Source organism: Neolamprologus brichardi, chromosome 17, assembly GCF_056152115.1.
Source record: "Neolamprologus brichardi isolate AB-2024 chromosome 17, ASM5615211v1, whole genome shotgun sequence".
Lineage (NCBI taxonomy): Eukaryota > Metazoa > Chordata > Actinopteri > Cichliformes > Cichlidae > Neolamprologus > Neolamprologus brichardi.
Window position 1 is genome coordinate 4,765,149 of NC_142120.1, and position 288,358 is coordinate 5,053,506.

A 288,358-nucleotide genomic window follows, 5' to 3' on the forward strand; every position below is an offset into this window, starting at 1 on the left:
ACCCAGCTCTATCTGTCCATGAAGCCAGATAACACACACCAATTAGTTAAACAGCAGGAATGTCTTAAAGACATAAAGACCTGGATGAACTCTAACTTTCTGCTTCTAAATTCAGATCAAACTGAGGTTATTGTACTTGGCCCTGAAAATCTTAGAAATATGGTATCTAACCAGATTCTTACCCTGGATGGCATTACCTTGGACCTCCAGTAATACTTTGAGGAACCTTGGAGTCGTTTTTGACCAGGATATGTCCTTCAATGCACATATTAAACAAATATGTAAGACTGCTTTCTTCCATTTGTGCAACATCTCTAAAGTTAGAAATATCCTGTCTCAGAGTGACGCTGAAAAACTAGTTCATGCATTTATTAATTCCAAGCTGGACGACTGTAATTCATTATTATCAGGATGTCCTAAAGACTCTCTAAAAAGCCTTCAGCTAATCCAAAATGCTGCAGCAAGAGTCCTGACAGGGACTAGAAAGAGAGAGTAGATTTCTCCTGTTTTGGCTTCCCTTCATTGGCTTCCTGTTAAATCCAAAATTCAAAATCCTGCTCCTCACATACAAGGTCTTAAATAATCAGGCCCCATCTTATCTTAATGACCTTGTAGTACCATATCACCGTATTAGAGCACTTCACTCTCACACTGCAGGCCTACTTGTTGTTCTTAGAGTATTTAAAAGTAGAATGGGAGGCAGAGCCTTCAGTTTTCAGGCCCCTCTTCTGTGGAACCAGCTTCCAGTTTGGATTCAGGAGACAGACACTATCTCTATTTTTAAGATGTGGCTTAAAACTTCCGTTTTGCTAAAGCATATAGTTAGGGCTGGACCAGGTGACCCTGAATCCTCCCTTAGTTATGCTGCAATAAGTGTAGGCTGCTGGGGGATTCCCGTGATGCACTGAGTATTTCCTTTTCAGTCACCTTTCTCACTCATCACATAGACCTCTCTGCACTGAATCATATTTGTTATTAATCTCTGTCTCTCTTCCACAGCATGTCTTTTATCCTGTCTTCCTTCTCTCATCCCAACCGGTCGCAGCAGATGGCCCCGCCCCTCCCTGAGCCTGGTTCTGCCGGAGGTTTCTTCCTGTTAAAAGGGAGTTTTTCCTTCCAAATGTCGCCAAAGTGCTTGCTTATAGGGGGTCATACGATTGTTGGGTTTTTCTCTGTATGTATTATTTTGGGGTCTACTGTTGTTGTGATTTGGTGCTGAATTCAAAATTGGTATTACTTATGATGCTTCTTTTGAGTTTCCGATTAGTCATGCTAATTATTTTAACTTTCAGAGAAAATGTGCTCATTAAATATTCTTTCACTACAAGGTAATTGGTTAATTTGATATGATGTAGCCTAACTATTCTATAAAGTGGCATCATCTATGGGATGGCTGTGTTTGGCGAATTTTACTTGAATGGGACTTGTGCATATATATACTCATCAGACCCATTTTGATGCTACTTTACATGTGTCCATTACAAATTTTAGGCACATCAGAAATAAGCTATTTTAGCTTAATTCAGCTCTGAGATTAATTGAGCCTCAAGGCTCAATTAGCTGGGGACAAAAAGGTAAATTCCCTAAAAGACACATTTCTTGGTTTGTACTATGTAACTATTGTATATGCATGGAAACCCGGTCTCATTATTGATCTTCTTCTGTAATCGGTTCAATCAAAGGTCATTTTCAGGTCATGTTAATTCTTCAGGGACACCTTTGTCCACATATTGATCCTCTGACCTCATGAATGTTTTACTGCTATGCCATTCTGCACACTGCAGCTATGTTTCATCAGTGGTGAAGGACAATTATAGGGTTTGAGTGCATGGAGAAGATAAACTGGTTGGTATGGGTTCACTGATAAACCTTTTTTTAAGCTTCAAGCAGACAGATTATGACACATGTATTGCCAAAATAGATTAATTTAGATCAATCAAATAGTTTTTAAACAACAATCAACATTTAAAGTGAATCAGAAATTGTGCAAATGTAAACTGAGTATATTACAGGTGTGATCTTAAGGTCTTAATTTATTGGTTAGAAATCCAAGTCCAGTCTTTTTGTCCTTGTTGACTGATGGGACAAAAAATAAATTACATGTTTGGATTTTAGGCCTTAGTGGAGACGTTCAGTATTCAGCATCAAAAGTGACAACGCGCTCATCTGCCTGGAATATTTTAATAGTTACAGAGTTGATTCATTACAAATCAGCTGATCCTACTTAATTTCAAGAGCACTGAAATATACTCTGCTTGCTTTGTGGCGGTGTTAAAGCTAATCAGCAGTACAGATACTATAATCCATAAAAGTGGATAGCAGCTGATGTGTACAACATCATTGTACGACTGTCTGCGCTTGGAGTTCTTCCACCTGTAATACAAAGCTACTGCCAGTAGGGGGAAGCCGTTTTCCAGGTTTGCCAGAGGCAGCCTGTTGTAAGAGTAAAACGTGTTGAAAAGGTTTAAAGCAACAACATTTCGGTTTTTATATCTTTTAGTTAACAAACGTTTTTCTTATTTTTATGATTTTATGCTTTAGCCCCACAAAAAAGTGTTTTTTCACGAGGCTTAAGCATCATCATCAAATGAAATTATACAGCAGACATTTACACATTTTTGATGTTTATAAACAAGCATATTAATCCGCCTGATTTGGTCAGTTAACAACAGCAGACCGCATATTCCCCATAAAAGATGGTGCTGATAAGTCTCCGCTCCATGCTTCCAAAACAACATTTCTTTGCGTCACGCCGACGCTGGTAGTGACGAAGTGATCCACTACACTCCTCCTATCTCACCTTTCCTACCCTACTCTTCTCCAACTCTCCCATCAGGACCACAGGGATGTCATGCGCGGATAAACAGGGCTGGAGCACAACTTTACTCAGCAGCGGGCTTCTTTTTTTTATTTGGAAGTGTCTTAGGACAGTCAGCGTGACTTTAAGTCTAAGCTGAGTGTAGTGGGGGGGGGTAGGCCTGTTAGTTGGGTGGGCGTGTGTGTTTGTTTTGTTGTCAGACGCTTCCAATACAACTCAGCAGCCCTGTCCTGTGTTGTAGTTCCCATATGTCGCGAAGGCAGGCCGACCATGACTACAACCTCCGGAGTATGAGCAACCTGATGGGCGAGAGGAGGAAGAAAGTGAACGACGGAGGTGAGCGCAGTCTCATCAAGGCTCCGTCCAACGCCAGCATCAGCAGCCAGGGCGCCTCCACTGGAGCTTCCGCCGCCGCTGGTGCCCCATCAGCCCCCTCCTCGTCCACTGGAGACCTGGAGAGAGCTGCTCGCAAGCAGTTTCAGCAGGATGTTACACCTGGTTTCGTCTACGTCCTGGCCATCTTCTCCGCCCTGGGGGGCTTCCTTTTCGGCTATGACACCGGGGTGATCTCCGGGGCGATGCTCCTATTGAAGCGGGAGCTGGACCTGAGCGCCCTGTGGCAGGAGGTGCTCATATCAAGTACTGTGGCCGCAGCCGCCCTCTCCGCCCTGCTGGGCGGCTTTCTCAACGGGGTGTTCGGGCGCAGAGTGTGCATACTGCTCGCCAGCTTCTTCTTCGCCGTCGGGGGGATCGTCCTTAGCAGCGCTCCCGGTAAAGAGGTGCTCCTGGCGGGTAGGCTCATCGTTGGATTGGGGCTCGGTAGGTTTCAGGGGCGTTTTCAGGTTTTTGAAATAAGGGGGCGCAAAAGGGGTGGGTGGGGTCGCAGAAATTTCAATTTTAAAAAAAATTCTGAATTAAGAAAATTAAAAAAAATGTGGAGGGAATGGAGCTAACAGATATAAATCAATTTCATTCTACCAAGTAGCAAAACTATAGATGTCAAACATACTTTGTTCTAAGTTCAACTTTGAAAAGTAAAGCACCTGAGTAACTGTAAGCCGTTATATTTCTTTTAAGTCTCCTTGTAGTCGGCTCCCTAGAGTTCATGTATAGTTTGTGCCTTGTAGTGGAGATTTTCCACGGTGTCACAAAAAAACTGGCAGACACACGGACAGCCGCATGGACCCTTAAAGCCATTAAATATTTACCTCGTGAACAGCATCATACTACAATATTGACATCATGGGCGTTATTGGTAGCTGGCTGCTTTTCTGCAGGTGGTGCACCTCTGGGTTTTTGCAACCTGGCGTGCCGTGCCGCCGCCACCACAGCTGGGTTGAAGACACGAGTGTTGGGTTTAACGGCTCCTTTTACAGAATTCCTGAAAAAGTTTTGATTTCTCCTTCTGCATCATGGCTGATGTGGCAGTATTGCCTGAGTTGCGACGCCTATGATTAAGGAGAATATTGCAGAATATTATACCTGAGCCATAACAGTGAGCATAAATGGATTTGACTGTGTGAAAATGATACTACCGGCACTGTACAAAGCCACCAACACACCAGGGCCTTCACACTCACTGTCTGGTGATCAGTATTCATTTTGACAGCAAGTTTTCTGATTGCATCTCGTCTCTCCACAATATTTACCTTTAAAAGATTTTGTCTTGTATTTGGAAGGATCATCATTCCACTTTATAATATTATCTAATATTGAATATTCGTATTTACATACGCATATCTATATACGCATTTATATTTATATGCACGCTCCCAGAGTCTTTGTTTAAGAAATGTTTTTTTTACCAGTCCAGAGCAAGAAACAAAGCCGACTGTAGGTTTAGACAAATTGCTATTCCAATGAAATTACTTCAGCCTGCCCGGCGCTAATGATAATGTGATTTATTGATTTCCTCTTCAACACTTCCCCTCGCTCGCTCGCCATTAGAAAGAACAGAGGTGGCACTCGGCTTAAGTGCCCCTTGAAGTCAAAGATCTTAAAGCTTTTGGTGGTTTTGGTGATGCATCGCTGCTGTAGCTCCTCCTCCCCCACCACAGGCCTGAGGTTTGCAATTACTCGCAGCGTCTAATTACGCAGCATGGCCCTCTGCTTCCTTTATCTGCATGCCACTGGCTGTTAGACAATTTGCAGTCCCCATTATCATCATCATCGTTCTCATTATTAGATTTGGTTGGGTATCATTAGGTGATAAAGGGGAAACTCATTCTGAATGATAAATATCACCCCATCAAAGGAAGCCCAGATGAACCTACAAAGCACACAGGAGACACATAGTGCCTCTGATTTTGTCTTTATTATTGAGTTGCACTCGTCTTATTGGCTGCCTCGTCCCTGCTTCCTTCCCTGCAGCCCACCTTTGCACATTGCCTTTCTCCTACTTCCTGAATATTTTTGCATTCTGAGCTTTCTCCCCTCTTGAATCATCCATCTCTCTGCGTGGTCTTCCATCCACTCTGCGTGCCTTTCCACGCAACGCTTCTTTTGATCACAATTCAATATGCCTCACATTATTTATAGCAGCTGCTGTTACTCATGAGTCGCATCTCTGCTGTTAAAAGTGGCTTTCAAGGCTTGGTACTCGTCCATCACCTCTTTTGAGACCAGTAAGCGCTCCTTTCAGTGATACACGGAGGATTTGCACACCATTTTTATCATCTTCGGTCAGGGATCCTTACTAAGCTCTACCAGCCTTAAAGAGCTCAGTGTGTACCCCTTTAACAAACTAAAGTCGTTTATTAATTTGCTCCCCTTTTCCTGCATTTCTTCTGCTTCCTGTGAGAAGCAACTCGAACTTGGATTCTTTTTGTGTGATTAAAGACCAGTCGTACTCCAATTTGCATGTTTGTCTGGCACTGGAAATGTGGAGATGATGACAGCTTCTTGGTTAAATTTGCACTACTGTAAGTGGAATGATGTAAGACAATTTTATAATGAATGAATGGAAGTTTTAAAGGTTATGCTGGAAACCCTTGTATTTATTTCAGATTTACATTTTTGCAATGCATGTATTGTATACTCTGTTTAGGCTCTTTTCCAATGAACTGCTCTCATTGATAACAGTCTACCCAACTTAAAGTATGAATCTTCCGGAACAAGGTGCCACCAGCAGCATTATAGTGCAATATAAAATATATATATATACACACAAAAAGTGGCCTGGGCAATATTTTACCAGGAAAATGTAAATAAAAGATTAAAATAGCTGCTTAAAATTTTAATCTAACAATAGCTAAAGTAACTGAACTATGCTACTCTGCAGAAGTTGTGGAATATTGTCATGTAATAGAACTGAAAAATATTTTTCAGCTTTTTAACCAGTTGCTTAAAACCATGCCTTTCCATCATGCATCAGTAATTTCCATCCACCATTTGCTCTTCCTGTTACGTGGAGCACAACTGGAGTGCTCCGGCGACACTCGGCAGAGTATTTGTTTGCATTTGGGTCGCTCGTCTCCACCTGCTAGTGTCCCCACCTTGTTGTACTCAACAGTGTTTTTGCCTCAAGTAGTGAAGTAAGTTTGTTGTTTGCACATTTAGTGAGTAGTGTGGAAGTAGTTCCCTTTCAGATACTAAATCACCATCAGACACTGACAGCAACTCTGACTCTTAGACATGTGCACTAGGACCACGCACACGCGTTTTGTTGCTATAGCCATGATATCCTGATAAGATACTTTCATATCATCTTGATGCATTCTCAATCATCCAGGAAAATAAATCTCCAAAAGTTGATTCTGTTCATCTGGACGTAGCGTTTTCTGGGAGAAACGTTTCGTCACTCATCCAAGTGACTTCTTCAGTCTCAGCTGACTGCAGGTTTCCCCAATCTTATAAACAGTACATTTGCATAATGACTGAAACCAGCCCACGGAAGGAACAATGGGCTGGGAGGTCAGTTCCTTAATCATAATTATGCAAATTCTCATGACCATTGATCAACAACCACTGACCAAAACCCACTGATCAATGGCCATAAGTACCATTCACAGAGAGTTGGGGAATGGCTGCAATCACAGCATTGTAAGATGGCGAAAGATGTACCCTTAGGCCCCCTCCTCAATTCAGAGATGGTCTTTCCCTTTTCACGTAAATGGCCTCCTTGACTCCGCGCTCAAACCAGCGTTCTTCCCTGTCCAGGATGTGAACATCCTCATCCTTGAAAGAGTGTCCACTGGCCTGTAGGTGTAAATAGACTGCAGAGTCCTGGCCTGACGAGGTAGCTCTTCTGTGTTGTGCCATCCGCTTCGCCAGAGGTTGTTTGGTTTCCCCGATGTATAAATCCTGGCAATCCTCCTGCACTTAACAGCGTACACTATGTTACTCTGTTTGTGTCGGGGGACCCGATCCTTGGTCAGTGGTTGTTGATCAATGGTCATGAGAATTTGCACAATTATGATGAAGGAACTGACCTCACAGCCCATTGTTCCTTCAGTGGGCTGGTTTCAGTCATTATGCAAATGTACTGTTTATAAGATTGGGGAAACCTGCAGTCAGCCGAGACTGAAGAAGTCACTTGGATGAGTGACGAAACGTTTCTTTATCGTGTACAATATGATGTAGCACAGCCCTAGTTTGTAAAGTTATAATGTGTATGTAAAGGTGGATGGAACGTGTTGGTCTGAAAAGTAAAGACCAATCCTGAATTTATTTTTATTGTCCATCAGGGGGCGACTACTCTGATCAGTGTAATCGGGATAGGCTTTAGCACAAGCCTACCTGCAGTCTGCAATCTACTGACATCTAGTGGTGATTTCCTACACACTGTAACTTTAAGCAAATGCTGCTTTCTTATCTTTTATTAAATTTTTGAATTTTTTTGTAAATGTCACTTTGCAGAAGTGTTTTTTTTTTCTTTTTTTTCTCATCATTTACACAAACAAACCTGACACTTGATAGAAAAAGGGTTTCTTTAATGGCAGCAAATAGCTGCCACTTTGTCTGATTAAAATAAATTGAATGTGTACTTCTAATTAGCTAGCATGGTAAATTAGACAGGTGGCTCTGATGATCTAATTACACGGTGGGATACACAGTGTGAAAATGCTCAGAAAACTCTTCAGTCTCAGTCGTTGTGCCCTGTCGAACCTCCATCCACCCATTTTAGGCATGTTTTGAGTTTGTGCTTGACTCCCTGCTTCAAATGTGGAAAAGCTTCTAAATGATTTCTTCGATTACTTCATCTGAATTGTAGAGGATTTGATTTTTAAAGTATTGTTAAAGCATGGCCATTATTAAGTTAGAGAAAGTTGGATTAAGAACCTCTATTTAAGTACAGTAAATACACTGTTTGACATTTAAAACGACAGGGTGGGACACAAGGTTTACAATGTTCGTATCAGTAGGGCTGAAAGAAAGAAAACTCGAATAACTGATTAGATCATGGCGAGAAAAAGTGTTTTATGCAAATATTTTTTCTGTTTTTCTGTTGTAGACATGTAAATGGAACATATTTATGCATTGTACTGCTAGTTGATCAAAATAAGATGCTGGAAATTTTTTAATTTATTGACTTCTTGTAAAAAAAAATATATATACAGATTAATAAAAATGATTAAATGACAAATTATGTATTTTGTTTGCAGCTCTGTGTGGAAATTACAATATGAGAAGAAAATAGATTAAATGGGTAGCTTATGCCAAAGATCCCGGAGAGTTTGTGTCAAGAAGGCCATCTCATTTAGAAATCTGCCAAATCAAAGATAATTGGTGCAATGGAGCAACCCGCTGTGGTGATCATTTTTGAATAAGAGAGCAGCTGAAAGTATCTTATTCCACTTAATAAACTGATGATGTAGTCTTGTTGTTCTCTCCATATTGTGTCACTCTGAAGCGCACATAGGCCTGAGAAACCCATACTAATGTTAACATGAGTATATGTGTGTGTATGTATATGTATATACTAGGGGTGCAACGATACACAAAATTCACGGTTCGGTTCGATACTTTGGTGTCACGGTTCGATATTTTTTCGATACAAAAAAATGTTCATGCCTTTTTAAATTGGCATTTATTAAAATTATAAATATATATTTTAACTCAAAAGTACAGTTTTTAAATTTAATGTTGCTGAAACAACAAATCTGATCGAGGAATCACTCCTGTTTGGAAAAGAGAGTTTATTACAGAGAAATGTCTCTTTCCAAAATAAAATCTATACTATACGCTTCTTCTGGGCTATATTCTCAGCAGCATATTAAACATATCAGGTCCCCATAAGGAGAATCATGTGCTAACGGCTGTCTAAATGACTCGGGTAAAGTTTGTAGCATGCGTGCTTGTTGTTTTTGTTGTTCCTCTGCTTCCACTTGTCTTTGCACTAGGATGATGTCGGCGTAAATGTGCAGTCATATTTGTTGTGTTCCCACTAGTGCTGTCAGCGTTAATCTCGTTAAAATGACATCAACGCCATAACGCCGCAAATCTCCGTTAACGGATCGCCCCGTGCGTGGGGCTGGACGGCGTCAACACGTTAACAAGCTAACTGCGCTAACGCACTAGTTCCCACCAATTGAGCATCGCGTGGCACATCCGACATAATGTTTTACTTTTGTCCATGACGCGCTTACCTTCAGGGTCATACTTCACATGAAAACCAAGATAGTTCCAAACACCAGATCTGAATGAGGGTGGGGGAGGTTCAATTTGGGGTAGCGTTGAGGCAGTTGCCATGTTGCAACGAGCTTAGCTTCTGTCTTGCTAGCTTGCGCTGCGCTCAGTGGATCTGCGCTCGACAGTGCAGCCTAGGCGGAGTAGTCGAGCGCAGATCCACTGAGCGCTCAACACAGACAGCATCGTCAGAAGAAAAGTTGATAAAATAAATAAAAAAGTTTGTATTGTTCGATACATATGAGTACCGAACCGAAAGCACTGTATCGAACGGTTCAATACCGATACGAGTATTGTTGCACCCCTAGTATATACCTGTAAGTACATACGTGTCTTGGTTTGTTATTCGAGCTACAAAGCCAAATATATGTAGCAAACTGTATGAAGGATTTATGATTGGGTAGGACATGAACAGAAAGTAAAAATAATAATTGATCGTTACTAACTAGTGATTAAATCAGCTTATGCTTCTTTCTATTCCGTTTTAAACATATTAGGTTATTTTATTATAATCATTATTTTCCTTCTGTTTTAGATTTTATTTGTGTTTTTTATATCGCAGTAATATGTTAATACGTTCAAATTAAAGCCTTATTATTATTATTATTATTATTATTATTATTATTATTATTATCAAAATGGTACTGTGATACAATGATATGCAATAATAGTCGATTGCAAGACAATCATCTGGGTCAAACCTTGATCTGTTTGTCACTGAATACAAAAAAAAACTAAAGAAAAAGAAAAGAAGACATTATTTATATTTTGTGTCAGTTGTTTATAATTGGAGTGATATTTTGCTGTGTATTGCCCTATATATATATTTTCCCATCCCTAATACACATAGGTGATGGGCAGTCAGCCGCTGTAAACACCGAGAGTGAAATACCAGTCTATAAATATACTGTGATATTAACACAAGCAGTCATAACACTGATACGAATCTAAAGGAATTTATTGAGTTGGAGTTTTTTTTTTTTTAGAAACAAAAGTAATAAAAACTGAGGGAAAAGCAATAATTGTTTTCAGAGATTTTAAGATAAAGTGAAAAAAACAGCAAATAAATGCATGAAATACAGAGACTGTTAAAGTGTCAGCTGCACACCATCATTAACTGAACAAGCTCTGATTGCTCTTATGAGGGAGGGAACTAATCACATGGGTCATTTCAGCTGTTACATCATAAGTATCCCCTCCCTTTTGTGCTGTTACATTTTTACCATACAGAGATCTCCATTAACCAAGCATGCGTGAGCCAGACACTCAAAGACAATGAGGCAAACTGAAGGTGGAGACGCTAATGAGGCAACCTGTTTTGCATGCAATTTTTCTGGCCCAGTCCGATCACCTGCACATTAACACAAATGTCAGTTCTCAGAAAAGCCAACTGTTGAGCGTTTTTGAACAGGACTCACCGGAAAGGTCATCAGAGCTGTTTGTCAAACCAGGAAAGGCCATACACCGCCATGCCATGCCTTCTTGTATTTCTACACATAAACCTGGTTATTGTTGAGCTGACCTTTGCCTAAGCACATCGACTGTTGTGCGATATGAGCTGGTGCTTGCGCAAGCAGACAGACGATATTGAGCCAGACTTGCGGGACTAACTCTAATTTATTATTTGATTTAGTATTTTCAAATTCAGTCAAACAGTTATCCACATCCAAACCATAATTTCCTATACATACACACACATAAATAGATAGATAGATAGATAGACTCAGCAGTGCAAAGAAACCACTGCTTACCCTAGCACTAACCCTGACATTGACCAGGCAGTCAATATTTCTGCTTTTATCAAATTGTTCTCCGAAGTTTTGGTAGTCAGGGAACCAAAAAAAAAAATCATAATTCAAAATCAAAACATCAAAAACAATTGAATAAAAAAAAAAAGCCTAGAGGAAGTCTAGAGCTGTTACATGCAGCTCTTTTGCCGTCACCAGTGGCTCTCTGTGGCTTTGAAAACAAAATTTGGTGAATATGAAAATTATCCTCTTAATTAGCCTAAGACCCGAACTCTTCCACGACATGCTTTTTTAATTTCTCTCTGATTGGGCTGATTGGGGCCCGATGAATGTAAAAACAAAGAATTACCAGATTTTTTTTTTAACCTTATTTTTGTTTTTAAGAAAAATGAGAGCCACATATGAGGATATTCATTTAAAATTTTGATAGAACAGTAGCAGTATAATGTCCTCGTAGGTGGATATCAGGCCCATGTAGAGCAAAATTGAGTATTTTAGTCTAAATAACCCAAAATGTGATGTCCACATATGTGGACGCCAGGTCCTTGAAGGTTAAATTCAATTGGCCATCATGGATATAGACACATAGTTGGCTTATCCCCCTGGCTATGCATTACAAATCCAAAAAATAAAAGTAAAGGAGAAAAACTGAGAATTTAACTGTGTGTGGACAAAACAGTTTGGTTTCATGACCAACAATGCTGATTTACCGGTGTGCTTCATCTGCAGATGGACTTCAGATGTTCTCATTTTTGTTTAAGCTATTAAACTTAAAGTTTAGTAAAGCACCATCACACCATCAGAGATTACAGCTTTTAAACTGAGTGCTCATAAAGAGCCAGCTGGTCTTTCTTCTCCAGTATATGATTTGCCTTGTTCCTTGTTCTGCACAGAGATTTCTTCAAAGTCTCTAAATTATTTGATGATACTTACGGTTTGGGTTAGGTTTTCACAGAGGCGGACTTGGAGCTCAGCGGGTTAAATAGGTTGGCACTACAACTCGAATATGCTTTGCAGCTCCTTATAGACTTCTTGTTCTTAAAAATGTCTCATTTTAGTAAAGGCTGGATGACGGTATGGTTGGATTATGGCTAAAACCTCAGAGAGCAAATCGTGAATGCTCTGTCCTCCATGCTCCAACTGAGAGGGGCAATTGCTTTTATCAGTTTTATCAGTAAAACTCAGTTAAAGTTGTACCCTCTTCAATAAAAGTGGAATAAAGTTTGCCCACTTTTGACAGGGGCAAAGAGACGCAAAGAGGAAGCATCCAACTGAGTACACATGCTTAACATGAGGTCCTAAAGGTTTATGATATATTGGGGGAATTATTCAGCTCTATCCTCAATTCACCCTTTATCAGGGGTCTCCAACTCCAGTCCTTGAGAGCTATTATCCTGCAGCTTTTAGATGCATCCCTACTCCAACACAGCTGAATCAAATGGTTGAATCACCTCTTCAGCATGCCATCAGGTTTGGCAAAGGCCTGCTAACGAGCCATTCATTTGATTCAGGTGTGTTGGAACAAGGATCTATTTAAAAGCTGCAGTAAAGTAACTCTTGAGGACTGGAGTTGGAGACCTCTGCCCTACAGTGAAGCAACCAACAGCTTTAGGCATCGGTGAGCGAACAATGCTTCCAAAACAGAGCAACGTTACAGCTAACAACGCTCATGTTAACATGCTAGAAGACATCCCCACGATCACGAAGGAAGCGATCTAAGTTTTCCCTCTTTTCTTTTTACATTTTCAAGGACAAGGTAGGTCATTAAAAATTTAATCTGCAAAAAACTTTCCATTTTCAAAACTTTTCCATTTGTCAGATTTAACCAATCACCGGAGAGCTTGCCCCAAGACGATGCATTTTCATTTGTTCAACAAAGAGCCATAAAAATGTTTCTTTTCTGCCTTAAGCCTCTGATGCAGCTGGCTTAGTTAGTCATAATCCAATGCCTCACACACAGACAAAAAACATGCACAAATAAAAGGACACACAGACACCCTCATAGTGACTGTATAATTATGTTTTCTGGCTAAATTATCTAGCAGTTGCAAGCGTTGAAATGTTTTGTTCTTTGAAAGAGGAGATAGGCCCGCTTAAAAATAGTACTGTTAATTACACTGAGATAACATTTAATTACAACCTGCAGGCTTGCTAATTAATTGGTTGGTTCATATAATTAAGTCGCAATTCTCTTCCTAACCAAGCGAAACCTAAATGTAGACTTAATGAGAAGTTTGTTTATGCGCATAATATTGTTTTAATGTGCAAATTACATCACTTAAATGTCAAGTTTTTAAAAGATGAGTTGGGTTCGGCTTGACATTTGCGCATTTTGACTCTCCAGAGCATGAAATTTAGCAGTGGCTAATTTCTGAATTAAGCCTTCCAGAACAAGTCTTATTATTCCATAACATGCTTTTAGAGAAACCAATCAAAAATTGTTACTTTTTTTTACTGAATTCAATTACGAAAGGTTACGGCTTTTCCTGCTTTCACCAATCCATTCAATCACGATTCACAATTACACACATTTAAAAGTATGTATCAGATTTTTCCCTTCCCCTTACTTTGCATGTTCCTCTGTTAGAGGATCCTAAAAAATCGGCTTCCATTATAAGAACAACATCATAACAACAACACATCCAGAAAATGTTCTGTCTGTCAAGATCATAGTCGTGGAGATTCTGAAGAAGTATCTCCCTCGTTCTTCTGATCAAGTCTCAGTCCTAGCCTTTGTACTGTGTGCCTAGAGCCCGCCTTTAGAAGACCAGACAGATCCTTTGTTAAGTGTCCTGCTTAGACCAGACAGCAACTTCAGACTGCGTTTGTGTGTTTGTGTGTGTGAGTGTTGCGAGCTGTCCTCAGTGCTGAATAGAGAGCTCATTAATAAGAAAAGAAGCATAGTGCAAGTGTGTTGGTAAAGGGACTCACACTCAAGTTAAGAAATGTACTCATAACACGAGTTAATTTGTTTGTTTGTTTTAGTTTTATTACTATTGAGAATTATAAAGGATTATGAATACTTGACATTACTCATATCCTGTCACTTTTTTTAAGTATGTGTGCTCTAAAACAGTGATACTGATGCAGCGAGAGGCTGACACACAACAACCTGTGTTAGTTTTTAAAGACAAATATTGTATATTCATATGCCTGGAATTAGGGCTGCCACAAACGATTATTTTGATAGTCAACTAGTCACCGATTATTTTTGCGATTAGTCGACTAATCAGATCATCATCCACTGGACGTAAAATGTACGGCTTATTGCACCAGCAGCATCTGATCTTATATAACTATCATTAGCTTACAGCTTTAAGTGTTTAAGGTATGTGCTAACTAACAATAAAGACAAGATGACAGTTTATTAAATTTTAATGAAATTTGCAGATTGTTTCGGTGAAGTTTAATAAACTCCTTGCTATCTAAAATATAACGGGACACCGGAGTATATTCTCGAGCATCTCACACTTCTGATAATCAGTTGTTTGCTTGACCTTTATTCAGCTATGTAAAAACTATAACTTTAATCTCAGCCAAACTGATTTAGTCAGGAACAAATAAAATACTAAAAAAAAAAGCCAAACAATAACATTTTAAGTTATCTAAGTGACTTATATATGTTTAACCTGAGTAGCGAAAGGGGGCGGTGGGTTTGAAAATGATCTGCCGGGAGTCCGGTGCTCTCACGGCTCTAGTAGGCCTTGCCCCCGGCTAGCTATCAAGCTAGTGGGTAACAGACATCTCCGAAAACGTTGGAGCGCTTTTGAAAATATGTGGTGTCTTGATAAACTGAGCAGATATTTGAGGTTTACACAGTTACATTCTCGCCTGTTAAATGTTAAACGTTTATTTTGTGACCCAGAAAGAATAATAAGAGTAATATTAAAACCAACTAGCTGCCGCCATTGTTGGAAACTGAGCTGGGCTGCGCTATGAATTCTGGGACACAGCTTCTTCTTCTTTGGGGTTTAACGGCAGCTGGTATCCTTGTACATGCAGTGCTGCCATCTTCTGTTTCAGTCCGTTATTACACTCTTAAATCCTACTATTTATTCCTGCGTCTTTTGTGATCTTACAAAGCTTCAAACGACGCGTCGACTATTAAATCAGTCGTCGACGATTTTGATAGTCGACGTAATCGTGACTAGTCGACTAATCGTGGCAGCCCTACCTGGAATAAGCTGGTGTAGAAAATACTAACCTTTCAACCTACTCTTCAGACATCTTGGACGCAAGACTCTGTACATAATATGGATCACCTACACATTAAACCTTATGGAAGCTGCTCAGACATGGAAATTCATGCCGTGAAGCTCCCAGTGCACAGTTCTCATGCTGATGTTAATGCCAGAGGAATCATTGTTGCAACAATGCCATCCTAATCATAACAATACTAATAATAAAAACAATAATCAGTTCTTTCACAGATGTTTGTAAAGGCAGATTGAATGACTGGGTGCTTGATGTTTTATACCTGTTGCAATGGGACAGAAAATACCTGAATTCATAGATTAACAGGTGTGGCTCAGTAATTTTGTCTAATCTATAGTTTTCTAGATAAAATTATAATTTACATAATCCATTTGAAATATGATTCTGAAAGTAAATATATTATCTCCCTGAATTAGCTGGTCTTCTGTATGGCAGAGGGATCTATTTCCTGGGTAAGGAGTGAAGGAACAAAGCTTGGTTTTCCAATCCGTATTTTATTGGATCCAGTTAGATTTAACATACAATCATGATCTTTAAAATGGAATGCTGATTTCAGTGCAAATAAATGGAAAATTAATAGCAAATCTCTTCTATATTTTGACCTATATGTTATTAAGAATAATAAAAATAGTGTTTATTCTTTTAATTTTAAATTGATATCAGTTCAACTCAGTCAGGAGCACAGACTGAAAAAAGTACCATTAACAAAGCATCTGGTTGAACATCTCACAACAAGTTAACTGAGAGCAGGTCAGTAACATGATGTGGAGCGTCCCGGAACGTCGTCCTAGAAGTGTCTGTAGGGTGGGAAAACTCTGTGAAAGACTGATAGGACAAACAGTTCAAACAGTTTATCGATGTCAAAATGCAGAGGTATATAAAATAATTTAAAGTTTCAGGAAATTCAGAGAAATCTTGCAAGCACGGTGTGCAACAGATAGCCTAACATTAGAGGGAAATCATTCACAGGTGGATGCAATAGCTATCATACACGTTTGACAATGTGGAAGTCAACCATAGAAGTTCCATCCATTCGCTTACGTTTATCCTTTTCAGGGTCGTGGGGGATGCTGGAGCCTATCCCAGCCAACTTTGGCAAGAGGCAGTGTACACCTTGGACAGGTCGCCATACTGTCACAGGGCTAACACATATACACAAGCATTCACATCTATGGGCAATTTAGAGTTTCCAATTAACCAATCCCCACTAACTGCATGTCTTTGGACTGTGAGGGGAAGCCGAAGTACCCTGGGAGAACCCACACAAACACAGGGAGAACATACAAACTCCACACAGAAAGACCCTGCCCTGATGGTGGAACTGCTGCTCTTGCTGTGAGGCAACAGCCACCCAACCTAAGTCTTTATTACTTAATATTACAAGTAATGGTATTTGTTTTAGTCAAATACACTTCACACTGGTTATCCAGTTCTCAAGTACAGCTCCAAAAACCTTATTGTTTTTGTTGACTGAGATTTTGTAACAGGTTATCTGCTGTTCAGAAGGTCATTGGTAGGGATGGGTAGCCAATCATTTTACGTTTCGAGGATAGTAGGCGGGGCCAGGTACATACGTTCTTTTAGAGCAGAGCTACAGATTAAAAATGCCCAAGGCGAAGCGGTCAAAAGTCTGGCTGTACTTCACAGCAAAATATGCAAACTCAGCAGCTGCAACAAGTGCTTTAAGCTGATACTGTGATACTGTCAAAGGAGGTAACACCTCAAATCCGATGAAACACCTGGCAACGCATAGCGGGTTTTTTTTTTTAAAGCCGAGAAATGCGCCATATTTGATAGCTTGCTGCAGACCTCACACCGAGCACATCTACTGCGGGTGTAGCCGTAGCCCTGCCAGTGTAGCAGAAATGATGAGGATGATGATGCAGCAGCAGCCGTTCTTCTCTGCGTGAGTAGCTTAATGTTGTTCGTGTGTAATTTATGTTGAGTAGGCTAACCACGTTATTACATTAATGCATGTAAGGTGAACTAGCAAACACCATCATAGCTACATGCGGCTGTCTTCTTGTTTGATGGCAGATACTCCCTTCACCCTGGCCAAAAAGGCTAAAATGACCAAAGAAAAAGTGGAAAACAGTTAAACATGAGAGGTTTTTGGACAAAGTTTGTGTTTTTTCCATTGTGTAAGCACTGCTTCCAGCCAAGAATGATACCATATATGCCCCATAGCTGCAGAAAAGGCTAACATTGTTATCTTTTTACAAAAAAACAGCTAAACATGAGAGGTTTTTGGACCAATTTTGTGTTCTCCATTCTTTAAGTGCCGGTTTGAGCAGCGTTTAAGCACCAGCACCGTTTCAAAAGTACCGGTTTGGCACCGGTATCGGATAAAACCTAAACGATACCCATCCCTAGTCATTGGTTTGTTCCCCAGCTCCAGCAACCCTATGCTGAAGTGTCCTTGGTCAAGGTACTCAAACCCAGTTACCCTCTAATGGATCAACGCATTCAAAAGTGTCTGCGGATGCAGCTTGCAGTGTAAAAAGTGCTCTGAGGGATAGATGAGATTAAAAATGTGTTTAAAAAATAAAATCTATTTATCATGAGCTAAACTATTAGAGCGTAGGACACAGAGAACATTTACAACTCACTGGTCTCAGGATCACCTCAGAAAACAGATGTAAGTGTTCAGTTAATTACAAACCCAAGTTAAAACTCTTTCATGTAAATAAAATAAATGCACCCAGTGTAAACATTTGGCTTGTCATGTAAAGAAAAATATGACAAAGGAGGCTCTAAACTATTGGTGTATATTAAAAAAGAAGAAGATATAACTGTTTTCATATTTACACTAGTATATTATACAATTTCCAAATCATCTTTCTGTGCATTAATAAAAGAAAGGTACACTAATAAACAGAAAAAGTCACTGCGATGTTGGACTCCAGAGACTCAGTCAAAAATATTTAATCCCAGATGACGGATAAGCCGAAGCGAATCCGTACACTATTTAACCTTTTTCCTGGCCTGTATGCTCAGATGGGCTCTAACATATTTTCCCCGTCACCACCTGCAGCAGCATGTGAAATGGACATGATTCATTGCTCACTAAATGTAACAACATCAGCTGTCGTATCTCGCCGGCAGGCATATGGCGGGCTATAGCAGCAGGCGGGACTTGGACAGAGATATGGCAGTGATGCATAAGGCTAAAACAGGTAGAATGATGGGAGTTGTGCATGAGGCTAGCACACGCAACAGAAGAGGAATTAAAGCAGACAAACCGCTTTGGTCATTTGTGACTTTGTTTCTTTTTGGGTTCAGATGACTTTAAAACTACAATTCCCAAGAGACTCTGCAGTAGTTTCTGTATGTGAGATGGCTGAATGCCACTGTTTTAAATTGCTGGATGTTCCATCAGTTTTATTAAAAGCCTCCTAGCAGCACATTTCAAGTACACGGAGAGTAATAGTCATTAGACAGGCTCAGTTCTATGTCTTTAACACTGATGGGATTTACATGTCTATTTTAGTGTGGAAAGGTTCCAGCTATTAGTTAGTGAGCCAACGATAAATAAAGACTTTTACTTCTAAGCCCTGCTAAAGCCTAGATGAACACTCCCTGCTGAACAGCTCTGTTAGAATGATAGAGGTTTTTTTTGTTACATTTTTTTTCTTTGTTTTCCTAATTTAATGTCCAGAAGAGAGGATAACACAAAGGCTTTGGCTAAAGGTGCAGCAGAGCGTGATGCTAATGCTCCTGAAGATCAGACAGGGACCGTAACAGCTGAATGCTAAAGCTATAGGGAACGGCAGTGCACACATCTATGCTTTTTCCCCCCAGATATTTATGGTTATGCTAAGTTCCACAAGGCAAAGTTTCAGAATCCTAACTTTAGTGTAACCCGTGGACGCGATTGGGTTTGTCTTGCATTCATCTTTCGGCAGGACGTCTCCAAGGCTTATAAATGCATTTCTATTAAATTGGGCTGAGCAGACAGGCTTCATTGCCAAAGAGCACTTGATTCGATTTCAGGGGGTGTTCTGGATCTCGGATGTCCGCCATCAGATGGTAATCCTTTTTTTAGCCATAACAAAGATAAAGACTTGACTCTAAATCCTTAGGGTGTGTTTGCAGTTCGAGGTTGTGTGAGAGCAGAGCGGAGTGTTTCCACGTGTGTTATGGCGTGCCCATCCCCCAATCACGCACACGGATTTCCAATCTGACATTAAACCACAGTTTCTCTTGCAGTTCACCTTTTATTAGTTTGTAATTTGGGGTTTTGTGCTCTTTTATTAAACGCCTCAAGATGCTGATTTTTTTTTCGTCCTTCTTGTTTGAGAAAAAGCAGTGAACAAATTAATTTTAAAAAAGGGAGAGAAAGAAAAACAGTAAATTTCCTCCTATCTTGCTTATTGATTTGTCTTCCCAGAGCTGCCACAGTGTGGTGCCCGCTTGGAGACAGCGTGGCTCGTTTCCCAGCAAGTGGTTTCCATAGCGACGGGTAGCCACGTAGTCATGGCGGCCGTTCAGGCCAGGGCGGTGGCTGTAGGGAGGCGAGGGGTGTAGTGGGGTGTGTAGATGGCAGACTATTAATAGAGCTTTTGGGGAGCCAGCTGCAGAAAGCCTCAGCCTCATGGCACCTCGTCAGACATCCAGTCGCACACGTTTCGGTCTGTGTTTTTGAGAGTGTGCATTGTGTTTGTGTTTGTGTGTGGTCAGCCTGTGTACCGTGTGTGAGTAGCACACTGGAAGACACTGCAGTATGCTTGTTTCTGTCTCTTGGATTTACGTCAACATCTTTGTGACATCACTGTTGGTACCGTTGAGCAAATATGGTCAAACTTACTGAAGAAGACCAAGCATAACTTTTTGTAGGCGTTGCAAACATTACCCAAATAACTTCAATAAGTGTGCACATTTGTTTTTGTAAAAGTCACTTACTGTATTTAAAAAATGCTATTTTGCAGTTTAAATCATTTTTAAAATTGTTCTAACAAGCCAAAGCGATAACATGTCAGATTAGTGTCACGATGATTAGTCTAGGGCCACTGCAGATTCCACAAAATTAAATTAACATCTGTAATGTACGCTTTATTTCTGCAATTACCATGTTCGAGTGTGCATGTCTGTGGGAATGAAATGGCTGAAATGTATCACAGAAATAAAGTGATTGTGAAATGGTATGTCTGCTAACTTTAAATATGGTTAAAGCGGCATAAATATTGTTTTTCCTGATACTTGAGTGCCACTTTTGGGTCGTCAGTTGGATTGAACAACGTCTAAATGAACAGAATCAACTTCCTGGGATTTCCTTACCTCGATGACTGAGCATGACCAACTCAGTTCCTTGGGTTTGAATCCTGCCTAGGACCTTTAAGTTTGCATGTTCTCCCTGGGTCTGCATGAATGCTCACTAGCCGCTAGGGCTTCGTTTCAGAGTCCAAAAACACAGGGTTAGGTTAATTGGTGATTCTAAATTGCCCATAGTTATAAATGTGAATGTAAATAGGCTGTCTCTGACTTTTAGCACTGAGGCAAACTAGTGACTTGTGCAGGGTGTACCATGTACCTCACCTTTAAGATGTGGAATATGCTTCAGTCCCCCCTCGACCATGAATTTCAATGCATAAGAAAATAGATGGATAAAATGTGTTTTTTGCTATATAAACTTGTAAGTCGACATTTGGAAGTTCTACTTCAGCTGATAGTTCCTACTCCTAATCGTCTCCTTTCCCTCTCTGTCCTCTACTGTATAGGTATTGCCTCTATGACAGTTCCCGTGTACATCGCTGAGGCCTCTCCACCCCACCTAAGGGGTCAGCTAGTCACCGTTAACACCCTCTTCATCACGGGGGGGCAGTTCACAGCCAGCCTCATCGACGGAGCCTTCAGCTATCTGCGCCATGACGGTTGGAGGTCAGACACACACTCGTGAACTTTCCACATACACCTTTCACCCCCAGTGGTTATCGAACCATCGTTTGAAACACTCGACATTCACAAGTTGTCAGCCAATAATAACGCTCATTCCTGAAACTCAATCCAAGGTCAGTTTTCCCACTTTTCCCCTACTTTTCCAACCATTCTAGTGGCCATTTAAAAGAAGAAATACAGGGTTAAGGAATTCACTCTTCAAACCAAAGCTACATCCAAGCTCCACCTTTCAGTGCACGCAAAATGCGTTATAGCACCTTCCACACCGCAATTTGTAGCTCAACAGAAAAAGGAATACAGAAGCAGAACTTTTACGCTTCTCACAGGATGTAAACAGCGCCGCCTTCGTTAATGATAGTCATACAATCAGATGTGATAGCATTGTCTCTTTTTTGGCTTCTTAGCGTATGAAATGCCAGAAAATCTTTTCATTCCGGCTCAAACCCTCATTCAAAATGTCAACACAAGCACGGGTCAGTCTTTAGCATTTACTGGGAGCAGCTGTGCTGTATGTTGGAGCAATACTCTTGTTTTCTCTTTCTTCTGTTCGCGTCCTTTCCTCGTGTCACACTGAACGCAGCTTCGCGGTCTTCGGAGTCTTTGAGCTGCGAGATACTGTTGATAAGAATTAGCCGTTTTGAAAGGATTTGCCTCGGCTGCAGTTCTGATAGACACAAAGGAGATTGTTCGGAGCCTTAGATTGGTGTGATTCATAATGATAATGGAAAACCGATTGAGTTAAGATTACAGATGTTCTCAGATTGACGTCGTTGCCTTCGCAGAAGAAGAAAAACCTTGTACTTCTGGCTGTTTACTGCAGTCTCTAGCAATTTATCATTATTACAGCCTCCTTTTACCCTGTGTAGTTTTCTTATAGCCTCCTATTCTTTGCCTTACTGGCACATGTTATGTTATGCTTGCAGAGCAATCCTGCAGTTTTTTACACTTCAGTGCAGCATAGTGTGCCTTTGCTAGGGTAAACTAATTATGCAGTGATATTAGATAGTGACGCTTTATTGTTTTGATTTTCTTTCTCAAGCAAGGCTTCTAGCAAGTGGAACTTTTTCTCTAATGTGCAGCGATTAATCTAAACGCTTAATCTACATGTTAAGGTTATTTTAAGCAGAGGAATCGAAAAAAGCCTTGACATTTTCCCCAGTGTTTAATTTTAATGAGGTAAACCACGTGTTGCTTGCTGAACTTGTCAGCATAAAGTGAATGCAGGGGAGCGTTGCTGAAACCTGATTGTTCTTGCATATGCGGTTGAATTTTGCACATCAAACCTTTTCAACCTTTTCAAACCCTTCATTAGTCAAAAGCTAACAAAACAAAGAAAAATAAAAACAGCATTTCTGTGATCATAATTAGTCTCACTCCATGTGTTCCTTCTCTCCTCTCGCAGGTACATGTTGGGTCTGTCTGTGCTCCCCGCTGTGCTCCAGTTTATGGGATTCCTCTTCCTGCCAGAGAGCCCTCGCTGGTTAATTCAGCGTGGGCTGACCCAGAAGGCCCGCCGCGTGCTCAGTCAGATCCGAGGCAACCAGAACATAGACGAGGAGTACGACAGCATCAAAAACAGCATCGAGGAAGAAGAGAAGGACAGCGGAGGAGGTGAGGGGAGGAGTCTTTTTTTCCTGATCCCTGTGTTTCTGCAAAAAAAATCAGCCCGCATGAGCAGCATAATGTTTTTGTCCTCCTTTTGTTAATTACTACAGAGCCCCGCAGGGGACATGGGAGAAAAAAAAATTAAGACGGACTTTTGCGAGATCCCGAGTTAGTTTTGCGAGATCTCGCAAAACTAACTCGGGATCTCGCAAAACTTTTGCGAGATCTCGCAAAACTAACTCGGGATCTCGCAAAACTTTTGCGAGATCTCGCAAAACTAACTCGGGATCTCGCAAAACTTTTGCGAGATCTCGCAAAACTAACTCGGGATCTCGCAAAACTTTTGCGAGATCTCGCAAAACTAACTCGGGATCTCGCAAAACTTTTGCGAGATCTCGCAAAACTAACTCGGGATCTCGCAAAACTTTTGCGAGATCTCGCAAAACTAACTCGGGATCTCGCAAAACTTTTGCGAGATCTCGCAAAACTAACTCGGGATCTCGCAAAACTTTTGCGAGATCTCGCAAAACTAACTCGGGATCTCGCAAAACTTTTGCGAGATCTCGCAAAACTAACTCGGGATCTCGCAAAACTTTTGCGAGATCTCGCAAAACTAACTCGGGATCTCGCAAAACTTTTGCGAGATCTCGCAAAACTAACTCGGGATCTCGCAAAACTTTTGCGAGATCTCGCAAAACTAACTCGGGATCTCGCAAAACTTTTGCGAGATCTCGCAAAACTAACTCGGGATCTCGCAAAACTTTTGCGAGATCTCGCAAAACTTTTGCGAGATCTCGCAAAACTAACTCGGGATCTCGCAAAACTTTTGCGAGATCTCGCAAAACTAACTCGGGATCTCGCAAAACTTTTGCGAGATCTCGCAAAACTAACTCGGGATCTCGCAAAACTTTTGCGAGATCTCGCAAAACTAACTCGGGATCTCGCAAAACTTTTGCGAGATCTCGCAAAACTAACTCGGGATCTCGCAAAACTTTTGCGAGATCTCGCAAAACTAACTCGGGATCTCGCAAAACTTTTGCGAGATCTCGCAAAACTAACTCGGGATCTCGCAAAACTTTTGCGAGATCTCGCAAAACTAACTCGGGATCTCGCAAAACTTTTGCGAGATCTCGCAAAACTAACTCGGGATCTCGCAAAACTTTTGCGAGATCTCGCAAAACTAACTCGGGATCTCGCAAAACTTTTGCGAGATCTCGCAAAACTAACTCGGGATCTCGCAAAACTTTTGCGAGATCTCGCAAAACTAACTCGGGATCTCGCAAAACTTTTGCGAGATCTCGCAAACGTTTTAGCCGCATTCTTCGGACGCTGGCTCGAAGTGCCGGGAAAGCGGTGTTTCTCCCGGCTGTAATAGGTCTCGACCTCCCGTTAGCTCGAAGCTAATGGGAAGAATGCGGCTAAAAGTTTTGCGAGATCCCGAGTTTGTTTTGCGAGATCCCGAGTTTGTTTTGCGAGATCTCGCAAAAGTTTTGCGAGATCCCGAGTTTGTTTTGCGAGATCTCGCAAAACTTTTGCGAGATCCCGAGTTTGTTTTGCGAGATCTCGCAAAACTTTTGCGAGATCCCGAGTTTGTTTTGCGAGATCTCGCAAAACTTTTGCGAGATCCCGAGTTTGTTTTGCGAGATCTCGCAAAAGTCCGTCTTAATTTTTTTTTCTCCCATGTCCCCTGCGGGGCTCCGTAAATTACAAATCAACAAAGTAACATGTATGGATTGTAACAATGCTCCAGATCCAGTGTGCTTGCACCAGGGAAGGAGAAGAGAAAAAGAAATCACAGAAAAAGTATATTTTTACCGCAGGTGTGATTGGATCACCAAAAATAAGCCGCAGTTAAAGGTTAGCTTGCTTTAACTCGCTTAAACAACATGTGGTTAATTGCTGCGGTTAAAACTGCACACACGCAGTTTCCACAAACACAAAATCTGCCCTTTCATAAAATGATTAAGCGCATGCTGTTGTGCATTTCACCACAAAGCCTGGCTCACATGCGAACAGTTTCAGTGTAGTCGCTGATTCACTCGTTTCAAAGAGCACCTCACAGCTATGTTAACACCTCACATCTGACAGAGTCACAGCCCAGAGCCTTGAAGGCAGCGTCTTCCTTTCCAATCATTCTAATGTGATCTCAGTGAGCCTGACGTGACTGTTTATGCTCTCCTCCTGCTGCGTGATGAAGTCCTTTTCTGCTTAAAGAACAATAGTTGCCCCGTTGCGTGCCCCTGACTCCTACGGCGCTGGTGGCGACCTGCCAGTCAAACAGTGCGAGCTGCAACGTGGCATTATCCATCTGATGATTCTGTTGACACAATTTGAGTTTCTGAAGGGGGAGTTCTTATCTTTTGTCTGTCCTTGCGTAACGGGGTTTGGTGTTCAAGATCATTTTCATCACTTCCTTTACTAAATTAAATGAATGCTCCATTTTTGACAGTATTTGGAGCGGCTTTGTGCTAAATAAAAAGAACTGGGCGTAGGTTGTCTCTTTTGTTTCAACGGTGCTCTGAAAATGTCACAGATTACTTTTTCTTTTAATTTCCATCCTGTGCTTCACACTGAGATTATTCAACAGTGCAAATAGAGATGTCAGGTAGAAAGGGAGCTGAAGGGAGACAAGGAAAAGGCAGAGAAAATGCTTCCTTCTTTACGGTCAATTATTGTGTGAGCTGACCTTTGCTCGACCACATAATAAAAGGCTCTGCCGGCGTGAGCCGACAATATTGGACTAGGTTGGCAGAATGGGGCCGACTGAGCTTCATTAGCTAATATTTTGGCAAAAAATTGCTGTGTTCAATGCCTGTGTGTAATGGACACTCACTGCCTGAGCCTGCAAATCATTTTCCCAAAATCTCTTTTTAAATCTCGCTCAAACCGGGCTATGGGTACACAGTCTCTTAATGCATGCATGCACACGCACAAATACAACAGTGTTTATTCACTTTTATCTCACTGTTTATCTGCACTCTGCTCTTTCTTTTGTTTTTTGTTGTGTGTCTGCATGAGAGAGACACAAATGCACCGGAAAAACTCTTGTTTCCCCACAGCAAGAATAGTCAGTTTCAGTGGCATGCACAAGACTGTTAGCGATGTGGTAAGCCCAGACCATCAAGTGTGCGTGAAATTTGATTTGTAGGAGCTGCAAAAAAGATGCTGGCCATACAAAATCTCAATTTAGACAAATCTCTACTTTGAATCCAGGGACTGAATCAGCTTCCATTGGGAAGAAAGAAAACCACTGCTATTACTTGGCAATAAGCTTTACCGTTGATTTTAATGGCCAGATGTAAGACAACAAAGATGGTTGCCGCTGGTTTTATGCCAAGCTTTAGAGCTTTTAAAAAAATAAAGACAGCAGCCAGAAGCAGCACGGGGTGAGGAGGTGGTTTTAAGGGCTTTTTGTAAAAGTCTTTGAGGTGCAGATGGCACAGAGAGAGAGCCAAGGGTCGACTGAAGGCAGCTTCCCAGACAGACTGCTACCAAAACAGGTTGGCAGTGCGGTAAAGGAGCAAAGAATGACAGCGGCAAGTTTGCTGCTGGTGAATAAGACTGGGAATGCACTGGGTTTTATTGTGTCTTTTTGCACAGCTTCAAGTCTTTTGTTTTCAAAATTCACCAGATGCTCCTCTGTCTGACTTCCTGCCCTCCTCATCTGCTCCATGCAGTATGAGGCAAATTTTGTTCAAAAGTAGAATGGACATGTACTTTTTGCAACACAACTTCTCCTCCTGGGACTTTTCTGAAATGTGCTACAGGTCATCTGGTGGAATCACAAGCACTGACTTGAGTTACTACGGCCAAAGCCACTACCCTTGGTTGGATTTAGGGAGGAGATGAAGCCAGCTGTTAAAGGGCACTGGTACTAGGTGTAGATTAGGAAATAATTAGCAAGTATTTCATAACATAAAAATACACTATGGACAAAAGTACTAGGCCACCTACACATTACACCTACATGACCGGCTCAGCTAGTTTTATTGTCATACACAGTAAAGAAACATGTTTCCTGAACAACGCGATTCTTCCTTCTGAAAAAATATCAAAATGATAAGAAAAATAAACCATAATTTAAAAACTATATACAACAGTTCTAAAGAAACATACACACAATATAAATAAAATAAAAGAATCTGAGCTGCAATAAGCTACAAATACTGTGCACTTCAGAATGCTACATCAGCTGTATGTGCCGTAGACTGAACTCTGCGATAGTAAATACTGCAGAGAGGGCAGTGGACTCCTAATGATCTCTTTATCAGTCTTCACCACACTCTGCAGGCATTTGTAGTCCAAAGCATTGCCGTTGCCATGCCACACTATGATGTAGCTGGTCAAGAAGCTCTCAGCTATGCAGCTGCAGAAGCTGAAGAATGCCAAACTTCCACAGCTCCTGAGAAAATACAGTCACTGTTGAGCCCTCTTAACCAGCTGTGTGCTGTTAAATGTCCGGGTGAGGTCCTCACTGATGTAGACGCCCATGTATTTAAAGCTGCTCACCCTCTCCACTTAAAGCTCCTGGATGAAAACTGGCCAGTAGGGTCTCCTCTTCTTCCTCGTGTCTGCTATCATGTCCTCTATCATCTCCACACTATCAGACCTCTTGATTGAGTCAGTTGCGTCAGCAGGAGTTCAGAATTTGGGTTGTCATATGAAACGTCAAAAAAAGTTCAACTTCACTACAAAAAAACGAACTTTGAATCTCTAATTCTGTAACATCGGGTAAATCGGCATTAAAATAACAGAATATACAAACAACAGACTGTGACTATAGTTACGTCCAGTGTTGGTAAAGTTACTTGAAAAAAGTCATCAGTAACTAATTACCGATTACTTCCCCAAAAAAGTAATCCCGTTACTTTACTGATTACTTATTTTCAAAAGAAATTAATTACTTAGTTACTTTTTAAAAACGCAATTTACCACCTGAATAGGTGATAAAGCGATAGATCTTTCAGCCCAATTCTACTTTTTCTACATAATCCATCATACAAAATATAATCAAATGGAAAAGTCCTTTTTTAAAACTTGTTTTATTAGTTTTCTTTCAACTTTATGCATCAAGCAAAAATTTAATTATATGCAACATTCTCTGACTGGAAGAAATTTGTTTAACATTTAAACTTATTTTCTGCACATTCCAGCACATAAAATATATATATTTTTTTTATGTTTACACTCACTCTTTCAAATAGATGCAAGTAAAACACAGCAGAAAATAAATAACATCAAAGACTAACGGTCCTGTTGCTCTATTTTCACCTGTTAAGCAGGAGTGCAGTAGGCGGAGGTTTACCCTGGCGCAGGTGTGCCGCAGCGGTCAGTGGAAGAATCCGCGAGTTTCTCTGTGAGTTTCCCATTACGTGGCAGCGCACTCCCGGTGCTTGCTCGGAAGTTTAGGGTTTTTTCACTGTAAAAAGAAGTTTTCTTCCCACGCACAACGGACACTAATGTTTTTGTCACTTTTTATGGAATCAAACTCAAAGTAAGGTCAGTACTTCCACGCTTTAAACGCTGCACGCTCATACTCTCTCCGCACTCGATATATTATCCATTGTTAATCTGCACACAGCTGTTGTCACGAACGTCGCACCCCCTTACGTCACTGTCATGAGACATTCTTGCAAAAAAATCATGGTTTTAGTAACGCAGTAACGCAGCGTTCCTACGTGAAAGTAACGGTAATCTAATTACCATTTTTGCAATAGTAATCCCTTACTTTACTCGTTACCTGAAAAAAGTAATCAGATTACAGTAACGCGTTACTGCCCATCTCTGGTTATGTCCTGCTAACAGTAACCTAGACGTGGTGACCGTGGTTCAGAGGGTTGGGAAGCTACCACCTACTGGTGATGGTTAGAGCGATATGGCAGCCTTGCTTCTGTCAGTCTGCCCCAGGGCAGACTTAATTTCGACATCCTGTGCTTTACACTGAGATTATTGAACACTGCAAATAGAGATCTCAGGTAGAAAGGGAGCTGAAGGGAGACAAGGAAAAGGCAGAGAAAATGCTTCCTTCTTCACGGTCAATTATTGCGTGAGCTGACCTTTGCTCGACCACATCATAAAAGGCTGTGCCAGCGGGAGCCGACAATATTGGACTAGGTTGGCAGAATGGGGCCGAATGAGCTGTAGTCGGTCAGCTGTGGCTATAACTGTAGCTTCCCTCCACCAGTGTGTGAATGTGAGAGTGAATGGGTGGATGACTGGGTGTGTAAAGCGCTTTGGGGTCCCTAGGGGGGACTAGTAAAAAGCGCTATACAAATACAGGCCATTTACCATTTACCATCTTACCTTTAAAAAGAACATCTCAATCTCTGTGCTGTTATATCTCTATGTTGCTCACTTCGAAAATTATTGCAAGGCTGAACCGCCATTGCTGTAAAAAAACAAGGTCCACTGGTGTGACTGGAGATGCCACAACTCTTTCATTCAGTGTCTCTGCACACCATGTACTCCATAGTTTGTAAGGCAGTGTACTGTAACTTTCTGCCACTTGGTGATGGAGTTGCCGTGGCTGCTTCCACTTTGCATTAATACCAATTACAGTTCATCATGGAATATCGGAGTGAAGAAATTTCACAAGCTGACTTCTTGCAATGGTGGAATTCTGTTCGGTGACCTCTTAGAACAACCCATTCTGTCACGTATGTTTGCAAAGCCAGACTGCATGACTTGCTGCTTGATTTTATACAGGGTATGAACGCTCAGGAGGATATTAGAGTGGATACACCTGGACACACAGCTGAAGAAAGTCTAACTAAAGAGACAGGGAAACAAAAGTGAACATCGTGCACACATGACGAGGGGTTAAAAAAACAGGAAGTAACACTGAGACCAGGACTAAGACATACGAACTTGACAGAACTACATTGGGATAAGACTGGGGAAACAGAAAGGTAAGCAAACATGGAAACAAGACTGACTTCCACAGGAGATGCTGAGCACAAGACACAAAGGCGAGACTAGGACAAGGACAGAGGAACTAACATAATCAAACAAGCAAATCCAAGCTATCAAACAATGAATGATAAATATTGATACCAAAACCCAGAACCACTTGGAAATACTACACTCAAGACAAAATAATGCAGTGTTTTAACTCAAATGATCTCTCAAATCCTGAGAACAGAGAAAACTGAGAAAAATATGCTCACAAAAAGGGAAGAAGTAAAGAATACAAAGAGAATCAGAGTGAAGACATTGCAAGCAATGTCTGTATTCACTTCATTTAAAAGGAACAGTTCTTGCAAAGCAAAATCATGTGTGCAAAGATAAGAGCTGGAACCATATGAGGGATAAAAGAAAAAGACATAAGTGTACAGCATATTAAACCGATTTGAAAACTGACATGAAGACACAAAAGCCCCTGAAGGTCAGAGCAGATTGTGACACATTTGATTATTTAGAAACCACCACTTTATTAAAATAAACAGTGAAGATGTTATGGTCTGTATTAGGGATGTGTATCGTTTAGGTTTTATCCGATACTGGTGCCAAACCGGTACTTTTGAAACGGTGCCGGTGCTTAAACGGTGCTCAAACCGGTGCTTAAAGAATGGAGAACACAAAATTGGTCCAAAAACCTCTCATGTTCAGCTGTTTTTTTTGTAAAAAGATAACAATGTTAGCCTTTTCTGCAGCTATGGGGCATATATGGTATCATTCTTGCCTGGAAGCAGTGCTTAAACAATGGAAAAAACACTAACTTTGTCCAAAAACCTCTCATGTTTAACTGTTTTCCACTTTTTCTTTGGTCATTTTAGCCTTTTTGGCCAGGGAGAAGGGAGTATCTGCCATCAAACAAGAAGACAGCCGCATGTAGCTATGATGATGTTTGCTAGTTCTCCTTACATGCATTAATGTAATAACGTGGTTAGCCTACTCAACGTAAATTACACACGAACAACATTAAGCTACTCATGCAGAGAAGAACGGCTGCTGCTGCCATCATCATCCATCATCATTTCTGCTACACTGGCAGGGCTAGGGGCCAGGACTCTCCTCTTCGGGTTCTTGGGGGATGTTGCTAACTCCGGGTCCGATAACAGGCACCACACCCGCAGTAGATCCGCTCGGTGTGAGGTCTCGCAGCAAGCTATCAAATACGGCGCATTTCTCGGCTTTTAAAAAAAACACTATGCGTCGCCAGGTGTTTCATCGGATTTGAGGTGTTACTTCCTTTGACAGTATCGGTATCCGGTGCCTATCCCTAGTCTGTATTTTTGTGGGTAAAGTCTTTCAGGTATGTGCTGCCCAAAAAACACCTTTTTCTTAATGAAAACAGTGTCTTAAAACAACAGCTGAAACACTTCTAGGTCCATCTAACTACTTACAGCTTGGAGATCATAAAATCACAAATATTTGCAGTATTTGTGATTTTTTTTTTTTTTTTTTTTTTTTTTTTTTTTAAAGCTGTGTTTTGATATACTGAGGCCGGAGAGCAGTGAAGGAAAGCAAAGAGCACCCGTGTTTAGCGGGCAAGAGCAAAATCAAGTGAAAAGCCAAGAGAGCTGCAGAAGAACGAGAGTATCGGGGAGGGAAAAAAAGAGCTGGGGCTAAAGGAGAACAGAGGAAATTGGTTTCATCCTCCAGCTAATCAACCTTGACAGGAGAGTACACCATGTCTCTGGAAGGAGTGGCATCCATAGATCCCCTGGGTCCACATTTCGAGCAGTGAGGAAGGCCTTTAATCTCGTGCTCTCGCACAAATAATCACACACTGATGTACAAAAGCAGACACTCACACAAGCAGTGCCGTGTCTCTTCTTGTGGGACTCAGTGTGTGTCCAGCGGTTTCGTTTTCATTTCAGTGTCTCTCCTCCCCATCGCTATAACTCAGCTGTGCAGCCATCGCCAGTCACACAGCATGTAGGCACCCCACACTCCGGCTGCTTGTTATCTTGTAGCCAGCGGTTAACATTTGGGCTCAATGTGAAATATGTGTCATAAAGCCAACACCCAGACTTTTAGGAATATTGTTGTTTCCGGTTTTGGCTTCTCCCCATTTCCAATCAGTGTGGTGGAAAAGAGAACAATGGTTCGGGTTTTTCGCTGCTACTGTGCGCACAGTCCCCTCTTAATTTAGTTGTTAGGATGATAAAGATGGGTCTAGAGGGATTGAACTGGCAGGATGCCCATTGCACATAAAGTGAAACTGTTATAAAGAAATTCCAGATAATACAGTTGCTTTCTACAGAACTCACTCAGCACGTAGTCCTCCAACACACACACACTGAATCTCCCCACTCAGCATCAGCTTCTCCCTGAAAGTGCATGAACTAAACCAAAATAACACTGACAACTGCAACATTTGCAGTAAGCTTGAGCTTATCTGGACTAGAAGATAAGCCTCCGTAGATGGCTTCTGACAAGTCAATCCATTTTACCATTAAATGGATTTTTTTTAATAAAGAAAATGAATGCCAGCAAAAGCAAATCTTAACAATTATACTGAGAGAAGCATAATAAATTATTTTAAAACAATGCAGTGTTCTTTGGGGCATACTTCTCATAATTATGCTATTGTATTTATTTTATTATTATTATTTATCTTTTTTTGCCTTAAATAGATAGCACACCAGTGAAGATAGACAGGGAAACAGGGAGAGAGAGGGGAAGACATGCAGTGAAGGACCCGAGGGCTGGACTCAAACATGGGCGGCTGCACTCGGGCCATGTGGCATATGGCCGCTTGTTCACCCAATGAACCGAACTGACATCCCATATGGGAAGATTAATGTCTGCTCAACTTTTATTGGGAATTGTTAAATACAATCAGAGTCTCATATAACCCGTCAATCAAATGTGCCAAACTTGTGTCGTTTTACTTCTAGTCATAGTTGGTGGCACATGTACATGATTTTTGTCAGCCAAGGCTGTAAAAATCTTTTTGCGTGACATTATCATAAGCAGGCAAAAGGGTAGATGCAACACGACACATTATTTGACTTTCACTTCTCTGCTGATCTAAAAACAAATATTGCTCTTTTTTTCCACTGTCAAATTCAATGTAGGTTTTCTTTTTCGTGATTTTATAGCACATGTGCAGAAAGTCTTTCTTTTCCTAATGATTTGTAGCACTATTTGGTAAAAGCAGCTGTTATTTTGTTTTAAGGTTGCTCACTAATCTAAGCTGAAGCACATTTTAATTCATGACCACCATCTGCACATCATTTCTTAGCTGCATCGCTAGTACCATTTGCAATTTAAATGCAGGGTCGACATATGACCTGTATACCATCTGTTGCTTAGCAACAAGACAGATGAAAAGAACAGAGATTGGTTGAGACAAATGGATAGCTAACAAAATAAGTTATTTTACAAAATAACAAATTAAAAATAATATAAAGAAAACATCTGGCTACTCAGTCTAGAGTTAGGTGACTGACTGATGGGTTGGGTTGAAATTAGAGCCAGGACAGTCCAAGTTCAGTCATCTTGCCTGCCGATCACATTCCCTTTCAAAAGTCTGTGAGCCAGTACAAAGAAACTTGCTTGTTAATTTTGGACCCAGATCAAATCTATTTTCTAATTTTGTCCAATTTTCGTATTAATTCAAGTGCAAAAGTAAACATTTATATGTACTGTTTGTGTGGCCAGTCTATCCATAAAAACATGCTTCAGTATTTTACAGGAGAGAGATGGAATAACTACCTGGTGAGACCAGCCATCTCATCTCAGCAGCTAACAGCCAGGTCTCTACAATAACCAACACATGATCCATAGAAAACAGAAAGTCCATGATTGATTAAAAGAATTATTTGGCAATAGACATCAGTGCAAGTTGTTTGCAACGCACACACCAGAAAAACATATGGTAATTCAGAGTGTTTCATACCAGAGAATCAGTACTTTGTTTTTAAGCCTTAAGCCAAATGAGAGCAAAAGACCATTTTGGTGGCAAGTCAGAGAAAAACATAAAAACAATAAGTGTTCAATTCACATGCTAAAATAAACAAACCATAAACTAAAAGGTGGTTTGAGCTAAAAAACAAACGTATGCGGGTAATAATCTTAATGTAACATATGATCTGGTTTTCATAGGAATATTCACAATAGATTGGGTCATTAAGTAAAGAACAGTGCTATCAAAGCCTTTTTATTAAATGGCAAATATGGAACAGCATCAGTGGTCACAACAAAATCGGTAACCCCCTTTGTCGAGCTACACAAAGGTGTAACTTACCTTTAATAGTACTGCAATGTGGCAAAGCAGCAAGTACATCTAGAAAGAAGGAGCAAAGAAGCAGAGTTGGTGTTTTGGGGTTTTTTTTTAGCAGTCTTGTTTATAGCCTTAAGTTGGAGGCTATGACTATCAGTGGTCATCACTCTCCCCTAGGAGCATTTCTCCTGGTTGTTAGCAACACAAAAGGGAAGATGTTACTAATGGAAGCTAGTTTACAGCTAAGAGATTGATAGCTTATATTCACTGATTTTAAACACTTAAAAAATGCAAGGATCAGTGATCCACATAGTCTGTGGACCCTTTGGTTTCCGAGAGCCTGGCATGGGCGGAGGCTGAAGGGCAAGCATCTGGTGGCCAAACCTTAGCCCACGAGGTCTGGCTGGGCTCAGCCCAAAAAAGCTACATGGGTCTGTCCCAACACTAGAGTGAGGAACTAGAGGCCCTGGCTTCCAAAACTGTCTTGTGGCACATGGAATGTCACCTCTCTGGTGGGGTAGGAACCTGAGTTAATGTGTGAGGTTGGGAGATACCAACTAGATATAGTTAGGCTCACCTCAATACGTACCTATACCAATATCTTGGGCTCTAGAACTAGTTTCCTGGGGACGGACTGGACCCTGTTCCACTTTGAAGTCGGCCTAGGTGAGAGGCAGAGGCAATAGCAGGTGTACTTGCATCCGTCGAAATTGCTGTCTGTACTTTGGGGTTTTCCGAATGAAAACGAATGAGAGGGTTGCTTCAGGCCAAGGATCAGGTCCTGGCTGTCGTTTGTGCCTATGCACCGAAAAGAAAAAAAGAGAAAAAAGAGTTCAGAGTACCCAGTCTCCTTAACGCCCACATGGGAAGGATACTATGACTTGGAGGGCTTGATTGAGAGGCAGTGCTCTATTATTGGAACCCTTGCTAGGCATAGCTTGTCCATAATGAACGCTATGTTCAAGCATAAGGGTGTTCGTAAGTGCATGTGGCGCCAGGACACCCTAGGTCGCAGATCAATGATTAATTTTGTAATCGTATCATCAGATCTGTGTCTGTATGTCTTGGACACTTGGGTAAAGACAGGTGATGAGCTGTTAACTGATCACCACCAGTTGGGTAGTGGGTTGTGAAGAAAGGGAGCAAAGAAGGGAGGAGCAAGATGCCCCTCCCCGGGGGAGCTGGCCCCAGGGAGGGGCATCTTGCTCCTCCCTTCTTTTCCTCCTTATCCCCGGCTGCCTCCCTCTTCCTGCTCCAACACACCCACCCACACAAGTAGGGCAAGTAGTCAGGGGTCGGTGCGTTGGTGGTTCTTGGTGTCCGGGGCTGGGCGCTCAGGTATGGACCAGCTCACTCCCGGTGACTACTTGGCCTGGCGCCTGTTGCTCGGTCAGGCCTCTTCCGGGGCAAAGGGGGCCCTCGGGCCTCTGGGCCTGCGGCTCGGTTAACTCTGGCACAGCTGGCTGCCGGCAGAGCCGACGGGCACGCCAGTGCAGCCCCCTCTGGCTTCTGCTCCGTGGTTACTGGGTGACCCCTCATCTGGGGCTCTCCTTAGCTCTTCCCAGGAGGGTGGCACGGATGCCCCTCCGGTGGTCCTCCTTGGGCTCTCGCACTCTGGGGCCTCTGGATGTCTGGAGCCTGGATCTCCTCCATGCCGGCTTCATGCCCTGGGGGACGGGGCTATAGCTCTCAACATCCTCTAGCAGATCGTTACATGGGGAAACCTTTTGAATACAAGCGCGCTGATCCACACAGGTGTGCACCCGGGTGTTCACTGTTGGTGTTGTGTTTAGCATGTTGCTCTGTTTGTTTGTTTTGTTTTTTTGGCTTGTTATCGCTTCTTTGTCTCTCAACAGGTGATCCAGGAGATTTTTTTCTCTTGTTTCTCTTTTTAAGTGCCCTTTCTCACTGTCCCTCTTCCCTTCTGTTTTTCTTTTCCTTCATCTTTCTTTCTCCCTTTCCTATCCCTCAGTCATGTCTGTCCCGTCTGTAACAACTGAAAATAAAATAAAATAAATTTAAAAAATTAAAAAGTTGGGTAGTGGGTTGGATCAGGTGGCAGGGGGGCTTCTATGCTCAGATTGCTGCACCTGTGACCCAAACCAAGCAATAAAAGATGGATGGATGGATGGATGGACATATTGTTGCTGCTGTCTTGACTATTTTATTCTTTCTCAGAATTGTGTAAAATAATAGTGGCTTGGAATAGTTTATTTTGAAATGTGATTCTGTAGCAGAAGAAGTTCAATGTAAGAGTTTTTTTCATGCAGTGTAATGGGATTTGTGCTAAACACTACTCATTAAAGGTTGTAAAACAACATAAAGGCCAGAATGCAGGTTAAAAGAATAGCAAGCATTGAATCAATGGGTCTTTTTTGCCCTTTAGAATAGTTTGAAGTCATCTGTTACTTTGTAACCAAGGAATTTAACCAGAGCAACCAGGTTCACTCCTCAGACCCGATAATTAACCTTCTTCTATGGTGACTGGCCCTTTGTCTTTCTAATTTATGGGCAGTGGCTCAATTCATGTCTCCTGCAAGGACAATGTAGATGTTTACCTGTAGTCCTGTGTGTGTGTGTGTGTGTGTGTGTGTGTGTGTGTGTGTGTGTGTGTGTGTGTGTGTGTGTGTGCGTGCGTGTGTATGCATGTATCTATGTGTTGGCAACTGGTAAAAGAAAAGATCACTGGTTGCCATAGAAACACTTCTCACTTCCCTTCTTCCTCTCACACCAGACATAACAGTGATTATCGGTGTGTAACCTCTCCCTTTCTTTCCCTCTCACACAAATTTACACACTTAAAAGATGATAAAGTGTCAAAGATGTAAAAGGCCCCATGGTCAAAAAGCTGCAAAGTGATTATGGGATTATGATAAACGACAGCAGACAAAGACTAGCGTCACCTCGTACCTAGATGGAGTTACTACGATTATTGTTTTTATTGTTGAAAAGAGTGCTCAGTCACAGCTGAATCACTCGAAGAGTTTGGGGATAGAACCTTTTGAAGAAATTAAAAAGTTTATTTAAATTTTGACATGCAAAATATTGTTTTTGTCTTTGACTGATTTTTGTATTTTCGGTGCATCAAGCTGATGTGGAAGGGGGGATATATAAAGCATCTATTTTGATCGTTTGAAACACATTCAGAGATGTGGTGATTATGTGTTGTCAGCTCCAAGCCAATGAGGTCTGATTACTGTCTTTTCAGCCTAAGAGGTGGAGAGGAGGTGGGAGGAAAAGAGAGGAGTGGAGGACAGGTCGAAGAGAAAGTGAAGTGGAAAATGGAGGTGTTGGGGCAGCAATTATGATGGAGTAGCAATATTGTGGCAATACCACAGGCCAAGTCTGTCAGCCATTATATTGCCATTCTTCACAAGCAACTTCATATTGCGCAGCATTGACCACATTGATTTCTTTGGAAAGCTTGTTCATAACAATTCTTGTTCCAAACAACACATGTAACGCTACAACAGCAAAGGGCAGGTCGGGTCACTGAGTGAACGAGGCAGCATCAAGCAGTAGATCAATTTACCCAAAGCTACATGACATTTCTGTAATGAAGAGCTATGGAAATCGTTTTTTAATCTAAAGCTATCAAGGCTAAAGTAAAAGCTACAGCAAAATGTTTGAATATTCCTAGTCTAGAAATGCTTTGTTTTTAAATTTGTAATACTTTTAGTTTCTAAACGTCATTTGACAGGCAGATGGCAAATACCTATTGTCAATATAAAACACTTAACCCTCTTTCCACTTGAAGAGTGTCTTTAAAAAAGTAGCTTTCTACTTTATTGTGCCTGCGTGTTTTGGTATGCATTTACTTCTTTTCTTCATTTTGTTTGCACAAACTGTCACACAGAATTAGACAGTAGATTCTCCTCAAGTCCTAAAGCACCACCCTGTCAACCCTTTAAGAAAAGAAGCATTAAAATTTGTGCTCTTTCTTTACCTAGATTGACAACTTCATTGTTTACCTATTCTTTAGACTATAATTAGTATTTGATTGGCCCCTAGATGCTGCTTTAAAATGGGTCAGTACTGCTTATAAAGTCGGTAAGTTTTAGATGTTGACACATTATTGGAATGTTATGTTGTTATGGTAAAAATACAGCGGCGTTCATGCCTTTATGGTCAGGTAGTGCGTACTGGATGAAAAACAGCAGAGTGTCATAAAACCAAAATCAGTGAGCTGAAAGAAGCTAAAAGTGTCTGTAAACTGGAGGGAATGGAACTGAGACACAAATCTTTCTTTTTTATTTATTTTTCTCTCAGGTACAAACATACAATAGCTTCGTCAAGACTCCTAAATAACTATACATATCGACAACAAGCTGTTGATTATTCTTTTACGCTGTTTTAAACACATTTGTTGCCAACAGGAGAGGTGCAGCGTGTCCTCTGGTGGACAAACTATGCAACATCAGCACTCGTAGCACGACTGAAGGGTGTTTCTCCCGTCTCTTCTTTACTTTTTAAAATGTTCATTTATTGGCAGATAAAATTACTCGCTCATACAGATATTAGCATTGATTGGTAATTTATTTCAACATGTGAACAATATACAAGTACATTTAGAAAAGAAAATAAGAAAGAAAAAAAATACTGTACAAATTAACATACAAAAAAAAGCATATAGCTATTATTGAGCTGGCTATTAATACATGAGTACATGGTGGTATTAATACATTTTGCCTGAAATATCTCTTTAAAGAATGTTTGCTTTTAGTCTACTTCCACAAAAAGGAAAAAAAAAGTCTAAGAGAAAAAAGAAATCAGCCAATGTCAAGCACTTCAACACCAGTTTGGAGCACTACAATCACTGCATCGCATAAGACATCCTTGTGGGCACAGGTAGGAATAAAGATGAATGGATATATTGTTTCCAAATGAATACGGCTTTATCTGAAAGCTATAAAAGCAGTGACTGTTCAAGCTCAATAGTCACGCTTAAGCACATCGGTCAAGGCGTAGAGTCAAATGGAGCCTTGTATCAGTTGCTTTTTTTCAGTATTTATTGGTCCAAAGCAATCTCCTCTTTAACCTGCTGTTCTGGCTTATTCTGGACTCGTTTCCAACCATCTGTTTCCAGGTAATTAAATGGTACACTGTGTTAGCGATCAACAAAAGAGCGCTGGATTTATGTTCCTGCCATGATTTTCTAAATTGCTGACTGCACGCCATTATAATCACTACTTATTCATTAGGAACACACGGGTACGAGCATGCTACACACAGACACACACCTTGCGCGTCTCTGTGGGAGTTACTAGACCTACGTATCCCACTGATGATTAATAATGCAGGCTATTTGAACATTTTATGAAACTTTACTGCTGCTCTGTCTCTGCTTAAATCCGTGAGGAAATCAATAGGATATCAAGACTTCAAACAGTTTGGAGCTACAACAGCATCTTCAAGCATAGCCCATTTATATTTAAAATTAGGTTTATAGGACTGGTATTTGTTCAAATGCATTACCGTTTAAATGTTTAATATTTGATAAATCCAAAGTTTCAAAGGGAGCAGCAGTCATCTGACGTCCACGCTTGTAGATATTTTCTGCTCTATTCAAAAATAGGACTTAATTGGATGTAAACACAGATTTCTCTGCTGCTTTTCAAATAATTGTGCTTTTCGCTTGCCTCTCCATGTGCTACAGATTATACATTCCGAACTAAATGTTTTGATAGACATTTTTGACCATGTTACCATTCATTTCAGCAATAATTTGCTGGTAAGCAGGGTAGAGTGCAGGGAAATGAAACTGAAAGTCCCAACTGGGAATTTATTATACAGGCTGCATTAGTATAGGAGGAAAAGCAAGGCCAGCTGCTCCTGATGAAAGCAAAGAGGGGAGATTGGGGACTTATCTCTCTCTTTATGTCAGTAATTGCTTTCTATCTAGGCATTCTTGCAAGTCCCAAAAAAACACAACCACCAATCCATTCATCCCCATCCATGTTCTCTAGTATCTTATTGCTGTTCAGCTGCACAATTTCAAAGATCTTTTGCCAGCAGATATTTTTAGGTGATTTCATTTCATCCTGAAAAGTCAATACACTGAGCGCACACAGAGGAGGATGCGAATTGCCTGTTATTTTCACAAGAATGAACAGGTAAGCTTAAAAACTTCTTAGGAGACTCATGGAAACATTAAGCAGCTTACAGATTCAGGAGATGAGTTGATGAGCGAAGGCAGGCTTCTAGTAATCGCATTTTCACAGAAAAAAAATTAATTGACTGTTTAGGCCACTGTAAGGGAAAACGAAAGTGCAAGCTTGGAGTTTTAAATCTTTCAGGATTACCAAAAAATCCATATTGTTAAGACTAAACCGAAAGCTTTAAGAAATACTGGTCGTTTTTTTTGTCCCCAGCTCAGGAATAGTCTAGAAAAATCTCCACTGAGTTATCTGCATCTGAGACTCTGCATTCTGGCCTTGATTAATCATCACTTAACTGAAAATATAAGAAGAACAAAAAGACATTTTTAATGGCACCGCTGGAGCTTTTCACCGTGTTGAATCCAAGAGCACGATTTGATTGAAATCAAGGCTATTTTAATGTGACGATATAAAAAGATGCTGTTCTTCAGTCCCAGCTTGAAGATGCAGTGAAAGTGTGACTCATCAAGAGGTACTTTATTCAATTAAAGCATGCCTATTGATTTAGCTTGTTTTGGGTTCTGAACCACCAGGGAACACTCAAGCACAAAGATTGTATGACTCATACGTTACATCCATAGTTCTGGGTTTATTAGGTCAGTCAGTTATCTTTTGAAAAGTTATTATCTGAATAGGTTTTAATGGGAAATTGGGAAATGAGACATTCAGATGTAAAGGGAAGAAGGCCTATGTTCCCTGTTTTCCCAAAGCCGCTCTGACTCAGCACGTCTTTGTTCTCTGTTTGCCTTGGTATGCATGTCTCTAAGGAAGACCCCTGTCATTTGCATTAGGGCAGGTGTGCGTTTTGGAAGTCATGAATCTCAATAACTCATTAAACTGATTACCAGTAGATTTCAAAATGGCACCAGAGATTTAATTACAAGCCAAAACACTCTCAAGTCATTAACATCTTTCTCAACTGGAAGCTATCCAGCATATGGCATGAAAGTGGTGTAACTGGAGGCAGGAGCTAAAGATTAATCTCATTTTTGGTAACGTAGGCAGGGCGGTTTTAATAATTACAGTGACAAGCGTTCAGAATTCATGACTGCTGGGGGTTTTTTTCCCCTCAGTTGGTTTCCTTTGCATAGTAAAACAAATGTTTTCAACCCACTTGAAGCCATGAATTTGAGCTACGTGAAAGATGGAGCTCACTGCCTAACATATTCATTAGTGAGGGTTCCTCTAGTGGCCTTTTTGGGTGTGGCCATCACAGTTTTTGAAAACAGACTGGACAAGTAGGCGGTGGACTAAGAAACTGAAGAAACAACACACTCGATCACAAGGTAGCCAGACTCTAAAGCATACTCTGCACATAACTTTAGGGATGAATAAAGTATTCTGATTCTGATTCTGAAAAGGATGATAATTAAAAAAACAAACATCACAGTGAGTTGAAAAGCTTTGAACTAGAAACTAACACCCTAAACTAATTGAAAGTAGTCTTGAAAGGTCACACATCCAATGAGAAGCAACCCAAAGAGATGCTCACTACTGGCTATTAGAAAAGGAACCGATTCATGCATTGGCTTCACGTTTAGCAGCATCTTAAAACCCCGATCTTCAAAAGAGCCGGGATGCTATGTAAATGAGTAAAGTCTCATGTTTTATTTACAACAGAAGATAATGCATTTATAACACATGAAATAACATATGAAACAATTAAACTGAAACACTTTACCATCTCATGAAGCATTTTAGAGCGGCAGAGTTTCTCCGAAGTAAAGATGGGCAGTGGTTCACAAATTTACAAGTTGTGGAACAATATCAGAATACTGTTACACAATGTCAAAGTTTTAAGACATTACAGTACATAATAGCATCAAAAGATTCAGAGAATCTGGAGAAATTTGTGTGCAAATCAAAAATCAGTATTTGATACTGGGAAGCATCTCCCTCACTAAGGTGAAGCAGGTGAAGCATGCACCCACAATGTCTCACAAGACGTCTTGATTTTGTTATGCTTTTGTTTTGAAGTCCATTAGCTACTCTCTCTGTCTTTGGAGGTCAACTTCCTGAAGGCCTGAGTCAAGCAGTGCACACATCATTACAGCCTAATGATGTTCACCTGAAAGGAGTTCTCCAATTATCCACTGATAGTGTTTGTAGTTAAACCATCAGATGAGAGCTGGAGGGGAAGTGGGCTGAAGTTTCAGTTACATTCAATTTAGTTAGTTTGTATATAATTTAGCTGGGTGTTTGTAATCAGATATGTGAGGTGTGTTAGAATAACTGCAGTATTTAACTGTATAGGTTTTTTGTAGCTGGGCTATGTCAGGGGAAAATCTTTTAAATTTTATTGGTGGTGGTATGACCGGCATCTATTTAAGGAGGGTTTTTTGAGAGGTTGGGTTGTTCATTTTTAGATGTGTCGATGGTGAGCATGTTAAACCTCTGTACATGGATAAAAGAATATATTCAGAGCTCTGAAAAATGACCGAAGGCTCGTGTGGTTGTTTTTTCCCGCCTGGTCCCCTTCACATTACCTTGTGACCGCTACAGATGCCAAAAAAACAGCCACGATTCTGTCATGGAAATCACTACATGAACTCAGAAACCACTTTCTGCGAACACAGGTCAACATTTCAACCACAAATGTAGGTTAAAAGCAGGTTATTGATCCAGAAAGGGTGCCATCGTCAACTGAACATAAAATGAGGCAAAATGGAAAACTGTTCTGATGTCTAATAGTTAGAAATGTGACATTGTTTTTGGAAAACACTGACGCTACATCCTCTGAACTAAAAAGAAGAGGGCAATCCAGTTCATTATCTCGCCTTAGTTCAAAAGCCTGAATCTCTGATGGCCATTAATGCCTATGGGGCGACAGTGGCTCAGGGGTTTGGGAAGTGTATCTGTAACCGGAAGGTCGCCGGTTCGATCCCCGGGCTCTCTGTCCTGGTTGTTGTGTCCTTAGGCAAGACACTTTACCCTACCGCCTACTGGTGTTGGTGCGATATGGCAGTCTCGCTTCTGTCAGTCTGCCCCAGGGCAGCTGTGGCTACAACCGTAGCTGCCTTCACCAGTGTGTGAATGCGAGAGTGAATGAATAGTGGCATTGTAAAGCACTTTGTGTGCCTTGATAAGCGCTATATAAATCCAATCCATTATTATTATGGAATTGGCATCTTGAAAGGCGCCATGAATGAAAGGGACATATGCTCCAACCAGGCGATGTCTTTTTCAGGAAAAGTCTCAACTATTTCAGCAAGGCAATGCCAAACCACATAGTGCATCTATTACAACAGCATGGCTCCATTCTAGAAGAGTCTGGATGTTGAACAGGTGCTGAACATGAAATAAAAAACATTATTCTCTATCACTCAAGAATGGGATGTCAGTCCTCTATTTTTTATCGTGAATAAAATAGGGTATAGCAAATTTCCAAATTATTCTACACAGCATACCAACTTTTTTGGAATTGCAGTTGTAACATACAGTATGTGGTTGAAAGGTCCACCAAACAGGTGGTTTTCCCACAGTTTTCGGTCTCATTTTTCTGGAGGACTTCATCTATGTCAGCTGAATTTTAATAAATTCACTGAATTCAAGAGTTAAGTGACTGTATCAAGCTCTTTAGCAATGATTAATTATGAAAGACTTGCTATAAAAAGAAGAAAACAATAGCAACTGTATGGCTTCAAGTTACATCTGCGTGCTCTCCATTCAAAAACAATATTTGAACAGGTACTTGTCTAGTCCCCTCAAGTATCACGACCTCCACTTTTCTTTAAGCCAACATAGTATTCTTTTTTTCTCCTTTATTCATGCAGCTTGTTCAGATGTCTCAAACCTCATTTTATGGTAACCTCTAGACAAAGTTCAAAAACATAAAGCCATAACAGAAAACCACAGATTGTTGCCTGAGGTGACAATCCCGACTCTGTAAAGCAGCGCATTTCAGATGTGGGTTTGATCGGGGGGTGGTTGGCAAAAAGCAATTACTGACTTTGTGATTGGCAAGATAATGACTTCTGACACAAAGTGCTCATAGAGTTCCTGGGCTATCATTTAAAAGTCAGTAGTCATCACTTGCCAATGTTGCAAGGACCTAAACTGCAGCAGCAGTTCACCTGCCATCTATTATAAGGAAGGAGTATTTACTCAGCTAACATATTATAGAGACCATTTGGATTATGGACACATTTAGGCCAGACTAAAACTCAAGTTGTTGTATTTGCATTATTGTCACCTTATGTTTGGTCTTCATCTGTTATGCATGCGCTATGTGTTTTATGGCTGAGAATATTGTTATGTTTATCTGGAAATAGGCCACCATGACTGAGACTACTGTGGCTTCAGGCCAGTCATCCTCAATGTGTGTTCATGCCTAATATAGCTTTAGCTCGAGAGCTGTGTGGTGTATACTTTATATATTTTATGTTTGCCTGATTTAATTTACATAATATATTTTAGCAGAGGAGAGGGAATGGTCGACATGGTAGGCTTATAAAATGTGGAAGAGGACCATAGAATAATAACAGCTCATAACATTAGCTCAATAACTCATAACAACAGTCACCTTAAGACATTTTATACTACAAAGTAAACCCCCAAAATATTAAAGAGAAAATGCAACAATCAAACAATCCTCCAAAGACTTGGCAAGAGTGGGAAGGAAGAACCCTTTTATAGTATAAAAGGACTTCCTACAGAACCAGACTCAGGGAGGCGCAGCAATGTGTGATGACTGCTTTGATCTCTAGCCCGTAGTTTGCATGGAAAATGCCATTAAGTCAAGTACCTGCTCAACTTAACTCTAATCTCCTTGGTTTCTGTCATTTCCATTACAATTAAGTACCACCTCAATGTGCATAGGGTTGTTATAGCAACGTGGTCAAAGGTCCACTCATTTGTATGTAACACAACACAACAATGGAAGATGTCGAGGTGATGGTATACCTGCTGCTCTGTCTATGGCTTTTTGTCAGGGACCACAGTGTTGGTTTTAATGCAGCGAGTTCTTTCATTGTCAGGTTTAAAAAAAATGGCAGTTTTGATTTTCGTGAAGGAGTCGCTCCCATGTGTCGTTGAGTGACACCATTGACTTGTGTCACACTTAGAACCCCGGCTGAGCAGCTGTTAAAAAAGTAACCAGTACCAGGTGCTGCCGCATAATGGACAACTCTAAACAGAGTTGAGCTGTGTAGGTACTTGTCAAAAAGAGGCATGAAAAACTCCAGGAAAGACAATTAAACCTGCTATCTGTGAGCAAAGTGCTCCAAGGGATCATATGAAACTGTGGTATGATATGTCTATGGTGTGATAGCACCTGATTATTCAAGACCTTGTATGTGAGGAGAAGGATTTTAAATTCAACTGGATTTAACAATGAGCCTATGAAGAGTCTCTGTCAGTACTCTGACTGTAGACATAGTTGTTTAACGTGTGCATTGAAGTTTAACTCTTTAAGACCTACCATAGAACCAAGTCCGCCAGAGCTCATATTATATTTTTACATGCTGTGGAGCCATTTTTGGGAGCATTTCAAGTTGCTATACATCAATACAACCATTACAGCCCAGATTTTAATAATATGTCTGCATTAAGTGCATAATAATTACATAAATTGCAAAAAAGTGCAATAAACTACAAAAAAATTGAAAATCGTTTTTGTTTTTTTAATATATATTTCTAGTTAGAGAAATTTAAGAGGCTTATCCCTCAAAACTGTAAATACAAAAAAGTTGCACAAAATAGTTTCCCACCACAGGAAATTTATTTTAAGTGTCTTCATGGTTTTATTTTTGAAATACACCAATTTTTATATACTGCAGGAAAAATGAAAATAAATATTATACTGCAAATTTGCAAAAAAGCAGCATATGCATCAAAATAAACTTTTTCCAGCAGTGCAATATGAGTCCTAAGCATCCCAGAAACGACACAGAAAGTCATAAAGTCAAACATAACTTTTAAAAACACCAGTATAGGCTCATGAGGCCCTGATGGTAAAAAACTACATTTCCGCGAAAATGATGTCACTTCCGGTTTAGGGTAGGTCATGGCGGACATGCGATAGTTCGGCTGACGTCTAGGAAGTGTTACAAACAGCTGATCGGATTGGCAAAGCGTGTTTCTGGAATATTATGTTTTTGTTGCTGCTTTTTATGCAGTTTTTGCAAAGCTATATGTGGAAGGAAACTGTGACCGAGGACAAGCTGATGGCATAAGATGTAAGTACAACTCCTCCTGTTTCATATGCAAAAAAAATTATTGCGCTAGCTTACGTGGTTGCAGAGCTACCGGGATTTAAAAGTAGTTGCGCAAAACGGAGTGTGCCCGCTCTGACCGGTTTTAAAGGGTTAAATCCTGGTCAAAAATGAGTCTAAATGATAATCCTTACAGTGTTACAGAGGACCAATAATTTCACCAAAAGGATTCAGCTAGACACAATGAATGAAGTTGAACCGAATAGATATTACCTTTTAAAAGGTCCTTAGAATCTCTTCGTTGTTCTGATAACAAACTGATTTTGGTCCACACACATGAACATGTGCACACATCCGTCTTTCTCCTGAAACGTCGAGGGACTCGGTGCTAATAGATGTTTTCATCAGAGCAGCACAGTTGTTGCCGTTTGCCTCCAGGAGACAAATCTTTTTAAGATCTCACTGTCTCCTCAACACGCATTTGTTTCCCTCTTCCGCATTTTAATGCCTCGGGCGCTCTCAAGTCACCGAGGCAACACATTAAAAGTTATGATAAGAAGTTTATTTCATTTAGCTTCTATCTCGCTGACAGAGCTTGCATCTCTTCCCCCTTAAAACAAATTGTGCTCACATTGAGGTTTTTACTCCACGCCTGTCGTGTTCGTCGTTTTCCACTGACTGTCGCGTGGATTTGCTTTGCGTGAATGGATCAATCAGACAGCGGTTTGTTTACTAAATCGTGCTTTAGAGGCTTTGTTTTTGAGCAGATATAGTTTGGCACATTGTGAACCGCCGCCTCTCCGCTGTGCAGTGCAATTGTTAACCACTCAGTTTGTCTCAAGGCTGCTCAGTTGAGAGGTGAGAATGAGTCATGCTGAGAGGAGGCAGCATTTAAAAGAGATTTTGACGAGATCAAGTGTGAGAAGTTCCTTACCACTAAACTCTTGTTGCCTCCCAGCGAACGTTTTGAAGCAGACGCGAGATCCTGCTGCACTTGTGAGAGCAGCCGTGTCAGTCATGAAGCTTTTTGAATGTCACTGTTCCTATTCTAAAGTTGTCCTCAGTTTAACGTGAGGAAAAAGTGCAAGTTTTACAAGACTGGCATGGTTATTATTTGTTACCTGGAGTCATAGCGGATGCCTGTTTAGACGTTCCCTACCGTGTGTTGTTTCTGCAGTCACACACAAAATGAATTAATGAGAAGTTAAGCAGCACATTAAGATGCCATCTGAGTAAAAATAACTGTGGATTACATATGGATGGCAGCTGCTTAAAATGTGTTTCCAATGACAACAGCTCCATTTTCCCCACTGTAGCTCACACATCACCTGTCTTGAACTTCCAGCTCTATGACAGCTGCGTTTTTCCTTTCCTTTCCTTTCCTTTCCTCCTTTTTCTTCATGTCAGTTTCTTTCCTTTATTGTCCTTCCTTTCTTCCTTTTTCTTATCCCCTTTCCTCTCATTTTCTGTAGTCCTTTCCATTACTTCCTTTTCCTATGCTTTTCCCTTCTGTTCCCTTGTTTTCTTTCCTTCTCCTCTTTTTTTTCCTTGTCTTGTCAGTTATTTACTTTTCTTTTTTACTCATCTTTTTACCTTCATTTAATATATTTTCCTTTCTTCTCTTTTATTGCTGTATTACTTTTATTTCCTTTTCCTTTCATTTTATTTCCTTTTCCTTTCCTGTCCCATGTCCTCTTTACTTTACTCGCATCCTTTTTTATCTCATATAAATCTCTCTTCTTTTCCCTTTTTTTTAAATTTCCTGTCTTTTTTCTTATTTGCTTCCTTTGTCTTCCTTTCTTTTCATTTTTTTTTATTTTCCCTCTCCTGTGTCATGTTTACCTTACTCACGCCCTCCCTATCTCACGTAAATCACTTTCCTTTTTACCATTCCTTTCTTTCCACTTCACTCCTGTCTTTTCCTTTCATCTGCTTCCCATTTTTCATCTTTGGCCTCACTTAGCTTTCCTTTCTTCTCCTGATCTCTAATCTTCTGTCCAATAGAAACACAGCCAGATCAGATTTAGGTCAGGTGTCACTTTGCTCAGCAGATACGAAGGTCATCTCTGCACCTTGTGCAATGCGTGTCTTTTACCAATGAGTCTCTTAGAAACGCCACTGTCACCAATCACTCTGCTTTTGTGAGTCATGTTTGTTATTACTCACGTTCTCCACAGATCGGTGCACAGATTGGACCCACTTTCTGCATCCAAAACATGTGTCATTTGTTTAGTGATCGACTGTTGACTCAAGTGGAATAAAGCCGCACGATCATGTGATCTATTGCTACATATCTTGCCTGGTGCCATCTACATATACCGGCTGGTAGCCTTTTAAATAGCATTCATCAGTACTCATTATTTTTACAGACAAGTTACAGTAAGCAGATCAAAAACCTTGGTGCACATCCACTGGGACATTTTTTGACACTACGAATTGAGCTGCTTCTCAGCACTGGACACTAGATGGATGTGCCACTAGTTGGTCTCAAGATAGATGATTGACAGGAAATCTCTCTAACAGCCTAGCTGGACTTAAATTTGACAGTCTGCTGCCTCAAACTGGAACAGCATGACAACTTGGTAGAAACTTTGTCTCATACTATGAAAAGAGTTTTATAGTATGGCCACTGACCCAGTGGACCTCAGATTGAGTCATGTAAATAACCTGTCACTTGAAATGTCTTACACAGTCTGGTTACACAGACAGTGAATGAAAAGCATAAAAATGATGGATTGTGCTGACATGGACATGATGTGGAGAATAAAGATTAGGAATGAAATTTTGGTATTTCATTCCCGGTGAAAAGATGGAAAAAAGTACTGCCAGCCGGGCCCTGGCAGCCAGTGTGTTTACTCGACTCAGCTGGGATAGAAATGACACAGAGAGACTGAATGGTAATGAGTCAGGAACACACTTGCGGCATCACAAACAAGAACGTAGCACAATACAAGAGTCATGCAGTATATATAATAACTGGCTTTATCGAGTTCTTTTATCTAGCTTTACACCATATCCCAAAGTTCACAGAGCAGAGGTTTCAAACATAAGGCTGCCTTATATTGCCATAAATAAGTAAATCAATATTGTTTGAGTGTGGCTTCCAAATTGCAATAACTGTAATCTGATTGAATGGGAAATAAGTGAGACATACTGATTATATATCAGGCTTTTTTTTTTTCTTCTTTCAAATCTCTTTATTTGGTTTTCCAGTGTTCTTTATCATAAAGGCAACTAAGATTCAAATATAAATGATTACATATATACGATAGAAATTAAACAAAGTGAAAACAAAAAAAAAAAAAAAAAGCAACAACAAACAACGAAAGAACGTTGGACAGAGGATGCTATTTATCGAACTACCAATGAGGCTCAGTGATCGTTTATATCTGTACAGTATTGAAGAGATCGATAAAAGGTTGCCAGGTTGAATGGAATTCCTCCAACCTCCCCCTTAGTAGGAGTTTAATTCTTTCCAGCTGCAAGTGTCTCAATACATCTTGTATTAACGCTGATGTGGTAGGAGGCACCTTTTGTTTCCAATTTAGTAGAATCAAACGGCGTGCCAGCAGCGTCACAAAACGTATCACATTATTTTGGGTGGCTGGTAGGTCTACAACAACCGGCTTCACTCCAAATAAAGCACAGATTGGGTCTGGCTTAAGTGGGTTTTTTTAGAATTTTAGACAAGATATGAAAGACATTATTCCAGTATGTTGCTATACAGGGACAATTCCCAAACATATGCGCCAGTGAAGCAGGTTGCTGTTTACATCTTTCGCAGGACGAGTTTACATTGGGGAACATTTTTGACAGTTTCAACTTTGATAAATGGAGTCTATGTAGCACTTTAAACTGTAAGAGTCCATGACGAATGGAAACAGAGGAAAAGTGTACATTTTCCGACATATCAGGCTTTTTTTAACGCTATTTTGCAATGTTGGTGCTTATCTGTCCAACTTGAGATCAAATTGAGCTGTGTTTTGCCCGTGAACTATAATGAGTTTGACACCACGGTGCATGTGCATCAGCTGTATGTGAGACAGAGAAATGTGTTTTATGATGTAATACGGGATGCATGCTTATCTGCACACCTGTGCACAGAAGATTCCCCAGTTTGTATCACTCTGAGGCTCATTTCCTCTCTGATTGGAGTTGTCTGGCTCCGTTATTGGATTCAATCACTTAATGCAGATACTTAAGAAGCTGCATTCATTGTCTGGTTAATACGAACCCCTTAAAACTTCTCTAAAATACTGCACTCAAACTTTTAAGGGCTAATTTGTTGATACTCACAACGTGTGTCAGCCCAGACACAGTCTTTGTTCACCGTGTAGCAGAATAACAAACAGGGTAAAGCAGCACTGACAAATTGAGGACAAAAAAGCTCCTTTTTGAGCCCCCTGCTCTCCTCTGTTCCCCTGTAGGTCCTATGCAGCTTATTCATAATTGAGCAGGGTGAGTTGTGCAGTGGCTGTCATGAATCCCTCTCTGCTCCTGTCATAAGTCTTACGTGGATAGGCGGTTATTAACGAAATTCTTTCACAGTCTTTAAAACAGAATTTTTGGGGGTGGGAGGGGGAGACAGGCAGGCATTATTACTCATATTAAAAATATAATTGTGAAATCTTTTTAGGGATTTAGACTGTAGAAGCAGATCCTTACAAGCCGTGATAAGAACATGATGTTTGTGCAAGTAGTTCAAATGTAATTTTAAAAAATGCAAATATACGTGCGTGTTGACAGAAAGTGTAACTCTACAGTCCAAAATAACAAGCTATGAAACTGAAAGTGTGCGTGGATCGTAGTCTGTGAGTCTGTCGGTGTGTAATTCTGTTACTCCTTACAATGCAGTTATGCTTTCCACATATGTGAGTGCTCGAGCTTCCATTTCTCTATTAATTTAGAAATAAAACGGCAAATCAAAATGCTAAACTGTGCACAACGCACAGATCTAACAGGAGTGCAACAAACAGCACAGCACGATATGGATGATTAAGCTGCCAAAACACTCATCCACCATGCAGGGAACCAACAAAACACCAGTTCTGATTTCAGCCACTATTAACAAAAAACTGGAGTCTGTGCTAGCCTGATATACAGTGAGAGAAATGATTATTTGGTCCCCTGCTGAACTTGTAAGTTTGCTCACTTACAAAGAACTAAACAGTCTTTCATTTTAATGGAGAGATGGAACCAAAAATCTGGGGAAAACACATTACTTACATTTTTATAAAGTGATTTGAATGTCACTGAGTGAGACAAGGATCATAAAGCACAGCACGACTTACTACTTGTTGAAGAAACCCTTGGTGGGAGGCACAGCAGTAATATGTTCACCAGGTCTGCACGCATCTGAGGGTTTTTGGCCCACTCCTCTTTATAGAAACTCAATAAATCTCTTGGGTTTCTTGGCTGCTGCTTGACAACTTAAAGTTCAGCTCCCTCAACAAATTTCCTACAGGGCTGAGGTCTGGAGATTGTCTAGGCCAATCCATGGCCTTAATGTGCTTCTTCCTTAGCCATTGCTGTGTTGCCTTGGTGATATGTTTTGGTTTTTTGTTGAAGGATAGAGATTCTCATCCAAGATTTTGCAACACCTGGTCCCATCAATCGCCTCGCAATGCGGTGAAATTGTCCTGTACCCTTAGCTGAAAGGCAGCCCTAAAGCATAATCTTCACACCCCTGTGCTGGTCTGTGGGGGTGGTGATTTTTGTGTCATACGCATTTTTCTTCCTTCAAACGCAGTGAGTCAAGTTGGTGACAAAGAGCTCGAGTTTATTGGAGCACTGCACTTTCTCACAAGTCTTCTCTGAAACATTTACATGTTTACTGGTAAACTTAAGATTGGGGACACTGCGAGTGTTCAGTCCATTACAGCTTAGTGTGTTACCAATGGTGTTCTTGGTGACTGTAGTCCCAACTGTCTTCAGATCATTAATAAGGTCCTCTCGCTGGTAAAACAATTTGAAAACACAGCTTAAACTCCCTCAGTGTGTATATGTCTTCCCATGATGTGCCTTTTGGACTGGAAACTGACCATTAAAGAGCTTGTTTTCTGTTTTTGCCGTCTGCCTCCTGCATTCTTCCAACAACGTTGTCTTCGACGGCTGCTCAAGATCACATATCGGGATCGCGTTACCAATGAAGAAGTATATCGCCGTGCGGGAGTAGAGCCGCTCCATGTCCAAGTCACCAAGCGTCGGTTCAGATTTGCCGGTCACATCCTTCGGCTACCGGACCCGAGACCTGCCCGTGTCGCGGTTCTGTGGAACCCGAAGAATGGAAAGAGACGGCGAGGAAGACCTAAAATAACATGGAGGAGGACTTTCCTTGGAGATTTACGTTCAGTCGAACTGTCATGGGATGAAGCAACAACTGCTGCGATAGACCGAGTTCGATAGTGCTCTCTTGTCGCCCGATGCGCCGATCGGCGCGGGAGGATCTAAGTCTAAGTCTCCTGCATTCTGGGTCCGCCTACAGCCACACTATGACAGCACTGAATCCACCATATCAGTGAAAGAACCCACATTTAGCAGGCTCTATGCAGACATCAGCATACTGTCCATTTTAGTTTGTACTGTGCAGACTTGCATCTCCACTACAAGGGCACCAACTGCAAAGGACTACAAAGTGGAATAAGAGCAGCCACTCATCCAGATTTCCAATGTGCACAGAGGAGTGTAATCTCAGCCTTAGGCAATCAAGACCACTTTCATGTTTTTCTCTCTCCTGTCTTGCATGCACGCTCACCCACACTTGTCTCTATTCCCGTCCCTTAGGAGTAACTACCCACCAGTTTTGGTTCAAAGCTGCCAATGGTAGCTCATTAAATAACAGTAAATAACAGCTGTGCTGTAACCTGCAACAAGTGCTAGATAGCCGGGTTTTATCCACGAAGCTATTGCCTGGAGGAATGAAATTACTTCTAATCACAACATAAAAAAATATCCGTCAAATTTCTTCTGGGTCACTTTGCATCTAATGATGCACAGTGTGCGGGGAAAGCAGTCTGACTGCTGAATAATACAAATCTCAGTTGGAAAATCAGACAGAGTTTAAAAATGCATGCGCCTCTATGTCCCTGTCCTCATCTCAACCTCAGGTAGCTGTCTGCCTCTCTGCTCGCATGAGCTCAGTTACATAACAAGGCTTTGACTTTTCAACAATTTTCAAAACCAAAATTGGAAAAGTAAAACTGTCTGCCTCCGTTTTGATTTCCTTTTTGATTTCCTGCCTTTTGCTGTATGTTTCCACCTTTGTGCAAACCTCTTCCTCTAGCAACAGGTTACAGAGAGCTGAAAGCAACCTCCTGTGCTCTATCGATTGATCTCTTTGATGTGATTAGTTTCAAACCGGAGAGATGGAGGTTTTGTTGAACTTGCACTGAGACTCTGAAGCTTTCAAAACGTTGTAAGCTTCTGTTGTGACAGCAGTTCCCTCTGGTTCAGAGTTTTCTCTTTGTGACATTATATTGATCCTCACTACCTTTAAATGTTAGATATCCAAAATGAAAATTGCTGAGAAAGAAAGAAAGAAAGAAAGAGTGTTGTGCAGAAGTCTTGAGCCTTTCTTTTTTCTTTCTTTCTTTTTTTTCTGGACATTGGCTCAAGGGATGAAACAGACCACATTTATACAAAAACCAATTGCATCCAAATTTGAACTTTTTGGTTTAAATAATCAGTATTTACATGAGGTTGAGAGAGGTGCAACAGTAAGTGTTGGGGATCTTGTCAAAATAGGTGGAACACACACGTTTTGATCCATCGTCTGCAAAGCATCTGATTGGAACATGAAAATGATCTCAAACACACTGCAAGTGCAGTAAAAGCATATGTGGATAGAAAATCACTCAGGGGAACACTGACAGTCATGGATTGGCCTCCCCAGACCTCGTACCTCAACCTAATTGAAGTGGTGTGGGATCATCTGGACAGGGAACACAAGAAAAGGCAGCAAACATACAAAGAAGAGCTTTGAATGTCCTTCAAGAAGTCGGGAGAACCATTCCTGAAGGCTAGTTAAACAAATTACATGAAATTACAGGCTCCGTTGAAGATTAAACACCAAATATTGACGTTCAAGCCCATTATAATTAAGTCTATTTTTGCCTTATATAATGTGTCTTCACATATATAAATTTCCTTTGCACGATGCTTTGTGTGTTTTTGCATAGGGATAATAGAGAACCGCTGATGCTCCATATGACTTTGGTACAGTTTTTTCCCTCATTATTTAGGTTTTCTTTGGTTCTGGATTCTGGCCGCCACCCGGCACACAATGCAGCCGACCCCTATGGCGCCTCCTGCGGGTGGTGGGCCTGCGGGAGAATGGGCCCATGTCTCCTCTTCGGGCTGTACCCGGCCAGGCCCCATGGACTAAGGCCCGGCCACCAGACACTCGCCCTCGGGCACCCTTCCCGGGCCTGGCTCCAGGGCGGGGCCCCGGTAACCCTATCCAGGGTAGGGTAAACTGTTCCCTCGATGTTCTCTTCATAAGGGTCTTCTGAATCGCTCTTTGTCTGGTCCCTCACCCAGGACCAATTTGCCATGGGAGACCCTACCAGGGGGCAAAAGCCCCCAGACAACATAGCCCCTGGGATCCCTAGGACACACAAACCCCTCCACCACGATAAGGTAGCGATTCACGGAGAGGATTCTGCTTAGGCTGCTGCCCCCGCGACCCGGCCTCGGATAAAGCGGATGAAGATGGATGGATGGTTCTGGATTCAGAAGATTCATAAATCTGGAAGCAGGTGGCACCTCAGCTGGTCTCCAAAAAAGCTTTTGTCACCATATTTGTGAGAAGTTCTGTTATATCTGGATATGGAATGCTTGTCTATAACTATGAGGTCAAAGGTGAATCCTAACATCTCTCTTATCGCATATGTAAAATGTTTGCGGAAGATTTTTGTGGCACCAGAAGCAGCCGGTTCTTAGCATAAGCTAGAGCTTAAAAAAGAAACATCTGTAGGAGTGGAGCTGGAGAGAAATGAGCTTACATGGCCTGAGGAAACACTAGCCTAACAGCTTCACAGAGCTGTGATTCAGGTTTTAACACAGAATGAGTGGCACTGAATAGAGATGGTCGTTCTGGTTATGCTGCATCAGTTTTTAATCTATTACTGTCTCGTATGAGTCTGGCAAAGTTACAGTGCAACCCTAAATGATGCGAAGTGCTCCTTTGGTGCAGGTGGTGATAAAGTATACGCAGAAGCTTTTATGTGTCAGTCATCCTGAATGAAACTGCCAGTAGGAAGAGTTTCTACTGTCAGTGCTCAAGGGTGTCATATTTATGTTGAATTAGTGTAAGCTCCCTTGCCACTCTTGTGGATTTTTCTTTCATGTGTGTGACTCCATTTATCCGTCCATCTATCCATCCATCTGTCTGTCTGGTTCTCAGCTCCTGGCAACTGCTGGCCCCTCAGTGCCCTTAGGTAAACACAGCTGCTACCCTGCATCTGCAGACAGGAGTCTGGTCTACCGATAAGATTTCATCAGCTCCACTTAAAATGCTCTTTCTCCCAAGCCCTACAGGACCTGAGTGATTCTCAATTATCTCGGAATGAACCAAATGAGATTCCTGCTTTGCAAAAAGTATTTTAGACTTTGAAGCCCTGTTGGAATAGGATTTTTACGTCCACCAGCTAAAACAATGGTGCACATGTAGGATATAGGTGACTTAAGTTACCTCTGGCTGACACAGGAATCGCCTCCCTAACCAGTACTCGAGAGCATCCTTCTTGCAAGATTTAATTTTCTTCGACCTCCTCTCAACATACCGTTTTTCCTCTTGATGTCAAAGTGGTTGTTATTATTTGTGGGTAAAAAAATCAGAGCACATAAATAAATTGTTCTCAAAAGGTCCTCTGTGTTCTGAAATGAAAGGAAGAATGAAAACAAGTGGAAGGACTCGAATGTCAGCTTAACTCTGAAATCTGTCATTTTATGAGGAGTTTGAGAACGGACGATTATGACACAAATACTCTCACTTAATAGTATAATAACAAAGCATTTAGAAGACAGACTGATAAACAATCTGTACGCTGTAAAAGCGATTGAAGATTGAAACGAATTTGAAGAGATCTTCTAGTAATAATTTAGGTTTGTTCTTTCCAAACTGTCCGTATATGTCACAGGTTGCCGGGGCAAGCCGTGTGTGGATTATTTATTCACTTACTTTCCTGCCATAAGCTAAATGTAAAGAGTGATGCATACAGTGTACTAAAAAGAAATAAAAAATGAGAAGGGCATGAAAGTCCCCTGTATTTTGGATTTTGAGGTGTTACTGTTCCAAAATGGTTACTTCTGCTACTGTCACGGTTCTGGGTCAGTTTGACCCAGTATCTTGAGTTGTTATGGTTTGATTTATTTTTGAATGATGGATTGTTCTTTATGTTTCTCTGGTGCTTTGTTGGGTTTTATGATGAATCTGTGTTTCAGTTATTTTGATGTGTTTTATGGATTGTTTTCTTGTTCTCTTGTAGTGCTTGTGATGGTGGTGATGATGATGATAGATTATTAGTTTCTTGTTTCTGTTTATCCGTGTTTAAGGATTTGTTGTTTCATGTATTGTTTGAGTTGCATGTGTTATATTCTGTCTGCGTCTTTGTTTAGTGGGTTCTTGTTTCCTGTTTTATTGTGAAGGTCTGTGTCTCATGTGAGTGTTCAGTTCTACTGCGCCCCTGTCTCGTTAGTCCAATTTCTCCCAGCTGTGTCTCCCTCCTGTTTCTCATTCCCGGATTACCTCCCTGTGTATATAAGCCCTGTGTGTACCTGTGCGCTCTGTCACGTCGTGCCATCAGAGCATGCCTGTGTGTTTCCGGTTCTCAGTGGTCGTTGTTCTGTTCATGTTTTGTGCTTTGCCAGCAATAAAGCTGTGGTTTTCTGTTGAAATTTGGCTTCACAAGTTCTGCGTTTGGATCCTCACCTCCGCCTGCCGCACACAGAGCCCTGACAGCTACTAGCTTTTAAATACACACAAAACATAAACAGATTTATCTAACATTTCTTATGAACAGCTATTTATTCTGGTCTGATTAGCTTCTTGTTGTTTTTGTGGTTCCAATCATGTGATGCCACCAGGAAAGTTTCAGAGGTCGGCACCCGTAGCATGGCTGAAGGGTTTCTTTTGACTCTTCTTTACTTTCTTTCCCCAAATGTTTCCAGTGGTGATGCTAATCTAGCCAAGCTTCCCCTAGATTCTTGTTGAAGGTTTTAAAAGTTTAACTCTCAGAGAAAAACTTTATTTTTCCAAAAAGTTAAATCCTAAAGTTGCTTTAATGATCAAGAACCTTAGAGGCTACACCGTGCTTCAGATGATCTTATTTATTCTCTACTAGTCTTGACTTTCTGTTCAGGGTTCTTATTGTGACGAGAGATGTCATGATCCTACTTACATAAGGAAGCAGAGGAGAGGAGAAAAAGTATGAGGAGAGGGGAAGTATGTGGAAAAAATAATTAGAGGGGGGATGAGGGTTGATGTAGAAGGGCTACAGATTGGCTGCCAAGGCCTCGGTCCTTGATTGCAGCCTGCTTGTCTGAGAAGTGTAGCCTGTTTCCTGCCACTTACTTCCCCAAAGCTCGGTGATTGGATGGGATGGGAGTAGCTATTCCTGTCTAACTTAAATGCAAGACCATTCCTTTTAAAAGTCTGAACCTGCATTTTTATGCGCTTCCATCGAGCCTCTTTGTTTTCTTGATTGGGCATCGCTCAGTCCCAGTGTATCCCTTTGTGGCGTATTGACCATGCACTGACCCATAGACTGAAAGGATTTCACAGATTTACAAATCAATGTGGAGTCAAACACACAAAGTCCTGTCAGTGGAAGCCTTCCAGTTTCCTGGAAAGCTAGCTTCCAACAAAGTCTTTATTCCTCTCCTTGTATTTTTTCTCTTCCTGCTGCACATGGAGCTGAGTATGGCACGAGTTTGAAGTATGAATAAAAAGAAACATCTGACTGGACTGGCAATGTTTTCCCAAAAAGCAAGTAGCCAAGGAAAAACACTAATTGGACGTTCCTTCAAAGAATAACAAAGATTATGCAAAGAAGTAGTTGGAGACATTAAACACACATCTCAGGCTTCCCTACCTCACTGCACAAACAAATCGGATTATAGTGTTAGAGTGGAGCTATTTACTGAATTGAAACCTGATAAGATGAGCAATCAAAGGAGATCTGTGCAGGTAGTGATGCTGGAAGTATAATCACAGCTTGTGTGGGCAGTTGTTTCCCTGCTGAGCTTGGTGTGAGTGTCTGTGTGTCTAAGGATGTTTCTAAGTGCCTCTTTCTACTAGGAACTCTTATCCCATCATGTATATTTGCTTGCTTCATGCTCTCAGCTATGATCCACAACTCAACTGAACTTCTGTATGGCGTGATCACAAGACAACATGAACTGTATTTCATTTTTTAGGCTAAATTGTTGTTAACAGTGGATAGATCGAATTCAAGTGATGCAGATGTAACTGGAAAGGTTCAGTGTGGAAAACGAACGTGCAATTACGGCAGTATTATGAGACGCAATCACTGCGCTTGTGGCTCACTGGTAGCCCGCTGGCTTGTTTTTCATTGCCATCCCTCTTTTTCAATATCTCATCTGATTAAATTACAGCTGGGTGGTGTTCAGCTGAGGAAATGAAGCTGTGTGTTTTGCGAGTTTGTCTGAGAGTCTGTGCATAACCCTTTTCTTACACTGTTTGCTTGATCTCGTGGTATTCTGTGGGGAAAAACCAGTCAAGAAAAATACACAGCGTTTCTTTAATTGATTGCACGTGAACGTGTGTTTTATCTTGCCTCCATTCGGCCATTAGGTTTCAAACCTCTTGGTAGTTCATTTGTGATTTCCTTGTCGGCTAATCAGATAAGAGTCCCGTGGTCTGCTCAACGGGGATCAAAAAATCAACCTGTGCCATGGACGTGGCTTGGACCATAAACACATCGCTTTCTCTTTATTTTCTCTGTGGAGAACTTCCTTTAAACATTGACTTTAAAAACAATAAGAGGGCTGCTTAGAGAAACATATAGTGGCTGTTTGAGCTGAGGAAGCTACAGTAAAGATATATTTTGCATAACCTGAACACATTTGCTAATGAGTCCAGCAATTTAGAATTTTATGATCACAAAAGTGGACCCATGAGCACATGATTACAAAACAGTTATGCAGTTTAAATCTGGGCAACAGCGACTGAGATTGCCTGATTTTTTAAAATCTCTAGTAAAAGTCAGTATGCAAAACTTCTGGAATCCTATATTTCCCAGAAATCAGCTGGTCTAGTAATTCTCATTAGTGGCCCTCTGTTTCAATAATAACCAAATCTTTTGTGTTAAAGTCTAATATTGGCTCACTTTGTCATTTTGGAGAGGAATTTTGTCCCATTGTGTAGATTCCCAGTCATGCAGGTTGACTGGACACCTCTCACCCAAGAAGCTTCTTCAGTTCCCATGTTGTCCCATTCTTGTCTGATATACCATATTTTTGGGACCATAAGGCGCATTAAGCGAAGCAAAACAGGCAGATAAAGTAGTACTAAAACATTTTGACAGATTTTTGAGCACCATGTACGCATACACACATAAAATCGGTTTGAGGTCAGTAAACACAACCAGAGTACAGGCACACTGGATTATTGGGGCACGCTGTCAATTTTGGAGAAAATGAAAGGATCTTAAGTGCACCTTATAGTCTGAAAAATATGGTAGTATTCTAGCATCTTGTTTCATTGTGCCCCAGATGTTTTCAGTTGATTAATGCAGGGCACAAACATCATGGATGTCCAGTACTGATTTTAAGCCTTGCCCAATGTGCACAGAGATTTCTTCAGATTCTCAGAATCGTTTGATGATATTATGTACTCTAAATAACTTGCTATTTAAAGTCACAATTTTATGTTGAGAAACATTATCCATTTATTTATTAACCTGAAATAATTCCACAACTTGTAGATATTGGGGTTTTTTGCAGATTGGTGAACCTCTGCCCATCTTGACTTCTAAGAAGCTGTTCCTCTATAAGTTATATCCACCAACTAGGGGTACAACAATACTCGTATCGCTATTGAACCGTTCGATACAGTGCTTTCGGTTCGGTAAGCATATGTATCGAACAATACAAATTTTTTTATTTATTTTATCAATTTTCCTTCTGACGGTGCTGTCTGTGTTAAGCGCTCAGTGGATCTGCGCTCGACAGTGCAGCCTAGGCGGAGTAGTCGAACGCAGATTCACTGAGCGCAGGGCAAGCTAGCGAGACAGAAGTTAAGCTCTCCTTGCAACATGGCTAATTGAACCTCCCCCACCCTCATTCAGATCTGGCGTTTGGAACTATTTTGGTTTTCATGTGAGGTATTACTCTGAAGGTAAGCGCGTCATGGACAAAAGTAAAACAGTATGTTGGATGTGCCACGCAATGCTCAATTACATTGGTGGGAACTAGTGCGTTAGCGCAGTTAGCTCGTTAACGTGTTGGCCGTCCAGCTGCACGCATGGGCGATCTGCGGTAGCTCGTTAACGGAGATTTGCCGTGTTGTGGCGTTAACGTCATTTCAGATTAACGCTGACAGCACTAGTGGGAACACAAGGAATATGACTGCACATTTACGCTGACATCATCCTAGTGCAAAGACAAGTGGAAGCAGACAAAAACAACAAGCAGGCATGCTACAAACTTTAGCCGAGTCATTTAGACAGCCATTAGCACATGATTCTCCTTATGGGGACCTGATATGTTTAATATGCTGCTGAGAATATAGCCCAGAAGAAGCGTATAGTATAGCTTTTATTTTGGAAAGAGACATTTCTCTTTAATAAACTCTCTTTTCCAAAGATGAGTGATTTCTCGATCAGAGATTTATTTTTTTTATTACTTTGTTGTTTCAGCAACATTAAATTTAAAAACTGTACTTTTGAGTTAAAATATATATTTAGAATTTTAATAAATGACAAATTAAAAAGGCATGAACATTTTTTTATATCGAAAAAATATCGAACCTTGACACCAAAGCATCGAACCAAACCGTGAATTTTGTGTATCGTTGCACCCCTACCACCTACATGAGATATAGTTGGAACAGGAACTTAGTTTTCCAGTCTTTTGTGGCCCCATCCCAACTTATTTGAAGTATATTTCTGCCTTCAAATTCAAAATGTGCTCATATTTTATCATGAAAAGTTTGGAAATGATTGCATTCTGCTTTTACACAATTTCTTTGTATTTTGGTTATTTAGTCAGACCTTATATTTGTGGATTTTAATGCAGACATTTTTATTCAAAGTCCAGTTTCAGAGGCTCAAAAGTAACTGGACAAACTAACTTAGTTTTTAATATAATGACTGTTTTTAATACCTAGTTAAAAATCCTTTGCTGACAATGACTGTCTGAATCGTTTTCTTTCTTGAGATGTTCTACTTTATTGCAGACACCTTCAGGTGCTGCTTATTTGTGCGTCTCTCTTCAGTATTTTATTTAATAGTCGAAAAAATATGCTCCAGTGACGGACTTGGGAATTGAAGAATATCCCATGTTTTTGCTTGGAGAATTTCTTGGGTTGCCTTTGGATTATGCCTTGAGCTATCCATTGGTGCTACACACCACTGACTAATCAGTTTTGCGACATTTCGCTTAATTTAAGCAGAGAGTATACCCTTGTACACTTCAGAAGTCATATGTGTAAATGCCTCCACCATGTCTGGCAAATGATGTGATCTGGATCAGAAGTTGCTCCTTTCCTTCTTCACTTTATGGTTCCTGTCATTCTGGTAAACTTTGGTTCCCTCTGTCTGTTTCTTTTTAGATTTTTTTTTGGTGAAGTCTAACCTAACCTTCCTATTCTTGAGTCTAACCAGTGATTTGCATCTTGTGGAAAACACTTTTCATTTCTTTCCATAAATGCGATATTGTGGTTTTTCATAACTAAGAAAAGAAATCAGTCTTTGGCCACTCCAAATTAACAATCTATGATTATTTTAGTTATTTTAGTTTTTCAGTCTAATGCAGGCCTCGGTCACTTGCACAAGTTTAACACTTGAAATCAAGTCCAAACCTTCTACAGTATCTGATTCGTCTGATTCGTTTGTCATTAAGTAACTAGAAAACAATCCTCAATATTATGAAACTGCCTGACAGTTAATTATTTCATTAATGTTTAGCCTCTGATAATACGAGACCGTGTATGAAAGTATGATTTTGTTAAACCTTCAAAGTCTGAACAATCCCATAATGACATATAAATTCATTATGGTGCCGGACAGAGGCAAAACTACAAAAACATTAGGGGTGGGGGAAAAAATCGTGATATTTTGTTTGCTAATAATGTATCGATGCAGGGACAGCAGAAATCGATATTTTGTTACAAAAAAGGTTTTTGTGCTCTGACTTCAGAGCATGTTGATCCTTTTTCTGAGCAAGAATCCTGACATTCCTTCACTGTCCAAATGTGTTTAACTTGTTTGGCAGCAATAAACATGACAGTTTACTTATTTTAATTTAAGACATGTTTTATTTTAATTAAGTTTAAAACTTTTTTATTTAATGTAAAATTATATTTTGTTTTAATTTACTTTCAAATTCTTCAGTTGCTGAAGGGGCTGCATAGTTTTCATAAACGGCATAGTTCAGAATAGCTATAATTGTACCAGATGGTTGCGTTCAGTTAAGTTGGACTAGACTGTAATACAAACCGTTCAGTTTGTCAACAATAAAACTGAAATGAGAGAAAGACTGAGTGTGAGACTTTGATATTAGATAAAATGAATATTGATAAAGTTTACCTTTATGTACAGAATCTGAATATCGCAAAATATTTTTAAAAATTGCAATAATATCGTATCGTGAGTTAAATATTGTGATAATATCGTATCGTGATAATATCGTATCGTGGGATGTATGGTGATTCCCACCTCTAAAAAACATGTGTGCCCACATGCATACAACAGTGCTTTTATTACTAAGGTACAAGCTCCCTCCTTATCTTATGCATATACAGGCTTGCTATATGAAATTAGGGTTGAAGCTCTCATGTCAGTGTTGGTGAACATTCGATATACTTGGATAAAATGTGTTATAATTATTATTTGCTTACAGGTCCAAGTTATCATTAGCATAAGATTGTCATAATCGTGGGGTTTTTAAAGGAAGCTGGGTAGAGATGGAGCTGAGCTGGTGTTATTGCCAAAGCTGAAACCGTGTTTAACAAAGCAAAGCAAAACCAGTCACATAAAACTGAAGTGATGTGTGTTTTCTATCTAAAAAACAAACCTCCATAAAATAAGTGCAGAGCTCGTCGAGACACGTCTGGAAAGGACGTAGGTGTTTAATTGAGCCATGGTGCGTGATTTTTTTTAAAAACGTCACGAATCATAAAAAGCTATGTTCTTGATTGCTTCACGCTGCTGTGAGAATTGCTTCCAATCTCTTCAAAATAAAAAGATGAGGAGAAGTCTTCTGTGAAAATGTGGAAAAACAGATGAAAGTTAAAAAGCCTCTCGCGGCATCTCAGGTTTGAAAAGACTCAAAGTTGATGATAATATCCTCCAACGAGGGCTGACAGGCTCCCATTAAAAGGTAGGCTTAAGTGTGTTTGTGTGTCAGCGGGAGCCTCCTTTACAGAGTCTGATCTGCTTGTCAAACAGCAAAAGGAGATGTTCACTGGTCCAAAGTCCTCCCACACACAGCTGCTCCAAAATACTCAGCTCATATGTGCAGGCTCATGCATCCTTGTTTGTGATACGTTTGTATTTTCTGCCAGTGTTTGCACAGTCACTTGTGTATCCTGATATTACCTGTGTGTGTGTGTATGTTCAGACTTGTTTGTCTGATCTGTTAGCACTCTGGATGTCTCCCTCTTCATCCCAGAGCCCCATGCCTGTCCAGCCATTCTCTCATCCGATTAAGACTTCTCCTCCCGAAGGAATCACTAGTCTGCGTGCGTTGGAAATCGCAGTCTGGCTCAGATGATGAGCCAAGTAGGACTCTGTATGGCCAAAGCCAAATTCAGATATTTGCTGCATCCCACAGTGAGATATCCGCTATCTGAAAGAGGAAAATGGCACTAAGAAAATAAGGCAAATTTGCATGTTTTTCCAAAACATTCAAGAGCAACAGGACGGCATCACTGGAACAAACAAAACCTCAGCATCTTGTGTAAGAGATCTTCGCTTGGTCACATGGTTGCTTCCGCTATGCCTTCCAGCTTGAGTGTGACTCATGATGCTAACTTAAACACTAAATCAGAAATCTGTTATGGATAACTAATGGTGACAAACCCACTGAGTTTCCTGTGTGCGGTTTGAAAATATTTGGTGGCATTTTTTAATTAGATCATAGTTAAGCTGAACGTTGTTCCACTCGTGTTAATGAGAACGGTTTGACATTTTTTAAAACTGTGTGGTTGACAACACACTCATCTATATGTGTTAAATATTAAAGCAGCAGCCAGCTAACGTACTGTTACTTACTGTTCAACTGCTGATGAATGCAAATATCTAATTAGCCGATCACATGGCAGCAACCCAGCGCATTTAGGTCCAGACAACCTGCTGAATTTTTTTTTTTGAGATACTGTCTCAGCCTTGTTTTCCTCATAGCGGTTATCTTATCTTGTGCTGCGTGCAAAAATCATTTCTGTACCTTTGCTTGTGTCTCTCAGATGGCCTGGTGATCTGGCGGATGCTGACCTACCCCCCAACCCGACGAGCCCTGGTGGTGGGCTGTGGTCTTCAGATGTTCCAGCAGCTTTCAGGAATCAACACAGTCATGTGAGTGGAAACATCTCCAAACCTTTCCGTCGGGTCTGGCGCACAGGTCTGATTTATTCTGCTTGTTCTCCCAGAGCAACAGACTTTTGTAAAATTAAACAGAGCCTGCAGTGTTCAGCATCAAATGAGCAAATAGATAAGGCACAGGTGTCGAACTCCAGGCCTCGAGGGCCGGTATCCTGCAGGTTTTAGATGTGTCCTTGATCCAACACAGCTGATTTAAATGGCTAAATGACCTCCTCAACATGTCTTGAAGTTCTCCAGAAGCCTGTTAATGAACTAATCATTTGATTCAGGTGTGTTGACCCACGGTGATATCTAAAACCTGCAGGACACCGGCCCTCGAGGCCTGGAGTTCGACACCCCTGCTTTAAGGGATGCTGATACGTGCCGTATAGCCTTACAAAGCCAGTGTGTCAGTGAAGGGGTCAAGGGTTCAGGTTTTTCCCTTTAATTTGTCAGCAGTCTGTAACTGCCTACCTTAGAGACCCTTTCATGTGTAGTATACTGGAAAAAATTGACCTCTGATACTTGAGGCGGTGTCCATGTGTCATCTTTTCAAGAGCTCGAACGGCACAGCCTTTATTATTTCTACATCGCATTGGCGCCGAAAGGGAAAAGTTCAAGTGTGTTTTTATCAGTTTTGCCCTCAGAGTTAATGAAAACAATAACGATGCACGACACACGATGTCACATGCCTCGCCTCTCAGCACCGGAGATCTCAGACGGGTGCATTCGCTTCAACGACACGCTATTAAATCACGAAACATTTCTGTCATCTGTCGCTTCACGTCGCCCGGTGGGGAGCGAGAGGACTCATTGCATTACTGCCCACTTGCCTGCAAAGGGATGGACCAGCTTATTCTTTTCATCTGAGGGGATTGTGTCATCGGTCCCTGCCTCGCCTCCCTTTAGAGATGAACTATATTGCAAGGCTCCGTAAACAATCTGTGGATGTGTGCTGTTGCTTAGCAACCACCGGAGGTGAGAGCAGCAGGATAAGTGTTCTCGTACGGGCGTGTTTGCACACATGTGACTAAATGAACGAAATGTGACCCAATGGACTTTGGAGTCTGTGCAGGCGCGCCTGTGTGGCACGTGCGTGTTTGTGCATGACATCTGTGCACTCGCGTGGTTGTGTGTATGTAAGCGGGGGCGCGTGAGGCTTTAGGTATGGCCGTTTGCCCGTGCGTGATTCGATTTTGAGAAGTAAATGGACAGAAATGTGAGGAGAAAGGATGATAATAAAGCAGCGGCGAAACTCTGGATGTCTTTGAGCGGTTGCTTCTGTCTCTCTCGCAGAGAGATCTGGTTACTGAGTGTCTGCCTCTCTTACTGTATATTTATCTTCATCCCTGTCACCAACATTATGAACAGCAGAGCGGACAAACTTAATCTGTCATAGCTCTGTCCCTATCCACCTTTCTGACTCTCTGATTTATGTATCTGCCAATCTTCTAGTCCTCCCAAAAAGGTCTACCTGCTAGTTTATCTGTGTCGAGAGATGACCCAATTGCAGCGAGCGTCATTACATCCTCAGCTGAGACTGTTTCGGGCCTGTTATGTTTACAGATGGCATTAAAATGTGTTTTCCTGCCTGCAAATTGAAATCTGATTGCCCTTTTGTTTGAAAAAATAAGTACTGCGGCTTACTGCGGTGATAATGACATCACTCAAAATTGACATTAAAGACCTCACGCTGGTGACAATCAATTTTTTGATGCCAGCGTCTCCATTTCTGTTGTTTGCTTTGTTTTAGCTTCGCATCGTTTCGTGGATGGAAAAGTCCCAGAGACTGATCAGATGCAAGTTTGCACGGGTTATAGTTATTTTCATCTGCAGTCAGGCTGATGAAATCGCCAAAGTACAGCCCAAATCAGAAGAAGCAACATGTTTAAGAGAGAGAGTCCAACGCAGCAGATGCACAAATAACAACAGTTGTCTTGTGACATAGCAAATGAATCGAATCCGTGGGCCTCTTTCCCACTCGTCCCAGATGTGTTCACTCCAGATGTACGTGTAAGGAAGAGGACTCCCTTACTATATTTATTTATATTATATTATCTGTATAGCACTTTAGAGCACACCTTTCACTTTATTAAAAGCACCTTATCAAGCACTTTATTTAGCATTGCACTTTAAGCATGGATTTGCACACAAGAAGTTTAAATATTTATTGACTATTTATTGGGAATTTTAAAATCAGTTAGTAGCCTTATTCCAGATCCTGCACAGCTGCTCCTCGTCAAGGAATGTGGTGGTTGTCTGTCAGGAGAAAAGAATGGTAATTGTGTGGATGCCCTCAAAGGGCTTCCACACTATTGAGTTCCTGTTTCTCTTTATTCTTTATTATTCCTCTAGTTGCTTCCGTACGTTTTTTGCCGATTAACTACTCCCTCAGTTTTCAGCCGATTTTCTCCATTCAAACTTTAAAAAATTCTGCTCTTTCTGCTAATGCCAGCTATGACTTTTGGTGCTCATAACTTCTATACTTTTTGAGATATTGAATTTTTTTTGCAATATTTTTTTCCCATTTCTGCCATATTATCAGTGGCCTCACTGATTTTCCTTGCCGGGCTGAGCTGTGTTTTAGCTCAGCGAGATGAGCATCCGTTCTCAGACTGGGAGGCCGGGGTTCAAATCCCGCTTATGGCTACATTTCTTTCAGTTAACAGTTAAACTTTTTAAACTCTTTTCAGCAGAAATTTAAATTTTTTCACCACTTTTCAGCACAAATCCCATCTTTTTCAGCTGTTTTCAGCAAAAACCTCTTTTCAGCAGAATTCTGCTCATTCACCTCTTTTCAGCAGAATTTTCAGAATTTTCACCTCTTTTCAGCCCAAATTCTGCTTATTCACCTGTTCTTTAAAATTTTCAGCCTTTTCACCTCTTGTCAGCGCAACTTTCTGCTTCTTTACCTCTTTTCAGCAGAAATTCTGCTGATTCACCTCTTTTCTGCAAAGTTTTCAGCCTTTTCACCTCTTATCAGCACAATTCTCAGCAGCTTCTGCTCATTTCAGCAGAATTGTCCGTCTCTCCACCTCTTCTTTGTGAGAATGACTTTGGCTCAGTGAGATGAATAGCTGTCTTGAAAACAGAAGGGCCAGGTTCGAATCCTGCTCAGGGCAATGTTTTTTTTAACACTTTTCAGCAAAAAATTCTCCGTCTTTACCCCTTTCAGTAGAATTTTTTGCTTTTCAACACTTTTCAGCAAAAAAAAATCTGCTTCTTCACCTGTTTTCAGCCGAATTTTAAGTTTCTTCACCGCCATACAACTTTTTGCAACTTTTCAACTTTTTCAGCTTTTTTCAGCAGACATCTTCAGCGTTAAGGCATCCACACAGCATTTTCGCAGGAAATGCAAATTTTTCTAGTTGAGATTGTGATTAAGGTTTACCAGTAAGGAAAACTAATGCAAATGTGTGTGTGAAATCTAGGGATAAAAGTGGTGCAAATAAGTGTAAGATAATGATTACTCACCTTTCTTGCCTGTGTCCTCTTCAAGGTGTTTGGGCAAATGTTTCCCTGGGGGTCCAGACACCATTTAAAGGTTCTGGGAGAGACCATTGGTAAAGAGAGTGAATCTTGTTGTGCTTGGGTTTCTGGGTTTTTATAATACTGGGTTTGGTGTAACATTAAAGTGTGAAATATTTATTAACCCTTTAAAACCGGTCGGAGCAGGCACGCTCTGTTTTGCGTAACTATTTTTAAATCCCGGTAGCTCGGCAACCACGTAAGCTAGCGCAATAATTTTTTTTGCATATGAAACCGGAGGAGTTGTACTTACATCTTATGCCATCAGCTTGCCCTCGGTCACGGTTTCCTTCCACATATAGCTTTGCAAAAACTCCATAAAAAGCACTTGCAGCAACAAAAACATAATATTCCAGAAACACGCTTTGCTGATCCGATCAGCTGTTCGTAACACTTCCTACGTCCATCAGCACAAACTATCGCATGTCCGCCATGACCTGCCCGAAACCGGAAGTGACGTCATTTTTGCGGAAATGTAGTTTTTTACCATCAGGACCTCATAAGCCTATACTGGTGTTTTTAAAAGTTATCTTTGACTTTATGACTTTCTGTGTCGTTTCTGGGATGCTTAGGACTCATATTGCACTGCTGGAAATAGTTTATTTTGATGCATATGCTGCTTTTTTGCAAATTTGCACTATAATATTAATTTTTATTTTTCCTGCAGTGTATAAAAATTGGTGTATTTCAAAAATAAAACTATGAAGACACTCAAAATAAATTTCCTGTGGTGGGAAACTATTTTGTGCAACTTTTTTGTATTTACAGTTTTGAGGGATAAGCCTCTTAAATTTCTCTAACTAGAAATATATGTTTAAAAAACAAAAACGATTTTCAATTTTTTTGTAGTTTATTGCACTTTTTTGCAATTTATGTAATTACTATGCACTTAATGCAGACATATTATTAAAATCTAGGCTGTAATGGTTGTATTGATGTATAGCAACTTGAAATGCTCCCAAAAATGGCTCCACAGCATGTAAAACTATAATATAAGCTCTGGCGGACTTGGTTCTATGGTAGGTCTTAAAGGTTAATATGTAAATGTGAAATGCATTTGTTTATTCTTATTGATATATTGTATACTGTGGTGGAAGGTTGGGATTTAAGAATTTACCCGAGAGTGGAATAATGGTTAAGTCTGTGACAGCTGAACATATTTAAGGCTGCCAGTTGTCATTAGAGGTGGATTTTTGTGCTGTGAAGCAGCTCGACGAGTTAATTGTTGTAAGGAGAGCTGTATTGGAAATAAATGCTTTTTTGTTCCACTACACTTGCCTTGGTCCATCTCACTGTGTTTCCAGCCGCTAAGGGCCGCCCTGTTACAGTCCGTGTGGATAAGCCAATAATAAATCACTCGGTTGGTGTGTGTGTTTGTGTTTTTCGTATCCAAGATATTGAACTCGAGTATGTGAATTTAAAACTGTATAATCAAAAGCTGTTGTTATTTTAGGGCCTGTCTTTGTGATGTCTCTGTAGTGTTTCAAAACCACATAAGACTAAGCCATGGTTATAATATCAGCAAGAATCCATCTATTTTGTTGTCTCCTTATACAGCTCAGAGTCACAGGGGGTTACCAGCTATCCAGCTGCGATGACAGTTCAATTCAGTTTTATTTATATAGTTCCAAAACTGTTGCCTCAAGGCACTTCATACTGTAAGAGAAAGGCCCGACATTAATGCAGGTTACACCCTCAACGTGTTTCCAGTCCTTCACAGAGAGACAGACGACCGTGTAGTCGCACTTCCAGAGATCATTTACAATCAGCAGTTAAATTAACATGCATGGCAATGTCCTTTTCCAGCAGGAGGTCCACACAGGAACCTCCTTCCATCTAAAATACTAATCAAAATGCAGCCATTGGACACTGTAAAGGTATGAGTAAATGAACAGTCAGTTTTAAGGCCACTGTAAAAGTTTTTTTTACACCAGACCGATAAAATATTTCCTGTGTTATAAAATTAGCCAATCAGACCGATTGTGTCATTTTACTGGACAGATTTTTCAAATTTTTCGAAAAAGTAGACCAACCAGATCGCTGCATGTGGCAGCAAGTGCGCTTGTAGCTCAAACACAGTCAAAACATCAGGACCAGCTCATTGTTGCTTAATGTCAACTTTTTTTCACCGTGCGTTTTTGAGGGCGAATTTTTCACAAAAACATAACGCTTTAAGTGTGTGTTTACGTTACATGACGAGAAAAAGAATTAAGAAATGTTTACATTTACTGTACAAGGAAAAAGGATCAGATGCCAGTGACGGCCTACTCAAAAGGAAATAAGGAAATAATTTTTAGCACACCCATATGGAAAAGAAATAGTAAAAACTTATATGATTTACTCATGAAAGTGGCCACTTTCTCATTACTTTCATATATTGTTTTAGTAAGTATCCAAAACATACAAGTTTCATTATATAATTTTTCAAGGGATCTTATATGTGTTTTCACTCTTGTATGCTTTTCATACAAGTTTCACACAAGACAGATACAAACTTTATAAGATTTATATATACCTTTTCCATATGGGCAGAATCACAAAAACAAAAGGAGAAGAGATGTTGCAGTGGTTGATTTGTTGGTATAAGCTTGAAAGTTCATAATACTCACCGTGCTCGACATTTTAGCTTCACAATTATAGATAATACCAGCTAATTGCTACAGCTATGGAAGCTAGGCGTTTGTCCTTTTTTGCAAAATAAAGGGTAACTGAATAATTCAATTGTAAATAACTAGACCAGCCTTTTTAATTGCTGTAGTATGTCATTATAGAGTTATAGAGGTGCCACCTGCCCACTTTTTTAACCACTTATAAAGTCAGTATAAAGTGCACCAGTGTACATATTTTGAAAGGTAAAGGATCTGGGTTTAGAAGACACTGTTTAACCCAATTTGGGTGTTAAGTGTCTTGTCAAAGGACATTTTGGCACATAAACAATAGGAAGGAGGAAGCAGGGGAGTCATGAGCCATGTATCACAGGTGAACACCCAAATAAAGAAACAGCAAGGTCTACTTGATCTACAGCTTGGTGTTACAATTCAAAACAGGCCTTAATTTTATTAATTAGTACATTTGTTAGGGCTTCAGAACATGTAGTGAGAACTGAATCCTGATGATGTCGTTCACAGTTTTAACCTGGGAACTAACTAGCCTCACACACTGGGCTGACAGAGGAAAATGTGAATCGGGATGATTGATATTAGGTGATAGAAACAATCTGCCTGCTCGCTGAAACTGAGGTGAATAATAAAAAACTCAGAGGGTTGCTGGATGAGGCGAGGACAGACTACAGAACGTAGAGAACAAAACGAAAGGGGGAGAACACAGCTGTTACCATGACAATACTCACCCTTCAGTGATGAATATAATGTAAAGATATGAATGATTAAAAACTATATTTGATCATCTTCCACCATACGGAGCATGGGCTGCTTTAACGACAGAATGTGCACTGTGTGTTGAGTTATTGCTGACGCCTCCCGTCACTCGTCATGTGTGCTGTATGCTTTGCTAGCCTCCCTGTCTACTGCCTCTTTTGTCTACCTTCAGTGAAGCTGCCAGGCTTGCCCCATTAGCCGGCGAGACATAAAGAAGGTCTGAGGAGCCGGTAAATCAGCCAGGCTTAGAAACAAGCTCCTCTCCCTGTCCCCAGCTGCTTTTTCTGATTAAACCACCAGGCTGGCACAGGCGACGAAGGAAAAGGGCAATGAGACAATCTGGCAGACAGGCAAAAAAAAAAAAAATCCAGACCAAACTAGAAAAGCACATATTGGCTGCCAGTTCTAACAGTCCTCTCTCTCTCAAGTTAGGAACTTGACAGAAACGGATTGACAGTGTTCACTTTTTTCCTCCCTCTCTCCAAGTCACATATGTTCACACAGAGGGTACATTTGAGACCCTATTAGCACATTTTCCCACAGAAAGCCTCCCTCCTCCCGTATCTAACGAAAAAAGTGAGCTCTTCTGGTCTTTATCAGAGGAATTCAGGCGAAAGATTGACTGAGATTGTAACTGACCAGCCAGTTCAACCAATAACATCTTGATGAAGTGACAAAGTTGCGTTTCTCGCTTCATCAAACTGACAGTTAACACGTTTCCCTCTGATTTGCCCTTTCATATCTAACATACTTATGGAGATCAGTGCTGCCTTAGGGGATATCTGTAATTATAAACCCCAGCCTGTCAAATACAGTTACAAACCTCACACGATCTAAATTTTTTTCTTTTCTTTTTAGTCCAACTTCACAAAGGAGCAGTGGTTAACAGCACCTAAGTCTCTCAGAGATTCTGGTTAAATGAGAGCTTGAGATCTAGTCTAAGCATTAGTGATGTGCGATACCACTGATTTCCTTTCCGATCCGATACCAAGTAATATTCAGGGTGGTATCGACGATACTGATCCGATACCGATACTTTGTACAAATCTTGTTTTATTTATTGTATCTCAAATTATAGCGTCATAATGATTACAGGACATCAGATTACTTGTTCTTATCACTTAATAGTGCAGAGTTCATCATATAGAAATAAAAAAAGCTGAAGTTGTGGCTATTTTAACACCTTGCCTGCCTGAGGCACTAAAGGACTCTGTGAGAGACATCTGTCTCGCCCTAGCAGCACCTGTCCCTCTCATCCTCTTCAGTTCACCTCAACATACGCTCGTCATATTCTGTGATATAATTTACTCTGAGGTGTTTGACAGGGTTAGTGATGTTGCCACAACCATACACGCCAAACCTCCCGATTTTTCCGGGAGAATACCGAATTTTAGTGCCCTTCCCAAAAATCTCCCGGAGCCACCATTCTCCCGAATTTCTCCCGATTTTCCACCTGTGACGTACTACCTGGCTTTCTTTAGACCGCGAAGGCCGGGTCCTCAGGTGGAAGCAGCCTCTGAATTTGGATACCCCCGCTGTTTCCAGGCCGGCCAATAATAACGATGACATTTAATGTATTTTATCCGATAAATAAACATTGTAAAATGTATTTATCCCCACCCCCCACCCCCACCCTAACAGCCCTTTTGAATATCTCCCTAATTTTGAGGTCTCAAGGTTGGCAAGTATGGCCACAACTCCTCACTCTTAGAGCACTTTTTTGCCACATGTATCACAAACCACGTCTCAGCTGTTTGTGGAGGTAAAATACGTCCGCACATGACTCCAATTACGCTCAGCCATTGTTGTGAGTGCGCACGGCAAGAGGCTGCGAGACATTTATACAGCCGTATTTCGCACGGTAGTTCATACAGTAGTTCCTTTGAATGTAGACAATCCGAATGTTATAGTTTCTTTCCACTGTGTTCCTGTTGATGATAAACTACAAATGTATTCTAAATTACTAAAATATCGATATTTTAATGTGAGAATCGATTCTAGAACATCAATGATTGGTATCGGAGGAATCGATATTTCAGGATCGATCCGCACATCACTACTAAGCATCGCCTTTGCACCATTTATTCCTGTGCAGTCTGTGTTGGCATGTGGTTGCATTTCGTCACATTTCTGATTATGTTTCAGAAAGGTGTAGCTTGAACAGAGAAGTATAAATCCGCCTTTACACCTGCTCACACACTAAACTTGGTGCAGATTAGTATCACTTGCCTAAATGCTAATTTGTGCTCTGTTCTGTGTAATGTCTTGAGCTTCATCCACAATCCCAGTAGGTGAATTTTTATCATGCTCAGCTGTTTGTGTTGCAATAACATTTCAGGAGTCTGTGAGATCCAACTATATACAGGTGTTGAAGCTGTATCTGGCAGGTGAGGATTTTTCTATTTGTGCTAGCAAGGCAGTGATCAGCTAACCTCTGCTGCTGTTCTATTACTGCTTTATGTATATTCAGCCAGCTGTACTCTACAGTATATAAATAGATGTTATGTGAGCTATCGTGATTACTTTCCGGTATGAAGCTATTATAAAATTAAGGAATACAGCAAGTAATACTTTATATTAATATTTTTTTATTTTCTTCTCCTGCCCTATTTTCTTTGGTCATCAAATTACTTACTACTTTATCTTTATTTACTTATGCGTGCATTAATGCAAAACGGTAATAAGAAAGGAAAACGGATGTGTGTAGAGTGCCCAGGCAGGACCGTGGGGTTATATTACTGGCTGATTTGTTTAGCATGTGTCTCCATGGCATCAGCTTCCTATCAAATTTAATTCTTTATTGAAAGTGCCTTAACGTTCTCCCAGATTGTCCCTGCCCACTTCAGCCCCATTAGCTGATAATTTAGCACTCCATTCTCTTCATGCATGGTCACTTAAAAAAAAAGCCTATTGCTTAAAATTAGGTGCCCAAATGATAGTTTAAAACAGTATGTCATATATGAATAAATTTTTAAATACAGACAATGGAAAAATGCGCAAGTGTATTTTTAACGAAAAGGTGCAGGGAAAAAAGTTTGCACATATAATTTGCATACATGGAGATACTGATTATGTGGTACCTACACCAGCTCAGTGGGTAGTCTGCTAAGGCAGCGGTCCCCAACCTTTTTTGCGCCACAGACCGGTTTATGCCCAACAATATTTTCACGGACCGGCCTTTAAGGTGTCGCGGATAAATACAACAAAATAAAAATAGTACCGGTACTGAAAAAAAGAAGATTTATTCATATTTATTTATTCATTATTTCACACGTGAAAAGACCAAGGAAAACCGAGTAAACGATAAAAACGATAACAAAATAACGCTGAAAACCGATAAAAACCCTGAAAACTATACATTTCACACCTGAGCCTCAACTCTTGCGGCCCAGTACCAAATGACTCACGGACCGGTACCGGTCCGAGGCCCGGGGGTTGGGGACCGCTGTGCTAAGGTACTGATTTTTGCTGAATGACCATTAGCTGCTCTTAATCCAGTTTGTTGATCACTATAATGACTTGTAAAACCTAGTTTGCACAATAAAATCATTATAATTTATGATGGCATGACTTTTATTTCAATAATGGGCAGTAAGCTAATGTAGCTTTGTTAACCTAGCTACATGTGCTTTTTATTTATTTATGTATTAAAAATTAAAAGTCCACAGTTGTGTTAGTGGCTCGGCGAGGGTGTCCTTGGTTACAGTACCAACAGCATCGTGAAAACAACATAATCTTTGAGTTATATTCACTGTTTGACATTTTAGCTTCACAATTATAGATAATACAGTGGAACCCCGACTTACGAAATTAATTCGTTCCCGAGGGTCTTTCGTAAGTCGAACATTTTCGTAAGTCGAAGCACCCATCACGTGTTTTGAGTGAGGCGATGCTGAACGATAGGCTCTAGGCTAATTGCTAACTAGAACAACAATACGTTGTTCAAGTGGAACAGCGAAGCGCAAGTACGGAAGCCAAGGGGTTGTCACATGATTCGGAAGGCATTGTGGGCATTGTAGGCTCAGCCAATCAGAGCCAGCGGATTTCGTTACTCGGGCATTTTGCCGTAACACGGGCAAAAATATTGCTGTTCAGTGCCTTCGTAACTTGAATTTTTCATGAAATGGGGAGTCCGTAAGTCGGGGTTCCACTGTACTAGCTAATTGCTACAGCTATGGAAGCTAGGTGTTTGCCCAATCCATAGAAAGCTAACCTAAGCCATAACTAAAGATCTACCGAGCTTCTGTTGCGCAAGATTTAAGACATCAATAGTGCTGAAACTGCAGAAGTATCAGTAGTGGTTTAGGGTTTGTTTGCAGAAGATCAAATGATTCTTTTTGTTACTTCAAATATATTAAAAGGCCTACAGAGAACTAAAACTGGCCATGAGTATGCATAATGGCCGTGGACATGGTCCCATACGTGCCATTATTATTTTACAGCAGCTTGATTTAAATTCATGTGTCAGGTGCTCTCCCTGAGCTCTCTTGGTGTTATATGAATAACCTCCTTGCTTTCACTCACACACACACACACACACACACACACACTCAAAAACTGTCAGAGAAACCTGTGTGATGAAAAATGTATTTATCAAGAATGCATCACTCGGGAAAAAAAGAAGCTGGATGGATGGCTGTGTGGATCACATCAGTAACATGCATCCTGCAGGAGATTTTCTTTTTTTATGGATCTCCCTTCCCATCTCTGTTGTTTAGCTATAAATGCAGAACAATGTGGTACAGCAGTTGGTCAAATTAGATATCCTCTTTATGCATTAGCTGATGGATCATTTCGAATGAATTAGCCTTATAATCTTGCACGTAAAGGTCACTGTGTACTGGTGGGAAATGTGTGTGTGCATCCTGTGAGTGGTGAACAAACTATCTTAAAAGACAGGAAGATCTTCCAACTGGGCTGGAGAGTAGAGTAAAAACAGAGAAGAGGAGGGCAGAGGGAGATCTGACATTGATGGTGATGAGGTGGAGGAAGGGCCATGGAGGGGGATCAAGGCAGATGACAGGAGAGGAAGTGTAAGATTTATGAAGGAAGACAGAGAAAGAGGACAAGAAATATTGAGCTGTGGATGAAAAGACCCGTGTTCTTTTATTCTCTCTGTTTCTTTGCTGCTTGTTGCAACAATCATGTTGAGAAGGTTTTTTGTTCTTCGCTCCAAAAAAAAAAAGCCACTTAATATAATTGGCCAACTGTTAATAGACATCTTACCCAAGTAGTCTTTGCGTGGTAAAACTCACTTCCTCACTTCCCACTACCCAGGTGCTGTTAATAATATGTATGTATGGTAGTTTTCTGAGGTTCTCATCTTAGAAACAACCTTCTCTAATGCTGTGACATCCTAATAATATAAGATATCAGAGATGCATCTTTGCCAACATGCAGTTTAAATCACTACAATTTTATTTACCTCATGGAACAGCCACATATGTATTGAGAAAACCAGCATTGTGGTATTAAATTTAGCTACTATATGAATGCATATAATCTCAGTGTGCTTTGTCATGTTGCCAAGTACTCATTTTGTTGTTGCAACATGCCAGTTGGCCCTCGCAGATGGTCCCACAGATAAATGTCATGTTGGAAATGTCACAAAAAACTGTTTTACGTGGTCACTCTGCTGGCGGGCCGGCGAGGAGCTGGCAGAGCTTGCACTGATCTGCGTGTGTTTTGTGTGCATGCAATCCAAGAAGCTAGACCAAAAAAATAAATAAATAAAAAATACTGGGTTGTTTTTGCCTGTGTGTGTGTGTGTGTGTGTGTGTTTTCAAGCATTCATAAGCAACTTAATCATGCCAACATCTTCTGTCTCCCACCGAGACACAGCCAGATCTTTTTAATGACAAATATTCTAATTTAGCTTCTAATCAAATGCATACAGAAACGCATCACACTCGCATGCCCCTCACAGCAGGATGTCATGTGTGAAGCAGTCTTATTAAGTAGCTGGATTGGTGTTTACTACACATGACAACAAATACAACCAGTGGAACAGTGCAACGGGATCACTATTTGCAGTTATTTGTGTGCTAGTTTTGATACGTGACATGGGTCAAGTAATTAAAAATAAACTATGTTCAATTAGCTAAAATATTTCCAGTGGCTAACACTATATAAATTTGTTAACTAATTTATTATCACTAACACTGTACCTTGGAATAATGTTAATAGGCTACTTGCAACCATCCTAACACTTCAGTCTGTAACCTGTCTACAAAATATAATGTTAAAAGTTTAAATAAATCATCTGCCCAATAATGTCTTTGTTGTTGTTACATTTTTTGTTTGTTTTTGCACTTAATTGGTATTAAATTGAGTATTAAGAGTCATGTAATTTTTCTGGTATTGGTACTAACTACTCAACCTGTGGTATCCTGGTATCATGACATTCCTAGAACAAGTATAAATTTCAGAAAAATCTGCATTTTTAAGATTAAATATGTAAATTAGCAATAAACAATGTGTCAAATTTGCAAGAAACAGCTCTTTCCACTTATAATACTACTCCCCCCCCCATAAATCTGTACTTTCTGTCTTATAAATTTGCCATTTTGGGTGGAAGTTTTCAGCTTTTTTAATGTTTCAGAGACATTACACCTCTGATTGTTTTTTCCAATAGAGCTATTCTGTTACCTGTGCTTGCAAAAATAAACACAAAGATAATGGCACAGCAACATTCAGAACATCCCAAACTATTCTTTTTCAGAGACTTTGGTAATTTTGCTACTTGTTGCGTAGATAGCATGCCAGCTACTGAAGTGAGCTAAGTCCTTGCATCCCATCTAGCCACGTACATGCTAGCTTAGTCACAAAAGCTTCTCAAACTCTTGTCTATTATATTTATAAGATTTACAGGTGTCATTTGTTCTAAAAATGTTCCATCCATCCATCTTCATCCGCTTTATCCGGGGCCAGGTCGCCAGCTTAGGCCAGCCTAAGCAGAGAAGCCCAGACCTCCCTCTCCCCAGCCACCTCCTCCAGCTTATCTGGGGGAATAAGCTGGAGGAGCCGAGAGATATAATCTCTCCAGCATGTCCTGGGTCTGCCCCGGGGCCTCCTCCCGGTGGTACATGCCCGGAACACCAACCCCAGGAGGCATCCTTGTCAGATGCCTGAACCACCTCAGCTGGCTCCTTTCGATGTGGAGGAGCAGCAGCTCTACTCTGAGCCCCTCCCGGATGGCCGAACTTCTCACCCTAGAACCCTAAAAATGTTCTATACTTAATTTAACAGACAGTGTAGACGAACTGTCTGTAAAAAATAAAAATAAAAAGTTGTTATAAAAGTCTTTTAGCTCATCCCGTTCGCTAACATTGGTGCAGTTGTCTGCTGCCTCTTAGCTCTCCTCCGGATATTCATCCCTCTATATATTTTAACTTCAGAGGAGAATGGTATAAAAAGGAGGATGCAGGACCACTAATAAGCTACAAAGTCTTTCTCCATTCAGCAATTAACATCTCTCCAGTCACCCAAAGGTCAGTACTGTCAAAACACTGTTGAACAGCACAAAGCAGCAATTTCAAACACGTGATGAGCTAAAACTTGTGTTACTGTGAACTGTTTTTCGCTACTGTTGGCTACTTATCACTTCCATTTCTGCAGAGCTTTTGCCTTCTTTTTACAGCCAACCAAATTAACTAAACATTAACTTCCCTATGTGGTAAATGGACCCCTATATTTACCATATTAATTTAATGTCATTAATTTATTGATTGATTTAGGAGTTTTGTATTTTCTACTACTTGAGGAGTGGGGAAAGAGGAGAGTGCAAAGTGTGTTTAATTCTGTGATAGTGGCAGACATCTGCAGATGTTACACTTGGTGCTTTGTGAATGCAGATTTGTGTGAACGTGTATGTGTGTTTACAGAGTTGCCAATCAGAACATGAAGTGTGAGGTTTACCTATTTGGGCTGAGCCTTTTTTGTTGTTCCGGAGCGTAAATGTAATGCAGTTCTGCGTTCATATGCATTCATTTGAAAAATAGGCCAGTTCCCAAGAGAGTCTCTGTCTCCCTGTTTCCGTCTATCGCTCTTTCATGCACTCCCTCCCGATATATGTCTCTCTTTCTCTCTCCCCATATCTTTTCTTATCTGTCCAATTGTTCTTGTTTTCACACCCACGTCCCTCATTTTCTATTTTCTCCATCCATTCAGTCTTTTTCTCACCTTTCAGTCTTTTTCTCACTTCTTTCTCTCTCTCTCTCTTTATACATGCCTCCTGTTGTTTCTCTGCTCTGACACCTTGTCTGTTACACTCTTACTCAGTGAATCGGTCACTCAGTCACGTGCAAACACTTGCTCGTACATGCGCACCCACACACTCACTGCATTCCCACTCACACACACTTAACACTTGTTTGCTCGCTTCATCTCATAATTTCACTGCTGCCTTACAGCTGATCCTTCAGCTGCCTCTAAATCCATACTATTAGGTTACATAATTAGATCAGTACTCTGTCAATAAGTAGCACTCTGTTAGAGTTTCCTTGAATATTGGAGAACCCTTTCCTCTACTCTTCTTTCACACCACATGTTTACTTTTATAGCCTATAAAGACAGGTAATAAAGCAATATGTAACTACTTGTATTTGAATACAGGTAGTTGTTACTGTTGGTACAGGTATGTCTGTCTTCAAACTAAATAAAAGATAAAATGCCTTCTTACAGGGTCTGTTTGACAGTTTAATTAGACGATTAAGCGTTGTCTTGTCTGATTTGCATTCAGTTACATCAGCTGTATGAACATAAAATTTTTAGGGTTGCCAGTTTTGATGGAAGGGAGGACATTTTTGCTTGTATATTCGGATATGCATCATACATAAGCTATAATTATGCTTAGATTAAAATTAACCAAGTGATGAATAACAAAGTAACAAAAAACTTGTTACTTGTTGCCCAGCGTTAAGGTTTTTATTTTTCTACACAGACAGTGTGAAAGATGGATGGAAGGAAGGATGTGGCTGTAAAACACTCCCTCATTGGCAAACGTCTTGTGACAACAGATAATCCTTCATTTTAAAACATGGCATAACCAAACCCATTAGGAAAGTGTTTACCCATAAACCTCTGGGCGACCAGAAGGCTTTTTGGAACCGCAGCTATCGCCACCTGGTGGTCTTCAGATAGAATGCAGGTTTGTAGGCGCTTTTTTGTTTTGTTTTTTCCTTTTGTTGTTGTTTATTGTGCGGGGTTTTCTTGCATGCATGCAAGTCTGCATAGGTTGTTTGCCCATAATCCTATATTCTACCAAATATGTACAAAACCTTTTAGTTAGCAAGACACATCCATGAATCACCCATGAAACGCTGAAATGCATCTTTAATTATCCAAACACTGAAGACAACCCTGCTGACACATAATGTTTTACTTTAGATAAGTTATAAAAAAAAGTGTCACTAACCAGGTTTTGTGTTAGTAAGTAAACATGCTTATTTCTGCTGTTTAGCATTTCAACATTGAGGCGGGGGCGCATTAGAGCTAGATAACCTCAAGGTACACAGTAAGGAGCTGCAGTTTGTGTTTTCACGATGTCACCAAGGATGACTGCTTTTCTGTGCAGCTTGCTTATTTGATAAAACACTGTTTGTTTTTACTATAATATAATATTTTTTTAAAGACAAAATGGCTTATGCCAGGGATGGGCCACAAAAGGAACTGTGGCTTATTGTTTATTGTTGTGGCCCTCCACAGTCCCAGTTTCTTATGGTGGCCATTTGAGAAAATCAACTGTCCATCCCTTGCCCATGCTCTCAACGTCAGGAGCAAACTGCACAATTAATTAAACTCTATAATTCTCTGGAACATACGCATGTCTTCAAAACTTTTGGGATATTTTGTAGAAATGTATAACTGACTTGTACGTAATAGGCTTAAACACTAAAAGCTACCAGCACGGCACTTTAAGAAGACCTGACGTGTCCTTCCAAAGAGTCAGCAGCCTCCAAGAGAATCCTGTAAGGTGACAGTAAATGTCAAGCATGAGTAAGAGGTGTCCTGTCATCACCACCCATGTCAAATGTGCGAGGATCAGTAGGGAGCCATCGAATTCAAGAGTGAGACTTTTTTTGTCTGTTGTTTTAAAAAAAAGAAACACTTGTATTCATTTTAAAAAGGAGTGTTAATCCATGTTTCCATTTTCAGACAGGTCAGGGCCAGATCACACCTTCTGCTATGTGCTTTACGCCAACACTTCACACCACAGCAGGGTCAGACTGGGCCTGAAAATACTGTTTTGTTTTGCTCTTTTACCCAGACCAACCAGCCACAACCACACCACAGATATCCCACCATGCCCACCTCATCAACACATACAAACACACCACCTCTGAGCACACTTACAGACATAATGCATGGATACGCTAGGCCATGGTAACACTACATACATCTATTTTAGGAGCGAGGGAAATGTTTGAAACCAGCAGCTGTAATCCATTATTTACAGTATTTGGACACAGGGAATCGATCATAAAATCATTCCCATTTTTTAGTTGCACGAAAAAAAGACTAATAATGTTTAATGAAGCTAAAAAAAAAAGAAACCACTGCACTGCAGCTCTCGTGTTGCAAAAACACTGAGGGCCTGGAAACAGAAAATTCTCTTAGCAGATCTTACTACCGTATTTCCCGGACTACAAAGCACACCTGAATATTAGCCGCACAAGCTAAAATCAGGGGAAAATCCTGTTTTGTACATACATTAGCCGCACCTGACTAAAAGCCGCAGGTGTTTCAATGTTGACTTATCATATGTAAGAGAATATGCACAAAGGGAATTGTCAGGAAAGAGATGGCTGTTTGGAGACACAACCCTTTTATTAATATTTTGAAAAACAAGTTATGGGTACATATTTGCATAACTTTTTAGGTATATGTACAAGTAGCGGTAATCACAAGTACGAAACATGTACTGTGCTTCATAAATGAGTAACAAATGTAGTACATTTGTTAGGGCAACCATGGCTCAGGGGTTGGGAAGTGTATCTGTAACCGGAAGGTCGCCGGTTCGTTCCCCGGGCTCTCTGTCCTGGTCGTTGTGTCCTTGGGCAAGACACTTTACCCTACCGCCTACTGGTCTTGGCCAGAGGGGCCGATGGCGCGATATGGCAGCCTCGCTTCTGTCAGTCTGCCCCAGGGCAGCTGTGGCTACAACCGTAGCTTGCCTCCACCAGTGTGTGAATGTGAGAGTGAATGAATAGTGGCATTGTAAAGCGCTTTGTGTGCCTTGAAAAGCGCTATATAAATCCAATCCATTATTATTACATAACAATAACCTACAGCACACCAGAAAAATACATTCGGACTACCTTTTAGGCTCAGGTGCAGTGAGTGGTATGTTGGTCACATGTCCATCCGCCAGGCAATGTAGTGCCGTACGAAGTAGCGCGAAAAACACGGCAGTGACACGGCTTTAACAAGAAGAAAAGTCAGTCATTCACCACCATCTTTCTCTTCTTCCTGCGCACTAAAACCATCAAAGTCCTCTTCTCCAGTGTTGGAAACGAACAGGCTCAGGATGGCTACGTCCTCCACTCTCCGCTTCTCTCCTTCGTTGTCACTTTCAAAACCAAACAAATCCTCGTTGTCAGTGTCGGAGTCGAACACCCTCTGAAGGGCCGTGGCGGTGTCTCCATCATGCAGCAGTCCAGCCCTTCGAAATCCGTTGGTGATCATGGATGTTTTCACACTTTTCCACACTGTCAGAATCCACCGGTGGAGTTGAGCAGTGGCGGTCCTAGCCTGTTTGGCGCCCTGGGCAAACACCCCCTCTGGCGCCCCCCCCCTCACACACACACACACACGAAGAGAGAGACAGAGTATGCATTGTATGCAAACGTTGTGTGCAAACGGCTACTAAACAGACATCATAATTCGTCATACAATGAGAACAGGACAAATCAACAATTGACACTTACTAATTAATATTATATTATTGTATATATTGTTTGGAGTTTAGTCTGTTACTGTTACTATTTTTACCATTTCTTCTTGGAGGAACTGTAACCCACATAATTTCCTTAGGGATTAAGAAAGTATTCTGATTCTTAATGTTTTAGGATACATGACCTGCCATTATCCAATGACACATCTGCTTACCTGTATCTTTTGCTCGTTTCTCCTTGTAGAAGTCATAATTAAATGTATTGAATTTTAAGGATCACTGGGTTTTCATTTGTTTGGTTGCTATGGTGATGTGTAATGGGAGTCACGTGGGTGCTAGCGGCGACATTAAGAGGGCGTTGTCAGTCTGTCTTTCACTGGTTTGATTTTGACAGAGCAGGGCTGGGTAGCCGTAGTTTTTGTTGACCGCAGCACAACGAGTTTCCCCTTGTTGCATTAGAGCCTGTGATGTTTTAAGTGTTTGAATCGCGAGCCGATCACATTGCTCTGTAAACTTTCCAAGCACTTTAATAAACAAGCAAGTAATTCCACCTCTCGCATTATTGCGTAAAGTTGACAGGCAAATAGGCAGGCTCAGTCCCCGGCCTCTAGCGACTGTGGAAGTCGCTACGCTCCTCCTCTTCTTTTCTCTTTTTTTAGAGTTTAAAAACGAGTTGTGTGTGAGACTTTAGATCAACAAAATATAAAATATACATTTTCAATTGTTATTGATCCCTTTACCCCTAGTCCTAAAGTGTATATTTATTTTCTTACTCTTCTTATATATATTGTTTGTTTACTTGCACTGCTGTAACTGGAGCCTCGTCGTCTCGTCTCTCTATATACTGGACTGTATGTAGCGGAGATGACAATAAAGTTTACTTTGACTTCAGCAGCGAGCAGGCGCACCGAGGGCTCTCGCGCTCACTTTTCCCGTATAGAATTTTGAAAAAGCATCGGTGCAAATTATAAGTCTGTATCATGATGTCTGGTGTTTTTGTGTTTGTTGGTTTGTTTGTAATTTGTTTTATTTTGCGAGTTGGTCATTTTTGCTGCTCCAGCCAGCCAGAGCATCCCTCGCCGCCCCGCCCTCTCCTCCCTGTGCCGCAAGCAGCAGGCGCACCTCGCAAACGGAGGGCGCCCTTACTCCCAGCAAATGGGTGATAGAAAACCAATGCCATTCCCAATATGCGCTGGCATGATGTCGGGGCAGCATGAGAACGAGCCGTGATGCTGCCCCCACCATGATGCCGCCCCGGGCAACCGCCCGTGTCGCCCGTATCTAAAACCGCTGCTGGAGTTGAGCATAACTTGCTTTTCGCAAGTTTATCGCCGCTCGTCATCCACGCCTCCTGCTGAACGCGTAGCGCTACTTTGAAGTTGTTTTTCGCGCTACTTGTACGGCACTATGTTGCCTGGCGGATGGACATGTGACCAACATACCACTCTTGAACCCCGATACTGTGTGTCTGATCACATGCCCTTCCGCCAGGCAACGTAGTGCCGTACAACAGCGGAACAAACAAAACAAATTGTCTTACGATATCACAAAAATCATGGACAATCCATAGAAAAGCCGCACCTGACTAAAAGCCGCAGGGTTCAAAGCTTGTGCAAAAAGTAGCGGCTTATAGCCCGACAATTACGGTAATTAAAAGTTTCCTACTGTAGCTTTTTCCAGCACCACTTTTTGTGCTTTGCTTCTAAACTGTGTCTTTAATTGAGAGACTTTTATGGCACAGAATGGCTGCATAGTTTCGAAAGTTTGCAGATGATGTAACAATTACAGGACAGTAAAAGACAGGGACCTGACTCTCCTGTGACTACGCTACAGCCTGTTTCCACTAGCTCAGCTCTTACAGGTGCTTTGAAGTTTTTCTCTCAAAGACTGCTTTGATTGTTAACAGAAATGAAAGCACAGAGATTTTATGAAACAGTCCTCTGAAATTACCTCAGACTGCTGTTTCATTCAAACCCTACATGGAGTATTTCCTGTCGCTCTGTGATGTGTGCTAATAGCCGACAACTAGTGGGTGTTTTAGACCGAGAGGTGTCACTTTGTATGAGAAGTGACACCTGAAACCCTTCAGGTTTGTAGCGCTACAGAAAAGCTATGATATCATAAAGGGGGAAAATGCCAAGAAACAACACATATATAATACAAATATTTACACTTAACCATGACACTACAAATTGATTTCATTATCAAATAAACAGACTGGCTTAATTTGGAACCACGCTGTTCATACACATAAGGTAATACCCAGAAATTAACCAAAGAACATTACATCCCAACAACCTGCACTACAGTGCTCTGAATGTGACACCATGTCATCCAGTGAGGAATGTCCATGGGAATACTGAGCTGCTTCACTTCTTTGTGCATTGATCTCTTATACCAGAGTATCAGTCTGTCTCCTGCTCGAGCGCTGTCATAAGCAGCCTGCTATTTGCAGGTGAGAAAATATACAGAAGGAAAAAGAAAACGTTCTTTGTTTTCCTTTTCTTTCCGGTTATAAATGTATTGCTGTGGAAAGACATTCATTTCAAAATTAGATACTTCAGTAGCTACCATCCATTCAAATGTTTTTGTTTACTCTTATTAGGGTTGTGGAGGGACTGGAGCCTATCCCAGTTATCATAGGTTGAGAGGTTGGGTACATCCTGGTCAGGTCACCAGTCTGGCGCAGGGCTAACACAGAGAGACACACAACCATTCACACCTATGGGCAATTTAGAATTACTGATGAACCTAACCCCAATAACTGCATGTCTTGAGCCACACCTCTTTTCTTTTTTTCTTTTTTTAAAGATTGCTGGAAAAATGGGAAATATAAGAATGTATTGAAATACCTACAAGTAGGGCTGCCACGATTAGTCGACTAGTCACGATTACATCGACTATCAAAATCGTCAATGACTAATTTAATAGTCGACGCATCGTTTGAAGCTTTGTAAGATCACAAAAGACGCAGGAATAAGTAGTAGGATTTAAGAGTGTAATAACGGACTGAAACCGAAGATGGCAGCACTGCATGTACAAGGATGTCAGCTGCCGTTAAACCCCGAAGAAGAAGAAGAAGCTGTGTCCCAGAATTCATAGCGCAGCCCAGCTCAGTTTCCAACAATGGCGGCAGCTAGTTAGTTTTAATATTACTCTTATTATTCTTTCTGGGTCACAAAATAAAAGTTTAACACATTTTCAGGTGAGAATGTAGCTGTGTAAACCTCAAATATCTGCTCAGCTTATCAAGACACCACATATTTTCAAAAGCGCTCCGACGTTTTCGGAGACGTCTGTTACCCACTAGCTCGATAGCTAGCCGGGGGCTAGGCTAACTAGAGCCGTGAAACACCGGACTCCCTGCAAATCGTTTTCAAACCCACCGGCCGTCTTTCGCTACTCAGGTTAAACATGATATATAAGTCACTTAGATAACTTAAAAATGTTATTGTTTGGCTTTTTTTAGTCTTTTATTTGTTCCTGAGTAAATCGGTTTGGCTGAGATTAAAGTTATAGTTTTTACACAGCTGAATAAATGTCAAGCAGACAGCTGATTATCAGAAGTGTGAGATGCTCGAGAAAATACTCCGGTGTCCTGTTATATTTTAGATAGCAAGGAGTTTATTAAACTTCACCGAAACAATCTGCAAATTTCATTAAAATTTAATAAACTATCATTTTGTCTTTATTTTTAGTTAGCACATACCTTAAACACTTTATATAAGAGCAGATGCTCCTGGTGCAATAAGCTGTACGTTTTACGTCCAATGGATCTGATTAGTCGACTAATCGCAAAAATAATCGGTGACTAGTCGACTATCAAAATAATCATTTGTGGCAGCCCTACCTACAAGTAATGTTGATGTCCGGGCGCTGGGGAGCCCGTCCATGATTGTTAGTGTTCCAGTGTTTGTTTTTCTCAGGGTATGCTTTTACAGCAATGACAGGATCATTGTCACGCTGAAAAAGTATGCAGTCAGTTGCTTTCCAGATGGTATTGCATTGTGGATCAAAACCTGATGGTACTATTCTGTCTTTATAATTTATAAATCAGTTTTGACAAGAGCTCAAACACCACTGGCTGAAATGCCGCTGAAAAACATGACAGAGCCTCCGCTATGTGTTAAAGATGGCTGTAATGTAGACACTCACATAAATAAATAAAAGTAAAAACATGATTTTGAAATTTTTTTAGTCTTCTAATGCCCTCTGTATCATATTTGATATATGAGTCTCTGAGACCTCTATCTCATCAACATGATCAGCCATAATTTGAAAAATGTTATGGACAAAACTCTTTTTTTGTCTAAAATTAACATTGTAGTTAACAAAAAGTTGCCAAAAAAGCCCAATGTATCAAATGCGATACAAAAAATATATAATACATATATAATAGAAATATATCATACACAACATGATATATAGCAAAAAAAAGTGGATTTTGTTATAAGAGTTAATAAACATCTCAGTTTCAAAAAATCTAAATTTTCTGGGTATTTTTTGATGGGTTGGGTCTTACATGGTTAAAGTTGATTTATCAACTTATAGATGAGTAGTTCTTTATATATTATGTTCCCCACTTATTTCTTTTTTTTTTCATTGAGATTTCATCATGACACCTTAGAATGACACCGTAGCACTTGATGATGGATAACAATGTCTTTTAGAAATCCGACGGCCATGTTTGCCTCTCGAGCGTCTCTTTGGGGCTTTTAAAAGCCTGAAATGCCAGTTCAGAGATGCTTTTAACATTTAACACAGGCCGTGCTTCTTGGCACTGTGGTCAAAAAATGATAATTTTGTTTCTGGAGGCTTTTGTTCACAGTACTTTTTAAGTCAGAACACAATGTGTGCGCGCGTGTGTGCGTGTGTCTGTGCTGTAATCAGGAAGATGCAGGGCTGGAGATGGAGCACAGCGGGCTGTACTGCTGAGAACAGAAATAGTGCTTTTACTCCTGCTGCTGCTCCAAAACCGACTCATTTCTCGCGCGTGTGTGAGTGTGTGTCCATTAAGCACGTGCATTTTTACCGGCACATATCTCAGTCTGCAGAAGCCTAATAATTCCATCAAAAACATTTATCACCTCATGCACCTTATAAGACTGTAGGTCATGCTTTTAAACCCGAGTTTCACACCATCTCATTTCCTTTCCTGTTCTCGTTCTGTCTGAGTGGATACCATGGCAGAAAAAGTAAAGTGTTATTATGCAAATCCCTCAAATGAATGTCTTTGTTTTGGGAGAGAGAGAGAGAGAACAAGAGCGAGATAACGATGCTTTTGAAGAGATGAAAAGCAGAATGCTAATTCTGAGCTGCCTTTAGAGACACAGGCAGGCAGACAATGCTGTAGATTTATTTGAGCTTTTTCTTAATGAGTCTTACCTTCTTTGTATTTGTGTTGCATTCTCTCAAGGTTGCTGAGTCCCTATCTATTGAATGTGCTTGCACGCGTTGTGTTTATTTCGGGTAATGATGTGTTTTCTGCCAATGAGCGCATTTATACTTTACTTTAAACTGCCTGGAGGTGTTTACTTTAAAGAGTCCCTGCAGGTGTGTGCATTTTGTTTCATCGTTTTCTGCATGCATGTCCTTTTGTTTTTTCCACTCATCTTTCTTAGTTACAAAGTAGCAAAGTTGAAACGGGAAATGGACTCTGTGCAGGTGTCTGCATTGTTGACCGCAGCCTGCTTAGAGCCTTGTTGATGATGATTGCTGTTAATCTGCACACGTGGAGCAACATGGTGCCAGAGTTGCAAGTGCATAATTATATTATATGCGAGATGAAGAGAGAGCCTATTTATAACTGATCGCTAGTGGAGCGACTGGTGCTCAAGTAGAGAGACTGGGGTTGGTGGATGAGTGAATTGCTCTTACGAAGAGAGGCTGTGATTGGCTTGTTGACTTAAAGATTGATTGCAGTTTTGTATATGTTTCTGTTTGATATTTATACTTTAATATAGCCATAATATTGTGCTGAGACTGCTTAACATTTCTCCAAATACAATTATACAGTACTTGAAATACTTTGTAGGGTTTTTGTCTTACAATACGCCTTGAAGCGACTGTAGTGATTTGATACTTTATAAATAAAATTAAAATGTATTGAACTGAAGTGTAATATGTGTAATAACAGTGTAATAACAGTTACTCTTGAAAAATGAATATGCCGTTCTTGTGTTTTGTTGACTCTGCACACTAACATTATCCAGAATGTTTCCAACTGTATTCAAACCAAGAGAATGTAAGGCGGTTTGAAATGTGTATTTTCATAAAGTGGTTTAACTTTTAAATTCTGGCACAAATTCAGAAATTCCTCCACAAATAGTTGCTTTAGGAGAATGATTTAACTGCAAACTTGTTTATATGCAGAAATATAGCCAGAATACAACCAGTTGGCAGTCAGGTAAGTCAAGTCTGTTGCAAAGAAACATGTCACAGACAAGTTGGACTCATAGGCACAGACTAACTAAGACTGACTGCAATGTGTTGCCAATCTGTCTGTGTTTATAGACAAGAAGGATACTCTTGACCTATTTTTATGCTTCGTTTTTCTTATTATTATTCTCTAACTTTGCTTTTTCTTTTTTCTCTCATGTCACATAGGTACTACAGTGCCACCATCCTGCAGATGTCAGGAGTGCGCGATGACAGGTTGGCAATCTGGCTGGCTGGACTCACCACCCTCACCAACTTCCTGTTTACTCTGCTGGGAGTGTGGCTGGTGGAGAGAGTGGGGCGTAGGAAGCTCACCCTAGGCAGCATCATAGGTAAGGCTAAAGGAGGAGGAGACTTGAGCTGTCCAAATCAACAAAAAATATTAAAAGTTGTTTTTGTGCGCTCTGTGCGTTATTTAATTATTATTTTTTTGACAGGCACGTGTTTCAGTTTGAGTCTGTTGGCCATCGGTTTCTTAATGTCTGCACAGCACAGTCCCCCTGTCACCTACCACCCATTAGACCCCGCCATGGCCAACTCTACCTGCTCCAAGTACCAGTGAGTACTTTATCTACAGGCCTGTGGCGTTTCAGATGTATCTTAGAGTATGTGGTATTATTACATCAACAGAATCTATCAGTGTTAAGTTCTCTTAGCCTGCTCCAACAACAGGTTGTCTTTTCTTTTCTGCAGTTATTCTAATTGCTCCACCGTTCACCATTTTAGCTGCAGAGTGTTAAAAAAAAACACTATTTGAGCAATAAAGACCATTTACCCAGAGGATTTAATACGGTGGTATCAAAAGCAAGTCTTTTAGGGAACACGTTAAAACACTAATCTATGGTGTAATTACTCAGTAACCATTATAGTAAACTGTGGAATTGAGATTTACTTTATTATGGGATTATAATAACAACAAGGATTTTCATTCCAGTATGAAATTGACATTAAATGGACATCAAAGCAAACAGCTGTGGAAACCCATGCTGTGAAGCTCCCAGTGCACCGTTTTTGTGCTGATGTTAATGCCAGATGAGGTTATTGAGTTGTGGTGGTGACTGATATGCACTATGAGCCTCAGCATTTGGTGACTCGCTCTGTAATTATGCACAGTCTGCCACTTCATGACTGACTTAAGAACTGCTGTGGTTCCTAAATGCTTCTACTTTGCAATAATACCACTTACAGTTTATTGTGGAAGAACGAAGAGGGAAAAATGTTCAAATCTGACTTGTTTCAACGGTGGCAAACTATTACAGCACCATGCACAGATTCGATGCGCTTTTTGTTAGTAAAGGCAGACTGCATGACTAGGTTGATTTTGCACCTGTGGCAATGGGACTGAAAGCACCTTAATATCACATTGATGCTTGATGTCAATAAGAAGTCCTTCAAACTGAAGCATGCAAAAGGACCTGGATCACAGAGGCGCCAAGGCTCAATTATTCCTTCTTCTTATCTACCCATGCATGAATCCATTCGTCTATTTCAGGTCATGGGAGAAGTGTAGGCAGAGATACCCAGATCTTTCTCTCCCTGGCCAACTCCTCAATCCCCGATGGAAGAGATGGCTGGGGAGACGCATTCCCTCCTCTCTTGTCTCTCCTCTTGGTCAGACATGTCCAAAACACATCACCTAACAGGTGTCCAAGGAGAAAGCCATCCTATTCAGAGGCACTGAGAGCCTGTGTTTTGCCAGCACTTATGAATTGGAACATGTTGACATTCCAAACCGTAAGTGCTCAGCTTCCATTACCATATTAATACAGAAAGACCCATGCATCGGAGCACACCAGTCTTCAAATGTGCCCTTCATTTTGATCTCAACTGAACGTAAATCACCTGGTGTTTTTTTCCCAACTGGATATTGCATTTTTATGGCTTGCAACCAAGTTCTGGGGTATAACCACTAGAGTAGCTTTCTCCAGGACCAAAAGACATACTGAGACACACATGGTGGAAAGAAATCCAGCTACACTATCAAACCTAGTAATGAGGGTTGTTATTTCCCTTCAGGATGTGAGGAGTAGGTATGACTTTAGACCTCCGAGTCCCTCTGAATTACTCCGTCTGATCATCTAGCACATATGAAGGAAAATACCGATTTCTGTGTTTGTATTAAGGTGTCACACTCTGCAGAAGGTTGGAGGAAAACACAAAGCGGTACATTTGGTATTGTAGCATAGCTTAAAATGGTAAACAAGAACTGGAAATGGGGGTGCTGGCATGAGAAAGCTACTGTTGACCTTGGAGCACTTCTGTTCTTAGTAAAGGCACTTAGTATTTTGCAGTTTTAGAGCAGAGGACACTAAGTGGTGGAAAGAGAATAAAACCCTCCTAAAAGAATTGTTGTGGTGAAGTTACACATACGTTAAAACAGATCTAGATTTCTCTGAGTACTCAGAGGTCAAAATTAGTGCCAGCATAGGTGTTAGAAATTGTGGTCAATTATTTTACCTAATAAATGTAATTAAATGATTTTAACAGTTCATCATCTAACATCTGTCACTCCCATTTCACTCGACTGTCCCCAGCAGCAGCAGAAGGCAGGCGGTGAGCCAGAGTTTGTTTCCGAATGAAACAGTCATCAGATGCCTCCGTGTTGCAATTTACTCTCACTTACGCAGACACGAGATGAAGCTCATGTGTAACGGCAGTCTTTCATCACAACGACAGGCAATGCCTAATGCACTCGCTGTCCTGCGACCGCGTGCTATAACCCACATAAACGCAGGGATAATTTGAAGAGATGAGTGCTTTTACCACACTGGAAAAGCTTTACTGAATTCACTTTGCTTCACATGAACCCACACGCATCCCTTCACTGACCACAGCAGCATCAACAGAGCACCAGAACCACCAGTAGCCTCTTAAGTGCTTTGGTGCTCAGATGTCCCATTTAAAGATGTTTTCTTAACGTGCTATTTTGGGGTTTGACTAAGGAGAGCTAAAGCCCTTTACGCACTGGACACATAACATTTGTGCAAATATTTGATGTTTTACAAAATTTTTTTGACTCACCTGGTCTTAACTTAGTCATTTATACTGACTGCGGACCTGGAGTTGGCTATCGTTTGGTGGAGTGGGTTGTCCACTAATTTAACCACTTAATCCCCACGCCCCCGGTACCGGGGCAGAAAGGAGGAGATCACGTTTAATCGGTTATAACTCGGGTTGAGAAATATAAGTCCAGACATGTGTGGTATCCACAGAAACCTCAGAATCTCAGCTAAAATGTCATATAAACCATTTCTACAACCACCAAACACACCAAAAACAAGCCGTGATTAAACGAGCAGTTACGTAAATGCACAGAAGTCCGCTAAACAAACAAAACCGAACCAGAAATTCTTCAGACTTGTGTAACCGGCTAAAGATGGGCTGGTTAGCTTCCAGAGCTATCACTGACTCCACACACCAAGTTTCACCACGATCAGACCAAAATTCACTGAATGAGCCACAAAAGAAGACCACAAAAACACACAGCAGCGCAAATGCGCTAAGACAGAAATTGGCTTACCGTCCCGATTTCCTCCGTTATTTTCGCTGGTAGCCGGTAGCCACGTGACTAACAGTAGTTGCCATGCCTACCTAGCCGCATCAGAGCAGTTTTCCGTCAACAACCTCCATTTTAGACCCACCTACAGACACGTGACTGAACAGACGCCACATGCAGTAAATTTGGGCCCACGTGGGTTTTGGCATCACAACGTCTGATTGGTTGAAGTGACGTGAACGTGGCATCATCACTGTGAATCTATTGGCTCAAACGATTAAAAAGAGGTGTCAATCACGCAAATTGACCAAAAGAAACCAAAGTTACAGCCCCTGGGAGTTTAAAGGGCCAGAGGCCAATCAAACGCTCTATGCGCGCTGCAGAAAAGGGCCATTACCATGTAAATGTGTTCTTCAAAAATATATTTTTTAAAAAAAGCATGTTTAGGCCTGTTAATAAAATTTATTAATTTCTGCTCTTTAATACCTAAAAAAAAATCAACTGGCATGGTGTCCAATTGTGTGCCAAAATTGGACATTTTTGTACAACGTCTGGATATTCATGTATTGACAGCGCTGTAATTTTTCACTGTTTCACTTTAGAAACATAAATCTTTGCACAGATGATGTTTATATGTTGGTTACTGGATTTCTGGAACCAAATGTGATCTGAGGCATATTTTTCAAAGGGTTATATGCTAAAAATTAAAAAAAAAAAAAAAAAATTAGGCGAGGATAAAATCTACTTACTTTTTCTGTGTTCCAGTCTCAGTAACTTTGACACAGTAATATCTGATTCAATATTTACACCTCTGATGAAATTTCACAAGTGTTAGCTTTATTTTGATACCAAGATTGTAAGGACAGAGTTTGTAATTGCAGAGAAATAATCAATTAAATTTGGGCATTACATTTTCGAGCAGGAAGCTCAGAAACCCCCTTGGGGCTTAAGAGGTTAAGGGTGAAGGTTGCTCCTGATGGAAAGCACTAAGGTTAAAGGGGAACTATCATAGATTTTACTGATAGGGATTTCTAGACGAGCTCCCCGCTTTTCTATTGGGAAAGGGTTTCATCCTTTTAGGACCTATCTACATTATGCTTACTTTTGTCACCAGATAAATATCAAATATGGAATAAAATATATGTATATAGTAAATATAATTTAAAACATATGGTATAAAATATATGTATAAAATATACATCTTAGTCTCCTGAACTGTCTCATTGCATTACACACATGGTAAAAGGGGAGTCCATGAGTAGTACAGTGGTGAAATTGCCATCTATGACATAACCAGCCTGCAATGCTACCTAACGCTAATAAAAACCCTTAGGAGTGCTAAGGTATCACTAGCATTACATTACTGCTGGGCTAGCTAGCCTGACCTGCTAATGTCTCTGGGATTTTTTCTTTTTATACAAACAGATGTTTAGTGGGCTTTAGCTTTACTAATACTTAACAATATCTATATAAGTGTTACAGATACTTCTAAGCAGCTAATGCTAAGTGGTTATATCTTTCTCCTCGCCTTCCTGCAATAGTTACTTCTGAATACATGGTGTTATTTTCATAAAAGTTTCCCTGAAAGCTACGGACAATAAAAATAGATCTCTCAAGCAGAGTGTGCATTTCATGACCTACCTTGAACCTGATGAAATAGCATGGGGAAAGATGAGTGCACCCTTGTGAAGCTGTTCAGTTGAAACACTCAAAAATAAGGACTGCTCGTTAAGAAACAGACCGCAGAACATGATAATGTGATAGGATGTAGTTTAAATTAACACAGCTGGGAACAGCATAGGAAAAGAAATGTAATGATAGTGAATCCCACACAGTGAGGACGAATGTCTCATGCATTTCCTGATTTTGGTGAGAGATGTGTGCCTCAGTTAGATGGGTGGGTAGCTGTTTTTCTGTTATATTTGCATCTTGTCCAGTAGCAGCAGGTACGTTTACATTCATATTGAACTTTTACGAGGAGTTTCTCAGCATCCTATAGAGGAAAGGCAGACGTAAAAGAATGTGATTACAAGCTGCCGTTTGATTGATTGTCTTCAGAGCAATGAGAGTTAATGCGTGTTGCGTCTGCTGTTAGGGTGTGCGAGCCGTGCATGCTGGATCCTGGATGCGGCTTCTGTTACCGTGAGAATGGCTCGGCGCTGCTCACCTCCTCCTGCGTGACAGTCAATAAGGCCTCCACCGAGCACGCAGCATGGGGCAGGTGAGTCACAGGATGCAAAGTGAGCATGTGGAAGTGCATTAGGATGCAGTGAAATAACACATCTCACCTTTAACTGCCCCCCCCCCCCCCCCCCCGCCCCCCACAGTTTTAAGAAGGATTGGTAAAGTCTAACTAACTAAAATGTGCATGCCTCTTATAGATGCTCCAACTCTACCCTGATGAGAGATCAGACCTACTGGGCCTACAACTACTGCCCCACCTCCTTCTCCTGGTTGGTTTTACTGGGACTGGTGCTCTACTTGGCTGCCTTTGCGCCGGGTGAGAGACTGAACCTTAGTTTTAGTCCCCATGAGATCCAACACCAGGATGCTTTTGGGGAAAACAAAACAAACAATAACAAAAAAAGAACCAAAAATTGAACATATTTTTTTTTAATTCTGAAAATGCAGTGTGGGACAAAGCACACTATGTTCTGATAGCCTGCCAAAGCTAAACCTCGCTGTGTTGGACTAGCTGCAGATGTGTTTGTCTGAGTGCTTACCAGAGTTAACAGGATCCATTATAATCCTAACAAAGCACCAACCCATTGGCTGCTGTCTAAACGCCTAGTCGGTGTACTGTTCATTGTTTAGAGTCCAGAAATGCAGATAGTTTTTAAAACGCAAATAAACAGGTAGATCATAGTCTCATAGCTAAACAAGAGCCAGTAGTTATAAAACTGCATTTTGGCATATATGTTTTTATTTTATTTTCCACATGGACTGTTTACCTGTACGCAGCCAAAGCCTGCGTAAATTTGCCTGGTCAATACTACTCAACCTACAAAAGGAATCAGCAGCTGACCGCAAATCAAATCAAATCAAATATCTTTTTACTTGTATGTAGATGCTGCATATTGATAGAGCTTTTCTGCTTCTGTCAAATTCAACTACCGTCTTTGTTTCTATTATAGGCACGGTAGCACTTCATAACACAGCCCACGACTGATTATGTAATTTTTCTACATTTACCATGTAATTCTTCTTAATTGAGAGTCTAGGGAGAAGAAAGAGGATGCAAATCGAACTTCATGTATTTTTTATTTAATTAGTAACTTTCGGGTATTTTAAAGTAAAGGACAACCAAAATTTCCTCTTTGTGGTATCCTGTCCTTGTCTCCTTGGATTGGAATTCAAGGGTCTGACAGGGGTATGGGCTGTATTATAAAGCAGCAGTCCTCAACCTTTTGCTCCACGGACCGGTTTAATGTCAGATAATATTTTCACGGACCGAGGTGAGGTGTTGTGGATAAATATAACAAAATAAAATGATGCGACCAAGACACAAACTGTGGTATTTTGTAAATATAATAATAAACGAGAATTCACCGTGTAATTGTGTAACTTTATTAGCAGCGTCCTCCTGAAATGCGCCAACAACATTGAGAATAACATCCTCCTCTCTGCCCCTTAATGCTCTCTGGTCGCTATGGTAACGCGTAAATATTTATTTCAAAATAAGACGCACAACTACAACACGGGAAAAGACCCAGGGAAACCGAGTTAACGATAAAAACCCTGAAAACCATAAATTTCACACCCGAGCCTCAACTCTCGCGGCCCGGTACCAAACGACTGACGGCCTGGTACCAGTCCGTGGCCTGGCGGTTGGGATCCGCTGTTATAAAGTATCTACACTTCCCTTTCTTCTACTGTAATCTCATATCCTTTTGAAATATACAGACTGTAGAACATTTGTGTAGCATCCCTGGCTGAATGATGGTCTCTTATACTGATGCTTCACAGAGGTTTTATTGGAAAGGTGTTTATTGAAACATTCAGTGAAGACACCGTAAGAGCTATGAGCAAAACAAAACCAGCAATATTAATACATTAATATTAATAACATCAAAGGAAACAAATTTCTCCTGCTCACATATAGCATATACATCAAATTTACATCACTCAATTCATTATATCGCCTCACTAACTTACAACTACACATCAAGGTCAAGGTTAACAACATAAACTCTATTAAACGACATTTTGATTGCATGTAACTTATTCCGTTAAAGGAAACATTAACAAACCTTGTGCCACTGTCAGCCAGGTACTAATTGGCAAAGAAAACGTACATATTTTACACTTTAAGGCACACTATTTACCATATCCTAAAAGAAACGTTACTAACAGCCCTTTAACGGTTTTGCGCCAGTTTCCTGTTTCAAAATAAAAGCATGGATTTCAAAATAAAACCGAAGTAAGTACCTTTCAAACAAACGTAAAAATATTTCCCAAATTTAAAGGTCATTTACAATTTGAGTTTTGAATTTTTTACATGTCTGAAAATGAAATAAGCTGTATGAAGTGCTGCTGACAAGACTTAAACAAAATATAGTGCAGTTCTCCATCCATCTCACATCTCCACCTCTTAATCAAACGGTCCCACAGCTCATTCTCACTTGTCTGTCGCAGGTATGGGTCCAATGCCATGGACCATCAACTCTGAGATCTATCCTCTTTGGGCAAGGAGCACAGGGAACGCCTGTGCAGCAGGGGTCAACTGGACCTTCAACATCCTGGTGTCTCTTACCTTCCTCCACCTGGCTCAGTACATCACCTACTATGGTCAGTTTCTGTGTGTAAGGAAATAATAACCTTGAAAGATTTTATCCTTTATTTTTTACACGTAAGAGGTATTTTTGTGTTCCCATTAAGAGCAATAAGGACAGAACAGCTTGTTGATACCCTGAAGTGATGCTTTCTTCCACCCATCTTGCATAAGTCCTCAGTCAGTGTAGCACAACAGCAGGTTTCCCCTCACACAGGAAGGAGCTGACCTTTGGCGGAGTTGGAGATCAATCAATCAGGGGTGATTGTGGAGGCATCCTGAGATCCACTGGATTAATTATCGATTCGGAGTCATTCACCAATTCATCTGCTTGATAGCAATCATTTACTAAAAGTGAGGCAAATAATGTCAAAGCTGGGAAAACACAAGATGTTGTCTTGTTAAATCTTAAAGTGCACTCGGCTGCAACTTAAAAATGTCACTGTGCGTTGACAAGAAGAAAATATGGACCACAGTTGCGACAAAATCTCATTAAACCTGTGTCAGTCTTTTCGTATGAACCCTTATTCGTCACATAGTTATTTGTTTCCCGTTTACCCTGCTGTAAGGCCACATTGACAGGTGCCTTTTACTTATACTCCACATTTATCATAGGGTGACCAGCAGTGTGAAAGCAGTGTTGCAAAAACATTTTCATTCTTCACCACACACGTCCCTAGAAGTGCGTGGGGAGTCGTGGTCTAATATTAGCTGCCCGCGGGATCTGTTGTCACCATCGGTGTTTCTTTTTCTGGCAGTGAATGAGAACAAGCAAATCATTTTATAAGAAGTGTGAAGTTGTGCCATTGTGTTTCTCATCTTTGTGGGTGGCTATCCTCGGTGACAGCGTGTTCTTTTGCTTTGTCTTCTCAGGAGCTTTCTTCCTGTACTCCAGCATGGCCTTGCTGGGTTTCGTCTTCACATATGGCTGCCTGCCAGAAACCAAATCCCGCCGTCTGGAGGAGATCGAAGCGTTGTTCGAAAACCACCTTTGCTCTTGCGGCGCCTCTGATTCGGATGAGGGACGGCAGGTTGAGTACATCCGGGTCAAAGGTTCAAACTACCATCTATCGGACAATGACGCGTCAGATGTAGACTAGAGGAAACTTGGGTGTTGCTTACCTCCCTCTGGGTGTTTCATTAGCCATTTCACTGGAACATGCAGAGCGACCGAGTCTGTAATAGTGTTCTTTTTCCTGTGATCTGAGGGGCCACTGGTTTACCTCCAACATAGATTGGGAATTACATTTTAGAAGACTATGCTTCTATCAGTAACATGTATCAGTTCACTTTTCAAGCAGTCAATTGGGGGAATCCCAATCAACACTAATGCTTTAGCATGAATGTTTCCCATTAGTTCATTCTCTAAATTCAGGGGTGAACTGGCACCTTATCTGGTTTCAGACCTGCTTATTATTTTCAACCACAGAAGTCTATAACACTGGCCTTCTACGCAGATAATAGGCAAAGCATAATACATCGAAGTCCAGTGTCTTTTTCTTAGAGACTAGTTATGACTGTTTAACAGATGCAAAGATACAAAATACAAGGGACTCGAATTTGTCCCTAATATTTTGTGCATTTGTTTTATAAGCACCATTTATGATTTATACACTTTGTGTCAGAATACAATGGCAACTCCATTCAAAAAGTTACAGTAAATAAAACCACAAAACTTTTGTTGACTGGACAGCAGCTGTTGTCGTCTTTCGTACCATTATGCCTTGGTGTATGAGACACATTCTGCTGTCTCGTTTTTTCAGCTTGTAGCGTAGCACACTTAATGTCAGTCCTTGAGCTGATGTTCTTCTGTTTGCAGTTTGAATTTTTATGAAAAGCAATTGCCAGAGATACACGGTATATCATTACGGTTGAGTAAACTTGTATTGTCGACGGGTGCCGAAACAAAACCGTTCTTACAAACTTGGTAGCCCTGAAAGGACTGGAAGTCTTCGTGCGACAATATGGTTTGTGTATTTATATATTTATTTAAAACAGGTCTTTTTGTTAATCCACATTTCGACAAATTACAAATTACTTTTTCATTTAAAATGTGCTTCGCAAAACCTACCCTACGAACCAATGTTGCAACTGTTGCAATTAACTTTTTCTTGTCGTTATTTCTGGATATAGTGTCTGTAATATCCAGCAAAGAAACCGGGCTGTTCTGTCTGTAGCAGTAAAAGTAAGCTTTAGCTTGATGACTGAGATTTTTAAGTGTTTCGTTCTATCTGAACATTGATATATTAGTGCCTGTGTATTGTGAAGGTGCCTAATGGCCATTTTTCAGTCACATTTCCTGTAGGTCTACATGGCCTTTTTTTTTTTTTTAAATTTTAACATGTGCATATTTGCATTTCACCTGTGATGGAATTTTATTGACTAAAATTTCATGTATTTTGCTTTGTGTCTTCCTTCACAGCCTTATGTACAAATAGCCGAGCATATCATTTATGTAGTTCTCGTGTCAAAAGTTGAGGAGTAGGCTTTAGCGTAATTTGGCAATGTTGTTTTGTAAAAAGTGTAAACTGTGTAAGGTTACACCTTGTTAGTTAAATACACGTAATTTTCTGTGTAGCGAAACTGTTGGAAAGTAGACAACTGTGTAACAAAAAATAAAAAAGGGTAAGTAAGGGGTATAAAGGCTGCTGCTGTGCTTAGTGAACAGGTTTCTCATGGCAGACACCCAAAATAAACGATTGTAAAAATACAGTACAATGCAACGTTTAAAATGATGGAATTTTCCATATGATTTCTTCTACCTATATTTTTAACTGCACATTAATAGAAATACCCAGAAACCTCAGTAAAAAAAACGGATAATGTGCTAGCAGAAAATTACCATTTAAATTTTTTTTTCCCAACAGTCCATTATCCTAACCCATCACTATTTATAGACTAGTACCACTTTTTAAAACAAGAAACAGACCATCAAATGCCGTGCGACAATTACACCTAAGTGATCCATTAAAACTCGGTGGTTTGCAAGTATTGTAGTAATTTTGGTGTTTTCAAGGTGTCATGTGGATACCTATGGGGAAAAAAAGGTTTTAAAAAATTGATTAGAAACACCAAACCTTCAATAAATGGAAGAACAGTGATGGCATACTGTAGCACACAAGCACCCTCATGTGGAAAACCGGCAGATTTTTTAAAAATAAAAAAAGCTTTCAAATATCGTAGTTGCCTCTTTAGTTGCAAGTTCTTCAGCGTTATAATAGCTGATCATTTTTCAAAGCAAACACAAAAAGTAGTATCAACATGTACAGACTACAATAAAATCATATCAAGAATTGAAGTCAGCACAAAAAAAGTTCAAATATTCAACTTGCGTTTGAAAATGATGAGCTATTCTATTGTAAAGCACTTGTGATTTGTAGTTATGGGGCCAGAATATTCCAGATATTTTCTTTTTTAACCCAGAGCGGTAATAAAGGGATCCTCGAAGATGAGCTCTGATTGTTTATTTCAATAAAAGCAAAACATTGCGAAATATAGTTATAACTTAAACTTCCAAAACTTTGCTTTTCAACTCATTTAGCGCAGCTTCTCTGGAGTGAAAGGTGTAGAAGACACTAGCAACTATAATTCAGTATAGGATTGTATTTGATCAGTTTCACTTAATCCAGGAGAGTTTTCTTAAAACTTCACAAGCTAGTTTTGTACTGAAAGTATTACTACACACAAAAACCACAGATTTACCTGTCCACGGCACAGACTGAGTAACGAAAACTTGTGTCAACCAAATATTTAATGTGATTGTTTTAGGCTGCACCTGTGTCAGAGATAATGTGGTGTTCAGCCCTTAACCTCCGGTTAACACTGTCCTCTACCACAGCTGAGGGCATTAAATGTGTACTTATCAGTAAAATGGTTACATTTTTTTCTATGTGAACCAATTACGTGTGTTTTTGCTAAAGTTTGTGGGGTATTACAGAAATGCAAATTTTAAAAAAAAGAGTGCTGTATATTTGATTATTGTTCAAGCTGTAAATGTTTTGCTAGAGTTTATATTATATAAAGATAAATATCTTCATGAAATATTGTGTATATGGGGAAAGAAATAAATGTATGAATCAAAGTCATGTTTTGGAGCTTTATTTAACTGCATAAACTTCATCACAACATTAAGAACACTGTAACTATTTTAATCTACTTTTAGGACTGTTGCTTTAAAATAACGGAAGATGCACAGCACAGAACTGATTTCCTGACGTCTTCATCCATCTGTTCTTAGTAGCCCTGAATTTTCCTCTGCTTCAGGAGGAGCAAAACGTTGGCTATGTCTTGAAGCATTTCAGCCTCCTTTGAGACTATGTTAACTCTGGTGCCAGATGTGCCCTCTTCCCTCCCTTGATCTGAAAAGCTTGTCATTGGAGGGCAGTTCTCGTGTTGTTCTGTCTCATCCCTGCCTTCTTTATTCTCCTGACCTAAATTAGAAACATTAGAGCAAAATTTAATGTGATTTTCTATCTCAAGTTTCTCTCAAACGACACATAAAGAGAGCTGACTATTTCACTTTCATGTCATACCTCTGACATTAGTCGTGCTCAGGGAGTTAGTGAGAAGAAGGTTTGTGGGTCTCTGTAGAATCGTTTTGGCACCGTTATTAGCAGTGATCATGCTCCTGCCTGACGGGGAATCCGCCTCTGATTTCTTGTTGCTCCAGGGCGTCTGCTTCTCTTCGCTCCTGGAGTTTTCTGGTGAAGCTGTGAGTGCATCTGGCTCTGTGGCGGTACCGGCCTGCCTCCCTGTGGCTGGAGGCAGCTCCGACATGTCAGCGTTTGATAGATGCAAGCTGTACCCGAGAGCACTGTCTGCAACAAAGCTGCACTGAGTCGAAGCGTCGCACGCCCCAGCTGGGGGGCTGCGTACTGTTTGAGTTCCTGCATCTCGAGTTTCACTTGATGTTTTCTTGCATTTGCAGACATCTGAGCTCTGAGTTTGAGCTGAAGGGTGTGGAGATAAAAGGAGAGCTGTGCTGCTTTCTTTCTCCTGCCCTTTACTTTCAAAAGCCTTATCTGGGGTAGCCATGTTCTCAGTAACTTTCAGGTCAACTCTGAAGTCCATTTGGGATCTTATTCGTGGGGTGTGAGACCTGAGCTCAGAGAGTGTTTCATTTAAATTCCCTTGAGAGCTACTGGGGCCAAAGGCTTGATCCATGTAAGAAGAAGATGCTGGGAGGCATAGCTGATAGCAGTCTTCATCCTAATATATAGTTTTAAAAGTAGAAAACAGCAATTCCTGTGTCAGATGGTGTGAAAATATGTCCAGGAAAGAGGTATAAATCAGTGGCACTGTGCAAAGAACACTGTGCTGTTAATGAGTGTTGCTTTTTGGGACAGGTGATGATCTGTTTAATAGTAATTTCCTCATTTGTGTTTAATTAAAAAAAAGGAGGCTGCAGAAACTGGCAGAGTGCTGATAGTTAATCTACAGCTTAATTAACATCAGTACTACAAAAATACAGCATGAATTTGCTACAGTTTTGAGGGGTTAGATGAAAGATTACTTTAATGTATTTCAAAGATAACTTTCCAAGTAGTGCACTTCAGAAAGTTGGAATAAAGTTCATAGTGTAGCTTCACTCACATCATTTGAGTCTGGACTCAGGTAACCTCCTCTAAAAGAGTAACTTGGCGAATATTCAGAGCCATTCGCTGGCCCAGTGTTGTCTCCAAAGCATGCTGTGGAATTAGAGGGGAAAAAACACCCATTTACTTTTTGGTTTTTCCTCAAACATTTACATAATAAATGAATTTCCTTAACGTGAGACTCCTTGGAAACTTACAAAACCTTGTGTCAGGGCAGTTGTAGGGCTGTGAACAAAACATATTCAATATTTGACACTTCTGCTGTACCCATGTATATAATCCACTTATAAAAAATATTAAACATAAACTGTTAGGAGCTCTATATGACAGCTTATGATGACTGGAGAGCCTCATTAAACTTTGTGATGATTTGCTTTCTACACATTTGAAGTTAATTCCGTCGCAGTTCCAAACTTGACCACTTGGTGGCAGTAAAAGGGCAACTTAAAACCTGCTTACCTCTGCTCCCATGCACTGTGAGTCTGGCACAGTTCTGGCAATAAAATAATAAAACCCAACATAAAATGGATTCAAAATTTGCTCCATAATAATGCATTTCGTTAGACTGGAAGTGCAAACACTTACTGAGGTGCAGAAGAGTTTACCGGCGTCTGATCTGGGAGACATATTTTGGATTTTTCACTCCCAGAATGAGAGTGTCCTTCACAATCTTCATCACAAAAGCCTCTGAAGACATTGTCCTCCAATTGCTGCTGAATTTCTGACTGGTTAAGCGTGAAGTCCAGCATGGACTCTTTGTCCTTTGGCTGGTTGAGAAAGATGCTGTCCACATATGTTGCATGGTCTCCTGCCTTGCTTTTACTGTGGCAACACACACGGGCACTGATTGGTTAAAAAATTGAAACTAAGGATAGAAAATAACCAATTAAAATGTAAACTTGTTTTCACCCTGGTTGTGGACTGCCAAAGAGGACTTGAGATGCTGTGGGGTTCTCAAGTTGGAAGAAGGGTTGGTTAAGGTTGTGCGACCAGGGAGATGTGTTTGTCATACTTCTGGGCTGAGAGAAAGGATGAAACTGACAGAGAAACAAATCAGCATTTGTCAGAAGAAAGACACATTATTGTCACATTTTATTAGATTGTAACTATTTTCTCTTAGCAAGAGATGCTGTTGGTCCAGAGACTATAAACTGGTGTAAAACAAGAGGTCACATACTACTCCAGTTTTGGTTGCCGGCAAATTTTAGGTTTCATTTTAAACTTTTAGTTTTTACTTTCAGAGCTCTACATGTTGAAGCTCCACAGTATATCTCTGACCTGTTGAAACCTCATGCTTCTTCTTGAGCACTTCAGGTCAGAGGTTACTGTTGGTCCCATGTACTGGGTTCAAAACACGTGGGGATCGGGCTTTTCGGGCAGTGGCACCAAGGCACTCTTTACACTTGACCCCTTTAAAAGCAGCTGAAGACATTTCTATACAAACAAGCTTTAATTTTTTTTTCATTTATTTATATTTCTGGTTTAATTGTGAAGCACTTTGTGATTTTTAACTGTGAAAAGTGCTATATAAATAAATTTTACTAACTAAAATACTATAGTGATATGATAAAATACTAGTACCTTTAGTAATACTAAAAGTAATGCTACATTACTTTTTCTTTGTTGTTTTCAGCTTTTGTATTGAACAAGAATGCCTGAATTTTAGGCCTGAATAGCCTGAATAAATATAAATAAGTATTTATAATTAGGCACCTGTGTAGGTGTGCAAAAACCCTGTTTGTAGATGAGGTCACTGGGGGACAGGTTATCCATTTCTCACAATCTGAAGAAAGCCAATGCGAAAAGGATGGCATGCAGCTTCAATTTTCATCGAAGTTGGCCATCCCCCACTCATTTAAAGTCTTACAGGTTAAAAGGCGAAACGCTGGTGACCCTGATTGGACCTCGTCACCACCAGGCTATCAGGAACAGGCCCATTCATCTAGTTACTTAAGCAGCTTCTACTTGAAGCAAACCATCTTCAATGTGTATCTCAGCCTCATGGCAAAATTACCAGTTTTAAATTCCCATGAATGAAATCACTACAAAAAAAAAGATTACATTCACTGTGAAAGACCTTGACACACATGACATATGTCACATTCTATAATTAAAGCACAATATGATTTATTGTAAAGCAGAGTTCTGAGAAGTTACCAACATCTTTGTTGGCCTGTTAAACAACACCAACACAAGCCATTTTTCCACACCAACTTTAGATAAGTTTCTCAACTCAAGTCAGAGTTTCCATACTTTTCCTTTCTTACATATGAAACCACGGGTGGGGTAAAATGTGTAAAAACTACAACTTTAACCTTAAAGTAGTGATGTAATTCTAATAAGAGCGAATCCCTTACTGCCTCGGTCTGCGATAGAACTGAGGTGTCCCAGGTTGGGGGAGAAGAGGGATGCAGTGCCTGGCTTTGTTTCTGGAGATTCAGCTGCAGGGTGAAAGTTCCTGTGGAGAACAGTTGGATTTCATAAGATATCATCACGCAAAGAAGAATACGCAGTACTGTAACTGAGTTATAGTTGTTAATAGTCTATTAGTGTTACACAACCTTGGCCTGAGCAGGCAGATGAGGTGGAAGAGAAGGGGCTGCGGGCATCAGGTATGGCAGGCAGGTAGTCAGAGGCACTGTTGTCTGAGAAACCCGACTCAAGTACTGGCGACAACTTACAAAAACAGGGATTTAGTGAGTGTCTTTACATTTGTTCATATTAAGCACGTTTCGCTAACTTGAAGTAACTTGAAGAGCAGGAAACTTACACGCTGAAACTTGAACCCTTGTGGAATTACCTTCCTTCTTTCTCTGCCTTCTTGAACACTGTTAAGATGGAAAATATAATACTTTTAAAACCCTTTTCAATCCATTTATTAAGAGGATTATTATTATATTAACATAATTGGCTACAAGAACTGATAACCCACAGTGGGGCTATACCTGTACTCAGACTGGCCCTCAACAAGACACAGCTGTGATGGGGAACAGGGGCTCATCGGGAGCACCAGAGGATCTTTTCTCTTATGCCTGGCTCCTGCCTTACAGCTGCCAAGAACTGCTGCTTTAGGAGGATCTGAAAAACAAGAACACTATCTGTTTACATCATTTGCCATCCTGAGGCTTAAATGTATTCGATTATTGTTTTCTGGTGATCTGGGGCTTTGAATCTCACCTTTACATGCTTTTTTAGCAGCAATCTGGTTGACGATAAACAGAGTCATTAGGTCCAAACTACCAGAACTAGTGTTGTCTAGGGAAGGGGCTGGGACAGGTATTCCCATGTTTTTAAGTTTTTGTTGCATTTTTCTCTTTTCAAAGAATTCCTGGAACAGAAAAAGCACAACCAATATTTAGGCACAGGGACAAAGGCTTTGTTAATTTAATATATTTACAAAACTGGTTACAATGAAAAAACATCAAGCTTGAACATTAGTGATTGTTATTTAATGAATTATCATTACACAAGGATATAGATTTTAATGTTTACTACATGAAAAATAAATAAAATGTTTGTGAAAAACAAAGGCAGCGATTTGGGCTAGTGATTATTAATCAATTATTTTGGGGTATTGTTAAGTTTTAAGACTTCACATCAATGAAACTTCAAATAGGCTATGTCTGGGCTTTTCAAATGGCTAAGTTGCCTTCTACTAAAAATACCAAACAACAAATAAGTAATTAAAGTTCAAGTACAAGTCCAAAGCTACACACATTATAAACCATGTATACACACACACACATACATATACACATATCTATATATATATATATACACACACACACACACACATACATATATATATATATATATATATATATATAGATAGATAGATAGATAGATAGATAGATAGATCTTCTTCTTCTTTTAAATAAAATTTATTATTATTATTATTATTAAAAGTCGTATTCCACTACTTTAAATATATTTTCAATATGCAACCTGTGCACTATTGACCTCCTTATGTAAGAATTTAACTTATACTCAAAATAAAAGTCAAAACAATTCTTTCCATTTTCTAAAACAACCCTGGTTAGAAATGCATCCCTTTAAAGCAAGTTTTCTTCTGGATACAATATTTTATGGAGTATACAATTAAACATTTAATATTTAGCATCCTACTTGCACTTAATGTAAAATAATGTAAGTTTTATTTGGTTGTCTTACCCTCTGCTTTTTGGCATTATTCCTCATCACTAACCGGTTTCTGAAATGAGCAGTTACGTGTCTAGTTAGCTTAAACATTTATAGGCTAATATGATATACATTAACACATCAGCTAATAACCAAAATTTGCTTTCTCTTACCTTGAACCTCCAACCCAGTTCATTTTTAACAGCTCTTAATTACTATAGAAACGACAAAATCCAGAAAACTACAAAGATCAAGCTTTTGTGCCTGTGTCAGCACAGAATCAGAGTGCATGCATAGCTTATTGTTTTGTTTCAGCTAGGTAGCTAACTTTAGCTTTCAGAATACAATAGAAGCACGAGGACATACCACCAGACTTCGGACATATGCTCAGAAATGCCCAAAGAAGAAAATATATATGTGTAATTTTCACGGAGTTTGTTTGCTTTATTTCTGTATTTTGTTTCACTGTGCCTTACGTTTGCTTAAAATAAAATACTGTAGTACAGTAGAATAAATCAGTTGGGACTAATTTATTTACGTCTGTCAGACAACCAATCATATTTTTGCCGGGGGCTCGACCAATGAAAAAACCCCTCTGCAAACTAAGTCGCCAGTGACGACAGCAAAACCGGATGTTGGGCTGATTTTCTTTATAAACTAAAAGCTAACACAGACACGTTTGTGTGGTGGAGGTAGGAACGCCTTTAATTTGGCAACCATAACCGGAAGTGCACTTGTTCTAGTTTGGAGTGCTTGTAGCTGGCGCAAAAAAGGGGAGCAGGATGTAGCGGCACAAGTATCGGGCTCGCTTCACATCAGTCCGGCCATCAGAACTCCCTCTCGCTCTTTATGTCGACGCGGTGAGTCAGGTCTGGGGGATGGGTGTAGTAAGGGCTGGTTGCAGAGACGACTAACGGTTGAAAAATGTCCAACATCCTCGATGCGGCGTCTAAAGTGAGATGGGACCGCACGGCAGCGGCGAAGCGAGCCGTGTTTCTTGCGGCTGCTGCATACGGTGTCAGAACGCTGTACCCCATCATCTGCAAGCAGCTCTGCAAAAACAAAGGTCCTGGGAGCAATCACCGGGCTTCAAAGGCGGAGAACGGCTCCACTTGCTCGGGAAAGACTCAAACGGATGCTGTGATTGATAGGAAACCATCCCCGGGGGTAAATGCTGAGTTTTTCAAGCAGATCCTGGAACTTGGTAAAATCCTCTTTCCCAAGCTCGTTTCCAGAGAGCTCGCTTTGCTCTCTTTGCACTCGGTGGCGCTGATATCTCGGACGTTTCTCTCTATTTATGTTGCCAGCTTGGACGGCAAGATAGTCAAAACGATCGTGGAGAAAAAACCCAAACGCTTCATCATCCAGCTGATCAAATGGCTCCTCATTGCAATCCCGGCCACGTTCGTCAACAGCGCCATCCGGTACCTGGAGTGCAAACTGGCTCTGGCCTTCCGCACCCGGCTAGTGAACCATGCCTATCGGACCTACTTCACCGATCAGACCTATTACAAAGTCAGCAACATGGACGGGAGGCTCGCCAACCCGGACCAGTCTCTCACGGAGGACGTGATGATGTTCTCCCAGTCCGTGGCCCATCTCTATTCTAACCTCACCAAGCCTATACTGGATGTGATGCTGACCTCCTACACGTTGATTCAGACCGCCAGGTCCAGGGGGGCCAACGCCTCCGGTCCGACCCTGCTGGCAGGGCTCGTGGTGTTCGCCACGGCTAAAGTCCTGCGTGCATGCTCGCCCAAATTTGGCAAGCTGGTGGCCGAAGAGGCTCACAGGAAGGGCTACCTGCGCTATGTGCACTCTAGGATCATTGCTAATGCTGAGGAAATAGCTTTCTACAGAGGACACAAGGTATGCAGAGACGGATGCATGTGAGTGCTAGCTGCAGAATGGAAGCGGTGTGGGAGTTATGTGCAGCCACACGATCATTATTGTGTTTATTTATTGGGAAGTGTCTGTGCCCGGATGTGCCACGGTACGTGTGAAATGCATAACACATTTACAATCTGTAGACACTAATGTAATTACTATGGGTGAAGCGGTAACTTTAGAGGTAGGTCTTTGAGGATGGCCAGCTGAGATGAATGGTCATATCCATAACAATGTTCCATCTACTGCACAAAGATTAGCAGCAGAGTTAGTTTTAACTTATTGACTAAAGCTATTTTTCTTCTGAAAGAGCATCAGTGTGAAAGACTTTACTATTATCCTGAAGAAATTCTACTGCACAGCCTTTTTCACAGATCACACAGAGAGTTGGGAAATGCCTGTGTTGCTTCATGTTCTGATGCAGGTGGAGATGTGTCAGCTGCAGAAGTGCTACCGGGCTCTGGCGGACCAGATGAACCTGATCCTGTCCAAACGGCTCTGGTACATCATGATCGAGCAGTTCCTCATGAAGTACGTGTGGAGCGGCGCCGGGCTCGTCATGGTGGCCGTGCCCATCATCACAGCCACCGGCTTCGCTGACAGCGGTAGGGAGTTGGTTAGGTGTAGCGTTACCCTAGCACGCGTCTTGTGCTTGTTAAGCCTTTTAAGTGCAACTATAATAACTGTAGTTACTGCTTGCTCTACCAGCGGGAGCTGATTAGCATGTGTGAAAACAGTAGCTGCCTCCCACACCTCCCTGATGAGCTCTCAGCATCAATAATAAGCCTGTAACCGAGTCCCTTATTACACTGTACCTACAGATATTTAATGAACCTTTTTCCGTCGTATCCTTATGCTCGCAGGTGCAAGTGTGAAAATATGTTTCGCACCGCTGACACACAAAGCTCTGTTTTGTCTTTTGAGGTCCCGAAGTTAATTGTTCTGCTCGCTGTCCCATGTCTTGTGCCTGTCTTTCCACCCTTATAGAAACAGCTGACGGTCAGACCCAGGTGATGGTGAGCGAGAGAACGGAGGCGTTCACCACCGCACGTAACCTCTTGGCCTCAGGAGCTGATGCCATCGAGAGGATCATGTCCTCCTACAAAGAGGTGCGCCGTAGTTTGCTGAATTTAACACAGCTTTGCTGTCATTTTCAATCAGAAAACTTCATAACTGAGACTCACAGGCCCACAGCTTACACTGACCTCTCATGCACACCTGCATTTCATACTCGTCCATTCTGAAAGTTGCAGCAACTCTGATCTCAGTGCGAGCACATATCTACTCTTAATCTAGTCATCTGAGGCACACAGCTCTGGCTGTGAGTCCAACTTCCTGTCCAGACCTGCTGTTTGCAAAGGCCAGCCAATCAGAAGACAAGCTGGGTTAAAGGGAGAGGGGACTTCTTTCATCCTGTGCATGAAGTGAATCATGCAAAGCTGCTCTAGTAGAGTCCAGAAAAGCAACACGTAGAATGCTTCCCCTTTAAGGCATTAAATTACAGATTTTTCATTATTTTTGGATAAGTTAGAGACTGTATGAACAAGTGATTAATCTGTTAATAACAGATTTTTGCTGTTTAAGATGGAAATTTATGAGTGTTGCCTTTTGAATACGTGTTATATCCTGCAAATTATGTGTTTGAGAGTCAGTTGCAGTGCAGCAGAAGTTTCATACAAGAAAAGGTCTTTTGCGCTTATTTAAACTTATAATCATTCAGCATTTTGTTCTTTCACAACATATCTGGCAGCTTTTTAGGTTTAATTGTCCATCTGAACAGTAGGAAGTACCCAAGACTGTACAGAGTGTCACGACTTTGCAGTTTTTTGGCTCAGATGTCAGTAAAAATGTCTTCTTGAAGAAATAAACCGGCCAGGTTTGAGCATCGGTGTGTCGTTCCGGTGGCCCATGTGTAGATGGATGAGTGGACATCAAGAATGTCGGATTGATTTATGTCCATCTCTCTCCTTCTTCTTCTTCTTCTTGCAAAACTCACCACGCAGCATGAAAAAGGAAAAAGAAGAGAAAAAAAAGCTGAATGAAAGACCTTGTTCATTGATAGCCAAATCCCTGATCTTTCATTGCACTTTAATCCAAAAAGAAAGAAAGAAAGAAAGAAATTGCAAGACCAGTTCATTCTCTCTCTCTCTCTCTCAGGCTACATTTTGAAGTCCATAAGAGGATTTGGTTGCAGCACATTTGTGCTGAAGCTGTGTTGCACTGCAGCTCATTAGTACTGCTGCACTTTTGATCACGTGCCACCCTGTGTGTTGGCGTGTACTATCCCAGGCTTTTTGATAATTCCCTTTATAAAAATGTGGAATATTTGAGCAAAGATCTGGCCGGTTTATCTCATGCCCGACAGCGAGTAACTTGCCTGTCAGCGACGGTTCAGCAGCCCGAAACAGCGTCAAAGAGGAGGAAATGAAACTGGTTCAATGTGCGTGCGGTTGGCTGTGAGCTTCCTTAACTGTTTCACCCGCGCTAAAGAATTTCCCATCATGCCACCTTCTTCACACCATGATTATCATTTTATTGTGAAAAACACGTTCCCGGGGGATACGAGTTTAAGCCTGCATGCACTTCTGTTTTGAGCACGTGTGCGCGTGTGGCTTGAGATGCATTGCGGCGTGCCCCTGCGTGCAAGGCCAAGAGATGTGTGTGTGTGTGCAGTTTGACAGACAGCAGGGATGGAGCACATTCCTGAGGCAGCGTGCCCAGCTCACGCCTCCACACACTCTGCCTATTTAATATGGAGGAGTGTGTGTGTGTGCAGTCAGATTGGCCCATGACAAGTCCTACCTTGCAGTAGTTTGTTACTCATCTTAAAAAGCTTTGCTGTTGTTTTTGTTCTCTGTGCCACAATAACAAGGTAAGAATAAAAGTCCCTGTTTTGTTTTTTATTCTTATGTGAGAAGCACGCAGACATGAAGATGTGCTGGCTAATATCTACCAACCTCACACACAACACAGTGGTTCACTCGTGTACATTAAAACTGGCACCCTGTTCTATCAGCACATGATCCAGTGACTAAGTAAAACAGAACTGGGTCAGGTTGGTGCTCTGATGCTGTATGTGTTACACTGCTTGGAATTCTATTATGGGAACAGAACTGAACACAGAGGGCTTAAATAGGCCTCACTTCCTGAAGAGTGAATCCACCATCACTCTCGTGTCACTATAGGTCAGTGAAACCCAGCGCTTATGTGTGTGTTTTGAGAGCTCCTTCTCTCACAGCTCAGCTTAGCTGCAAATAATCCTCCATCTGTTGATCTTCCAGCTCTGCACTTCTGCAGAGCTGGAAGATCAACAGCATTTACTTGAACTCTTTTTAGGCCAATCAGAAAGGATGAAGCGGCTGTGTTTGCTAATACACCTGCTGAGCACACCAAAAAACCCAGCAAGCACCAGATTACAGCACCTGCCTCGTCTGGTCTTCAGAACAGGGCCGTGTTTACGAGTGGGCAGTCGGGTCTCGTTTAATCTGCAGCTGGGTGTTAGTTAAAGGGATCTATTCTGCTGCTAGATTAGCTTCACGTGAGTCACAATTCAAAATAATCCTTATTAACTTATACTGGAGGGGGGGCATTTTCATGTGATCGCCCCTCTTCTGAGATGACCATATTAGGGACATCCCTTCTCAGTCATGCAGACCCAAGATTTCAAGAAAAGAAACACACAGGGGTTACTTGCTCATATGCTGACCCCAGTATGTGAAGATTTGGTCATGTTTAAAAAACTTAAGCAAAGAAAAGCTCAGGTTTGGTTGATTTTAAACCAGAATAGTGGATGTGATGGTTTTAGTGGTATTTAACTTGCCCCGGTATGGTTTTTTGTGAATTCAGGACAAATATTGCAATGCTGCATGAATGTCTAGGCTGGTTACTTACGTATTGTTTACTTATATACAGCCATATCAAAAGGATCTCTCTTGCATAAGATGTCCAATTGCTTTGTACAAAACGGATTTTGCGTTATTACACCGTGTTCCCGGCTTTAGGAGGACACTTTATTTTAGCAAAAACAAGAAAAATTCAATCGGACTAACATTTGGGTGATATATCATGCAAAAGTTGAACTAATTATTAAGACAAAAAATGAGTCAAACAGCATGTTTTTATCAGGGATTTTGAACAAAGGCAGAATATAAACAACACAAATGTGCATGTGTTGTAATCACTGCTGTATTTATGTTGAAATGTGAAATGTCATTATGCAGGGCTGTGGTTCTTTTTCCCAGTGGGGTTTAATGAGGCTCATAATAAACTAAACTGGAGCTGCATATATATTGCAGTAGAAATGTACCTGGTTGAATGAGTTTGAGCCGGTCGGCCGCCCCGCACGGTGTCCATGAATTCTCAGAAATGGTGCTCGATGTTTAAAATAATCAAGCTGTGTCAACAGCCGGCATTGTGTCGCTGCAGGGTGCACCACAGAAAGCGAAAAGAAACACTCTCCAGGTGCCTGTAAACACATTTGGCTCCTTTCCTCTGTTGCCTCAGCAGTAAATGGATTATTTTACTAATTTTATGATCATGTTTACAAAAATCTCCTTTTAAAATCCAGGAAGAGGTAGACGAATACAAGGTGAAAACACAGAATAAGTAGTAATTATTTAAGGACGACATTTGGAGCTGGTTAAGTGAAGTGAAATTATGATCTCAGTGACATGTGGTCTGGATAGAAATTGAACATTGGAAGTTAAGTAGGGTTTGTTTGTTTTTTCTTTTGAGCTATGCGGGGAATCTGCGTGCAGCCTGTTATCACGGTGCGAAGAACCACAAGAGGAAAAGCAAATATATGATATATCTAATCCAAAAGCACACACAAACATTAAGGAAAAGTTGCTACGCCTTGTAAGATGTGCGTAAAAACAAAATGCAATGATTTTTGAATCTTATAAACCTGTCATTTTAATTCATTTCAAAATTGCATATGGGAAACCAAAAACATCAAAACACAAACTGAGAAAATGTAGCAGTTTAAGAAAAATATGAGCTTATTTTGAATTTGATGGCAGCAATGCCTCACAAAGAAGTCATGTTTACCACTGTGTGGTACAGCCTCTTCTTTTAACAACTGTCGGTAAAAGTCTGGGAACTGATGAGAGCGGCTGCTGGACTTCAGGCAGAGGGATGTTGTCCCTTTCTTGTCTCTCATACACTCAAAAAAATGAAATTGGGTGGTTGTTAAATTTACGAAATTCAAACTTGTAATGTGAACAAAATAATTTCATGTTTCTGTGGTGAACGTAATGAAATCATGTAGGATCTGCATGAAATCCAGCAACTAAATTTATTCTTGTTGAGATGACAGGATACAATCTAGTAAGAGTGGTTAGTTGCCTGGATTCACCAAATTCACAAGATCACACAAGAGTTCAAACCACAGGAAAATCACTGGGGTTAGAAGAGACAGACAACCATACACACACTACGTATATGCCTCCGCTATTTATTGTGGTTTTTAAAATTCTATATAAAGCCTTGTAATCATAGTTTCCCTATTTTTTTGAAGTCTAGATTGACAGCTCGGTGGCACAGTGGTTAGCACTGTTGCCTCGCAGCAAGAAGGTCTTGGGTTCAAATCTGCAATCTGGCCAAGTTTGCAGTGGGTTCTCTCTGGGTACTCTGGTTTCCTGCCACAGTTAAAGTCACGCAGTAATTAGGGTTAAGTTAATTGGTGTTTCTAAAATATCTGTGAACATGAGGGCAAATGGTTGTCTGTCTCTCTGTGATAGACTGGTGACCTGTCCAGTATTCTGACTCCCACCCTATCACATCTGGGATAGGCCCCAGCCTCACTGCAACACTGGTAAAGATAAGAGGATGGATGGAGTGCAAGTTATTATAAATCCATTAACATTTTCTGTTAACCAGACTCTAGACTTTGTTGAACACTCCAAAAAAAATAGCTCTTTAAATGAACTTAAAATAAATGGATTTCTAGTACGAATGTCTGTTTTGTTGCACTAACGTAATTTGCATGGGTTGGATCAAATCGATTAAAATAAGTTGGACACAACTGTAGTAAAACAGTTGATTCATCATTAATTAATCAAGTTAGTCCAACTCAAGTACATTAAGTTGGAATAACAGAATTGCATAATGCTAAAATAAAGCAATTTAATTACGTGAAAGAAGAAATCATAGGATTGTTGTTCTGACTGAACCTGCGAGCTTTCCTCAAATTCAAACCAAAGCATCTGGAATCACAATACCAGAACCGGTCTGAACTCTCTTTATTGGGTCAACTGTGACTGTTCTCTTAACAAACTCCCTCTACTCACATATGACAAACAGATAAACAACTTATAATTACTTGAAAATGACAGACACCAACACAAATCTTGTATATCGGAATCAATCACGCGACGAGGAGAGAGAGAATACCGACACGTCAGCTGGTTGTGTTTCAGATGGTGTCACAAAAACATTTGGATTACATCGTCACACTACTGTGTGCTTTACAAGGCCGTACAACAAGCGTCGGGAGTGAGTCCAAAATGAAAGAATCAAAGAGTTATTTTTTTGAGTGTACGATTCTGGCTGCTCAACAATTCTGGGCCTTTGTCATCTGGTAAAACGTTCAGCCTCCAGATTCTGAAAGATATTTTATGTGCTTTAGTATTGTCTTGCTGAAATGTGCAAGGTCTTGCCTGAAAAAGACGTCATCTCGATGGGAGCAAATGTTTCTCTAAAACCTGGATATAGCTTTCAACATTTATAGTGTTCAGATGTGCATGCTGCCAATTCCACAGGCACTAAAACACCTTCATATCATCAGAGAGGCTTTTAAACTGAGCACTGATAACACTCCATATGGTCCCTGTCTTTAGTCAGATTTCGATTCCTCTGACTGCAGAAAAGTTTCATTTTGAATGAGTACCCACCCCAGCTTTAACGAATGAGTAGTCTCAAACATTTGATATGTTATCTGTATTTTTTTGTGAGTAAAATACAGGTTTATGCAATTTGTAAATGATTTCATTCTGTTTTTCTGTTTTTATATTTTACACAGATTCAAAACCTTTTTCTAAGTCTGCTTGTCTACTGACACAAACTTTAGGAAAACGTACTGACAGATCTTCATTTTGCCAATTTGTTTTGGCCATGCCAGCAGACATGTTAATGTTATAGCCTTGTGGCCTTCATCAGAACATATAAAAACCTTAATTATTTAATATAAGCAAGCACCAGGAGATGTTGAGGAGGAACAACTTCCTGTCAACGGGGGCACTGAATGTACTTCATGGCTACTGCAGACGCAGCAGCCGAGGTTAAAATGAAACCTAGCTTAGGATCAATGTTCCAAGTCCTGCACTCATGGAGTCACATTTTTATCAGGCACATGGCCATGATCGTGATCTTTATCACGATGGTGGCGACACTAACATCTACCAGAGATGGACTGACCCGTGTGTGTTTGTTGGGACAGGTCACGGAGCTGGCAGGCTACACTGCGAGGGTCCACAACATGTTTGTCGTATTCGAGGACGTCCAGAAGGGCATTTACAAGCGCTCTTCTGTGTCAGCCACAACAACGACGGAGAAGAAGAGCAAGCCTGAGATGCACATAGACGGACCGCTGGAAATACAGGGTAGATCGCTGTGTACACACAACACCTCTTTGTCTGTACAAAAAAAAAAAACAGAAGAGGAGGAGGTTGCCATCATAACAACCTCTGTTGCTTTTACCACTTCTGCTACCTGAAGCCCAGAGTAGGCTTTGATTTGGTTCAGGTCAAAACATAGTCAACGGTAAACGCTCAGTTCATTCCCCAACAACATCTGTCTGCCAACAATTATTCGATCCATTCTGTTGTCCAAATTAGCAACAATCAGCAATGAGTTATAGCATATAGCTTCGGCAGTTGCCTCACTCAAATCAATAACAGAATTTGTCTTACATGCTAACTTCAGGCTCAAGTTTTGCTGCTAATTTATAATGTTTGACCAGATTTTATGAACTCCACAAACCTTATGTGGGCCAACTTACAGATCAGCTTACATTATAAGAAATCAATAAACTAAATGGCCAAAGGTTGGATACACTCTAATAGAAAGCATCTTATGTTAGAGGGTAATGCTAAGCTAATGAATAAGTGAAGTGGAAAAGACACAGAGTCCAATCTGTTACTCAAATACACAATCACTAGTTCCTGATCCTTTTTCTGTGTTTCTGCAGGCGAAGTGATTGATGTGGACAAGGGCATCGTGTGTGAGAACGTCCCGATCATCACACCAAACGGAGACGTTGTAGTATCTTGCCTAAACTTCAAGGTGGCTGATCTTTTTTTTTTCCTTCTGAGCTCCACTTTAACTGATAGTCCAGGCCTGACTTCACTCCTGAGGATTTTGGTCCGTGTAGAATTTATTAGCATTTAAAAACAACGGCCCAGGGTCTCATTAGAAAGCAGATACATCCTTTGGGTGTCAACTTGTTGCTCCCCACTATATTCACCTCATGAGGATTTCATGGTGGTGGAAATCACAGATCAGACCAGTTTTATTTGGATGCAGGGTATAATGCACAATGCTCATATCATAGATGTGAATCTGCTGCAAAGATCTGCTCATCCATTCAGCACAGGTTCTGTTTTTTTCACTCAAAAGTGGCTGAGGGTCTGCTGGTCCTTTCATCTGTTCTTTGTACGTGGATAATTGAGTTAGCATGATTTCATCGCTGATAATTTGATACCAGACAAAACGTGTCTCTTATTCCAGTTCTGACCTGCTGACTTCTTTTGTTAGGAGGCAACAATAGGAAACGCTGACATAATGATGTTTTTGATAAAAATGCTTTTCGAGACATCAAAAGAATCAGCTTTTGTAATCATTACAAATGAATAAGAATAGCTTATCTCTTTCAAACACCACAGGCAAACAGACCTCTGTGCAGACTGCACCAGGCTCCAATTATATATGTTGGCCTGAGGTCGTTACACAAGAGTACGCCGCTGACATTGAGCTGATAACAGAAAAAGACGCTGATGCTGTGCTTAAAAATGTCAGCTTCAATATAAATATCATACCCAAACTTTAAATGGCAGTTTTTTGAAAAACTGAAGATCTTTTTTTTTTCTTTTAAGTTCTTTTTTTTAGTTCTTACCCTGCACGAAAAAACAAGTGCACATGCAAAACTACTGCAAGATTTATGGGACAGATCACTGCATGTAATCTGCATACAGCAAGCTGCATACAGGTGAAGAGCATGCTCACTAAGGCAAAAACGCAGGATGGGTAATAGTGTCTGAGGATGAAGAGCTGGCTGAAATAATGGGGGTGTTGAATATCATTAAACTTGAGACACTCACTGTGCCACAAGTAAAAGGAAAAAAAGGAACATTTTGACATTTAGGTTCATATGAAACTTAGAGTGACCCATATGATAAGATAACCCTGTAAAAGTGTGTTTAAAGTCTACATATTTTCAATTATTAATTTGCATTGTAACATGTAAATTAATATCATATTATTAAGTTTTGTATTCTAATTCTAAACATTTTTAGCCAATGTTGTTTTGTAAAACTGTAAATATTGACCAAAATTAAATAATAATAATTAGCAGTAGTATAAGTAGCAATAAGAGTGGTGTGTAATATATTTTCAAATGCATAGTCATGCATGAAAATAGAGAAAATAAGAATCATAAATTTGTGTGTGAAACGTTTTTACCCATCGTTTATGAATGAGGCTCTATATTTGGTTTCTCGCCATGGAAACCGTGGTTAACCACGTTAGCAAAAGGATTAAAGCTATAAAGACTAATGATAGAGTCGTAATGTGTGCTGTGGCCTAATGTTTCAAAGCATTTGCGTTATAGACATCACTACGTTTTTAATCTTGAGCCAGAATCAGCGTATTTATACGAGGTTGGGGCGTGCCAAGTTATCAGCTAACACAAGCTAGTTTGGCTAGTAAGCTGTAGCCATATACCATACTTACAAATTAGTACTTAAATATGAATGAAGTAATACTAGAATTTCATTCACCAAAAAAGAGCGCTTCTTAAACATCTGTTAGTAAAACTAACCACATAAGCCTTATTCTGAGAGCTCCAGTTCAGTGACTTTAATTAGCTAAGGTGACGCTTGAGAAGCTAGCTAGCGCCTGTAGCACAAGTGCCCAAGCCTTTAAATATGTAGAACTTTAGCCTTGATTAATGAATTAATCAGGCTTTTTTACTTTTATTAGCCACAATTTACTGAAATCTAAAGATACTTAATAAATAATTTCATTTATTATATCAATATGATATTAAATACTAATTTTTGACAGGTGCAAGATAATATTTTGCAAATTCTATATATTTTCATCTGGATTTTTTTTTTTTAAGTTGTGTTCAATATACAAAACACTTTTCAGGGATAGTTCAAAAAAAGCGCCCCTCCGACAGCCAAACACATCTGTTCTCTGATTGGATAGTTACATTTGTGATTGACATGATATTGACCAATCAGCTGAAAGGAAGAAAAATACGGTCAAAATTTGGACTTTCACCAATTTGGAGTTTCACCCGTATTTTTTTGGCTATACACACAAATCGTTTTTACGCACACACAAATTCTTTTTAAATATACAAATCCTGATTTACAAGTACAAAACTGATTTACAAGTACAAAATATTTATGACCACAATTCGAGCCCATATTTTCTGTGTGTAACAGTTTAACGCCACTCCTGCTTTTTCCACAGCTTTATGGCCTTGTGATGCATTGTAATTACACTGACAGCCTGCTCTGCTTCAGGAGAATTAATAAATTGTCTCTCCCGTTCAGGTGGAAGAGAGCATGCACCTACTGATCACAGGGCCTAATGGTTGTGGAAAAAGCTCTCTGTTCAGGATCCTCGGCGGCTTGTGGCCTGTCTACGGCGGCCGGCTACACAAACCCTCCCCTCAGCATATGTTCTACATCCCTCAGAGGTATACGCACAAATGCACACTCTCAATAATCGCAGGTCCCACAGCAGACAAAACAAGTGCAGGGTTTGATCATTGTACCAGTGAACCGTAACAGTAATCTAATCCATTGTAACAGGACCTGAGTGTGTCTGTGCAGCTGAGAGAGAAACCAGAGCTCTGGACAGAGTCAAATATTTACTGTCCAGATTAAGTTTAAAATACTAGCTCTGCAGAATGATTAAATATGATAAATATTATCAAATTAAATATTATTATAGTTGTTTGGTAATTATCCATTATGTGTAACCTCTCTCCTTTATTACTATATAGCAAGAGCTGCAACAGTTGGAGCAGCAGCTGTTATCATGATAACATTTTTATCATTTTTATGTTGATTTTAGAGCGAGACAGTGAAATAAATATAGCAACTTTGACAGGAGAGAGTAAGGGAAACACAGAGAGCACAGGCAGGTAATGGGCCAACCAGTCGAGATTCAAACCAAGGATCTGCCGCCCATGTGGGAAGCAGTCTTACCCAAACCTTCAAATGTAATCGTACCCATAGCTGACTCCCTCCTGCAGTGCGGTAAATATTTTATACATAGGATGAGATGGCCAGCTGGCAGCTGTAACAGAATCCAACACACTATCTATAAAACAGACATCTTTTTCTTTCAGCTCCTCTTTAAGTGTCTAAAAAAAAAATTTCACACAATTTGTGAGCTTTAGTGCTCATAACGGACACAACTTATGTGCATTTATGTTTCCCCAGGCCGTACATGTCAATAGGTTCACTGCGGGACCAGGTGATCTACCCAGACTCGGTGGAGGACATGGCTGCCAGAGGGATGAGTGACAAGGACCTAGAGGTCATCTTAGCCATAGTCAACCTCAATCACATTGTCAACAGAGAGGGAGGTAAGACAGCTTTTATTTTTATTTATCCATGAAAGAGCAGCAGTTCACCACACAAATCAAGACACACAATCACCAGATAAGAAAAAAATCTCAACATACTAAATTAAAATCAACTACTGAGCTAAAGGAACCTTGTCACTAAATCACAGCACAAGGTACTTTATATTGTAAGTTAAAGACCGTACAATAAAACAGAGAAACCCCCAACAATCAGATGACCCCTGGTGAGCAAGCACTTGGCAACAGTGGGAAGCAAAAACTCCCTAAACATTTAATTATAAACCTTTAATTGTGAAGAAAAGGTTTGCTGGTGTTTGAGATCAAACACACTGTGCATCAGCCAGGAGCTTGAGCTCGCGTTTCCTAAACTTGAGTGTGTGACAAATTGGCAGCCGTTCTCTCCCTCCTGCAGAACAAATGGTTACACTGTTGTGAACCAACTACTGTACCAGGCTTAGCGCCGCAAGAAGGTTTAATGCGTGAATAGCTGCACTGTGAAACAGTTTAGAAAGGTTTGCATTACTCATGGTAATTAGCCCACGTGTATGCAGTCACATTATTATGGGCTCACAAAGACATGCAATATAACCAAAGAGGATATGATGATTAGTCCGTTACACAGTCTTTGTCTTCTCTTTAACTCTTTACAGTTTAGTCTAGTATTTAATGTGAAGTCATGTATTGCAGTTTTCATTTTCATGGATTTTACTCATTAGTTTTTGTGTGGCATCAAATTCTTAAGTGCCTTCTTCATGTTTCACATAACAAAGGAGAAAAAATATTTCCTGTCATCATATATAATCCCACAATATCCAACTAACACCACCTTAAAATGTGCTTGTTGTAAATTCCTGTGGTTGCTTTTTTAAAGCTATCAGCAGACTTTGAAAAAGTGCTGTTACTGCTTCTCTAAAACATCTGTGTGGAGCGCAACAATGTAATACAAAATGCAGTTTTCAAATGATTTTGTTTATTTTTTATGTTTAAAGCTATCCTAACCTACTTGGCCTTATTTGAAAAGGTGGGCAGTTAGGTTAAATCAGCGGTCTCCAGCCTTTTTTGCGCCACGGACTGGTTTAATGTCAGACAATATTTTCATGGACCGGCCTTTAAGGTGTCGTGGATAAATACAACAAAATAAAATGATACGACCAAGATGAAAACTGTTATTTTTATGAATATAATAATAATCTGAATTCACTGTGTAATTGTGTAACTTTATTAGCAGCGTCCTCCTGAAATGTGCCAACAACACTGAGAGTAACATCCTCTTCTCTGCCCCTTAATGCTCACTGGTCGCTATGGCAACACATAAATATTTCTTTCAAAATAAGACACACAACTACAACACAGGAAAAGACCCAGGGAAACCGAGTTAACGATAAAAACCCTGAAAACACACCTGAAATTTCACACCCGAGCCTCAACTCTCGCGGCCCGGTACCAAACGACTCACGGCCTGGTACCGGTTCGTGGCCCGAGGGTTGGGGACTGCTGTTATAATTATCTACACTTTCCTTTCTTCTATTGTAATCTCATTTTGAAATATACAGACTGTAGAACACTTGAGTTGAGGGTTGGGGACTGTTGGTTAAATCATAAATTAAATGTGATTAGACACATTTTTTGGAAAGCTGCTTACAATTTCACCAGTCACACCCAGAATAATACCAGACGTGTTAAATCTAGAAAACACTTAAATAGGACATGAAGTGAAGTAGGCTAAAAGATCTCGAAAGCAACACATCATGTCACAATCTAAAGAGCAGATAAGTAACACGGTCATTGGCATCTACTGTATCACTATGGAAATGGTTACAAGGCCATTTCTGAGACTTTGGACTCCAGTGAACCACAGTGCGAGTCATTATCCACAACTAGAGAAAACTTGGAGAAAACACTGGTGAAGCTTCCGAGGACTGAGTGGCGTACCAAAATCACTCCAACATCTAAAGCATTGCAGGTCTGACTTGCAAAAATAACACAAAGGCTCGTCTCACATTTGCCAAAAAACATCCTGATGATCCGCGAGACTCTTGGTAAAATATTCTGTGGGCTGATGACACAAAAGTTTAACTTTTTGGAACTAACAAAGCATTTGATAAAAAAAGCATTTCATGCCAACAGCCAAACATGGTGGTGGTAGTGTGATGGTCTGGGGCTGCTTTGCTCCTTCAAGACGACTTGCTATAGTAGATGAAACCATGATTTCTGCTTTTTACCAGAGAGAAAGAAGAATGTCCAGCAATCAGTTAATGCCCTTAAACTCAATCAAACTTGAGTTAGGACAACGATCCAAAACACAACAGCAAGTCTACTTCTGAATGGCTCAAAAAAGCAAAGTGAAAGTTTTGGAGTGGCCTACTCAAATACCAATTTGAGAGACATTAGTATGACCGTAAAGAGGCCACTCCTGCTCAGAACCTTCCAATGGAGCCAAATTTGATCAATTCTGCGAAGAAAAGTGCAACAGAATTCCTCCACAACGTTGTGAAAGAGTCATTGCCAGTCATCTATCTCTACTTTTAAGATTTGGCTTGAAACTTTCCTTTTTGCTAAAGCATATAGTTATGGCTGGACCAGGTGACCCTGAATCCTCTCTTAGTTATGCTGCAATAGGCGTAGGCTGCTGGGGGATTCCCATGATGCACTGAGTATTTCTTCTTCAGTTACCTTTCTCACTCACTATGTGTTAATAGACCTCTCTGCACCGAATCTCTGCACTTGTTATTAACCTCTGTCTCTCTTCCACAGCATGTCTTTATCCTGTCTTCCTTCTCTCACCCCAACCAATCGCAGCAGATGGCCCCGCCCCTCCCTGAGCCTGGTTCTGCCAGAAGTTTCTTCCTGTTAAAAGGGAGTTTTTCCTTCCCACTGTCACCAAAGTGCTTGCTCATAGGGCGTCATATGATTGTTGGGTTTGTCTCTGTGTGTATTATTGTAGGGTCTACCTTACAATATAAAGCGCCTTGAGGCGACTGTTGTCATTGAACTGAATCCTCGCAACACTTGATTGCAGCTCTGCCGACAAGGGTGGCCCAGGATGGTTAGTTTGGATAGCGGTTTCCCCTTAATAAATGAAATCATCATTTAAAAACTGCATTTTGTATTTACTCTATCTTTGTATAGTATCAAAATTTGTGCGATGATGGTTTGAGACGTGTAAGTGTGACAAATATACAAAAATAAGCAATGAGGCAAATACTTTTTTGCAGCTCTGTATGGTGCTGAAGGGATAACAGCTGGTGCTGAATTAGGGTCTGGCTGCGCTTTCATGTTATACCAACTTGTACCACAAGATGGTGCAGTTAGTGATCCACACAAGTGTTTACAAACATATTCTTATTTCCTCTCATGGTCAAGGCTAAAAACAGTTAAATCCTGGTGATAATCTTTTAGTTCAGAGGTTCATTACAAAAAAAAAGAACACTTAAAAACCATCTTGCGTACTCTGCAATACCTCCTTTTTTTTCAGGCTGGGATGCTGAGCTGGACTGGAAGGATGTGCTGTCAGGAGGTGAGAAGCAGAGGATGGGTATGGCCCGCATGTTCTACCACAGGTAAGGAGAAAAAGCCTGTGGGTTAACATTTCTTAGCGTGTAGCCCATTGGCTGTTTTCACAGAATGAATTACTGTTAAGAAATCGAATGCTGAAGAGTAAACTAAAGTGTGTTTTTTCAACGTTTACATATTATTACTAATAGAGAGGACTTTATTATGACTATCACCGGCACACAGCTATGGCTGGGAGCTCAGAGGCCACACCCTCTTGTTTGCAAATCATGTGTTTGCAAATGGCAGCCAATCACAGGAAAGCTGCCCTAAAGAAAGAAGCTAAGACAGCTTGGTTCAGAGGATAAAGTGAGCTCCACTGAAGCCTAGTACGAGATAACATAGGCTTACTTTGAACTTGGAATCATGCTAAGCTACTCTAGAAGTAGCCCCTTTAAAACTATAGTTCATCTGCTGTAACAGTTGGATCTTGTTTATGGGTGTATATCATAACCAATCCGATTGCATGGAGTGGATGCACAGCACCAACTTAAAACCATTTCCTCTGCCTCTGTCAGGCCTAAATACGCCCTGTTGGATGAGTGCACCAGCGCTGTGAGCATTGACGTGGAAGGAAAGATTTTCCAGGCCGCCAAAGATGCCGGCATCTCCCTGCTCTCCATCACACACAGACCCTCCCTGTGGTAAGCCTCGTCACACTGGGGGAATGTTTTGGTCCATAAATGCTAATGTAGTTGGTGGCAGACAAGCTTCTTCAGAGTGTAGTAGGGAGCAAATCTTTTCTTTGTTTCTAATCCTTCTTCCCCACCTCCAGGAAGTACCACACCCACCTGCTGCAGTTTGACGGGGAAGGAGGCTGGCGCTTTGAGCAGCTGGACACGGCAACGCGCCTCTCCCTCACCGAGGAGAAGCAGCGGCTGGAGGCCCAGCTGGCCGGCATTCCCGAGATGCAGAGTCGCCTCAACGAGCTCTGCAAGATCCTCGGAGACGACTCTGTCCTAAAAACAGCTGAGGAGTGAGGGGGGAGGTGTGAGAAGAGGCCCGAGGGGGTAAAGGAGGATTGAGACGAGGAGAAAAGAAGAAGCTGGGGGTGGTGGAGGAGGTGCGAGGCAATGAAAAGGCAAAGAAATCAGTTTGTTAGTACAATTTTATTTTCCTTTTTTTTCTTTCGCCCTGAGCCTCTCGGTAAAGCAGGTGAGCTCTCTGAGCTCTCCCTTCTCTCCCCTCTCCGTCTTTTCACCCTCTCCTTTGCCCTGCTCCAGTCTGAGAGGCGGGGGAGAGTGAAGTGCATTCGCAAGTATTCCTGCTGCTTGTAATGCACACTGTTTGCTTCCACTGCTCAAAGTGGCGTGACTGATACACCCAAATTAACCAAGACGATGAATTTGTTTGTTTTGTAGCACTTTACTCTGCTTTCAGAGGTGTGCGTGTCACGGTGGCTCTGGGAGCTGCTATTTAGCTGGAAAACCTTTTAAAGGTTAGAGCCACTTTGATGTCCAAAGCAGTATTCCAGTTTTAGTTTTCCCGAATGTAATTTTAACTTTTTTTTTTTGCAGAGCCACAGTACAATCTGTTTCCTTATACCTCACGTTAGCTTTGTTAGGTTGCACGTCCATGAACCGCTGGAATGGGCTCAGATGCCGACTCTATTATTAGAACGATTAGTGACGCAGGTCTGACTCCAGAACTATAAGTTTCTGGTTTAATGAACAAATACAATGAGATAAAGAGGTCCAGTGAGGAAGGGCAAGCTCATCCTGCTCGGAGAGGGGTTTTTTTAGCAGATGAGTGCACACACACACACACACAAAAGGATATCAAATTAGAGGAAAAACAATAACAGTAATTAGTAGTGACCATGTAAGGCTCTGGAAATCTGCTGGAGAGATGCACGCTAGTCATTGTTGATAGTAGATAGTTCATGATTTGGTGTTTTGACAATGTGGAGTTGTGTTTGAGGCAAGTCGTTTCATACACCATAGACAGCATTCATATTTGCCAAGCAATGAAAGGATGACTTTGTGTATTTTAGGGCTGCCACAAACGATTATTTTGATAGTCGACTAGTCACCGATTATTTTTGCAATTAATCGACTAATCAGATCATCATCCATTGAATGTACAGCTTATTGCACCAGCAGCATCTGCTCTTATATAACTATCATTAGCTTACAGCTTTAAGTGTTTAAGGTCTGTGCTAACTAAAAATAAAGACAAGATGAGAGTTTATTAAATTTTAATGAAATTTGCAGATTGTTTCGGTGAAGTTAAATAAACTCCTTGCTATCTAAAATATAACGGGACACCGGAGTATATTCTCCAGCATCTCACACTTCTGATAATCAGCTGTCTGCTTGACGTTTATTCAGCTGTGTAAAAACTATAACTTTAATCTCAGCCAAACCGATTTACTCAGGAACAAATAAAATACTGAAAAAAGCCAAACTATAACATTTTTAAGTTATCTAAGTGACTTATATATCATGTTTAACCTGAGTAGCGAAAGACGGCGGTGGGTTTGAAAACGATTTGCCGGGAGTCCGGTGTTCTCGCAGGCTCTAGTTAGCCTAGCCCCCGGCTAACTATCGAGCTAGTGGGTAACAGATGTCTCCGAAAACGTCGGAGCGCTTTTGAAAATATGTGGTGTCTTGATAAACTGAGCAGATATTTGAGGTTTACACAGCTACATTCTCGCCTAAAAATATGTTAAACATTTATTTTGTGACCCAAAAAGAATAATAAGAGTAATATTAAAACTAACTAGCTGACGCCATTGTTGGAAACTGCGCTGGGGCGCGCTATGAATTCTGGGACACAGCTTCTTCTTCTTCGGGGTTTAACGGCAGCTGGCATCCTTGTACATGCAGTGCTGCCATCTTCTGTTTCAGTCCGTTATTACACTCTTAAATCCTACTACTTATTCCTGCGTCTTTTGGGATCTTACAAAGCTTCAAACGACGTGTCGACTATTAAATTAGTCGTCGACGATTTTGATAGTCGACATAATCGTGACTAGTCGACTAATCGTGGCAGCCCTAGTGTATTTAAATACTCTACCATGTTCCAGAATATTCTCCACGTTACAGCTGTTTAAAATGATTAAGTTATAATAGATAATAGGTTGTTTTACACGGGAAGTTGCTGGTAACAAAGATGGAAAGTTGCGATACTGTTAAAATAATGTTTTGCTTTTTTTCCCTTTCTTAAAAAAGTTGGGAATTCCGCGCTCCTGCGTGGTGACGGTAACTTGCAATTACAACTGCTTTATAAATGTACTCTCTTTACGCGGTTCGAACCTGGAATGCTCCTGTTTGATATGGTTCACCAGCTGCAAACAGGACTGCCTTTGCTTTTCAGATTGGGCTGAGTTAAAGGGGACCAATTACGGTTATTCTAATGTTCTAATAATATTTTTATTCTAGCGTAGCTTTGCATGATTCACAGTTCAAAATAATCCTTTTTTCAACCTGAAAAGCTGTTCAAGCGTCTTTCTCTGAAAGGCCACCCGACCTTTGAGCCAACTTTACTCTGATTGGCTGGCCCTCATAAGCAGGCCTGAACAGCAGGTGGGTGGGGCTTTAGTGCCTGAGATTACTCTATAATGATATCGTCATTCTGGAAAAGGTAACACCCACCTTGCGTTCCTTTGGCTCATAGATAAATAGAAGTGTCTGAAATCAGAGCTTTTGGACGACAGGGATTGTTTGCACATATTTGAAACTTTGGTCATGTTCAATATGAGCCTCCCTCATGTTTTAACGGTGTGGCAGAAAATCTGTAAATGTATTTTTTATTTGTGACACATTATGTTAATTAAAACGGGAGAAACACTGGACTTCTCTGTGAAACTGTCACACTGTGCTGGATATAAGCCTCAAACGGTGCCAGTTTCATGCCTGATTAACTAGCACAATCTAATGATACCAAGCCATCTCACTGATTACGATACCACTATATTGTTAAAACGCCTCTGTTTGGTTAACATTCCACCATATGTGTGTTCAGAGCCTCAGAGCACGGACAATCAGGTACATCATCAACAAGTGCACTGCTGTATTTCCGTCTACATGAGGACTTCTTAGAATCCTCAGACAAAAATGGCTAAATGACGTCTAAGTTTAGGCATATAAGCAAGCAGGCATTATCTAATCTTTTATGGAACCTTTAATGTATATTGTTGGGTTTGCATGCCAGGATTTGCCTGAGCCCCAGCTGCGTCCCTACCATGCTTACATGCCAGCAATAAAAACCTCTCCTCTTGGCTTTTGGGGGACAGTTTAAGAAAAGAACTTCAGAGCATTTAGATGCAGCGCTGCTCTGCTCAGGGTGAGAGCTGCCAGGTTTCTGTGGGACAACCCCCCCTCCCCAAACCCCAAAGAAATGTGACTGGAAAGCAAAAACGGATTTTGAAGATTTGAGTCACTTCTTTTCTTTAATGTCTAAAGGTCCTATCTGGGATGTTCTCTCTATTAAAGAGACTGTTTTCTTCTGGTACGTAAGGGAGAACATCACGGGCATCACCACAGCCTTGCAAAAACGGCAAGATGGCATACGTTTCTGACCCGAAACACGATCGTTTTGTTCAGTTGGACTCTGTTGACAGGAAGGCGCACGATCCGCTGAATGACACAAGAGTCTGCCGAGTAAAACTGGAACAAGGAGGTCGGCTCAAAGAAGTGCCTGCTATTTTCACAGGCGTGGTGAGACGATAAATCGAGTATTTCATCTTGAATAGACAGGAGAAGAAATGATGAGGTGTCTTCTTCTTTTGTCAGATTTTTATTTTTATTTATTTGGTTTTTTGTTTTTTTTTTTGCATCATTATTGTCCAATCATTCTGCAAATCTGAGCCTAACTGAGGCTAAAACACTCATTTACTGTTGAGTGGAGTTATTCATTGATGAAAACGCATGATAGGGGACAGGATAGTGAACATTGGTATCAGCTGGATGTAAAATTCACCTGCTGGCAACTAGCAACACAGAGAATTGTGTTGCTAGTTGCCAACAATAATCTGACAGTGTAGTGGTCAAAGCGTGTTTCTGCTGCCCCCAAGTGGCCAAAAAAGTTAAAGCAGCTACAGTGTTTGTGGTTGGCTTGGTCCTGGTCTAACTATGAACATTTCTCTGCATTGAATTTTTTGCTTGTGAATGAGACCTCATCATTTCTTCCGACCCCACGACACAGCAGGCCTCTGCAGTGGCTTACTGAACTGTTACTTGCTAGTGCAACCCCCCCCCCATAAACCCCACCAACCCCCTCCCAGCCTTTCTCACCCCATCGTTTATTAAGAGATTGAATGTAAGTGAGAGATTATGTATGAAGCAAGTTCTACGCCACTGGATCATACAAGTTTCTTCTTTGTTAACAGCTTGTCGTTTTATAATTGTGTTAATAGTGCATGCTATTTCATTTTACAAGAGCCACAATGTGGTGTTACATTTCCGATCTGCTGTACAGCGTGGTGTGTGAACTGGGATTATGGGAAAGGCCATTTTCATGTTATTCCATGGCTACAGGGCAGCCAGATTTAATATTTTCAACATTGTCAAAAGCAGATGGATGACTATATGTAAGTTTGAGAATGATGTTGTACTTTTGTGGGATTTGTATTAGGCTGCCGTGTACCACAGACCAGCATGCATTGATTCTTCCTTAAATCCAGGGATTACTACGCTTTGGAATTATTACATAATTATGTTAAAGACATAATTTTCAGTAACAGTAGCCCAGGTCATCTTTTGGGGATCTCATATGACACACGTGTAGGAGTCTGTGTATTTTAAACCTTTACAGCAAGAGAGCTTGAGCGACATTAAGGTCATCTGATCAAAAATCACTTTATGTTGAAAGATGAAGATGTATTTTCTTGTAAATAAAACGATACAATGCAACCTCAGAAAAATGAACTTGCTTCTTTTTCAGCTTTTAAGTAAATGCTTGAGTTTGGCCCAGCTTTCAACGCTGTTAAATAAACAATGATATTTGTACCACATGATGAGCTTTAATAGTTCTTTAAATTTAGCACAGGTCGGAGAATCATATAGGCTGGGCAATACTGGTCTTTTTGGAATTATGACAATGTGTCAGGAGCAGTGTTGGTCAAGTTACTTGAAAAAAGTAATCAGTAACTTCCCCAAAAACGTAATCCCGTTACTTTACTGATTACTTATTTTCAAAAGTAATTAATTACTTAGTTACTTAGTTACTTTTTAAAAACAGAATTTACAACCTGAATAGGTGATAAAGCGATAGATCTTTCAGCCCAATTCTACTTTTTCTGCATCATCCATCATATAAAATGTAATCAAATGGAAAAGTCTCTTTTTAAAACTTGTTTTATTCGTTTTAATCTTTTAACTTTATGCATCAAGCAAAAATTAAATTATATGCAACATTCTCTGACTGGAAGAAATTTGTTTAATATTTAAACCTATTTTCTGCACATTCCAGCACATAAAATATTTTTTTTTTTGTGTGTGTTTACACTCAGTCTTTCAAATAGATGCAAGTAAAACACAGCAGAAAATAAATAAAGTCAAAGACTAGCGGTCCTTTTGCTCTATTTTCACCTGTAAAGCAGGAGTGGGGTAGGCGGAGGTTTACCCTGGTGCAGGTGTGCCGCAGCGGTCAGTGGAAGAATCCGCGAGTTTCTCTGTGAGTTTCCCATTACGTCGTAGCTACTCGGTGTTTGCTTGGACGTTTAGGGGTTTTTTTCGCTGTAAAAAGAAGTTTTCTTCCCACGCACAACGGACACTAATGTTTTTGTCACTTTTTAAGGAATCAAACTCAAAGTAAGGTCAGTACTTCCACGCTTTAAACGCTGCACGCTCATACTCTCTCTGCACTCGATATATGATCCATTGTTGATCTGCACACAGCTGTTGTCACAAACGTCGCACTCGCTTACGTCACTGTCATGAGACATTCTCGCAAAAAAATCACAGTTTTAGTAACGCAGTAACGCAGCGTTCCTACGGAAAGTAACGGTAATCTAATTACCGTTTTTGCAATAGTAATCCCTTACTTTACGCGTTACTTGAAAAAGGTAATCGGATTACAGAAACGCCCATCTCTGGTCAGGAGTGCACGAAAGACGATTTGGTTATTTTAACATCACATAATGTGTCCAGCAGCATCAATGCAACTGTCAGCAAATCAGTTCAGTTTTATTTATGTCTTACAAAATAACGACGCCTCAAGGCGCTTTATATTGCAAAGTAAAAAAAACCTATGATAATAGCACTTAGCAACAGTAGGAAAGAAAAACTCCCTTTTAACAGGAAGAAACCTCTGACATAACTAGGATCCGGGTTGGGCAGCCATCTGCTGTTACCGGTTGAGCATGAGGGGAGGAAGACAGAGATGAGGACTGATTATTCAAGACCTCGTTTGTGACAAGAAGATTTTAAAGTGAATTCTGGATTTAACAGGAAGCCAGTGAAAAGAAGCCGCTATGGGAGAATCATGCCGTCGCATTCTAGTACCTGTCAGTACTTGCTGCAGCATTTTTGGATCAGAGAGCTTTAAGGACATCCTGATAATAAAGAAATTGCAGTATTCCAGCCAAGACGTAATACATGCACAAACTAGTTTTCTAGTTTCTGTGAGACAGGATGTTTCTAATTTTAGATATATTGTGAAAATGTAATTATAGGCAATTATCGGCAATCACAGGGAGTAGAAACGATGGATATAGCCACTGTGACAGCATCCACTGCTTAGTGGTTTTCAACAGTGCTATCGTGGTATTTTGTAACTGGACTTTACAGGAGAACAGCAGCTCATGTGACTGGCATGTTGTTGGCCAATGAGAACCCTACTTTCTGAATAAATAATTATTGCTCTTTTGTTCCTTCTAATATAGCTCTAAATGTGTATATATACCATACAGAATAATAGCCAGTGTATAAATATCGGCAAACTGGGATCTTCCCCAAAGTTTCAGTGTCAGTCAGGCTCCAACAGAGGGTGCAGTGAGTGTCTGAATACAAACAGGAGAATCCCAGAGCTGAAGCTGTCCTATGAGTCAAACCAACACCCAGTTGATCTTTCAGACACCGCAGACATTTTTTTGTCTTATTATCAACAAAATGAACTGTCATGTTCAAAAGTGATACATAAATGGGAAATAATGAACTGTGTCATGTTTCCATGTTGCACAAGTACATAGTGAAAGGGGCTGTAGATGGACACGCTAATGTAGCAAATAGACAGAGTACATTGCATATACAACCATTTACTAAAGAAAATGCAGCCTGAATGCTGATAGCTAAAAGGTTTGAGTTATTTTTTGCAATTGCTGAATCCTTGTTGAAAAGCTTGTTGAATGAGGTGAAATACACTGAATCATTCACCTGAAAGCCAAAGTGCAGAACTGTTGAAAACTGACGTTCACCCAGAAGAAGAAGTTCTTTCAAATTTGGAAAGTTACGTCTTTAAAATGTACATTAGAACAACTGACTAATGACCCAAAAAAAAGTTAGAATGAATATTGAAAACTCATATTCTTTAAATCACTGGAAGAGCGGAGTTATGGATTTTAAATGTCTAAACTCAAGAATCAGAACATTTGCAGAATATGTGCTCTGTGTGTGTCTGTATGTGAGTATCACAGAGTGTAAATTACAGAGAAAGAGGGGAACTGGCACCAGTTGAAAAGGTAAAATAGTTTTTAATCTTTAACTGTTTTGTGTGTTTCATTTCATTTCTTTTATTTTTATTCACATATTACACAGACTGTGTGTGCAGACTGAACAGGCATCTGCCGCGATGCACCTGCTGAAAAACTGCTTCTAAAAGTCCACGTTTTGAGGGTAAAATAATGACTGTAGACCAAAAACTGTGGACAAAGCAGCTTCTTACTGAAACAGCCAACATTTCACCCCATTGACACCCATTATAAACTTAAACTGGAACTGAAGAAAAACTATAAAAGATATTGAAAAGATAAATCCAAGCTGAACAGTTCAATGTCTTGGCTTATTTTACAGTTTAAAATGTGTCTATAGGTGAATGTGTGTGAAAGTAGAGTTGAAAGAGGAGTAAGTTGAATGAGGATTGAAAAAGTCTCCCCATTGACATACATGATAAATTTTTGTTGAATACAAACCTTCAGAATTATAGTTCACGGGTGTAATGATAAGAATTCACCACTAGATGGCAACGTGGCCAAGTTCAATTTTGTGCCCTATAACGTCATCTAATTATTACACACAGACAGAAGAGGCCAGGTTTATATTAAGTGGAAGTTTAAAATCGCTTCACGTCGCCTTTTTTAGGGTTTCAAGGACTGCAGGCCATGCATATATTCTGGAGTTTTTAGCGATATGTCACGATAAAGTCAGTTTCACTGAGCTGACAGTCGACACAAGTGTGTTATTATTATTATTTTTACTTTTATTATTGCTGGTGTGTGAGGTTGCCCCCTGCCTGGATTGGTACGGCTCTCCTGGGGGGAGGAGCTTGGTTACGTCCAGGGCAATCACACGCCAGGCGGATCCCGGCTCCTCCACACTCACACAGCGCGCTCCACCCGGGCCGGAGGAAGCGACGATGCCTCCCAGGAGGTGACCACGGCTGAATCCTTAGCCACATTTCCCTGAACGTGGAATCCAAATCTATTCATATAGAATAGATTGAGCCTTTAAAATGGGTTTTATTTCCAAGCCGGCGACGAGGTGAGGCGAAAGCGGCGGCCGCGGTGGAAGCCCAAGATAGAAAGCGCTTTATTGAGAGGAGCAGGGAGGGAGGGAGACCGCGACGCTCTCCCGTCTAAGAGGATAAAGGGAAAAGAAAAAAAGCGAAACTGAGCTATATTTAAGCGGGCTGTTTCGGGCCAGCCTCCCGTGCCACCATGAGCAGCAGCAGCGGGCCGGATGAGAGCTCGGTGCGCGTCGCCCTGAGGTAAGGATGCAGACGCCTCTCCTGAGATGCTCTCGTGTTACACCTGCTTGGGACCATGCACATGTTACTCCTGCTTTTATTTTGACTGGGCTCTCCTAAAACAACAATACTCCTTTACTGAACCTGCTTTTATTTTGAAGCTGGCAGGAGCTGCTGCAGTTTTCTTGCATGGTGTGCAAAGCAAATATAGCTCTCGATTACATGAGCTGCTCTTGTTAATACCTGCATGCTTTGTACTGGATTTATGAATGAGGATGCCATATGTGTCTGAGGGATTAGGCCTTCCGCTTCTTCCCTTGAAGACTGCACCTGTAGTAAGAGTGAGCCACACGATTACAAAGGATGCACTCACTTCTCATAAATGCAGGTGCATTTGAGCCCCTTGCAGTCACTCATTGTGATATTTCGCCTTGCTTTTGTGCGTTACTGTGTGTGTGTGTGCGCGCGCATTCGCTGTATCATGCTGCTCTGACCCTTGTCCCTGAGGCCAGTCCAGTCCTGTCACTTACATCTGGACACAATACAACAAATCAATAAAGACACCAGTATAATGTTGGAAGCCACTTGCATGGGAATGTGTGTCTGTGTGTGTGTGTGTGTTTGGATTAAAAACCTGAACTGTCATGTGATCTCATTGGAGGAGAGGACAAAAAGCTCCCGTCCCTCTCACGTTTCTCCCTCTCGCTCCTTGTTGAGCATTCAGACTTTGACCCAGAACTCTTGTTTACTGAGCCAGCTCAGTTTACAAGCTCTCTCTCTCTTCTTCATGGATAATAAATAATCTGTCTATCTGTCTGTACACCCCCACCCCACCTCACCCCCCAACCACATGCTCTGTTTCTCTCTTTAATAATAAGATTCAATTCATATTGGAACATTGCATTTGTCTGGCTTCCTGTCTTAGCTTAATGTGAACACACAAAACAGCCTGAGCCGCATACGCAAGCCGTTTGATGTGTGGCAGATAAAGCTCTGCATGTTTTTGTCCTACCTGCTTTTGTATCTCATTAGAAAGGTCAGGTGCAGTAATTATTTAAAGCGCCTTTGTTGTGTTTGTTGGTCTGTTGTCCTATTGAAGGTCAGACAAAAAGGCTTTTCATTGGTTTAGGTTTTCATCTATAAGTTTGTTCATGATTTGTTTGATTTTCTTTATTTCTTTGACGTAAGTAACCTCTATTCTCACAAAGAAAGCTTCTTATGTATTTGGTTGGATGAATTTAGAGGCATGTTTCATTTTTCTCAGTGTAAGTACATGAATACAACTTTAGTTAAGTTCAAAACTAGACTAAATTGCACTTGGGGGGGTATCCTAGTATTGTGAGTCTGAATTGTAAGTGTGAGAAGAGCGACAGGCTATTTTGATGAACTTATAAAAGGTCTAATACAACACTGAGCTTAAACATGACGTTTTATGTTGGCCTAATATTTTTACTTAAACCATAAGTCTGATGACCATATGGCACAGATGTCGAACTCGAGGCCTTGAGGGCCGGAGTCCTGCACGTTTTAGATGTGTCCTTGATCCAACACAGCTGATTTAAATGGCTAAATGTCTTGAAGTTCTCCAGAAGCCTGGTAATGAACTAATCATTTGATTCAGGTGTGTTGACCTAGGGTGATAGCTAAAACCTGCAGGACACTGGCCCTCAAGGCCTGGAGTTCGACACCCCTGCCATATGGGTTATGAAAGTGGCTAACTCTTCATGAATTACAACCCAGCCCTTTAGTTAGAATCAGCTCCGTGGAACATTTTAGAGTCTTTCAGCTTATTATTTGGATTTACTGTGTTCTTCTTGGCACTGTTGCCTTTCAGAGCAGTGGGGTAATTTTAACTAAACTGATAATAATCCAGCTACATGCTATGTGTCTAGCACCAAATAGCTAGTAAATCATGTTTACTAGCTAGCTGCTAACTTGTGTGTCCACAAACAGTTGCTAGCTAGTTAATATGCTAGTAGGTGTAACTAGCCGCCACAATAAAGGGACTGGCGGGAGTGGGGTCAGACGTTACCGTGGTTACATAGGATTCAGCAATATTATCAGAGGACCGTTCAACAAGAGCTCTGTTCACCAATCCCACACCAAACAGCCAACCAGGAGTATTAGCAGCCAGCTAGTTAACACGGTGGAATATTTAGCAAGTGCCAGACAGGATTTTTGTGTTCACCAAAGCAGAACTGAAAGGGCAATGAATCTTGAACATACCTCCAACAAGAACACTGATATATGGCTTTAAATTGCCTTTTGTGCGCTAACATGCTAGCACAAACCGTCATTGTCGAGATTTCTATTCGGAAGCTCGTTTCCATCACTGAAAAAAGTATTTTTCTTGTTCGTAAGTCAAACTTTAAAGTTTTGAGTTCATTTTTTCAAAATTTCAGCTTACCAACTCAAACTTAGGAGAAAACTTGAAATTGAAAATAGAGTTTAAATAACTTGAAATTTTCAGTTCAGTTGAAATTTTGAGATAATAACTCAAAATTAGTCACAAACCTTTAGCTAACGACTTACTACATAGTGTAATCTTCGCTTCACTGCAGTACCAACACGGGGAGACAATATATTTAAAGCTAAGGAAGACCAGGGAGACCAAGGAAGGTATAAGGTACATTCCAACGTCGTTCTACGCCTGAAACGATTAAGCCAGGTGGCTAATGTGTATTTACGTGTAAAAGTGTTACTAATGTCTCTTTAAATGCTGTCCCACAATTATTTTTATGTTGGGTTGAAATAAAATATCTCCCTCTGCTGGTACTGCAAGTTACTGCAACTTCTTCATCTGTGTCCATTACACCGGCAGTCCCCAACCCCCGCGCCATGGACCAGTACCGGTCCGTGAGTCTTTTCGTACCAGGCCGCGAGGGTTGAGGCTCGGGTGTGAAATTGATGGGTTTTTTTATTGGGGGGGTCATTGTTTTTATTGTTAACTCCGTTCCCCTCTGTCTTTTCCCGAGTGTTATGAATAAATCTTTTTTGGGTACTGGTACTGGTTTTATTTTGTTGCACTTATCCGCGACACCTTAAAGTCCAGTCCGTAAAAATATTGTCGGATATAAATCGGTCCGTGGTGTAAAAAAGGTTGGGGACCGCTGCATTACACAGTGTCTATTGTCAACACGTTCTCACTCCCAAAGCGTAACATTTTACGCTAGGTGACAAATCGTCGGTATATTACGCTTCCAGGAACCCAACTTGTTCCTATATTATGAGATCGGGAAAGTGAGAACCGTTTGGAATCAATCTACACATGTACGTTCATTTTACTTAGCTAGTGTTTTCCACAGCGATTTAACTTCATTAAAGTTGTGGTTAACGTTAGGGATAAGGTTATGGTTAGGGTTGGAATACAGGGCTGGAACGTGTATTACCGCGGGAGCATCATTCTACTGGATTTCATCCATAACCCGGCGCGAAAGGTGACCTTCTGCGTTCCTCAGGAATGCTGCTGGACTTGACAAATCGTCGGTATATTACGCCTCAGGAGTGGGCTGGGAATAGGGCTGTGCGATATGACCAAAATCTCATATCCCGATATAAGACATCTATCGTCCCGATAACAAAGGCACTACAACTAAGCTCTAGTGCCTTTTCACTGTGCAATACTCTTATTTAATAACCAACGGTGCAATAGACTTCAATACTTGAAATGTGCAATTTGTTTGTATTCTTATTCCTATTTATTCTATTTATCCCTTTTGTATACTCTTTATTTATACGTCTCTGTATTTATATATGTGTATATATGGTATTCTGCTCACATTCTGTAACTTCTGTCGGTGCTGTGCTATTGGAAACCGAATTTCCCAGAGGAACCCACCCGAGGGATTAATAAAGTTCTATCTTATCTTATACAAATCACAAAAATGTAACATTTTCTGTAAATTCTGAGAATCTCGGGCAGCTCGACTTGCGTGAAGTGTTTCCAGCTGGGCGTCGTGTACCTGGAGTCGAGTGTTTTAACCGATGCGTGAAACTATACATTTTTAGACATAAGTTGTAACGGCCGCCGTTTTCTTTGTGAGTATTTATTACACGACGTGCTGTGGGGAAAAGCCTGTTCTAACGTTTGAGTCTAAGGTTTATTTTTTAGCACCTGACGGCTCTTTGTTGCTTTTCATCTGTAAACACTCTGCATCCTCTTTCACGTGATTCAGTTTATTTTGAAAAGTCTCAACAGGATTTTGCAGTCGTTGTTGCTAACGACAACGCATAAAAACAGACGCTTGTCCGTCAGTAGTGTGGTTATATAAAATATAAGAGAAAGAGAGAACTTTAAGAAATTAATATAACCACTACAGTGACCATGAAAACAATGAAAAAATATTGCTGTAAACAGTTTATTTTGCGACACCACGAAACAAACGATAGCGTAAAATGAAACGATAGACGTTTTTATATCGTCATCCGATACATATCGTTATATCCGACAGCCCTAGCTGGGAATGGGCTGCTATTGTACACTTTGGCATTATACTGGGTTGCAAATGTTTAGCTAATCCTCGGCCTCCTTTAGTAGTAATGATAACAATAATAATTGTAATCTGTTTGTTGCTTTAGAAGCCAGACTAATTGGAGATCTGGCTCGGCACCCTTGAAATTCCTGCAGCTACTTTACAATATAAACTGCTTTGAAGGGACTGTGATGTGGCAATGTAGAAATTATAAGAATTTTTTTTTTTTTTTTGCAGCCAGAGTAATTATTGAACATATGAATACATGTGTTAGAATTCAAAAACATACAGTGCAGCAGTTGAACTGAGCTCTTAGTAGGCAGATGTGCAAATTTACTGTACTTTTCTCAAGAATGAAAATCCACTGTTAATGCTAAACATAACTCTCAGCAAGTCGCTCAGCCTCGTGCTTCTTTAACTAATCGTGTTATTGTCACGTGGCTGCCTCACACCTAGCTGTTAAAACAACATGAAGACGAGACAGAAGAAACAAAAACTCCAAATTAAAAAAGCTTTGAATTTCCTGTGATAACCAATATGAACGAAATACAAATTGTCATTATAAAGTCTGAATACTTTTCTTAACTTGTCACACCTGTTTCCTTTTTTTCTGTTACTTATTAATACAAAACCTTTAGAAAATGTCCCATCTTTGATTCATTTTCACAGACAGTCACTTGCAGGTCACACCTGAACGGCTCATTTCACGTCTTTGAACATTCAACCACAGCTTCGCGTTGATGTTTTCAGCTCATTAATCGCCGTGGCAACATTCTAATTATTTTGAAATGTTACGCTTGTGGTGAACTGTGATTCTTACCTCTGAAACATTTTGACTGGCAGCTTTCTCCCAGCTCCTGTAACAGTCTAGTTAGCTTCATCTGTGTGTCTCCAGTAATCAGCTAGCAGGTTGCCAACCTCTACCTGCCTCAGCCTGCGTGGCTAATGCTGTCTGTTAGCAAGCGCCTAATCCCCCGTCCCATACGGTCCAAAGTGATGAAATGCACTTTTATCATCTCTTCTTTTTTCTTTTTTTGAGTGGTAACAGAAAAGAACAAGAAAGAAAGACATCTGGAGATCTAACAGAAGGAGGGTGTTCTTGTGTCTCCTTGATTTATTACTGGAAAGATGATATAACATAAAAATCAATTTGTTCTTTAAAAGAGAATGGGCTTTGTTGATGGATCTTAAGACGTGTTTGCTGTTCTTTCCTTTGTGGTTTTAAAAAAATGTTTTCCACACCGGACAGCATACAGATGGGGCACTTCAGTGGTACAATGTTGGGTGATTTAGCAAACACAAAGTGTTTACTGGCCTATCCCCATGTGTAAGATCTATCTTCTTATGTAACAGCCCATCTGTGTGTGCATGTTTGGGCACAATGGTGCACAAAAAATCATGCAAAACCTTAATGATTTATCTGAGAAATAATTGATTTTACAAAGTCAGCCCGAAGGAGCCGGCCAAGAGATCTAATTAGATTGTCGATGTCCTCGAGGTGCAGCTTTAAAAATTCAAAGCCTACAGGCAGAAGTGGTGGGCAGTGAGGTTTCAGGTTTCGTAGATAGCTTTTCCTCATTAATTATATGGGCTTGAGTGAATACTTTAAAATAATGTACTTATTTTGAATGCACCAAGAAGCTATATAAACTTAGGCAGCAGCTATTGAGCCAACAGTTTGGACAAAATACAGCCATAACCTTAAAACCTCTTAACAGGTAACGTGAGTAACTTTGACCTTCTCGTTACACTGGAATGCTCTACTGGGAAACCTTTGGTCCTGAGTGTTATTTTTGAACATACCACACCTGAACATCACTGCAGATCAACCTAATCAGAGAGTCAGTACCTGATGGTGGTGGCCTGCCCAGCAGGACTGTAAAAGCACTGCATTTTTGGCAGTAATGGGGGTAAACTGAAACATAGTGCACTCACACATGCTTAAATAAATTAACAAATAATACATGCCTTATTCCAGTAAATAAGCAACAGTCAGCTGCCTCTCCAGTCTTTACAGTTTCTCTGTCAGTGGACTCCAACTTTAACTTCCAAAAGCAGCAGCATCATGCAGCCCCACTGATTTTGGTAAAGCAGCACATAACCCAGTTCTAAAGAAGAAGGGGCTCCCATAGCCAACTGTAGTCCATCTGCAGTGGATCTGGAGTCTGTCCCACCATGGGAGGAGAGACTTTCTGGGGATTGACCGCAAGTGGATTGTTCAGTGATGGAAAATTTAAAAAAAAAAAAAATCTAACTGCAGTCATAAATAATCCGGCTCTATTAAAGTCTGTGTGTGAGAAACAGTGCGACATCACCCACCACACAGTGGTGTGTAAAATGTGTTAAGATGGCCTTCAAATATTTCACATCCCAATCTGATAGCGCATCATTAGAATGCACTGAAACAAGCCACATCCAGTGGCTTTAACCCACCTGAAGGAATGGATCAGAGGTGCTTTGGTGGATGAGCAGGACGTTTTTAATATTTGGTAGGTGATGTTAATGTTGTCGCTGATGATTGCATATGTGATGTCCATTTAACCTAGTAGAAATGCCAAAAGTATGCTTTAAAACAGTGCATCTTGTCCATGAGTTGGTTACTTACTTGGTTACAAAAAAAACCCAACAAAAATGTAGCCATGTTATAAATATCTAGTTTATATTAAATGAGTTAATGAAGGATAAGCAGAAGCGAATGGATGGATGGAGTTAATGTTAGTGCAAAGATGATTTAAGACCGTCGTGCTGGATTAGATCACCACAAATATTCTCTTTCCGTCACTGAGCTTCCTCGCAGCCGCCATTATGACCTGGAGTAGGAGACAAACACAGGTGTGACTAATCACATTAATAAAGGCTCAGTGCTCATGTGGAACAGGACCCCCATTAATGTGATTCATAACATCTGCGTCCATCATGGCAGTAGGGTTTCTGTCAAAAAGATCGAGTATAGAAATTCCTCATGGTCTTCACGCTACGCTGTAGTCAGGTGGCGTGTGCTCGGACTGTACTCAACATAGACAGGATATTGACAAAACATAGGTACCAAATAAATGTTAAATATATGTTATAACAACAATAAAAACAAGTATTGTTAGAAACCAGCACCCGGCTGCTTTTTCCAGATTGTCTGACGCCTACTGGCTCCTCCTCTTTGACCTTTGTGGATTATGTTTGAGGGCAAAGGCCCGTGCGTCCGCTGCGGTGAACCAAAACCTCCCTGTGTGTGTGTGTGTGTGTGTGTGTGTGTGTGCCTCCTCTGACCGACATCCATCCAAGCGTATTCACGATAAATATTCATGAATCAACTCAAGTGAACTGAGACACAAAGAGAAGCATGCTGCAAGCCATCTGCCAGCTTCTGTCATGTGATCATGTTGTTACTGATATTCAATAAGTTCTGTCTAAATAGCGCAGAGGTTAGTTCAGTGTAGATTTTTCCTAATATTAGTATTTATTTGTTTACTGTAGCTTCATTTCAAAACTCTCCTGCTTGTTTCATGCTTGCTGTGTTTGTGTTACCTTCTTGAATTTCCGTGTGACTCCCACATGTGCCATTATGGGCCGAACTGTCCTTGTCAAAATGGAATGTTTTTATTAAGCCGGTATCAGTGTTGGAGGCCAGTGTGTGTGTGTGTGTGTGTGTGTGTGTGTGTGCTGATATGCCCTCTCTGGCTGCCTCTCAAGGTGATAACCACCATCCTCTTCCACCTTTCCCTCTTTCCTGCCCGGCGATCTTTGACCCAGGAAGCTGTCAGAACTTTCATCCGTGACCCCGTCGCATTTTTCCTTTGGCAGCCCGTGTGGACTGTTAGCTGTTACCATGGCAACCTCGGGTCCTTTGACGTGTAGGGGTGTGCAGCGATGCCCCTGTGACTGGACTGCCACAGATCTAAGGGCAGCTTGAGGGAGGGAAACTAAAAGCCTGAGTCAGCAGAATTCCCTCTTTTTTCTTCTTTCCTACTCGGTCTTTTCCGACCCCCCCCCCTCCACCACCACCACCACCATTGTCTGGTGTTGTTTCCACACCAGATTCCAGAGAAAAGAATGATTAAAGGTGGGCTTCATACAATACTTCGTTATTGGCTTCTGTAGAACACCTAGTGCAAAATGACACGAATGCATCGTTCACTGAGAAAGAATGGAAATTCCCAAGATCTTTTTTCTTTTTTGTCTGAGGTGGGGGAAAACTGTGGAGCACATATCATCTTGCAAAGCATACTAGAGATGCATGTTTCTTACTGTACTGCGATAAATTATCAGCTTGATCCTTTGACAGTGATAATCTATTTTAAACAAGATATTAAAATAGAAAAAGGCAAACAAATGTTTACTCTGACAATGCCAAATGTGAGGGTTAAGAGCTTTACAAACATTCACGACCAGAAGGACAGAACGGCATTTGTACAAAAGTTATGACCTCATTTTGGTGTTTTGATGACAAAGAAGGACAGTATATCCGCCCAAAATCTCTCAAAGGGTTGACTTTGAGTTAAAATCTCACCCCTGCAAAGGCCGTGCGATTCACATCATTTTCGTACACTTTGAGCAATTCTGTGATCCTGTGTATGGGGGTACTACTACTAGGGATGCACCGATACCGATACTGGTATCGGGTATCGGGGCCGATACTGTAAAATGTGTGTGTACTCATACTCGGAAAAGTTAACCGATACCAACTTATTTAATTAATCAGAGGGTGGCTGGTCATTTCTGTTGTAGTTTTTTAGATTGGCCTCTAGCGGGCCAATTATTATTTTATTTATTATTTACTTTATAATTTTTTATATTTTATTATTTATTTAATAATAATTATTTTGTTTGTTTGTTTACAATATGGACACTCTGCAATAATTTAAAAGTTTATTTTATTCGCAAACCTAATTTGTATTTATTTTATTCCAAACAGAAGTGTTTATTTATTATTCTGAAAGCTCGAGACAGTGCCAATAGTTCAGTGATATTTTGTAAAATTACAATGTGAATAATTTAACAGAAGTGCTTTTTCACTTGAAATTTTTTTGTGGTCATTTTTATTAAGATTTTATTTTTTATCGGCAGGGAATATAATAAAACCTGTCTTCCAATTAATTGTATTTGTGTGTGTGTGTGTGTGTGTGGTAGAAGTATCGTTTTTTGTACTCTGTATCGGCAAGTACTCAGATCCAAGTATCGGTATCGTATCGGTTTGAAAAAAATTGGTTTCGTTGCATCCCTAACTACTACCTTGGAAAAGTCTATCCTCATGAGGATAGAAATAATTTATCGAACTCTTTGTACTGACCATAATCTGTAAAGGTAGTAGACCCAAACTGTGCCAAAAAAGCTCCCGGATGGATGGCTGGATAGATGTCCTTCTGGTGTATGGTATTCTTGTAGTTACATGTAACTGCACCTTCAATTTTAATGCTTTACAGCAGTTTCAAAAGATGTTTAAATTCAACCCAGATTATCGGCTTTAATTTGGAGGGTTTTTTGGATGTAACCTGTCCATTTCATCTGTGCATACGTCCCACATTTTAACAGTGAATTTTGTGTACAGATGAATCTCTCGACTGACTCTTTGACTCTCTCAGCACATTGAAGAGAGTGACCCAATGAATTGGCTCTAGATCTCAAGACGAGCTGCTAGACAATAGAGGCTGTTACTAAAAATGCAGCCGTGCTGTGTTGTGGTGAGTTAAAGCAGTAGCTGCTCGTTGTGGCTGGAGGGTTCGCTCTGTACTTAGGATCTACTTTCTCTCCTTGTGTCATTTCTGTACCTCCTTGTTCTTCCCTTTGCCCAAGGCTACTAGGAACATATTACACAAGCTAGTCCACACACACACAAACACACACACACAAATAACGGAAAAACATAACTTGTGGACCTGCTGGCTTAAAGAGGCATACAGTGTGCGTGTTGTTATATAAGGTAGTCATTATGCTGTACTTGAAGGTGTTCTTGATGCACACTTGCACACGTTTAAAAGAATGTAAATTAGAGCCACACTACAGATATGTTTCCTTTTTAGAGCGCGGAAGAATAGAGTTTTGGTGTTTACCTCCCAACAGAGAACTTTGGCTCGAAGAAAGTTGGGAAGTGTCACTGAAATCTGAGTGTTTGCAGTTCCCTTGTCTCAGTTACATTATCATCAAATGACGAGGTAGACCTTGTGCGTGAGATTGTATGCACCAGTGAGTGGTGTGCATGTGTTACTGTGACTTGCTTATAGCCTCGTTATCCACTATTGGGTAGCATCTCTCTCTTCAATCTGCAGTTACAGCACTTCAAAAAACTACAGTCAATTCAGATCAACAACTTCAACTGTTTCACCCGAGTTTTTACACAGGATTTCTTTTGAATTTGAGGTGTCTAGAAAAAGAACAAAGAACAAAAAATGATTACAAGTAGCCAAAACTCTGCTTTCACTTGTAAACTCAGTTTAAACCAAATTTCACACCCCAGGTTTATGCCATAGTAGCTTTAGTCTGTAGTTTTCTCAGTTGCACAAAAAATGCAGCTCACAAACTTAATTATCTAAACTTTGAATAATGTGTTACTTACTTACTTACTTACAAAACCCTAGCTAACTACAGACATATAGTTAGGCTTTTATTCTTTTACCAGGTGGACACTTTTTACATTTGTACATGTGCTCTGTTTGACAGTGTTACATTTACTTTCGGTAATTTTCCCAGATCGGTTAAATTATTCCTAATAAGATGATTAGACTCTACTAGCATTAAATTAGAACATATTTTTTATGTCATAAAGTAAATTTGGACCTGGGATATGTCAGTTGATGAATAGCTCATTTGTAATACTTTTGTATTTTAAAGAATAGAGTGATAGTGATAGAGTGATTCTTTAAAATACAAAAGTATTTTTTTTCCACTGTTCAACATTTCAGGTTTTTATTTCAAAACTTTTGGAGTTACTGTCTGAGTTATTTTGAGTTACATACCTCATAATTTTGACTTCCTAAGTGTCTCGAAATTGCTACAACTGGCTAGCTGGCTTGGTTAGCAAAGTGAATTCATAATTCATTGTTATCAGTCTTGGGGTTGACCCTCAAAAAAAGTAACTTATTACACAATACTTGTTACTTTTCTGAAAAATAATGCCTTGAGTTACCTCATTAAACTCTAACGAAAGTATCTCATTACACTAGTTGTTACATTACTTTCGTATTTCGTATTTCTTTGTGAAATGACCTGAAACACATTGCTACATAATTACCAGTCAACAGTGTAAACCTGAGGCTTCATAGCACAAATCCCTAAGGAGGACACACACGGTCTTTCTTGTAGTTTTTAGATATGCCCATAAAACTGGCAACACAAAGAGGTCTCCACAGCGATTCTATTGTAGAAACATATACCCTTAAAGCTATGCACAGCTTAAACAGGTGAGTTCTATAAAAATTCACGTGCTATCTGTCATAAAGGGGGAACTTGGCAAGAGAAATTACTGCAGCTTCTTAAGTTGCCTCAAGTGGCCATGTGAGGAACTGCAGTTTTGCCAGTTGATGTTGCCTGGAGGCTTCTACTTAATAATCAGTATGTGTTTGATTATAATAATCTAACTAATATACTAATATCACATGTAAAAAAGAAGAAAAAAAAGTAAAAAGTCAAACAAATATAAAATTTGGTTATACTCATTTTGAGTTAGCAGTCAGCACTGCTCATACCAACATACCAACTAACTCCAAGTGTTTCAGGATCTAAAAATATATGACTGTGATGACGTGACTGTGACTCTGCTGGTTTCACTGTGAAATGTGGAGAAAAGAGTCGTGTCTGCTGCCCTTTGGCTCAGATGTGCCTTTCTGTTTTTGCTGAATCACTCGGTGCCCTCAGCTGTAAGTGGTGCTTAAAGCTAAAAATAAATCACACAGGATTAAATTAAGTAGGAATCAGATGTCGAGGTTTACTGTTAATGTTGATTTGTTAGTGATGATGCACAGGGACTGGCTCTAGGGGATTGAATTGATTTTCTGATTGGCAGGAATACTGATGTCAGCATTTGACTGGCTGTGTTTTAGGAAGGATGAGATAAGCAGCATGGTGGTCATGGTGTGACTCGCCTCCTTTTTATTAGTGTGTCATCGTTTCTTGTTGATTCCTTTTATCAGTCACAATAGCAGGTCTCAGTCAGTCTATAGTCAGGCTATATATATGAAGCCGGTGTTTTTGAGGAGTTCACTGTTTCTCAGGCTTTCACCATAATCGCAATAATGAGAGTGAGAGCAGGAGCCTAGCAGGACTTGTCACATGGAGAGAGGCTGACAAATCCCCCCTGTGTGTGTGTGTGTGTGTTGTGTGTTTGTTTGAATAGGTATGTGTGCATATAGGGTAGTGTGTCTGCCTTTCTCCTTTTCATCTCTTTAATGGTTCAGTGAACGCTGTCTCAGTCGCTAAATTCCCCTCATCAGTCAGTGACAGGCTGTGGCTTCTCTTATTGAACTAAAAAGCTGCTCAGTTTTCTTCCATATCTTTAGTCAGACTTGATCTGCATAGTGATTTGATGAGTGAATTAGTAATGGATTTTTCAGCACATGCTCTTTTAATGTGTCTGATAGCAGTATACCTGAAGCTACAATAGCCACAAAGTGCAACTTTGAACAATAGCTTCCTTTGACAGCACCTTCTGGAGACTACACGGATGTTTTCAGGACTTTAGCAGAGCTAGCATTTAGCTGTAGAGTAACTCCTAGGTAAAACTGGTCAATGGTAGTTTGCAATGGAGCATGCCCACATGTCTGAAAACACTTGCTAGCTGCTATCTGAGCGGTAGTAAAACGTTTTGCAATACAAACCAGAAACTGAGGGTATTTACTTGGAAAGTAAAATTTGTGCTAACATTTTTCAAAAGAAGAAACATTTACTTTGAAGACAAATGGTGTCCGTTTCCAGTTTGTGTCTTGTTTTTTACTGCTCAGAGAGTAGCTGGCAAATGTTTGCTGACAAGTCAGCGTGTTCCATGTGAGCTACGTCTGCTAGCGAACAGTGCAATCACAAGGACGTATTTGCAAAGAAATATTTTCAGAGTTACCCATGTGAATGGGGCTTTCGACAATCATTGAAACGCAGTGTTGCCAACTTAGCAACTTTGTCGCTATATTTAGCGAGTTTTCAGACCCCCTTAGCGACTTTTTTTCTAAAAAGCGACTAGCGACAAATCTGGCGACTTTTTCTGGTATTACTGGAGACTTATTTATGACGACTTTTTGACGTGAAAACGCGTATCGCTCTTACTCTCAACAGGCAGCGGTGCTGCCTTGGGCACCTCACCCGTGCCAAAGCGCTCCCAGTCGGAAGATAGTCCTCCCCTAGCTGCTATCAGGGCAGGAGATGTTCACACCTGTGCGTCCAAACGGCAAATGAATCGCGCATGAGCGAAGCCGCTGCTCCCGCACTGACTGTAATGCAGTCAGTTCTTTTACTGTTATGCTGTTTTGTGGATCACAAGGTTTAAAACTACTTATAAACAAACACTCTCACACACAAAGTAACTCCACCAGAGTGCCAATTTCGGGTCACTTTGCCGGTCCAGGCCCAGATAAAGGAGCAGAGTTGGAATTGTGACATCAAAAAACAATAATTGCTAAAAGAAATTTAATTTGTAGTTCTAAATAAATTCTAACTGCATTTAGGACGTTTTTTACTCACTTTATGTCTCTTCCACGATGTTATTTCTCTCTCCAACAACGTAGGTTACAATTACATTAGCATGACCAATTATGCAAATTAGACAATGATGTCATTTGGCAACTTCTAGCGGCTTTTAGGACAGCCAATAGCGATTTTCCTTACTGAGGAGTTGGCAACACTGTTGAAACGGTGACTGCCGTCAACCTCCAGCAACAGCTTACCAACCGATTGGTGAATGCCTATTTTTCCTTCACTGGTTGCCAGATAGTCACTGTGTGACTAGGGCATTAGTCACTTGAAACTACCAATATGGTGGCCAAGTTAATGTGACCTGGTTAGCGGTCATGTGACTGCAAAATCCTCAGTAGAAACTATTCTCACCTTTGTCCATAAGCCAACAAGCTAAACAAGTATACATATTAGTTCAGTGTGGCAGTGTGTATACTTTCAGAAAAGCTAAGTTAAATTACATAACGACTCGCAACCTACAAACTTTTAGCTACACATGTTAATAGCGAGATAGGTAGCTAGCTTAGCCAAGCATAAAGAGTGAAATCTAGATTAAAAAAATTAATCTTTCTAAAAAAGTTAGTCATATTAAACAAACATGTTTACTTTTTCCAAATTGAGATTTTCAGTATGCATTTTGTCTTACAACTATTTGTTCCTTTGAGTTGATTTTGAAGTAATAGCAAAATCTCATATTGATTACCATTATTACACTTACTAACCATTATTAGTGAAACATCACACATATCTGTAGTTTACAAAGGCTTCAAAATTGTGTATGTTAACGTTAATCTAACTGTAGAACTCTAATTTCACTATGAAAAAGTTATTTATGTTCCTCACAGAATTAAAATTAAAGGTAAAATCATAAGATGCACCTAAATTGTGTGTAAAAAGCTTTGAAAGTGTGTGTGTGTGTGTGTGTGTGTGTTAATGCATAAGCAGATAACTGAAATTTCCTGGAGAAACAGCCAGAGTGTGCTGCTCTAAAAGGTGGATTAGTGCTCTAAGTCTGCACTGTGCCGAAGGGCAAACCTTTATTCAAACAGATGAAGAGTGTTTTGGGTTGAACCAGAGTGAAGGTTGCCAGATTATAATCACTGCTAAAGTCAGTCAGTCGCACTAATAATACACCAGCAGAGCACACTTCACACCTCTCACTTCTGTTTATGTTTAGCTGAAATGCCCGAATGCCAGAACTTGCATTAGTTGTGAGTATGCACACACCCAGTGACTACTCATAATAGAGGTGTATTTCATATAAACATTTAAAACTCACTTCTTTATACTTCCTAACATACCAACGTAAAGTGTTGCGCCTTTTTGCCTTTAATTCTGCATAGCAAGTGTTGGAAACATTCCTCGGGTTTTGTTGATGCACATTTTTCAGCAGCACATCCATGACACCAGTCTCCCATTTCACTATATCCCAAAGGTGCTCTATTCGATTGTGATCTTGTGACTGTGTAGGCCATTTGAGTATAATGAACTCATTGTCATGTTTAAGGAGCGTTACACTGCTAGAAGCAGCCGTCAAAAGATGTCTTAAAGGCTTTAAGGTACTAATGCGTCCCAAGAAAATAATCATCATACCACCACCACCACCACCAGCTTGAGTCGTTAATAGCCCAGGATGGATTTATGCCCAATTCTGTCCCTACCACCTGAATGCTAGAGCAGAAATCAAGACTTATCAGACCAGGCAGCAGTTTTTCAGTCATCTGTTGTCCAATTTCAGTGAACCTGTGCAAACTGTAGCCTCGATTTCCTGTTCTTAGCTGACAGGAGTGGCAGGTGGTGTGGTCTTCTGCTGCTGTAGCCCATCTTCTCCAAGTTTCAGTGTCATGTGTGCTCAGAGATGCTCTTCTGCATGGTTATTTGAGTTACTGTTGCCTTCCTATCTGAGTGAACCAAAGTGATCACTCCCCTCCGACCTGCGGCATTAATGACATTTTTATTCAGAGAACCTTTCTCTTTTTCAGATCATTCTTTGTAACCCCTAGAGATGGTTGTGTTGGAATCTCACAGTAGATCAGACCGTACCACATTCAGAGTAATCTTTCTTTCTTATTGATGTTTGGATTGAACTTCAATGCACTGGCTTTCTGCCATGTGACTGACTGATTAGATGTTTTTGTTAACAACCAGTTCAACAGTGTACCTAAAAAAACGTGGCCAGTCATTGTGTATTTAGATCACAGATGTAGTAGTGGTGTTACTCTTTGCATTTAAGTCTTAGAAGGTGAGAAAGTGTACAAGTGTACTTAACAAACGTGGGTGTTGGTAATACTGTAGTATCCTTGGTTTCACTGACAGGATTTAACAGACCTCTGGCAATGAAAAGCAGTGTTTCATTGCCATTTAATCCAGAATCTTTTAAGCATAGCAAAATATGGCACAGTTTGTATTCTGTGAGCTACAAAAAAAAACATGCCACACCCTCTGAAGACATAAGTTTGTTTAGACACAGGCAGAAGCTCTTCTTTACCGAGCTTGTTTCACTGTTGTTGAAGTTACAGGCCAAAAGACTGTGGCCCGAGGGTGTGCAAGGTAGAGGGCTGAGCTGGTAACAGCGCTTAAAGGCTCACATTAGTGTTATTTCCTGCATTGCCTAGAGTGATGACTTGAGCCTATTTTCAAATATCTGTGTCTTGCTGTTTGGATAGTTAGCATACTGTAAAATGGAGATAGACTATAGAGCATTTTTCTTGTCCCACTGAGCATTCAGAGTAGGGCTGCCACAAATGATTATTTTGATAGTCGACTAGTCAGATCATCATCCATTGGACATAAAACATACAGTTTATTGCACCAGCAGCATCTGCTCTTATATAACTATCATTAGCTTACAGCTTTAAGTGTTTAAGGTATGTGCTAACTAAAAATAAAGACAAGATGATAGTTTATTAAATTTTAATGAAATTTGCAGATTGTTTCGGTGAAGTTTAATAAACTCCTTGCTATCCAAAATATAACAGGACACTGGAGTATATTCTCGAGCATCTCACACTTCTGATAATCAGTTGTCTGCTTGACGTTTATTTAGCTGTGTAAAAACTATAACTTTAATCTCAGCCAAACCGATTTACTCAGAAACAAATAAAATACAAAAAAAAAAGCCAAACAATAACATTTTTAAGTTATCTAAGTGACTTATATCATGTTTAACCTGAGTAGCGAAAGATGGCGGTGGGTTTGAAAACGATTTGCCGGAAGTCCGGTGTTCTCACGGGCTCTAGTGAGCCTAGCCCCCGGCTAGCTATCGAGCTAGTGGGTAACAGACGTCTCCGAAAACGTTGGAGCGCTTTTTAAAATATGTGGTGTCTTGATAAACTGAGCAGATATTTGAGGTTTACACAGCTACATTCTCGCCTGAAAATATGTTAAACGTTTATTTTGTGACCCAGAAAGAATAATAAGAGTAACATTAAAACTAACTAGCTGCCGCCATTGTTGGAAACTGAGCTGGGCTGCGCTATGAATTCTGGGACACAGCTACTTCTTCTTCTTCCTCGGGGTTTAACGGCAGCTGGCATCCTTGTACATGCAGTGCTGCCATCTTCTGTTTCAGTCCGTTATTACACTCTTAAATCCTACTACTTATTCCTGCGTCTTTTGTGATCTTACAAAGCTTCAAACGACGCGTCGACTATTAAATCAGTTGCCGACGATTTTGATAGTCGACGTAATCGTGACTAGTCGACTAATCGTGGCAGCCCTAATTCAGAGGCATCCAAACATGGCTTCATAGACCAACGTGACCCAGAAAACATGAATTTATTCTATTAACTATTACTGTTTTGTCTAGCTATCATGCAGCTCACCAGCTGCTCCCAAAATAAAGTATGACACTTTTACTATTTAAATATAAGCTGACGATGCAAAATCTTAAACTGAGACTGCAGTCTGTGCTTTTGGATCCAAACAGAACCGAGCTTAAAAATCCTAGGCACGTAAAATGACACGCTCGCCCTCCTGAACAGCGAAGGCAGCGCATTCAGTGTGTCGTTATTCATTTGCAGTGGTGCATCTTACTGTGACAAGAAAGAAAAAATGACAGGCTGAATGAGATCAGTATAAAGGTCTTGTTATGCAAAGATAGATAATGAGTTTGAGACGAGATGCACTGTGGGTGAAATTTCCATCTGTAGCCATCATGCCCAGTCTTTCCTGGCCCTTTGTTTTTCTTATCTTTTCCTCAGACATTTATTTTTCTCTCTCTGGTCCATTTCTAAATGGAGGACCCCGGAGATGTCGTAACAAGCAACAAAACAAACAGTGCATCGCTGCTTTGTTAAGGCGAATGTAATCAGATAGACTGGGCATTTATTCTAAATGGAGACTACATTTGTAGAGGCCTTTTTCTCCCTCTTGAAGAAAACACTGATTTAATTATACTTAACTATATTAGGAAAAAATCCTTTTTTTTCTAAATGTGTTTGCTGTAGTTCATACTTTGTTACATTTTTCTTCCCAAACACTCAAAGTGAACAATAACTGAGGGACTTAATGCCCTCACTGTAAGCTGCAATGAGTGCCTCTATTGTTACCCTGGATTACAGCTCTCTGACAAGTTTTGGGAAGCTAGCCAAAGGGGATTAATGCAGATTCACTCCTGTAATGCTCTCAGCCATCGTGCCATTAAGTCACAGTCTTCTCAGATGACCTGATAGTTACGTCATCTTCACCTGGAGCCACCTCTGATGTATGCAGTTTTTAAAAATACAGATTAACATGACATTTTCTTATCAGCTTTGTGTCAACAAGCCTTGTAGTGTAGCTGTACACACACTTGTTAAACTGCCAGGTTTTTCTGATGTTAAAAAAATTAGATCGCAATAAATCATTTCATTTCACTTACCTTTATTGTGACACTATAAGACAATAATAAGCTAGTTGTACGTGTGCGCACCCTTATGCTAAAACTGTGTTGAAGCACATTTTGATTTAATTACAGCATTCAGTCTTGTTAGGTAGGAGTTTTATCAGCATTGCACATCTTGACTTGAAAATATTTGCTCACTCTCTTACAAAATCACTCCAAATCTGTCAGATTGTGAGCGCATGTCTTGCACACAGCCCTCTTTAGCTCACAGATTTTGTGCTGGATTTAGGTCTGGGCTCTGGCTGGGTCGTTCCAAAACTTTAATTTTCTTTTTTTCTGGTGAAACCATTCATTTGTTGATTTGGTATGATTTGTATGCTTGGGATTTCTGATCAAAAGTTTAGTATTTGACTAAAACCACAGTTCCAGCAAAAGAAAAGCAGCCCCAAAGCATGATGTTGCCACCACCATGCTTCACCAACCCTGCAGTTTTTTAGTGTGTAGTACACAACCAGTTCTTGCCTGAAAGTAGGGCTGGGCTATATCATACCGTTCACGGTAATACCGGTGTAATGTTGGGCAACAATAAGAAAATGAAATATCGCGATAGAATATGGGTAAAACGCGCATGCGCAGTGCCTTTGTTTACATACGCACATGGCGGCAACGCAGAATGAAAAGAGCAAAAGCGGATCGTTAAATGAAACGGAAGAACCAGAATTGGTTTGTAAAAATGCTGCAACTACAGTGGTATGGAACTGGTTTAGCTTTAGTCCGTCAGATACACAACAAAGCACATTTTTGGTAGCGCATGCTAGCGGGCCGTCGTTATTACCGTGTTTTTTGGAAAATACGGCACACTTAAAATCAATCCTTTGATTTTTCTGAAAATCGATAGTGCCCCTTATAATCCCGTGTGCCTTATGTATGAATTCTGGTTGTGTTTACTGACCTTGAAACGATTTTATGTACACGGCGCTCGAAAATCTGTCAAATGTTTCAGTACGACCTTGCTAAGCTACAAACCCGCACTGCTTGTAGGATTGTTGGAGTTTTACGGCTATTGTAGGCAGGAGCCTCGCGGAGTGATACGTACTGTGCTTCAACATAATATTACCGTATTGTGTGTGTATAACCTCTTTTTAAGTTTTGTGGATATTATACATGGTTATGCTGAGGATATGTCGGCCAATTTCCACTGGAAATGCCTTTTGGTTAAACTGTCAGCAAGGAATTTGCATTTGCACTGTTAAATTTTTATATAACTTTAATGTGAATAAAAAAACAGCTGCTTGTTTAAGTGAAAATACATTGGGTTTTTTTTTTTTTTTTTTTTGCACTAATAAAGTTGTGGAGTTGTAAAGTATTTTGTCTAGTGTCAATTATATCATCAGTTATATCGTTATCGCAAATTTTCAAATGTATATTGTAGGGCTGCTCAATTAATCAAATTGTAATCTCGATTATGATCTGGGCTTTCAACGATCATTAAAAATGACTGAGCCGATTATTAGCTCCTCCCTCGTGCTTTACTCTCGCGCTGCTCCATGTGGCAAATCGAGCGCACCTCTCTGCATTTCGAACACGTGTCACAACAATTAAGAGGACCCGAGGGAAGCTCGGAAAGCCAGGCAGAAGTTATTTGGAGAGGAGAGTGACTGCCGTTGGTTGAAAAGAGAAGTAAAAAAAACTTAAGTGGTGTGGAAACATTATGGGTTCGCGGAGTCAGACGTGGATCAAGTAGACACAGTGTGTAAACTTTGCTACAGTGTCATAGCTGCACCACAGAGCAACACTGCAAAGTTCACTAAATATAGATGTTTACATTTTTCATTTATTTTTTATATTGCAAACATTTGCACTGTTATCAGTATTTGCACTATTTTATATTATTTTTTGTTAAATAAATATCGTCAAATAATCGAGATCTCAATTTCAGTGAAAATAATCGTGATTATCATTTTTGCCATAATCGAGCAGCCCTAGTATATCGTGATAAATATTTTTGGTCATATCGCCCTGCTCTACCTGAAAGTACTGGTTGGTACTGGTTCTGGTACTCTTTCAGTGGTGCTACAGGTCTCTTGGCAGCCTACCTTACCAGTTTTCGTCTTGTCTTTTCATTAACTACAGTGGTCCCTCGTTTATCGCGGGAGTTACGTTCTAAAAATAACCTGCAATAGGTGAAATCCGCGAAGTAGCCAACTTTATTTTTTACAATTATTATAGATGTTTTACGCCTTAAAAGCCATCACTACACACTTTATACACTTTTCTCAGACAATCATGAACATTTTCACACTTTTCTCTCTTGTTTAAACACTCGCAAAGTTCAAACCTTGTAGAAAAATAAGTCCAGTATTATAGAATGAAACCAAAGATCAAACCCTGTTTTCAGGTCCAGAACATGGGAATAGAGCAGCTGTGAGAGAATTCAACATTAATGAATCAATGGTAGAGGAAGCAAGAAGAATGAGTTAAGTAAAGTTTGAATTATCTGACTGTTTTGTTTCGCTTAATGCGCCTTATGGTCCGAAAAATACGGTAACTTCTACCTTCCTTTAGCATGTCCAGAAGTTCAACGTTTTGTGCGATGGTTAGCATCTTCCTCTGCCTTCTGGGTGCTACCGCAGCTGCCTACGTTTCGTCAACATTGTTGTGTTTGTTGGGGAGAAAACTTAGAAACATACAGTACAGCACTTCAGAGTCACACTGCTAGCGATCGAAGATTTATGTAAATTTGACAAGCTGAACGCATCCTGTACAGGAGACACGGCACAGAGGAGAGTGATTGACGATGGTCTACAGCCAATCAGGATGCAGAACACAACAAAAGCATGCAAAATTGCACATAAATCTGTGAAACAGCAAGGCCACGTTAAAGCAAGGGACCAGTGTACAAGACATCGTCGTATAATTTCTCTGATTTTTGACGACTGTCTTCACTGTGTTCCATCTAATGCTGTGGAAACTGTTTTTGTACCCTCACTCCACCTTTCAACGATGAGATCTGATGCTTTGTAAGTTCTCTGTGCCTTTTGCTGTAGCATGCAATTGAGTGAATGTCAGGAAACTCCTGCTAGGAAAACTGAACTTTTTGGGACTTCTCTTCACAACACAGAGCTGACAGTTACAATACTCTTACAGGAATACAGTTACCGCAGGTAGGACTGTCTGCCTCTGTCCTGCTTTCATCAGTGCTGTAATCCCAGAGAGGGAGCCTGCTAAATAGCTGGGATCTGATGTCACGCACGCACAATGACACCTCTGTGGACCTTTGCTACTGTAGCTTCACCGACATCCTTCTTTTCCTTTCCTTCTAAGCCTTTTGCTTTTTTTCTGTAGACTCTTGCTGCGACAAATGTGATATAGTACAGACTTCATGCAAAGTGCCACATCCTCACACATACGCTGAGAGTTAATGAGCACCAGAGGACACCAACAGTACTGACAACAGACACGTTTCTATTCTGAGAGTCTGTTTTTTCATTGTTATTCTAACCTTTCTGGGGTTTGACTGTGGCCGTTGAAGGAATCCATTTACTTCCTGCTAACTGTGAGGTTTTCCTTCATCATTATTATTTACCATTTATTTCTACGAGTATTGCAGTATTGATACTAATAGAACTGTTTTCTATTCCTATTTTCATCCAGGGTTTGCTATAAACAGTTTTCACCATTTTAATTCCCCGTCCAAATATTTCCCTTCAGCATTTCCACTTCCTCTTCAGGTCGACTGTTAGTGCAGTGATAAAAAGCGGAGGAGGAAATGATGTAACAGGGAAGTGTTTTTATTTGAAGGAAGGCAAACAGAGCAATTCCTTAATGAAATCTATGGGTGGGACTGTTTACCCAGAGCTCGCTCGCTCTCCCTCGCTCCTGAACAGTGCGGGCACTGTACGGTGCACGGGCAGCATGCTGACACTGGTTTCCACATGCATAAAAAGACATGCTCAGTGAAAACTGTGTCTGTCTTCAGCTTAGCTGCACTTTCACCATTAAGCCAATAAAGTCAATGTTATTTATAAGCAATAAATCCACTTGGTTAGACATAGGAGATGATCATTGGTTGGGTAACGCTGTCACATTAACAGCAGTTAAAGCCCTTCTCCCAGCTCTGAAAGGTAACTTGCCCATACGCGACCTCCACAACCTATCCCAAGTCTTGAGCCACGTCTCACCTCTAGCGTGGTCTCTTTCTCCCTCTCTGTCTGCCAGGATTCGTCCTCAGCTGCCCAAAGAGAAGATTGAGGGCTGTCACATCTGTACATATGTGATGCCAGGAGAACCCCAAGTGGTCCTGGGCAAGGACAAGGCCTTCACCTATGATTATGTCTGCGATATGGACACCCAGCAGGAGACGATCTATACCCACTGCACCGAGAGGCTCATCGAGGGTTGCTTCGAGGGCTACAACGCCACAATCTTTGCATATGGACAGGTTAGTCAGCAGGTTTTTGCTGCACACGTATTGGTAGAAGGGCATGGAGCGTTGCCTTTTTTTACTCATGTTAACAGCACACCGGTATGGCATGAATATACACAAGCTCAGTCACATATTCACATTGAGTCAAAGTTTTGCTCAAGGGAGCGGCACGCCTTCTAGAAACAAAAGATTTATGGCATCATGTGATATGAGGCTGATTTCATTTTCACATTGGTAGGCAGGCAATAAAGGCCAATATGTTCCAACATGTCCTCATCACCACAGCTTTGTGTTACCTCTAATAAATTAGAATAAGAGGGAATGATAGATATGGACGTTTGTTATCCAATCAAAACGAAGTAGAAAGTGTCTGCTTCACATTATGCCAGAGCAGGAAAGTAAACCAAGAAGTCAAAACATATTTTATGGCTTTAAACATTATAGACTAACATGCATCCTGAAAGCAGGTGATTGGTGCCACTCTCATCTCTGAAGCTATGGCAGCCAGTTCCACAGTTGCTTTGCAAAAAGACTGGAAACAGAGGAAAGCAGCGAGGTCATTTGCCCATTTTGGTTTTGAAATGGACAGATATGCAAAATCCTTTTGTTTTATGTAGAGGTTATAGTTCTGCAAGTGTATAATTGTGAAAAAAGTGGATGATGCATGTATTGTACGGTAACATTAAGTGCAATGCAAAACAGCTCAACTATCTAAAGTGTTAGGCTCTATTTTTTCTTGTTGCCTGTTCTGACCAGTGGCGGTGATGATCCAAATATCGATAACTTCCGATACCAACAGAATTAATTGCACAGTGATTTAGTGTTCGTTAAAGTGCGTTCAGATAATTAGCCTTAATTAGTTAAAAATACTGGTACTGGTATCGGCTAGGGGTGGGGAAAAAATCGATACTGTGTAGTATCGTGATATTTTGTTTGCTAATAATGTATCGATACAGCAGAAATCGATATTTTGTTACAAAAAAGGTTTTTGTGCTCTGACTTCAGAGCATGTTGATCCTTTTTCTGAGCAAGAATCCTGACATTCCTTCACTGTCCAAATGTGTTTAACTTTTTATGGCAGAATAAACATGACAGTTTACTTATTTTAATTTAAGACATGTTTTATTTTAATTAAGTTTAAAACTTTTTTATTTAATGTCAAATTATATTTTGTTTTAATTTACTTTCAAATTCTTCAGTTGCTGAAGGGGCTGCATAGTTTTCATAAACTGCATAGTTCAGAATAGCTATAATTGTACCAGATGGTTGCGTTCAGTTAAGTTGGACTAGACTGTAATACAAACCATTCAGTTTGTCAACAATAAAACTGAAATGAGAGAAAGACTGAGTGTGAGACTTTATCAATATTCATTTTATCTAATATCAAAGTTTACCTTTATGTACAGAATCTGAATATCGCAAAATATTTTAAAAAATTGCAATAATATCATATCGTGCGTTAAGTATTGTGATAATATCGTATTGTGGGATGTATGGTGATTCCCACCTCTAGTATCGGCAGTACTGGCACTGCTTTTACTTGGTATCAGATCGATAGCAAAATCGCACAAAGCTACTCTGGACACAAATACGTGAACTTCAAAAGTCTGTGCATGTTTGTGCTGCACATGTCATTTATATGTCATAGTGTGATATAAACTGTGGCTTTGCTGATTTAATGTAGTCACAAATCAAAAAAAGAACAACATTAATTTAATGCATCAGTGTGGAAACAAAGTAAAAATCACCTTGAGTGGTGAACCAGTCACTCTGATCATTGTTAATCCTTGCCATCGACACAACACCATGTTTTGGCCTTTGTGAATATGAGTGAAGGCCTGGAACAGCCTCAGCATGACACCAATGCTTTACTCACAGGCAATGGAGGACAGGAAGGTGCAGCCACACTGAGGACTATAGAGGCAAAAAATAACAGCTTAGTTTTATTCAGTGTGATTTAAAGGGTTTTTGTAATGAAATTCAATGTACAAAGAGACACTCTGTCATTGAACAACTGCTTTTTAAACTCCCCTCTTCTTACCCTTCCTCTGAGCTCCTCTTTGTGTTCATTATTCTGTCCTCACATTGTTCCCTCGCCCGTTATTTTTCTGACAAAGAGCCTTTCACGGGGCACGGCGGCGGCCCAACACACTCATTCACGCGCATGCACACAAACACGGTAATCACACAGGTGTGGCTTTGCAGAATAAAACTGTCTTTCTCGATCATCTGTCGGCACAAACACGCACACGCTCCTGTTGGGGCCTCTCTGGCGTTTCGGTGGGGAGGAGAGGGGTGACGTGTGAATTTGAACCCCAACGTCACATTCCTCTTTGTGTCACCATGACTCCGACCCATCCCCCTGTCTTTTCCTCCCTGTCCAGACGGGTTCGGGGAAGACGTACACCATGGGAACTGGCTTCGATGTCAACATCGGAGAGGACGAGCTGGGCATCATTCCCCGGGCCGTGAACCACCTGTTCAGGGGAATCGAGGAGCGCAGACAGGCCGCCACTGAGCAGGGCAGGCCTGTTCCTGAATTCAAGATCAATGCACAGTTCCTGGAGGTGCAGAAACACACACACTCACATCCACAAACAACAACATAGAACATCATCAGCAATCTGATAAATAACACTGAAATAACTTTGTTAGACATAGCGAGAGCATGCAGACAGCAAGAGGTCAAAGGTCAGCGTTGGGTGTATCAGTTCAGGTTGTTAAAGTGCGCAGATAACCCGACTGCCATTAAACTGTCATTAGCCTGTCTCCGAGGTCGCGCCCGGCTTTATTTTTAACTGCCAGCAAGTGGCTGCTAACAGCTGGTGAGGGAGCAGCTGAAGGGAAAAAAATGGCGCTTCCGACGGTGACATAATAATTTACGGTCAGCACGACGTCGTCTAATCTGTCGGCTGTTTGTTAATTATTTATGACTTTCTTGTTTTTTAGCTTTACAACGAGGAGGTGCTCGATTTGTTCGACACGACTCGAGACCTCGAGGCCAGGAAGCAGAAATCCAACATCAAAATCCACGAGGACGCCAATGGAGGCATCTACACGGTGGGGGTCACCACCCGCACCGTCACCTCTGCAGCCGAGGTCAGTTTCGAAAACCTGGAAAAACGCTAAAAGCGGCTCAAATATACTGTTTTTTGGGGGGATTTTGCGAGGGGGGTCGCAATAAGTAGCTTTAATGGACCAAGATGATGGGTTTTAAATGAGCCTACGCAAACTGGAAGTTAATGATCTTTTTTGTAGAATATATATTTTGAGGGTGATGTCTTAAATTTTTATAAGTGATAAAACCCACTCAGAAAGTGACTCATGTTCTGAAGATTTAGGCTAAACGACAGGCCCAAAGCTTTCAAAATACCTGGGATGGCGGCAGCACAAACCCTGTTACAATGGTGGTAATCTTAATTTAATTCAGCGGTCCAACAACCTTTTTTGCGCCACGGACCAGTTTATGTCCAACAATATTTTCACAGACCGGCCTTTAAGGTGTCGCTCATAAATACAACAAAATAAAACCAGTACAGGTACCAAAAAAAAGATTTATTCATAACACACGGGAAAAGACCCAGGGAAACTGAGTTAATGATAAAAACCCTGAAAACCATAACTTTCACACCCGAGCATTAACTCTCGTGGCCTGATACCAAACGCCCAGGGGGTTGGGGACCGCTGATTCAACTCATTTTGTTCATAACGCTGTAAAAATACACTTGTTACACTGTGCAAAAGTTTCTAGCCACCCTTCATTACTTGATATTTCACCTACATTTAGTAGTTTTTAATGGGATCTTTAGGAACAGCTCTTCAGGCCTTCTATATGTGTATTTTTCCCCCTTTTCAGTTCAGTCCTTGAGCTGGCCACTTTTTTTGATCAAGGTCTTTTTATTGAACAAAGAATTGCTTCCAACAACAATTACGGCAATATTAACAAACAGTCTTGCCCCCCCACCCCACCCATCCAGAACAGTGTAACTAAAACCCAGCCAGAGAGGAAAGAAGAGATAAAATAAAATAAAATTACAGATACAAAGTAAATAATAAAATAAATGAACAACAGCAAGGGAAAAAAACAACAACAAAAAAACAAAAAACAAAACAAAAAAAACCCCCACTCACACGTACATTAAGCGATAGTATCCAGACTTAATCTTTCAAAGTAAGTAAGAAAAGGTTGCCATGTGTCATAAAACCTCCGAACCGAGAGCTGACCACTTTTAGAGGAATATTTTGGGGTTTTTGTCAAGCCATTTAACACCAATCTACTAAGACTTTAAACATGAATCACAGCATGAAGGTCCTGAGTTCAATTCCACCATCTGGCTGGGGTCTTTCTGTGTGGAGTTTTCATGTTCTCCCCGTGTTTGCATGGGTGCAAACATGTTCCTCCAACAGTCCAGAGACATGCAGTTAGTGGGGATAGGTTAATTGGAAACACCAAACTGCCCATGGGTGTGAATGCGGGAGTGCATGTGAGTGCGAATGGTTGTCTCTAGGGGTGGGTTTTGATAATCGATTCATCGATTAAAATTGATTCTGGCTTGGATAACGTGATATCGATTCATTAAAATCCTGAATCGATTTTTTAATATAAATTTAATTTGCCCGAAATGCCAGAATCTCAGGTTAAACCTCACAACATTTCAACAACCACCAAACAGCTAAAACAGTAAATGAGAGCAGGAACACGGATTCTGCACAAAGACGTAAACACAAAGCGCAGACCCGCCGACGGATCAGAATCAGTGAGATGTGGCTTTCTCACCCGACGACACGGACACGGTCGGGGCTGAAAGCCGACAGCTCGCTGATTCTGATGTTTCGGCGGGTCCGCGCTTTTTGCGCTGATTCTAAAGCTGTTAATTTGATCTCTCTCCAAACAATACTGACTGAACCAGCAGCAAAAGAAGATCCAAACTAAGCTGCACATAAACATCGTCATGAATTCCCTCTGACTTTTACTGTTTTGCTTTCACCAGGATAAAAATCACACGTCATGCACAGCTCTCTCTCTCTCTCTCTCTCTCTCTCTCTCTCTCTCTCTCTCTCTCTCTCTCTACTTCAAGAACAGTTTCCTGTCTAAAAATCTGTTTTCTTCATTATTCGCTTGCTTGTTACGCATAAGTCTACCGTTATTTACAGCGCTGTCGGCCGCTGTTTTTTTCCTTTTACATACTTCCGAAAAGAAAACCTAATTTCTGCCGTTCAATAGGCTTCTGAACAAATGTAAACTTTTTAAAATTATGCAAAATGCAAAACGCTCAGCTGTGTCTCTAATAAAACCGCTGTAACTTCAGAGGTAACGTTCATATGTTGATTAATGGTTTTCTTTCGTTTTTGATGTACTGCAGAATATTTTTATAAAATCCCAGGCCAGGAAAATCGCCTTCATGTTTTTCTGTTTTATCCTCAGCTACTTTGACACAAAGGCCTCTGCTGTGATGCTCACACCTTTGATAAAGTCTCGAAAGTGTCAGCTTCCTTTTTATAAATATAAAAATATGTAAATATACTGATCTGAATTATAATATTTCTGACTGTCTGAAGCAAAATTTCCCAGATTTAAACCAAATCGAATTGAATCGAATTGTGGATCGAATCGATTCAGGACCATGTGAATCGGAATCGAATCGATTCTAGAAATCAGTGACGATACCCAGCCCTAGTTGTCTCGGTCTGTGTGTTAGCCCTGCGACAGACTGGCGACCTGTCCAGGGTGTACCCTGCCTTCGCCCTAAGCCAGCTGGGATAGGCTCGAGTGACCCTGAAAAAGGATGAGCAGAAACAAATGAATGGATGGATGTTCTCACATGGCAAACACAGAGATAACAGTCTAACAGGCATAAAGTAGAATTTTTACAGCAACAAAGTGATTCCCAAAGAGCTATTAGCCAAAAACATGTGCAGCATGTCCTTTAAAAAATTTGAGGAACCTGGACAAGTGGAGGATAAAACATGAACATTATCTGAATGATGTCATGGTGTTAAGAAATAGAAAAAAAGCCAATAAAGACCTGACACAGGACCTGAAGATGCATCAGGCCTGAGTCTGATCCCAAACACTGCCAATGCAGTAACAGTGAAACACTCAGTCATCTCCAGCCTGGGCCTCAACATTATTGAAGCAGCGTGGGATCATGCTGACAAAGAACTGAACAAAAGGCAGAAACATCCAAAGAAGTAGATTTTTTTTTCCTCGCTAAATAGAAAAAGATGAGTTTGCACAGTAGTGTTTCCATTCAGTGAGTAGGATTTCTCTCCAGCAGAGACTCACATCTCCCAGTGAGGAAGTCATCATTAAGTTCTTGTAGTCGTTTTACCTTTCAGCTGATAAAGTCTCTTAACTGAACTCTTCAACGATCACAGTGGTTAGGAACAGTCTCTATGTTTAGATTTCTGCGCGGCTCAGAAATGATATGAGAAAGCACACAATTTTTTGTCATCTGTTTCTTCCACCTCTCCTCTAACAGATGATTCAGTGTCTGAAGCTGGGCGCTCTGTCTCGCACCACCGCCAGCACCCAGATGAACGTCCAGAGTTCACGCTCCCATGCCATCTTCACCATCCACTTGTGCCAAGTGCGAGTCTGCTCCCCTGACAACAACGTAAGTATTGTTATGAAAGGCAACAGAGGACTGGTGTGTTTGCATCACTCGCAGTTCTGTTTATTTACTTTCCTTTCCATTTTCGTCCAGGATAACGCGACGGATAACCGTCTGGCTAACGACTCAGAGATCGATGAGTTTGAGACTCTGACGGCCAAGTTCCACTTTGTGGACCTGGCGGGATCTGAGAGATTAAAGAGAACTGGAGCTACAGGAGACAGAGCGAAAGAGGGCATCTCCATCAACTGTGGGCTGGTGAGGAAGCTCTACGGAGAACTTTAAACTGTAAACACTGCGCTGCCGTCATTGGCCACTTAATTTAGTTTGAGCTGCATTTAATAGGACAGTGATGAAAAGCAAGTAAGAGACCAGCATTTACCAGTGTGTGGAGCAGGAGAGACCCCTGATGGACAGAATAGGAATTACACTGTTGATTTCTTCCACCATAACCTTGTTTATAGTGAATTCTGATGACAAGGTAACTAAGGCTAAATGCTTGTTCTCCTCTTCCGTGTCCTTCCTTAGCTCGCCCTGGGAAATGTCATCAGTGCTCTTGGAGACAGGAGTAAGCGCTCCACTCACGTGCCTTACAGAGACTCCAAACTGACCCGGCTGTTACAGGACTCACTAGGTGGCAACAGGTTTGTGGGGAAGAATAAATAAATAAATATTAGATATGCATTTAAATATCCATACTATCCGTAAGAAATCAACGGGCTCGATCGTTATTCTTGCATCCTCCAGTCAAACTGTGATGATCGCCTGCATCAGCCCGTCAGACAGGGACTTCATGGAGACCTTGAACACATTAAAATACGCCAACCGGGCCCGGAACATCAAGAACAAGGTGATGGTGAACCAGGATAGGGCCAGCCAGCAGATCAGCGCCCTGAGGACAGAGATAGCACGACTGCAGATGGAGCTGATGGAGTACAAGACTGTAAGAGCGCGGCACAGGCGGGAATGCTTTCACAAATACAGTCCATGTAGAGGACATGAGCAGAGCAATATTTGGCCCTTTTGTCGATCGTTTAGGGAAAGCGCATGGTGGGTGAGGACGGCATGGAGGGCATGAACGACCTGGTCCATGAAAACTCCATGTTGCAGACGGAGAATAACAACCTGAGAGTGAGAGTGAAGGCCATGCAGGAGACCATTGATGCCCAGAGAGCCCGACTCACTCAGATCCTCAGTGACCAGGCAAACCAGGCTCTTGCCAAAGCAGGTTGGACATTTTCAAAAAAGCTTATACAACATATGTCTTACACAGCCTCATGACACAGCTGATTTTGCTGATACTGTATATGCTGTGTCATATTTTTATTTTTTATATAGTTCTAATCTTTGTAGAACTGGGATTTTAGTATTAAAAAGTGGTTGGTTGGTTTACAGTGAAACGGCCAGTGTTGGGAAGGTTACTTTTAAAATGTATTCCACTACAGATTACAGAATACATGCCCCAAAATGTATTCTGTAACGTATTCCGTTACGTTACTCAATGAGAGTAACGTATTCTGAATACTTTGGATTACTTAATATATTATCATGCTGTTTACAACTACGTGAATGTACTATTGCTGTGATTTATTACTGTTACTGAAGGTCCGCGGCTCCGAACCGTAGTAAAGGGACCTCTGGCTAATATAGTGGGTTCTGTGTCGGCTCGTAGCCGAAAACTAGCTTTACTTTGTTGTCTGGGTCAACTTTGCTAGCGAGAGACAGAGAGAGGCGTTGAAAGGCTGCTCCAACAGAACTTATTGTTTTTGGAGGAAAACACGAACACGGTGTACAGTCGAGTCTTAACAGCTTACTTACAACTGGGCTCGTCAGGCACTCTTCTTGGCTGCAGTGGTTATTATTATATTTACATGCTTCCAGCTCCCGTTTTTGCTCCATGACAGCTCGTACTTTTCCTTTTTCTCCCTCCCTCGCTCACAGACACATAACGTGTATGGCAGTCCATTCTCCCTGCAGCACGGACTACACTGCCTATGATGCTACATTCTTTAGAGCTATGCCTGTAGCATTCTGCCTATTAGCTTAGCACAACAACAACAAAAAGGCCTCTCTCACCCAGGAAACACGCAGAGAGAGAGCGTCACCCTGTAACCATGGCAACCGTAACGCCGCCTGGAACAACAGAACGTAGCTGTCAAACAAAACCCAAACAGTCCTGACCCGCCACAATATGAAACAGGGAAGTACCGCCGTGTAATCCATTTATTTCAACAAAGTAACTGTATTCTAAATACCACCTTTTTAAACGGTAACTGTAACGGAATACAGTTACTCATATTTTGTATTTTAAATACGTAACGGCGGTACATGTATTCTGTTACTCCCCAACACTGTGTATGGCCATATACACAGCAGGGGCTTGGGCTCAATGCTAATGTTAGCATGCTATAACGCTAGCATGTTGGCAGGTTTTTGTCCACCCTTGCAGTTTTAGGTGAGCAAGCTAACACGTGCTAAGATAAAATGTCATCAGTTCTGAAGTGTTTCTTCATAAATCACTCGCTGTCTATTCTGAGCTGAGCATCGTGCCTACTGCCGTGTTGGTTTTCCACCCTAACCCTGTGCTAGCCTAACTGGATGATCTGATTGACAAACCCAGGATGTACAGTTGTAATATGTGAGTTTCAAAGTAACCAGTAGTCAGAGTAGAGCTGCTACCAGTTGAGGTGGTTCAGGCATCTGATTAGGACGTGGGGGTGGCTGTAGCTCAGGTGGCAGAGCAGGTCAGCCACTAATCAGAAGGTCGGTGGTTCGATCCAAGGCTGCCTCCTGGCTGCATGCCAAATATCCTTGGGCAAGATACTAACCCCATGTTTGCCTACTGGTGGTGGTCAGAGAGCCCGGTGGCGCCAGTGTCCGGCAGCCTCGCCTTTGTCAGTGCACCCCAGGGCAGCTGTGGCTACAATGTAGCTGCCATCACCAGTGTGTGAATGGGTGAATGACTGAATGTAGTGTAAAGCGCTTTGGGGTTCTTAGGGACTAGAAAAGCGCTATACAAATGCAGGCCATTTACCATTTATGTCTCCTGAATGCTTGCTAGGTGAGGTGTTTTGGCCATATCCCACAGGGAAGAGACCCAGAAGGATTGGAAGAATCTCAGTGACAACCAGGAAGAGCTTGAGGAGGGGGCGGAGTGAGGGAGGGTGTCTCTGCTTAATTGGACCCAGACGATGATGCTTATTATGGATAATTAGGCTTATAGACTTATTGTTTGGAACCCAAATCGCTATCCCCTTGCTGATATGTCGGTCTTTTATATACAGTTTATGTTTTAAACCAGTATGTCAGATAAAATAACCACTAAAGCATGTTTCTGAAATGATTTTAAGCTATTAGTTTTATAATTAACATAGTTTTATATCATTTAAAGTCCTAACTTCCTTTAATTGTAGGTGAAGGTAACGAAGAAATCGGCAACATGATTCAGAACTACATCAAAGAAATCGAGGAGCTCAGGTACGAAAGGAGACCAGATTTTAGCCTTCAGATCACAGGAACGTGTCTGCAACAACAGTATAACTTCACATAAAAATGTGCTGCAAGTGTTTAGCAACAGTAACGTTTGTGTAATGTAACTCGTTCCTCAGAGCCAAACTTCTGGAGAGCGAGGCCGTGAACGAGAACCTCAGGAAGAACCTGTCCCGGGCCTCCACTCGTTCCTCGCTGTACGGCGGCCCCGCCCTCCTCGCTCCAGGGAAGGAGGCCAGGGACGTCATCGAGATGGCCAAGAAAGACCTGGAGAAACTCAAGAAGAAGGAGAAAAAGAAGAAAAAGAGGTATGTGTTCAAGTTGGCACACAGTTGTGAAGCTCTAGTCCGTTCCTGGAAGTGCGTAAGAATAACGGCCGCTTTGCCAGGAAGTAGAAATTGGAGAGCTGTTAATGTGCAGCCAGAGTGTCGCCTCTTGGCGTGTTGTAATTATCTGCTGATTCCCTGCATTAGCAGTTTACACCCTGTTGTTTCTTTAATGGGATGCGTGCTGCATTCAGTCGCCACTTCTCCAACACGCTGGAGGCCATTGATCGCTGATCCTTTTGCTGCATCTGTCTTGTATATTTTTATTTCTATACATGCTTGGGATCTGCAAGTTACAAAGAACTGTTTATTTTCTTTAAATCAGGATTTCTCACATGAAATCTGCCTTTCTTTACGTCTCCATAACCAAAATCCATCATTTGAGCTGCTGTTTTGGGTTTTTTTGTCACTCACCTCTTGCTGATCTCTCTCGCCCTCTCTCTCTCTGTCTCTCTCTTATAAACATCCTTCGTTTTCCCCCAAATTCTGTGGCCTGTCTGCTCTCTTTACCTCCGCCGTCCTCACCCTCCCCACCTCCATCCTTCTCACCGAAGACTGAGGCAGTACGAAGAGAATCACCATCATGAGCTTGAGGACGCCAGGTTTGCCGCCTCCCATCAACAAATGGGGTTCAAATAATCTGAAACTGGCAATGGAATTTGTGCCCTTCCCTTGAAGTGATTTTAGCTGATTGTTGACCCAAGTCTTCCTTCTTATCCAAATTCCCAAAGCGACTAACTTTTTCTGCACCTACAGGCGGTTCACGGTCCTGCAAAGGGAGCAGGGAATTTAACCAGCTGTTTCCTCGCCCTCTTTTTCCCTTTTCACTGCACACTGCAGGGTGTTGATCAGATCACGTTTTGTGATACCAAAACCATTGAAAACATATGAAATTTGGAGCTGGAGTTGATAAATATCACACATTTTGCTGTAGCGTGTGGCATTTGATCAGCAGATCTTTGCAGTGTGCGGCGGCTCCTAATGTAACGTGGATGGTAGCTACTGATCGTTTAATCTCTTCGTCTCTCCCACTGTGTCCTCCATGTTTGTGAAATCACAATGAAATCACTCATTAATCAAGCCTATAATCATTTGCATGTGTCATTCATCCGTATTTGCTGTGATTTAACTTCCTGTTAGTCCAAATTTGACTCATGGGACTGTAGCATTTCCTTCTTAGACAGAGAGCTAACACTCTTTCCCTCCTTTAGTGTTGTGCTGCCGGACAACGATCAGGAAAGAGGAAACGAGGAGGCAGAGGTGGTAGGTGGCTGGATTATATAACTTAAACTGTAAATATGATATGTAAATGTCACATATTACTCAGCGTTTGTTACCATTTTACCAGGAGGGCAGCGATCACGAAGAGGGCGAGGATGCTGATGGAGAAGAAGAGGACTTTGAGATGGCGGGAGATGAGACATCCGAGGAGTCTGACTCTGAAGAACTGGATGAGAAAGGTACAGCTATCCAGATGGAAGGAAGTATCAAAATAAGAGCTCATCTTTGTTTCCCCAGACAAAACTGTGCACAGATTGTAAAGAAACCGCACCCTGAACTTCACATTTCTTTTTGGGCGTGTGCAGAAAACGTTCAAGCCGACCTGGCCAACATCACCTGTGAGATCGCCATCAAGCAGAAGCTGATCGATGAGTTGGAGAACAGCCAGCGGCGTCTGCACACTCTCAAACAGCAGTATGAACAGAAGCTGATGATGCTGCAGAACAAGATCAGAGACACGCAGCTGGAGAGGGACAAAGTGCTGCACAACATGGGTAAGATGGAGAAATTAGGATCTGCCTGTTCAAAGAGGATTAAAGAGCAAAGGAAATGAAACCTACTCCATCCACAGGTTCAGTGGAGTCCGGCACGGAGGAAAAGGCCAAACGGATTAAAGCTGAGTACGAGAGGAAGCTGAGCTCCATGAACAAAGAGCTGCAGAAGCTCCAGTCTGCCCAGAAGGAGCACGCCCGCCTGCTGAAGAACCAGTCGCAGTACGAGAAGCAGCTCAAGAAACTCCAGCTGGATGTGACCGAGATGAAGAAAACCAAAGTAAAGCTCCTTCTTTTCATTTTGGGATAAGCAGCACTTTTCACACTCGTCTTGTAGCTGCGCTGCTACACTTGCTGTGTTATGCTTGTCCACCAGGTGGCACTGATGCGCCAGATGAAGGAGCAGCAGGAGAGGAACAGGGCCACAGAGTGCAGGAGGAACAGAGAGATAGCCTCGCTGAAAAAAGACCAGCGCAGAGCTGAGGTAAGAGGCACAGGAACACTCGTGTCTTATAAAGTTGATTTTGGATCATACGGCCAAAACTAAAATCAAGCTTGTCTCACAGCACCAGGTGAGGCAGCTCGAGGCCCAGAAGAGACAGCAGGAGCTGATCCTCCGTCGGAAGAACGAAGAGGTAAAACGCAGTTGAGGGAGGCAATGATGACTATGTTACATGTGGCTTTGTTATACCTGTTCTCCGTGTCAGGTGACCGCTCTTAGGCGCCAGGTGAGGCCCGTGTCCGGAAAGGTGAGCAGGAAAGTGAGCCTACCTGAACCTCCTCAGGAACCCTCTCATAGAGCAGTCCCAGGACGGCTGCAGTCCTCTAGTGCAAGCTCTTCCAACGGAGCCAGGTAACCCGTGTTAGCGCATTTACAGCGTGAGTGTGCATGTCAGCTGAGTGAGACGTCTGAAAGGACGCCTTCTTCTTTAGGAGTTCCCCAGTGCGGATGGGAAGTATCTACCTCAACAGATCAGCCAGGGCCAAGTGGCAGTCACTGGAGAGACGCATCAATGACATCATCATGCAGAGGTTGACCATCTCTAACATGGAGACAGATATGAACCGACTACTGAAGGTAATGTTTAACGGTGGTTGTGAGCCCACATCAGCTGGTCGATACAGTATTACAGTTTTTTTTTCAATACTCAGCAAATGCAAAATGGTAAAAATCACAATAACATGAAGTATTGTGACAATATCCAGTTTGCTGAACTCATATAGGCCCCACTACTTTAGCTGCTTTATTCTGCACACAGTCGTTGCCCATCTGCAAGCTGCTTTGCAACCCACTTCCACCCCAGCTTTCATGCTGTTTCTGTTGTCACTGATGAATGCTACAGGAGTCTTACTGCTACTCTCCTACTTTAGAGCCAAATTACTGCAGAGAGAGAGATGTTTGTGTGTAGTGGCACCAACTAAAATGTTTTTAAGATGCTTCTTTGTCCTTCTAACCTGTGTTCTCGCCTTTTCTCCAGCAACGTGAGGAGCTGACTAGGCGACGTGAGCGAGTGTCTAGGAAAAGAGAAAAAACGGCAGTAGACGGCGCGGACGCCGACCGCTCCCTGGCGTCTCTGAACGAGGAGCTGGAGTCCCTGAGCGCCAACATCGACTACATCAACGACAGCATCGCCGACTGCCAGGCCAACATCATGCAGATGGAGGAGGCCAAGGTGAGAGAACAGCAGCAATCGGCCGTGTTTATTTGAGTCTGTTTGTAATGCTTCATAAAAGAAGGGCAGTATGATGTTCGCACACTCGCACGCAGCTCATAACGATGCAAAGACTATCATCGCTGCCTCATTAGCGAGAATGGGCTTGCATGGGGCTGTCATCCTTGGGCAATCAATTTGGGAAATAATTGCAGTTCTGCACCGCTGACAGTCCCAGAGCATTTTGGGCTTCACTTTGACAAACAAGCATCAGGCGCCTATTTGTCAAAACAACAATGACTCAATAAAACAACAACCCACCGGCAGCACAGCCCATTAATGCAGCCAAAGCAACCAAATGATGGCAGCTGATCAGCCGTGTATACATGTAAGTTTTTGTTTGCACGTATAACGTTTACACTCTGAGTTTTGTACCTCACATTCATGCCATCAGCCACTCACGATGCTCTTTAAGCTGCTGCACAAATTATTGAGTTTAAAGTGTGCAATTTAGGAATTAGAGAGCCGCGGCTCCTGAAAACCTCTGATTTGCTGCCGCTTGGGTTAAACTGTGCAATTATTTATCAATAGTAAGCCTGGGGTCACTAATGAGATAGCACTGAGAGCGGTGGTATGCAATGCTGTGTTGGCTGAAATGTGCGTTGCTGGAAATCTCTGCAGGCTTAGAATTGGGTTGCTAACTGATGGTTAGTGTCAGACTAGTGATTCATTAAATTGCATCCCAGCCGTGGGTGAAAGTTTTATAGCAGCTAACAATGTTTGCTCTCATAATCCAGTCAGTTTGAGACATTTTTCTGTTTTAATTGTCCCGTTAAAAAAAGAAGTACAACTCTAATCAAATGCACTTCAATGCACCTCTATAAAAGCAGATGTTTTGGCAATTTGGAGGTCTGGGAATGTCCGCTGTGTTTTAACACAGTGCCCTCCAATATTGCCAGGAGTAGACGTTCCAGAAAATTATCCCCAAATTCAGACTATGCAATCCTCAACAAAGACCTACACCAGAGAGTTGCTGCAGATTTTGCATCTGAACAAACTGCAAGACTTCCAGAACAGTGTCCTTTAGACGCAGACGAGACCAAAGTGGAGATATTTAGCTGTAAAGCACAGCGTCACATTTGGAGAAAACCAGACCAAGCACTTTTGGTGGCAGAGTAATGATTTGGGCTTGATTTGCAGCTCAGGACCTTGTGTCCATTGAGTCGGCCATGAACTCCTCTGTATACCAAAGTGCTCTAGAGTCAGAAGTGAGGCCAACTGGGTCATAGAACAGGATGATGATCCCAAGCACATCAGGAAATCTCTCACAGAATTGCTGTATATAAAACATGTTTGTGTTAGCAGTGCTGATAGCTGGTGTTAGCTATGGAAGAAGGTTGCTGTCCTCATTTGAAATCTACCAGAAAAAGTGACTGTATGTCCCCAAAGGTTCCTCTAAATATTGCAGAGGACACACTGTGTGCAAATAAGTTGTCAAGTTCCTTGCAGTAAAGTTTTGTTAAATGTGTCATCGCTGTGGGCTGCAGGAGGAAGGAGACACCGTGGATGCTGCTGCTGTCATCAGTTCCTGTAACCTATCTGAGTCCCGCTTCCTACTTGACCATTTCATGACTATGGCCATTAATAAGGTACCAACAGATGACTCACACCAGACATGTCAAATAAATATTACAAAATATCGCAATGTTTATTTTTTATGATACCAACCTTTTTCTAAGTAGAAGTGCTTTATGAATTTAATTGCATAGCGATTATTTGCAGTCGTCGTGGTAACTCGTTTGCAGCTTGCCTGTTTATCTCGAGCCCGTTTTCTTCGTAACCATGGCTCCTTTATGAGATTGAATCTAATGAGACTTTTAATGGAACAACATGATTGAATTAAGTCGCCATTAGATTAGATTTGGCGAAACCTAATTGGTCCAGTGAGGAAATGCAGTCGGCCCAGCGGCAAAAGGAGGAAGACTGAGAGCACAAACGAAGAAGTGGAAGTAATTACTGCTTCACACTAAACTGAAAGAGGCCGAGCCTTTATTATGTTTGTTTCCTGCGCTGAACAGATGCGGAGGTCGACCTCCGTTACACGAGTACAAACAATTAAAAAGAGCTCTGTGATAATCTCTCTGCTGTGCCGGGACTCAGGGTCTGCAGGCGGCTCAAAAGGACTCCCAGCTGAAGGTGATGGAGGGCAGGCTGAAGCAGACGGAGATCAACAGCGCCACGCAGAACCAGTTGCTCTTCCACATGCTCAAGGAGAAAGCTGAGATCAACCCGGAGCTGGACGCATTGCTGGGCAGCGCTTTGCAAGGTAGCGGGCGCCGACAGATCGACTCGGGTCCGAGCCCGTCGGGCGCAATCACCTTTTTTCAGTCATCTTTTTAACCATGTGCGGCTACTTTTTTACTTTACCGGCTTCCTCAGCTTGTCCAAAAGAGATGTGAAGAATTTGTCACTATGACGCATCAAATTGTCACTGAAGCCGGTAAAATAACGAGTAGCCTTTTTCCTCATCTTTGGGTTTTGATTTTTGATTTCTGTTTGTTTCTTTCTGTGGTGTTGCTGTGAGCTCAGAGTTAGGTTACCTGTCTCCAGGTGAGTGACAAAAATACACAGCAGTACGTTAGTGCGTGAGAGAGCAAAGCACGTGCACACTACACGATTTCCATTAAATGTTGCTCCCAAACTGTGAACTGTTTTCAGTCTGATTTTTTTGTGCAATTAGTTTCCAAATTAGAAAGAAAAAAAATCTACATTTGAAAAAAATGATGGAATCTTGCCGTGTGCATCACGTGCATCGCAGTCCTGATAAAAACTAACCCGGCTGTCGTAACTGTGCCAGTAATATGCATGACGTGTCACCCCACCTGCTAGCCAGTCCCACTTCATGAGGATGAGCTGCGATTATGTGGAAGCAGCAGTTTGCGTGTCAGCCTTTCTGTGTTTGTCTTCTCTTGCGTTTTCCTCCATTTCCTTCTCTCCCAGATCACCCTTTATCTAAAACTACACTAAACGACCCCCCGACCTCGTTTATGAACCGCTGCAGCAACATTCTGAACAGTCCCTGACATCTAAAATGTGCCATCAAGGAAGTCACACATGCTTTCCACACTCACAAAGACACATTTTTCTTTGTTTTTCCCTTTTCTAAATGTGTCTTTATTTGTGTCTGTCATTATTGCAGAGAACGGAGATGACAGCAGTAGTGATGAATCCACCCCCAGTCCAGCCACAGAGGGCAGGTAAATATATACACCTGCACAGGTTATCAATTCAAAAGCACTTTATAGGTTCACAGTGTTAGAAGAAGAAAAAAGTAATTCATGATTTCATGCGTCATGATTGCAGAAGTCCTCTTTTGATGAGCATTATCGCCCCTTACTGTCTTTGCGATTTAAACGAGTGATGCCTGGATCTGTGAAATCGCACGTTCATTGCATGCTAACGACTTTGTGTCACTAACTACTTTGTTGCTTGTACAGAAGCCGGATATAGACAAAGCAAATACTAGTTCTTGACAAGGCCTGTTTTTGTTTGTACCATTGTAGCTCACGTAGTCGAGCAGGCAACTTTTTCCTGCATGTTATTGTGTGCCGCTGTTAGCCGCTGTTAGCCGCTGTTAGCCGCTGTTAGCCGCTGTTAGCCGCTGTTAGCCGCTGTTAGCCGCTGTTAGCCGCTGTTAGCTGGCATTTGTGAAACCTTTGTTGAAGTGGCTCTAACATTATCAGACTCAGATAGTTAGCGAACAAGCTGTAATATGAGCCAACTGTCACATGTGTGAAAGCAATCAAACTGTTTATCAGAGAGAAAGTGTGATTTTTAGAACCCTTGAAAGTAGGGCTGCACGATTTTGCATAAAATGAGAATCACGATTTTTTTGCTAAGAATTGAGATCACGATTCTCTCACGATTTTCTTTTCCAGTATAAATATTTATTGCGCTTATTAACTGCACATCAACTTTGTAACAGTTGAGACTGAACATAAAAAGAATAAATAAACATAAAAACAACAAATGTCTCACATTTTGTCGTTGCCGCAAAATGTTGTACTGCTTGGAATTCCATCTCCACCGTTGCTCGACACTGCGGGTGTTGCGGGACGGCACTGTGTAGTGTTTGTCTAGGGCAGGGGTCGGCAATCTGCGGCTCTTTAGTCCTTATACTGCGGCTCCGCGTGGTTTGGGAAAATAAATTAGTATTTAGCTGAAGTGTATTTTATTTATGTTAGTTCTTTTTAACTTGTAGTTCTAAATTGAAAGATTATTCTGATATTGAAATATAAAAATAAAATTATATTCTATTATTTTTTCATCGCTCAAAATAAGAGTCACACTCGCGGAAGTCGGTGTACCCGTCGAAACGCCGTGCATTTACCAAGACTTTCAACCCCAGGTAGGCCAATTATGGATCTTCGGATCCACATTATGTCAGCAGCTATTCTCCACCGTGAACTATGTTAAAGACAAACACCGCTCACGCCTGACAGATGGCAGCTTACAGTCCTGCGTAAACTGACTTCGTACAGCCCCGATCTGCAGACGCTGTGCGCAGAGGTTCAGGAGCAGAAGTCCCATTGTAAACATATCACGGCAGACCGACGATGTTTCCATGAACATGCTTTTCAGCATCTCTTTATTGACCACTTTTCACACACGGTTGCTGTACGCATACAGCCGGCTATAGCTTTTCACCTCACAGCCCGACATACACCACCACCAACACAACAGCACAGATAGCGCAGACGTAAAGGCAGCGAGGCATGATTGCGGGTGTGGCTCAGGTGCGTCCGCCTCCCCTACAGCGGCGCTGCAGACCACGCCCCGCCGCACGCATTAACCTGGTAAAATACACATTTAGGCAGAATTTTGCAAATATCTATTTTTAATTTTTCAGCAGCATAGTGCTTTTTTACCAATTATTTTTTAAAAGTCAGGTCAAGGCTCCAACAGCCCAAAGGCGATATAAGGGTGGTGGCTGACAACAGTTTTTGTTTGCTACATGGATCATTTTAGTTCAGGTTGGTGTCTTTCCTTTTGTTATATTTCTTTAAGAGTTCAAAATGTGTTGATTACATAAATAAAATGTAATTTTCTCTGTAGCACTTCATGGATTTCATAAGCAACACACCTTAGTTGTTCACACAGAGCATAAAGGTAAAAAACAATATATACAGTGTTATCTTCATTTTAGATGTCAAAAAGTATTTGCGGCTCCCAGTGTTTTCTTTTGCGTGGAAACCAAGTCCAAATGGCTCTTTGGGTGTAAAAGGTTGCAGACCCCTGATCTAGGGTGTTGATCATTTTCCTAAATCCCTCGTTTTGCACAGTGTTGATGGAGCCATATCTTTGGTCAGGTGATAAGTAATAGCCTCCGTAATTTATTTCTGCCTGCGGGAGTTCAACGGGTATAGGGAAGCGCTGTATAAGGTTCCCGTTATTGATGTTTCGGTGGTTGACCGGGACGGATTTTCTCCTGTCACTTTCTTGTCATCCCTGACGTGCTCTCCGTTGTTTTTTCCCTGCCACTTTTAGCAGCCAGCTTCTGTATTACGTGGTATAAGGCTCCGCCCTTGTCATTTGTTGAGCAGGAAGAGTGAGCGCTTGTTTTCATGCAGATTACGCCCCGGATCAAAATGCGGTACAATCGTCGTCTTTTTTCTTCTTTGTTGTCATTTGGAAATGAGATCGCACATAAGTATGGATTGAGATTGCGATTTTCTAACGATTAATCGTGCAGCCCTACTTGAAAGCCTAAAATTAGCTCTCATAATGTTGAGGGGTGAGCTGGATGTCTAATCTCCTGAGCATGTTTATGCACACGCGTGTGCATTAGAGCCCTGGCTTCAGTTCTGGAGATAAATTTGAGGTGAGGAGGAAGAGGATCACTTTCTATCCAGACGCCAGTTGAGTTTTCTCTTTCCTTTTTTTTCCACTTCTTTGGTGAAGAAGAGCGTTCTCAGACAAAACGTAGGGATGATGCTGCATATCTCGAGTCTGAAAGTGCAGGTGCAAATTAAATGCTAATATCATCTTTGTTTCAGCACACTGGCATCAGATTTAATGAAGATGTGTGGTGAATCCAGACCAAGAAGCAAGGTACTGTACTCTGACGGGCAATATGCCGCACACTGTTATATGCCCATGTGTTTTATGTTTAACATGCGGACGCAACAGTTACAAAATGTTTTTAAATTTAAAACTGAATTTACTTTATCATATTTGATCCATATTTTTCCAATTCCCCTCCTTTTTACTTCATCCAAAGTTAAGCAGAAGTTCCACAATACTTTGTTGAATTTAGGATAATTACTAGCTGCTTAGTGAGTTGTGAGTCCGGTGATCCATGTTCCAAACTATTCTGGTCCCCCAGGCTCGAAGGCGAACCACCACACAGATGGAATTGCTTTATGCCAGCAGTGGAGATTTGTCCTGTGAATCCCCCACTGGAGACTTTTCAGCCCCTCTGCTGCCCCTCGCTGAGCGCCTGGAAGGACCGGCAGACATGCAGGGTCAAGCGATTGGTCAAACCGCTGACCGTGAGCAAACTGTTTCCCCATCTGCGCTGTCTGCCAGGCCAGCTGCCATGTAAGTGGTAAAAGCAACATTTCTCTGCAGGGCACAAAAATATCAAAGTTCTCTTCTGAAATGCCAGATATTTCATCATTCAGCATTCTGAAATATTGAAGACTGTTTGTGTGATATCTTGCTGCTAAAATGTTACGTGTGAAATCTTTACCATCTGTAGTTCCAGATCCAGATCACCTACAGGAGCTGAGAGGAAACAACTGGAGCGCTCGCCGCTCAGCCGCAGGAAGATGCACGAGAAAGGAGGCGTGGCGTCGCAGATCCCAGGACCTGTACATGCAGCTCCAGTTAGCACAGCGGAAACTAAAACCAAAGCCAGTGACTACAAATCCCTGTAAGTGTGAACTTCCTTTAATCAGAAGAACAGGTTTGTTTGTAGTTTTAGCCATGTGTCAGTCAGGCCGCAGCTGGATAATTACAACAGAGCCATTCATGAACCCCTGATGAGCCATAATTTAATTTAGGTGATTACTAAAATGAACCCAGCAGCTTGAACTTCACTGCTTTACTGAGCAATTTGTTGCAAAAGGCAAATGTTAGCATGCTAATACGCCCTTTAAGTTGAACTCTATTTATTTAAGTTTTAAATAACCATTATTATTTTGTTTCAGGCTGGAGGACTCGCCTGTGTTTGAAGGCCACAGGTAATTCATGCCTCTTTAATATGTTTAATTAAATATCAAATGTAAGCTAAAATCAGAGGGACTAGTTAACTCTACTTCCTTTCCCTTTCATTCTGTCACTGCTTTAACCACTTTAATCTGTCAGCTACAGTATGCCACTACAAGGCTTTGCTGGTGCAGAAAGCTGATTAGTGAAAGTCTAAAATGTTGTGTCATGTTTGTAGGGGTGTCATCAACCCTGTAACAAGCCCCAAGAACAGTCGGGGGGGCAAACTTCAGTGTGTTTATGTAGCTGAGGGCCACACCAAGCCTGTTCTCTGTGTAGACGCCACTGATGACCTGCTGTTTACAGGGTCTAAAGGTAAAAACTGCACCGGCTTTCAAACAGCCACCACGAGAAGACTGTTTTCTATGATTTCTTTCCTTTTTGTTTATTAATCTGACCTGTGCTCGTGCGTCTTCTTAGACCGGACATGTAAGGTCTGGAACTTGGTGACAGGTCAGGAGATCATGTCTTTGGCTGATCATCCCAGCAGTGTCGTCTCAGTCAGGTACCAGAATACTAGAATCACTAGTAACGTTGGTTTTTGTATTTAACCTTTGGATCGATTACTTCCTCTTGCTATTTGTTGCTGTTATTATAGGTACACTTCCAGCCTTGTCTTCACCGTTTCCACTGCTTACATCAAAGTTTGGGACATACGAGACTCTGCCAAGTGTATCCGCACACTCACGTAAGTTCACGCGCCCCTCCGTCCAGCATCTGTCATTACGTTTTATCTCCATCTTATTGTTTTGCATTTTTATTATGCGTGTAAGGTCGTCGGGACAGGTGGGCTCAGGAGACACCTGTTCTTCTGCTCGGAGTTTATCCATCCCACCTGGAGAGAGTCAGATCAATCAGATTACTCTCAACCACACTGGCTCTTTCCTGTATGCTGCTGCTGGCAATGCTGTCCGCATGTGGGACCTCCGCAAGTGAGTTACAGTAACATCGATAGGAGTTTTAGCTATAAGCAGTTTCATTTATTTTGGTAATGATTTCTTAATTTGACTCCTCTTTCTTTAGATTTGCATCTACGGGGAAGCTGACCGGCCATCTGGGGCCTGTTATGTGTCTGACAGTCGAAAGGTTGGGCAGCGGGCAGGACCTGGTGCTCACCGGCTCCAAAGATCATCATATTAAAGTACGATGCTACACAGAAATGTAGCCATATATGTGTTGTAGCAGTGTCCTATATAGATAGATATATAGTTTGAATAGGATTTTCAACTCAAATCAGTTGAATTATATTCTGTTTTTAAATAAAACCAAATTACAACAGTTCCTTCAAGGCTCTTTATATTGTAAAGTAAAGACCCTAGGGAAAAAAAAAACAAAATAAGATGATCCTCTGTGAGGAAGCATGCACAATGTAGAAATACAGATGAAAAAGATGAATGAAGAAGAAACGCTAGTGCATCATGGGAAGCCCAAGAAGCCTAGGGCATCTATGGGACATGCTCATGTGGCAAGCAAAATCAGTACTCCGGTCCTTTTCCCTCCAGCCATCATTTGAATCTCTTCAAGTTTAACGGAGCACTAATCAGCATTTAGTTATAGCTGCTGGATAGATTATGGCCCAGTGGCATGTTAGCACACCTCTTTAACCTCTCCAGCCGCCGCCCTGCAGGCCAAATCACACCAACAGTCCAAGCTGCCCGTACTTTGAAAGCTTTCCTCCTGGCAGCGGTGTAAAGTGAGTGATTCTCTACAACAGTGGTTCCCAAAGTGGATGGGCACAGAGGCATTGCAGGGGGAGTGCAAGAATGCTTGGACATTGCTAGCATAATAGACAGGTTTTTGACAGGGCTCCCACACAAATACAAAGCAGAGGATGAAGCATCGCCAAATATGCTTCCAAACCAACTTCCTTCCAAGCCAAAGTCTAAAAACCATGATGATATGATGCCTTTTGCTTCACCTGCACAACGGTGGTGCTAAGGTAGGCATCCCCGGCAGAATTTGCTTCCCCCTGCGTCGCGCTAGGCTGTCCAAATCACGGACAAACAGTATCCCACATTCTTGATTGTTATTTCACAAACACTTCTTATAATGAATAACTACTCCTGAAAATTTGAAGATGTTAGCTCTTTAAACAGTAAAGTTACAGTCGAATGTGAAGAATATCAGGCTGATCCTGCCACAGCATGTTTTTAAACCCACTCTGCACAGAGAGGTGTTTTTTTTTTGAAAAATGTATTGATACCAATGTTGAATATTCTTACACAATTAAAAAAAAAACTAAACGTAAAATAATTACACCATAAAGATGGTTTGTTTTTCTGTTATTTAAAAGAGGTAGTAGTTTATTTTAATTTGTTTAATTGTTTACAAAAGATTTGAAGTTTGTGTGAGGTTGGAGGATGTGTTTGTGTGGGGGGGACCACTGCTCTACAAGATGCACATGGTGTCACCGAACTGGAGCTCTGGGAGAGACGTCCCCACATTCAGGGATTTAAAACTGCGGGGGCGGGGGCGCAAAAGTGTTAATCTGCAGTACTACCAACTGTCCAGAATTGCCCGTTACAGTGGGGTAATATTTTGCTTGCCAGGGTAGTGAGGGTTGCATAACCAACAGCATAACTAAGGGAAGTTTGAGGATCACCTGATCCAGCCCTAACTATACATCCAGGGAGCAATGAACAGAGTCGTCAAACTTTATGATAACCACCATATATATAAAGAACAAATGTGCTTGTTTTTCAGATGTTTGAGGTGACAGAGGGCGCTCAGGGTAGCATCACCTCCTGCCATACTTTTGACCCCATCCATCAGGACAGCGTGGAGTCTCTCACTGTGCATGGAGACTTTTTCTACAGCAGCTCCAGAGACTATTATATTAAAAAGTGGGACTTGGCCAGTAAGAAACTGTTACAGGTATTGTGCATCAAAGATTTTTCCCAAGATTAAAAAGTTTATATCAGTGACTTAAACTTGTAAATCTGTTAAACTCTACACTAACTGTTGGCTGTTATTGCATCTACTAGTCGGTCAATGCCAAGGCAGACTGGGTTAGTGCTCTGGGCGTGGTGCCAGGCTCCCCGGTTCTGCTCAGTGGATGCAGAGGAGGGCTGCTGCGCCTTTGGCACACTGACTCGCTAGCACCCCTCGGTGAGGTCCAAGGACACGACAGTCCGATCAACGGCCTGGCTACTAACAGCAGCCAACTGTTCACTGCCTCTGAGTAAGTCTCCAAACATGAACACTAGTCAGTAGTGTTGAACTACGATCCTGCCATGTTAAAATTACAAATTTTGATTATTATCATAATCTTTACCTTTGTGTTTTCGACAGTGACCGAACTGTGAAGATTTGGGAAGCCAAAGCATGTCTGGAGGATGGATTTTAATGACTGCTGGATTTAATGACACAGGATTGCTCACTGGCCATCAGTCAGTCAACATGAATCATTTGCAAAGTTTCTATAACATCTTTGACTTGAGAAATTACTGACTGGGAAACCCAGAGAGGGTCCCAAATCAATAGGTATGGCAGGATAGGCCCACAATAACCTTAAAACATCCCTGATGCTTCACTTGGAATAGTTTCAGGGAAATCATTCTTTCCAGCTGAGTAGCATTACTGACATTTTAGGTCAAAATATCATCCGTGAACCTCTCAAGCTCCTATAATCATAGAACTGCTGCAGTGGCCAGCTCATTTCATAGCTGTGACTGTAATTGAGTGAAAAGAAAAGTATGGATTTATTGATCCAGGAGTTTGTGATGTATTCAACATTCTCTGTCAGTTCAACGCAAGACAACATGGATACTGTCTATGCATATTATTAATTTTTCCCAGAGCTACTAAGAAAAAGGAAAACAGATTAAATTATTTGCTTCATTGCACCAATTTTTCTTCATCAAAACCAAGACTGCGGAAAACATCTGTGTCCCAAGACAAGACACGGAAATATTTAATTTCCAGCAATAACGGTCTTTTTGTTCATGTGATGGGTGGTTTATTGTGTCTTTCTGGCATTGTTGTGCTGGTCTCTTTATGTATGCATGTGTTCTCAGTTACCAAGGACCAACTGAAGCTGCATATGGTCTTAATATTGAGCTGTTACTGCCAAGCCCCTTCAGATTAAAGTAGAGGCCTCAAAATAAGGCATACACCATGCTCCTTTAACACGGTTCTTATACAGTTTAAATTTACCCAGGCTTAGTCAGGATTAAGCTTTTAAAGAAATAAATAAAATAAAGTGACAATGTTGTATCTCTAACAAACTGCAGGTATCATAGCTGAATAGCACTATTCCTACATTACATATTGCCTTAAAAAGCAGAGAGTACTATCTGCTGAAACATTACCTTTGAAAAAGGCTACTTTGTCATTAGACATAACAGCGAAAGGCATTTTAAAACCCATAATAATTCAAAGTGTAATGTAATATTTTTAAATAACTATATAAATCTATAATTGTATAAATCTGAACAACATAAAATAAAGTTAGCTTTCCTAGCTTAAAAGGCTAGTACCTGGTAGGCTAGTTAGCTTTTAGCTAGTTTAGCTGATACTTTTCACGGTGACCAGAAAACATATCCTGCCCTGTCTTTCTGTAACGAGACAGCTGAATTATGAAACTACTTGAACATTAAATTACATTTGAAATTTCAAAAACAGACGGAAAAATATGCTAGCTAGCTAGCAGCTAATCTATTATTTATTGCATTTGCCCGCACATTGATTCTGCGCGTGGCAAAACACTTAATAAATGTTAGATTGTGATCATTTTTGAATGTGTATGGTAGCACATTGCAGCAGGTTTTTAAAAAAGAACTCTGAGCAGGATAACCATTTAAGAGCAGGTAATAATGAACATTTGTTCACATTTCCAACTCAACAGCTTTGTCTGATTATAGTCGGCCATCAGCTCGGTTTCTCAATCCTCTGGTTAATGCTTTTTTTATAAAGCATCTCTTGGTCTTTTACTTTGTACTTCCCATTATTTTTACATGTTATGGTAATCCACTGACCGTAAATCTCTGCCCGTCTTCGATAGTTGTACGACACTTGCACAGCTGAAGCACTGCTCTGGCAGCAAGTGCTTTTATGAAACATTCTGATTTACAGCCAGTGATTGTAAATCATTCATCTTGATAGACTCAAGCACCTTGTAATTCCCAAGTCATGTAATACGGTATGAGTTACAGTCTTGTGAAAGCATTTCTTCTTCAAGTGTGTGTATGTGCATGTTTTTCCAACCAAATTGTGTGGCAGTTTCTTGTATATTACTGTTTATCTCTGCTGTTTTAGTACTTGTAAACTGCACATGTGCTGCAGTTAAGCATTTGAAAAGAACATTCAGTCTGTTAAATGTGTAAAAATGCTACGACTATTTATTTATTTTTTCTCTGATTTTTCTGTTGTGTCTTATCCACTGAAAGTTTTTGAACTCTTTCCATCTGATACTTCTGTTGTCTTGCTGTTGTAGACGACTGACTCCATATACAGAGGTATTATCAGTGCCTGTAATTAATCCTGAACTGTATGCAGTGACTGAGAAATCACTACCTGATAAATGTTGGCTATCCCTCATTAAAAAGGTTAAGTAAACATTTGCTCCTGAACTACTCTATCACAAGTATCCGTTAAATAAATTTGCTGCTCTTACTGGGATACACGAGGTAGAAGTAGAAGCAAAGGTAAAGTCAGTGGGACTCAGGTAATTGCACTGAAAAATCTTTTTATTTTGTGAGTTGAATTGACTTTCCCTCTGTCTCACAAGAAAGAGTTTAAATCAAGTACAGAAATCGGTTTTCAGTCCCATTGACTAAATAATTCCCTAGAAACCAGATGAGCTGTAAGTGTTATCCCTCTAATTGTAATATTATATTTTGAAATGTGGCTGTAAATTTCTTCTTGTGTAAATACGCCGTTTCATTCCTGCTGATTCTCTTGTGTACAATTTTTAAGTGATTAAGATCGGTTGCAGCGTGGAAATAAATTTTAATATTTAAAAAAAAAATTGTGTTTTTTAAGCTTAGTGTGTCTTGTTTTTTTCTTTAACTCATGTATTAATATGTTGTGACCACATGGTGGTAGTACTGTATAATGACACCTGAGTGATTGAGTAGGTAAACAGAGACTGTGTTTCATTTGATGTGCATACAAATGAGGCTTTTTTTCTGTATTATTTTAATCATTTCTGTCATGACTAATTACAATTTCAGGCAATACCCACATCCAAACTCCACAAAAGGAAAACGGCAAATAAATAAATGAACCATTGGATGATGGAATAATTTGTCCTATGGCTCTATGAATAATTATGACTTTAAATATGTGTAGAATCTTAAACACTGTGTCCTCAACATGCGATATATATGCGTTGTGCAGTATCTTCCTCTCTGTACCCGTTGAGTCATTATTTGTCTGCCAGCTTATTTCAATTGCCTTTTAATTATAACTCCAGGCAGCAGCACTGCCTGAAGTGTACTGCTAAAGACAAAGCAGGAGGCAAAAAAGATTAAAAAATAATAATGTAAAGAGTGATAGAAGGATCGATCTCCAAAAGTTGATTCTGTTCATCTGGACGTAGCTTTTTGTGGGAGAAACGTTTCGTTACTCATCCAAGTGACTTCTTCAGTCTCAGCTGACTGCAGGTTTCCCCAATCTTATAAACAGAAGAAGGATCGATATGCAGTGTTCAGAGGTAGTGAGAGCAGCAGAGTGTTAACTGGCCTCATGGCAGAGGAACAGTGTCTGACACTGTCTTATATGTCCTGTGTTGAACTTTAATTCTGTTCCAATTTATACTAATACGCCTCATAAGTGCAATCAGATGACATAACACCCACACAATGCCACTTTCAACCTCATTAACTCAGCATAACTTATTTCCTTTCTCTGCTTTTATTTTGACAGGGAATTGATTATGTTTCATTTGAGATTCTCATATAAAATCGCACTTCACAAACTGATTAGTGGATGATTGATCTCACTTAACTACATAACATTTGCAACTTGTAATTAATTTAACTTGTATGTCTGTAAGTTGTGAATTTGCGACAAGCCACTGCATGCAGCAGAAGCATGCGTGTACCCAGTGTTGGGGAGTAACGGAATACATGTACCGCCGTTACGTATTTAAAATACAAAATATGAGTAACTGTATTCCGTTACAGTTACCGTTTAAAAAGGTGGTATTTAGAATACAGTTACTTTGTTGAAATAAATGGATTACACGGGGGTACTTTCCTGTTTCATATTGTGGCGGGTCAGGCCTGTTTGGGTTTTGTTTGGCAGCTACGTTCTGTTGTTCCAGGCGGCAGCGTTACGGTTGCCATGGTGACACGCTCTCGCTGCGACTGTGTGTTTCCTGGGTGAGAGAGCGCCTTTTTGTTGTTGTTGTTGTGCTAAGCTAATAGGCAATTTGCTACAGGTATAGCCCTAAAGAATGTCGCCTCATGGGCAGTGTAGTCCGTGCTGCAGGGAGAATGGACCGCCATACCCGTTATGTGTCTGTGAGCGCCAGGAGGGAGAAAAAAGAGAGTGGAAAACTATGAGTTGTCATCGAGCAGAAACAGCATGTAAATATAATAATAACCACTGCAGCCAAGAAGAGTGCCTGACAAGCCCAGGTGTAAGTAAGCTATTAAGACTCGACTGTACACCGTGTTCGTGTTTTCCTCTGAAACAATAAGTTCCATTGGAGCAGCCTTTCAACTCCTCTCTCTGTCTCTCGCTAGCAAAGTTGACCCAGACAAAGTAAAGCTATTTTTCGGCTACAAGCCCTACACAGAACCCACCGTATTAGCCAGAGGTCCCTTTAGTACGGTTCGGTAATAAATCACACAGCAATAGTACATTCATGTAGTTGTAAAAAGCATGATAATATATTAAGTAATCCAAAGTATTCAGAATACGTTACTCTCATTGAGTAACGTAACGGAATACGTTACAAAATACATTTTGGGGCATGTATTCTGCAATCTGTAGTGGAATACATTTTAAAAGTAACCTTCCCAACACTGCATGTAGCTACATAATATTCTGACAGATACTGTCATGTCGGGTATGACACGTTCTTGTGGATGCTCCAGCACATTTGGGGTTGAGGTGGCATGGAAGACAGGTCAGCGCTTTTAATGGGGAATTCACGCGGAAAGGATTCACGCATCACGCGGCGCTTTATGACTGAGTGTTTGTAGAAAAATATCACACTTTAAAGGAAGTAAAACATAACCAGACTGCAATGTCTGCAACGTCCTAGAATGATAACGTGTGTCAGCTACCACAGACAAGACAGTATTACTGCTGCTGTTTCAAAAGACTAGTTTTTGAAAAACAACATGACAGTTTTTATACCTGACACCGGCTCTCTGTCCTACCAGCTCCTCTGGAATTTACGGAATTTAATAAGAGCAGAGTTACTGTCACATAAAGTACAACCCTGATGATCAGGTTTCACCAGAAATCAATTACAATCTGTCGGGCTGAAGGTGTAGACTGGGAATTCCACTTTCAGTTTAATTGCGACGTAATGTATGATGAGTTCAGATAACATATCCTCCTCTAATCTGCTCAGTGAACACACTGATTGGTGATGTGTGGACCTTAAGCAGGTGCTCTTGTTTCACAGTTAATTCTGTCTGATTAATGGGATTTCTGCAGCTGCATGTGCTCTGTATTTATCCAGGGATTACAATCAATACCGGTTCATTTTTGTCTGTGAAATGGTCCTGGGCGAGGGGGGAGATTTCGCTTTTTCTATTCGTGGCTTGCCCTCTTTCAACACTGGTCAAGAAATTAAATTAAAGCAAACAGTGGGATACCAGAGGGAGACCAGAGGCAGTTCTCTGTTTTTATCTTTGGATGATTTCCTGAAATAAACGTGGGGGTGATTGGTAAGAAGAATGTAGATTAGTATGCGGCGTGGAAAAAAAACCCCGAACACCTAAAGCACCTAATGTACTTTTCATTTCTTTTAAAGCCATATGAAAACAAATCTAAAGACTGAATCAGCAGGACAAGATGAGGGGCGAGGAAACCCACCACTTGGTAGTTAAAGATGTTTTTCTCAGCAGCGATGAGGATCTGGAGGACACGGTCAATAACCACCATCAGTTCCATTTTCCACAGAGTGAATCCTCCACCGGCGCCCCTGTTTTATGACCAGAACTGATGAGCCACTGCTGCCTCCTCTCCTAATGCGAGCACAGAAATCACCCTATCTCAGTGGATCTCAGTTATGATGCAAAATAGACCGGAAAGAACAACATTTTTAAAACGTCTATAAAGTGTTTTAGCATGAAATTAGAGAGCGGTGGCTTAAAAGCTTTGACACCGTGAGCCACTTGGGTTGGAAACTAGGCGAGTGATCGTGAATAAAAAGAGGGCAACGGTGAGAATTGAGAATGTAAAGTGCTTGTTGACAGAATGGACTTGGACTCTGAATTGAATCATCTACTTTAGATCTCTTTGTATGAGTGCAGATCACTATGAGTTATGTAAATGTCAGTGACTATTAAACCCAGAGGATTCTCCAGTTGAACTCTGTACAGCGAAGAGTCAATTAGCACATCGTAACCACATAGGATGTTTCACAGGGGCAACATTCCTGAGCTGAAAGAGAAACATAGATGAGCATTATCTCCTATTTACTGTAAAACGTACTCTAATACTTGAGAGCCAAGTTGCTAAGGGGGCATCACTGAAGCTAATACATACATTATGTCAAAAATTGCAGGTGACAGACGAGGTTGACGAGTGAGGGTTTGGTCTCACAGTGAAACTGGGGACAGCACATGCTAGCATGACACTAATTAGGTGACAAAATGTGGGGAAAGTAAAAGAAAACTCGAGAATGTGTATAAAAAATACCTTTATGTTGCTGGGGGTAATGATGAAATGCTTTTTTATCGCTTAAAAAATGATATTGGTACATCACTACCAAACACTCATTGGTTAGCGACTTGTGATTGGTGAGGCTTTATACACCATGGTTAGTATTGCTAACTTCCCCATTCGGGTGAAGAGGCTTTTAACTCACAGGTTTAAGTGTTACTAAACACTAGACTTATAACACTGGAGTTATAGGACCGTCACACTGACTGGCAGGTGTATACAATACAAGTGAGTGTAGCTAGCAGTTTGTAACCTAGTCAGCTAAGCTTTGTCTTTGCTAATTCAAGTCATGGAACAGGAAAGCTAAACTTTCTAGCTAAGCTAAGCTATACTTAGCTGCACTAAGAGCGTGTCTTACGTCATGTTTGTGAAATTCTAGTAATTCATTTTAGTTACTTTTTACTACTACTACTTTTATATTATTTTGTGCTAATTAGCAAGCATGGGTGTCCATGTGACGGGCTCATGCAGATTGTAGATGCAGCTTGCTAGCTTACTAGTTTTACCTGATAACCATTGTGCTTCACAGTTTCATCCAAATGTGAATGCTTCTGACTCCACTTTTTTTTAAAAAAACAAAAGAAAAAAGAAGAGAGTAAATAAACATGGGCAAAAAAGTGACTTTCACGCAATCTCTGTGAAGGTTCTCAGTCATCCAGGTCATTGTAGTCTAAGGAGCTTAGAAAGAAAAGCGTCTGAATTTCTTTAAGTTGCTTGAAGACGTTTCACCTCTCATCCGAGAAACTTCTTCAGTTCTAAGGTCAAATAGTGCAGAGTCCCAGATTTTAGCACTATTGGAGTGTTCCCCAAGAGGGACATAATTTTGGACAAAGAGAAAAGATGGTTTGAAAGAGGAGTGAAAGAAGCCGTCTATGTCCACTGTGAACGACCATCTTTGAACAGAGGCGGTGGCGACACCAACTGTCTGCCATCTATAATCCAGTTTTGAGATCCTTCCCAGACACCTTAATGCCCACTCACATCCTGGGCCTTTTGACCTCAGGAAATCACATTATAGGGTGGGGCTAGCTTTCACAGCGGGTTCACCTGAAACCCTGGCTGATTGTGACCTACACCTGTTTTCACACCTTGGCTCGTGTGATTAGGTAGTGGATCAATAGGGGGTCCATATCCCTCTTGGGAGGGGACACTCCCATAGGGCTTAAATCTGGGACTCTCCACCTTTTGACCCTAGAACTGAAAAAGCTTCTCGGATGAGAGGTGAAACGTCTTCAAGCAACTTAAAGAAGTCCAGACGCTTTTCTTCCAAATTTTCTATTTGTTAAAGTTATAAAGATTTAAAACACTATTAAAACACTTTAAAACACTATTAAACGCTATTAAAACACCAGCTATTGGGTAGAGATTTTGAGATATTTTTAGAAATGGAAACGTGGGCTAGTATAAAAAAGAAATATCTTTTCTTCTGTTAATTACAATGATTTCTACTCAAGGGAAAAAGAAAAATACTGAAACACTAATGCTTCTATGAACACCAGTGGTTACTGTACAGTATGTAGGTGGGTGCTTTAATAGAGATGCATTGGTTAGCGTCTTCTTCCTGTGCCTGCGTGGGTTTTCTCAGGATGCTGCAGCTTTCTCCCACAGTCCATGTTAGGTTAATTGGTGATTCTAAATTGGCTGCAGGTGTGAGTGGTTGCGTGTGTGCGTCTGTTAGTTTGTGATGGATGGTGAGCACATTGACCCGTCCAGTATGTACCCTACCTCTTGCACACTGTCAGTGTAGCTAGGCTTCAGTAACCCCGTGACCATCGATGAGACGAGCACGTGGAATGGATAGCTGGTAACACAGTTGTGTGTAATAATTACTATATGTGGGGGATTTATTGGTTACAATTGGCGTCATGTTTTATGCATGCGCAGGGACTCAGCTGCTCAATTATGATTAATGGGTATCATCATTCTGACAGCATGGACCGAAAAGTTTTTTGTGTATCCGTGCATGTGTGTGTGCTTTTGTATGACTGAGACAGTGTTGCTTCCTGTGGTGCTCATTCTTGTGGTGATGATGTGATGTTTGCGCCTACATTGAGCTTCTGTCTTTCTTTCTGTGCCACCTGCAAATACTGTATGTTTGTGCCTGGGTATTAATTTTTGCCCTTGCACTTTTGTGTGCGTGCCCGTGTGTGTGTGTGTGTGTGTGTGTGTGTGTGTGTGTGCGCGCGCGCATACCCATCCACCGCACTGCCCACATGGACACAGGGCAGGGGTATGATGTTTGCCCAAAGGTGCTGTAATAGTTTTCACCATCATGCTACACATTCAACTCAGGGCGTGTCAGTGCCTCTGTGTGTGTGTGTGTGTGTGTGTGTGTGTGTGTGTGTGTGTGTGTAAGACAGCTATATTTAGAGAAGTAGCCAGTAAACACACTGACTAATACCAAGATGCGTCATTTTAAAATCTTCTGACTCCATCATGCCAACACAATGCTTTCACAAACACACACTCATGTGATATATACCACAAGTAGACACTTTTTTTAAACGTGCATTGCACTCGGCCTTGTGACATTCCTTACATTACCTTGTGTCCTTGCTGCCTTGTTTACTAGCACACACGTGTTTCCTGATAAGCTCTTACAAACTCACACACATATACACGCCTGCAGAGAAACATTCAAAGTACTGTAGAGCTACTTTTGGAATCGCACACTCATCACACAGTGTCCTCATATTGCGACTCTCCTCTTTATCCCTTCACATTCATCACGCTGTCATTCTATTCTCTGCTAGCGGAGGGTCTCCCTTTCAGTTAATTAAATCCGATGCTTATCCTCCTAGCGTGGAGGAAGGGGGGGAGAGAGTGAGACAGTTATTAATGTTTCTTCGCAAACACTAATAATAATAACACTAACAATCTCCTCACAGGCTACAGAGACTAGAAGAGTGTGTGTCTAGGCACACAGACAGACATGAAGGCTGGATTATCCACAGGGAACAAAACAGCCAACGAATCTGTGGGGACTCAAACCACCAGGGACAAAAAAGGGGGGGATTAGAGTTTTGGTCCTATCCAGTGATTTGCTATTGAACTTACAGCAAATACTGTAGTTAACTGACTTCAAGCTTGAAGTTGCAGATGCCCTTTAGTCTGTATCTCAGCTAAAAATCCCAACATGTACTGTTTATAATGCAGGCTTGATGCTTGTTTTTCCTGGCATAATAAAACTTATGTTTGATATAATGCTGAAAAAAATCACATAGCAAATCATAATTAGTATTATTGTCATCTTTGAGCCCATTTCACACAACCATGATAATATAAGAGCATAAAAATGGACCAGGTCAAAAAACAACAATCTTTAAATTTGTCTGAATATTCAGAAATTGGATTTAGAATAATAAAAAATATTAAAAGAAATAAAAACTAAATAATAAAATGAAAATAATTCTCTGGTTTAATTGGATATTAAACATTTGGCACATTTATTCATTGGCATTAGATATGTTTTTCTATGTTTTTATAACCAAGCTTGTGTCAATATATTGCTATACTGACTTCATTTATGGACTCCGTCATGATAATTTAGTCATTTTACAATAGGTTGCTCATTTTTGTGACAGACAGGGACAAATCCAAGGTTTCGCTGCAGACTGATATCTGGCTATTACAAACAATTTACGTTGAAGCCTGTCAGAGAGCTTGGCACATACTCGTAGAACCAGAGTTACGTCAAACAACTATTACATTTCTGGGAGAACATTTTCGCATAAACCTTTCTCCGTGGTCATTGTTCCCACATATCTATATTTTAAGAGCACCACCACCTACTGAAATGATTTTGTGAGGTCTGTCTATAATAAAATTTAACTTAAGCAGCAGCCATTACAGTTTTTTGTTCTAATTAATTGAGGACTACATGATGCAAAAGCCACGTGATGTACTTAAAAGGGAAGTCTTGCCTAGACAAGGAAATTATAAGAGAGAAAAAATAGCAGTGACCAGCTGACAGCCACAAAGGAAAGCAATAAAATAAGAAGATATCAGCTTAATTGCCACCAATGAATGGTATGAAAAAAATGAATGTAACTACTGGGATTGTTAGTGAAGTTTGGTTTTGAAGCTTTAAAGTGAGCATTGTATTGTGTGTGCAACATCCTCAGCTTGTGTTTAATAAATACAAACAAATTTTCCATCATGTTGCAATCAGGCTGAGTCACTATGCAACTAGTTGCATGGTTGGATGGTTGGGTTATGTATACTCCAGCAGTATACTACCAATGGTATTTACTCATTTGCCTTTACATGCATGTTGTCATGGTCCTGGGCCATGTTGGCCCGGCATTCTTAGTTTTCTTGTATTGTGGTTCCTTGGTTCTGTTAAATATGTTCCTTATTTGATTACCCCCTGTGTGCCCCTCTGTGTATCTGTGAGCCCTCGTTTACCCTCCTGTGTTTCATTCAATGTTTTCCCCAGCCCACTATGCCCGTGCTCTCTCTCTCCTCCTGTCTGCACCTCTGTGTACTTCCTGTTTTACTTTGACAGTCTCCCATCAGTGTTGTTTACTCCTGCCATGTCTCGTTATGTTTATCTGTGTCAGCTGTGTTCCCCGTGTGCTTCCACTTCCCTCGTTAACCCTCTGTGTATTTATGTGCATGTCTCCCTCAGTTTGGCATCACGTCGTCAATGGCTCCTCCCCGAACCTGTGTGCCTTTCTGTGTTCCCGCGGTCTTCTGTTAGCATTCCCAGTTTAGTTCTGTTTCTTTGTAAGGCCTGCAATAAAGCAGTGATTTTGAGTTCAGTTCCTGTCTCCGTGAGTTTTGCGTTTGGGTCCTCATCTGCCTCCACACAGCCAGTTCATGACACATATGAACTTGAAATAGCAGCCCATTCTCAATCCAAAGGGTGCACCTTGAACCCTTCTGGGATGGCTTTCTTCAAGGTTTAGGAGCATCTTTATGGATATTTTTTTACTTTTCTTCCAGAAGCACATTTGTGAGGTCAGACACTGATGTTGGACATGAAGGCCTGGGTGGCAGTCTTTGCTCTAATTCATCCCAAAGGTGTTTTATCAGGTTGCGGTCAGGACTCTGTGCAGGCCAGTCAATTTCTTCCACACCAACCCCGCTCATCCATGTCTTAATGGACCTTGAATTTGTGCACTGGTGTTCAGTCCTGGTGGAACAGAAAGGGGGCATCCTCAAACTATTCGAACAAAGTTGGGAGCATGAAATTGTCCAAAATGTCTTGGTATGCTGAAGCATTAAGACTAAGATGTCAATCCCAGCTCCTGAAAAACAACCCCAGACTTGTCCACTGGATTGCCAGATGGAGAATCGCGATCACTGTAGAGAACACATCCCCACTGCTCTAGACTCCAGTGGTGGCATGATTTACACCTCTGCATCTGACGCTTTGCATTGCACTTGGTGATGTAAGGCTTGGATGCAGTTTCTTGGCCATGGGATCCCATTCCATGAAGATCTCTGGGGACTATTGATAAGCTAATCTGAAAGCCACATGAAGTTTGGAGGTCTCTGCGGAAAGTTGGTGACCTACGTATACTATTAGGGATTTTATGTGGCCTCCCACTTTGTCACTGAGCTTCTCTCGCTCCCCATTCCTTCCACTTTGTTATAATACTAATAGTTAAATGCAAAGACATTTATTGACTGGACTTGTTGTACAGTCCATGCTGTGCAAAGCTGGAATTCACTGAACTTCTGATTGTGACCCATTTTTTCACAAATGTTTGTAGAAGCAGTCTTGATTTGATATATCTGCAGCCACGAAAGTGATTGAAATGTCTGAACTCAGTGATTTAGATGGCTGAATCAGTTCTTTTGGCATTATAGTGTATATAAAAGCAAGGTTGCCCAGTGCTTATGTCATTATAGATTCAATTGGTGCCTGGAGTTCTGGATCTTCTACAATCATCTAGTTGCAATCAGCAACTCTGCCAGTAATTGTGCCAGAATTTCCGAATGTGTATTTCTTTGAGATTGTAGCTGAATTCTGAATATAAGTACTTAATATGGATTTCTGTTTAATTTGAATTTCGTGACCCTGATATGGATAAGCAGCAGAGGATGGATCGATTGCGAATTTCTGTTTGTGTAGATGGTAACAAATTTGCAACAGCCAACAACAGCTTTGTTATTTCTGACAATTTATCAGTTAATTGCCATATTATCATGAACAGATTGCATGGATTGACACTTTGACCCCCTTCAGTCTGCTAACTGGTAAGCAGACTGGTCTGTCTTATTATCATTTTACTGCCATCTTAGTGCACCAGAGCTGATTTGAAGATGGCAGCTGACTGCAAGTGGTTGCAGATCTAGTCCCCTTCTTTTTCAGGTGGTGCCAAAGTCTCCATCCACTGTATGACTGTAGTAAAAGATGCCAACACCATTTGTAGGTAACAGCCTCACCCGGTATGTGTATATATATATATATATATATATATATATATATACACATACACAGTGTTGGGGAGTAACGGAATACATGTACCGCCGTTACGTATTTAAAATACAAAATATGAGTAACTGTATTCCTTTACAGTTACCGTTTAAAAAGGTGGTATTTAGAATACAGTTACTTTGTTGAAATAAATGGATTACACGGCGGTACTTTCCTGTTTCACATTGTGGCGGGTCAGGACTGTTTGGGTTTTGTTTGACAGCTACGTTCTGTTGCTCCAGGTGGCAGCGTTACGGTTGCCATGGTTACAGGGTGACGCTCTCTCTCTGCGTGTTTCCTGGGTGAGAGAGGCCTTTTTGTTGTTGTTGTTGTGCTAAGCTAATAGGCAGAATGCTACAGGTATAGCTCTAAAGAATGTAGCATCATAGGCAGTGTAGTCCGTGCTGCAGGGAGACTGGACCGCCATACTCGTTATGTGTCTGTGAGCGAGGGAGGGGGAAAAAGGAAAAGTACGAGCTGTCTTCGAGCAAAAACGGGAGCTGGAAGCATGTAAATATAATAATAACCACTGCAGCCAAGAAGAGTGCCTGACAAGCCCAGTTGTAAGTAAGCTATTAAGACTCGACTGTACACCGTGTTCGTGTTTTCCTCCAAAAACAATAAGTTCTGTTGGAGCAGCCTTTCAACGCCTCTCTCTGTCTCTCGCTAGCAAAGTTGACCCAGACAACAAAGTAAAGCTAGTTTTCGGCTACGAGCCCGACACAGAACCCACCGTATTAGCCAGAGGTCCCTTTACTACGGTTCAGAGCCGCGGACCTTCAGTAACAGTAATAAATCACAGCAATAGTACATTCACGTAGTTGTAAACAGCATGATAATATATTAAGTAATCCAAAGTATTCAGAATACGTTACTCTCATTGAGTAACGTAACGTAACACGTTACAGAATACATTTTGGGGCATGTATTCTGTAATCTGTAATGGAATACATTTTAAAAGTAACCTTCCCTATATATATATATATATATATATATATATATATATATATATATATATATATATATGGGGAAAGAAGAAGTTAAGTGATATTTTTATCTTGTGAGAAGAATTCATGTATGGACAAGCCTTTTCACAAGCCTGGGCTAAACGATATTAATGACATGACCTAGGGCTGATGGGTGAGGGTGAAGTGGGGATGTTGTTGCCCTAGGCCCCTTAAGGGGTTAATGCAGCCATGGAAGGCGTGGCTAGGGGTGTTTCAGCCAAAAGCCTGCATTGAACTGAACTGAATTAAACTGAATTCAAGTAGAGTGAATAAGAGTATTGAGACAGGGCCAGGAGAAATATGTGTGTGTGTGTGTGTGTGTGCACATACACACATGCACAGGAAATACTTTTCATGACACATTTATTGTTTTTGCGTAATTGGCGATTGTATCAGTGTCAGCACTTCCATGCCTGTAAATGTGAGGCTGCTGAAATTCAATGACCTAAACAGAAGTCAGCAGAACTGAACAGGAGTGAGACACAGACAGAAAGACACCGACGGGAAGCGAGTGGCAGAATGAAAATAAAAGAAAAAGAGGGAAGGGCGATAGAAAGAGAGGAATACACACAGAGAGGCGAGAGTAGTGTGACATCACATCTTCCAGCCCCTCTCTCTCTGGCACCTTTGCTCCAGTTCTCGCCGAGGAGGCGCAAACACAGTTTCTCGCTATCCTCCTTCAGCGCTCGTAAAAAGGGGCAGGACCGCAGTAAAAGGGGAAAAGGAGGAAAAACATTGACAGGATGAACAACAGTTTCCTAAGCATGGCGTCGATAGTAGATTTCGACCCGCTCAACCCTTCTGTTCCTGCCACCAAAGTTGAAATCACGGTGTCCTGCAGGTAGGGGAATGTGTGCGTGTATGTGTGTGTGTTTTACCTGGTTTTAAGTCTGACAGGGAGACGAGAGAGAGAAAAAAACACCGAGCTTAAAGTCACCTGGGCTTCAACTCCGAGCAAGTTTGCGTTTAGTTTCAGTTCGGCGCATTTTACAGCACCTGCAAGGAAAACGTCGCATTTGCTCTTCAGTTTATGGCGTGAAGAAATGACATTTACTTTGTGTTAGCGAAACCATTCACTTTTGCGTCACTTACGAGCTGTCAAAACTAGTTACGACTGCTAATGAAAAAGGACAACGCAAACACGGCTGTTAGAGATTAAGTTAATGAAATATGGCAACCTCGCTGTGGTTAGCAAAGAGTCATTTATGAAGATGTGCTAACTTTGCAGTATTAGCTAAATTTATAGAGCCTATTAAGTGTGATAAGCCACGTACGGAACCAACCTGACTCCGTATATCGACATAACATGGTAATACCAGAGAAAACGGGACAACCGCTCAGAAGCTTGAAGTATAAACGTGTTATTTGATACTAAAGATATATTAGGCAGTAACACCTTAGAAGGTGTTATTGCTTATTATATTGGGATTTTGTTGCTGTCTGCCCGGTTGTTTGGTGTTGTTATTGCAGTTTGTGACAGCTGACAGTTGCTGCTGCTCGGTCACCTGTCAAACGAGGACATTATTTTGGCACAGCTAAAGCAGTTTTTGTCATTTCAGTCTGCTCATAAACATTTAGACATTTCACCCAACGGGCTGTGTGCCTCACGGGTCAGACACATGCTCTCCAGAGCCCCAGTGTGAGGCAGGCAGCGACGGCCGTCAAATGAAATAGACACTGTCAGTGATGTCCTCTGTCATGACTTGATAGATCCGTAAATGTTTAGACTAGGACAGCCTGATACAAGTAAAGCTCTGGTGCAGATGAATGTCCTCACTGGTGCAGCATCTGTTGGTGTTGGAGGTTCAAGATTTTCCTCTGATAAAATGAGGTTTGTGTAGTTTGCATATATGGAATATGTAAATCCGCAATTATTCAGATGTTTAACGGAAATGTTCTTTGAAAAGGAGAAGTTCTTCCAGAAACTAAAAAAACAGGTTCACAGATTCAACACCGAGGATGAAGCGAAGTGAAGCCACTTTTGAAAATGCTGTTGTGTAACTCTTCATAGTTAGAGCATTGTTGTGGCTTTTTCAAACAACCACAAAAAAGAGGTGTGGCTGTCAGAGCGTGTGTTGATCCTGTGATAGACTGGTGACCTGCCCATGGAACGTGTACCTTGGGTCACATTACAATAAGTTGAAATTTTCCGAAGAAGCAAAGTTAAAAGTGTTAACAATCTTAATAATTATTTAAAGTAATTTGCTCAGTAATAAAGTTCAAATTTTGGTCAGTTATTGATTTTTATTAGAGTTTCAACTTGCTACATTTTACTCAGGCTGTGATCAACCAAAGACGGTTGACTAAAATCATACCGGCACAACATCCAGTGTATTGGTGGTGGCCGATTCTGAGATTGGCAAAATATCTCAAAAGATGTATGTTGGTTTACTATTTCTGGAAGCTATACCTTGTCGGGAGTTGAGCAGTAAGATTTTTATTATGTTTACTAAAATTTTCGCCCATCTGGTTTAACAAAATACAGCCTCACTGGAGATTTTGACTTGGTGTAAATTAATTTTGAGCATATGCATTATGATTGGATGTAGCCATGGTGCGATCACTCTTTTTTTCCATCTTGGTGTTTTGAAGTCTGACTAGGCAAGAAAAAATTGGAAATGACTGTGAAACCAGATGCTCATTGCCTAATTGTGATTGGCTTAGGGTTATAGAGCAAGATGGGTTGCCCCCTGCTGACCATTTTAAAGAATGTAGGCTTACGTACATATTCTTTACATACCTGAAAACTGTGTTTGGAGCTCTGAGTGAAAGTTCAGTAATCCAGCAATCCCACAGGAGTGAGATTGTGGGGGTGTTTTTCATAGGTTGTCTGTTCTCTATCATATCGAGGCTATCGTTTCACTCCATTACATATTCTTTATGTATGGAATGAAGAGATGGTCTCTCACTCAGAAAACCCAGGTTACAATGTAACCACACGTTCCACCCGCTGCTAAAAATAATGGATTATTCTTTGGAGGCTGTTGGTGTAGGGCTACCTCGTTTTCCAATTGTCAAACCAATTAGAATTTTGTTGGATCATAGCATACTAACCAAATAAGTTGACCATAGCACCGTGACACTACATCACTATATTTGAGCACTGTTTCCACAGACATTACTTTTTTGTTTTTTCCAAATTTTTACAAGTTGTTGTGATGCTGCTGGTAGAAGTGCGGCCCAAGTGCCTCAGACACTGTAGCTACTGTATTTCCAGAAGGTTTCATCTCCTTAGTAACAGAGGGATAATGTCATCTACCAGCTGTATATATGAACATGTTTTGTCAGAGTTTGCAAATGTCTGAGTCACCCAGCTCCACAGCCCCAGGGGGCGGGGGGTGTTTTAGTGGCTATCCTCCCACCTCTGACCAAAGGGAGGGCAGGAATGCTACAGTTACATGTTTCTGTGAGCTTAAACCATATACATTGTGTGTTGTTTAATAGTTTTTGTCAGTGGACCCGGTGGGCAGTGTTGAATATTGCCATGGTTACTACTTTTAGGTTCCCCTCTGTGCGTGTAGGGTGGTGTTAGAGTGAGACAGTGGCTTAAGAGAGAACAATGCGAGTGAGTGGTCATGATATCAGATAGTGTGGATTGCAGTGTGTTAAACATGGTTGCAAGTCTTGGGTTTGGTGTTTTTTAATGGCAGTGAGTGCAAAAACTACCAATTAATTTGAATTTGAATTCCTTTCAGTGCAAATTCTTGAAAAGCTTTAAATGCCCATTCTGGTTTTCTGCAGTCATCGTTTTCAGCACTCGTGTTTAATTGCTGCTCAAACTAACGCAAACGTCTGGGAGACACTCGTTGAGTCATGAACGACCTGCTGCAATGAGATGACGCAAGAGAGAAGTCAAGAAAAGAAGATGAGACTGGCGCTTGAAGTAGATCTCTTCATATAATTGCTGTATAGTCAGTCTTGACATAACCATTGCAAAAATATTGATACACTCTCTTCACTTGCAATCCTGACTAATTCAGATAATGCTCCCGTTCTATGGGGACAGGAAATAAGACCACGGCTCGGAGTCAGCAGTGTGCTGAAGACATTTGGCTGATCGATGGGAGAGCCCGAGGTATCAGCTAGAATCAGTACGCTACCAACTCTGCCTACTGTGTTGCACAAAAGCACACAAGCATGCCAGTCTGTCCGCACATACTGTATACTGGTGAATGGCCTCAAGTCCAGATATTCTGTTGCAGTTATCGATCTGACCAGCACACACCTGTTTGTTTGTTTTTTAGCACACAAACCCAGACATAAGCTTATGACATTCTAAAGTGTTTTGAAAAAGTCTTTGCTTGTAAAGCTTGTCCCAGCCTTTATAATGTCGAGAAATGTGTAGTGAGTCAATAGAGTGCTGTTGAGTACAGACGACTTGCTTTCTATTTAGCTGTAGGGTCAGTGTTTTAGTTTGTTTGCACGAGTATATGGGTTGGGAAATGTGCTAAAATGTTCCATCCAGCCATGATGATTACTGGTAATTTAGCAGCACTATACTACTGATTGCTGATATAATATCCAAAGAGCTATGTGTGAGGAGATGAACTGCATACACCCACTTGCTAAATATCACCTAGGTGGGATATATTTCGTTTTAAACTGGACAAAAACCAAAGGATGTGAATGATGCAATCAGATAACAAATGCAGCGCTTGCAGTCTCTAAATCAACAGAGTTAAAGCATCCTAATAAATTATTAGGGTGTATAACGTGATTGTGATTAAAGAAATCAAAAACACAAAGCAGCACACCACTGGTAGACCTAGCATGGTCTCTGGATTAGCAGACGTTCTGGTGAGACTTACACTTTGATGCTTCAACAGTACTTAACTTCAACCACACAGTGGCAGCTTTCCAAGCCACTGCATACAAGATGTGTACAAATCACAGCTCTCGCTCAACCAGGACTTGAGGACAAAGTGGACAGCAACCAAAATAATGAAATTCCTTCTCACAAAAACAATAATATCAACAACTAGCTGATCACTAATAGCCATATATATTGGTCCAGTAGTCCAACCCAGTATATGTTATCCTATTCTTCAGTTTATGCTAAAAAAGGTGTCTTAAACTGCAAACATTGTAACTTATGACTGTAACAGTTATTTGCTTCTGTCCTGCTTACTTGTATAGTTATGCAGAGGACAAATGCATCACTTACACTAATCACTGTTGGCAAAACATTGGCAGTGCACCTTCATGATATATATATATATGTATTGTTTCATGGATGATAGTTGCAATCTTAACATACTGTTTGCCATGCCTATACAGGTTGTCTTCATTTGAATAGGGACTGTTTTGAAATGTGAAAAGAGGCCAAATTTGAAAATAAGGTCATATTTGTATAGGCCCGAAGGCTGGGACACATGACTGCTGTGATCCTAATGGATTCACTGAAAAAATGTGTCATTGTATCTACTTTAAACCACAAGTAGTCCTGCAGCTTTTGGTATTTCTCTGCAAGAACGGGAAGGCTAATCCCATGATGCAATGTAATGTTTGTCCACACTGAGCATTCACAATAACTGCTGTGCTCTCAGTACATTAGTAGAAATATTTGAAATGTGTTTTTGTTTATTAAAGAACAAAATGTAAATTCAGTTAATGTTAGAGGCAGAGCCCACACTGAGTTCAGATGTAACCTTTACCGTGTGTCCATTGCTTAAGTGCTGTTAGGAACTGGAAGCATGTTGTTACCTATTGCTTAAGCAGCAATGGGAGAATGCAGGCGTCCCACATAGGGCGCATATAGCCTCAAATCAGCTGGTAGTGGACAGGCGAGCTAATAATTTACCTGCCATGCTGTGCAGTTGTATTCTGTTAGCTAGGGGAAACCTTGACTTTTCTCTTATTTTTAGAGGTCTCATTTAACAGCAGAGTTGTCAGTAAATGCTGACAAGTGTATACCGACAGTTTGAACCTGCAGAAAGACGGCCACTGAGATCAAACTGCATCACCTTCCTTGGTTTTTCATTAAACTTACTTAAAAAGCTCCTTCTGTTGCCAAATGGCTGATGCAACATCACCTGAATAACTATGCTGATTGAATATTGTTTATATATATACACACAAAATCTTGTGCTGACAGCTTTATCACTACTTCATATGCATAGACTTGATGCAGAATGAGATGGCTTTGCAAACTCAGTTCTGCTTAGTCAGAGTGTTACAATGTTAGGACATATGTGTATATGAAAGGACAGTAAAGCAGCGGTAAAAGAGCAGCCTACTGCAGGCGTACGCTGAAATACTGTTTTGATGTTTGACAATCTTGCATTAGCACTACCACTTTTATCTGGCACTTCTCTGGCTGGAATGAATGCTACGAAAAGATAAGTTAGTCTTTTTGTTAGTCGTATAGTGGGAGTGTTGAATGGTGTTTGTAATTTGATACACTGCTCGTTAGATTACTTTTACATTACTCTGTAAAGAGGCCTGAGATACATTGTTGCAGAATTACCAGTTTACCAGTTTGCATTACCACACAAAAACACAAATTCCTATAATAATGAGGACACATGAGGTGTTTATTTCAGTGCAGTACAAACACAAAGCCACCGGAGTCTGAAACCAGCCCAAAGAGCACTTCCCAGCATCGCCATAGTGATTCTGCTGTAGAAACAGGTATAGGAAAAAGTGAAGACTACAGTGCTAGAAGTGAGCTTTAACATCATTGTCAGCTCTTCACTACTGGCTTAGTGTCAGCATGCTCTCTGTGCCGTTGCTTTTATTGTGTCACTGTCACTTTGTTACCAGTAGTTGTGCAGTTTGCATTTTACCGTCACATTAACCAAAAATATAAAAGTAAGGTCCACATTTCCATTCCTCAGAAGTTGTAGACCGCCTCACCATTTTCCTTCTCCAGGTTTAATCCTTTTCTATCGTGAAACATACAGGTTACTCTGTTGCTAAGCCTTGTGGCTCTTTTTTAAAAGTTTTCAATGATGATTTAGGACAACCCAAATTGAACTTTCACCAAGATTGAAAAAGATGAATATTGTGTTCCAGTCTGCAGTAATCTTTTCCCAAGGCAAGGAAAACGGATTGATTTCGGTCTCCTTATTAGCACATTGTGTTGTCAGTGTTGGGAAGGTTACTTTTAAAATGTATTCCACTACAGAATACAGAATACATGCCCCAACATGTATTCTGTAACGTATTCCGTTACGTTACTCAATGAGAGTAACGTATTCTGAATACTTTGGATTACTTAATATATTATCATGCTTTTTACAACTACATGAATGTACTATTGCTGTGATTTATTACTGTTACTGAAGGTCCGCGGCTCCATAGTAAAGGGACTTCTGGCTAATACGTCGGTTCCGTGTTGGGTTTGTAGCCGAAAAATAGCTTTACTTTGTTGTCTGGGTCAAGTTTGAGACAGAGAGAGGCGTTGAAAGGCTGCTCCAACAGAACTTATTGTTTTTGGAGGAAAACACGAACACGGTGTACAGTCGAGTCTTAATAGCTTACTTACAGCTGGGCTCGTCAGGCACTCTTCTTGGCTGCAGTGGTTATTATTATATTTACATGCTTCCAGCTCCCGTTTTTGCTCGATGACAGCTCGTACTTTTCCTTTTTCTCCCTCCCTCGCTCACAGACACATAACTGGTATGGCAGTCCATTCTCCCTGCAGCACGGACTACACTGCAAATGAGGCTACTTTCTTTAGGGCCATGCCTGTAGTAGGGCTGCCACAAACGATTATTTTGATAGTCGACTAGTCACCGATTATTTTTGCGATTAGTCGACAAATCAGATCATGCATCCATTGGACGTAAAACGTACAGCTTATTGCACCAGCAGCATCTGCTCTTATATAACTATCATTAGCTCACAGCTTTAAATGTTTAAGGTATGTGCTAACTAAAAATAAAGACGAGATGACAGTTTATTAAATTTTAATGAAATTTGCAGATTGTTTTGGTGAAGTTGAATAAACTCCTTTCTATCTAAAATATAACAGGACACCGGAGTATTTTCTCGAGCATCTCACACTTCTGATAATCAGCTGTCTGCTTGACGTTTATTCAGCTGTGTAGAAACTATAACTTTAATCTCAGCCAAACCGATTTACTCAGGAACAAATAAAATACTAAAAAAAGCCAAACAATAACATTTTTAAGTTATCTAAGTGACTTATATGTGTTTAACCTGAGTAGCAAAAGACGGTGGTGGATTTAAAAACGATTTGCCGGGAGTCCGGTGTTCTCACGGCTCTAGTTAGCCTAGCCCCCGGCTAGCTATCGAGCTAGTGGGTAACAGACGTCTCCGAAAACGTCGGAGCGCTTTTGAAAATATGTGGTGTCTTGATAAACTGAGCAGATATTTGAGGTTTACACAGCTACATTCTCGCCAGAAAATATGTTAATCGTTTATTTTGTGACCCAGAAAGAATAATAAGAGTAATATTAAAACTAAGTAGCTGCCGCCATTGTTGGAAACTGAGCTGGGCTGCGCTATGAATTCTGGGACACAGCTTCTTCTTCTTCTTCTTCGGGGTTTAATGGCAGCTGGCATCCTTGTACATGCAGTGCTGCCATCTCTTGTTTCAGTCCGTTATTACACTCTTAAATCCTACTACTTATTCCTGCGTCTTTTGGGATCTTCAAACGACGCGTCGACTATTAAATTAGTCGTCGACGATTTTGATAGTTGATGTAATCGTGACTAGTCGACTAATCATGGCAGCCCTAGCCTGTAGCATTCTGTCTATTAGCTTAGCACAACAACAACAACACCCAGGAAACACACAGTCGCAGAGAGAGAGAACGCGTCACCCTGTAACCATGGCAACCGTAACGCTGCCGCCTGGACCAACAGAACGTAGCTGTCAAACCAAACCCAAACAGTCCTGACCCGCCACAATATGAAACAGGGAAGTACCGCCATGTAATCCATTTATTTCAACAAAGTAACTGTATTCTAAATACCACCTTTTTAAACGGTAACTGTAACGGAATACAGTTACTCATATTTTGTATTTTAAATACGTAACGGCGGCACATGTATTCCGTTACTCCCCAACACTGTGTGTTATTGATCACAAAGCGTTTGCGAGAGGGCAAATAACACGAAACAAGGCTTTGACACGGAGCGAAGAGTGAATTAATTGAATCACAAGCAAGCAGAGGGAAGACACTTGGAGTTATTGGGACACTGCCAAGAAAAGGATGAAAAGTAGGTTGGGAGAATGTAGGTTGGATCACACAAGAAAGAGTTTGCAAAGTTGAGCCATCATGAACGCATTCTTGGTCATCAACACCCCCCCAGAGAAAGGATGACTAATGTTAAGATGTAAACTCATGTGTTCCTCTGTTGTGGATTCCTGGCAGTGACGTCTGAAATTGTTATCGTTCATGATGAGAATGTTATCACCAAAGATTTTAGTGTGAAGGTATTTGTTGAGATAAAGTGTAGCTAAAATGTAACACCACCTGAAGACACATGCTTTGGATTGCATGCGGCGCCTTTAAAGCCCCTCTTAAAGTCCTGAAGATCTTTTGACCGGTCATAACAGGAAGTGCACAGGTGGATTCAGGTATATTTTTTTTAAATGTCTCCATTGCTTTTACTATCATTAGTTATACCTGTGCTTCTCTTGCTGTTGTGGACAAAGGTGGGTTGCTGTTTCTCTTGCTGCAGGAAAATATTTTACCACCCGGCTTAATATTTTGCTCCGAGCGCTACTCGTGAACCACTTACCAGCCTTTAACATCACAAGTCACGACCCTCTTGGCCATCTATTTTCAGGGTGCTCACACCCACTCCTTCTATGGAAAGTGATTGCGTTGACCTTTTTGGCCCCATAGAGCTCGCATAATAGTGCTCTTATTGAAGACGTCGCTGACAACCATCACTTTGAAGGGAAGATGGAATTGCCTGCTGCGCGCTGGTTCAATGCTGGCAAAAAACACAAAAGACTGTGTGTGTGTAGTGACGCAGCAGCCGATCACTTTTTCTCCCCTCGTCTGTTTACATGCGGTTCTCAACAGCGGGGAGCGCAAATGATTTTGGATGAGAACACAGTGGTGGTGGCAATCACTGAGACAAAGCTGTATTGAAGAAACCCTTTCTGTGCTACTGGAAAGTAATGCTTTTGTCTTCTCTGTTGTACCCCGGCTCTGTTTTCGGAGTATTTTCGGAGCTGCTCTCGCAGTGTGTTAATATACATCCGAGAGAGTGTCTCATATGCGAGCTATAGGCCAAAGTGCTTTTCTGTAATCAGGTTTGAGCTTTCAAGTCAGTAAAGATTTTTGCACTCTGTGGAAATTACTATCGACCTTGGTTCTTCTGTTGTTTGCTCACTGTGGGTGTTTAGTTTGTGGTTTGTTTGTTTTTTTTGCTATGCAAGTCGACGGGTGCGTATGCGCAAAGTGCCGCAACATGTGTGTGTCTATTTGTACTGTACACAACATGCAAGCTGCACGCTAATACAATCCCTCTGCACCATCAATCTGGCTGGGAAGCTAAAGGGTGAAGAAATGCATTGATAGAGATCTGACGGAGACGGTGAAGAGAAGTCACTGGCAGATGTCAAGAGCTACACACACACACACACACACACACACACACACACTATTAAAAACAGAAAGATATGTACTACTTGACTGCCGCATGCAGAAGTAATAAGTGAAGGGAAAATAAGCGTACACGATGGCCTGACCCTCAAGGTTGGACAGCTGTGGTGTTATTTTAAATGGAGGTGATAAAACATGGACTCAAGGACACACATACCTTTAACACCAGCAACTTGCTGTAAGATTACATCATTTATTCCCGAGTCACTGATGGACTCGGGAATAAATGATGGAAAGTCACTTTGGAGTTGTGAAAAAGCGGGTTCAGTCAGGATCACTTAAGTGAAACGAAGATTGTCATTTTTATTTAGTTCAGTTTTATTTATCAGTTTTATTTATTATTATCGCTAAATGACAACAACAGTTTACCTTTATATTGTAAGGTAAACACCCTAAAACAATAGATCAAAACCCCCAAATCAACTGATCCTCCTATAACAAGCACTTGGCGTTGTAGGAAGAAAAAACTCCCTTTTAACAGGAAGGATCGGGGTGGGGCAGCCATCTGCCATGACCTGGTTGCGGTTTAAGGGATTTCATTATGCAGGAATTTATATTTGTTGTGTTTTCCTAGCAGGGATGTCTAAAATTGTTTTCACCATATTCAGTTGTTTTCTATCATATTTAGTGTCAGGGTATTTATTATGATAAAGCAAAGCTAACATTGTCTTGCTGTGGCTCTGGGATCTCAGTGTCCATCCATGTGCATAACAGATGTAACACTGTTAACATTAGAAGCATGTGAAACGAGAGCTGGGGTGGGTTCCAAAGTGGCTTGCAGATGAGCTGCAACTGTAGGCAGGTTTATAATAAACAATTTAAATAAACATGTTAATGACTATTTTGGTAAGTTGTTTAGCATTTGTATTCATTACTTGATATAGTTTCTGTTTCTTGGGGATTTACTTAAACTTTAAATAAAGTTTAAATAAAAAAATGATAATTAAGAAGTGCTGGGGGCCACAGAGTTTTCTATAGTCTAAGCTATTAAGTACAGCCTTAAAGTAGGGGTGGGGAAAAAATCGATACTGTGTAGTGTCGTGATATTTTGTTTGCTAATAATGTATCGATACAGGGACAGCAGAAATCGATATTTTGTTACAAAAAAGGTTTTTGTGCTCTGACTTCAGAGCATGTTGATCCTTTTTCTGAGCAAGAATCCTGACATTCCTTCACTGTCCAAATATGTTTAACTTTTTTTTGGCAGCAATAAACATGACAGTTTACTTATTTAAATTTAAGACATGTTTTATTTTAATTAAGTTTAAAACTTTTTTATTTAATGTAAAATTATATTTTGTTTTAATTTACTTTCAAATTCTTCAGTTGCTGAAGGGGCTGCATAGTTTTCATAAATTGCATAGTTCAGAATAGCTATAATTGTACCAGATGGTTGATTCAGTTAAGTTGGACTAGACTGTAATACAAACCGTTCAGTTTGTCAACAATAAAACTGAAATGAGAGAAAGACTGAGTGTGAGACTTTGATATTAGATAAAATGAATATTGATAAAGTTTACCTTTATGTACAGAATCTGAATATCGCAAAATATTTTAAAAAATTGCAATAATATCGTATCGTGCGTTAAGTATTGTGATAATATCGTATTGTGGGATGTATGGTGATTCCCACCTCTACCTTAAAGCCCATTTCATAAGTACCAGCACCATTGTCTGCCAGTCTACAGCCTGCACCACAAGATGTTTGCTGGGAGAGACGGAGGCAACACAAGGCCTAGGTGGCTGTGGACTTGTGAATGGTCATAAACCAGCAGGGTAGTTGCAGTGGATAAGTGAAGCTAACACCCTGATAAGGCCTCAGTTGAGTGCTACTGAAAGATCTGAAATGAAATGCAGCCTCAGGCAACACGTTTTACTGCAGATACCTTTTGCTTCTTCTAGATGGAGTTTGCCGATTAGTGCCTCCATTTACTTAAACTGTGAGTTCGCCTTTGCTCGCCCTGCTGGCCCCTTCCTATAAGAGGCAATATGTTCTGCAGCACTGTAAAGGAAAAGGGGTGCACTTGATTTATAAAACCAGATGAACCAGTAGCTATTAGAGGTGGGAATCACCATACAACTCACGATACGATATTATCACAATACTTAACGCATGATACGATATTATTGCAATTTTTTAAAAATATTTTGTGATATTCAAATTCTGTACATAAAGGTAAACTTTATCAATATTCATTTTATCTAATATCAAAGTCTCACACTCAGTCTTTCTCTCATTTCAGTTTTATTGTTGACAAACTGAACGGTTTGTATTACAGTCTAGTCCAACTTAACTGAATCAACCATCTGGTACAATTATAGCTATTCTGAACTATGCAATTTATGAAAACTATGCAGCCCATTCAGCAACTGAAGAATTTGAAAGTAAATTAAAACAAAATATAATTTTACATTAAATAAAAAAGTTTTAAACTTAATTAAAATAAAACATGTCTTAAATTAAAATAAGTCAGAGCATGTTCCAGTCCATGAAAAAATTGTTTGTAACAAAATATCGATTTCTGCTGTCCCTGTATCGATACATTATTAGCAAACAAAATATCACGATACTACACAGTATCGATTTTTTTCCCCCACCCCTAGTAGCTATATATTAAAAATATATTTTAAAAAAAGAGAACAAAACAGCAATAATTTTATCCATTCAAAATTCAAAACTGGAACTGAGATAAAAATGTTAACATGTACCGAGTTTTTCTTTTTTATATACAGCAGATCACAGTAATCAGCTCATCTGCTGGGACTGTAGCTGAGCTTGACTTTATGGACTCGGCTGACTCTATACTTGATGTTTACACTGTTTCGCATGCTTCTCGCTGTTCTTTAGTCATTTTATATTAGATTGTTTTCATTAAGATGTCATTTTCCTGAAATAATTTAGTGGAGACTGAGTCCCAGTAAGACCTATGCAGTAAGACCTGTTGACCTTGTGGTCGACACAGGCAATAAAAGCACAGACTCAATGGTTCATCAAAGAACAGGAGAGAAGAGCAAAGTCATCCATCAGCTAGATGTACAGAAAAAAAGCCCATATGGAGCCTTTCAGCTGAAGGACTCCATATGGGCTGACACCTACATTACACACACTGTATGTGCACACATGCATTTCAAAGTGTTTAACCAGTCGCGCCTGCCCACACACTCTTGCAGGCATTTGTTCCGCCTTGTGCCCCCCCTCCATCAGTCAGACAGCTGATGACATTTTCAGCACACACATATAAAATTCAGTCACATTTGATGCTCTGACATTTTATTTCCACACTGATGTCAGTCGCCTCCTGTGAGACATAAAGGTAAAATAAAACAAATCACAACATCTCCCGCGGATTCTGCCCGGCCAATTAGATTTTTTTGACATTTTGTGTGTTTGATATCTGGATGGAGAAGTGGCTGTATCAGATTGGGATTTTTTTTTTCCACGCTGTCTCACAAAAACACAACAAGCCAAGCTTTCAGATTGCTATTGCAACCCAGATTTGGACTATTTGACAAGTAAGATTACTTGACATACAGTAGAGCTCCCTCGCAGCTTTATGTGCAGCTGGGGGAAGGCAACGACAGAAGGAGGGGGAGGGAGAGAGAAACTGACTGGCCTAATGAAGTCATCTCCATCCTGGTCACATAGCATAGAGGCTGCTTGAATTCCTCCAGGGATGCTGCCGCTCTCCCTGTCTGTCTCCCTCATGTAGAGGCCCCCAGCTTCAGCCTGCACATCCAAGCATGTCTTCTCTCACATGCACAAACACAAGTCTGACCCCCCCCCCTACTGATTGCACTTCAAGCAGGCAGAAGCTAACATGCACACACACGAGAAAGGAAGAAGGTTGGCACTGCACAAAGAAAGAGAAATGCCTCCATCCTCCTCACTTCCTCACTCTTATCCCCCACACCAGCTCCGGGTAGCCTCTAATTACACACCGCTAATCAGTCGCTAACACGTCACACAAGCACAAGGAATTTCTATCATCTGCTGTATTATAACACAACACGGCACCGTAAAGATCTAAAACTAATATATATTATCAGACTAAGCACGTCACGCTCTGCGGCTCTCAATTGGATGAAGACATTTGACCTTCGTTCCTTTTTAGCAGTCGTGGTCAAACGTCGGCCAGTGACGTGTTGATGGAGGAAGCTAGCCGAGTTGGACTAAACTGCACTGAAAGCGGTGACAAAGGCGATTAAGGTAAAATGCCACTAGCACCGATGTGTAGCTGTGCGCCGTGCGTGAGTGATAGTGGCGTGGCACATTTCGGCACGCGTGTTTGTGTGTGTTGAGATGTTCTCTTGGCTCTCCCAGCCCTTGTCAGGAAGAATTAGGGCAGCTCTCCTAGAGAAGCAGAGAGAGAATACAAGCTGCTGATGCTCTCCTTCAATATGTGTGTGTGTGTGAGGGAGAAACCGTGAGGGGGGGTGGATTGATTGTGCCAGCATGTGCTTTACTTTACGCTCTGTAACAAATGAATTTTTTGGATAAATCAGTAAAAATGAGGGGTGGGCACAAAGGAGAGCTAGACAAGAAGCAGGTACGTGTAGCTCGGTGCTCAGCGACCTGTTGAGAGCGGTTGAGCATACCCAGTTGTTTCCTCTCGCTCCACGTGTTTCCAAGAATATTCCTGGTCTGTTGCTAAGCGTGGCCACACACTCGCACACACGCATAAGTGAATCCCGGGATGATGGAAACCGCATTTTAGTGTTTACAGATTCATTTTTAAATAGATTGTTGGGGAGAAAAAAATTTGCAAAGCCTTCCTCTCTGTCAGCAGTCTTGTGATAATTTCTCGGTACAAGCCCTTAAAGCTCCATTAAGCATTATTTTTGGTATTAACATTTAATGAGAGCACTCCCAGCGAGGTGAAAAGGTTTCCCGCAGCATAAACACTCGAGTCTTTTAGCAGCTCACAGCTCCCGGTGCCTTTTCCGGCTCAGGGTTGGCAGGTCTGCACTTACAGGAAAAAGAAGAATTCTCTCTTCTTTTGGAATCACTTTCTGATTTATTTTTAGCATTTCTATTTGTTAAGTGTTACATTTGATTCCATTTGTGCCAGTGTATATATAATATATATAAATTCACCCGTTGCCTACTGGTGGTGGTCAGAGGGCCCGGTGGTGCCAGTGTCCGGCAGCCTCGCCTCTGTCAGTGCGCCCCAGGGCGGCTGTGGCTACAATGTAGCTGCCATCACCAGTGTGTGAATGACTGAATGTAGTGTAAAGCGCTTTGGGGTCCATAGGGGCTAAGTAAAGCGCTATACAAATACAGGCCATTTATTGCTCCTCCTAGCTGTTGGTATGCTTGCTTGAACAGGTCCTGTCTTGCTCAGTTTATTTTTTATTATGAGCCATATTTCAGAGTTTAAGAAATTCTTATTCATCTTTTGTAGTTTTGAGACTTTTTTTAGCCAGCCTTCTTTTGATTGGCTGACTGAGCAGATGGGCAGGGCATCTGTGCTCACAGCCTGAGCTCTGTGCCTTAGATGCCCTCTATCTCTATGACATAATGCAAGGCCAAGATGGGGAAGAAAACAGTGAAACAGAGCATTTAGAGTAACCTGACGCCTGACTCAGCTTTTGAGTCAGTGGTTACTTGTTGGTTACTGTTCAAAACTAATATGAGTATTAGCCACGGTAACTGTAAATGCATGACAGAGTCAAAGAAAAAGCACGATAGATCTCCTTTAATATGCCAGGATTAGTAGTAATCGTTTTTCCTTGTGGAATTTCCTTGTTTTTCCATAGACAACCTAATGTATGTACGCAAGTGTAAAGACTTTCCAAACCCAGCTATATTCTTCAGTAGCCATTTTTCGTACTGATTATGCAATCATGATTGAATTGTGTGCGGTACTGTTCTCGTGTATTTATAGCAGACTCTTTAAAACAAGAACTGTCTAGATTTGCACCCTTACAGTAGTGCTGTCTCAGTGTCGCAGACTTGCCTGTGTGTGTTGTTAAGCTGATGTACGAAGAGTTGTTAAATCTGAAGTATTAATACAGTAATCGGGAAGTTCCTGTTCATTTGTGCATGTGAGTACAGGGTGTGCATCAGTGAGGCAGTGTACATCGGGAGTAGCTGAACTGGAAAATCACTGGACCATACACAGGATGTCCTGTGTGGTTTTGTGCGTGTCTACATGTGTGTAACTGTAACTAGTTCAGTGAGATGGTGTAGTTTGCACAAAGCCTATTCAGGTCATGGTCAAACCTAGAGAATGACAGAAAGGAGAGAGGGAGAGCTTTGGGGGGAAAAGAAGGATTAAACAGAGCAGGAATGAATGCTCAGGACTCTCAGTGAGAGAACCCCATCTCCCATAAGAACAGGAGACTTGGAAATAAAGAAGACTGCAGTAAGGATGAAGAGTAATGATTTAAGGACTGGAGAATAATTCAAGATCTGTAAAAGCTCAGCTGAGGGCAGGCGAGGTTAGAAAAGTGGAGACAGAATAAGACGCGCTTGTGTTCTGCATCTGAGCAGGTGACAATTATTTTTACAGAAAGAACACTGTTTAGTGGGGATATTTGAGACTAGTCAGCCAGACATTTAAAACGTCCCTCACTTCCCTATGAAAGGAGCATATTAGGCTACGTTCACACTGCAGGTCTTGATGCTCAATTCCGTTTTTTTGATCAAATCCGATTTTTTTTTGTCTGCTCGTTCACACTACAAATAAAATGCGACAGCAAACGCGCTCTAGTGTGAACGCTCAAAGCGGCCGCATGCGCAAAAGAAGCCGTCACACACAACGCGCTCTGTTTAGACCCAGAGCAACAGTATTGTTTGACTGATGGCCCTTAATATAAAGACTTTGGACTTCACGTTTCCCAATTTTTGCTTTAAGTTATTTTGTTATTTACATAATAATGTAAATAACAAAATAATTATCCTTATTGCTGTTTTAGAGGAGCGCTGCTTCAAAGGATAGTTGCAGATTTCTGTCAGAATCTGCAGATTATGCAGTACAAATAAAATGTTCACGTTTCTCCAACGTTGTCTTCCCAACAGTTTCACCGGATGGCCAGGAAGCGTTCACGATGTCTTCTCGGTCGCTTCTCCGGCGCTGATAATTGGCGTCTGTCTTGTGTCAGTGACGTAAAAGACGGATTTAATGCGACTTGACCGTTCAAACAGCAGTCGCTTTCTGAAACATCGGATATGTATCGGATTCAGTACCACATACGAAAGTGACCCAGATCGGATTTGAAAATATTGGATTTGTGTCGTTCACACTGTCATACCATGATTGGATATGAGTCGCATAGGGTCAAAAAAATCGGATTTGATGCGCTTTCGCCTGCAGTGTGAACGTAGCCTTTGAGATTTAGAGTTTTTTAGAGTTTAGTCTAGTTTAATTTAGAGAAGTAACTAATTTTGGAAAAAGAATTTGCACTAATGTTCCTCAGTGTAAAATTGTGAAAACTTTGAATGTCTTATTATATATATTACATAATATGATCAAAAGATGATAAAAATCTGGAGAAATCTCTGTTTGCAAGTGGCTGAAAATCGGTATTTGATGATCATCATCAGCACTGCATTAAAGACAGGCGTGATTGTGTCATGGAAGTCATTGCATGGGCTCAGGAACACTTTGAGAACACAGGTCACCGTGCAGCCACGACTGCACATTAGAATAGAAGCCCTATGTGAACATCCAGAAATGCTGCTCGGCCCAGCTAAAGTTTGTTTAAAATGAAAACTCATCAGCGGTTAGTCGAATTGGAATTTGAACTTTTGTTTAGAAAATATGGACACTGTGTCCTCCAGACTACAGTGGAGAATAACTACGTCTCTGATGGTACAGGTGAAATGGCAGCTTGTGCGTCTATAAAGGCGTCATCAATGCCAAAAGATGCTCCCAACCAGACTCTCTGACTTTCAGAGAAGACCAGTAACTATCGTTTTAACTTGGCAACGCCTCACTCCACATAATGGGAAGTTGTAATTAAGGTGGAAAACAGTACTTATCTAGAAAACCAGTAACACTAATGTGTAAACAGTTTCTGCACAGTGGTGTGGATGCTAGCCTCAAACAAATGAATCTCAGAAATACAATTCAGTTGAATCACAGCAGGAACATTTGGAGGTGGAGCAGTTAATCTAGCCTCCAGCGGAGCACTGTTTTAAGTATACTTATATATAGTTTAGGGCATTCGGTATAGCTCAAAGGAGCTGCTTCCTCATTTATACAGCGGGATTTCAGTGTTTTTCCCTGTCCTGGAAAAAGACATTCACTCTGCTGTCACATCATGTCATGTAATTGACCGTAAAGTCAACATAATGAGGCTGACATAAGGCGCACTCTGCACACGGGTTAAACGATTACTCTGCACTGTAAGGTGTCATGGAAATGTGTGATAACATGGGACTGTTAAAGCTGGTGTTTTTTTTAAATACTGGATGGTAGGAAACTGTTAATTGTTATTTTTACATGAAACCACGTTTGAAATGTGGAGTGGGAAAAATCTCTTTATTGAATGTGTTACCAAAAACTGACAGCCAGAATGTGCTATGGCACCAACTACGAGAGGCGACAACAGCAAAAATAATATTAATCTGAAAAATGATGATGACAACATGACAAAAAGTTCAATATTTTGTCTAAATTTACAGTAGTTTTCATCCAAAATGACATTTAAACTCTAAGTTAATTAGACTGACTGAAGAAAAAAACAAAAAACTGCAAGTCAAGCGTAAATACTGATTCACGAGTTTGCTTGGATTTCCTGTTTTTGGCTCCAAAATTGAAAATTTGAAAAGAAAACTTGGGGTGAGATTAGGGATGCAACGATACCAATTTTTTCAAACCGATACGATACCGATACTTGGATCTGAGTACTTGCCGATACAGAGTACAAAAAACGATACTTCTACCACACACACACACACACACACACACACACACACACACAAATACAATTAATTGGAAGACAGGTTTTATTATATTCCCTGCCGATAAAAAATAAAATCTTAATGAAAATGACCACAAAAAAATTTCAAGTGAAAAATAAGCACTTCTGTTAAATTATTGCAGAGTCTCCACATTGTAATTTTACAAAATATCACTGAACTATTGGCACTGTCTCGAGCTTTCAGAATAATAAATAAACACTTCTGTTTGGAATAAAATAAATACAAATTAGGTTTGAAAATAAAATAAACTTTTAAATTTTTGCAGAGTGTCCATATTGTACACAAACGCTTTGAGTACTCCGAGAGAGTAGAAAAGCGCTATATAAGAATCAGTCCATTTACCATTTACCATAAAATAATAATTGGCCCCCTAGTGGCCAATCTAAAAAACTACAACAGAAATGACAAGCCACCCTCTGATTAATGAAATAAGTTGGTATCTGTTAACTTTTCCAAGTATGAGTACACACACATTTTACAGTATCGGTATCGGTGCATCCCTAGGTGAGATGATGGCATCATTTACAGAAAAAGAAAACCTTAGCCTCAGAGCTCCAGCTTGAGCCGCCGCCGCGCCGCCGCTGCTCTCTGGACCTCCATGTTCTGTGGCTTTTAAACCCCTCTCCTCTTTTCACACTCTGCCTCTCAACTTTTCTCTCTTTCTCTGTGCCCGTGGTTAAGCCTGGACTGCAAATAGAGTCCAAACGACAGAAATAGAGCAGATTAAGACACAGTCTGAAACACACACACACACAAAAGCTTCCGCTTGCTGCTGCTTTCACAGTTTGGGACGGATAATTAGACGGATTGCTGTTTTTCTTTTTTTCTCAGTATGTAACTCTTTCACTCAACACCTGTGTTTTTCCCAGTGTAGTGCTCTCTCCTCTCCTCTCCTCTCCTCTCTCTGCCCTCATCGAGTGGGCTAAAAACCCAATTTATTTCTGTAACATTGGACAGGCTTGCAAGGTTCCCAAGGGGTTTTGCTGCTGCGTTGTAGAGGTAACACACTGTCCGGGACGCGGCCTCTGAAGCCGGCACTAGGAATGTGTTTGTTCATTTAAAAATAGGAGGGGGGAGATGAAGAGGGGAAGTGGGAAAAGGACGTAGGGGTGGAAGAAAATAGATCAAAGGGAAGGGGAGGCTGAGACCCGAGAGTGTAGGTGAGAAAAACGAAGGTGGGGAAGGTGAGCGACACGCGTATCTCAGCACCGACGGCATCCCTCCGCTCGTTGAGTCGGGCGCAAAAACAACGCAATACAGCAACTGTCAGTCAACTCAGTCAAGTGGTCCCAATTGGCTCTCGGCAGTTGCCATGGTAACTGTCCCCACACTCCTGCTATCGTGCAGCTTTCGACCAGCACCACCCCCGATGAGCAAATTCACAGGAGTGTGTCTCCAGTTTGTGTCGGTAGGAGACAAAGAGCAATAACCCCCCTCTGACCCCACATTGAAGCTTCATCATATAATTAGGGGGCTGTCACATTAGCTGGAGATGCTGCTTCACCCTCTCTCTCTGTGTCTGTCACAGTGACATACCTCTCGTCTCCCCCTGCTTTCCCCCGTGTTTTTTTTTTTAAAGTTATTCCTTTGTGTTTTTACAAGCTTAGAGAGAGGCTGAAGTGGGAAATGAGCATTAAAAAATAGTCTTTGCTATCCATCTGGTATATCGGATTTCCCCTTCCTGTTGCAGTGACTGACAGCTGTCACAGGCAGGGCCGGGATGGTAGGGGACTGTACTGCTATCGTTTGCCCCCAGGAGGGTGGAGGCACGGTTCGACAGCAGTCTGGGATCAGCACTGTCATACCTGCCTGTGACTTTTGCTTGTGTTATGTGAGTTGTACTTTGAAACTGTGCAGCAGAGGGTTGGAGCATAAGAGTAAAGTTGATGAAAACAACAAACTTTGTTTATATGATTCTTGTTGCATTTCAAAAAACTAAAGTAAACAGAACTGCTTGTTAAAAAGTCAATCTGGTCAAATGTTGTAAGTCGTGACAACATTGCTCCTCCATCAGTCATGTTCTTGCAAAGTAACCAGTCTGTGTGTAAGTCGTGACAGTCGTGACAACATTGCTCTGTGTAGAGTCTGACCAACCTATCGGTGAGCTGTTATTGAAAGGTGTTAGCTATTTATTGATCTATCGGTACCTGGATTTATCATGGCCTGATGAATGAATAATTGAAAAGGACAGATGGGATGAACACCTATGTGGGGGAATATTTTGCCATCCATAGAACTCACTGCAAGCAGAGTCGGGCAGATGGTAATCCAACAAATCCAGTCCACATAATAAGGAGGGGGAAATCTGTTTGTTTCATGTCTAAAAGAAAAATACATCATCCAAAATATTGGAATATTGTATTGTTAAATCATCAAATACTGATAATAGTATTAGTAGTAATAATAAAGTAATAGTAAATAGTAATAGTAAAGTAACCAGTCTGCACAGAGACTCTTCTGTAATGTTGCAAAAAAAGTATATGTAAAGTTTTGTAAAGTTAATAATAATGCAAACATTAATCAGAGATCAATACATGATGTTACTAAGACGATGCCCCAAGAGATCTTTTTTTTTTAACTATTTAGTTAATCGCTTGGACCTTAAAATCTGCAGAGAATTGGTAAAAACTGGTGTCGTCTAGATACTTTGAAGGTTTGCAGTGTGAAGGTTAATGTTGTACACGGGTATATTTTAACCCAAACCACAATAGTTCCTATTCAAACTAAGTAGTTTTGGTGCCTAAACTTAACTAGCTGGCTTGGAATAGGTTGCTTAAATAATGAATGAGTTATCAACAGAGCAGAGCATTATTTATTTTTCTGCTGTAGGTTGATTTGTTGTGATTACTAATCTGATACCACTGGGACTGGTGGTTACATGAATTGTAAATTAATAATATCTATGATACTTTTAGTTACATATCAGCGATGCAGATCAGCGTTTTAATTAGTGCAGCATCCCGGCAGCAGGAAATACATTAGAAAAGAGAAGCTTCTCATTGCTTCACTTCTAATCTAGTAATAAAGAAACCCCTAAAACAAACCAGTGTTAAAGCGACATTATCTGTTGGCTACTCATTTTTATTTTGTATTTAATAAGCACTTTGACTCGCCTACACTCATCAATTTTTAAACGTAACCTTGATCTTATACCAGTCGGGTCCTCAGTTCATCTGCTTTTCTGAAACCAGTTGTTTCAGCTTTTTTTTTTCCTCTTTCCTGTTATTGAGAGCTTTCTTTTGATTGGCTGCCTGAACAGCCAGTGGGTGGGGCTTCCGTGCATAACAGGGATCTCTGCATTCACAAATGCATTAGCATAACATACATACATGTACAAAAAATAAGGAAAAGAAACAACAGCTGTAGTCATTTAACCAATCCTGAAGCTTTAAATGTTTTTGGTAAAAGGCAGAAATGTAGGCGTCCAACAGCACAGTCATTAAACTGGGAGGATCTGTGGTCCTCTGCCTGTACTGGCCATCACCTCAAAGCCACAGAGGTGACTGCATGGAAAATGGCCAGGTGACCTTTATCAGTTGAAAAGTAAATTTTACAGCTGAAATCTCGATTATTTTAGTAGGCCATGCAGGATTTATAATGCAGCAGTTCTTTTGAGGTAGCGAAAAGATTACTGTTATTTAATAACCGTATTTCCACAAAGAAAAAAAAACAAATGAACACATGTAGGAGTAACTAAGTTACCAAAGGGTTTAGCATTTCCTTCACTTAAACATTTCTGATTTGTTCTGTGATCTGGAATCAAGAAAATGAGTTCTCCATCACTGAGCAGCAGCAGAATGACTGGGAGCTAGAGCAGATGCCAAAGGTGGTGTTTGGGAAGAATGACACAGAGAGGAAGCTGTAAACATACCCAAAGTGGTAAGCCTCGGGGTACTTTATTGTAGAAATCAATATTTTGAGAGGGGAATGAGACGTGCGCTTTTTTGCCAGTGGTAGAATTTTATTCCTTTCTTCATAGTGTAGTCTGCAAAATATTGCACAACATTTAAATTACAAAAATAAAAGCATCAAAATTTCAAATCGCTGCCACGAGATGAGCGTTTCTGGGAAACTCTGTGCTAAAAATACAAACACTATTTGAGTCTTTATTCCTGCAGACCTCTCTGTGACTCGGATGGCAGCTTTTCGCTTTCCGCTGTCTGCCTCTGGATAAAAAGAGAGAAGGAGCGAGAGGAAAAAGAGTGAGCCATGACTCATTCACATTATCCTCTGAAGTGGAAATCCTGACAACGTAATCACACATACGAAAACACACACACACACTCACAGAGTATACGCATGCAGGGGGAGCCCAGGAGCTCATTTGGAGTGCCACCATGTGTGATGTGCTTTGAGCAGCAGTCAGTTTGTAGATGAGATTCAACTCTTGAATATTCTATTCGGACATGTGCCCCTAACTACACCTCCATGGTGACACATTATTGCAGTGGTGAGAGTGTTTTATAGCATAAATGTGTGTGTTCATCATCTGATGTCTGGGTTTATTCGTAAAGTCACGATAAGACTTCTTAGAGGGCTGTTTTGCTTTACCTCGCCACACTTTTGCTTACAGCGAGAGGACGCCGACTTATTTCGAAAGAAGAAGAGTTGATTCACCACTCACCGTCACCGCCTGTGATTGTGACAGCAGACATGGGATGACATAGCTGTCACTGTGACTGTGGCTTGTTTCTGTTGTTATGATCTTGGCTGTGACACATTTGTTTTTAGTATGTGCAACACTGACTACATGCAGCACTTGTGGGTGCGTGTGCAGTAATGGTCATGCTGCTGCACTTTGAACCCTTGTGGCCAGTCGGGAATACAGTTGTCAGGAAATGGTAACAGATAGAAGTAGAAACAGTAATTCCAGCTAAAGGTACCGTTACAGTGTGCCGATTTAAATGGTTAATGATCACTAAATGCATCAGTTCTCTTCCTGTAGTTTCTGTTGAGTTTTTATGACAGTCACCAACACATCATGAATCAGAAGTAGTATGAATCTCTTTGCAAAAAAGAATCAAGCATCAAACTACAAGGCTGGAAAAAGTGCCAGAAACTGCAGTTCCTCTAATGGCCACTTGAGGAGGGCTCCAAGAGCGAGCACCTCTAAACGTTACAGCATTAATGTGTGCCTCAAGATAATGAAGCTGTCTAATAATGATGTGTACCTTAGTGCCAAAAACTGCAGATGTTCCAACAGCTGCTTGAGGCCCATCCCAGTCCACCTCTCAGAGTCTGTAAAAATGTCCAACTTAATATTAAACAGCATATTAATTGCCCCGTACAAAAACATGGGTAGTCTCTATAGCCTAGCATAATCTGCCTTCATAAAAAATGTAGGTTGGGGTAATTCTTTAAGTTCTCACTTGTGTGGAGTCGGTTAATCTTTAAAGTTAGGGGCACGACTGCTGCCGATTGCCGGGCATGCCACACAGGGGGCTGTAGCCAGTAGTTTAGTAGGCCTTGCGTTTACTGTGGTGCTGGTGCCTTTAAGAGCATTAAAATGCAATTAGCTGACAAATAGTAACACTCATTGAACTTGGATATTTAATATTGTAGCATTTTATTTATCTGTTACCGGGCACTACTTAGTAGGTATGCGTATCTGTTCCCCTGCAGGATTAAGAGATGTCGCTAGCTAACCTAGCTTGCTGGCGTTAGTGGATAACTTAGCACTTCACCTTCTTATCCAAATATGCTCAATGCTGGCTATGAAAAGATAATACTGTGGCTGTATCCCAATTCAGGGTCTGCAGCCTTAAAGTACGCAGTCTCAACGATCCTCGAGGGTCGCGTACTCAAAGACTGCTAAGGCCGGAAGTGCAAGGCTTGTGAAATGGGATGGTCTAGCTTCCGTTGCGCTGCCCAGGTTGCCTAGCAACCATGATACTAACAGCTGGAAACGTTTCATACAGCTTTGTTTGACAGAAATGAAGGAGAAAATCATTTGTTCATTTGTTTGTTTGTTTCTACATGAGCTTTGATCATTCTCTGTAAGATTAAGCTCAGCTATTGAACGGCGTATACTTTAAAGTAAAGGCTGTAAAACCAAGTTAGTACAAACGTCACTAATGTCACATGACTTTGCCGACATGTGGCCAACAGTAATGTTTTCATGTTCTTCGTTATTAAACATTTGCACCTAAATAAGTGACATAATATTCAGTACTTACTTAAAGTTTACTCTTCGGGCGCCCCTCATCCGCCGTTTTTTTTTTTTTTGACAAAATTATCCACACCCACCGCCGTGCTATGCATTCTGGGATATGTTGGGCCACGAAGTCTACACCGCCACGTCCTTAAAATTCAGGGAAATGAAGGACGCATTTGAGGGCCACATTTGGAGCAGCCTTCGAATTGGGACAGCCTTCGTCGCGTCGATGTGACGTAATCGGCCTTAAATTGTGGCCTTTAAGGCTGCAGACCCTGAATTGGGATACAGCCAGTGTCACTCAGAGGACTAACGATGAGGCGTCAAAATGTGGAGTCCAAACTAATTGGCAGTGACCATTTTATATACAGTCTGTGGATCGAAGGCCAAAGTGTTGTGAGGTAATGTAAACCTACTAGCCTACTCCACAAAAATAAATGAAATTTGACCTTTCAGGGCTACCATAGTTACACGGTGAAAGTGGTTTGTTCCTTGTCTCCTTAGTTAAGTAAAGATTAGTTATAGTTTGACGGCTTAAAAAGCCATCTTGAATGAGCTAAATCAGAAAAAAAAAGCGAGTTTTTGAATATTCTTTAAACCGTGTTAAAGACTGTGCTAAATGAGCATGAGCAGCTCTGCTGTGAAGCCTCACAGTTACTTCAAAACGAATTGACGAAGGGCAAGGATATAATTGTCACTACCGTGTCCTTATTTATTTATTTGTTTTGTTTGTAAGGATATTTATTTCCTGGTGTTCCCTGTGCTTCTCTCTGTTTACCTAAGGGTTCAGAAAACAGATGCACTGCTTGTTTAAAAAAAGAAGTGTGTGCTAATCCTCAAATGAGCTCATTCATTCATCAAATAAATGAGTTGTGCTTGCAGTGGTTTAATCAGTGAGATACATGAGCTCAGAAAGGGCAAAGCTGAGTTAGTTGCTTTGTTACGTGATTAAGGGGATTTAGAAATAAAAGACTAAGAAAAAAAACTATAAAATAACCATAAAATACATCAATACTAAGGCAGAATGGATGCTTGTTTTCATGTTGATTATACTAAATTCTGACCCTACCATGCAAATGTCACAGCAATTGAGAAATTGAGACACATCAAACCAGGCAACAATTCCTCCGTTCTTACCTGACACAAGTAGCATTCTGCTCCTCGTCTCCTCGTGAGCTTCAAGGTTCACTATGTTGTGTGAGGTGCTCTTCTGCGTGCTGTGGTTGTAATGAATGCTTTTGAGTTCTCTCTGACCTCTGACATCAACGAGTATTTTCTTCGAGAAAACTGATGCTCACTCGATATTTTCTTTCTATCAGACCCTTCTCTGTAAACCCTAGACGTAGTGCTGGGCGATATTGAAAAAATATTTATCACGATAACGATATATATCGTGATATACCACCTGACCTGTGGTCATCTGGAAAGTACGCAGTCTGTAAACAGCGAGCGCAGAGGGTGCAGTCTTTGTTAATGGCATGGATGGTTACGCTCGTGTAAGGCTGCGTATCTCTGCTCGTCCATAGGTCAGTCGTCAAGGCATAATGCACGACACTGCAAACATCCTTCTCCACTTTGGCCCGGCATGCGTCATATAAGTAAGTTGACTTATAAGGACTTTGATGAGGTCACGAAAGCTGTCCTTCTCAGCTACATAAACAGGGGCCATGCCTTTACAAATGTAACATGAGATGGCTCCTGTGATTTGTTTATGGCGCTGGGACGTTTTCTTATAAGCGCCTTGTGTGAAAGACTGCTGTATCTTCAGCTGGCTATAGTTTTCCTTTTCCCAACTTGCTCCCGTCATTCCACAACTTGGTTTAGCTCGGATTTTCTGGATTCTTGAGCATTCTTTTTCGTAGACCTTCTGTAGGTCAGTGGTCCCCAACCCCGGGGCCTCGGACCGGTACCGGTCCGTGAGTCGTTTGGTAACGGGCCGCGAGAGTTGAGGCTCAGGTGTGAAATGTATAGTTTTCAGGGTTTTTATCGGTTTTCAGCGTTATTTTGTTATCGTTTTTATCGTTTACTCGGTTTTCCTTGGTCTTTTCACGTGTGTTATGAATAAATCTTCTTTTTTTTCGGTACCGGTACTAGTTTTATTTTGTTGTATTTATCCGCGACACCTTAAAGGCCGGACCATGAAAATATTGTCGGGCATAAACCAGTCCGTGGCGCAAAAAAGGTTGGAGACCGCTGCTATAGGTGATAGAAGAGATTTGTTGTGTTGCCATCGGGTGCAGGAATAGTTTTATAACATAGCTTGCAAATGGGCGTCTTCTGCTCTGTGTTGGTGCTGTTGAACCCAAAATGTAACCAAATCACAGACGTACCCCCTCTTTTCGGTAAAAGTGCTTCTTCTTCGCACGTCCATCGTTTTGAGTTACCGTAAAGCATGTCGCAAATCCGGGTGCACGTAAAGCAGCACCATGTCGCAAAACCACAAGACTGAGTTTCTTTGCGAAAAATATAATTTTTTCATACTTTATTTTCTCTTGCATAAAGTTAAGAGTATGTACAGTGAGAAGACAACACTAATATATTTGCCACAGGCTATTTAATGGTATATTTCATTTAATAGTTTATAAAATTAGGTTAGAAATGATAGAAGACAAATGGCACGACAGACACTTTTCTATCATCCACACGATATATATTGTCATATCGCCCAACACTACCTAGATGTGTTTGTTTAGGAAAATCCCAGCAGTTTGTCAAATCCTGAGAGTAGCCTGTTTGGCACCAGCGTTCAAGTTCAAGTTCAAATTTTATTCGCCACATGCAGTGGCAGGTTGCCCTGCAGTGGAATGATATAACAATATAACGATGTATCGGATGACTATATGAAAACGTCTATCGTTTCATATTACACTATCGTTCGTTTTCAGTGTTGGGTGTAATGCGTTACTAAGTAACCCGTTACTGTAATTAAATTACTTTTCCACTGAAAAAGTAGAGTAACTAAATACTGTTCATTTTTAGGTATTTTAATTACAGTTACTTACAATGTACTTGCGTTACATTGTAAAATAATTAAACTCGCTGAATATCATTATTTAATTTCAATAATTTATCTTCTAAACGTAGAAGTAAACTCTGCCGCTTTAACATCGCTGTAGTGTAGGTGCACGTCATTTCGCTGCACAGTCGTATTATAAAGCGGACGATGTCGGACTCGGCTGAAGCGTGTGGCTGTTTTATGAAGTGGATATTTTCCCGTCTCTTCACTTTTCTGAAACAAGCAGACAAGAACATTACAGTAATATGTAAGTTATGTCGTGGGGAGAAAAAAAACTATCGGCCGTTGTTAATAGCAGGAGTAATCTACCGAAGCGCCTGACACGAGAGCAGAGACGAACACTTCTGAGTGATCTTTGTTCATCATCCACGGATATCACCGCGGCAACTCCTGCTAAGCAGGCAAAACCTGATTTTCCTTCAGCAGCACAGAAAGCGTCTGAAGGTGAGCTTAAAAAATGATTGCAGGCTACATTGTGGAAGAGACGCTACCGCTGCGTACTGTAGTCTCAGTCTTTAAAAAAATGTATTTATTATTTAAAGAGTTTAATTTCTATTGTTTGTCCACTCAAGGTTTATAGGGATTTTAAAAAGTATTTAGTTAAATTACTTATTGAGTAATTAAGTTACTTTTCTGACACAGTAATTAGATAAGTATTTTAAATACAATATTGACTAAGTAATTAGTAATTAATTACTTTTTTAAAGTAACTTACCCAACACTGTTTGTTTTGTGGTGTCGCAAAATCAACCGTTTACAGCAATATTTTGTCATTGTTTTGATCACTGTATTCGCTATATTTATTTCTTAAACTTCTTTCTTTCTTTTATATTTAAAATAACCAAACTACTGATGGATAAGCGACTGTTTTTACAACGACGGTAAACACAGCGTGTTGCTCCGCCGTCCGCTTGTTTATTTCCCACATAAACCTTTCACAATAAAGCGGAAGACCCTGTTGAGATTTTTCAAAATAAACTGAAACGATGACAAACAGAAAGACCAGTCAAAACAAATTGAGGACCTTATTTCTAAACGAGGGGCTACCTCTGTAGCATGTGTCACAATCTGGCTGGGGCAGACTGTATGTGTTTGCAAAAGAGGACTCAAACGCAGACCAAAAACTGAACGTGGCGTGGATTTAACAAAAAACAAGCCGTTTATTGAGGCTAGCAAAAAGGGTACAAACAAAAGGGCATTGGTGAAACTAAACAATAACCTAAACTGGGTGAACTAAAACTAAACATGAAAAAAACTTAAACATGGTGAACTGACATGGATATCTGAAGTTGTGACATGGATGAGCAGACGACCTGATAAAGAATGACTTAAAGCACACGGACTAAATACACACAGGAGGATAATGAGGGAAGTGGGAACACATGGAGAAACAGCTGACACACATGAACATAACGACGTCACAAGGAGAGAGTAACGCTAAAAACATTGAACATAGGAACACCGGACCCCTTCAAAATAAAACAGGAAATATAATGAGACACAGACATGACAACATAAGACACACAGACATGAAACACACGCAGGGCAAGGGAGACTTCACAGGGGTTGAAAACACATGGAGGAACTAATAAGCAAATGAACATAGGAAACCTAATAAGCTTAAACATACACTATAAACATCAAAAGAACTAAAACTCAAAACACTGGGTCATAAGACCCAGGATCGTGACAGCATGGACATGCTTTGGTTATGAAAAGTCTGACACGGACTTTCTACCACCTACGCAAGAGTCACGTAAAAGAGTATGGAGAGAGTTTACTAATGAGAAGCAAAAAAGAGCCGTCAGGTGCTCTAAATAAAGCTTAGACTCAAACGTTAGAACAGGAGTTTCCCCGCAGGCGCCGTGTAATAAATACTCACAAAGAAAATGGCAGCCGTTACAAGTTATGGCTAAAAATAGTTTCATGCATCGGTTAAAACACTCGACTCCAGGTACACGACACCAGCTGAAAACACTTCACACAAGTCGAGTTGCCCGAGATTCACAGAATTTACAGAAAGTGTAAAATTTTTGTGATTTATATCGTTGTCGGGACGATAAATGTCTTCTATTAGATTTTGGTCATATTGCACAGCCCTAATTTAAAGTCACTTAACTCACCCTGTTTCTCTATTGTCATGCTGAGTTTGAACTTAGGTTGATCAGATATTTGCATTAAATGTGCCGATTTAGTTTTTTACTTGCAGTTCATCCAGTTTATTTGCTTTAAAATCTTTGGAAATAAATGTACTTGGATTTTATTTCCTGTCGACAACACAAACAGGCCTGAGGAGAATTTATATTGCTGCACTATTTGACATTTCCTCCAAAATTAATCAATGTTGGATTGATTTATAGATTACAGTGCATGTTTTCATTATAACTAAATAGGAGTGAGTTATTCATGTGAAGCCCAGTAGAACACAGAACAACTGCACTTTTTAGTTTGCTTGTTTCAGTTAAAAACATAAAGTTTTTTCATCGCTGTCGTCTAAAATCAGACAATTTCTAAGGTTTTTAAGCAACAGCACCTACCAGCTAGATCAAAACAGCAATGGTTATTTAGTTATTTACTTTATTGTGAAAGGGACTATGACCAATACACTTGTTGTGTCATTTGACAGTACAGTCTCATTTTTATGTGCTGACTGATGCAGTTAAAAACAGCCCATTTAAAATCCATTAAACTGACACTTTAGTTTTCAATCAGCAAGAATACCTTCAGTGATCTAAAAAGAATTCAAAGCACACAATTCATTAGCAAAAATAATCTTTCTGACATGTGAGATCTAGTAATGTTGGTTAGCCTAATTAGTGCAGCTCAGCTGTGAGCGCATTTTTGACAAACTAGATTTAGGCTGGTGTCTAGGCGTGTATCCACAAACAGCAGATTTTGTGTTGCTGAAAATATCCCGTGTTGAATGGTGGCATTTGTGGAGACATAAAAATATCTGACTCAAGTTTTTAAATCTTTTTGTAATAGACAGATGTGCTGATCAGAGACACGGAGTTTGTGTTCACCTGCAACAGACCACAGAATATTTTCTTGTTATGTTGAACGAGGTTAATCGTTGTAACCGGAGGTGTTTTGTACCTAAAGGAGTAGCTTCAGGCTACATCCACACGTACCCGGGTATTTTTGAAAACGCAGATTTTTCTATGCATTTGCACCTGTCGTCCACACGTAAACGGCGTTTTTAGTCACTGAAAACTAAAAACGGCCAGGGTGGATATTTTTGAAAACTCCGTTTTTGCATTTACGTGTGGACAAGAAAAACGGAGAAAACGCAGCGTCAAAGGTGTGCGCCTTTTTTGACGTCACACTGTGCGCCACGTTATTGTTTCGGTGAAATTAATTTCTACAATACTGTTACTGTTAATTGTTCTCTCTGCAGTGTTTAAATGCTTACATACACACACAGTTACTGTCCCTCCACACATACCACTCGGTTCTGCTTCTATGTCCCAGCTTTGTTTACTTTTTCCCCACCGAGGCTTCTAGACTTCTGATTGGCCAACATTTCTACACGGTTAGGAATATATCGCCACCTGTTGCTTTGGCATGTTCCTAGCAGCGTTTTCCTTCATTTCTGCCTTTACGTGTGGACGGGATTATTTTTTAAAAATACCCGTGTACGTGTGGACATAGCCTGAGTCATTTGCTTTGCTGAAGGATTATGGGTGGACTTGTTCCCGCCCTGTAAACATCTCAGCTGGATTGTTGTGGTCGTGTAGAAATGGTCACTGGGGAGGCCGCGGTGTCGTCACACCATGGACAGACAACAAAACAAGCAATTAGACGTATAAATGATTTGTGTGTCTGTGGATTATGGGAGGAAACTCAAACAGAAATCTGACCTGAAACCTGTAATTTGACATACTCTAGTTCAAATAACCGCGTCAGAGTGACAACAAAGCATTATGTGTGCTGCATTTGTAGTAAATGCTCTGACATAAGTGAGGCTACAATTTTCAAATGAGCGACAGAGTGAGCTGAGAAGCAAACAAGCAGGAAGGACCGCCGGGATACCAAGAGGTTGGGGATTTTTTGCTTTTAGAGCAAATGCAAGAGTGAGACAGAGAGAAAAATGTCATAGATTGTGTTGATAGGTTCACATGACAGAAAGACAGAGAGGTGCAAGTACAGAAACAGAGAGAGAAGTGAGCTGAAAGAAACAAAACTGTGACAGCAACGCTGGTACTGGAAAGCAGCTCGCAGCCTTGATACTCTTAAGCCGTCGATGGTTTCAGGGCTTTGTCTTAGAGCCTTTAAAAGTCCGCCACAAGCCCTGGGAAATGATGGATGATGGGAAACATTATCCATATCTTTCATGCCCTTTGTGCAGCCGGGGCATGTCACATGGATTAGAGTGACTGGGAAGAAGATTTCTATTCCTGCAGAGCTCTGTACAGGCTGATTTCACCAAAGTGACAAGTTAGTGATCCTGCGTGTCCTGTTCTGCTCTCTGATCTCTTCTTCTCTCCTCTCCAGGTGCGACTATCCTCAGCATCCTCCATCTTATTATTCAGAAATCAGAAGTAATCATAAGCTGTCATGCTGTTTTTATATCAGCCCACCTTTTTTCTTTGTTGGAGGGGGTGGGGCATAAATTCTTCATGGTTGTATTAATGCCCATCTTGGCTGAAACACTAGTTTGGATGGCTGCACACTATAATGAGTCATCACTGAGAAGATTAGCTCAAACTTGGTGTTTTTGAAGCAAGGAGTGAAGCACCATAAAGACTAAATTCCCATTAAAAGTTTGAACTTCTATTATTAGTTGTATAAACTAGTGGTTGTGTTGTTATTGTGGATTTATTCTCTAAATGTTGATTTATTCTCTAACATCAAAAGGTTTTCAGGTATTTGATGTGGAGGATAATAATACGTGCATTTTCAGACTTAAAGCATTTGAGTTTGGTTGTGCTGTGAAAAAATATTTGCCATGATTCCTGATTTCTTCGTTTTTTGCATATTTGTCACACTTACATGTTCCAGATAATCAAAATGTGTTTTATATTAGAAAAAAATATACCAGAGTAAATATAAAACACAATTTTCAAATAACTTGATTTATTTAGGGGGGAAAAATATCCAAACATGCCTGACCCTATGTGAAAAAGTTATTGCCCTCCTTAATAAATCATATTCATTTGGATTCACTATGTTTTTTGGGAAAACTTTCAGTTTCATTAGCCACACCCAGGCCTGATTACTGCTAGCAAATTAAGAAATCATTTAAATAAAGTGTTGCGACTCCCAGAGAACCACGGAGACAGCCGTTATCCACAAAGGAAGAAAATCTGGACCAGTCGTGAAGCTTTCGAGGATCGGCCAGCCTAGAGTACCAAAATTACTCCAAGAGTGCAGGTACAACAACTTATCCAGGAAGTCACAAAAGACCCCAGAACAATATTTAAAGAATTGCAGGCCTCAGTTGTCTCAGTTAAGGTCAGAGTTCATGATTCAACAATAAGCAAGAGACTTGATCAAAAATGGCCATGGGAGTAAAAACCACTGCTGACCAAAGAGAACATAAAGGCTCGCCTCACATCTGCAAAGAAAAAATTTAGATCCTGAAGTCAGTTTGTGGACCGATGAGAATAAATTGAACTTTTTGGAAGGTTTGTGTTTTGTTAAATCTGACATGAAACTTACACAGCATTTTATAAAAAGTACATCAAAGCATCGGTCAAACGTGGTGGTGGTAGTGTGATAATCTGGGGCTGCTTTGTACGGAGCCCCGCAGGGGACATGGGAGAAAAAAAAAATTAAGACGGACTTTTGCGGGATCTTGCAAAACAAACTCGGGATCTCGCAAAAGTTGAATTCCAACAATGGCGGCAGCTACTTAGTTGTAATATTACTCTTTCTGGGTCACAAAATACACTTTTAAGATATTTTGAGGCGTGAATGTAGTTGTGTAAACGTCAGATACCTGCTCGGTTTACAAGACTTCGTTTTCGGAGATCTGACACCCACTAGCTCGAAGCTAACGGGAGGTCGAGACCTACTACAGCCGGGAGGAACGCCGCTTTCTCGGCACATCGTGCCTCGACCTCCCGGTCGGCTTCGAGCTGGCGGCCTCCGAAGAATGCGGCTAAAACTTTTGCGAGATCCCGAGTTTGTTTTGCGAGATCTCGCAAAAGTTCGTCTTAATTTTTTTTCCCTCCCATGTCCCCTGCGGGGCTCCGTAGCTTTGCTGCTTCAGGACGACTTACAGAAAATCCTGAAGGAGTATGGCCGATCATCCGTTCATGCTCTGAAACTCATGCGCACTTGGGTTATGCAGCGGGGACAATGATCCAAAGCAGACCAGCAGATCCTCTCAATGTCTCAAAAAGCAAAACGAAGACTTGATCCGATTGAGATGCTTTGGTATAACCATAAACAGGCCATTCATGCTCAGGAACCCTCCAGTGTGGCTGAATTAAAACAATTCTGCAAAGAAGAGTGGTTCACAATTTCTCCACAGCTAAGCAAAAGACTCATTGCCAGTTACTGCAAACACTGATTGCAGTTCTTGTTATTAGGTTTAGGGAGCAGTTAGTTTTCCACACAGTGCAAAGTAACTTTGGATAAAATCATCATTCAAAAGCTTCATTTTGTAATTACTCGGGTTATCTTTGTCTGTACTGTATATGTTAACTGTAACTATAAGCAGTATGCACAGCATGGTGAAAATCGTGGTATACACAGCACTTTGCATGTTATATTTTTTGTACTCCTGCACCTCATCAGGACGTTTCGCAGGTTTACTGTAAACACAATGTGAAGCTGGGAACATAAATAGTCAGTGTGTTAGCATGGATTCATTCTCCAAGGCAACTGTGTTTCTAATTATTTCCCATATTGTGTCTCCACAGAAACCTGCTGGATAGGGACACCTTCTCCAAATCAGACCCAAGTAAGACGACACCTCTCTGTCACTCACTAAAAACACGTTTTAGTTAGTTTTATATTTTTCACTGCGTCAGTGAAATATAAAGAGGAAACAAAGGGGATTCCTTGATGATTTCCATGATGTGTTTTGTAAGCTTTTCATTTGATTTGCATAAAGAAAGGAAACAAAAAGAACAGTGCTAGGAATACATGAGAAAAAACTGGGGAACAATAAGGGCTATGGGAGCGCTGTAAGGAAATGAAATAAACAATTAATTTGGAGATGAACGAAGCTCATTTCTTTTGCTGTGACTCAATCTGTGTTTGAGTATTTTCTCACTAAATATGTTGTCTTGGCTTGAGGCACGGCTGACTAATACACAAAGCCTGAGAGCTTGAAAGCTTCTTCCTATAGATTCACAGAATGGGCGGCAATTCTCACGCTCCTCTTCCCACAGCTAAAATAAATGTAATAACACTGTCAGGGCTACTGCATAAAGTTGAAGGAGGGCTTCAGCGCTGGCTTGATAAATGTGTCTGCAGACAGTTTAAGCAGGGACTGCATAAAAAAGTACTTGAATATCTTGTTTCTTTTTAAGAAGGCAAAGCATATTTACTTCAAGCAGCCATACTTCAGTGTCACCTTGTATGCTGTCCAATATGAAAACAAAGCTCACGGCAAGAAAAAGATATTTAAAACTTATTTCATTGTTTAGTTATTCTTAATGCTACAAAGAGGACTATCTAGGGATACACCAATCCAAATTTTTACAGTTCTGCAGTACCGACCTGATGCCAGTGTTACACGAATAAGCTGGAAGTTTGCTTTTCTAGTTTTCAAAATAAAATGCAGCAAGAAAATATTTGCTGGCAAGATTTTAAATTACTAGAGATGAAAAAATAAAAAAATTAAAAGACGTTTATTCACATTATTTGTTTGCATGAGTCACATGAGGAGTGTGCATTGGGAGTGAGGGTAGGGTGAAACAGCGATTGTTGTCATATCATAAAAATAAGATATTGCGATGACTATTGTAGTGAACCACTAATACACACACACGTAGTCAGCAAGCAAAACAGAGCATGTCAGCACATTCCCATGTGCATGGATTAAAAATGACTCAAGGTGACGGGGATGGCAGTGATGAGTACAGTGATGAAGATGACAGTGATTAGGAGCAGGAAGCATGGGCATTAACCATAAATTTAGTAGTGCTTTTATGCTGAGTAGCTCCTGTGATTATGCTGAGCTCACTGACTTTAGCCCCCTGATATGAAGCAGCCTGACAGGAGGAAGGAGCAAGGAGGTGAAGGGGAGAGGGAAAACAGGATGTCAAAGTTCCTGAAAATTGAACGACACCTTGGATATGTACCTAAAAAATCAAAAGAGCAGTGATCTATACAGGCAAACGAAGTTTAAATCTTTCTGTTCCCTCCAAAAGTATCCCCAGTGTTTGTCTGTCAGACGCAAAATCAACATTTTATGTGTCTGCGTGGGCGTTTGGATGTGTACATATCCTCATCAAAGAACATCAAAGGCCTTGAGGAATGAAGTATACGATGAGCGAGCTGCGTAATTTGCTTTTCAGAGAACTCTCTTGTTTCGAGAAATTGCATAATCACCCGAAATGATGTCTTTCACAATCTGAAGCCGGCAAATATAATGCACATATTCGGGACTCGTGAATAACACTATTAGACGCTTTGATGTTTTTCTTTTTTTAACATATATTTCTAATTCAAGCATTTATGGCTTATCAGTCATATTCTAATGGATCCATGAAATACCATGACATTTGATTTGTTTTTTGATTTTATTTGCTTGCTGTCTTATGAAGTAAGGCTCTCCTATTCATCCGTTAGTCAGCCAACCTGTCAGATAGTTAAAAGGTGGTTGTAAATACCAATATAATAATATTTATTTAGACTGCTTGCCCGTTTCTTATATATTATACATGATTATAAGGTGGACACTGACTAAAAAGGCTGGGCATTTGCTAAGTGAGTGTTAGTAAGCAGTTAATGATTAAAACTATTGTTTATGTGCCTCTTTTTACAGTATGTGTACTCTACACACAAGCCATGGGCAACAGGGAGTGGAGAGAGGTGAGTGTGTGCAAACCGGGTTTGAAACATTTCCTTCCATTTTATTAAACTTCTGTCCACTTCACTGCTGTCTTTCCATGTACACACTATGTAAAAAAACAGAGTTCTATTTGCATAGTTGCTAGAAATTGGCTGAAATTGGTCAAACAAAACTAAATGATAGGATGAAGTCCTCTTCAACTGAGTGTGACAGCCTTTATTTACTAGCTTTCATTTACTATTTGCTGTTGTACTGCCTCTGCTATGGTTGGGCAGTCAGCTAAACTCCTTCCCCACATCAAGACTCTGATGACACGATTCCCGGTTCACAGGTTTATTGACACAGGGAAAGGTGAAACTGTAACAAACAGTACAAGGCATAATCACTGTACTTATTCACCATGTACATATATAACGATGAAAATATATTAACCCAGTTTTTTAATATGTCAACATGCAATGCAACATGCAAAATTATGATTTTAACAAGTCTTGCTATAATGAATGCCTCCAATTCGTTTGTCATTCCCCTTTAACTAGCTCCATAAGCAATTGACCCTGTGCACGAGAAAATGCTAACTTCCTGGTTTGAGACCGGATGTGGGGTTGTACATTTCCGGTAGCTTTACTTTGCGGTCAATCGCTACTGCGAAGATATACTCCAAAATCATGTCCAAAACTCGAAAACGGAAAGATCGAGTTAAGTTACAAAGAGGAGAAGGTGGGAACACTCACCACTGTTGTGTCATAAAAAAATCTAATGATCAATTTTGACGTTTAAAGAGTTTAGATCGATCAGTTGTTTACATCACTCAACACAAGCAGAACTGCATCACTGCAGCAGAAGACACATCGTCCACATTCAGAAGCACATCTCTGTATAGTGACTGGTCTTATGATTCAAACAGGCAAATGTTCAGCATTCAAACTACAGGTGAAGAATAGTCAATTTTTTAGTGCAAGTTTGCATGCTTTTTTTACGTCACATTGTGTCCTGCGTCCTGATCGCTGCAGACGATCTCCTCCGTGACGTCTCTCCTGTACAGTACAGAATCGCTGCATCGTTGCTAGCAAGTGTGACTCTGAAGTGCAGTGCTGTATGTCCACGAAACGTTTTGCACCGTCAAAAAATAAAATTGGCTACTTGATTTCACCTATCACAGGTTATTTTTAGAACATAACACCCGCGATAAACGAGGGACAGCTGAGAAATATAACATTTGAATCCATTTTCTCTTTTGCCCTGAGGCACAGGGGAAAAAATATCGACAAGTCGATGAACATCATTTACAGATATATTGGGTAAATGCCCGAGACTTCTACAGAAATGTAAATCGCAGCTTGATTCATTCATTTGCTTAACTTGTTTTGGACCGTAAACAAGGCGCGAATAGGACACCGGAAACAAAGCTCCCCACAGGAGTTTCCGCACCGGAAGTAACATATGCTAACGTGCACATAGTCAATTGCTAGCGTAAACTGCATAAGATTGGTTTTATCATTAAACTTACAGAAAAATGAACTTACTTGAAAGAAAGTGGTCTATACATGCACATAAAATATAAAACAAGTCTATACATACCCACAATGCTACCAAAGGCATAGGATCTATGTGGATGCCACTGGATTTATCTGGCTAAGGCCACCATGCTGCACATGCCTTCTCCTTAATTCACAGACTTACTTCCTGCTTACCGACGACATCATGTCCTATTACAGACTACAGGTTTTAAGGTGGCATCAGAGAGTTACAATTGCATATTTAAACATTTACCAAATCCAAGAAAACAGTCTACCTTAAAAGCCTTTGATATCAGAACAGCTGTTATTTGAAAATTAAAGTGTACTCTCTTTAATTTGAACATTTTATGCCTCAGTACATAATAAAAAACATGATCTGATCCTTAGCAGGTTCTAAAACTATTACATACAACCTCAAATGAACAACAACACCACAATATATTATACATTGTTGTTATCTGTGTAACACAAGCCAAGTCAGATTGCAAAAGGAAATAAGAATAGTAATTACAAAGGTAGATAGCAGTCATGTGCTACTAATCAGCTGATCATCGACAAGCTTAACTGTGTCTAAGAAAACACAACTTTTTGGCAGTTTGCTGGTCTGGAACATTCAGGTATGTGTTGCCACATTTCCAAGGAGGAAGACACGAGCGGAAACAGCTCTTGCTGCCCATCTTTCTGGGAAAGGTTATAAGGCCATGTCGGAAACAGTGAGAAAGATTATTCATTAGTCTTCCCAGGAGTGGATGCCCCAACAATTTCACCACAAGGCCAGTCATGTAATGCTCTGACATCTCAGAGTCCACAGCGCTCGGTTAAATTTCATAACAATAAAAGTTACTTTTATCTGTTCCTTTATCACAAGGGGTCACCTTAGCAGGTAGCTCTGTCTGTACACCGGGTGCCCTTCCTAGCACAACCCCTAAAGGAGAATTGCTACTCTGGTTTGAATTAAAGCAGCAACCTTTTGCTTATCAAGCAAATGTGCAAACCACTGCTTGCTTTGCAGCCACACGGCATGGACTCCTTGCAGTCACCAAGCCAACCGTGAACTCTGTACACCAAAGTATTCCACAGTCAGATGTGCAACCATCCGACAGCTAAAGCAACAGGACAGTGATTCCAAGCAATGACGGTAAATCCAGAACAGAATTGCTGAAATAGATAAGAATCAGGGTGTTGAACTGAAAGCCTTGCATTAGGAGATACCCACAAACCTCAGTGATCTTAGGCGATGTTTTAAAGAAGAGTGGACCAAAGTTCCTCCATAACAATAAGAGACTGATAAAGTCAGAAAATTGTTATCTAAAGATATTGCTGCTAAACGTGTTTCTACAAGCTATCACATAACGCGGTGTTTTTCACGCACAGCTTCTACATTTCAGTTTTGTTTCTGTTAAATAAATAACGATAGTCTATAATCTGCCACGTGTTGTTGTTCATCTGAGGATGTTAAACTAAACTAAATCATTTTTTGTCATATCCTGAGTCATAAAACCTTGGCATTGAAAAAAGGTTTGCTTTCTTTTTCACAAATATCAGCCTGTTGGTAACACTTTAATTAAGTCAAAGGGTCACGATGAATCATCTGCACAAAATTTCATTTCCAGTAGTAGGTGAGATTTTTCAATTTGGACTCAAGTGGTGGCTGGGCCTACGTACGTTACCTATGCCAAAAAAAACGAAAACACACCCCAAAATAAAAAGACTAGCTCTATTAAAACCAGTCTTATATACACAGTGTTTAAGGTTTGGTTACTTTCAGCTGTGGTTTACAAGTTAGAAAGGTGACATTTAACACTTGTTTGGTGTACACACCCTAGCCTCTACCAGTATATTAGTGCAGCATATATTTCGGCAAGACCAACAGACAAAAGAAGTAAAATAATGTCCTGTAAGTATTTTTAAATACTAAGTAGCTACGAATATTGTCGAGGAAAGTAGAAAATATTAAAGTGTTGTATAGTTACACTCTAAATACAGCTCACAGTACTTATAAAATATTTATGACATCAATGCAATACCAAAGTGTTGCATAATACACAAAGTGCAACAATACAAATGTTTTCAGTCCGGCGTTTGTGGGATTTGAGGCATGTTATGTTAGTGATTCAGTGAGGGAAGAGATTCAGTGTGCAAATGTAGTTTCTTTGATTAGGCCTAGGCTAATGATGCTGTGAGATTTCCGTTTTCGTTTTGAAAAATAATCCCGTCCACACGTAAAGGCAGAAATGAAGGAAAATGCTGCTAGGAACACGCCAAAGCAGCAGGTGGCGCTATATTCCTAACCGTGTAGAAATGTTGGCCAATCAGAAGTCTAGAAGCCTCGGTGGGAAAAAGTAAACAAAGCTGGGGCATAGAAGCAAAACTGAGTCGTATATGTGGAGGGACAGTAAATGTGTGTGTATATGTAAGCATTTAAACACTGCAGAGAGTACAATTAACAGTAACAGTTTTGTAGAAATTCATTTCACCGAAACAATAACGTGGCGCACAGTGTGACGTCAAAAAAGGCGCACATCTTTGACGCTGCGTTTTCTGCGTTTTCTCTGTTTTTCTCGACCACACGTAAATGCAAAAACGGAGTTTTAGAAATATCCACCCTGGCCGGAGTTTTTAAAAATCTACGTTTTCAGTGACCAAAAACGCCGTTTACGTGTGGACGAAAGGTGCAAACCCATAGAAAAATCTGCGTTTTCAAAAATACCCGGGTACGTGTGGACATAGCCTTAATTACCTGCTAGTGTACAGTTCAGGTATCTGGAAATGACGCGAAGATTTACAGTGTAAACTGAAAGGCTTGTGATGTAGTAGTGCTCGAGAGTTAGTAGAAATAACCAACAGCCACCACTTTATTAAGAGAACGCATGCACGTTTTATTACGATCGAGCCGCCATCAACAATACGTTTTACAGTAAATGTTCATGAATGCAAATCAGGGGGCAATTCTTTCAGCACCAATCATTCGCAGTTATTCATAGATCCGAGTGGCCCGTCTTCTGCATGCGTTATTAACAGGCTGAGTTAAATGCCAAACCGGAACCCAACTGACCCCATTTGACTTGATACTTCAGCTGCGGTGCATTCATTACACTAAAGCTGTACATAATCTTCTGTAACAAGCCTCTCGCCTCCTGAGGAAAAACCTGCAAGTGGATACAATATTTACTCGAGTCACTGCAGCGTCATAAAGTGCAGGTAAAAGCTGTGATTTGGGAAAGGTTAGAGCTTTTAAGTGTGGCGAGATGCAGAAATGTATACTCACATATTATAGATTGTAAACTTGTAGACTGTAAAAAGTTGAATGATTTCCAAACTGTTTGTCTCCTAATCTTTTTTTTCTTTTCTTTTTTTTTTGTCTAGTTTGGCAGAACAGAGGTGATTGACAACACACTAAACCCAGACTTTGTTCGGAAATTCATTTTGGACTACTTCTTTGAGGAACGACAGAACCTCCGGTTTGACCTGTAAGTAACATGTACACGTGCATGTGTGTGTTTCTGCATCACTGTGACATGACTAGTTCCTAAACTTGCATTTAAGACTCTGGATATAGATTATGTTATAGTTCACTGAATATCAGTTTGGCTTTGATGAAAGCTTTGAGAGGTATTGAAATGAAAAATTCTAAGTGGTAAATGTGGCTGTTTTTACCATAGTCACTAAAGCTACGTTCACACTGCAGGTCTTAATGCTCAATTCCGATTTTTTGATCAAATCCGATATCTTTGTCTGCTCGTTCACATTACAAATAAAATGTGACAGCAAACGTGCTCTAGTGTGAACGCTCAAAGCGGCCCGCATGCGCAAAAGAAGACGTCACACACAACACGCTCTGTTTAGACCCAGAGCAAACAGTATTGTTTGACTGATGGCCCTTAATGTCGGACTTTACGTTTTCCAATTTTTGCTTTAAGTTATTCTGTTATTTACATAATAATGTAAATAACCTAATAATGATCCTTATTGCTGTTTTAGAGGAGCGGTGCTTCAAAGGATAGCTTCAGATTTCTGTCAGAATCTGCAGATTATACAGAACAAATAAAATGTTCACGTTTCTCCAACGTTGTCTTCCAAAGAGTTTCACGGGATGGCCAGGAAGCGTTCACGATGTCTTATCGGGCGCTGATAATTGGCATCTGTCTTGTGTCAGTGACGTAAAAGACGGATTTAATGCAACATGACCGTTCACACAGCAGTCGCTTTCTGAAACATTGGATATGTATCAGATTCAGTACCACAGATCGGATTTGAAAATATCGGATTTGTGCCGTTCACACTGTCAGACCATGATCGGATATGGGTCGCATAGGGTCAAAAAAATCGGATTTGATGCGCTTTCGCCTGCAGTGTGAACGTAGCCAAAGATGATTGTTATTTCCATCTCTATGGTTCTGAGGCTTCTCCACCCCTCCATGCTTAAGCAAATAAAGTAGGAGGTCGGAGCAGCAGCAACACCTCCTGTGAAAGGTGGGTGGGTGTTGCACTAGAAGCCTCCTTGTGATTGCTTTGGTTCCTAGCAGATTACCACGGTTGCCCATAGTTTGCAGTCTGGATATACTGTATCTAATGCATGGATTTAGACAGTCTTGTCTCATATATTACTAGTACACAGCTCTGATTCTCTTCTGCTGGTGATGTCCTGATGACTGAGTCATGTGTTATGAGCACAGCTGTCTCATACTTCTTTCCATGGAGGCAAAAGATTCTATCTGTAGGGTCTTAGATTAGGTGAGGGGATTCTCCATCTCGTGTGGCTCTCAGGTCACATTTGTTACTGAATTATGGGGCTTTCAGTGGCTTTATTATTTATATTCTAATCTATAAAGCAGGGAGCCATGGCGACAGCACCACCGGGATCTCAAAGTTCTCCCGTGAAGAGGAGCTAATGTGTCTGCGTCGATGTTAGTTGATTCATGATAGATAGCAAAACGAGGGAAAGAACAAGGTAGACACAGACAAAGACGTCAAATGTGACTTTGTAACCCAAACAAATGTGGTCTCTATTTCACATCTGCTCTTGACTACGGCTGCACGTTAAGCCAGGACTAATGTGTTGAGCTCATATGTACAGGAGGTGTGTCACAGGGTCTTGTGGCGGAGAGACAAAACCCAAATTGATGCGTGCAATTTGTGTGTGCATTGCCACATGCGTGACCATGGTGACAATGTGTGTGTCTGGGTGTTTGTGTTTGCGAGTTTGTGTGAAGTTTAGCAGGTAGCCATAACAACCAGGGTTTCGGGGGGATGGTGGGTGTGATATAGGAATAGACAGATTTAACCTTTCATATCTAGTCCGGCTGCTCCACTTGTGTTCCCGGTGTACTTTCACGTGTACACAAACAAGTTACTTTCTGTGTTTTACTGACTTTGTAGGGCTCAGTTATTGAACTGTTATTTGCTTTCATCTGTAGTATTTCAGATGAAATGAAGATGAGCTGAATGATGGGAGAGACTCTGATGAGCCAAAGTTTACTACTCTTATTATTGCGCGAGCATATATAATAGAAACTGGGTCAGTGGTGTTTACCGCTTATGTCACTGCAACCCAAGCTTCCTAAGCAAATTATCTTTAAGCTAAATTTATGCCCTATTGGCTCTATGTAGACTTTTTCAGTGTCTTCCCCGCCTGTCTTCTGTTGCTCTCTTACATTAGAGGTGTGCAGGTTTTGGATTAGCACTTATTTGCAATATCAGGAGAGCAAGTTTAAATCTATTGGAAGAATGACATCTCACAGAAAGATGGGGACATGTAAGGACATCTGTGTGTTTGCGTGTTGCGGCTATGTCTGCTCATTGGTTATGTGATTATAAATGAATGAACGCTTAACTCTGTGTCTCTTGAGTGGTTTTCTGGACATCTGAGGGAAAAAACAAACAGGCTTTTTGTGGGTCTACGAGTAGGTTATGTGCCATTTTCAGTATCATTCAGCGTGTGCATCCGTGTGTGAGACTCCTATGTGTACCGCTTTTGGTCAATGTGTCTGTGGTGGAATTAAGGCACGACGGGACCACAGATCCATGTTTTGAGCCATCTTTATTTAATATTTGCATCACACCACCACAACCCCGCAACCCCTGAGTCCTCGTGTTTTTAAACTTGGTGGACGTGATTAAGGATGCCGTGCAGGTGCGTCCGCCCTCCCTGCACGGCACCGCAGGCCACGCCCCACCACATACCCCCATCGCCCGACTGAGGCCGGGGAGCCATCCGGCCGAACCTACTCCCCCCACCGCGAGCGGGAGAGGGGATCAGCCTGGACCGTCGGCACCCCCGGGCCCTGGCCTAGCGAGAGGGAGGTGTCTGTTCAGGTGGCCGCCCACTTATCCAGCGGCGCCGGTGATGAGGTGGGTCCGGGGGTCGCCCACGTATCCAATGGCAGCCCCGGAGATGGACCGGAGGCCACCCATGTGGCAAGCAGCGGCGCAGCCGGCGTGACCTCAGGCCGGGGCTCATGGGCGGCTGGGTAGGCGTCCAGCACGCCGGACCACACCACACGCCGGCCTCTGGTGGAGGCGAGGCCGCTCTGCTCCACCCGCCGACCTCGGGTTTCGGTGGTGCGGACTCCCCTTGCACGGGCACCTCCGACTTATCCCGCGGCTCCTCGAGCGCCGCCGCTGCCTCTCCCGGCTGGAGCGGCTCCTCGGGCGCCGCCTCCGCTGCCGCCGCCGCCTCGAGCAGCCCCTTGCGTGGCTCCTCTCCCTCCAGCCGGCGCAGACCCTCGCCCGCCTCGTCCTCCGCCTCCGATTGGAGCGGCTCCTCCGCCACTCCCGTTTGGACGGCTCCCCGCGCGGCGCCTCCGCCTCCAGCAGGCACAGCCCCTCTCGCCCCTCGTCCACCTCTGGGTGGAGCGGCTCCTCTCCCTTCGGCAGGTGTAGACCCTCACGTACTTCGTCCGCTGCCTTCAGCTGGAGCAGCTCCTCCACCGCTCCCGACAGAAGCAGACCCTCGCGCGGCTCCTCTTCCTCCGGCCGGCGCAGACCCTCGCACGCCTCGTCCGCCGCCTCCGGTTGGAGCGCCGCTCCCAGCTGAAGCAGCCCTTCCCGCAGCGGCTCCTCTACCTACCTGAGGGAAAGTCATGCCTTGAAGTCTCGAGGGTCTTCACTGTCGCCACCTTGATGTGATTTGGTTTTGGTCTGAGGGACACTGCAGTCTTACACCAAGAAACAATTGGGAACAATGAGACGTTCCAACTATAGAAGTTGACCTCAGCTCATTAGAAATAGTACAGGTTTAAACCTCAAAAGCTACAATGTCTACAGTATCCGGATGTGTGCGTGCAGCCTTGCTGCTTCTCTTATCAACGACTGTATGTCGCTGGTCCTGCTGGCCTGCAAAGGGTAACGCTGTCTGAGATGATACCAGATTGAAGAATGTTTACTCCCTCAGGCTTATGGGAGTGAGATCTCTATGAAAACAAAACAGTTACAGAACAGAGGTTATGAAATACTACAGTATGTCCTCTCACTATGAAGTATGATAGTGCATTGTGTTCCACAGGGCTCACTGTGAAGAACAGTGCACTGATATATGTCTTTAATTTTACACTTCCCTAAGCTGAGGCATATACCGATATCATTCTAAACAGCTCAAAAGATAAAAACATAAAGCACGTCACATGTCCCACTGAGTTGAAATGGGACATTTTAAATATTGGTTATGCCTTAGATTTGAATTAAAAGAGAATCCTGCCACACACAGTATATACTGTACATCACCTTTAACATCCATGTGAGGTAACAAAATTGCCTCTCCCCCCACTGTATTACCCAGCAGAGGCCAATCCATATTTAGTGGTGGGTGAAATGACCTGAGCTGTGAAATGACCTCAGATTGCTGAGTGAATGGGTCGCCTGATTGCCTCCCATTCTTCAGAGCTGGAGGGGCTATTTCTGGAGAAGTTTGTCTCGCTGCAAATATTGTGTGTTTAAGAGGTTGCCAGGTGAAACTGAGGATTGTGAGTACTGCTCAGACGTGTGTGACAGTAATGAAAAGAGATGAAAACAAACGAGGACAGACTTCTTCACCTAGCAAGTCAATAGTTCACCGTTTCTGTTTCATTCGTTCACATGTACGGCCTCGCAGATATACGCATGACTGCCTATTAGTCCATTTAGTGTCATTTTAATAGAGGATGAGTGTGATCCTGCAATGTTGGGCAGTGAATTCCCAGAGCCTCCGCTCAGATTCTGCGTGACAAGATGCTTAACCCCATTACTGATTTACCGTCTCTGTAATCCCTTTTGTGTTCTCAGCCGAGCTCCTGTCACCCTCCGTCACTCTCTAATGCATTCACAGTGTGTTTTTGTTTTTTTCTGCAGGTATGATGTCGATTCGAAGAGCGCCAACCTGTCGAAACACGTGAGTGCTTGTGTATTGTTTTGTGTTTTTGTGAACGTAAATGCTGACCATGTCATTACCTGTCATTTGACTCTTTCCAACCACATAAGAGTACTCCGGTCATTAGTCTGCTGACTTGTGGTGTGTTCAGGCCACACTTGAATAAATAATAAATAAAGGCAAATGTGTGTCGGTGCAAATCGAATGTATTTAGAATTCATGAATTTGCCAGCTAGAGTTGTGTGATTCAATTTCAACTTCGTTTGGTCTGAATATATCTTTATGCCGAACAAATGTAGCCCTTATGTTAGGTACAGCTTGCTCGGACGTGGAGCTTTAATTCTTAGTGGCATAAATTAAACAATTTCTCACAGATTTTATTCCATATTGACATAACAGCATCACACTGTTGCTGCAGATCCATAATGCAAATCTCCCATTTCACCACATCCCCAAGGTGCTCTATTGCAGTGGTCCCCAACCCCCGGGCCTCGGACCGGTACCAGTCCGTGAGTCGTTTGGTACCGGGCCGCGAGAGTTGAGACTCAGGTGTGAAATGTTTAGTTTTCAGGGTTTTTAGCGGTTTTCAGCGTTATTTTGTTATCGTTTTTATCGTTTACTCAGTTTTCCTTGGTCTTTTCACGTGTGTTATGAATAAAAAAAAAATTTTCGGTACCGGTACTAGTTTTATTTTGTTGTATTTATCCGCAACACCTTAAAGGCCGGTCCATGAAAATATTGTCGGGCATAAACCGGTCTGTGGCGCATAAAAGGTTGGGGACCGCTGCTCTATTGGATTGAGATCTGATGAGTGTAGAGGCCATTTGAGTACAATGTACTTATTGTAATGTTCAATAAACCAGTTTGAGGTGATCTGAGCTTTGTGATATGGTGTGTTATCCTGCTGGTAGCAGCCATCAGAAAATTGGTACGCTGTGGTCATAAGTGTTGCTGGATGGCCAAGGTCAGCAACGGTACTCAGGCTATGGAGTTGAAATGGTGCTCGGTAAATACTAAGGGGTTCAGAGGGTGCCAGAAAAATGCCCCCCACACCATTATATCACCAGCACCAGAATGAACTGTTTATACAGGGCATGATGGAGCCATGCTTTCATGTTGTTTATGCCAGATTTTGAGCCTGCCATGTAAAACTCACAACAGATAACAAGACTCATCAGACCAGGCAATGTTTCTTTTAAGCTTCTATTGCCCAAATTTGGTGAGCCTATGCAAACCCCAGTGATGGTTGTGTGGGGAAATCCCAGTAGAACAGCAGTTTCTGAAACACTCACATCTGGAACCAACTACTGTGCAACTTTTAAAGTCACTTAAATCACCTTTATTCCCCCTTCATATGCTTACTTTGACCATGTCTACACATCGAAATGCATTGAATTTCTGCTGATTACATCTTTACCTTAACTAGCAGTTGAACAGGTGTGCCCAGGAAAGTGACAGTTGAATGCATAACAAAAAACCACAAAAACATCAAAGGTTTTAAGAGATGGCTGTCTACATGGACTGTTTACCAAAGTCTATAAATAAGAATATATGGTGACCAGAGAATTGGCATTAAAAATCTTAATATTTGCGTATTCAGATGTGTGTGTGCACATTTTTTTTCTGTCGGAGGTTTCTTCCTGTTAAAAGGGAGTTTTTCCTTCCCACTGTCACCAAAGTGCTTGCTCATAGGGGGTTGTATGATTGTTGGGTTTTTCTCTGTATGTATTATTGTAGGCTCTACCTTACAATATAAAGTGCCTTGAGGTGACTTGTTGTGATTTAGTGCTATATAAATAAAATTGAATTGAATTGAACTGATGCAGCATGCTCATTTGCATTTTTAGTCTCTTTTTAAAATATGTCCACCCCGGTTTTCCTTGGTCTTCCTGTTGTTAACTGTCTTTTCTCTACATGAGTGATATTATCAGTCTGCACTTTAATAAGTGATTTAGGAAACAGCTGTTTACATGCATCCCTTTGATCCATTTAGTGAGATTCACTGTGTGTGTGTATATATCTCAGTGGCTTGGGTTTCAGTGTAATCTTGTTTGCACACACCTGTACTTATAACATCAGCTTTATGGTGATATCTTAGACACGTTTGAGCATGGTGGTTGCTCTAGTAACAGGACAATGAGGTGAGCCTGATTATCCAAGTCGCAGAAAGTCACAGCAGCAGTGAAAATGATGGACGGGAATAAAAACAGGAGCTGAGGATGACAGAGTGGATATCGTTTTTACACAGCTGTCTTTTCTCCTTTTTCACTGAGTGTCCATAACACACAGCTGTTCAGTGCTTTCTTCCCATTTGCCAGTTTTTGTTGACTGTTTACTGATTTACCATAACCACACACGTTGCTGTGTTTGTCACACTTGCATGTTTCAGAACAGATTCGATGAAGCACATTTGGGTTATGCTGCAAGACAATGATCCAAAATAGACCAAGTCCACCTCTGAATGACTCAAAGGAGTAAATGAACTGGTTCTTAAAAAGCACTTTTCTACTCTACCTGAGCACTCAAAGTGCTTTATACACCTTAGCTCCTTCATCCATTTATACAAGCACTCTTTTTCTATGCTTAAGTGCTTTCTAACATTCACGCTCTTATGGTTGCATCGGTGAGTGGCTTGGGTTCAGTATCTTGCCCAAGGATATTTGGCATGCAGATGGAGCAGCCAGGGATTGAACCACCAACCGTCTGATCAGTGGGTGACCTGTTATAACCCTTGAGTTCCCCGCTCAAACTTTCCAACTCGACTGAACGGAAGAGTAGACCACAATTTCTCCAACTCACTGACAGTTAACGCTTGATTGCATTCCTTGCTGGGGTGGGTGGCACAACCTGTTATCAGGTTTAGGGCGTAATTAGTCTTTCACATATGGCCAGGTAAGTTGGAATTGTTTTCTTCTCATAATAAATGAAATAATAATAAAAAAAAACAATTTAGTATTTTCTTTTATTATCCTTTTCTGATATTTAAATTTGTTTGCTGATCTGAAACATTTAAGTGTGACAAACAGGAAAGAAAATCTAAGAAATCAAGAAGGCGGGGGATAGTTTTTAACTGAACTTTATATTAGGAGCTCGTCAGTCCAGTAATGTAGAATAGTTGAGCATTTTAAAAGTAGATCTCATGTTGTAAAGTTTATAAAAGGTTATCCAAAGTCTTTACTTCGATTTAACCAAGTATTTGTTTTCTCCAACTGTAACCAAGCAGCAGGTGAAAGCAGACCACAGTCTTACACACTCTGAACGACTCTTTTGTTTCTGTACTTTTTGGAAAGTGTGTTTGCTTTTCAACCTTCACTCACTTGACTTTTGTGTCAACGTCTACCTCTGAGCACAGCTGCAAACAGCCAATGCTGCTTTTGCCCCAAGGTGAAACACTGGAGCCATTAGTTCTTATCATTGCATGGCGTTTAGTATCCAGCTCATCAAGTCTGCCTGCGTAGCACATTACAGACACATACCCTTTATGGTGATGTAAAAAAACTAAAGAAGAAGAAATAATTTTAGCATTTTTGTACACTTCAAATGGAGCATTGTGTACTAAACTCCATCTAAATGCCAACGCGTCCTCTGTTCTATTTGATTAAGAATAACAAATGCCTGAGGACACGTGGACTGCTTTCTCCCTCTAGCAACACTGTTTGTCAAAATGATCTATTTTCTTCTTTTATGGTATTTCTTCAGCCCAGTTATAAGCTAATTAGAGATGGCACGATACCACTTTTTCATGTCCGATACCGATATGAATCCGATAGTTTGTTTTTTAATCAATAAAACTGTTTTTTTAATATATTGCTGCATTTTGTATAAGTTCAAACTCAAGTTAAAAAACAAAACAAAACACTAAAGCTATTCTGTTATACCCGTATGCAAAAAATACACTGCACCCAAAATATTTCATAGTTCAGCAAAACTGATCAATCTAATAAAGTTAAACCTGCTCCATCCTCCCTATTCTGGTAGAGTAGAAATCAATTATCAATAATCAATAATCAATTATTTTTCAAGAATAATTAAATAGATTCAACATCTTCCTTCAACAGAACTGCAGACTGGACAGATGGTATCTTCCCAAAGGAAAAAGTACTAGCTTATTAGACTTAATAGTTACTATATACAGTAATGGACTTCTATACATTTTACATCGGATTAAAACTTTGGGTGTAAGATTCAGATAATTATTTATTAAAAGCTAGACATTTTAAATAAAAGAAAAGTATGTCTTTGTGCCCCCTTTTCCCTGTTCATGCCCTATCGGCCCCCCTGGCTAAACTTTCCTGCACAGTTACAGCCGTCAGCTAGAAAGAGATCCTGGTGTAGAAAGTAATATTAAATAAATTCTAACAACAGATTATCAAGCTTAAACGTGCTGCTGTTGTTCAGCCGCTGGTTTCATCTTTCTGGTGCAAAGTGGGCGATAAACAAAGAAGAGAGACGGACTCGCGACTGAAAAGCCAATCAGCTGATCATTAAGCAGTTTCACGATTGAAGTAGCAGCAGGAGAGGGAGGGAAAGAGAGAGGCAGTCGCTCCATATATCAGTTGTTAAGCTTAACGCGGAATGCTTTACAAACATTCAGAGATGAACTTACACACTTGCTTTACTTCTCTCTGGGATAACTTCCTCGGAGATGAAATGCCGGTTTGGTAGCGAAGCTCCAAATGCTGAACCAGACCCCCCACAGGTCTTGCACCCCACAGCCGCTCTATCACGTGACGCATACTGCTCCGACGTGTTACGGTTATGAGCCGAGTTACGCCGTGAGGTGCTTTTTTTGATATTTAATGGATCGGATTACATTTTTTATTTCTCTCCGATATCCGATCCAGTAATTTAGGTCAGTATCAGACCGATACCGATACGTAATATTGGATCGGTCCATCTCTAAAGCTAATACAAGTAAATATAATAGCTGTAATTGGAACCTTTGTGGAGGCATTGTACCCAGGCTTATATTTCACCTTCAATAAGGCCCCATGCACCTGTTGAAAGGAAGTAGGTTTATTGAACCATTTCTTAATTACAACAAACTGCTGTGCGTTATCATTATGTGGCTTCCGGCTAAATAGGCGCAAATGGAAGTACAACAGTCACACTGATTTTAATGCAGAGCCACGGTAATCATGTTTTATGTTTTGACCTTTAAAAAACCCCAAAACCATATACTTTACCTTATCACTTACTGTTTTGCTGAACATCGTTTCTAAAATTGATTGCTCACATTTATAAAGACCGCAAATGTACTGCTGGCGTTTATATGACAAGTGTATGAAATAAAAGGAGATAAATTGGGTGCTACAGTGCAAAACACAGTCTCCAATGCAGGTTTAGACTCTTAATATTTCCCTTCAGGATATTTCTTTTCTTATTTTATTGGGTTTGATGTCTCTCTGGATGCAATCATTTCCTCTTGTGATGCCCCTAGCTGTTTCTTTTTTCTTTTCCTCTCCATATGACATTCTGTCACCTTTTTATCCCCTTTCATTGCCATACCTTTGTTCTCTCACTCTTCTCTTTTCCCTCCGTGCTCTGGATTTGCTCCCCCTTGGCTCACTCGTTTGAAATCAATAATCTCATACAGGCAGAGACAGCAGCCTTGGTGCGGCTCCTGTGGGGGAAGCCGGGGAGTTAACCCATTAGATGGTGTTTTAACATTGGGAGCTGTAGGCTGCGGACTCAGCTGGGACCTGGGTGAGAACTAGTGTGGCATATAGAAGGAAAAGTAGAAAGAGTAAGGATGAAAATAAAACACTCAATGTTGGTGTGTCCAGTACGGTTTTTATCCATATATCTGGGTCGTTCCATATGACATTAACCAAATTTGAAACATGTTCCCCGAAAAATAGGGTGTCTTTTGTAATTACAGTTAGATGCACCGATACCGATACTGGTATCGGGTATCGGGGCCGATACTGTAAAATGTGTGTGTACTCATACTCGTAAAAGTTAACCGATACCAACTTATTTCATTAATCAGAGGGTGGCATGTCATTTCTGTTGTAGTTTTTTAGATTGGCCACTAGAAGGCCAATTATTATTTTATTTATTATTTATTTTATAATAATTATTTTGTTTGTTTGTTTACAATATGGACACTCTGCAATAATTTAAAAGTTTAATTTATTCGCAAACCTAATTTGTATTTATTTTATTCCAAACAGAAGTGTTTATTTATTATTCTGAAAGCTCGAGACAGTGCCAATAGTTCAGTGATATTTTGTAAAATTACAATGTGAATAATTTAACAGAAGTGCTTATTTTTCACTTGAAATTTTTTTTGTGGTCATTTTTATTAAGGTTTTATTTTTTATCGGCAGGGAATAAAATAAAACCTGTCTTCCAATTCATTGCATTTGTGTGTGTGTGTGTGGTAGAAGTATCGGTTTTTGTACTCTGTATCGGCAAGTACTCAGATCCAAGTATCGGTATCGTATCGGTTTGAAAAAATTGGTATCGTTGCATCCCTAAGTACAGTATATTCGCATCGTGTGCTTTTTGATTGGCTTTTTTTAATGTAAGAGGTAGCTACTAAAAATTTCAGGGCTAAAAGAAATATATTTAATATTTAGGCTTTGGTTTAAAAATCATAACAAATAGCCAGGTTTCAGATGTTTAATTGTTTCAGTAGTAAAACTGCACTAGTACCACATCTGCAATGTGCAGTAGTAGAAACAAACTGGTGCTCTTCATTGTTGTAATCTGCTTTCTGATCATTTACAATAAATAGTTTAAATATAAACTGCAGGTAAAGAATTTCAAGCTTCACATCACCAGATGGAAAAGCATATGAACAGTGTCCTTCTTTTAGACAAGATCTTTTAGCTGTGATTCCTTCTTTGTCTTTGCTAATTATTATCTAATATAGTATTTTACTGGCTTACTGCCTGAAATGAGCTATTATGGTATGTTTCCTCTTCCCTATGTTTTTTTTTTTTTGTTGTAAAACCACCGATTGTGTATTAATAAGAAATCAAGAAACATGAAAGCTGGCCTCCAATTCAAGGAAATTTCTTTACTATATAAAAATCTAAGAGAGAACACGGCAACATCAACTGAATACATAAAAAAGAAATGGGAGCAGGAAATAAAAACTGATATCTCAACCGAGGAATGGTTAGATATGTGTGAAACCCAGAACACAACGACTAACTCAAGATGCTGGAGAGAATTTGGATGGAAACATCTTACTCGATTCTTTATTACACCAAAAATCAAAAGTAAACGGACTCAAGACAGTTTGCCATGCTGGAGAAGATGTGGTAACATGGAAGCACATCATGCGCACGTGTTTTGGGAGTGCCTGAAACTGCATAATTTTTGGAAGAACGTGACTCTTGTAATAGGCAATATCCTGGGCTATCAATTACCACACAATTTTAAAACTGTATATCTTGGGAATATTAGAGAGTATGTTATGTACGACGACTTGTATTTGACAAAAATCCTATTGATAGCTGCAAAGAAAGCTATAACAAGAAACCGGTACAAACTGGATCCGCCTTCTTCAAAAGACTGGTTAAATATTGTTGGAGAAATCTATGCAATGGAAAAAATGACTTACATTCTCAGATTAAAGGAAGATATTTTCGTTGCTAAGTGGGAGAAGTGGACATTATATGGCACCAAGGAAAACTAATGAACAAACAAAACATTTAAGGTCTATAACTCTGTATATCTATTGATGCATGCCCGTATAAAAGTACGTATATAAGCTGGAGTATGTATGCTGCGGAGTAAAGGCAGGCATGCATACAGTAGTTGATTAGAATTGGCACCCACACCTTTTGTTTGCTTTAGTTCTGTTTGTTTTGACTGTGTGCTTGCATGGTTATTTCTCCTGTAATGTAATACATGTCTTTGTTTAAACTGTGACAAAACTATCAATAAAAATTACAGTGTCAAAAAAAAAAAAGAAACATGAAAGCCCACAGTGACAGTTGAGCCTATAAGTCAACAGAGTTTCAAGCCTAAAACTTTTAAGCAACAGGAAACTTCCAGAATTAAATAGCTAATAGCGAATTCCCTCTAGTTACAGTGGGGCAAAAAAGTATTTAGTCAGCCACCGATTGTGCAAGTTCCCCCACTTAAAATGATGACAGAGGTCAGTAATTTGCACCAGAGGTACACTTCAACTGTGAGAGACAGAATGTGAAAAAAAAATCCATGAATTCACATGGTAGGATTTGTAAAGAATTTATTCGTAAATCAGGGTGGAAAATAAGTATTTGGTCACCTCAAACAAGGAAAATCCCTGGCTCTCACAGACCTGTAACGTCTTCTGTAAGAAGCTTTTCTGTCCCCCACTCGTTACCTGTATGAATGGCACCTGTTTGACCTCATCATCTGTATAAAAGACACCTGTCCACAGCCTCAACCAGTCAGACTCCAAACTCCGCCATGGCCAAGACCAAAGAGCTTTCGAAGGACACCAGGAAAAGAATTGTAGACCTGCACCAGACTGGGAAGAGTGAATCTACAATAGGCAAGCAGCTTGGTGTGAAAAAATCAACTGTGGGAGCAATCATCAGAAAATGGAAGACATACAAGACCACTGATAATCTCCCTCGATCTGGGGCTCCACGCAAGATCTCATCCCGTGGGGTCAAAATGATCATGAGAACGGTGAGCAAAGATCCCAGAACCACACGGGGGGACCTGGTGAATGACCTGCAGAGAGCTGGGACCAAAGTAACAAAGGTCACCATCAGTAACACACTACAACGGCAGGGAATCAAATCCCGCAGTGCCAGACGTGTTCCGCTGCTGAAGCCAGTGCATGTCCAGGCCCGTCTGAAGTTTGCCAGAGAGCACATGGATGATACAGCAGAGGATTGGGAGAATGTCATGTGGTCAGATGAAACCAAAGTAGAACTTTTTGGTATAAACTCAACTCGTCGTGTTTGGAGGAAGAAGAATACTGAGTTGCATCCCAAGAACACCATACCTACTGTGAAGCATGGGGGTGGAAACATCATGCTATGGGGCTGTTTTTCTGCCAAGGGGACAGGACGACTGATCCGTGTTAAGGACAGAATGAATGGGGCCAAGTATCGTGAGATTTTGAGCCAAAACCTCCTTCCATCAGTGAGAACTTTGAAGATGAAACGAGGCTGGGTCTTCCAACATGACAATGATCCAAAACACACCGCCCGGGCAACAAAGGAGTGGCTCCGTAAGAAGCATTTGAAAGTCCTGGAGTGGCCTAGCCAGTCTCCAGACCTCAACCCCATAGAAAATCTGTGGCGGGAGTTGAAAGTCCGTGTTGCTCGGCGACAGCCCCAAAACATCACTGCTCTTGAGAAGATCTGCATGGAGGAATGGGCCAAAATACCAGCTACTGTGTGTGCAAACCTGGTAAAGACCTATAGTAAACGTTTGACCTCTGTTATTGCCAACAAAGGTTATGTTACAAAGTATTGAGTTGTATTTTTGTTATTGACCAAATACTTATTTTCCACCCTGATTTACGAATAAATTCTTTACAAATCCTACCATGTGAATTCATGGATTTTTTTTTTCACATTCTGTCTCTCACAGTTGAAGTGTACCTCTGGTGCAAATTACTGACCTCTGTCATAATTTTAAGTGGGGGAACTTGCACAATCGGTGGCTGACTAAATACTTTTTTGCCCCACTGTATCTTCCAATACTGCAGGTGATAAAACTGGTCATAACACAGTCTTGTCAAATTGTATATATGAGCTTTAAAAAGCTATGAGATACCCCCCAAAAATGCTTATAATCCTTTTGAAGATGTAGATTTAGATTCATCTGCTCACATTCCCTCGTTCTTTGGATCTCATAAAATAGTTCATTTCTTTCTGTAAAAGTGCTGAAAGGGGCGACACCCACACAGCTATTTTTCTCATTAAATATTTTTCTAGCTCATGCTGTTATATATTTAGCCATTAGTTGCATATAGCCAGTTCTCAGATGGACCTCATGTAGGCAGCAGCCACAGTTGCTAGGTAATTTGTGGATTTACGGGTTCACCTCTACATGGTGCATGGAAATTATTATCATCATTATTATTTTTGGTCTAATTTCGGCACACGTTTCCACCAAAACAAATATGTTCATAGCAGACTAACACTGTGTGGAATGTAATTGTGAGGAGATAAATGGGAAGAGATAAAGCTGAGAGGCTAATCAATGGACCAAAGAGAATCCGATATGTTAGTGGTGCTTGGAGCTGCTCTGGTCAAACACTATCTAACAAAGACAAATGATCTAACCCCCAGTTAAAGACCCATGAAGAAGGCACGTTTCTATAATCCATATTTAAATATATTTATATGGGAGAAATTAGGGTTTTATGGGTGTTATGTTTTCTGAAGGCTGGTCATTTTTGACGCTGAAAAGCAACTTATCATTGTTTTAAATCCATGAGGTTTCTAGGATGCTGCGGGTGCACTCACATCTCTGGCTCTCTCAGCATCAGCTCTAAAGCTTCAATATGTGAAGGCAGTTTAATTTCCCAGGGAAGTGGAGGAGCACACTGGGGCAGGTGTGAGGGCTGGTGGGAGGAAGGCTCAGTTTCTTCTTGCTAATATGATCTATCAAAGGTGAAGGTGGTGGTATTTGAAAAGACTTGGGCCTTTGGGGGTTGACTCTGTATTGATCAGCAGGTTTGTGAGTAATGCAATGTCTGAATGACAAAAAACACGTGTCGGCTCACTTCTTTCTCCTTGACTCTGCAGGACTTTCTCGGACAAGCCCAGTGTACTCTGGGAGAGGTAGTCGGATCGTTGGGCAGTCGCTCGGAAAAACCCCTTGGGTGAGTAGGAGCTCAGATAGCTGTTGCAGAAAAAAGTGTGCAGACATCTCAATGAGTATCTGATCAAAAGTCGCATGAACTGCAGGGTTATATCCACAGTCTGCAAATTTTAGTCAGGCCTGATGAGAGTGGCATCAGCCCAGATTCACAAAAACACCATAAAGATGTTTTTATCAGAGAGAAATGGAGAAATGACATATTTAGCTTGAAATTTTGACTCTTCAAACTAGATGAGCGAGAGCAAATCTTTGTGTCTCTTCACATTATACTTCCCTGGGCTAATTTGCTAATTTTTTAAATACATTGTTGATTATTGACAGCCACAGTGGCTAATTGATTACCCCTGTCACATTAACAAATGAACCTGCATTGTTTTTATTCGTCCTCGTGTTATCGTTATTGTATTTGTAAGCAGCTAATTTGGTCTTTATCACTCTTGTCCACAATGCTGCTCTAGTGGCCTCCTCTTATTTACATATTTTCTCTCTCATGAGAAAGCCCACTTGGCTTTCTCTCAATTGTGTCTCTTTAATCCAATTAGCTTGTTCATTTGAAGCCTCGATGAGCCTTTAGATCTGCAAAGAGCGTTGTTAAGAGGAGAAATAACAGGGAATATTGTCAAGAATCTGGCAACCTGTGTGTGCGTGTGTGTGCTTACGCCATATCTTCTTTTCACGTCAAAGCAAAACTGTCATCCTGTTGAGTAGGAATCGCCATGGTGATTGCAGAGGCAGGTTTCCCATGGAGAGGGAAGGAAGGAAAGAGTGCACGTCTTTGGAGTGGTCCACACATATAGTTCAGTTGTATTTCTCTTCATTATTTACATTTTCACGCACACAAAAATGTTTGCTTGGCTATATTTCTGGGGACCAGATGAGCCCCTTAAAATAATCTTACCTCAGAAGAAACTCTTAACCCTCAAACAATCTTATGAAGCGGTTTAAGAAACTAGCCGCAATAAAAGTTCTAATTTTTCTCAAATGTCCTTGTGGCATGAATGACGGACCTGACCAGGGGGCCCATCTCATCACCAGCGACGGTGACGAGCTGGGTCCGGGGGCCGACCGCGGGTCCAGCGGTGGACGTGACGAGCTGGGGCTCACAGGCGGCTTGGCAGGCGGCCTGGCAGGCGGGCATACAGCTACACAGGACCACACAGCATCTTGACCTCTGGCGGAACTGAGGCAGGTCAAGACAGCGTACTGGCCTCTGGCCACCAACCGGAGGGTTCTTCCTGTTAAAAGGGAGTTTTTCCTTCCCACTGTCGCCAAAGTGCTTGCTCATAGGGGGTCATATGATTGTTGGGTTTTTCTCTGTATCTATGAAGCGCCTTGAGGCGACTTTTGTTGTGATTTGGCGCTATATAAATAAAATTGAATTGAATTGAATTGAATTGGTGAGGATGCCTCTGGACTGGACGGCATGGCGACCTCCGAGTCAGGCAGAACAGTTCCTCCTGCACTCTGATCCCCGACTCATTCTGGGCAGGTCGCTTCGGGGTGCGGACCTCCAGCTTGTTATGAGCAGGTCCAGACGGCATACCGACCTCCGACTCAGCCTGGGCAGGTCCCTCCCGCGCGCTGACCTCCATGAACACGTTGGGGTCGGCCAGGAACCGAATCAAGCTGCCAGATTCATTATCAGCTGCATCCCACGCTCGGACCGGTCCTGCAGCTGTTCCACCTGGCCACCTGCTCCCTCTGCATTGCTGCGAACTCGCCCACCATTCGGGCCAGCGCCTCCACTACTGGCCCAGTTGTGGGTCCGCCATGCCATCTCCTGGGTTTCGGCACCACTGTGGCATGAATGACAGACCCGACCACATAGTTCACACGTTTAACACTTTTTATTCCGGTTGCTGTTGTGTGCTGTCCCACACACAACAACAACAACAACCCCAACCTCAGGTCCCAGCACGTTCTATACAGGGGAGGCGCGATGAGCTGATGGAGCTCCGGTGTGTCAGCCTCCCCTGCAGCTGCGCCACGAATGGATGTGTATATTGGAAAATATTCAGCTGTTAAAACCGGTTGAGGAATAGAGATGTTTCTCCTCCTTCTTTGTGTTGCTACTCGAGTACATAAAATGCAAAGTGTGTCTTGGTTCTCACAAAAGCAGTTTGTGGAAGAAAAGTTAAATTATGGGGTGTGAATTGAGTTCTTTCTTTGATATTCAGGCATGTGTAAAATGTGGAGGTTGGTTGCTTTAGGTCCTGAAGACGTTCACTCTCCGTATGTTGTGCCACGCTTCTGCAAATATATGCAGATGAGAAAAAAGCAAAACAATCAACGCTGAATGAAACAGGTTTGTTACATTCACATGTGCGACCTATATCGATCATTTATAAGAGGTCAAGAGTGATTTGGTGCAGAATGAGGAAAACTGTCAACTTTCATTAAAAATGAAGCGGCAGGACACACAGCTGTTCTCTGGCTCTGGAGGTTGTGTCTGTATTTATATATGTGCGTGGGTGTGAGTGACAGTCAGGCATACACCTGCAGCCTGACATGACAGGCGGAGGAGGTGGGGGTGGGGCTTAATAATTTTAACATATTGCATTGTTCAGTGTAACTCCAGTGGGCATTTAGGAGTGTGTGCACGTGGGTGTGTGAGAGAGACACTTAGAGTAACCAGCAACAAGAAGCAAAACGCATCATCAAGTGCAGCAATGGTGAGGCACATGGTTAACGTAGCATTCAGCTAACTTAGCACCATCCACCCGCCATATTGCAAACAGCTGAAACAGATGAACTGTGTAGGTGCAGCTTCTGCTTGTGTGCAAACAAACTGCTGCCAATGAGAAGAAAGACAGACACATTTGGAAGTTTAGTGCATGTTTACAGTATCAAGAGAGGATAATATATCTATAAAGAGAGCTCCAAACCTTTAATAATGAATACATTTAATCAGTGACCATAATAATAATGGATTGGATTTATATAGCACTTTTCAAGGCACCCAAAGCGCTTTACAATGCCACTATTCATTCACTCTCGCATTCACACACTGGTGGAGGCAAGCTACGGTTGTAGCCACAGCTGCCCTGGGGTACACTGACAGAAGCGAGGCTGCCATATCGCGCCATCGGCCCCTCTGGCCAACACCAGTAGGCGGTAGGTAAAGTGTCTTGCCCAAGGACACAACGACCAGGACAGAGAGCCCGGGGATCGAACCGGCGACCTTCCGGTTACAGATGAAGTAGATTACATGCCTTTTTTTTCCTCCTTAGAGTTTCCCTAACTCAACATATATGTGCTAGAGTTATCATAAAATATAATTACTGTAATAATAATGATTGTAGCCTTACACTAGAACCATCAGGAGGGGTCACTTTAACAGCAGTAATGGCAAAAGTGTAATTTCTTGAATAAGTCACATTCATTTTCATCTATTTCTTCACATTTTAAGAGCAGACAAAACAAGTATTTAATATTAATATTTAGGGGTTTTATTATTTAGATCTTAAAGTTTAAATGCACATTTGAGTAAACTAATAAAGCGTACAGAAAAAAACTGATAACAACTATTTCGTTGCCTAAGATTTCATAACAATATGAAAAGCAAAAATGAATTTGGGGTAACGTGTGATATTAGACGGTATAAAACGCGCTCACTGTGAAACAGATTGAACAGCTGATTGCCTACATTTTAAAGCTGACCTCACTGCTGGCTACAAAAACATAAGAAAGACATTTTAAATAATTAATGTAAAAGTAGAACAAAGTTTATCACCTCTGCCTCTCACCCACGTCCACTTTGCTCCTAACCTACCCTAACTAATGAGCCTCCCGCTACCCTCCTAACAAACCTCATTTCCTGCTTCTTAGACCTCATGTGCCCTTCTCCTTACAATATGATACACTTTGACATGAGTGCTCTGACTTAAATTTCATTACCAGGTCACATGTAAACAAACTGATGCATACTGGGGTAAATTGTCCAAAGATATTATGCAGCACTGTCTCTCCTTGCTCCAAATTCATGCCGTAAACACTTCAAGAGATGCCCATTATTAGAAAAGTGTTACCTCTAATTTCAATAGAACAAAAGCAATTTAATGGAAAAGCTTGACATTTACAAAAAGATTGTAATTTGCTTTCTTGCCAGGGGCCTCTGGAGAATATTTACACAACTCTCGTATTTGCATTACAGCAAATCTGAAGCTACAGCCACTAGACAGTACATGCTGTCGTACCAGTGAAATGTGATAGAAGTATTTTTATGGAAGCAGTTTATGCTTTTTTGAAGAACGTTTTAATCTATGAGTGTTAAATGCTGCTAGTATTTCTTTCTTTCTTTATGTATTTTACTTTAGCACTTGCAGAATTTATCCGGTGTAGCAGAACTTTTTGGCACACAGTGCTCGATAGACAGCAAAGATTGTTGTGGCATCCAGAAGGAATGCGGGTCTCCCATCACCGTGTGTGACTCTGCAGTTAACACTTTGTCCTTCTGCTTCCTGGGAACCATCATCATCCAGGACCTTGAGTCGTCAGTAGTCTCGGCAAAAGCCCAGCAGAGACTGAAGAAGTTCAACCTGCCAAAGTCCATAATGCTGCACTTTTACACCCACATAATTGAGTCTATGCTCACATCCTGTGCCACCATGTGGTACCCTGCTTTAACTGCGACGCAAAGGGCAGACTGCAGACCATCATCCTCTCTGCTGAGAGGGTTATCAGCTGCTGCCTGTTCTCTCTACAGGACCTGCACACCTCCAAGACACTGAGCAGGAAACATTATGGCTGATCTCTCCCACCTCGGACATCGTGTTTGTGAAATATATCCTGCCGCCCATCTTAGCCAAAACCTCTCACCACAAAAACACTTTGTTCCCAGCTGCAGCTCTGGCCTTATTAATGATGCCCGAGGCCTCTGCTGGCACAGACTCTATCCGACCTATGGCCAGTCTGTGAACACTCATCTTAGATTGTTACATTAATACAATGTCTGTATTCTTAATTGTTGCACTTACACATTAATGCTCTATTCGTGCCGAGGACATTTCCAGTCGTCTCTTATTTTCGCACTACATCTCTTTTGTATTTTCTAATCTGTTTTTTATTGTTATTGCATTTTGACTTTTTGTTTTTAATTCAATTTAGTTTCACAGTTTCCACAGTGGATTTTCTTATTTCACTTTAGTTTTTATTGTTTGAACATGTTTTTTGTTTATTATTTTTCTTATCACTTTCACTGTTTCATTTTGTGTCTTTTTCATTGTTATTGTATGAAGGACATATGATACAAAAACCCAGTAGGTGTCACGTGACATTATGTGGTAGGCAGGTTTAGGACCCCGAGGATGGGGGGCAGGTGATTAATGAGTACGACACAAAATGAGCATTTATTGCTTGTTGGTCTTAAATAACAAATTCCTTTTTTATTTGTTTTTTGTTCGTTTGCTTTTTTTTGGGTGGGGGGGAGGGGGGGTCTCAAAGTAATTCCAGAGTAATCCAATAGGAAACAGAATTAGGGAGGAAACACATCCCAGGAAACACTGAGGCACACACAGCACCATAGAATGAGGCACGACGCAACAACGAACAGAAGAAAACTGAGGACTTAAACAAGACAGGGACCACTGACGGGAACAATAAACATAGCTGGAATGGGAAACGATGGGAAATGACTAAACTAGTGACAGATCCACATATATGATCTTAACAAGGAAACAGAAATGGGACAGATATAGATGCAGAGGATGACGACTGAATATCACATAACTGAGAAGAACCAGAAAACAAAAAGATTACTAAGGTACAACATGTAACAAAACCTGGAATCACAAGCAGACCATTACTTAGAGAATACAGGGGAAACATGATCATTATAACAAGGAATGAAACAAAACCCAATAAACCAGAATCGAACCCAGAGCAGAGAAACTAAAACCAGAATCACTAGATGACCACAAAACTGACACAAAGGGACTAGAGACCAGTGTTGGTCAAGTTACTTGAAAATAGTAATTATTAGGGGTGCAACGATACTCGTATTGGTATTGAACCGTTCGATACAGTGCTTTCGGTTCGGTAAGCATATGTATCAACAATACAAAATTTTTAATTTATTTTATCAACTTTCCTTCTGATGATGCTGTCTGTGTTGAGCGCTCAGTGGATCTGCGCTCGACAGTGCAGCCTAGGCGGAGTAGTCGAACACAGATTCACTGAGCGCAGGGGCAAGCTAGCGAGACAGAAGTTAAGCTCCTTGCAACATGGCAAATTGAACCTCCCCCACCCTCATTCAGATCTGGCGTTTGGAACTATTTTGGTTTTCATGTGAAGTATGACCCTGAAGGTAAGCGTGTCATGGACAAAAGTAAAACAGTATGTTGGATGTGCCACGCAATGCTCAATTACATTGGTGGGAACTAGTGCGTTAGCGCAGTTAGCTCGTTAACGTGTTGACGCAGTCCAGCCCCACGCACGGGGCGATCCGCGGTAGCTCGTTAACGGAGATTTGCCGTGTTGTGGCGTTAACGTCGTTTCAACGAGATTAACGCTGACAGCACTAGTGGGAACACAACGAATATGACTGCACATTTACTCCGACATCATCCTAGTGCAAAGACAAGTGGAAGCAGACAAAAACAACAAGCAGGCATGCTACAAACTTTACCCGAGTCATTTAGACAGCCGTTAGCACATGAGTCTCCTTATGGGGACCTGATATGTTTAATATGCTGCTGAGAATATAGCCCAGAAGAAGCGTATAGTATAGCTTTTATTTTGGAAAGAGCCATTTCTCTGTAATAAACTCTCTTTTCCAAAGATCAGTGATTTCTCCAACAGATTTATTTTTTTATTACTTTGTTGTTTCAGCAACATTAAATTTAAAAACTGTACTTTTGAGTTAAAATATATATTTATAATTTTAATAAATGACAAATTAAAAAGGCATGAACATTTTTTTTTGTATCGAAAAAATATCGAACTGTGACACCAAAGTATCGAACCGAACCGAACGTGAATTTTGTGTATCGTTGCACCCCTAGTAATTAGTTACCAGTTACATAGTAAAGCAATAGACCTGTCAGCCCAATTCTATTTGTTGCCAGTATGCATCATATAAAATGAACTAAATGAGAAACAAAACTTTAGAATATCAGTTTATAGAAAAACCAGGAAATACATAAAGTAACGAAAAAACTCAAAACACTGGGACTTTATAAACCCAGGGAACCTAACAATATGTGCATTTCTCTAAATGTCAAACTCTTTCGTAATGTGGCAAAGATATTATAGATTATGTCAGGCTTATTTGGACTTAGAAGTTTGATTCGATTTACTTAAAATTTAATTTTCTTTATATTAAACAGGAGTTACACGTTGAAGCCGGTAAATCCCTCAATAGCTTTTTCTGACCTTTAACTCCATAAATTAATGAGTCTGTTAGTCTTATTGTTGGATATAATTAGCATGAGACCACCCCTGATTTCATAAATATCATGACTTTATTACTAACACACTTTTCATTTGAAGCACTGATCCTGTTGCTTCCTGAATATTTTTGAATAATCAACGAGGCAGTTTTCTCACTTTGTACTTTTTTTTTTTTTTCCCCTTTGCTCTTTTCTTTCCAGAACTCTCTATTTCTGTCTTGCTCACACACTTGCTCATGCTCTTTTTGACACTTTTGTTCCCTCAAACAAGATCTCGGTGTTCATTGTAAGTGGGAAGAGGGTCACAGAGAAGCCCCGAGGAACTATGGAAGAGCCAAGTAGTCTACAATTTTAAATACAAGTGAATCAAGACATGCACACACACACACACTCAGAGGTTGATAGCTGTGAATACAAGCCTGATTGTAAGCATTTGTAAGAAAGGACAAAAGAAAGTGTATCTGCCTTTGGTGTCACATGGATTTGATGTCAGTGTGCCTTTTGTTAAGCAGAATTATAGTTATGAGCTTTCTTTTCAATGAAAGTGCGTGCGCGACTGTGTTTCTTTGCGTGTCGGGGCATGACCAAGAATAGGCAGATCCTGATGTTTTTATAATGACAACTGATGTCTCATTCAGATAGTCCACCTTCGTCGGGGATATAATGAAAATGACGTGCGCGTGCATGCGTGTGCGTTACACCGTACAGCCCAGAAGTGGCCCAGTCTTAATTAGCTGTCTCTTGCAGACACTGATTGCATATCCGTGTGTCTTGATTAGAGGATTCACAGCGTTTCCTCACACACAGACGCACTCACACGCATGCAGGAAGACGCAGAAGAAGAGATGCTCCTGACGTGCTTTTCAGCTTAGGTGTTTTTGATAAACTAAAAAAGAGGAACGTGGTTTGGAGCACGATGATGAGCTCAGAGATGTGCATTCATTTAAACACAGACTGTTTTGTGTTGCTTTACTTGATTTCAGGAAACACAAGCATCAGGATACGCTGTTGTTTCACCCATATTGTGCTAATTTGTCATTTTCATAAATATCGTCCTGGAGGAGTTTGAGCTTCCAACTCTATATCACATCTGTCACACACGTGTGTCTGTGCATGTATGCGTTTGTATATAAGGCACAACTGTGGGATACATTATTCATCTATTGTAACTATGCAATCCTTTCGATTGCCACCTGTGCATTATTTTATTTCTGTCAGAATAATGATTGCAGCTTTCTGAAAAATAGCGGAGCGAGAGGAGGCATTTAGGAAAATAACGAGCATGGGAATCCAATTCGATGTCCCGCCGGAGGGGACCTAGCTCGGAAGAGTTGTCATAGCGACACCGATCCTGGGCACTTATCATAGAGGGTGTCTATGTGAGTGTCTCATGCGTATTGTTGCCGTGAGACGACACAATGGAGAGTAAGAGGATACCAACAAGTAAAATGGACTGTATGGACAGTGATCGAGAGTTTTACAACTTTGTGTTGTGTTTTCCTTTTTCTGTTACACCATCGTTCCACCTCGTGTGTGCTCAGTTACGCTGAATCCCAAAACCAATAACATGAAACTGGTAGGCGATTAAGTGTTTGTATGTTGTTCCTCATCTGGAAAAATTATGAATACACACAAACTTTCACCGCTATGTAAGAATCACCTTGTGTTTGTTCAACCGCTGTTAAGGCATCTTTACATTCAGAAGCTACAGGTGTGGGGAAAAAATTCAACCACCTGTTTAGTGATTAGCCTGGCGATCATATCCGGTCGTTAAGTCTGACGTCACTAGCCTAGCCTATCAAACGGTCACTATGGCATTACTGAGAGTTGAAAAACTGTCTAAAGTCTTTCATCTTTAATAAAATGATCAGCGTTCTGCTCTACCAGGTGTAACAATTGAGTTTAACATCCAGGCATCCATGAAAACGGAATTTATGACATTTAACGGAGTTAGAAGTTAGCAGGAAGTTAGCTCGCTAGCTTCTATCTAAATACAATATAGCATGTCCTGACTGCGGGGTTTTGGAGACAAATTAAAATGTACAGCTCTGTTATCACTTCCAACATAAATGAAGACAGAAAACTAAACAGCAGTGACGTTTGTAGGGTTACTGAAGTTTGGCTAGCTGGTATTTAATGATGTGCTACGTGACCGCTAGCGACACAGCTATGTTAGCATAATATAAACAAGCTAACTTTTTTTCCACTCGATAAAAGTTAACGTGAGGATTCTCGGTGGTCAGGAACAAATGTAATCGCATGGCAGGATGCTGTAAAAGGACCACACTTCAGCCAGGAGAACAACTGAGATAATCCATCCACAATACGAGGTTAGTCATTCATATACTGCTGCATGGGCTGGGCTGTAGTTACATCCTAAGGTTTTAAAAACTGAGCTTAAATAAATGATTAGCGGTAATAAAAGCCGAAGGAGGTCAACAGCGATCACTGACTGTTTTAGGAGCTTTTTGAGATTAAATAGAAGAAAATACAAAACATTAAACATGTTAACAACACAAAAGCCATATTAAACGCAGACTACTTTAGGCCCAGAAGTAGGATTCGTCGTGTCATCACTTAACAACCGGATAGAGTCAGTCATTACTTTTAGGGGGCATTCACTTTTTCACACAGGCCTTTGTAGATGTGCATGTTTCCCCCTTGATAATAAATGCCCTGATGATGTAGAAACTGCATTTGTGTTTTGCTTGTCTAATATTTGTTTGATGATCTGAAACATTTAAGTGTTATAAACACGCGGAAAAAAAGAAAATCAGGAAGCGGCCAAACACTTTTTCACACCACTAGTGGTCACCAGTGATCACTTACGTACATTAAATCAAATAATCATGTAAATAACTGCTCAGGCCGAGTGCTTTATTACATTTATATACTGTATACCTGTATTATTATTATAAACTTTTGGCAGCCCTGTAGTTGAGCAAAACGTATTTACAACAACGTATGCATAAACCTAACGTACACGTAATGTCGCGACTGGTTTTAAAATCTGCGACTACACATAATATATGTACATATATGATTTGCAAGGATTTGAGCGCTATAAAAATGAATCCCAAGCGCTATATGTATATATGTTGATAATCAGGGACACTTGTATTTTATAGTAGTTACATTACTATAATCATTGTAGTAAGATGTACTCGTGTACAGTTAATGTGTAGTGCTAGTTTAACACTTTATAGATACAGGCATGTTTTAAAGTTAAATCTGTAGCTATGCTGTGAGTATTTGTATATCAAATCCTGCTTTTCCTCTTTGCAAAGTACTAATGTGTCCTTATGAAATAGCCTAAAATAATGGGACTTTTGTACTGAAGCTGAATCGTTATTTAAAGCCAGCAAAGGATTTAACAGAGGTGCTGATGAAGGTTGATGATGATCTATTTTGTAGTTGACTGGAACCCACACAGCTCAACATTTTTAATTAGCTTAGCTCTTCTTTTATGTCCAATTTACCAACAACCCTCTGCTCTGCCTTTATTGTTTCATGCTGCCACTGTCGAACCGTAGCACAAAGAGCAGGAAGTCTATGTAAATGAAGTAATTACTTTGGATATCTGGAACTTGAGAGCTGTTAAATGTTATTCTGAAACTACTGAAAATTAGATTAAGGGGTTCAAAGTCAAGTGGAAATATGGAAATGCAGTTTTGTTGGCTGTGTTGTTCGTTAGGCGCGAGTAAGCTGTAAGTCATTGAAAACCTTCTCAGGTCTGTGAGTGGGAACACTGTGGGTCTTTCTGTGGCTTCTGATTTTCTGAAATCAGAGTGTCTCAAGTCCTCTTCGGGTATCATTGGTGCTATTTGTTCATGTGTACTTGAGCAGACATGCATAATTGCAGTCAGCCATTCAGATATCAGTCATTTACAAGAGGATGTTAACAATCCAAAGACACTACTTTGTACATGTTCCGCATCGTCGCTCATGCGGAAACAAAGCAGTAAAGCGTGTGAATCATACTTAAAATTCACGAGATCACTTCTGCTGGAGGCTTTACTGGGACTTTAAGCAGACTGTTGTTTTAAATCAGTATTGCTTTATTGATTTTTTTCCCTGTTGCTCTAATCCTTCCTGATCATCCATCTCTATGCTAATGTCATCTGTAAAGATGTTTTTCCCCAGCTTTTCCTTATTGGAATTCTTGTGTTTGGACTACATACAAGCTTATTTAGATTGTGTTTAGAATAGAATAGAATAGAATAATCCTTTAATTGTCCCACAAGGGGAAATTTGGTTGTAACAGCAGCCAAAAAGACAAATATACAAACAAACAGTACACAGGACACAGAACAGAAACATACACAATTTTTCTTACATATTTACATTAAGGACAATGGTTACTATAAACAGATAAACTGTACAGTTATTAAATTAAATAAAAATAATTACAGGTAAGAGGCAAACCAGGTTTTAGTGCGAATCTGTTAATTAACTTATTGCAGTTACAGCATTGATGTAAACATCTATGTTTGTTGGGAGCAGTTCTGATTGTACAGTCTGACAGCTGCAGGGAGGAAGGACCTGCGGAAACGCTCCTTCATGCATCGAGGATGCAGCAGTCTGTCACTGAAGGAGCTCTGCAGTTCAGCAACATCTACATGCATGGGGTGGGAGACTCTGTCCATCAGAGATGTTATTTTGGGCAGAGTCCTTCTGTCTCCCACCACCTGCACTGGGTCCAGGGTGCATCCCAGAACAGAGCTGGTTTAGTGGTTTAGTGGTTTTACTGGTTTAGTGTTTCATCATACGGCTGCTAGGCCACAATTTAGCGTTTTTAAACTCCACCTAAGAGTCACTGCCGGTGTCCAAGCAGCCAAAGAGACTGTAGTGGCAAACATTAATAAATTTGTTGCATTTGGATGAATCAGGGCTTTATTTTTATCATTCTGTCTGCCTTGTCCTTGTTGTTATAGTCCTCTCAGTCGTGTGTAGAAACACCTCTGTGTGCTGCCTGGATAAAAAGAAGAAAAACTACATATTAATTTTAAATTTCTTTTTTTTTTACGCTTTATAATCTCTGAAACAACCATATGGCGTTCCATAGGATCTGAGGTTGCAGGATCTGATAAATCCATTTCTAAAACGTTTTACTGTCGGCCCGTTATGCACGACACCAAAGTGAAATAGAGAAGGACTATTTGAATTCACACAGAGGTCCTAGACCCCAGTTCTGAGCTGACTTAATGACTGTGAGAGTCTTTCCCAGCGAGGTGAGTGTCTCATAGGAGCTCATCACATTCCTCTTTGTCAGAAATGTAGGTTCTTTCAAAATCTGTGTCAAATTATGTCATCCTGCGCTTTCTCACATGCACACAGAACGTGCTTTTACTACATCAGCGAGGGAGAACAGAAGATTTCTCTGCTGCAATCCTCACGATTAAGAATTTATCCATAATATTATTATTAGGTTTTTTGTGAAACCCTCAAACCTACTGAGAGTTTTAGCATCTTACAGACCATAATTTTCCTGCAGCAAAGCTTTCAAATGCTGATAATCTAACACTACATTTCCAGGGTTGTCAAACAGCTAACACTCAAAGTTATCGACAAGCTGCCTGACATAATAAGCAGTCCAGAGCAAGTAACCGCAAATCCACGAGGAGCTGGGTGGGTGTCCACAGAGCTAGAGGAGAGGACTTGCATTTGCCAGGATCAGAAAGAAAACTCTACATGAATGGGAGTTGTGCTCTGTTTGCTAATGCATCGGTTATGTTAGCTTGATTAGGTTGTAATATGTAGTTTATGTTGCATGTGTCGCCTTCTCTCAGCCCACATTTTGTTACATATTTAAATAAACGTAGGTGCAGTTCAACTTTTTCAGTGCCAAAATCGAGAACACTGAAAGTTTTTGGTCGTCCTCGTGTGTGTGTGTGTGTGTGTGTGTGTGTGTGTGCAGTGGGACTGTTTAAAGAGCATATTTGTTTAGGAGGAGGAGGTACAGTAAATGGTGACTTCACCTTGAAAACCGTGATGTTTATGCAGAGAAAGCGCTTACACGTAAAACACCCACACCGACATGCATCACCTATTCTCACCTTCCAGTCTTTGCTACAGCTTCTGTGCCCTTCCCAGGAGCAGAAGCTGATTCATGTGTGGACTCGCACACAAACAGCACATAAACACAAACACCTTTTTGCTAACAGTATATCTTGGAAATGAGGTAATAAAACATGCAAGTGATGTTTTTCCTCCCAGCTCTGCTTGTAAATCTAAAATTCCTGCTTTTCTGGAATACATCATAGGAATATCAGCAAATTTGAGAGGTGACAATCACGGATATTAAACAGCTTTGTCTGCTTAATCAAATGTAATCACTCGCTTCTATGATTTGCTACTTTATTGTGCTTTAGAGCCTTTATGTGTCCGAATGATCCCATGAGCTATGTTGTCAGTGGAATTTGCCCCTTGTATAGTGAACCAGTGCAAACTGGTCCTGGGTGATTGCAACTGCAAAGACTACAATGATGACACGTTACCCTGTCATCATTGTCAGTGGGCATCTGAGTAGAATAGTAAAATATCAAAATATTCAGTAGAATATCTTCCTGAGATCTCCCAGGTGAGGGTCTTCGAGCATGTCTTGCTGGGAGGCTGCAAAGCAGACCCAGGGCACGCTAAGGGTTCGACTACTTGCGTCATGACCCAGATAGATAGATAGATAGATGGATAGATGGAAATATTGGTAACAATATAAAACATAAGGCGTGTTTCATGGAAACAATACGTAGTGTGTAATCAACTGCGATGAGAGAAAAACATCTCAACACTGGCTGGGTTCATTTTCAGAAAAGAAGCTTCCCGTCTGTCTCCTGTGGTTGACAGTGAGCAAGCAAACAAACCTGACACATTTTCACACACAGAAATACGACTGACTGTGTGTCTGTGCAGGACGGGAGTGGTTTCAGACACACATGGAAGTCCCCTCCCTGCTGTGAGAAGGTCACAGTCCCGCCTGAACCCTTATGCGGGATGTCTAGAAACCAGTGCCACTGTTATCAAACAAGCTAAATGTGTTCACTGACTGCCCTTCGACTGTATAGACTGCTCTGATAGTAATGGACTGGTTCTTGTATAGCGCTTTTCTACTCTTCTGAGCACTCAAAGCCCATTCACCCATTCGCACAAGCACATTGTTCTAAGTGCTGTAACATTCACACACATTCATACTCCGATGGATGCATCGAAAAGCAATTTGGGGTTAATAGACTAGGGGAAGCCAGGAATCGAACCAATCAGTAGTTGACCTTCTCTACCGCCTGAGCTACAGCCACCCTGATGGCAGCTCGAGTAAGGAAACGTGAGCCGTCTTCCTGTATTTTTCAACTTGCCATTTGACCCTGAAGTGTAGGCGGAAGAATACATGTGGACAAAATACTGTGGTGATGACAAATACGCTGTTGGTGACGGTAATCTCATGTTTTGCTGTGTTGTATCATAAACAGAGGCATTCCAGGGAAGAAATGCGGGACCATTATTGTGAAAGCTGAGGAGCTGAACAACTGCAGGGTGAGAAAGTGACTTCTACCTCTGTTTGCTAAACGCTGCATGTGTCCGTTTTCTCTGCATGTTTCACTTTGTACAAGTGCTTAAAGCACTATGAAAAATTAAAGTTACCAATCCAACTTTTTCCTTTTTCCATATAATACTAATACTTGACTTTTGCCATCTGCCGAGATTGAATGATTTATACTGGCACAGTCTGAATCATCATAATTAATGTTGGTCCAGGTTCGACACCGTAAGTGACCAGTCACCTTGCTGTGATCTCGTGGTTTAGCAGCATGGACACACAAAAACCAATCCCCTGTAACATTAACCCCTCCCCTCCTTTTTTATTCCACATCAGCAGGTTTTTTCCATGCTGCAAAACTATGACATCACAACAATGTGAAAGGAAGCATTCCTTCAAAGGTGTGACCCTGTGCTCTTTGTTTCCTTCATAGTATGCTAGCTCTGCTGCTAGCAGAATAAGCTAACTGGATTATGACGGTTATTCGATTCAGCCTTATGAGTCACGATTGGATGGATTTCAGGTCCAAAAATTGTAATGATGCTTCCCCAGTTACAGCAGCTGTTTGAATGTCGGTCTTAATTTTGAATGAAAAATGGCGTACCTCTTTTTAGTGTTGGCAAGAAGCTGAACTGGCTCGAGCTCCCTTTGAATATCTGTTTCATGCAGTTCCCGAGCCCACAAAATAGAGAACCGAGGTTTGCAGATTCAATAAAACACAACTGTAGACAATAAGCAATACAGTTTTTGGATCAGTCTATCATCATGTAAGATCTTTTTCTTTTTTTTTACAGTTACTTTGTGCTATCATAGTCATATTGAGAGGAAACCCATATTAGAAACGATGCTGCATTCAGAAAATTCAGCCTTCCACCCTGACTTAATATATTCCTTTCACTCTCTCCTCATTAGGAATCAGTGATGATGCAGTTCTGTGGAAACAAGTTGGACAAAAAGGATTTCTTTGGCAAATCCGACCCCTTCCTGGTCTTCTACAGGAGCAACGAGGACGGCACGTGAGTTCCCGTCTCTTCATTGCTTTGCTCCCTCTCCCCTTCCGGGTCTGGTTTAATCCTTCCCTGCATCCAAAGGAAATTGCTTTCATTGATTTGCCTCAGATCAAAAGCCATCCTGCCTGTTTAAGCATTTATGTGAGTGACATATGGAGACGCTAACATGAGCAACGTGCGCACAGTGTATCTGGAAGCAATAGGATAAGGATTTTGTGTGTGTGTGTGTGCGCGCACATCCGTTTTGTTTGTGTTTTCAATCCAGAGCGCCCCATGAACACTCCTCTCCATCCTGCAGTGTGTTACAAGTCAGATAAAGCCTTCTGCTCTGAGGGTGGGAGATACCAAGTCCACTTTCTAGCTGAGGGACTAATGAAATTTGCTTTTTTTCCCTCTATGTCTGTTTGTTTGAGTATCAGGAAAGTACTGTAGCGTGCACACTCTTCCACTCAAAGTGGCAGGAAGTTAGCTGGATGTCTCTTTAATTGAATATTCTTGTTTTTATTCCTGCTTATGTTTATTTCTTAAATCCATCTTTTCCTTTCTCCTGCTGCTGTTTCTGTGCTCTGCCTTGCCCTGGTGGAGCTAGAGATGCTCGAAAGCACAATAAGAATGAATAAAATGATGTTATATTGTTTTGTTTTTGTTTTGTTTTGGGGTTTCTGAGCAACAAACTTGGAAACTCCAACAGTCATCCCTGTGCTACATTTCACTAACATGTACGAAATACATGTGACGTCCAGTTAGTGCAAAATCTTGGAGATAGAGTAAATTGGGACAGTCAGTTACAATGGGGCTGATCTATACATCTCAGTTCTGTGCTCGTCTGCATTTATTATGCCACACTTTTGCAGCAGCTGCTAGAGGGAGAGCTACCGTAGCGTGGAGGAAGCTAAGAACAGTGTGGAGGGACTCGGTGCATCCAATGCCAGCAGCTTTTCTTAGTGTTTCTGCAAACTAACTGCAAACCTCCTCCTTCTCCGTTTTTCTGCCTCTCGCTTGCTCTCAACATAACAGGTCATCCACTCGATTAATGTTATCCTCACTTCACCTGTGTCTTGTCAGCTCCACTTCACATGTGAGATGTGCGCAGGCGAGCTCAAAGTGAGCCCGAGAGCAAAAAAAGGAAAAAGTAGCATGACCGTAAATGACAGCACTATCTGGTAACCTGCAATGACTCTCCCACTGAGCTGAAATAACACCAGTGTAAATAAATTAGCAGAATAATGGAAATCCATCTTCTTGTTATCCATTTTCTTTATCTTGGTACTTCCGTCATATATGTAGTAAGGAATAGAGCTTATTGGTCTAGCAGTGATAGCAGCAATAAACCAAAGCCGGGAAATAGTATCGTAACTACTCGGACAAACAACATTAAGCTGTTTTGGCTGTTGCACTTTCCTCACTGCCTCTCTTCCTTGTTGTCTCTGCAGGTTTACCATCTGCCATAAGACAGAGGTGGTGAAGAATACACTGAACCCTGTTTGGCAGGCTTTTAAAATCCCTGTTCGTGCTCTTTGCAACGGTGATTATGACAGGTATGTCTCTTTTTTTAGACAGCAGCTATTATGGCGGGTTAAGTACAATGCAGCGACCAAGACGGCCATCTGATTCATCCAGGGGAGTTCTTTTCAGTGTGAAAGGCACTCAAAAATGCCATTTTCAGTAATACATGCACCTCTGATGATTTCAGTGTCTGATGGCCTCTTCAGACTGCGTAGCGCTAAAGCATTACATGGGTATCTGTGCCTTACTTTCTCTCCCATCTGCTTATTTTAGAACAATATTATCTATAGGGGTTAATTAGCGTCAATTATTGTGTCACTTTTTTATTAGGGTTCATTTTAAATCACAGAAGCTGCCCATCATAGAGCGTTTTCATTATGATTAATTTGTGAGGTCTCTTGTTTTAAGCCATGTTTTGGAAATAATCCTGAAATTGATGTAAATAAATGTGACAGTGAACATATATTTACTGTATTTTGTAAGGAAATTAGCATTTGTTAAATTGAGTACAGTGCGAATGAATAATGCATGATACTGTTTGCAGCTGCCAAGCTTAAATATTACATTTGTCAGTTTCAGCAGGAGGGAAAAGTTGATGAGTGTAGATGCATGATTTAGTTTTCCTCTGGAAAAGTGTTCGGCTGTCATGTTTTATAGTAAGATTACTTCATCAAAGTCGGTACATGTTTATACATTTGAAAGCAGCGTAGCGGTTTGACTTCTAAATGAAGCCTGTGACTGATGTGTCATCCAAACGATGCTTTTAGAAATATGCTTCATAGTCGCTTTGAAAGAAAGAACATATTATTTTCTGGTGGTCGGGTTTATATTTAGTTTAGTGGGGTCAACGCACAAGAAACAGACTGCTAGAAATGGTTTTGTCATACCAGGATTAAGTGAAGCAAAGATCCAGAGAGCAGCATTTCTTCATTGTCTGCACTCACACACACTATATGTCCCAAAATATCTGATCTTATTGTTTTTTCCATTGATTTAGAAACTGATGTTTGTTTTCTCTTTAGATTTCTTTGCAAAAAACAGGCGATGAAACAGTTTAACTCGTTAAGCGCCTCAGTACCGGGGGCAAAAGGACGAGATTGCATTTAGTCGGTTAAACACAAGGTCAGAAATATAAGTCTCGACATGTGTAGCATCCACAGAAACATCTGAATCTCAGCTAGAATCTCATATAAACCGTTTCTACAACCACCAGAAAAAGCAAAGACACCAAACAGTTGCGTGATTTTCTGGAGTTAAATGTGAACCAAAGCATATTTTCAAAGGTGTTATATGCTAGAAAATACTTTTAAAAATTAGGCGATGGAAATTAAAATTGTTCTATGTTTGAGTCACAGTACCTTTGACATAGTAACATCTGCAGTAATATTTACACCTCTGATGAAATCCCACAGGTATTAGCTTTATTTTGATACCAAGATTGTATACACGGAGTTCGTAATTGCAGAGAAATACTCCATTTATTTTGGGCAGCAGGAAGCTCAGAAAACCCCAGGGACCTAACAGGTTAAACATGAGCTTATTTGAACAAATGGCAAGAATACTTATTCGACCGGAGGCAAAAATTTATCTACATATTTTGGTTGGATGTTTGTTAAAATTTCAGGCAAGCAATGACATTGCTCATGTTGATGTAATCTGTTTGAATCAAAGCAACTCTGCAGGGAAGGGACAGCTTTAAGCATCTAATGTAATGTCTTGTTCCTGTCACACAGGCCTAGAGAACTGCTTTCAGGTATCTGGCAACCAGTGGTCACTAGAGGAAAATGTGTATTTCCTGATCAGTCGGTGAATAATTGCTGGCAGCCGCTAAAGCCACAGGATGCAGGCTTAGAGAAATGTCAGCGATCTGCTGATAAACACTGATTTTAGGGAAAAGTGTGCATTGCTGGAGGTTGCTGTCAGCGGCTAGTGTGAAATTGGTCACAAAGTGGTTTACAGTGATGCACCGAAAACTTTCAGGGGATTACTTTGATTGCATTTGGAGTCACCAGGTGAATCCTCAGTGCAATGAAAGCTTTAAAACTGTAATAGTAAGGCAAAGCTTCTGCTTTGAAGGTAAAATGTCTCATTTTCTGCTTTGCTTCAGATTTTGTAACTATCACTTTGCTGACGGTGTCTTCTATATAAAGCTTGGGTGACTGTGGCAATTTGTAAGCAACTAAAGCAACAACAGAGCAATCGCCCTGTTGGTGACAGCCAGCAACTACTCACCCACCAGCTGGAGATACATTTTTCTCTAGAGGACTAGTGGGTCTCAAGGCCTCTGAATCTTTAAACAAGCTCTTCTTAAAATGCTACCCAGCATTTAATTCAGCTTTCTTTTAAGAAATTGTGAACTTTGCCAAAGATGAGCATGTTAGGGAAATCTTTCTCCCCAAACTCAGCCAAGAGGAGAAAAACTGAAACTGAGCATTTACAGCACCCTGAACTACTAATATCCATCCATCCATTTGCTTCCGCTTATCCTTTTCAGGGTCACAGGGGCGCTGGAGCCTGTCCCAACTGTCATAGGGCGAGAGGCGGGGTACTCCCTGGATAGGCCGCCAGTCTATTGCAGGGAGAGACAGACAACCATTCGCACTCACATTCACTCCCAAATGCACAATTATGGGCAATTTAGATTGATCAGTTAACCTACCCCCACTAACTGCATGTCTTTGGACTGTGGGAGGAAGCCAGAGTACCCGGGGAGAACATGTCACCGTGCTGCCCACTAATATCTACACCATATTAGTAGTAAATATATGACAGAATATAAGGAGGAACATTATAGGTCCCCTTTAAAAGTTTTGCAATTTAGGCATAAAGACAAAGCTGACACATTTTTGCATAATATCCTCGAATATCTTAAAGAAACATCGCTATGTGTAATTATTTGTTGTGCAACATCTGTTTTACTTTAAATCTCAGCAGAAGTCCAAGTCCAAGTGAGAAAGCAGATTAAAGCAGATAAAAGTGTGTGCCTCTCTTATGACAGCCATGTGAGTCCCGTCTCCTGTGTCGACAGCAGCTGTGTGGGAAAAGGGCACACAACAGGGTTTAACATAGCTAAACTAACAGACAGCAGCATCGATCTGAAGTTTGGTCCAGTAAGCTTACTGGATGAGGTGAGACCCAGCGAGCCTTATCAATAGAAGAGTCAGGAAGCTCAGTGGACTCGCACACAGAAACACAGACGCGCAGGAGTTGAGTGTGTGTTTCTACAGTCTGGGAAAAGAGATAACGGGGAGCTCAGGCTGGCAAACAATAGGGAACTGTGTCTGTCTGTGCGTAGATGCTGTGGTCGGCCTGCAATCACTTGCTCGCTCTCACTCAAGCACACACACAAACATGTACATTGAGGCTGTGAAACTGCTGTCAGTTTCTCATCACATCATCAAAGCTCACCGTGACAGGATGCTTCCTGCTGAGCTGTGGCACAACACCGACTTAATAAGACACCCGCCTATATAAACACATGAAAATACATTTATGCCAGACAGATCAGCACGCACTTGTACCTCTCCAGGAGGCAACGTTACGCCAGCCAGGAAACACACTCATCAGAGTGCTCATCATTATCAGACAGCCCATTCCCACTCCTTATCTTTACAGCTTTCTTTCCTTTAATGTCCATCTGTCTCACTAAGCAGCTCTAACGGTGTGTTCACACCGAACGCGATGGACGCGAATAGAGCGTCAGGTTTACATGTAAAGTCAATGGAAAAGCGCGATGACGCGCGATTGTGGGTCCCGCGAAAATTCGGAAGCAGATTTGCGTCGCGAAAACGCGAAAACGCGTGAAACGCGCGTCAGTGTAGCGCGTCTGGCGCGTTTGACTCGCGAATAAAACCACGCGCGTGAGTTTTTGTGTTGCATTTTGTGCATACGCGCGTTTCGCGTCTACCGCTCGAGTTGGAAAAAGCTGAACTCCAGCGTCAAATCGCGCCGCGACAACCAATCAGGAGCCTGGTGACGTGGCTCTGACCTAGGTCAAAGGGGCAGATCCAGCCAAAGCCCTTCATTCTTCATTCAGTATGGAGGAAAAGCTAATCAGAGCCGTGGCTAATCACCCGGAGTTATATGATGCTAGCTACTACTTCTACCGAGACAGGAATAAAAAGGACCTAGCTTGGAGACACATAAGTGAGGAGATCGGGCAACCTGGTAAGTTCATTCCTTCTTCTTTTTAATTTTCAGACTGACCCGATGTACCCGCGCAAAAGCTAGCAAGCCCGCCTACTGTCCCGCTATTTTCCCACTGATGTACAAATACCTTTCCGCTAACAAGATAATGCGTTTATTCAGAGGACATCTGCAGGAGAAAGTGGAAGAGCCTCAGGGACACTTATAATAAGGAGAAGAAGACAGAGAAGGAGAAGGGGAGTGGGTCTGCAGCAGGATCGGGGAGAAAATGGAAGTTCTTCGCGGTCATGGGGTTTCTGGACCCCTTCCTCACCCCGCGGGAGACTAGCGGTAATATGGTGCGGACCGTGGAGAACTTCTCCCCCGAGGACCAGGGACAGCCCGAAGAGGCAGCAGGGGAGTGTCAGTCAGAAGGTATGTTTACAATGAGTTAATGTAGGCAGTTAATTTATGCGTGTTGTCATACAGGAACATATTTTGTTTATTAATAAACAGTATACAGTAGTCCCGCTGTTCATCCGTCACTGCCTCGCCTTTTCGCTGATTTTATTTATTGCACCGTACAGCTTTCAACGATGCGCATTGCATTCTGCAGCCCAAATGACAAATCTCCTCCGTGTCGTGTCTCCTGCGCTTGCCAAACTTATCATGTTTGGTTTTGATAACCATCATGTCCAATAGAAAAAAACAGCACAAAAACACTCATAACTATGACCCTTATTCGGAAATACACACCTGCACCGGGAGCAAAAAAGGCGCACAAAAGTGGCGCCGCAGACGGAGAAAAAGCGCGGCATAATACTTTTACGTTTTAAAATCGACAAAGGTTTTCACTTTGAGAATCAACTTGTGAGAACTGTGACTACTGTTCATGTGCTGCAATAAATGAGAGACCACTGTATATAATAATAAGTATATAAGTATATAATAATATAATATTCTCTATGACTGTTGTTTTCAACCTGTTAACATTTAATATTGTCTTGATAGAGTCAAGTAATCATGCAGCAGAGTCCTCAACTGTCTCTTCTCCTGGCTCTCCAGTCCCTGGTCCCTCAGCTCCTGCTGCTGCACCCACAGGTATGAACATCAAGCACTGACAGCTTTTTACTCGCTTGAATTCCCTTGTGATCACCTTTACTAAATATCTACAACCAATCTGTTTATATCCTGTTTTTTTCAATTTTGAAAATGAAAATCTAGTAGCAGCCTTCTCATTACTTTGTGTTGTTTTGTGCTGTGTTTTACAGGCCCACAGAGGAGGACAGCTCGAAGGCGGGCGAGGGACGGGTCCCAGGACGGTCCATCGGCGGTGGAGCTGGCCATCCTGGAGTCCCTAAAGAGGCCACGCCCGTCTCCAACAGAACATTTCCTCCTCGGCCTTGTTCCTGTTCTGGAGAGCATGCCGCCTCAGACACGAGAATTCGTGAAATTTCAAATTTATAAATTAGTTTTTGAAAACAGCACAGCTGTGTTAAATTTGGAAACATTGGACCCTAATGATCAGTAGTTTTCTGATGAGGCAGCAGCTCTCCAGGGCAGAAACAATGTTCTTATTTTTCTCCTCCTTCTCCCTGAGGCTCTTCCACTCCAAGCTGGGTCCTTTTTATTCCTGTCTCTCTGTAAATAGTTAAATTTCATATATTTATGATAAATGTTTTTGTTAATGAATTTATATATTTTTTCAAATAAACATTTATAATGACTAATGTCTCTGTTCTACTACACAGCAAATATTGGCACCCGACTTGACACAAGTAGAATTTATTTCATATTATACTAATGACAAAACATACTAATACAGTGGGATGCAAAAGTTTGGGCAACATTGTGAAAAGTAATTATTTTCCTGTACAAATTATTGGTTGTCACAATAAAAATTGTCAGTTAAATATATCATATAGGAGACACACACAGTGATATTTGAGAAGTGAAATGCAGTTTACAGAAAGTGTGCAATAACTGTTTAAATCAAGCAGGTGCATAAATTTGCGACACAAAAAAAGAGAAATGAAATAAATATTTAGTGTATATCAATGTGTGTGTCTCCTATATGATATATGTAACTGACATTTTTCATTGTAACTGCGATTCATACAGGAAAATAATGACTTTTAATAAGGTTGCCCAAACTTTTGCACCACACTGTATATAGGAACATAGTGAAGACAAGTTACTTAAGAGAGTAAAAAGAGGTTAGTTTATTTTGGAGTAGAGCTCCATTTATTAAGAAAAAATTAAAAGGACAGGAACACTCTTTAGAGGTTTGTGGGTGGCTCTTAAAAGAGCCGTTGTGGGGAAGTCACTCGGACTTCAAACAGGCTACTCCTTTGGTTGCCAAGACACAGCTCCCTCCGCCGAGAAGTGAGCCATGAACTTCTCCCTCACCAGGACAGCCTCTCTGGAGGAGTTGTTTGCTGGCAAGGAACCTGGACAAAATTGTTTAAAATGAGTATTATGTGTACTGCAGTTACAAAATACATTATTGAAATTCCAAAATTACAAATTGCAAAACATAAATCTTACATAAAACCTTTTGTAATTATAAGGATAATTACATGATATATATTAGATATAATCTAAAACAGTCTGCGGGGATTATATACAAATATTCAACTATCCCAGAATTAAACCAGGTCTAAATAAAAAGGAGTGAGTATCACTACAAAGGTTAACTCAGTGGTCCTAATGCTACAGTTTGATATCAGCAAACACCGAGCGCATACATTGATATGACACCACAGCCATGCTATCATTCAAACACTGATAACAGCATAAATCGAATTAAATCGGGACTTGATGAGACCTTCTGAGTATCACTAGAAATATTATAAACAGTCGTCTCCGTACCACATTCACTGTTAGCATAGCACATCCATGTTAGCAGTGTATAAATGGATGGTTTAGCATGTATTAGCACAGGTATCAATAAAGGACTACCGTATTAAATACTTTTACTAACCTCAGGCAGATGGACAGGCGCTCTGCAGGTGGGATTGAGCGCCTGTAATTGGTGTCTAGGCGGGCGATTCTGGGACCGACCCGGGGAAGCAGGTCCTCAAACTGGCTGAGTGAAAGACGGTGATGTCGCTGGAATCGGCCGTCATCCAGGCGCAGCTCCTGGAGCAAATGGTGAAAATCACCAAACTGCTCACGCCTCTGGAGGACCTGATGGACCCAGGTACGGCGTCTTTTACGCCGCTGCTCTGCTCTCCACAGTACATAGAGAAGGGAGACTCTCTCTTCAAGCGCTAACTCGACAGCTGCCATCTTGCAAAGATACCAGTCTGGCACAACTTCCTCCCACATCCCTCCCACATTTCCGGTTCACGCGCGTCAAAATATCATATTTTGACGCGCGATGGATTTTTCTTGGACACGCGTTGAGGCGCGAATGTGCACGCGTCAAATTAGGGGCGTTTGGGGCGTTTTTGTTCGCGTCCATCGCGTTCGGTGTGAACACACCGTAAGGCCCATTAATGATGGTTTGTATTTCCACTCTTTCTCATACTGGGAGATAAAAAGGATGGAAAAAGTGCAGTTTTGGCTTTGATTTCAAATTAGATGCTGCAAGTTTAGAAAGTTGTACAGCATGCGTGCTCCCAAACTGCTTTTCACCGTGAAAACAACAGCCTTAATCGACTGGGATTATATGAGTACTCATTCTCGCCAGCAGAGTGTTTTTTGCCCACACACACACGCACACCCTCCATGTGTCACTCCCCTTTGTCAGGCAGAAATAACCCTCATATTGCAGATATTAGTTGATGGCATGATAGCGCAGCATTATCTGCCTCCTGCAGACTGTTCTGTTTTTATTTATTTTTCTCCCAGCTTCCTCATAAGCTACAATAGGATGCGGAAAATAGATTTATTTGGAGATGGATCCACTCACAGTGACAGGCAAACAGTGAGTTGGAATAAAGATAAGCTGCAGAATGGATCTGCTTCCACTAAAAGCTCCATGACATAGATGAAAGAAATTGGCATTCTTCTGGTCTCGGTGTACTTCATCATTTTGCAACATTGTGTCTTACTTTTTAAATATGTTGCATGGTGCAAATAAGCATTTTAATGCCTCCAGGAGTATAAAATTTAGCTGCACACCAGCAGAAAAAACAAGCGAGTTGTTTTGTTAACCTGATTCTAATCTGCGCCTCTCCTAACAGAACAATCAAGATCGAGGTGTACGACTGGGACAGAGACGGCAGGTAAATACTTCCAGTGTTATAGTAATAAGTCATATTTTACATTACAGGCTCCAGAAGCTCACTTCACTCAGCTCACGTAAGGTGTAAATACTCTACAGCTGAAATAATAAATGCTGCCATTCCTGTGCTGCTGCTACTGCTTTTAAAATCAGATTTACAGACGTGTATTTTTGCTGTTTATATTACATGAACATTTTCAAATGGTACAAACTTCAAGGCCTGTTGGACTGAATTTTTTTTCAGGGATATGTAGTTGTGTAATGCTACAATTGTCACGTGTGGAGTGTGAGTGAGGTGGAGACAGGCGAGGAGATGGGACTGAACTTTAAACAAAAAGCGAGCCTTTTATAGCTGATGTCAGAAGGCAAAACAAAAGCTAAGACGAGTGCAGGGAAGACAACTAAACTGGAAAACACACATGAAAACCGGATGATCTGATATCCTCGTGTTGGTGTTGTTCCCAGATCATCATGAAAATGTTGTTCCAGGTTCAACATTGCAAGTGACCAATCACATTATTGTGACGTTATTCTTTTGCGCACCAACCCATTCGTGCATTTATGAAATTCCAATGTTGCAAGGACAATATCAATTCTGCTTAGCGTTTATTAAAGGGTTAGGGTCCGTTGTTCGGCGGACAAAGGCGGTTTCTCGCAGCTTAAGTACAGTTTTTTGTTTTACGCCGGTTTTTCCCGAAGTCGCAAAAGTATGACATCACAACATTCTGATTGGTCACTTGCAATGTTGATCCTGGGACAACCTTTAGTATGATGATCTGGGAACAACACCAACACGAGGATATCAGATCGTGCATGAAAACATATGATACTAATTACTATACAAAACTATGAAACAGTGATTAAGCTATGACACTGAAGACTAAGTCTATGACTGTGACTATGAGAACCGTGAAAACTGTGATGACTATGACGAGACATAACTGGGAAGGTTACACGACAACGTGACACTGAACACAGGAAGAAAGAGGACTTAAATACACAAATGAGGAGATCGGGGAGGTGGAGACACATGAGGAAACAGCTGACAAGAATGAACATAAACTAAGCACATAAAACATGGAAACAAGACTTTCAAAATAAACAGGAAACATGACAACACGCAGACATGCCACGAACTTGACAACAAGGACCACAGAGACATGAAACATGACAGGTAGACACACAAAGCAGGGAGACTTAGAACAGGGGAGAAGACACAAAAGGATCCACAAACAAACGACTAGAACAGGAACGTAGGCATCGCAGAAATTAGTTAGATAAACTAAACTGAAACTAGAACACAAATGAATAACAAAATACGCTAAAACTCAAACACTGGGTCACACGACCCTGTACCATGACAACAATCATACTAGAGACAACAGTAGTTGGAGACTGCGAGATGACCACATTTATTGTTACATTTTGCAGTGAACGTCGATCCTTTTTCCTTTGAAATCGTTGCTTTGAAAATAGCAACAGGTCTGCAGCCGCTCGCAGCCAGTTGCTATTTTCAAAGTGATAAAATGGCAATAAGCTGGAGTCAGTCTGCTATCTTTTGCTTTCTGTTAATTATTGTTGTTAATTATTTGCAAACATTTGCCAGTCGGTCTGAGAGTGACTGCAGACAGTCTTAAGTTGGATGTCCCTAATGTTAAGATGAGTTATGAACACATTTCCACCTCCATAAAGTTGTTATGAAAGGGGAAAATTATGGTGGCCCTGAGAGGCCAAACGGACTGCAACATAAAACACTGGCAATAAAAAAAATGCTGCAAAAGCCCACAAAACACAATGGAAATAGGAAAAAACACAGTTCCAAAATCACAAGGGAAGTGTTTCTGGGGAGACAATAACCCGACGGACCAGTTGCAGGAACCAAAATATGCTAAGAATTGCATTGGGAGACACTTAAAAGAAGTGGAGGATCTATCGGTTTAATAAGGAAAGAAAAGATGAAAGGTAAGCGTGTTAGCTTAACTATTAGCCTAAAAATCCGTTATCAGTAATAAATGAATCATGATAAAACACGACTACCATATTTTGGTTCCTGCAATTGGTCCGTCGGGTTATTGTCTCCCCAGAAACACTTCCCTTGTGCTTTTTTCCTATTTCCGTTGTGTTTTGTTTGCTTTTGCAGCATTTTTCTTATTGCTGGTGTTTTCTTAAGTTGCAGTCCGTTTGGTCTCTCAGGGCCACTGTAGAAAATAGCTATAGAGACCAAAACTTTTTGATTCCTTCTCAAACTGCAAGCTTGTTTATTTCTTCTGTTAAGCTGAGCATTTTAATATGGTCGTCTAAAGTGATTAACTGGGCTCAGATTAGCTTAATTGGTGTAAAGGTGGGGTACAAATCAATATCTAATAAGGTGTTCTGCACAAGCAGTTGATCAGGAACAAGACAGTAAAGTAATAACTGTTAAAGCTCCGGATAGTTTTCCAGAACTGCTGAGTGTGACTGTAAGGCTTTCACGGCTTATTGTACAGATATTAATCTGATATGCGCTGATAACCTCAGCACTAGCAATCACTGATAAACAGACAGCAGTGCCTCTCCTTATTACTTTGTGTCTTGATTGCATTAACATTCAACATGTCAGCTTCCTGCACCCAGTTAATCCCTAAATCACACATAATTAACAGAAGTCTATGTTTTCAGTAGATAAGAAAGCTGACTACACAACTGCTTAATGATGAGTCTGGATTCTGGCTGCTGGCATTCAGACAGAAAGAAAACACATTTGTCAAGCTGTAGTTTAACAGTTAGTTATTTCTCTATTCTTTGTACTTTGGAATCTATTCAGTTTTACTCCTAATCTGAGCCATAGTGTATCTTTTTCAGTGGGGAAGAAATGCTGGCAGTGATTTTTGTCCATGAAAGTGTTTTAATCCTGCTTTAATCCTCCGTAACAACAAACCTAATTGTTGCTCTGAGGTGTATATGATGTTGTTTTTTTCTGGGATTCTTATCATTTCATGTTGATTTAAAAACTTCAAACATAAAATGGAATCTTGTTAAATCACAAGATGACAACTTCTTCAAGTTTTTTTTTTTTCTTTTTTAGGTTTTTTGGCTTTTTAATGATCTCTGGATTAGAAACTAGAAAAATTACATTAAAATTAATTGACAAGATTGAAGTTTTTCTCAAGCTCTCTTTCTTGTCTCCTTTCTTCTTCATTTCTGTTTGCAGTCATGACTTTATTGGAGAATTTAGCACCAGCTACAGAGAACTATCCAGAGGACAGAGCCAGTTCAACGTCTATGAGGTGAGTTTTTCCTGCATGTATAGGAATGTTGGTGTATTTAAATTCAAAGCTGAAGTGCCCATGGAGATCAGTGTACAGGTTTTACAGTGTTTTTGGGGGTTTTTTGTCTGGAACTTTTCTGCTGAAGTTTAACCTGTGTGTGATGTCATGATACCAAAAATGTAATTAGTTCCAATCCAAGGACATTTACAGCATTCTCAATGCTCAATTTTGTACTGCAAAAAAATACACTGAACTTTAAATAATGTAAACAGTAAAAAAGAGAAACAACTGTACAGAACAGAAAGTGTCAAAGTTCTACTTTGGTAATAGGAATGGCTACCAAGTATCCTACTAATGGTTCTACAAGATATAACATTAGCAGTGTTGGGAAGGTTACTTTTAAAATGTATTCCATTACAGAATACAGAATACATGCCCCAAAATGTATTCTGTAACGTATTCCGTTCCGTTACTCAATGAGAGTAACGTATTCTGAATACTTTGGATTACTTAATATATTATCATGCTGTTTACAACTACATGAATGTACTATTGCTGTGATTTATTACTGTTACTGAAGGTCCGCGGCTCCGAACCGTAGTAAAGGGACCTCTGGCTAATACGTCGGGTTCGTGTCGGGCTCATAGCCGAAAACTAGCTTTACTTTGTTGTCTGGGTCAACTTTGCTTGCGAGAGACAGAGGGAGGCGTTGAAAGGCTGCTCCAACAGAACTTATTGTTTTTGGAGGAAAACACGAACACGGTGTACAGTCGAGTCTTAATAGCTTACTTACAACTGGGCTCGTCAGGCTCTCTTCTTGGCTGCAGTGGTTATTATTATATTTACATGCTTCCAGCTCCCGTTTCTGCTGGATGACAGCTCGTACTTTTCCTTTTTCTCCGTCCCTCGCTCACAGACACATAACGTGTATGGCAGTCCATTCTCCCTGCAGCACGGACTACACTGCCTATGATGCTACATTCTTTAGAGCTATACCGGTAGCATTCTGCCTATTAGCTTAGCACAACAACAACAAAAAAGCCTCTCTCACCCAGGAAACACGCAGAGAGAGAGAGCGTCACCCTGTAACCATGGCAACCGTAACGCTGTCGCCTGGAACAACAGAACGTAGCTGTCAAACAAAACCCAAACAGTCCTGACCCGCGACAATATGAAACAGGGAAGTACCGCCGTGTAATCCATTTATTTCAACAAAGTAACTGTATTCTAAATACCACCTTTTTAAACGGTAACTGTAACGGAATACAGTTACTCATATTTTGTATTTTAAATACGTAACGGCGGTACATGTATTCCGTTACTCCCCAACACTGAACATTAGTTACACTATGTTAGCTTAAGCATTTATATAATCTTAGCCATTACTAAAATTTTAGTCTAGTGAACATGAATGATTTCACAATAATAATGTCAGCTGTCTCAAACACAGGATATTGAATGTTAACTTCCTGAGACCTGAACTCTTTCATGGCATGCATTTTTAATTTATCTTTGCTATTTGGGCTGATTGGTACCTGATGAATGTAAAAACAAAGAATTATCTTTTCACCAGATTTTGCTCTACAAAGGCCTGATATGACATATGAGGACATTTGTTCTAAATTTTGATAGAACAGTGGCAGTATAATGTCCTGGTAAGTGGATATCAGGCCCTTGTAGAGCAAAATTTTGTATTGTGGTCTAGACAACCCAAAATGTGATGTTCACCTACGTCAGGTCCTAGGAGGTTAAAACAAGTTGAATCTTCCTTTGAGCAGATCTAGTTACCAGACTTTTAAGTGACAATTTTGTAAGGATAGACTAAAGCAGTCGTAGGTGTACACAGTTCCCATCAGTTCCAGAGGAACTGCAGCCTCAGTCAATACACTGAAAAAGTACAATTGTGTTTTCTGAATTTGGCTTTCACTGAAGTCAAAATGTATCGTAATTGTTAGGGAAAAATGAAGAAGGGACTGACTCCAAGCCAGTTTTAATAAAGCCAGTAATTTGAAGCTACAGATTTTCACAGATACAGTTGATGTTGTTGCTGATAGCATGAACTTTGCAGTAGATGGTATTTATTGCACGCCATTTTGAAGCCTTAAGTTCAGCATTATATCTATCACTATATTTGTGCTGTTGCAAAAAATGATGACATTGAGATGAGAGGGTGAAGTGCTAATTTATGAGCTAATGCTAGCTATCATGGTTAGCAAGGTGCACAGATACTGTTTAATTAGTGCAAACATTTTTGTTGTTTTGTTGGTTCAATTATAATAGAGCGAATGCCTTTAAAAGTAAGTAAGTAAGTAAAAACAAGGCGCTTTGACTTGAGGCGTTAAGAACTAATAGCAGCGAGTTTCTGTTTGTCTAACTGTAAGGGCAATCTTTATTTTACTGCATACACAATATGAAGGATTAGGAACTGCAAATGTTACTGACATTTATGATATATAGTCAGTTACAAAGCTAGTGTAAAATTCAAGAAAGAGCAGAAAGATAGAGTAGACCAGGAGCTGAATCTTCTAGTGAGTTTTACAGTTTACATTAACTTACGTGCTTTATAAACCCACTGTTAAAAGCCTTTTCTTTGTAAACACATATCAAAGTTCATCCTGTAGCCATAAAGCTAATAGCCTACACCTAAACAAGGTAACCTCTGACCATAATTTACTGTTGGATGCTGCCAAACACAAAAGTTTCTATTACAACTGCAGCCTTTCATCCTGAGTAATACTGAGAGGCAATTCAACAGCAAATATCGAAAAATATCTTTGCAATAAAATAGGAGAATAGAGATTGTTTGGTACTCACATAAAAAGTACTGAACCAAATGGCTACATATATTATGTGGAGAAATAATTGGGGAAATTACTTGCTTGAAAAATATGAAAAGTGTAAATAATAATAATAAAATAATAACATCTCCTGGCAGAGTGAACCAAAACTAAGCCGAAACTCCTTTCCATTCTGCCTGGCTGTCTGACACACACACACACACACACATACGCACACACACAATCTCTGACAGTTATGATAGATCGCTGGCTTGTCTTCTCCCAGGAAGAGTCAACATTTCTTGATTAACAGGGCGCCACACAGAGAAGAACGCACACAGGGGAGTCTCATTTTAACCAGCTGCTGTTTGCCTAATAGTCCTCAGATGTGCGCACACACACACACACACACACACACAAGTCATTTTGAGATTTCTGGCCTTTTTCGTGGTACTGCTTAATCCTCGACTTGCAGCAAGCGAGACAAAGACTTTTCAGTGTTAAATGCATTTTGTTTGTGTGTCTCTGTGTGTATTTGTGTCACAATCACATTTCAATTCACCTCCAGAGCCAAATGCGTCCTTGCGGGTGCCAGTCCAAAGTGAACCAAGGAGAAATGCATAAATCCACACATTTGTATGTTGTTTCCCCGAGGCCTTCTGTCTTCTTGTTTAACCTTGGCACAGCTAAATTAGACCATAAAGCTCAGATTTAATATCCACTGTTTGGCATTCAAAAGGAGGTTGTGTCTGGTCCCCTCATCACACGAGTCTCTGAACTCAGCTGAAAAGTGTTTTTTTCTTCTTCTTTTTTTAAATTGTTCTTTATGAAAAGCTTCTTCTTAAAAAGTAAGTCAAGCTGGTTCAGATGAATTGAAAATCTGTTTATTGTAAGAAGGATATCTGTGAAATGACTGTGCTAAATGACTTTGTGGGTTAGGAGCACTGTTCAAAGGCA

At 40.9% G+C, this 288,358-nt stretch overlaps 6 protein-coding genes across 13 annotated transcripts in view; 5 read left to right on the forward strand and 1 right to left on the reverse strand.

The window, feature by feature from the left end:
* The first annotated feature begins 2,776 nt into the window (after nt 1-2,776).
* On the forward strand, nt 2,777-102,736 carry slc2a13a (solute carrier family 2 member 13a). Its single transcript, XM_087831145.1, has 10 exons — nt 2,777-3,637; nt 21,126-21,285; nt 22,706-22,914; nt 65,038-65,146; nt 90,557-90,720; nt 90,826-90,946; nt 95,980-96,105; nt 96,266-96,384; nt 98,520-98,672; nt 99,529-102,736. The coding sequence occupies exons 1-10, from the start codon at nt 3,067-3,069 to the stop codon at nt 99,753-99,755; spliced, it is 1,959 nt and encodes a 652-aa protein (XP_087687271.1). The 5' UTR covers nt 2,777-3,066; the 3' UTR covers nt 99,756-102,736.
* A 1-nt stretch (nt 102,737) lies between these two features.
* On the reverse strand, nt 102,738-110,221 carry redic1 (regulator of DNA class I crossover intermediates 1). Of its 4 annotated transcripts, XM_006780551.3 has the most exons (15): nt 108,753-110,219; nt 108,560-108,601; nt 108,420-108,459; nt 107,427-107,577; nt 107,195-107,327; nt 107,020-107,077; nt 106,811-106,925; nt 106,607-106,707; nt 105,159-105,286; nt 104,835-105,071; nt 104,709-104,742; nt 104,447-104,474; nt 104,248-104,342; nt 103,188-103,863; nt 102,738-103,085 (listed from the first exon to the last, which is right to left on the reverse strand). In XM_006780551.3, exons 2-15 carry the CDS (start codon nt 108,580-108,582, stop codon nt 102,889-102,891), a joined length of 2,016 nt encoding a protein of 671 aa, XP_006780614.2. In that variant the 5' UTR covers nt 108,583-108,601; nt 108,753-110,219; the 3' UTR covers nt 102,738-102,888. The 4 variants fall into 4 exon arrangements, with proteins under 4 accessions (XP_006780614.2, XP_087687273.1, XP_006780613.2 ...); XM_087831147.1 differs by having other exon boundaries at nt 107,050-107,077; nt 108,560-110,221; XM_006780550.3 differs by having other exon boundaries at nt 108,560-110,219.
* Nucleotides 109,015-128,155, forward strand: abcd2 (ATP binding cassette subfamily D member 2). The gene is made up of 10 exons (XM_006780549.3): nt 109,015-110,255; nt 110,698-110,878; nt 111,261-111,382; nt 117,712-117,874; nt 118,462-118,556; nt 121,055-121,200; nt 121,952-122,097; nt 125,573-125,657; nt 126,168-126,293; nt 126,425-128,155. Exons 1-10 carry the CDS (start codon nt 109,311-109,313, stop codon nt 126,627-126,629), a joined length of 2,214 nt encoding a protein of 737 aa, XP_006780612.2. The 5' UTR covers nt 109,015-109,310; the 3' UTR covers nt 126,630-128,155.
* A 6,965-nt stretch (nt 128,156-135,120) lies between these two features.
* On the forward strand, nt 135,121-185,956 carry LOC102795123 (kinesin-like protein KIF21A). Of its 5 annotated transcripts, none has more exons than XM_087831191.1 (37): nt 135,121-135,516; nt 158,659-158,881; nt 161,251-161,433; nt 161,816-161,965; nt 165,349-165,483; nt 165,574-165,738; nt 166,009-166,124; nt 166,228-166,423; nt 166,519-166,708; nt 168,894-168,957; nt 169,089-169,277; nt 169,850-169,897; nt 170,507-170,558; nt 170,644-170,755; nt 170,882-171,070; nt 171,148-171,347; nt 171,444-171,551; nt 171,634-171,702; nt 171,775-171,920; nt 172,001-172,145; nt 172,546-172,740; nt 174,267-174,368; nt 174,880-175,045; nt 175,309-175,329; nt 175,919-175,976; nt 178,776-178,830; nt 179,105-179,319; nt 179,480-179,653; nt 179,931-179,963; nt 180,167-180,303; nt 180,409-180,493; nt 180,587-180,676; nt 180,762-180,920; nt 181,012-181,129; nt 182,692-182,862; nt 182,973-183,169; nt 183,280-185,956. In XM_087831191.1, the coding sequence occupies exons 1-37, from the start codon at nt 135,467-135,469 to the stop codon at nt 183,332-183,334; spliced, it is 4,761 nt and encodes a 1,586-aa protein (XP_087687317.1). In that variant the 5' UTR covers nt 135,121-135,466; the 3' UTR covers nt 183,335-185,956. The 5 variants fall into 5 exon arrangements, with proteins under 5 accessions (XP_087687317.1, XP_087687318.1, XP_087687316.1 ...); XM_087831192.1 differs by having other exon boundaries at nt 179,486-179,653; XM_087831190.1 differs by having other exon boundaries at nt 165,349-165,738.
* Nucleotides 185,957-197,888: 11,932 nt separating this feature from the next.
* Nucleotides 197,889-288,358, forward strand: part of LOC102791628 (copine-8) — a 134,838-nt gene continuing 44,368 nt past the window's right edge. Inside the window, exons 1-11 of the mRNA XM_087830909.1 lie at nt 197,889-198,112; nt 232,829-232,869; nt 234,904-234,950; nt 239,817-239,920; nt 244,776-244,815; nt 255,510-255,586; nt 270,437-270,500; nt 271,417-271,520; nt 272,948-273,052; nt 281,336-281,377; nt 284,567-284,642. Coding sequence (XP_087687035.1) covers nt 198,015-198,112; nt 232,829-232,869; nt 234,904-234,950; nt 239,817-239,920; nt 244,776-244,815; nt 255,510-255,586; nt 270,437-270,500; nt 271,417-271,520; nt 272,948-273,052; nt 281,336-281,377; nt 284,567-284,642 — 798 coding nt within the window. The 5' untranslated portion in view covers nt 197,889-198,014. The remainder of the gene's footprint in view (nt 198,113-232,828; nt 232,870-234,903; nt 234,951-239,816; nt 239,921-244,775; nt 244,816-255,509; nt 255,587-270,436; nt 270,501-271,416; nt 271,521-272,947; nt 273,053-281,335; nt 281,378-284,566; nt 284,643-288,358) is intronic.
* LOC148097859 (uncharacterized) lies at nt 276,800-278,875 on the forward strand. Its single transcript, XM_087830910.1, has 4 exons — nt 276,800-277,187; nt 277,329-277,580; nt 278,157-278,246; nt 278,417-278,875. Exons 1-4 carry the CDS (start codon nt 277,058-277,060, stop codon nt 278,674-278,676), a joined length of 732 nt encoding a protein of 243 aa, XP_087687036.1. The 5' UTR covers nt 276,800-277,057; the 3' UTR covers nt 278,677-278,875.

Excerpts from the sequence above, each read along its gene's own strand:
- slc2a13a (XM_087831145.1), top strand. The coding sequence starts at position 3,067 with ATGTCGCGAAGGCAGGCCGACCATGACTACAACCTCCGGAGTATGAGC. Across the intron at positions 21,286-22,705 it reads CTGCGCCATGACGGTTGGAG|GTACATGTTGGGTCTGTCTG; the intron begins GTCAGACACACA and ends CTCCTCTCGCAG. Across the intron at positions 98,673-99,528 it reads TCAGTACATCACCTACTATG|GAGCTTTCTTCCTGTACTCC; the intron begins GTCAGTTTCTGT and ends TTGTCTTCTCAG.
- redic1 (XM_087831146.1), bottom strand. The coding sequence starts at position 108,497 with ATGTTTAAGCTAACTAGACACGTAACTGCTCATTTCAGAAACCGGTTA. Across the intron at positions 107,328-107,426 it reads TGCTAAAAAAGCATGTAAAG|ATCCTCCTAAAGCAGCAGTT; the intron begins GTGAGATTCAAA and ends CTTGTTTTTCAG. Across the intron at positions 103,086-103,187 it reads GAGCACGACTAATGTCAGAG|GTCAGGAGAATAAAGAAGGC; the intron begins GTATGACATGAA and ends TTTCTAATTTAG.
- abcd2 (XM_006780549.3), top strand. The coding sequence starts at position 109,311 with ATGTCCAACATCCTCGATGCGGCGTCTAAAGTGAGATGGGACCGCACG. Across the intron at positions 110,256-110,697 it reads CTTTCTACAGAGGACACAAG|GTGGAGATGTGTCAGCTGCA; the intron begins GTATGCAGAGAC and ends GTTCTGATGCAG. Across the intron at positions 125,658-126,167 it reads GCCCGCATGTTCTACCACAG|GCCTAAATACGCCCTGTTGG; the intron begins GTAAGGAGAAAA and ends TGCCTCTGTCAG.
- LOC102795123 (XM_087831190.1), top strand. The coding sequence starts at position 135,467 with ATGAGCAGCAGCAGCGGGCCGGATGAGAGCTCGGTGCGCGTCGCCCTG. Across the intron at positions 135,517-158,658 it reads TCGGTGCGCGTCGCCCTGAG|GATTCGTCCTCAGCTGCCCA; the intron begins GTAAGGATGCAG and ends TCTGTCTGCCAG. Across the intron at positions 168,958-169,088 it reads AAAGAAATCGAGGAGCTCAG|AGCCAAACTTCTGGAGAGCG; the intron begins GTACGAAAGGAG and ends CTCGTTCCTCAG.
- LOC148097859 (XM_087830910.1), top strand. The coding sequence starts at position 277,058 with ATGGAGGAAAAGCTAATCAGAGCCGTGGCTAATCACCCGGAGTTATAT. Across the intron at positions 277,188-277,328 it reads TGAGGAGATCGGGCAACCTG|AGGACATCTGCAGGAGAAAG; the intron begins GTAAGTTCATTC and ends GCGTTTATTCAG. Across the intron at positions 277,581-278,156 it reads AGGGGAGTGTCAGTCAGAAG|AGTCAAGTAATCATGCAGCA; the intron begins GTATGTTTACAA and ends TTGTCTTGATAG.